The sequence below is a fragment of the Dreissena polymorpha genome, chromosome 6 (genome assembly GCF_020536995.1).
Source record: "Dreissena polymorpha isolate Duluth1 chromosome 6, UMN_Dpol_1.0, whole genome shotgun sequence".
Taxonomy (NCBI): Eukaryota; Metazoa; Mollusca; class Bivalvia; order Myida; family Dreissenidae; genus Dreissena; species Dreissena polymorpha.
The window spans coordinates 12801021-13070247 of NC_068360.1; the positions used below are offsets into that span (position 1 = coordinate 12801021).

Here is a 269227-nt window from a genome sequence, read left to right on the forward strand (position 1 = left end):
AGGGACATTTAAGCTTTAACAGCCCTTAAATCGCCTTCTTCGGACCGAAACACCCGCATGTGAAAATGTGATCTAAAATGGCCAAATGGACAGATATCCAGCCAAACTTAATATATTGGTGCAATATGAATAGGAAGATAATAATATGCAAGAAAAACACATTTCATGCAGAACATATTTTTCCTTTAGGTTACAATATACTAAATCTTTTTGGAGTGCAATGCTATAATCTTTAAAAACCTGAACATCATTTATAAGAAGACACAATTCTCTGTGTGGGCACTTGCCATGACTTTATTTTAGAATGTTTCTTTGTGCATGTGGTAGGGAAAACATTGATGTTTAACAGAAATTCACTCATTTGCTTGAAGGTTAAAGACTACATGAGACTTTGACAGATGGCGGGAAACCCACATCCACTGGTACGAACCCGGTAAATTGATGGCTGTAAAACAGTGACCGCTGATTCGCATCGAGTTCTTTCTTGCAAAACGCATGACCCCCCCTTTTTTATTGTCTAAATCATTGCGACTTGGAATGCTCTTTAAGAAAAGGTATGGTTATGGGGGTCTCTATGCGCAAAAGTTTGACTTTATTTTTTGTTGAAGTTATTGCTTTTACATTGAATTTGTGTAGGAAATCTTTTGGTATATTGTAACCTAAACTAGCTTTAGGTAGAAATGAAATATCATCTGCAAGTGCAAAATATGACTGGGAAGCTGATTTTTGGTCATTTCTTAACAAAAGAGAAGAAAATAAGTGCCTTAAATGCATGAATTCAGATAATTTGACCTGGAATAGTTGTTTTTCAAGTTGACCCCCACCCTGATATAGCCAAATAAGGGCTAAATTGCTTTCCGACTTGAATTCAAAGGCATATTGGTTGACCATGTAGCGTTAGTGTGCTACATGAAGTCAGAATCAACGCCAGGAACTCCGTGATCCAGTAACGCAACAATAGCTAGTGCATAAAGCATGAACATTCAAACAGAGCCCCATTTCACCGACATGGAATGGCGGACATTTTTACAGTTTGGACAGTGCAGCAGACACTTAATTGAGGCAGCCTTCATATTTAGTGCAATCATGAACATAACAAGGTTTATTACTTCATATTATTCATAAAAATACACTAAAAATACTTAAGTGCATGTTTTTTGCCATTTTATATCTATTTTTTATTGGGAATTTTGACTTTTTCAGGTAGAGGAATGTGTGCAACTAAGCCGAGGGCCACTGGATAAGGGTTGTTGATGGTAAAACAGGTAATAATACTAAATTATTATCATGTACGCAAGCAAATAAGCATATTTATGATGCTTAAGGTGTGAAATACTGTCATAATCAGGTTTGTGGTCACTCAAACCCTTGCCGCCTTGCAATTCCCCGTGCAGTTTGTATGGATAGTTCCGCGTCCTGACACGTAAAGCTCGCGCTTTGTTGGCAGCAGAAGTTGGCACTTAACAGGTTTATCCTTGTTCCTAAGCATGTATGCAGTGCATCTGAGTTGATATGCTACTTGTAACCCTACAATTAGCTTGTGTTTGGTATTGTTTTCTCACAATATGCTTACAGTCATGGTCCCGGCTTGAAAGGATGTGGCGTCCGACTTAAACATAGGATTGTTGTAGCAAGTGTCCCCTTCATCATTGACCTTAGAGGGATCTTTTTGCCAAAATGTGGCACTTTCAGCAACCAGTTTAGTTTTTCATTTGGTACATGCTTCTCTCATTCAGTGATTTATGGGAAGTATTGACCTTATTTGCTTGTCTTTGCATACAAAGGTGACATGGATCAATGATATGTGTTGTGTTGAGAATTCTGCGGGAAGCTGTGTCCCCAGAAGATGTACTAGAAACCTCTTTCAGGAAGCCTGCATTGATCTGAGCTGCCTTTCTGCCCCTGTTACTTCATAGAACTTCATTTCTAAGCTTATAATGCTCTCCAACATATATGTATCTTGTTCATTTTAACCTTTCCTTCTAGTTTAAACCCCCAAAATGAGCATTTTTGTCTTTCGCTCAGTTATTAACGCCCATTTTGACCAGATTGCCACCATAAAAATAGTCAAAAGTACTTGTTTTGCGCCCAAAATATGAAATTTTGTATTCTCTTGAACCTCTGAATGACAGCTGGCAGAGCATATTGACCATCTGCTGCAGTTTTAAAGGCACCCATGGCATTATATGCTAGAATATACCATTTGCGACTGGTAAATAAATGGGCTCCGAGCAACAAGGCGCTTTCAAGATTTCACACTTTTATAAGTGTGAAACAACAAGTTATAGGAAGCTTATTGATTTCTACACTTCAAAGTATCTTTGATCTCTCATTTTTGCTTATTTGTTGTTTGTCTTGGATGAAATTGGATATTTTTGCTGGGAAATTGACATTTTTGGGGGTATTTAAAAAAAACACACACAAAAAAGACATTATCAAAATTGCTTAGAGTGAAAATATCTGACAAGTTCATTCTTTCCCCACCCCGCATAAGCCCCACGTGCCTGTCCATATGGTTTGTTTTGGTATTTTGTTGCAGATATTGAACACAACAGCTTTAACTCTTAAAGGGACATTTAAGCTTTAACAGCCCTTAAATCGCCTTCTTCGGACCGAAAACACCCGCATGTGAAAATGTGATCTAAAATGGCCAAATGGACAGATAATCCAGCCAAACTTAATATATTGGTGCAATATGAATAGGAAGATAATAATATGCAAGAAAAACACATTTCATGCAGAACATATTTTCCTTTAGGTTACAATATACTAAATCTTTTTGGAGTGCAATGCTATACTCTTTAAAAACCTGAACATCATTTATAAGAAGACACAATTCTCTGTGTGGGCACTTGCCATGACTTTATTTTAGAATGTTTCTTTGTGCATGTGGTAGGGAAAACATTGATGTTTAACAGAAATTCACTCATTTGCTTGAAGGTTAAAGACTACATGAGACTTTGACAGATGGCGGGAAACCCACATCCACTGGTACGAACCCGGGTAAATTGATGGCTGTAAAACAGTGACCGCTGATTCGCATCGAGTTCTTTCTTGCAAAACGCATGACCCCCCTTTTTTATTGTCTAAATCATTGCGACTTGGAATGCTCTTTAAGAAAAGGTATGGTTATGGGGGTCTCTATGCGCAAAAGTTTGACTTTATTTTTTGTTGAAGTTATTGCTTTTACATTGAATTTGTGTAGGAAATCTTTTGGTATATTGTAACCTAAACTAGCTTTAGGTAGAAATGAAATATCATCTGCAAGTGCAAAATATGACTGGGAAAGCTGATTTTTGGTCATTTCTTAACAAAAGAGAAGAAAATAAGTGCCTTAAATGCATGAATTCAGATAATTTGACCTGGAATAGTTGTTTTTCAAGTTGACCCCCACCCTGATATAGCCAAATAAGGGCTAAATTGCTTTCCGACTTGAATTCAAAGGCATATTGGTTGACCATGTAGCGTTAGTGTGCTACATGAAGTCAGAATTCAACGCCAGGAACTCCGTGATCCAGTAACGCAACAATAGCTAGTGCATAAAGCATGAACATTCAAACAGAGCCCCATTTCACCGACATGGAATGGCGGACATTTTTACAGTTTGGACAGTGCAGCAGACACTTAATTGAGGCAGCCTTCATATTTAGTGCAATCATGAACATAACAAGGTTTATTACTTCATATTATTCATAAAAATACACTAAAAATACTTAAGTGCATGTTTTTTGCCATTTTATATCTATTTTTTATTGGGAATTTTGACTTTTTCAGGTAGAGGAATGTGTGCAACTAAGCCGAGGGCCACTGGATAAGGGTTGTTGATGGTAAAACAGGTAATAATACTAAATTATTATCATGTACGCAAGCAAATAAGCATATTTATGATGCTTAAGGTGTGAAATACTGTCATAATCAGGTTTGTGGTCACTCAAACCCTTGCCGCCTTGCAATTCCCCGTGCAGTTTGTATGGATAGTTCCGCGTCCTGACACGTAAAGCTCGCGCTTTGTTGGCAGCAGAAGTTGGCACTTAACAGGTTTATCCTTGTTCCTAAGCATGTATGCAGTGCATCTGAGTTGATATGCTACTTGTAACCCTACAATTAGCTTGTGTTTGGTATTGTTTTCTCACAATATGCTTACAGTCATGGTCCCGGCTTGAAAGGATGTGGCGTCCGACTTAAACATAGGATTGTTGTAGCAAGTGTCCCCTTCATCATTGACCTTAGAGGGATCTTTTTGCCAAAATGTGGCACTTTCAGCAACCAGTTTAGTTTTTCATTTGGTACATGCTTCTCTCATTCAGTGATTTATGGGAAGTATTGACCTTATTTGCTTGTCTTTGCATACAAAGGTGACATGGATCAATGATATGTGTTGTGTTGAGAATTCTGCGGGAAGCTGTGTCCCCAGAAGATGTACTAGAAACCTCTTTCAGGAAGCCTGCATTGATCTGAGCTGCCTTTCTGCCCCTGTTACTTCATAGAACTTCATTTCTAAGCTTATAATGCTCTCCAACATATATGTATCTTGTTCATTTTAACCTTTCCTTCTAGTTTAAACCCCCAAAATGAGCATTTTTGTCTTTCGCTCAGTTATTAACGCCCATTTTGACCAGATTGCCACCATAAAAATAGTCAAAAGTACTTGTTTTGCGCCCAAAATATGAAATTTTGTATTCTCTTGAACCTCTGAATGACAGCTGGCAGAGCATATTGACCATCTGCTGCAGTTTAAAGGCACCCATGGCATTATATGCTAGAATATACCATTTGCGACTGGTAAATAAATGGGCTCCGAGCAACAAGGCGCTTTCAAGATTTCACACTTTTATAAGTGTGAAACAACAAGTTATAGGAAGCTTATTGATTTCTACACTTCAAAGTATCTTTGATCTCTCATTTTTGCTTATTTGTTGTTTGTCTTGGATGAAATTGGATATTTTTGCTGGGAAATTGACATTTTTTGGGGGTATTTAAAAAAAACACACACAAAAAAGACATTATCAAAATTGCTTAGAGTGAAAATATCTGACAAGTTCATTCTTTCCCCACCCCGCATAAGCCCCACGTGCCTGTCCATATGGTTTGTTTTGGTATTTTGTTGCAGATATTGAACACAACAGCTTTAACTCTTAAAGGGACATTTAAGCTTTAACAGCCCTTAAATCGCCTTCTTCGGACCGAAAACACCCGCATGTGAAAATGTGATCTAAAATGGCCAAATGGACAGATAATCCAGCCAAACTTAATATATTGGTGCAATATGAATAGGAAGATAATAATATGCAAGAAAAACACATTTCATGCAGAACATATTTTTCCTTTAGGTTACAATATACTAAATCTTTTTGGAGTGCAATGCTATACTCTTTAAAACCTGAACATCATTTATAAGAAGACACAATTCTCTGTGTGGGCACTTGCCATGACTTTATTTTAGAATGTTTCTTTGTGCATGTGGTAGGGAAAACATTGATGTTTAACAGAAATTCACTCATTTGCTTGAAGGTTAAAGACTACATGAGACTTTGACAGATGGCGGGAAACCCACATCCACTGGTACGAACCCGGTAAATTGATGGCTGTAAAACAGTGACCGCTGATTCGCATCGAGTTCTTTCTTGCAAAACGCATGACCCCCCTTTTTTATTGTCTAAATCATTGCGACTTGGAATGCTCTTTAAGAAAAGGTATGGTTATGGGGGTCTCTATGCGCAAAAGTTTGACTTTATTTTTTGTTGAAGTTATTGCTTTTACATTGAATTTGTGTAGGAAATCTTTTGGTATATTGTAACCTATATATTAGATTCAAAATGTAGGTACATATACTATAATATATTGGGTAGTGCATGTCAGCGGCGCTAGTGGAACACACCTGACGAATTTCCATCAAGCCCGCGCGCTTGGCCCTGATGACATGACCTACTTAATATTACAATAAAGGAATGCTGGTGGCTTGCTCTTGTCTATCGCATGCTCTCTCGAATTTTTCTTATTATTTGGTTTACAGTGCATGATATTTGTTATATGTGCGACGAGTAAGCAGTATAATTTAGGAAAGTAACAGTATATCCGCACTGCAATCTTCTCTTAAAAAGACATAAAGCGAGGCTAGTTTAATATTAGTACATGCCAGCATATAAAAGGTACAATGCCCCTTTTCAAATATTTGATTGCATATTTGTATCCGTTTTCGAGTATTGAATTATATTTACTGACTATGACAGCAATAATACTCAATTCAATCCCATCCTCTAATTAGTAAGAAACCGTGACATCTTAGTCTCATAATGCAAGTATGTATTGCTAGTTTTTCATTCACTTCTTATATATATTGTTGTTAGTTTGTGGGTGTGCATTGGTTTAACTAATACTGTAAATACTAACTTAACTGACTGATATGCCTTTCGCGAGGGCGTTAACCGGGGGTGCAGTGTATCGTGCTCTACACAGGGCACTTAAAAGAACCAGGGACGTTTCTGGAATCGGGGCGTTCCCTGTTTCCCGCTCGAACTCCCACTTACACCTCACTTGGGGCGGAGAGAACAGTAAAAACACACACAATTTAAAAACAAACTATACACAATCAATCATAAATAATGATAATAATGATAATAATTATAATTTAATAATGATAACAATTGTTATAATGATGATAATCATGATGGTAAGGAAAATAAAATTAATTAACAGTGGGTTTTGGGCGATTGGCATTGAACATAGACTAAATTGACTTTCACGACGGACTGACGCGAACAGTTGGATTACTCACTCGTTTTCCGCTCCAGACAGACACACAACATCCACAGAAAATACATAAACATAACCCATACAGCAAACCATCATAGCATCCCTATCTGTTTTACTACCATTGAACATAAAGGTCTCATTGGCCATCGCGCACTGGTGTATTTGTTGAAAAAAATTCCTTCGGCGAAAACCCGGGCAGCGGGATAAATGCGAGCTACTTTGGCTTAAAATTAAATATTTTACACTGAAAATGCCACATGGGACATATCAGCACATAAGGTAGTCGTGAAGACTCGGCGATGACCTGTAAGTTTACTACACGCACAGAACATGCTGCTTTTTGTTTCGAAGTGTAACGCTGGTGAATCGATCCAGCGTTTTTCAGAAAGTTTAGTGTAACCATTGAAGCAAATAATTTCCATGCTGTTATATCACGTCTATTTTCATAAGAAAGAGTGATTCAGTGATTTAGGTTAATAGTTTTCTTTGTAAGATCATTGAGTCTGTGCAGGAGGACAGGCTTTTCTTTTAATTTTAATTGAGCGCTTTAATTCAAAGGTAACTGCCACTTAAAACAATTGTACGTAAATATACGCGTCAAAAACATTAATTTGATTGAAAATAGTTTTGTTCTTTAAGTATAACAGTTATTATTTGATTAGAAATCATTGAAACAATATCATATATGTAATTGTTTAATGTTCAAAACGAGTATTCCTAATCAGCCTCGAAATTTTGCTTTTCCTAAGCGTACATTCGGAAAAAAAAGCCAGAACAGCGTTCATTCCAATCTAGTTGGTTTGATTCGTTCACATGGCTCCAATACGATTAGGTAGGTATATTAGTATTAAATTTTAATTTGCGACCGTTCTTACCTTTTATGAACCTAACGTCGATCTAAATACAAACGAAATTTAGAAAAAAAACACACAACATACAACATACAAGACTCGCATTGTTGCTTTATAATGTTTTTTTTTTAAATTATTATCATTAATATTTAACACAAAATTTATTACATTAACAATGTTATTATTTTCAAAGCCGGGACCTTGCGTCCGCCTCCCCAATGTTTGGAGGTTATCTACGCCCCTGCCTGGGATTACAACTTTGCAACAAGGTAATGTTACCAAGCAAAGGTTATAGTTTGTTCAAAGTTATAGTACGTTCAACCGTATGAAGAAAGATTCTATGTTTGCCTATTTTTTCTTAAGGGAGCTTTGCTTCCATTAAGTCGGTATCCAACTCCAAACCCTTGAAAGTTGGAACCGATTCTTTTTTCCCTAATTTAATGAGAATGCCAACTTCAGCACAAAGGAAAATGAATTTAGTTAAGTAATGTTGGCATTTCATTTATTTAAACAAGTTCCACTTACTTCTTTAGTCGAATTACAATTGCATTAAAACTAACAATGAAGTCGGTAACAATTGCAACACAACTGATGTAATAAGCAAGGCACCAAATACAACCCGAGGGTAACGCACATACGCAGATACATAAATGAAAACAATATACATTGACGCATGAAGGGATTCACAAATACATGTCGATGTACGTGTTGGAGAAGTATTCCATATTAATGTATGTAGCATACTTGAATTCACGTGTTTAATATGTTATATAGGAAGTTATTCGGTCTATACAAAACACATCTTGAACAGTGTGTTATGTAAATCCCGACAGACTTTTAATGAACACTTTTACTCTAAATGTTAAATACAACCGCCACAATACCTTGTATAATTTCAAAGAAGGCCCGTTAACAGAGTGATTGTCCTAATAAGACACAAGTTAAAGCATGTCAATCATTATGATTTGCACAAACTTCAAATGGGTTGATACATCTGTGATACATACTTTCAAGTAATGTATTACAATCAGTTATTTTCAAATTATAGGGCACACAATCACTGATAAGTATAAAGTCTGCGTTAATACTGGCAACTGGCATTACTGCTAGACCACGTGCTCTTCTGGTTGTATGGCATAGTAGATACCAATGAAGGGCCCAATAATCGGCTTACCGGCCGCTTGGACAATGGACTCCGGTGTCTGAAAAGCTTGGCAGAAAACCAGCGCACGCAACAAGCAAAACAGGATATAATAAGATGTATATGTGCTATTCATTATAGCGTTTATGCATCTGCTTAAATATTTGTTCTTTTTCATTTTCGCAAGTTATTATCATTATAATATATTTTAGAGCAAAGTGTCGGCAATTAATAAATTAAATTTCACTGCCTGTTGGCAGCACCAATTCCGACGTTCAGGTTCTTTGTAAGAAGTCTGTACACACGCTATTCGTTAAGACGGTAGTTTGTAAGTACTCAATGTCTAAGACAAACTTTATCCGAACCGGAAGGCAGCCCATCCGCTCACCGCCTCAGCTATCCTTAGTTTGAACCATGAAGGCCCCAAAGTGGGTGTGATTGCCATCCAGGTCGTACAAAGCGCCCATTGGGTGGTCTCGCACCTTCACGAACAACTTCTCGTTCTTGCGGAGCCGAAACAGGCCGGATATCGGAAGCGTATCCAGCGGGCTGTATGGTCGGTTATTTTGATGGGTATAGGGCAGGCCTCTGAAAGAAGGTAATAGTAAACCGCTTAATTCTCAATGCCAATCGCTTAGCTGTTTATTCTTTATTCTTAAATGCACATGCAATACGGCAAATTGAGTTTGCGTTGAAAAATGAGCTCTGACGGAAACTTTGTCAGTGATAGTTTGTTTTTTTACGTAGCTAAGGCTACTCAGGAATTGAGTGTATTTGAATGTTCTTAATGTGTGTTCTTGTGATGCTGTTGGATAGTGTGTTTTTTACATAATCGAGTAGAAAATGCGGACTCTTTCCATACACAACTCTGTTGTTACGTCCATAGGCACCGATTCTATGAAAATCGCAGACCGTACACCAATTTCCGAAACGATTCCCTTTTTTTTTTGACATGGAATGAGAGCATTAATTATATAAATTAATACATTATCAATATCAATACGCAAACAATGATTTGGCAGTTACATGATAAATTTCGTGTTAAATACAACAACAAACAAACCAAGTTTTATAAACATCGTTGTCGATGTGCTGAAGTTGCTTTTGAATAGAACCTTGACACAACGACCTGTCGTCTAAGGCGGCAGAAGCTTACTTTTTAATAATAACAAAAGTCCTCATAATTGGCTTTCTATGTACTGTAGCTATTTAAAAAGCTATTAAAAGGCTCAACATTCTGGTCGTGAGATGTTTCTTCGTCGCGTACTAACACTGGCGCCAGCACACATGGGTCGCACCTTCTATCCCAGCTTCTTCATAATCCATGTACGTGACTTGTGTGGACCATTTAGACATTTAAGCGAGATTTATAGTACTATATGCTTCATATCGAGAATTAAAAAGAAACATGGTCGCCCGGTCTCTTGCATGGTATGTCTCCTGGCACGAGCCCCGGGACCCAATTAAAATGTCTTCTGGGGCGATGACCATATGGTAGAATACATGTGCATTCTATAAAAATGTACTACACACAGGTCTGTACGCTTGCATAAGTGACGGATGTGTGTGTGTTTATTTATTACGGTTTCACGATTAAGTACCTCGTTCCTAAGAGTTATTAAGAATTGTGAACGAGATAACTTACTCTTGCGAACGAGCAGGTAAACCATACAACTATTAAGAAAGTCATGGGAACGCCAAAGCTCACTCGTGGTATATATACTTAACAAAAATATTGAAACACAAGAATCGAGTGAATAATACAACCGATTTTATAGAAATATGCTTTTTGTAGTGGAAAACATTTAAAGTCTAGGAAATGATTTTGAAACAACGTATGCACTTTAAATAGAAGATTTAAGAAAAATGTGCTAATTATAGAAAACTATTTTGGTACCAACGTTATTGAAATGAAATTCTACAATCAAAGACATATTGAAAAGGTACAAAGTGCAAGTTTTCTAAATTCAATCATGGAGAACCGCATAATGACCTCGTATAAACCATAGACATCGTGTGTCGCACTTATATGAGTCTAAGCCATTAATGAGAAGACTTACCACTGGGATATTCGTATGGTCATACAATTTTTTGGAAGTTGGAATCAATTATTTTCATCTCAGCAAAACTGCGTGTAAGTCTGTTCTTGTAAGGTTCATGAATCAAATTGCTGACATCAACAGTTACAATTTTCAGTGCAGTTATTTCAGAGGAGATCATGTTGTATTTGAAATGCGGGTCATGTCCTCACCTATTGTCCTGTGTGAGGTAGGCGGTCTCTAGCGTTATATTGGTGCCGTGACGTCGGTGTGTCTTCATTAGCATCAGGCCCGGGGCGCTGTAATGAGAACACATCGCGTACTTACACACAAGGGCACTTTGTACTTGAACGTTGTGCAATGGAAATGCGTTTATTTTACAGCTTTAATGTACTTGAAATATGACCGCATACAACTCGTCTGAGACTCGTTGTCACTTCATACCATCGGTCGCTCTTGCAAACACTATTTTATGAATTCGTTGAAAAGCAATTCATGAATATATAATGATGTTATATTTTTTGTTTTGCAATACGTCTATGATAGTTCTATAGTTTTTAATATATTAGTCAGCCTGATTCCGTACGTATCAGAACTGTACGTTTATTTCTAAATTCTGTTTGCCTTTAAAATGGGCTGTCATGAAAACTCAACTCACTACGTGGAATGGTTGGCAAGCCCATTGACGCCAATTTTTGCGAACACAAAGTAGATGCCTGGCTTCATGATCATGACGCTCTTCACAAACGACCCGCTCCACTCCGGATGAAACGTCTCATCGTCGCAGAGTTCTTTCACCCACAGAAGGTCTACGGACAGAAAATACGATTACATTGAACCAGTCTGTGATCTAGAAATAGAAGACACATTGTACATACAACCAGCCTGTGATCTAAAAATTGAAGATAAATTGTTCATACAATCACTCTGTGATGATCTAAAAACAGAAGACACAGTGCACGTGAAACCAGTATGTGATCCAAAAATATGCAAGCAAGAACACACGATACCAGTGTGTGATCTAGAAATAAAAGAGCAAGAACACATGATACCAGTGTGTGATCTTAAAACAGAAGACACAGTGTACATGAAAGCAGCCAGTTATCTAGAAACAGAAGACACACTGGACATGAAACCAGTCTGTTTTATAGGAAGAGACAACATAATGTACTCAAAATCAGTCTGTGATCGAGGAACAGAAGAAACCAGTATGTTATATAGGAACAGAATACACAGTGTACATGAAACCAGTCTGTGATCTAGGAACAGAAGACACAGTGTACATGAAACCAGTCTGTTATATAGGAACAGAATACACAGTGTACATAAAAACCCGTCTGAGACCTAGGGACAGAAGACACAGTGTACATGAAACCAGTCTGTTGTGAAAGAAACAAACACCATGATACTTAAATCAGTCTGTGCAACAGAAGAGGCATCGAACATAAAACCAGTCTGTGATATAGAAATAGAGTACATGAAAACCAGTATGTCATCCAGAAACAGATAACATAGGGGCCACCAGTAGTTTATCAAGTACAAGAAGACACAAGCGCATGAAACAAGTATGTGATACAGAAAACAGACATAGTCTTTATGACACGTGCATTTATTTGGTGTGCAACACTTGCTACTCATTAATTTATATCTACGTTATTCCTTTATATATATTCGTATTATTGTGCATTTCTTCCATAAGTTTAGTACTTATAGAGCTCCACGGTTCGAATTATCCCTTAACAAAATCACGTTTCTATCATACTACGAGTAGAACAACTCAGATGGAAATGTCAATAATTTATTAATCTCATAATTAATATCAAAAATAAACACATGCTGTACAATTTACACCTGAATGAACTACATTAACATGTATATGAAGACATTTTTATTATCGACATGTTTTGCAGCTATGTTGGCATGTCCCATTTGCACTGAAAGTGTTGTTAAACTTCACTCGTGTAAATGAAGCCAGAAAATAACAATGCATTAAAAAACACGTGCGATCGGATTATAAAGTTTGCGAAGCATGTATGATGCAAAAGCAAATTAAACCTCCTAATAATAATACTTTTCACATCAAAAAACAATAACAACAAATGCTACATCGGAAGTAGAATTTAAACACCACCAACAACATCATAAACGAGTAAAACAAAACAATCAATATAAATCGTAAACACATTTTGATTAACTGATTTAGTTTACAATTGTATCCATGCATGAAATGTTAGCCAGTGTGCTTACTATGAATTGCTTCCCTTAGATTGGTGTTTCCACCGTGGTCTCGTGGGTTTATAAAACGTACACAATACTGATTAACATCAGTATCAACACACACACGAAACCAAAACACCCAACCGGCATTCAGTTAAAGCCGATGAAATGACCTCTTTTACAACCACATCATACTTAATAAAAGTTGTCCTAAGTAAATGGTATTGGTTCATACAGTTCACATATGGCTTTAGACAGCTTTATCCACCATAAATGCACCGAAGTGCATATCAGTTTGCTCGGAATGGTACGTCTCGCCCTTGGGGTTATTCTCCATGTTGGTGGGTTTGGTGACCCAAATGGTGTCCCTGAAGTCAAGGTAGTAGAGGCCCCGGAGCTGCACGGAGTCCAGCGGGTAGTCGCCCAGGCCGTACCCGAACTCCGCACCCCTGCAATCAGTGGGAGCTGAACATTATGCGTAACAACAGCTATAGCATGATACTGACAGCAGCTCATGTTTGTGTTTTAGATCTGAAACTGCATACATACTGAAAAGCGAAAGTTTGAATCTCATTCAGCGTCATGGATGCACACAACTTTGTCATCTATCTGTTAAGTTGCAACTGAGTACCTGCCAGCGCGAACACGCGTACCTGTCATCCTGGGTGCAGAAGGAGACGTCCAACACTTCCTCCTCGCCTCCTGACTTCCGGCGGTGCAACATCGCGCCCATCGGCGGATAGACGGCGCTGGAGAACAACCAGAACGCACGTTAGAATCGTGCTCTATGCCAGATGCAAATGCATCTATATCAGCGTTTAACATGCAGCAAATATGAGTCGGCGTGTAACGATGTTCTCAACACGGGCATTTATACATTCAACAGAATTTCATTCCATGGTATATACTTATGTTTTAAGGTGTATTTCTCAGTACTTTTGGATGATCACCATTGTTAAATGATAAGTTTGTTAAATTTCGCATTGTTTTGTATTTCCGCTAAAATATAAGACAGCCTTTGACAACTTTAGGTGCTCCAACCACAAATTAAATAGTGAAATTGGTAGACAATTACATGTTGCATACACTTTGAGAATATGTTATTTTTGTTTTTACGATAATTTTTTTTCTCTTACTGATTGTAAATATCATGCCTTTTTTCCATGCAGTAAATATGAGGTTGTCAGTAGAGAATTTCTATATAACTGGTATATGGGTGGAAATACTGTACATGCCTTTTATAATCTGATGAGCAACCAGCATAACAAGTTGATATATTTTATATTTACGATAACTGAGTTGAGTTGAGTCAAACCGAGTCAGCAGTACCAGAACACCGTTTTGTTCTCACTCATTAACCATGAACATATTAACCGGTATTAATGCGAATTACTAGCAAGAACGATCCACATTCATTGTTAGATTACAAAATGTCAATTTAAAATCATAAAAGCGCTCAATAAACACTTATTTTTTCGCAACGAAAGTGATCATTCATTGTTTGTATAAGAGAAAGGTTGTTCATAAAAAATCACAAGTATTATATAGAATTATAGCAAACAAAAAGACAGAAAGGAACAATAACAACAGATACCCATACTGCCTTTAGGTCAGTCTCCAAAAAGCTCCTTAATAAAAGTGTAAAATTTCATGTTTGTATGAAATATGATGTATTTGTTTTTAAACTGACAAATGCAGTTCAATTGTGTTTAAATCAGAACTGTGGTTACTACGTTTATCAGGAGCTTTCCGTGCCGGCCTCTGGGTCGCGTACCTCTGCTCGAGCTCCCCGTTACGGGGCCGGCGGCCGTGCACTACGATGGTCGCGAACACGTAATAGACGCCCGGCGCGAGCACAGTAACGTTCTCCACGAAGCCTGCATTCGTCTCAGCCCTTTCGAACGAGTTAACATCCGAGAAGCTCTCCGACGAAGTCTCCCACAAGAACACACCAGCTGCATAGGAGGTAAAAGTACGCTGTTTGTTTGTGCTCCTTGTTAAACACAGCTCTCCCTGTTATTGTCACAAGGGAAATTCCCGGAAACGTGTTACAACTCTCAAATGCTAGGCATGACCAGGTTCCCACTCGTTCTCACAAAATGCATTTTATAGTTGGGACGTAGATTTCGGCAGAGCAATTTTAGGATTGGCAAATGTGCATGTCTTTTTTCTCACAGATGCACATTACATTACAACTCCAACGGAACACCTCCAGTTTGTTTCTTAACATAATCATACAAATATGTGTTCCGATTCAGTGTGGTGTGTTCCAATGAGACAATGCTGCCCTACAAATCACAACCACGTGTTACGTCCGCTAAGCAAGGGATGTTCACATGCACGTGTATTGTTATAAAGTCTATTGCAAAAATCACATCTATAACGACATCCGAGACGTTAACATGCCGCACAACGCTTTTGAGACCTTAACACGCCGCGTAACGCCTTAGAGACCTTTACATGCAGCGTAACGACGTTGAAACCTTATCATTCCGTATAACGACATGTGATACCTAATCATAACAACCTCTGGGACATAAAAATACCGCATAACGACCTCTGGAAACATAACATGCCGAATAACGACATTTTGAACATTTACAAAGTAATATGCCGCATAACAACCTGTGAGACCTTAACATGCCGCATAACAACCCGTGAGACCTTAACATGACGTACAACGACCTGTGAGACCTTAACATGCCGCATAACGACCTGTGAGACCTCAACATGCCGCATAACAACCCGTGAGACCTTAACATGACGTACAACGACCTGTGAGACCTTAACATGCCGCATAACGACCTGTGAAACCTCAACATGACACACAACGACCTGTGAGACCTAACATGCCGAATAACGACCGATGAGACATTAACATGCCGCACAGCGACCTGTGAGACATTAACATGCTGCATAACGACCCGTGAGACCTTAATATTCCGCATAACGACCTTTGAGACCTTAACATGCCGTATAACGACCTGTGAGACCTTAACATGCCGCATAATGACCCATGAGACCTTAACATGCCGCATAACAACCTGTGAGACCTTAATATGCCGCATAACGACATGTGAGACCTTAACATGCCGCACAACGACCTGTGAGACCTTAATATGCCGCATAACGACCCATGAGACCTTAACATGCCGCACAACGACCTGTGAGACCTTAACATGACGCATAACAACCTGTGAGACCGTAACATGCCGCATAACGACCTCTTGGAACTTTACATGCCGCATAACGACCTGTGAGACCTTAACATGACGCATAACGACCTGTGAGACCTTAATATGACGCACTACGACCTGTGAGACCATAACATGACGCACAACGACCTGTGACACCTTAACATGCTGCATAACGCATTGAGACCTTAACATGCCGCATAACGACCTGTGAGACATTTACAAGCCGCATAACGACCTATGGGACAGTGCAGTGACCCACAACGGCATTTCTTAACTAAACATGCCACATAACGACCTTTGAGATCTTAACATGTCGTATAACGACTAATATATAGCAACATACGGATTCGTGGTATTGCTCTTAGAATAAGCAATAATGAAAATCACGGCTTCACAAACAATCAACCTCAATGGCTGTCAAGACAACGTTTGGTCGGAATGTTTCACAGCTTATGACATTTTGTATTTTAACGCGCTTGTTTGAAATCCATACGTACATGTTTTTTGAAAAATACTTAATGTACGTTACCTCGTTGAACATGTTAATCTGGTTATTAATATAAACATACCCGACTACAAATAATGGGCAACACAAACGGTTAACTCTCCTAGTAAATTGTTTTAACTGTAGATATGTGTTGTAACGTTATACATAATTGTATTATCCTTTCTTTTTATTATAATTGCGTATCTCAGTTGCAATGTTAATACGAAAGAGGTAGTTGATTTGTAGACTTACCTCTTGTGCTGGGATTGACACCAGACCGCCCACGGAAGAAGAAGTTCGGACTGGCTGGCACGTGGCGCTTCTGTCTGGCCCCTACGGAGATTGAACTCACTGATTGTGTGTAAAGCACATAAACCCAATACGAATCCGGGTACACCGACCAATAGCAATAAACATACGTTCAAATGATATCGTCCTACTGTATATGTTCAAAAAAGTGCAATATCAAAACAGATGGTAATTCGACGACCTATACATTTACTAATGAATATGGTTTCCATGTTGTTATTTTTATTATTTATTACAAATATAGTTGTATCTATAACTTACTAAAACATTTCCATGTTGTTATTTTTATTATTTATTACAAATATAGTTTTATCTATAACTTACTAAAACAGATTTGTCAACGCCTTTTTAAGACAGGTTATTGCTAATTCACCCATTGATATTAACAACTGATTACACGTTTTTTTATGCATATCGTCATATAACCAAGTAATAAGCATATATAGGTAATTGATAGTAAGGTTTCCAAATAATGGAATTGAATCAGCGTTTAACAAACCATCGTATTTATTTTGAAACGCTACTAGTTTTTTTTGTATTTAAATGCTTAATGTAAAATATAAAACATAAATAACACATAACGTGGTTACACATGAAATGGTTTTTCTTCTTTTAAAAGAAGTTTAAATTGAAAATCGGTTGTTTTTCCCATTATTTTCGTATGACCATTTCAAGCTGACATTCTAGTGTTGTTTTTTTGCAATATTTATGTATGTCATTTCAAGCGGAAATTCTGGATTTTGAAACGCGATTTATTGACCTCATAATTAGTAAGCGTTACATATTACGTACATGTGAATCTGTTGTATTATGTAAATACGTGTAAACTAAATTATTCAATAAGCAGGAATAAATGAAAAAAACGAAAACTGACTATACCATTTGTTTATCTCTACATTGTGTTATTGCTTATTGCTTTATATATCTCTACATTGTGTTTTGCTTTATAAAGTGTTATTTCAGTATTGAAAAACCATGCACAGTGTTAAAATAGTGTCGCCTTTATTATACAATATACTTTTGATGCAGCGTGATGCATTTGTTCTTATATCAAGCATGTTAATATGAAGGTGTACTCACTCCGAGAAGTCCCGGATCTCTGAATCTGATCCTGCGACTCTAGCTTAGATCTGGTCTGCAGCAACATTAAAAAAGATCAATAATTGTCAAAACATCAAAATAAATCACTTGGATAATAACATATGTTTATACATTAATAATGTAATAGATAATCTGTAAAAAGGATAATGACATAAATCAACAAATGAAATAAATAACTTGATGAAAAATAAATAAATAGATAAATAAAACTAGTCGAAGTATGCTGGTTTATTCAACATAAGCTTGTTCTGAGGATATATTATGAACTTTTAGAGTTAACAATTAGTATTCAATTATAAGCATTCAACGGCAGCTCTATCCATCATACTATTACCAGGTTAGTACCAAGACAGACTCCGACTGTGTGCATACCTTGAATGACGTGTCCTCATTGAGTAGTATGTGTGAGACCTCCATCAGATCTTCTATCCTGTCCCGCTGCACCCGGACCACCTCGCGCACCTCGCCGAGCTGCACGTGCAACAGCAGGTGCGAGATGAACGATACGAGCAGCATTGAGATGACGACACTCCGGCACCAAAAGACTCTTGCGAAACGGCTGCACAATCGGCGATGTAAGCTTTCTGATTTGACGCCTTCCATTCCAATGATCAGATCCCTGCATGCGTGCATGTCCTTCTGAATGTTAAGGCATTTTGACACTGTTGAGTCCATTTCCGGATGAGCAGAGCTGTGCATGTCTACTGTGATTGTCGTTAAGGCTGTCACATTCTTCACCGCCGTCGTATGCACTAGCTCCCGTATAACTGAGGGCGATACAGCCCGGCCGTTGTTAAGTACTCGATCACAATCAGACAAATGCGTAGTTAGATAATCCAATCATATTGTTTGTATTTGTCGACACCTATAAGCTCAGGCGATAGAAACGACAACAATTCATTTCCTTACAAAAAAAATACCGTCGGTTACGTCACAGTTTAAAATGCATAGTGCTAGCTTTAGCCAGCATTTGAGTACTCTCTACTTTCTCAGTGTACTTTACCAAGATTTATAACATAACAATTAACATTAAAGGGGCAGTTGACTTAAATTTGGTATTTCGTTAAGTATCACGAATTGATATTGCGCATTTTTAGTGCGCTAACATCTCTCGCAGTATTATTTGCCGAATGAACTCGTAAGAATGTATGCTTTCTAAGGCAAAAGAAAATTGAACGATGTTTGCACCAACATTCTTTACTGCAAGTCTTACTCCTTATAATCGTTGTAGTGTAGCTGTCATTACACCGAGCCTTTGCTCGCATGATGGCTGTGCACCTAAATTAAGCAACGCAACCTGTAGGCCTATCAGTCCAGAAACCAAAATGTGTACGACTTGTGTGTGAATAAAATGTTTTCATACATATCTGACATTCTGTTTGCTTATAAGTATTATCAGATGTTTATGTATGACAAAAGCTATGAAATATCCGTCTTGTATTCTTGCCTGATCCTTCTTCAGTTCAACGAAAGGCATCTTTGCCGTAAAACACACTTTGGAGCGGTATTTGGGTTGACGATATTATACAGATGTAAGTGATAAAAATGCTTTAAAATGCTTAAAATACATGTCTAATTGGAGCACACGCAATGCAAAATACTGGTTTCAAAATTGTGAATGGCTCGAAAGGAAAATACCATCAACACACTAACTTATTAATTAAGTTGACTACATAGACGCAGGCGGTGTAAATTCCAACTAACGTTTCTTTTTAGGTTCATTGAAAAACAAATGATTTGTTTACTTACTGCTTTTCTTATGTCGAATATTCTTATTCCTCTATTATATAACACAGTAAAGGTTGATATAGCAAAATATTAAGGTAATCAATTCATATTCATTTAAGTTTAAACATTCTTTTTCATAGGGTTTTCCTTAAGTAGAACCAGGAGAATTAGTTTGTTGACTTGTTCGATTTCGCATCAAACGGTAGCAGTATGCAGCGCCTGGCAGTCCACTCTGAAGGCTCTTGTTTGTTATAACTTATTTACATTGCTAATATTTTAACCAGACGGTTTCATTATCAATATCAGCCGACGCCTTTCTTATGCAACACACGACCTGCACTGTACCGATTGCGGATAGATGCGTTACGACCGTTTACAATAAATAGTATTTTGATGATAAAGGAATTATTAATTACAAGAGCAATAATTATTCCTGAAACGGTCGTGTGCTCTTTAGATCTGCATCCACTTGAACCTTAGTTTAACTTTTACGCGACCTACAGGAGCTTAGTGCGGAAACTAATAGCACATATTTTAAACTTGTCATGCAATTATACAATTTCCTAAAGTGACTTGACACAGGTACCTGTCGAACATTATTTATTCTCTTTTATCTCTTGCCATGTATACCGCGTAATGCAACCGTTGTCTATGTTCATATTAAACCATTTTGCAAACATTTTTAGCGTTTAAATTGGCTTCGTATTCTTATACTGAACAATAACAACTGTCATTTTGCAACCATGCAGTCCTCATAATTAACGGACGCCACAGCGGTGTAAGAAACTTTGAAGATTTATCATTTATGTGTTTCAAGTGTTGCCGCATCTGATGAAAAGATCTCAAACCCTTTAAATTATTTAAACATCGCATAGAAAAAGGTTACTGAGTTCGCCAAATGCGAGCTTATTAAAAATTGCCTTAGCCTGTATAATCAAATAGCTTGTGTCAGCCCCTTTACTTAGGTCTTGCAGCTGCGAAAGTAACAACGATGTCGGTTCGTTTGTTAAGAAGTACAGATCTTGCACCATGGTGATTACGTTCAGATGAGTGACAGCCCTTGAATATTTTTAACTAATCATGCATGAATTGTTAACCATCCCAAAACAAGCCCTTGTAAAAAAGCATCGTGAATTTCCTTGGTTGTAAATATATTTTATTTTGGTGTGCTGTTCTTTTTAAAATGGTTTGTATCCATGTAAAGCTCGGGTATAAATTGTCAATGTAGATTTATTTGATAAGTGCATACTTAACTTGATGTGTTAAAAGTCACATAACTGCGTTTCAAGAAGCTGAAACTTAAGCTGCACTTTAGTTCATATGAGAATTTGCATTATGTTACCTTATATTCACTGCATTTATTATGTTACCTTATATTCTCTACATGCATTATGTTTTCTTATATTCACTGCATACATTATGTTGCCTTATGTTCACTGCATGCATTATGCTGCCTTATATTCACTACATGCATTATGTTGCCTTATATTCACTGAATGCATTATGTTGCCTTATATTCACTGCATGCATTGCGTTGCCTTATATTCAATGCATGCATTATGTTGCCTTATATTCACTGCATGCATTATGTTGCCTTATATTCACTACATGCATTATGTTGCCTTATATTCACTACATGCATTATGTTGCCTTATATTCACTACATGCATTTTGTTGCCTTATATTCACTACATGCATAATGTTGCCTTATATTTACTACATATATTATGTTACCTTATATTCACTGCATGCATTATGCTGCCTTATATTCACTGCATGCATTATGTTGACTTATATTCACTGAATGCATTATGTTGCCTTATATTCACTGCATGCATTACGTTGCCTTATATTCACTGCATGCATAATGTTGCCTTATATTCACTGCATGCATTATGTTGCCTTATATTCACTACATGCATTACGTTGCCTTATATTCACTGCATGCATTATGTTGCCTTATATTCACTGCATGCATTATGTTGCCTTATATTCACTACATACATTTTGTGGCCTTATATTCACTTCATGCATTAAGTTGCCGTATATTCACTGAATGCATTATGTTGCCTTATATTCACTGCATGCATTACGTTGCCTTATATTCTCTGCATGCATTATGTTGCCATGTATTCACTGCATGCATTATGTTGCCTTATAATCACAACATGCATTATGTTGCCTTATATTCACTACATGCATTAAGTTGCCTTATATTCACTGAATGCATTCTGTTGCCTTATATTCACTGCATTCATTTAAAGACTAAAGATATATTTTTCCGTAAATGATTGCGGAAAAAACACGTAAAACATTCAAAAAAGTACAAAACAAAATCTTTTAATATTGCACATTGTCAATATTGGCAAACAATGACACAGACATAGTAATACACATGCACATGAAAGGTAAATACCAAAGATTACGCATTTTCAAAACTACTGCAGTTTATATATGGTCGAGCATGTGAATGCTTAGATTTCAATGAACATAATGATAAGAAATAATAAACCGGCATATATGTACATTAATGTATTAATAAAACCCTACGCAACATGAGATTAAAAGTTAACAACAGCTTTACATACCAAAGATAACATCCCCTAGCTTGTCTTTTAAGTTTGTTAAAGGGACCTTTTTACAGATTTTGGCATGTACTGAAGTTTTACATTAAATGATTTATATTGATAAATATAATTATTAAAAAAAATAAAATGGATATTTTAGAGCACGGTAAATGTTCAGTATAACTGTTTCCTCACAAATATCATATCTGCACGGAAAATGTGATAATCTGAAAAATATATTTTTTAATTGTGTTACTTTACCAAAACTTAAAAAGGCCCCTTTAAATGCGATCGATACTCATCTCAAACAACTTATACACACATAAGCGTATATAAATAATATTATTATGCAGAATGGCAAACATAATCACCAATTTAAAAATGTTGCTAATAGCCTAAATATTATACCTGTAACACCTATATTTCTCCAAAGACCAAGAGAGAGACATTGATAAAATAATAATGAAAAACGTACTACTTTATGTATACATGGGTTAGCATATGCTTAAAAAATAACAAAACACACCTTCCAATTGTACTGAAAATGGACACGCGTTTAACAGATTCCGCCCTCTACTACAGTTTTGCCTGTCTTCAAACTGTCGTCTACAAGTGGTCACTGTACAGCTAGTCCAGACGATACAGCGTATAACGACAAACCGAATTCATCAAACACGGCACTCTGAATCAGCAAACGATTTATTGCTTAATTTCGAGGATTGCGAAGATAGTCGATGTATCACGATTGCAAACACGAAGCTAACAAACACTGAACGCATACGTGGATGAACATGTTTCACATACAACAAATCAAAACTTGCAACCAAAGCAACGTTTCCAACTTTCCAAGCCTCTATAGTCATGTTGTATGAATGCCATTTGAAAGAATAGACGTCAATAAACTAACAGAATTGTGTCCCGCAAAACCATTGTGCTCAGGTGTACCCAGGAATAAAATGGTGTTTCTTTTATTTAGTTCATTGGATGTCGTCAATTTTTATTAATCCAAAGAAGCTAGTTGTCTTGGAATAATTGGCTGCAGTATTTGATGGGATCTCTTCAATAAAAACTTTATCATTCTCGTAAAGCTTGACTATTTTGATGGTGGTGCATGACGCAGGATCCGGCCTGTCGTCGGTGGTCTCACTGCTGGGCCGGATATAGCTGGTGATGTGCGTGCACGTGGTGAGGATTTCCCGCTGGTCCTGGGTGCCTCTCAACACATGATAACCTATCTTGTTCTGGTGAGTGAGCGTAATCTGAAACAATAGTGGAGGGCTCGAGCAACTGGATTTCTTAACGATACAAAAACAGCACATGTTAAAAATAGGAGCATTTTAAAATTAAAGATATCAACCCTTCACAAATGGTAGGTTTCTGCAAATGCATTTTTACATAAATCAACGCATTTTAATCAAAAGTCAAATAGAGAAATTATATTTACATAAATAACTTATTTACTATCCACTAAACATGTATACACATTAATAATTCATAATAATATATTCAACTCAACATTCGCATTCATTTCTATACATCATATACCTATTATCGATCGTTGTGAAAACATATATTAACATATTGCAAACGATATTTTTTTATACAGAAATCAGAGAAAGTAAAGTATATAAATGTCATTGCCATTAAGTTCGACGTCAATTACATTGCTATTCTTTCTCGTGAGCATTCGTTGACTATCCTTGCACAGTGGCCGTTGATATTCGTAGAAATCTTCATAAAACAGTATTGAACGGTAAATATTTGTAGAAGAGTCGGGCAGCATGTGAGTGTGCTTTATTGTACGATGATGATTGCTGAGTATTCATAAAACTATATTGCACAACTATTCATACGAGTGGAAGAGCTTTCTAGCACAATACGGGTAAGTTGTGCAAATTCCTCAATGCACTTGATCGATTAGTCTATAGAAGACCAACTGTTGTTTGGCCAAAGGATATGGCTATCGCTGTATGTGCTATGTGTAAGACGCATGGCACCAGCACTGTTATGAGCAAACACACGCGATAATCTGTCAAGCTCATTCAAATAATGCCGACAATGACTGGACGTCGTCTATTCTGATGAGCCCCAGCACGGAGGATTCCCTCCCGTAGACGGCGCCCGCTGCTCCCTCCATCTCCTTGATGAAAATCCGGTCCTCCGTGTCGTCCGGCTTCACGTAAAGCCTGATGGAGACACATGTCTCAGTGGAGTGCTGGTTGTACATGTGATCCATGTAACACTCCATCAACACCGTCTTCTCATAGCCAGTTTGCTTTATTACTTCGAATCCTTTCTTTATGGATAACTGCCAGAATTTAAATTAAATAGTGTAAACATCATACACGACTGACCAAGAGTGTTGCATGCATTTTTTCTTTACTCTTTTAACACAAAATCTCAAAAGAGTTCGTAAAATGTTAACACCTACATGAAAAGGATTATGGAACTGCGTAGTAAGCTCAACTGTACATACCTGGGCATACATGAGGTAGACTCCACTCTTGGCGATATGAATCCTCCCATCGTTGTTGGCCTGATAGGCATTCTTTAAAACGCCTGAGGTCGCCAAGTCTGGGTTCACCAAGTCCAGGTGCCAGAGCCCTTTCAGATCTGGCAATGGCAACGGCAAAACATTTTGCAATACGGAGACTGCCTATATGGAAATACGGAGACTGTGCGAACAAATGTTGTAATACGGAGACTGAGTGATAACTCATGGAAAAAAAGGAAACTGCGTAAAATACATATTGAATCCGGCAACATTGTTAATATACTGGGTTAAGATGAGACTGTTCGGATACATAGGGCGATAATGATACTGTTCGGATACATAGGGCAAAAATGAGGCTGTTCGGATACATAGGGCGATAATGAGGCTGTTCGGATACATATGGCAATAATGAGACTGTTCGGATACATTGGGCAATAATGAGGCTGTTCGGATACATAGGGCAATAATGAGGCTGTTCGGATACATCGGGCAATAATGAGACTGTTCGGATACATAGGACAATAATGAGGCTGTTCAGATATATAGGGCGATAATGATGCTGTTCGGATACATAGGTTAATAATGAGGCTGTTCGGATACATAGGGCGATAATGAGGCTGTTCGGATACATAGGGCGATAATGAGGCTGTTCGGATACATAGGGCAAAAATGAGACTGTTCGGATACATAGGGCAATAATGAGACTGTTCGGATACATAGGACAATAATGGAACTGTTCTTATACATAGGGCAATACTAAGGCTGTTCGGAAACATAGGACAATAATGAAACTGTTCGGATACATAGGACAATAATGAGACTATTCGGATACATAGAGAAATAATGAAACTGGTCGGATACATAGGGAAATAATGAGACTGTTCTAATACATAGGGAAATAATGTGACTGTACTTATACATAGGGAAATAATGGGACTGTTCTTATACATAGGGCAATAAGGAGACGATTCGGATACATAGGGCGATAATGAAACTGTTCGGATTTATAGGGCGATAATGAAACTGTTCGGATACATAGGGCGATAATGAAACTGTTTGGATACATAGAGCGATAATGAAACTGTTCGGATATATAGGGAGATAATGAAACTGTTCGGATACATAGAGCGATAATGAAACTGTTCGGATACGTAGGGCGATAATGAAACTGTTCGGATAGATAGGGCGATAATGAAACTGTTCGGATACATAGGGCGATGAGACTGTTCGGATACATAGGGCAATTATGAGGCTGTTCGGATACGTAGGACAATAATAGAATTGTTAGAATACATCGGACAATTTTCAGACGAAATGAAAGCATTTGTCAGTTAGGTGAACAAATGAATTTGTGTAAACAACAGGACAAAGTAAATGAAATGTCAATAATTTGACCGAGTTTAAACGTATTTCAATAAGCTCACCATTTAAATGAAAATGTCATAAAGCGGATCAAACAACACAACAATGCGATGAAGAAATGAATGCATAACCGTATGGGGATATTAATTAAGAGTGAATGCACATAGCAATGCGGTGTTTAAATAAATGCATAACCGTATGGGGATATTAACTAAGAGTGAATGCACATAGCAATGCGGTGTTTGAATGAATGCATATCCGTATGGGTATATTAATTAAGAGTGAATGCACATAGCAATGCGATGTTTGAATGAATGCATATCCCTATGAGAGAGTGAATGCACATAGCAATGCGGTGTTTGAATAAATGCATAACCGTATGGGGATATTAATTAAAAGTGAATGCACATAGCAATGCGGTGTTTGAATGAATGCATAACCGTATGGAGATATTAATTAAGAGTGAATGCACATAGCAATGCGGTGTTTGAATGAATGCATAACCGTATGGGGATATTAATTAAGAGTGAATGCACATAGCAATGCGGTGTTTGAATGAATGCATATTCCTATGGGAGAGTGAATGCACATAGCAATGCGGTGTTTGAATGAATGCATATCCTTATGGGAGAGTGAATGCACATAGCAATGCGGTGTTTGAATGAATGCATATCCCTATGGGAGATTAAATGCACATAGCAATGAGGTGTTTGAATGAATGCATATCCCTATGGGAGAGTGAATGCACATAGCAATGCGGCGTTTGAATGAGTGCATATCCCTTTGCGAGAGTGAATGCACATAGCAATGCGGTGTTTGAATGAATGCATAACCGTATGGGGATATTAATTAAGAGTGAATGCACATAGCAATGCGGTGTTTGAATGAATGCATATCTCTATGGGAGAGTGAATGCACATAGCAATGCGGTGTTTGAATGAATGCATATCCCTATGGGAGAGTGAATGCACATAGCAATGCGGTGTTTGAATGAATGCATATCCCTGTGGGGATATAAATAATGTGTTAATCCACTCAACATTAAGGTGATTTGTGAATCATAGTTTACGATAAGAATTCTAAGCGAATGCTTGTAGTTATAATTGTAAACCAGAAAACTTTTTTAACCACCTGTAAGTGCGTATAAATTCAAATCAGGAGACAGTGTTTTATAATAGAAAGAAAAAAACCTGTCACTACAAATTACAATACGGAGTTCGTAAATTTTGTTTCTAATATAGTCGTGATAGTTTTTGAAATAAACAATACATTATTGATATAATATACATTAACATTTAAGATTTTAAACTGACTTAACAAAAGTATTCACTACGCTTGTAAGATTAATATTACCTGTTTTGTCTTGTCTGGGGCTGACTGGACCCCCACCCACTAACTGTATAGCTGGCAGCCGCATCTGTAATAGAAGTAGGGGACAGTATGCAAATAGTGTGTGCAAAAAGAGTAATGTTAAGATAATGAGTCGTGTTTACAAACAGGTATATTGATTATATCTGAAGCCTCTTAACAGAACAACGCGTGGCACAGAATGTGACATTTTCCTCCGAAGCATAGTTGTCGGGGAGAGGAGCGGACTATATTCATAACTAAACAAGATAATGCACGATCTTTGCCATTGAGACATTTTACTTAAACTCATAGGCATGAACTTTGAACATCGCTTCAACGTAGGGGCATAAGCATTTTGCACGGCGCTGTTAAAATTGAACCATCCAGGCGGTAAATGTTGCAGAACGGAAAATTAAGATAATTAAATTTCACATTTGGCAAAAAAAAGTAGCTTGACCTTTAACATAAAAGCTATAAGAAAGGTATGCAACACACCATCTGGTCGTCGAAAATAATATCTAAAAGCTATTTTAACATTCGAACATCTAGCAACCCAGGCATTGTAAAGTTACATATTGGACACATTAATTACTCATCTTTGACATTAAAGTGTGGCATTTACCTTATACCATGGCGTATGGTGTACTATGGGGGATAATGATCCGAAGTTATATTAAAATCCTCGTTCCTCGTAAGTTTTTTTCAGAAACACAGCGAATACTGAAATTCATGATATTTGACCGTATATTGTGACCTCGCACATCCACCAAGGAGCATTGAAGTTATACAAAAAATCGTCTAGCCATGGAAAATGATAACCCAAAATTATATTAAAGTAAAAATACAGAGCGATTAGACCTTCAATGGCCTTTGACCTTGAATTGTGACATCGACCTTCGAAAAGATCTGGTCCTGGAGAACTATAATCTAATGTTGCATTAAAAAACATGCATGTTAACGTTACAGAGCGGAAACGAAATCCGGACGCACTGGGCCAAATAAACTATCCAGCCACTAAAAACCTTCCACCCACGGGCGCAAGGTGAGACTAATAAATCCCTACTTCGCGGGCATACAGGTAAGGTTTATCGAACTTATGAGACGAAAATCACCATGGGATTAAAACAGAACAACAACGTAATTTCAGTACAATGATTACTGTAACTATCCGACCATCCAGGTCTATCAATAAAATTGACATTCATCGTCAATGTGTCGATCTATGATGAACATTCAAGATACAAGCCAAAGTATGCAAAAGTAGTCAATACAAACACAAATCAGTTACAGATGCATTAATTGTTTACTTTATATTGACATTTTAGAATTCCTTTTTAGTTAAACTACATATATGTTATTGTTGAGCCGCCCGCGCATACATCGGCCCACCTACTTGCGACCACAGGTCGGTTTAACCATGACGTGACTCTCTGGGTTCCTTATTATTTCATGTACGTCGAATTTTCATGGGGAACCCCCGACCATTCCCTGATATCCAGTATAAAATAAGCCGCCTGTTCAATTAAGTCTTTTTCAATGTTAGGTTTAGTGTGTACCATGTCGATATTTAATAGACTATCGTAACTTAAAATAAGTGCGGTGTAAGTGTTTTTGTGTGTATAACAGCCACTAATTGATAGATGGAGATACTACATGTACTTCTGTGCGAACATTACAGCTGACTATGGAACTAACTGATTGTTCATTTGTAACTGTGTCATTATTGCTTTAGTGTACATTTTCGTTTTACGATGTGTTTAATACGACAAAAGCACGAAAAGTATTACACTAAAAGATATGTAAGAAACCTTTGTTAGTTTATTTCGTCAATATCGGATCACATGAAGTAAACGATTGAATGCACTACGTGGCTACCTGTCAACTCGATCACAAGTTTACACCAGGAGGATTACTTACAATCAATTTAAGGCAAACCGGTGTGTAGAAGACAACATTTTCGTTACCCAGTATTAATCTAGGTCAGACAATTCTATTTTTAATCAGGAAGTTAATCCGATTGGCTATAATCTTAGCCAATAAATGAACCGGGTAGACTTTGCAGACTTTGCTATCTAAACTAATAGAGGTCATGCTAAATATACACTGATCCATTTAAAGTAGGTATCTGCTCTCAAATGTTTGCTTTGGGTATTTTAAGTAAACAGCAGGGAAGTTGTGTGAAAATTACAGGTTAAGATTTGTTTCATCGTGGTACATATTCAATATTGTAATCAAGTATTAGAAAATGTTGTTAAATTACCGCTGTATATACTGGTTCTGTTAGGCTTACAATGTCGGCATTGTTTGAATACTGGATTGCTCCAATCATTTGTTTTCATTCAGTTTTGTTTGTATACGACTAAATGCATTACTTAACAAAATCAGTTAAGAGCCGTTATATGTATGAACAATAGTTTGTTGTAAGCAAAATGTATAATAAACTTACAAATACATACTAATTATTTCAATTTCAGGAAGCTGTTTGCTTAATGTGTTAAACAGCAATAATTTCAAAATAGTTGATTGTTAAAATATTACTTGTTCAACTGCTATTGTATGTAAAATAAAAACCGCTACAATCGCTTCAATCCTGTTGCAAAAAATACGTGTTTTAGCCGGAAATTTCTTGTTCACCTTTATATGGTGGCATCGCACGATGTGAAATTGTTCGTACAGTAGTGAAGGACCTAATCAAAATCAAAGCGGTTAAATACATTATAAAGCAGCTGCTTGTGTACAGTCCCAGAAATATAAGTTTTGATTTTAATGGTTTACTTGACATGAAACTAAGTGCTACATGGCTGTTTTCATCGTTATTACACTTATATATACCGTTAATGTATGAACATCACAATAATACACATGGTAATGTATCATACCTGTTTCTTGTTTTTTCCATTCTTCTTTCCCTTGTCACCCTGGGTTTTGGTTACCTTTGGTCGTTCCGCCTGTGGGTTTCTTGCACTGGACACTGCATCAGATCGCTTTTGGCGTAATAATAAGCGCGTCAGGAAATCTTTTGAATCGTCGTACCCAGTCTTTTCAGCAAAGAAAGGTTCTCTCATACGACCCGACGAGTCGTTATTCTTTGGACTCTTCTGTAAACGTAATTGCCGTATTTGAACATAATTGCTATACAATAGAATGTACAAACATGTTATGTCACGTAGATGTATGGTTGCATGTGTGTGTACTTTATATAAAGATCTGTACAATGGTGGTAGTGACTGATGAAAAGAAGGAACACGAAAGGTCAGGTTTGTCGCTATTACCTATGTCGCACAGTTTGGGTCACCGCAAATGCATACGTACATGTACATGTGCACACAGTAATAAGTTGATAAACTAAGCGATAAGTTACCGACCACAGATCTTGTTTTGTAATAGTTACAAATACTTTAAGCACCTGTACTAAATAGTAATGCGCATTGAATTACCTACCACGGATATACTAGACGGCACTGCAAGATTATCGTATTCTTTATCGCTTGCTTCCGCACTTTCACTTTCACCATCGTCGTTTATTGCAACGATCAGCTCATTGAGTAACATGTAACTACGGTCACTTTCTGATACTATTTTATGTTTGAGATCGTTTAAAGTACTTTTAATCTGAACATTTTTTAAGCCAGTCTCAAGACTTCTTATTTTGAATTGCGCCTTTCGTAAATCGTGTTGCATTCTGTTTATCAGTGTTGTACACTGCCGGATATCAGAGCCCGTTCGGAGGAGGAGAGCACCCACCACCGCCACCGCTACAAGCGTCACAATGCATGTGCAGATGGTGACGGCACGATTCGGGCTCAGGGCACTGTTGCACCTTGCTTTGCAGTATGCACATTGCTCTCTCAGACCTGTCTCAAGATCTTCAACAGTCATGGTAGTAGTCTTATAATGTCCGGTCTATACCTGCTGTGCACTCCCGCGTTCAATGCTGACCTTCCTGATTATCCTGCGCGAAGCTTAGTGGGCTCCTGTGCATCCAATAGCAATAATCTGTGCTTAGCTATTACTGTGTGATGTTGCTGTTGTCAATGTCACGTGTCCAGGTTGTAACCTGAATTTGTTTTTATAGCACAGCGATCCAAGTTGTCCCAGCATGCATATCAATATTCCACGTTCACATTTCAAGTGTATCGCATACTATAACAGTTTAAGATAAGCATTTATTTATACACAGTAACACATATTATATAAATATAATATTATACGCATTTGCACTAATGTGTATGCAACAATAACACGTTATGAACCGTTATGAAAATGAAAACAAATCCATATTATAAATAGTTTACTCTATCGGCACTGTATACAAAACTATCTCCGCTTGCATTTAAACTCTGCTTAATTAAACACGCCAACTGTGTGGCCAGTGTAAGTGGTGTATACCAATCCATATTATAATTCAATCGCGTATAGAACGAATATGGAACACATGTATTTTCAACGTTTAATTATTTTTTATTATCTTTAAAATTGCTTCATTCAGTTTTATATAAACAACACTTTGTTTCAATTAAATTGCAGTTGGTAGTGCAGCAACGATCATTTGCTAAAATAACATTCGCGTATGTATTACTTACTGATAAAGGTTTCTCAAACCCGAAACATCCATGCTGGCCGCTGACTTAATCTGATGACCTTGCATAAGACACCATGTTTAGTTGACACCATACCACATTTATTTGGGTACTGTACTTATGCTTTATAAGCGTCTAGTGTACGTTTAATTTTTGGTATCCATCTTAAATTGAAATGGGCCGGATTTATTCCAGAGTTGGAAAACATACATCAACATTTCAAATACAGTTCAAGCTCTTCCATACGTTGTGCAAAACGCTGTTTTATTGGACACAATGTTTTATAAGAATCATTTGAACGTATGTGACCTTTAAATACGATGTATTTACATCATTAGGTGTTAGGATTTGATTGAAACGAAATGGAATAATAATATGAAATATTATGGTAGCTGCATGAGTGACAAAAAACTAATAGCTTATTAAGGGTCCCAGAGGAGAAAGGTCATCTAGGCAACACCAACCAGAACGCTCGTATTTCCATAGGTGACGGTTAAACCAGCCAGAAACACTTATTGCTCTTTAATGGGCCCATAGATAGTCAGTCAAACCAGCCAGGAACGCTCATTTCTCCATCATGTGCTCAACCTGAGACGGATAGATCAGCATGCACGATCATAACCCCATTATGGATCAATAAACTGAGGGTTAAACCAGCCTGTAAAAATCTTAGCTCCATAGTGGGAAACAGGAGACGGTTACGGCATACCAGCCTTGAGCATTCAACAAGACCAGAATACTCGTAGCTCCACGAGAGACTCACCAGAAGACAGTTAAACAAGCAAGGAATACTCATACATCAATAATGGACCCAGAAGACAGAGGTAAACAAGCCCATAGCTCCATAATGGGCCCGACAGAATAATGGGTCCCTGTGAGAGACAGTTAAAAATCCTGGACCATTTATTGACCCGTAATGAGCCCTACAAAGACATGATTAAACCACGCATATGTCAATAAAGGGGACGATAGAAGACGGCTAAGGTAGCCTGGAATGCTCATAGCTCCAAAATAGGCTCAATTAGAGAAGAAAAAATCGAGTCAAAACACTGAAAGCTCTATGAACCAATCTTAAACGCTCTTTATTCTAAATGTTATCAGTATAATGAGTTCAACAGAGATACTGTTTAACAATCCACAAACGCTCATAGCTCCATCATAAGCCCCGCAGACGGTCTTTTAAACAAGTCTGCTATTCTCATCGCTCCATAATTAGCCCGTAAAGACAAGGTTAAACCAACTAGGAACACTCGTAGAACTGTAAAAAGACGGCTATACGAGCAAGGAACAATCATAGCTCCATATTTTGCCCCACTCAGTCAAGTTAGTTGAACTAGATGTTAGACAAACCCGTACTACATTTTAGGCTTAGACATGGTAGTGGTACATCTTAGAAATTAGACAGGCTCGTTCGGCATCTTAGACATAAGACATGGTAGTGGTGCATGTTAGACATTAAACATGCTCTTTGTGCATCTTTGACATTTGACATGGTCCTGGTACATGTTGGACATTAGACAGTCTAGGCCCAAGGTACAAATTGACATTAGACATGATCCTGGTACATGTTAGACATAAAACAAGCTCACTGTGCATCTTAGACATTATACATGGTCGTGGTACATGTAAGACGTTAGACATGATATTGGTGCATCTTAGACATTATACATGGTCGTGGTACATGTAAGACGTTAGACATGATATTGGTGCATCTTAGACATTATACATGGTCGTGGTGCATGTAAGACATTATACAGGATCTTGGTGCATCTTAGACATTATACATGGTCGTGGTACATGTAAGACATTATACAGGATCTTGGTGCATCTTAGACATTATACATGGTCGTGGTACATGTAAGACGTTAGACATGATATTGGTGCATCTTAGACATTATACATGGTCGTGGTACATGTAAGACATTATACAGGATCTTGGTGCATCTTAGACATTATACATGGTCGTGGTACATGTAAGACGTTAGACATGATATTGGTGCATCTTAGACATTATACATGGTCGTGGTACATGAAAGACGTTAGACATGATATTGGTGCATCTTAGACATTATACATGGTCGTGGTACATGTAAGACGTTAGACATGATATTGGTGCATCTTAGACATTATACATGGTCGTGGTGCATGTAAGACATTATACAGGATCTTGGTGCATCTTAGACATTATACATGGTCGTGGTGCATGTAATACGTTAGACATGATATTGGTGCATCTTAGACACTGGACATGGTCGTGGTGCATGTAAGACATTATACAGGATCTTGGTGCATCCTTGACGTTAGACATGGTCGTGTTAACATGTACATGTTAGACATTAGACAGGATCTTCATTGAAGTTTTTGCATCTTATCTAACTCAACTAGTTACAGCAGTTTGAAAACCATAGGACGCAATCTGTGTTACACCCGGTCTTCTTCAATGATAGATTTTAGCACCTCTACGATGTTAAAGTATGTATATGCGACAGACATAATTGTAAATCACATTCAGATATGCGTGTTGATGATGTGACATTTCAATTACAAGACAATGATATACATACAATAAACGAAAGACTTCATGCAGACTAAACAAGTACACGTTAGTGAAGTCAGATACATAGCGTGGATATAAATCCAAATCAAACCACCTGCCTGACCATTGGCTCCCATCAACAGCTGAAATGTATTGGTCAGTTATATTCTTTTGAAGAAAACACAATCATTAAACAAATTGATGAACAAACAAAATACTTTCTCAAGCTTGGCTCCAAGCTATCAATTGCTCGGCGAGTTCAATATTCTGTGACTCCCGAAATCAAACGTATGGTCTTTAATGCGTATGTGGTACCTGTATTGGATTAAGTGTGTTTTACCTGGAAACCGGTCAATACTTGCGACATTCTTGTAAATAGAATATTGGAACTACAGATAAAATGTGTAAGTGTAATCCCAAGAGAATGTTTTAAGTACATGTATAATAACATGTCATTTGTTAAAAGAATTGCAATGGGTTTGCCTTGAAAAAAGATGCAACTATTTAACATACGCTATAACTGACATCTCGCCAGCTGTAAATTAAATTCCCATCTAAATATCGATCAACCAATCAGCGATCGATAAATCGGTTGCGCCGGTTACAATCGACCTGTCCGCCATTTTCCAGGCATGTCGACTGTCTAGATACAAATGCTTTCAACGAGTTTTGTTTATTTCCTGTAAAAAAAACGTTTATGAATTATGATTTAACGGTGTCCTTATGATTTATATAAGTCGGTATCCAGAAAGATTATTTGGAGGCATTTAATTAATACAATTTTTGAAGTAGAAACGTTACTTTGACAAGCGCGAGTGGTAGCTTTAATGTGTAAAATTAACGAAATCACAAATATAGAACGTTAATTTATTTCAGAAAATTACTCAACGTATTTCTTTGTAGCGTTTTCCATTACAAAGATTAACAAGACTATTGCTAAGCAATATATTTCCCCTACCGGCTCCACCATTGTCAGAAATTTCCACCATTGTCAGAGTTTTAAAAAAATGTTGCCATAGCAACCAGAATTTTTGACGTAAGAACAAAATGAAATGACGTGCATAATGTCCATATTGCCATCTATCCATGTTTAAAGTTTCATGAAAAAATATGAAGAACTTTTCAAGTTATCGCAGGATCCAGAAAAGTGTGACAGACAGACTGACTGACTGACAGACTGACTGACAGACTGACAGACTGACTGACAGACTGCAAACCATAAGTCCCCTCCGGTGAAACCGGTAGGGGACAATAACTATATATATGCAATGCTAAATACCAGTTATATCATATGTATATGTACCCACATGAGGGATTTCGCTACCCACGATCCGTAACTTATGCTCGATTGGTCATTGTCGGCCCAGGTACTCCTGAAATGTATCCCGGGTACTATTAAGTATACTTAAATTTACTCCGGGTACGGATAATTTACTGAAACGTACCCGGGAATTCTAACGATAAATTGGTCGTTGTCGGCTTTTTTTTCAAATTGATTATGTTCATGTTTATGTCAATATTATGTAAAATGACCTCTAAATAATCGAAACTCCTACTCAAAAAAGCATGTTTAGGCAGATTTTGTTCAAAGAGATTTTATTTTCGTATTCCGTAGGGCGTTTTTCGACATCGGATTTTGGTCGGGGATAAAGCTCGGGTACAGTCTTAATTGGCCGAGTACGTTTTAGTATATTTTCCGTACCCGGGGTTCATTTAAGTATACTTAAAATTGCACGGGGTACATGTGAGTAGTACCAGAGCCCACAATGACAAATCGAGCGTAACTTATAGATATCCCCGTTATAAATCGCCATATTGTGTAAAAAAAAACAAGTGAAACAAGGTTGTGTCAATATTTCCATAGATAGCATTGATTAATTCCATCGCAGAAGGGTTATTCATTACTAGTGCTGCAACAATACGCCAAAAACCGTATTGCAATATATTGTCAGTTCAAAAACCAGTATTGCAATATATCGCAATATATTGCTAACTTGTACCAAAATAATAACTTGCCAATTACCGGATAATCCCGTATATTCCAATTTGAAAGCAAATTCTGGACGTATATATTTACTAAACATGTGCTCAAGAATAACAAGAAACACAAACATTCGCAAATTTTCTTAAGTATCAAATACATTTTGGCATTCGTTACTATTTAAAGATGTGATGAAATAACGTTCAACCGGGGCGTTTTTTCCACTGAACACGCGTAATTCACCTGACGTGATGTTCCCGTTTTTATACAACACAAAATACACCCATACTTTCCATGCCATGTTCTACATGTCTGTATAATTTTCGCGCGCTTTTTATTGAGACAAAGGATAAAGATCTTTTTATTTGACGCTAAAAAAAATATTGTCGCATTAGCATTAAAATTTGGAAGCGTAATTCCGAAATTCCGAATACAAATTTAATAATGCTCAATTCAGAATCGAACAAAACATTTACAGCTGTGCGCAATTAATTCAACGATAATCTGTTCAAAAGCATCGAACGAATCCTCCGATGTAACAACGCTACTTCGTATAATACACTTTCAGAATGCTATTTTTACGGAATTTTTTGTACACTGCTTTGTTTTGTTTACCTTGTTATCATTATTTCGAATGGCTTTTTCTGGACGAAATTTGAATGCATTTTTGTAAAATGTTTGTACCGGTATGATGAAAGTCGTATCGCAATACAATATGCGGATTGCGTATTGCGATATATACCGATAAACCGGTATATTGTTGTAGCACTATTCATTACTAATACAACCATTACAAGTGGAAACTTGGGGATATTGGTACGAGAATTACCAAATCACCGTTATAGAACCTTAATTTATTTTAGAAAATGAAAAAATCCTATTTGTTGTTTTGCCTTTTTAATTACAGTGATTCAAAATTTAATGTTATTAATATCACCTTTATAAGTTATAACAAGGGGGATTTGGTACCCGCCCGGCGTCGGAAATGATGTTTAACTTTCCGAAAACCCAGTTGTAAAACGCTTGTTCATGCCAGATGCATATGCATACACTGTTTTGTTAATATTTTCGAAAATAACATTTGTAAATACCATTGAAGAAGTGTTATTTATTACTAATACCAACTTAAACCTAGTAACATGGGGGATTTTGGTACCCGCGCAAGCGTCTGGGAGCGTGTTTAACTCTCGCATTATATAAAGCTAAGGTTATTTAACAACTAATATTTGTTTGCAATTTCAAATGATGCAAAACAAGTTTTATTTTTACCAGTGTAATAAGGGATTAAAATAATCCAGAATGTCGCGTAATCTACACCCATAGACGCCACTTTGGTGTTATCGTGTCAAGGTTTTCTGAACGCTGTATCAAGGGATTCAGTGAAGCGATCGTCTTCCAGGCGAGATGTTCATTTACAAATCTCTCCATACTTAAACACTGGTATGGTATGGAAATATGGAATGAAATTGCAGTCTGTATTTGGAAATGTGTTACTTTAAGAACGAAAATAAATCTTAAGAAATATGTAACTCATAATACGCAAAAGGATTTTCTGAACTAAAAAAAAAATTCGATGGTAAAATCCACAACAATACTAGTTTGTTTGTGTTTCTTACTACATATTAATTTGTGTTTCTGTTTACTGAGGTATCTGTATATTTACCATATCCTATAGTGCATACATTTAGCGGAATGACACTGTACGCGATCTTTAAATGACTGAATATATATTTATACAATGTACATATTTAATAGGTGTTTGTAGAATGATGCTCTTGATTGGTGTTTATATTATTTCTTTTGTTTTGTTTTTTTGCTTGGACATCAAAATATAATGTCAACGGAAAAGTAAAAGAACATTAACGACTTTTTAATATGCCTTTTTAGTTCTAAGAAATTGTTTTTGTGATTAAATACATGTAATCATACCAGATACTTAACATTACTCTGCATTTAATATGCCGATAAGACAAGATAAGTACATGCTCAGGAGCATCGACGCACTTCGACTATACACGGAGTGATGGGCCCTTGGCTCTGAAGCATCTACGCACCTCGACTATACACGGAGTGATGGGCCCTTGGCTCTGAAGCATCTACGCACCTCGACTATACACGGAGTGATTGGCCCTGGGTGGAACCAGTATTTGGTGTCATTGGTGTAGGCATAATGAACGCTCCCACAGTGGGGATAGAAACACAACAGTTTTTCAATGGTTGATATGACGTTTACTGGTATCGATCCATGTAATGATCATGAAGTGCAAGCAGGGAACGATACGAACTTCCCTTCTACTTGACCTTGTCAACATATGATGCGAAAGTAAGCATTTCAAGCCGCCTCACAGTTTCACCGAATAATACACGATTTGGTATTGTTTAAAATGATTGTAATTTATAGTAAACAAGATATTCGGCGTATATCCTGAATTTGAAATAATGTTAGAAAATAACGTTTCTAAATCATTAAATTGGAATCAAAGGTTGTTGTTTTTTCACTTCGCTTTTCCACTGCATGAAATGTGAGTTATTGAGTGCACGTATTTAAAACCACACAATAGTGTTCGTAGCAAAACAAAATGAACGACGGGAGATAACATCGTGTGTCCTCACATGACTTATGAGGAGTTTATTTCTTCACCATATACATTTCTGGTATATTAATATTTTATTAGCACGCAGTTTTTATTCGACACATTCAAATCACACGTTCAGATCTGCGTCATGCGAAAATGAGTCTTATGGCGTCTCGGCCAGCGTAACGTCAATGTGTCTCGTATGAACATGCAGAGAGTAGGCCGGTATTGCTTATAATGAACAGTGTTACATCCAATACTTTGAACACAGACGCAGTGATGTGGCCTACGTTATGGGGAATTTCTCTCGAATCTGCCAATAAATGATTGGAATAAATTCGTTCGGGTCTGCTGGGGTTACGTAAAGATCATTTAAGATGAAAGCGGTATTAAACCACTACGCCGAACAATACAAAGATTTCATCACTTTTAGTTGAAAGTTTTACCATATACAGTACCATAAAGAAAGATTAAATAAAAATTATCGCTTCACTGTATTTTAATTGTTAAAAAATGTGAACGTCAATGTGATAGAAATAACCCGAATAAAAGGTAGTATCTATAGTTTGCGGTAAAAAAGACGGAGGTCCGGTAAAATCACGAGGTTCTGTAAAATTCAAAATTTACCGGACCTCATGTGCTGTACGATTTTTATTGTTTTTTCGTACTGGTTTCGTATCAATTCATATTTGTTTTTATTAACAATCACATACGCTACATTAAAAGAAAGCAAGAATGTATGCAATACACATTTTTATTGTATGCTTTCCGGTGGATTATAGAGAAATATCAGTGAATTAAAACTGATAATTTCACTGTTTTAAACAGTGAAAATTATCAGTGAAAATTATCGATAATTTTCATTGTTTACTGTGAAATGGCGTCATTTTTTGACGAAATCACGTCATTATCCCAGCGAAATTCTTTCGTTCAACTCTTTAACAATGTATATAAACTGTGAAAAAAAGCATAAAATAACAAGAAAATTTGTTGAATTCGGTGGAATATCGTTTTTAATTCACTCGTGATCATAGAAAAAATATATTTTCACTCGTGGCGCATGTTATTTTCTATGATCATTCGTGAATTAAAATCGACAATCAACCGAATCCAACAAATATCCTCTATATAAATACACAAATGACGTTTCCTTGTCATAATATAAGAAAACACGCCTAGTCTAACCCATCGTCGGATACCCACGGCTGCTGATTACGCTCCGCTCATACATTTGGAATGGAGAGTAACGTAATGAATAGACCGGGGGTGTCCGACGATGGTTATACACCAGTCACATTTGACCGTAACAGTTAAATGAGTATGGTTCGCTTCATTGGATTAAACGCGTCCATGATGGAAAACAGTTTAGTCCTCGCAACAGAACTATAATATTTTAATGCAAAAAAGTTAAATGTCTGGTTAATATTGGAGAGCTGTACAAAAGAGAGTAGCATATAGAAAAAAACTAATTATCAAAATAAACAAATGAATGAAGCAAAAAGTAATGTTTATTACAATGAAACATCATATTAAATAAATATGTTCATACAAGTAAAATAATGTATGTCATACTTGTTTTGAATTTTAAATATAATGATTTTAATGCACGTTTGAATTATTGCTTTGAAAAGTTTCCAAAAGGTACTGTTCCATAATAATTTATACAGTGAAATGTTTTTGTATTTTGTAAAATTGTTCGTTGCTAATTTCTTAATATTAGATCATGGTGATTTATATACCGCACTATGCTCATTTGAAAAGAATTTTGTTTGGCATACCTGATCTCAAACGGTTGTACCGTACTAAACTGTACTGCACTGTACTACAAAGCACTGCTATGCAACGCACTGCACTGAATTGAACTGTACTGGCTGTACTGCACAGTGTTGTATTTTATTGTTATGTATTGTAATATATTATATTGCATTGTAGTGTTATGCATTGTATTGTATTGCTGTGTGGTGTGTTGGACTATCATCAAATGAGATTCAATTCTTTTGCGTACCAGTGTGATAGATGGTATTATAAAGGTTTATTAGAACAATCCCTCATATTCTCGTTTGAATAACGGGTATCTTTAGAATTTAAGATTGTTTTTCCTGTTCCCAAAAATTACACATAGTCAATCATAAGTTAACTGTATGCATTATATAAGCATGTTTTTCTTGTTATTACTGAGAACGTATATGAGGCCACGACTTTTATATTTCTTGGTTTACAAAACCGCCGACCCTAATTTTTGGAAAATGGGAAAAAAAATAAAATCGGAAAATCGTCTTTTTTTATATATTTTATTCCCGACCGCACTGAAAAACGAGCGAAACGAGAAAAAAAAAGATCCGGTTTGAGTACGGTTGCGAATAAAATCAAGTAAGTACAATCAACGATTGGTTCACATATATTACAGAGAACGGGATATTTTTCAATGTGACTCAGTATGTACCAGTCCTTTTATGGGCACTTCTCAAAATTTATTTAATTACAGACAATAGGAAAATCAGCGTCAGTAAAATGTCGACCGCATCAAAATTTATTTCCGAGTCTGTGACGCAACTATATTGTTTAACATGTTTATTATATTAAACAAACCCGGTATTATAGTAGATAAAAAAGTATTTCCTTGCAATTTGATAATAAGTATAAATAATCCAATAAAATACTGCCATTATTTACGATATATGTGTTTAGGAATTTTGTAAACACGTCCGCCATAGTTTATAGGAACTGTGCAAAAAGTTTGGAAATCGGAACAAATCGGTATATCTCGGAAAATCATTGATAAATGTATTTGTCGTTTTGATGCTTAGGGCCGAGTAATTTCGGCAAATCGGAACTCAACTTGCGTAAAATACTAGCTCAATTAACCGTTAAACTCCGCCTCCGTTCTCTGCAAAAGATTCGAAGGCGGAGCTATGCACGTGCTATTATTAAATTGGAGGATTGCAATTGAGAAACAAACGCACAATTGGTTCGGCATGTTAATTGCTAGACAAAGGAAGCCAATTTTGTCGGCGCGAAATTTGTCGCTTTATTGCTTCAGACAGCAAGCGGCTTTCCTTTGATGACGTCAAACTGTCAATTCACACAGACTGCACATTTTCCGAAGACTTTAACTGGCTCCTTGTTTACAATTCCAGTAAAAACACTTGCTAACATTAAACTTTGGATTAAATTATCAAAATAAAGCAAAAGCCAAGTTGACAAATATGATTGTATTAATTCGCGTCAGTTCAAATAAGACGTTTTGCGTTGTAAATCAACGAGTTTTCACACGGACTCTAGATTCCACGTCAATATACACTCCGTGGTTTTCATGACAACAACAACTTTAACAAACATTACCGCGACGACGCGGGGATCGATCTACTCGATTTTTTTTCATGGACGATGTTATAAGTCGAATAGGAGCAAACACATACTTTGTGTATGAGTAGTTTATCTTATATAAGATTTATGCAACGGGCATCGCATTGCGTAATGGTGCGCATCGAATTACGGAAATGAAGCGCAGTTTTCGTTTTAATGGGAGAAGAACGCATGTCATTTAATGGAGTGTTTAAAATTGCCTGATGTTACAAAAGGTGCTTTTAGGTGACTCATTTCATTTGAAGATATAGATGTGTTTCATTGCATAATTTGATTTTTCGTCTCTGTGTTAAGGTTATAAAAGATATGATGTCTTTGTTCTGATGTTATTAGTATTAACTTATTTTTCCAATGATGTTTTTTTTTTTTGTTTTTTTTTTTCGACCGCCCGATGGACCATTTTCAAAATAATTTTTGTAAACCAATAAAAAAAAAAGTCGTGGCCTGATGACATTCCAACGTTTGATCGACAAACATGCTCATTTTGTTTATTGAATGCTTCAAAGTCAATATTAATATACAGATCATGTTTTCCAGAATTGTCTAATGAATTTCGAAAGCCGATCAACATAGATTTTGTTGTGTTTCTTGATTTCATGATATAAAGTGAAACACGTTTTATGAATAATATAATCTAATCATTTTTTTTCATTTCATTGTGCTTTAAACACTATTAATTGTGTTATTCGTAAATGCAACATTACAAACATAAACACAAAATATGCACAACATGTAGAAATTTCTATATTGCTTAACATTTTATATTGCAAGAGCAATTTGACAGAATTTGTGAAAACTTGAGACGTATAATATGTCTCTCTTCTGCAGTTCGTTTTGTATACGATGCGTATCAGAAAATGGTTCCAGCAAACTTGGATGATCAGCATACGCATCTTTTTGTTTATAAGGAAATTTTTATTGCAATAGCATGCACATATTATTTAAAAACGATATCCAGAGTCTTTGGGGGAACATCGAGTCACACGACTTTATGTGTCACATGTTAACAACATGTTTCCAGTCAGTTGGATAACAAGTGGAACGTTTGATTGAATATTGTAAAAATTAAACAATTTTAATTTTCTTAATAAAATATCATGTTCTAAAGGATCAAAGATCGTTCTTAAGCACAACACTACAAAGCAACAAATAAACTAGTATCGATTTCTTTAAGCAAAGAGAAAATTAGTTTAGTTTTTGCTGCGTTGCATCGTGACTATTCAATCCATTTTGTACATAATGTTTATTTGTTAAAAATATAAAACGATTAATGAAGAACTAATTACCAATCTGTCAGGTCAGTTAAACTTTTTAAATTGTAGTAATTTTACTAATTGAAATTAGAACTCTGACTTGTATCTGTAAGTATTGTAAATTTATTTTGCCTAATAATATTTGTTTATGGAATATCGTATTGTAAAACTGCAAGCGACGTGAAACCATCGCACTAATTAATGCGCTGCTGTAACATGTATATTGTAATATTCCAGACTAGAATCTGTCGGTTGAGAAAAAAATCCCCTTATTATAAAGCGCAACCGACGTGGAATCCATCGCAATAATGCGCTTATTTATACCAGAAACGTTTTAAAACTCAAACGTAAATTGGTCAGTTTATTTATATTTATCCAAATTCGCAGTGCAAGCGACGTGGAATCCATCGCAATGCAGTGCTTAGTTATGTATGTACAAATGTACTTTTACAACTGTGACTTAAATCTGTCATTTGAGTTATAATACTCTTGATCTCAATATTCGGCGAAAGCGACATGGAATCCATCGCAATAATTCCCGAATGTATACATGAAACGTTATAATACTGACTTGAGTCTGTCAGTTGAGTTCGAATACCCCGGCTCTAATTGTACAGCGCAAGCGAAGTGGAATCCATCGCAATCATGCGCTCAAGAACCCATGTAACGGTATAACTCTTACTTGTATCTGTCAGTTATTCAATTGCGTAATAATAACTAATTGTATTTATTTCCAGAACAGCATATATTTATGCGTAAGCGATGTGTAATCCAACGCAATCCTTCCATATTAATAGTCTTACAACCATAACGCACAAATGTCATCGAATAGTAATTGAAATGGCTATGAATATTTTAATATATACCCACTATAAACTGTTATGCAAATTCCTTTATCTTTTCTGGTATATCCATTCATGACTTCATTTAATCATCCCACTTTACAGAATTATTCTCTAGTTTAAGTAAATCACTTCCTACCCATAGCTGTGAACGCCTCGTAATGAACCTGCCCGGGCTGCGGATGAGCCGGGTCATAATCTGTGGGGCCCTTAAGGGAGTTTATGTGTTGGATGAAATTATTTCATCATAGCTCTGTTTGAATTGGGTAAAATCACATTTTTAACACATATTTCGTTGAAATTTAATAGCTTTTTATACAGCCGAAACCGTTCTTTTCGGTATTCATGTCTAATATGTTTGGTTTTTAGTAAGATATCTTAACTAATAGCAACATTAACAAATCTTACCCACTACATACAGCGCTAAGTCCAACAACTATATGCGGACCTATACATTCGTAAAGCTCTCCGTCTGATTTCTTTATTTTATTTTTTAATTATTAAAGTGACCAAACTGATTGATGGCCACTATATGTTAAAACTGTATCGAATGGTTTATGTGTTGTAATATTGTCTGAGCATTTATAAGTTGACAAAAAGTAATATTGGTGTACAGTCTTTCATAGTTCAAGGTGTTCTTCACAATGTACGAAAATATATAAAGTTATAAAAACTATCAGTTTTATCATGACGTTATTTTTACGTTCGATCATATACTCATTGATTCACGTGATGATTGAGTCAGAATGACATTCATCGAGACTTCTATCGGACGAAATGCATTGAAACGCCGATGTGACTCAAGTAGATTAGGAAAGTGGCAGACGACATTCGAATGGCACAGACTGCATATTTGGTATGTAGTTTTGAAAATTCAAAGATTTTATACGAACTTAGAACATAGCCGATTGCTCTTCTTTTATCTCAATATTGTCTTATTTGAAACTTGCAAAAAGAACTACCGGAGAAATTGATAAAGCTTAATACATACATGCGTACGTACGTATGTACTTATGTATGTATGTATGTATGTATGTTTGTATGACTGTATGTATTTCTTTTGACCTTGCAGTCAAGGATAACCCTTATTTTCAATGGGGTCCTTTGGGGTTTTTGCTGAAGAGACACCAAGCAGAAGAGACAGTATTGAGATACAAGGAATCCGGGTGTGATACCCTAGCTCTTTGCGAATAGATCCATTGGTTCTTTTACGTGCTCAGTGTATAGCACCGATACACGCGAGAATTACCTGGGTTTCATACCAGTATATCTCTAGTTGGGTGGGAAACACTTGAAGCATTTCTGAAATTTCCAGTGCCCCGGCCAGGAATTGAACCGGAGACCTCTGGAATGGTAGACCAGTGTGTTACCACTCGACTACCGCACCACCCTAGCTTATCGTACACACAATCATTTTGTTTGTCTACGGCAATTCAAATTAAAGTGTTTATAAATGAAAACGTTTAACAAATATATATTGTCAGAGATAAACTGTAAAATGGTGTTGTATTACTACTAAAATGTTCAAGTTTTATTTCATATTAATAATATTTGTATGTATTTTACATATATTTCGCCAGAAGGATCACTACTTCATGTTGACGAATAAACTAATGGCATCTTCATTATGCACAATACTGTTTAAATATGTCAAACTGTAGCTGTAAATTGGCATGAGATTTTAAGCGGGGACTGTAGATTTTTCGGATTGTTTACCATTAGATGATCTTAAATATATTTTTGGTAATGTTGATCCTCACATTGCTAGACCTATTATGAATGTGTCAGGATGTAATAACTTGGTCGAGACTAGGAGTTTGTGTAAATCGTGTTTAAATTTATTCGAAATTATAAATCAATTTCATTTTCCTCCTTGATGTTCTTGCAAAATCTCACCACTGTGGCCGTTCGATTGTCATAATTAAAAAAGTCGAACTTCATGACCTGTGACTCTAATATATAAAGCATTCAAGGAGCAAACAGCTGCAGTGCCTTTAGCGCTTTGATTTTCTACAGTCCCAAGATCGAATATGCAACATTACTCGATTTAGATTACTTAACAAGTCGCAGTGGAAAAGGTTCGCTGTGGGAGCGTTCTTTAGATTTCCCCCATACAAACCAAGTACTTCTTCTAGTCCCAAGAAATGGACTCGAGAGCATTTCAAATAAGCATTAGGCTTTCAATGCAATCGAGCTGAAATAAATATGTTTAAAGTTTAAACTAACATTACTCGATGTCGACCCAACATTGGCATAATGCCGTCATTCCATTTTTACATTTGTCCGAGTCAAAATCGGCTTCTACTGCTTCCACTTAACCAGTTTCTATGTTCATGAGCTCAAATATGGTAAAATGACGACCAGATTTTCATAGAAACGTGTGGTATTCAACATTAAAACAATGGCATGATAGAACTTGAAAACCCTCCTACTCTTCCCCAAAGTCATTAGATGATATTTAACAAATGTTTAATTTTTTAAGGGACGATATCTGCACTTTGTCAGCAAGCACCTATTTGACTAACGGCCAACGGCAAATATATTCGTGAAAGTGGATGCACTACTGCGCTTTATTACTAAACGGATAATATTACTAATACAGATTTCTTAAACAATACACGCGTGACTCAAACTGCAATTATACCCCACAAAATGAAATTTTATTACGACTTTGTTTATATAGATGGGAATTCAAAATAGAGCAATTCTTGCATTGCGTTCTCTATATATATGTTCTTTATTTTATATCATTGAGCTTAAAATAATTAAACCTTTATCAATACGGAGTGTTGTATTCAAGAACTTCTACGAATGCCCTGTTGGCAATCTACAATTCAACAACTTCCGATTCTATCGTATTATCGTTTTAGAATTTCCCGAATTGTTTTCCATTTGAAAACATGTACAATACGAGACACACTGGCAACATTAAGAAATGCAACCTCCGCGCAGAGATTGTACTATTGCCGAGCCAGGGTGCGGGATCACGTGACTTTGTGGGGTAACCCCCTTTTAACTTTAATGGAATTATACACGACGTATAAAAGTGGTACTTTATTTCAAATAACTTTTTAATATTATTTTTCTAAAGAATTTCAACAAGTGCATAAAATACATATTTTTATGCTGCTTATGGTGATTTGACAAACATCGGAATTACTTTATTTAATAAGCCAGTGTTCTTGTTTAAAAATCCGGTATCTACTGCATTCAATGTACACGGTTATGCCTCACGCAACGTGAAATTTTGTCACCGATTTCAGACGTATTCAAGGACTTATTCTTATACCTTAAGATATCGGCACAAACTGCAAGAAAAACTGTCTTTTATGCACTAAAGATATTTGCAAATGTATTTCAATAACTTCAGATTTTTTAAAGAATAACGTTCTTAACGGTGTGTCGAGCCCGGTGTGTCATTCTGTCCAGCCCGTGTGGAAAACCCGGGAAAACCCGTTGACTCTGCACCCTGCGAGCGTAGCTCGATTACAAATACCTGCCGTTATAAGCAACCACGCGATGATAGCCGAGCCAGCCACGGTATACAATAATGTTCATGTTGTTATTTTTAGTGTTTTTTTTTTATTAAGGGGTAATTTATTTTTCATTATGAACCTAACCTTAAACACTATTTTCAAAATATAAAAAAAATGATACTAATTTTCATTATATAATACTTACAAAAATCATTCAATATCTGGGTGGATTTTCTTGTAATGTTAGTGGTTATCGATAGTGGCCGTGGGGAGATAACCGCTGCGAGGAGTTTGTCAGAAAAGAGAGCCAAATTGCTTCTCTGCATTTTCCATGCTTCTTGATGTTTTATCCTCCCCGAGCAGCAGGAGCAGCACACAGGTGGCGTGACTTCCTAGTGTGCATACCTAACACACCGGTGGCGTGACTTCCTAGTGTGTATACCTGCAGCACACAGGTGGCGTGACTTCCTAGTGTGTATATCTGCAGCACACAGGTGGCGCGACTTCCTAGTGTGTATACCTTGCACACAGGTGGCGTGACTTCCTAGTGTGTATACCTGCAGCACACAGGTGGCGTGACTTCCTATTGTGTATACCTGCAGCACACAGGTGGCGTGACTTCCTAGTGTGTATACCTTGCACACAGGTGGCGTGACTTCCTAGTGTGTATACCTGCAGCACACAGGCACAGGTGGTTAGCGTGTGGCTATGATATTAATTAGTGAAAGCATCATTTTGAATGATAAATAATCATATTAAAACGAAAAATTAACTTTTCTGAAAAAAAAATTCACTATCAAATATATATATAACAAGGTATGCAACTCAAAATCATCCCAAAACGGGGTGCATCGCTTTGAACAGCCATATCTTCATCAATTGTGCAGCGATTTTCACGATCTCGGTCTTATTCAACGCAGAAATGAATTTCCTTTCTGGAAATGTATATGTCTTGCAATATTTTTACAAATTCTGGGTCAACTTTTAAGAAATAACACGATACACAACTCGCATGACCCAGTTGACAGTGATCATGCAGTCTTTAAGACTGAAATCTTCACGGAGTAAAGGGCAACTTCCCTACAAAGTTCATGTAGTTCGATACCATAATTCAATAAAACGTATGAAAAAACATTATTACCGTTCTTGCCGTTACATTATGCATCAAGACTAACTGTCCAGCGCCGTTTGAAACCTTTGTTTACATACATTTCAACTAACTGACATTTTAAACATACGGGTCATTTCATTGGTCCAATGCGGAGGTGTGTCTTTACAACTGGAGATTTCATTCATAAAGACTGCATGATCACTGTCAACTGGGTCATACGTGTTGTGTATCGTGTTATTTCTTAAAAGTTGACCCAGCATTTGTAAAAATATTGCAAGACATATACATTTCCAGAAAGGAAATTCATTTCTGCGTTGAATAAGACCGAGATCGTGAAAATCGCTGCACAATTGATGAAGATATGGCTGTTCAAAGCGATGCACCCCGTTTTGGGCTGATTTTGAGTTGCATACCTTGTTATATATATATTTCATAGTAAAATTTTGTTTTTCAGAAAAGTTAATATTTCGTTATAATATGATTATTTATCATTCAAAATGATGTTTTCACTAATTAATATCATAGCCACACGCTAACCACCTGTGCACACAGATGGCGTGACTTCCTAGTGTGTATACCTGCAGCACACAGGTGGCGTGACTTCCTAGTGTGTATACCTAAACACTCCTCCACACATCATTTCGTGGGGTTTCTGCAGGATCCGTTCGTTATGGATAAAATATAAAGACGTCATTGGAAATAAGTTCCCTAACATTCCGAATGTTTCGGCGAACATTCCGAACCCGTCTCGATTCAGTATCAACATTTGGGTGCTGAAGTTCTTTCGATTCAGATCAGGCACGCAAGCTTCCTAAAGGATCCAAAGGGTTAAAACAGACACCGAATGGTCCCAGATCTTCGCTAAGAAACACCGAAAAATTCAAATCCTCTTTTGTGAATCATTCGGAAGCCTAGTGAACTGCAGGTTTTGAAAATCTTAATTAATAAAGATTTTGTTGGTTTGTGTGTATTTAAATAAGAACAAGGCCTAGTATTTGAATAATAAATATTTATTCGCAATTTAGCAAATAAGTAGACGTATGTTACTGTAGGTATGTTTACAGCAGGGGCCGGCCGCGTTTCTCTTTCTCCCACGTGACCCTCTTATGGTAATATTGAAGTACTTTATTGCCGTGTCAGGCTTTTATCTGTTATAAAATAAGTATCGTCAATGTGAAATTAATGGATGTATCTTACCTTGAATCATCTTCTAATATTCCATTTGTTGATGTTAACCGAGAGGAGTAGCAAACAATGCACTGTAGCTTTGCAACTAGGAATTGAAGCTGGTCGTCTCGGTCCTAAATGCACTTAATAAACCCCATTACTTTTTATCCATTTACGCATATTGCACTTGCATTTGTTGTTATACACAAATACCTTGCTGTGTAGAAATGAATTCAGTTATGTCTCAAGTAAGTACCTTGTAATCATTACCTTTGTAATATTTTACCATCATTCCGTGTTTTAATGTTAGAAATTCATTCATCACGTAGATTATCTAAGGAATCAATGTTGTGTAACTATGTGACGAAGGCAGCGTGGTTTCTCCGCCATTTTGTATCTATGGCTGTTTTTGGCCGGTGGCCGATTTATGGCCGCGGCCAATTTTTGGCCACATTTCGGCCAAAATTCAAACGTTTTGTTGATTTTCTAGTCATTCTTGGTTTTCTCACTGGGTAGTCAGCATTACACCAGCATGCTCCCAGATAATGTAAATTTTTTAATCCATTTTCGTAACAAGTAATTAAAACACATTGGGAATAAACATAAATCCATTAGTTAACACTTTTTCCACAAAATATTTATTATTTTTATGTAACGAAACTTAGTGCTAAATCTCTTAGAATATTTTAAAATAGTGTGACTGTGAATATGTCTACGTCATCGCTGTGACGCATAAGCTAGTGTTAATTTTTAATTCGGAGAACTGAACGCACTTCACTACTTTAAAGCTACTGTTGCTCGTTTTAATGCTAATGCGTTATTGTGGATATTTGCATTCCAATCGCATGAAATAAAATGTATCCTTCGGATTCATCGTCGTGGTTTTATTGACACATTGTTGCCTAACTTTATTAGCTCTACGCTACCAATGTTTAGAGCTAGGCCCAAACAATATCTCAGTGATACGCGTTCTACGGGTGCTGACCAGCGGTCGTAGATAACTAAAATCGACAGATTACTGAGGTGGCGGTAGAAAATCTACATCGTCCGCAATGTCACCATACGGCGAATCCCCATTTTCACAGGTCGTACCGACCGCCGTAGAAGTTTTGCTATAAGTTAACGTGGTTCCACGGCTCCCGTACGGCAGGGTTTAATTTTATTTTAAAATATCGGAAGTGATTTATAAAACAGAAATCAACTGTGTCCATATATGATGTTTATCCGTGTGTGTGCGGGGGGAGGGGGGTGGCTAGGTGCGAGGGCCCTTATGAGGACTCTGCATGAAATAACCATATAGTATTCCAACACTCCTACCACATTAGTTATGTACTTACAAGTTGCAAAAAAATAGGAAATTTTGAATAATTGCTGCAATTTTGAGATGTTAAATGCTGAATGAAATTGCGTAATTGAATGATCAAACAAAAACTACAAATAGAGCCCTAAGTGGCACCGCATGTCTTATTGGATCTACCGCTTTTCTTAAGCGGCTGTTGGTGAAGACAGCTTTAATTTGAAGGGTGAAATAGCATGACCCACATTCGATTGCGCATGTTACGTAACACAAGATATTATGAATATGGACTCTACATTGACTTGTTTTGTACGCGCAGGATTCCACTACATGCTGATTTTGCATGCATAAAATGGCGGATGCAATGCGTTGTTTGGCATGTAAACCTATACAAGATTCCAAAAATATAAGGTTTCAAATCTGAGAAGCCAAGAGCGGAGAGCGTTCATGGATTGAGTGATACATATAATTCACCAACGACAAGCACACCCACACACCCACGGGTGATCTCTTTAGCGTCTGCGCGCTTGATCGATTTTGTATGTTTATGCTATATATCGTGACCATAAACAACATATTATTATTGGGAACTTGAGGCAATATAAGTATTGTTCGTTTAACAATCGCGCGTAGGTATGTATTGCACTCACCTTCTTGCGCGATATTATAAAACTCACAACAACACACCTCGTTTGCACCCATTCCACTGTGTAATAACAAATTGCTGTCACTTCTATGCCTCCGTATTAAGCATGGCTTCTTGGTATTTGGCTTCAAAGAAGACACTATTTATACACTCGAACCAAAAACAAACATTAATAAGTATCAATGACATCTTTTTTTTACCAAAAAATATGGGACATTGCAACTCACCAGTGTATGTGCGTGTGAACATAGTTGAGTTGGTTACATTACATTTCGATGCTTAAGTGTAACTTTACGTAAAATGTTTAAAGGTGACTTGTTCACAGTGGGGGAAAATGATGATTTCAAACAAACTTTTCATATATTCAAAAAAGAATCTATGCATTATATTCTAACAAGCAAACTAACACTTCTGACTAAAAATGATTATATATTAATGTTAACGCCTGTGGAGTGTATTGGTATTAAGCTCGCTTCTAAAGGTCGCGGGTACGGTCCCCAGCAAAGGCATGTTTCATTTTATCTTTTTCTTTGATATAATAAATATTTAAAACTATTTAAAATATTACAGTTGTGTTACGAAATTATTTCAATCACATTCTAATTATTTTTTGAATACGCAATCAGAGAACAAGCCCCTTTAAAACTGTTGATTTTAATATTCGCGACATTAACTATTTGTCATTTGTTTAAATCCATGGGCGTTAGCCCTTGCATTACTGATTTAGTTAACAAAGAGATCTAAACCCGTTGAAATGTCTGAAAGACGTGAACATGTATGTTTACATATGTGTACTACACCAACATATCTTTGTCAGCGAGCTACATGACCGACCTTGTAAATATACGACTCAATAATCACATTTATTTATCTTGATATAACTTGATATTCATAGTACGTATACTTATTACAATTATACAACACCATTCTTGTGATTGCCTCACTACGGTACATTTTATTGACACGTGCATGTATATTGATTTACCCTGTTATGTCTAAAAAAAACAACTATACATCTAGATACATGATTTGGCAACATTACAAACCTTGAAAGCCAAAGTTATTATCCGCATGCCCCGGCGGTCACGCTCGGTGTAGCGTTCGATATATATAGGTACGCGGGCCATTTTGATAATATCATCAATTCCACGAAATCGACAATCGTTTTCTAAAAAGAAATCAAATGTAGGTTAGTATGACATAGTTTTGTTCAGTGTATGTTCAAGGTTGTTGAGCTGAAGTTCGTGGGGCTATCTACAGGAAACTCCGTCCGTCTGTCATGTGATGGAGTCCTACTGACAGGATCTGACCAGTCAGTAAAGCATCAAGGTGGAGCGGTTTGGCCTCGGTGTGGACCTCAGTGTTCGTGAACTTACGTAAATCTCCGAGTGCGTGATCGGAGACCCCTCAGTAACCCAGTAGAATATCTAGTGCAGCCGGGTTGGCGATGTATGTGGGTAGAATCAGGGACAGTTGACACTAGGACAAACATGAAACATGACATTTACTTCTCAAACAATCCGTGTTTACTTGACCTCCGAACAAGCACTTGTAACCTAAACGATGATGTTGCAAATATTTCACTATAGATGAACATCAGCTGGGGATATACTGATTAAATTGACCTTGCAAATCTCGGACAATAACAGACTATTGTCTTAGATCTGCGTTTCGAAATGTCAGAACGTTTCGTACATGTATGCATATGAAGCTAGGTCTGCATGTCGCCAACCTTGACCAATGCACGCATGCAATTATACATTAATGTCTTAAATTAGAAGAGGCAAACTGCACGTGCGGTTTCAAGACGGTTTCATACTGACTGAATATTTACGGTTTTTTTTTTGTCTCATGGTTGTGCTTATTGATATATTTATTTAGTGTAGTATATGTTTAAGGGGAATAACTGGTGTTTTATTATCACACGTGATTTTGAAGTTACCTTTCTTTATTGCTTGTGGAGCCCATACGAGTTGTCACCCTTGAAACGACAACCTAATTATATTATGTGAATCGTGTGAAAATTAAATAAAAATTCCCACAATATATTACACGTCAAACATAAAAGGCATTAATCACATGCTTAACATTGTTTGCCATGTACTAACGTGTTACGAGTATTTTTATCAACTATTTGTAAGATAACAATGTTCAACGTTATCATTGGAAATAATATGGTTGTTTTGTTTTAATAATCATTTTATAAATGAGATTTCGCTGTCGTTTCATTATATATTGAATAGAAAATATTTCATTAACATTCTTTATAAATTCACCAAAAAGCACTAACCAAATCCCAGATTTTGTTCTGTAAAATATTAAACATAAATATATATCTGTAAAACTGAGAAAGATAAGGTGTGTTTGTAAGCATACCTGTAACGTCATACAGATGTGCATCCCGAAACCTGTTAATGTGACGTCAGACAGCATTTTGTGTATCCTGAAGATAATCGCCTATGCCCTGATATTAAGAGAACACCGGGATGCCTCGTATCCACGAAAGAAATCCAATCATCACGAGCCGCACGTACGGTGTGGTGTATGTGGCCGGTATGTGATGACAACTTCCATTCATTCGTGTGCGTTGTTGACGGTTTGAAACAAAATGAACAAATACTCAATATAATATTGATAAGTAGTAGCACCGACAAGTATAACCTTACAAGACGATTAAATAACTTTTCTTGTCAACACGTGTTTACATGAACAGTGATACCGTATATCTGGTTCTGTATAAGAAAACTGATTTCTTATAAAAGGCTATATATCAGAACACTTATTCCTTATATCAGGCTCAGTATGGGAACACTTATCTTTATATCAGGTTCAGCATTAGAAAACTGACTCCTTATATCAGGTTGACAATTAGAACACTGACTCCTTATATCAGGCTCAGTATTAGAACATTGACTCCTTATATCAGGCTAATTATACTAACACCTAATCCTTATTAAAGGCTCAGTATTAGAACACTGACTCCTTATATGAGGCTGAGTATTAGAACACTGACTCCTTATATGAGGCTCAGTATTAGAACACTGACTCCTTATATGAGGCTGAGTATTAGAACACTGACTCCTTATATGAGGCTGAGTATTAGAACACTGACTCCTTATATGAGGCTGAGTATAAGAACACCGACTCCTTATATCAGGCTCAGTATTAGAACACTGACTCCTTATATCAGGCTCAGTATTAGAACACTGACTCCTTATATGAGGCTGAGTATTTGAACACTGACTCCTTATAACAGGCTGAGTATAAGAACACCGACTCCTTATATCAGGCTTAGTATGAATAGAACACCCATTCCTTATATTAGGCTCAGTATTAGAGCACTGACTCATTATATCAGGCTCAGTATGAATATAACACCCATTCCTTATATCAGGCTCAGTATTAGAGCACTGACTCCTTATATCAGGCTCAGTATTAGAACACTGACTCCTTATATCAGGCTCAGTATAAGAACACCGACTCCTTATATCAGGCTCAGTATAAGAACACCGACTCCTTATATCAGGCTCAGTATAAGAACACCGACTCCTTATATCAGGCTCAGTATAAGAACACCGACTCCTTATATCAGGCTCAGTATTAGAACACTGACTCATTATATCAGGCTCAGTATTAGAACACTGACTCCTTATATCAGGCTCATTATTATAACACTTATTCCTTATAACGGGATAATTATTAGAACACTGACTCCTTACATAAGACTGAGTATTAGAACGCTGACTCATTATATCAGGCCCAGTATTAGAACTCTTATTCCTTTTATCAGGCTGAGTTTTAGACAACTGACTACTTATATCAGGCTCATTATTAGAGCACTGATTGCTTATATCAGACTCAGTATTAGAGCTATGACTCATTATAACAGGCTGAGTATAAGAACACTGACTCCTTTAATCAGGCTGAGTATGAATATAACACTCGTTCCTTATATCAGGCTCAGTATTAGAGCACTGACTCATTATATCAGGCTCAGTATGAATAGAACACTCATTCCTTATATCAGGCTCAGTATTAGAGCACTGACTCCTTATATCAGGCTGAGTATAAGAACACCGACTCCTTATATCAGGCTCAGTATTAGAACACTCATTCCTTATATAAGGCTCAGTATTAGAACACTGATTCCTTATATCAGGCTCAGTATTAGAACACTGACTCCTTATAACAGGCTGAGTATAAGAACACTGACTCCTTATAACAGGCTGAGTATAAAAACACTGACTCCTTATATCAGGCTGAGTATAAGAACACTGACTCCTTATATCAGGCTCAGTATTAGAGCACTGACTCCTTATATCAGGCTCAGTATTAGAACACTTATTCCTTATATCAGGCTCAGTATTAGAACACTGATTCCTTATATCAGGCTCAGTATTAGAACACTGACTCCTTATAACAGGCTGAGTATAAGAACACTGACTCCTTATAACAGGCTGAGTATAAAAACACTGACTCCTTATATCAGGCTCAGTATTAGAACACTGACTCCTTATAACAGGCTGAGTATAAGAACACTGACTCCTTATAACAGGCTGAGTATAAGAACACTGACTCCTTATATCAGACTCAGTATTAGAACACTGACTCCTTATATCAGGCTCAGTATTAGAACACCGACTCCTTATATCAGGCTCAGTATTAGAACACGCTCAGTAATCGACCCTTTATTCCGTATATCAGGCTCAGTATTTGTACACCGTTTCTTTATATCATGCTGATAATTAAAACACAGAGTCTTCACCATTTAACACCTATCAGGTTTAACATTATAGTGACTATTCAAAACAGACATAGAAACTATGTACTTAAATACCTGTTCCCGGCATTTTTGACAACACAGCGTTCCCAGCATACCACACCACGGCCTCGCCGGATGGTGTGAGCATTCGGTTTATAAACGACATTACACAATCGAAAGATAGAACATGTGAGGGCCTTTGCTGAAATCATTTATTACTGCACTATGATTGTGTTGTTGTTGTTTTTGCACCATTTTCAAACAGTTGTCAGTACATGTGTGATGATTATCGGATTCCTTTGTTTATATTCCGGTAGCAGTACAGTATATGTCATAGCAGAATTTGATGTCAGAATTTAGTTTTAGCCATGCAAATAAACCATCTTGAATGATGTTTATAAATCGATTTTTAATCAAACGGATTAATATAAATACGACAACGGCTACCAATGCCCGCGTGAATTAATTATTTAAATTACGGCGCTGACTTGGACACGTAATTAATTCACTGCGTGTTAAATAATTTATGACTATGCCAAAGAAGTTGTGCATGCCCCACTCCCACCTCCTCCCCAACGGTAAAAAGGACATGACGTATCTTAGGAAACGTAGTTTCAGGCGATGATTTCAAACAGACAAGCACACGTCATGGGTTCATAGTCCATATGCATGCCTACCACGCCTTACTCTGGTAAGGGATTGATTATGGAAAAAGACGCTTATCTTCTAGTACAAACAAAGCTCATCCATATAGTCTCCTTTCAAAATCACATGCCGTACCAACCATTATTTTTTTATAAGTTTTTTTTCTTCAACTTTGCCGATGTATAACATGTTTTTTTATTGCGGTTACTTTCTAAAAAGTTGAAATTGGAATACAAACGTTTGTGAAGACTGACTTAGCTCGGAGGAAGCACATAAGCTAACATTATTTAAGGCCGCATAAAATTAATTTGTTCGTGATGCCTGACACATTACAATCACCGAACATATTTTCTCAGTATGTACAATTAAAATACATTATGTTAAAAGAAAGTGTTCCTCTCTTTTGTCATTAGATTGCATTCTTTGGAGGTTCGAAGATCTTTTAAGAGGCAATGAATATCAGTTATAGCGAACACAAGAACATACATGTCGAAAGAAGGCAAGTAAACGTCCCAAACAGAAGGCACATGCTTTATAAATATGTAGTTCACTTCAACGTCCAAGAATCAAGTTAATATCTAACTCCACAGATAAATGAATTGTAAACATAGTCTTTTCAATGTTCATTTTCGATAGAAGTCATTACAAATTGGGACCAGAAACGTACGTGCCTAATTAAACTAAATTCCACCATGCATAAAACAGTTCTATTCTGGACAGTAAATGGCCTATGAACTCCGAGTATGGCCTTGATCTAGAGCATAGTAGTCTGGTTCTTGCGCGAGACACGTCTTGATATGCTGATCATAGTTTTCCACACAACAATTAGTCTTGATGTCGTGATCATGTGTTCCAATTCATTATAAAAATCCAATCATGCACAATATAGCCACGAACATTCCCATTCACTAGTTCATGAATATGTATATACTCCAAGTATCATCTGTGACCTCGACCTTTTAGCGAACGACATGAGTTGTCTTAATATGATGGTTATTTATGTATATTTCGACATTTACTTTCACATATCCAAATAAGTGTATCCAAAATTTTAGTGCCCAGTGTAACCGTAACATTTAAGCGAGCGACATAGCCTGCATGACGTTAAACGTCTTAATATGCTGATCATGTATGCCAATCAAAAATCGAATAATGGACACAAAGTTACATTTAACCAAATGAAAAACAAACAAACGCACGAACGAACAAACAAACTGATCCACCGACCAACCAACTAATCAACTATGTAACGATCCAAAAAAACGATATGTATCGAGGAGACACATAACATAAAACTAACGACTACAAATATTTAATTAACCATTTCGTGTATGGGCAATTATAAATCGAAACAAATACGCTTGTCATGTGCAATTTAAAAATGTATTTTACGAACAGATCGTTTAACTACGATCTTAATTTAAAAAGCTTGAATGTCTCGGTGGGTAAGCCACTCGAAATCCACAGTTTGGAAATCAGACGATAGCATTGTTCTCTTTCTTTTTAATTTGAAATTATAATTACATGTATATAAAATAAATTAATAATTCATAATGAAGATTTGCTAGCGAATACACCGTTTCCAGCATAACTAACATGTGCAAACAAGTGCCTTTTTGAACAAGATATCAACAGCACAAGCACTATTGTCGAGTTAAATTGACGCGTACATTATTTTCAAGAAACTTTTGGAAAAATCAGTTGTCATTTACTCACAACTTACTACAGCCCTCAATTTGCGGATTCCTCTTTTGAAATAAGACTCTTATCCCGATAAATTTAATGGAAGAAACTACGCAACACTCACCTTTCCCGTTGAAATGCCGACCACAGCACCAGATCAATAGCAATACGTTTGTAATGGAAGCGCTTCTCAAATGTACCATATATAAGCTCTAATGTGAAACTCTGGGTTTTAGGCCGACAGAAAGAAATTCATTCTTAATGTGAAACTGGTCTAATGACCCATACCCGATTTATTTCAGCGCAGTCAGCTCTATATAAACTGAAACTAACCAATGGGAATTCCCAACAGTTTACACAGGTTTAGAGAGTATAAATAGCGTCAATGTATGACATTACAATACCAGAAGGTGTGTCGTAAGCGTACATTGTAAACCTCGCATAGTATACTCAACCTAAACCGTGTCGATTGACTATCAAAGTGATCACAGCCGATGTCTTGTTCATGTAAAAAGAACTTTTTATACGAATAATACGGTCTACAATAATGATGAATTTGCAGAGCATTCATCACACATTAACGGTGTATAATAAACAAAACACTATACTATATGTGCACATATGTTCTTTGTATGCTGTCACTAGGACAGTAATACCGCCCCGAAGTATGTCGAATTGACACTGTACGTTATTTCAGGATCAATGTAAAAATTCTCTAGCGTTATGTAGTCGTCCTTTTGCAACTGAAATAGCGCGGTCAGCGTGCAGGTGTTGCTCAGCTGGCGGTCCTGTCCCGTGGGGATCTCCTGTCTGCAGTAGATGCTCTGCAGCATGTCTCGGGGGGTATCGGGACGGTGCTGAACCACGCCAAGGGACGCGAAGGGACGCGCGTGCTTATACAGCACCTGTAAAAAATGAATATACAGTATATCAGTATATGCACGCAGTGCGACGCGCACTTTGAAAAAGGCAAAGAAGGCAACACAGCTTTCGTTCATTGTATATTGTACAATGTTATACAATGGAAAGAACGAGTACACTTTGGGACTTTTCTAACGCATCACTTTTCAAACTTGAATAGCTCAGTTATAAATGAGTAAAGATATTAGTTTAAAATTTTGCACACGATCATTTGACTACATTATAGGCAAGCCCACGATAAATCATTCATCCGTGACGATTGGACGCTTTCCATATTTGTGCACGTGGAAATGTTGAAACGCGATTTAATTATAGTTTTATTTCAATTTAATTTTTTTAGGTGGGTTCTTACACAAGGAAAACATATTACTAATTTACAAAACCATATAGCTCGTATGAATATTCAGGAGCACAAACGCGCACTTTGCAATTTACTGGCTAACTTTTCCACTTGCTGAAGCGTCCGATCGTCATGGATAAATGATTTTATCGCTAGCTTGCACATATTGTAGTCAAATGATCACATGTGCAATGTTAAATAAAAATATTGACTCATTACTGAGATATGTAAGTTTTAAAAGTGTTGCGTTAGAAAAATCACCAAGTGTAGTAAAAGGCGATATACATGTTATTCCAATTTAATTTCAATTTCATAATTCTAGGTAAGTTTTTACACAAGAAAAACATAACATTGATTAAAGAGAAACAATATGGCTCGTATGAATATTTAGGAGCGAAACGGCTTAATCGGCATGGTGCAAGCCTGTCAGTTATTAAGACGTGTAAGTTTATGCGTTTTACTTTTCACAGTGTTATTATTTTACGTTGTATGCGTTTGCGAATTTGTCTTTTGAAGTGACGTTTTTATTTTGTTAAGTTTTATATTTTGTGGTTTTTCAATTTCAATTAAATTTTCAGGAATTATCAGATATGTGTTGAATTATTCTTGGTCCAAATTTCAACACAAGCCGTTAAAAAATTAGGGAGCTATATTGATATGATTAAGTGATGTGTTAGAAAAGTCTCCAAGTGTACACTTGCTTGATACATACTCAAACTTGTATGCAAGTAGTATAAAAAATATAAAAGGAACTTTTTCACAGATTGAAGAAATAACGATTTTCAAAAACAGTTTCAGATTAACAAAATAATGTATATACTATGCTTGAACAAACATTTTTATACGCCCGTATAAAATACGGGACGTATTATGTGAAACCCCTTGGCGGCGGGCGGCGGGCGGGCGGCGGGCGGCGGGCGGCGGGCGGAAGGCATCACTTTGTCCGGACTCTAATTCAAATTGTATTCATCCGATCTTCACCAAACTTGGTCAGCAGTTGCATCTAGTTGATATCTAGGCCAAGTTCGAATATGGGTCATGCCGGGTCAGAAAACTAGGTCATAGGGTCAATAAGTGCATTTTCAAAGGGGCCACTTTGTCCGGACTCTATTTCAAATTGTATTCATCCGATCTTCACCAAACTTGGTCAGCAGTTGCATCTAGTTGATATCTAGGCCAAGTTCGAATATGGGTCATGCCGGGTCAAAAACTAGGTCATAGGGTCAATAAGTGCATTTTCAAAGGGGCCACTTTGTCCGGACTCTATTTCAAATTGTATTCATCCGATCTTCACCAAACTTGGTCAGCAGTTGCATCTAGTTGATATCTAGGCCAAGTTCGAATATGGGTCATGCCGGGTCAAAAACTAGGTCATAGGGTCAATAAGTGCATTTTCAAAGGGGCCACTTTGTCCGGACTCTATTTCAAATTGTATTCATCCGATCTTCACCAAACTTGGTCAGCAGTTGCATCTAGTTGATATCTAGGCCAAGTTCGAATATGGGTCATGCCGGGTCAAAAACTAGGTCATAGGGTCAATAAGTGCATTTTCAAAGGGGCCACTTTGTCCGGACTCTATTTCAAATTGTATTCATCCGATCTTCACCAAACTTGGTCAGCAGTTGCATCTAGTTGATATATAGGCCAAGTTCGAATATGGGTCATGCCGGGTCAAAAACTAGGTCATAGGGTCAATTAGTGCATTTTCAACGGCGCCACTTTGTCCGGACTCTAATTCAAATTGTATTCATCCGATCTTCACCAAATTTGGTCAGAAGTTGTGTCTAGATGATATGTAGGTCAAGTTCAAATATGGGTCATGCCGGGTCAAAAACTAGGTCACGAGGTTACTTAGTGCATTTCAAGCATTTAGCATGGTGTCCGCTCTCTAATTGAAGTAGTTTTCATCTGATCTTCACCTAATTTGGTCAGAAGTTGTGTCTAGATGATATGTAGGTCAAGTTCGAACATGGGTCATGCCGGGTCAAAAACGAGGTCACATAGTGCATTTCAAGCATTAAGCATGTTGTCCGCTCTTTAATTGAAGTAGTTTTCATCTGATCTTCACCAAATTTAGTCAGATGTTACATCTAAGTGATATCTAGGTCAAGTTCAAATATGGGTCATGCCGGGTCAATAACTAGGTCTTGAGGACACTTTCAAGCATTGAGCATGGTGTCCAAAACCTTCGAACGGGCGTATCTTGTGACAGTTTGGCACTCTTGTTATACTATGCTTAAAGCAAAATTCCTGTTTACGACAATTTGTTAAAGTATTGGCCAATTTTGCTATGAACAATTAAAGCATTATGAGCATGCTTGGCGCAGTGTAAGCGCAAACTCTTTTGTCCCAGAAGCCATGGATTCAAAGGAATGTATTATTTTTACTCTACGTTTTCCTTGCAATTGTAAAAGGTTAAGTCTGTAAAATATTTTTAAATAATGAGATTTTTTAAAACGTTAATATGTCAACAAGTCCTTTTTATTTAAAGTTTATTATGTAATAGGTGATATTTACATAAATACATAATAGGCGATTTCTTGGTATGTATTTATCAAAATACAATCATTTGATATTAATTGTAAAACATAGGATCATTTTGTTTGTTAACAAGTACATGAAGCTAACCTGTGCGTAGATTAGGTATTTTTCAGTGAGCTAACTTAGGCGTTGATGAGGCATGTTGCATGGAGCTGACCTGTGCGTAGATTAGGTATATTTCATTGAGCTAACTTAGGAGTAGATTAGGTATGTTACATGGAGCTAATCTGGACGTAGATAAGGTATGTAACATGGAGCTAATATGAACGTAGATTAGGTATGTTACATGGAGCTAATAGGGACGTAGATTAGGTCTGTTACATGGAGCTAACCTGGGCGTAGATTAGGTCTGTTACATGGAGCTAACCTGGGCGTAGATTAGGTATGTTACATACGCTAATCTGGACGTAGATTAGGTCTGTTACATGGAGCTAACCTGGGCGTAGATTAGGTATGTTACATGGAGCTAACCTGGGCGAAGATTAGGTCTGTTACATGGAGCTAACCTGGGCGTAGATTAGGTATGTTACATGGAGCTAACCTGGGCGTAGATTAGGTATGTTACATGGAGCTAATCTGGGCGAAGATTAGGTCTGTTACATGCTGCTAACCTGGGCGTAGATTAGGTATGTTACATGGAGCTAATCTGGGCGAAGATTGATCTGTTACATGGAGCTAACCTGGGCGTAGATTATGTAAGTTACATGGAGCTAGCTGGGTGTAGATTATGTATGTTACCTTAAGCTAATGTGGGCGTAAATGAGGTTTGTTACATGGATCTAACCTTTGCCTAGATTAGGCATGTTACATGGAGCTTATCTGGACGTAGATTAGGTATGTTGTATGGAGCTCACCTGGGCGTAGATAAGGTATGTTACATGGAGCTAATCTTGGTGTAGATTAGGTTTGTTTCATAAACTAATCTGGGCGTAGATTAGGTATGTTACATGAAGCTAACCTGGCCGTAGATTAGGTGTGTAACATGAAGCTCATCTGGGCGTAGATTAGGTATGTTACCTAAACCTAACCTGGACGTAGATTAGGTGTGTTACATGGAGCTAATCTGGGCGTAGATTAGGTATGTTATATAAAGCTAATCTGGGCGTAGATTAGGTATGTTACATGGAGCTAACCTGGGCGTAGATTAGGTATGTTACATGGAGCTAACCTGGGCGTAGATTAGGTATGTTACATGGAGCTAATCTGGACGTAGATTAGGTCTGTTACATGGAGCTAACCTGGGCGTAGATTAGGTATATTACATAAAGCTAATCTTTACGTAGATTAGGTATGTTACATAAAGCTAATATGGGCGTAGATTAGGTGTGTTACATGAAGCTAACCTGGGCGTAGATTAGGTTCGTTACATGAAGCTAACCTGGGCGTAGATAAGGCATTTTACATGAAGCTAACCTGGGCGTAGATTAGGCATTTTACATGAAGCTAACCTGGGCGTAGATTAGGCATTTTACATGGAGCTATTCTGGGCGTAGATTAGGCATTATACATGGAGCTATTCTGGGCGTAGATTAGGTATTTTACATGAAGCTATTCTGGGCGTAGATTAGGTATTTTACATGCTGCTAATCTGGGCGTAGATAAGACATTTTACATGAATCTAACCTGGGCGTAGATTAGGCATTTTACATGGAGCTATTCTGGGCGTAGATTAGGCATTTTACATGGAGCTATTCTGGGCGTAGATTAGGTATTTTACATGCTGCTAATCTGGGCGTAGATTAGGCATTTTACATGAAGCTATTCTGTGCGTAGATTAGGCATTTTACATGAAGCTATTCTGGGCGTAGATTAGGCATTTTACATGGAGCTATTCTGGGCGTAGATTAGGTATTTTACATGCTGCTAATCTGGGCGTAGATTAGGCATTTTACATGGAGCTATTCTGGGCGTAGATTAGGTACGTTACATGAAGCTAGCCTGGGCGTAGATGATGTACGTTACATGAAGCTTACCTGTGCGTAGATTAAATATGTTCCTGTATAGTCCACCCTAAACTTGCCGTGCTCTGCAACGGTAAATGGGCTATCCGTCGTCACCCACCAAGGTGCCAGCCGGAACACTTCGATGGTAGAATTATCTACAATGCACACATACCTTCTATCTCCTTCTATGTAGTGATTTATACTACACTTAATCACCATAACATAATACTTAATGGCAATTAAATGCTTAGATGAATTTTGACATGAATGTCTTGTCTTCGATGGTAAGCCCCTGTTTATCTTAAAAATTTGAGCATAATTGTGCCACGGGTTATTTCTACATGTTGTGTAGACTTTTGAACTCAAAGACTCACAGTTGTGTTCATGTTGTGGTTGAAGTCCGCTGCGGGGAATAAAATGCGCTGACTTCAAGGTCTTTTTCTGAAATATATAAGCACACATAAGCACGAATTTGTATGTCCAAATAAGTGTGTGACCTATGTCCGTAGAAATTGGAAAATGTCAGCGTGTGAATCTGTAACAGAGATATAATTTGAATAAATGAATACAATCGGAGGCCGTTCTTGTCATCTGTATTATAGATTACTACCGCGAATGGAATATCTTATAAATGAACCTTTTTTTCTTTCTTTTCTTTCCGCATCTTAGTAGGCTTTTGATTGTCCTTTTTACTTCGTTTCACCCTTTGATGTATGAGGGTCCGCTCGACGTAAAGATGGGAGTCAACAACACCCTACAATAATAAACAAGTTGTTTATATCTTACACATTGTTCATGTATACACATAAGCTTCACATTTCAAATGATCATTGTCATTGATTTATGCACATCGCAATCAGGATAGAGCAAGCACGCGATGACTTTTGAATTTGATTTTGATTTACTTCCCTTGATAAGGGGTGATTTGCAGTAAAATAGCATTACGACACCAAATATTCACTTGATGTAGACGTATTGCTGTAGACGTCTGTTTCTCTACATATAAGTTTTTTACTTTGCATTATTTTATCTTCATCATAATACTGTAATATATACAACTAAAATCGTTATTTTCGGACCACATCATTGCCCGACAACAATAGGCTGTCCGGCCAGCACAGTGGTTGGTACATGAGCATCCCACCTAGGCGACTCGGGTTCAATTTCCTATTCCGGCTGCATGTGGGTTTGATTGGTGGTCACAATACCGGACAGGTGGGTTTTCCTCCGGCAATGCCGGCATTCCCCCCCCCCCCCCCACAAACACACCTCCCCCCACTCACACACACCATAAAGCCACGGCAAAATTGAACAGTAACAACGAAATAGCTAAAAATTTCACATATAATTCAAACCTCGCTCCAACTTTCGTGAGTCAGGTAAATTAATAAGACAATGGTGCTATTTGACACTCCGGGTCCACACATAATGTAGCCTCTGGTTCGGAAAGCACCTCATAAATCTCGAAATACACACACACACACACACACATCATTATCCGACAAAAAATTACTAGTTACTAAATCACATACTCGTAAACTGTAAACTTGTATGTAACAAAAAAAAAAAAACTTGTATGTACGTACTATTTATTACTACAGGCTTTTAAATTATTCCAGTAAGTGCAATGGTTGGCAATCGCGGTTCTCATCTAAGACAGTTTGGTACTCCCCCCCCCCCCCCCCCCCCCCCCCCCCCATTGCACAAGACCACAACGAAACGTACCAATATTTCAGTAAGAACGCAATAGCTTAAAAAGCAGCTATAATTCTGGCAAACGTTTGTGATAAATTAATTATTTTAGTGCTTGGGCCCACTCTGGGTCCACACATAATGCAGCCTCGGGCGCAGAAGGACTTCATTAACCAAGAAATACTCGAACACATACAGTCTGTTGAAGGGTTTACCCGTTGAACTGCATGTCCTGAAACGTAGTAACTGGATTGCAGACTTACCAGATCACCCAGTCCGACTTCAGGAGCGGGGTAACTGTTGACACCGTTACTTGGAATGTTAACATGACGTACTCGGTCACGTGACTGCCGCAGATCATCCAGTTCTTGAGTCAATCTCACGATGAGTATCGTGCAATAAACGCACCAACAGATCACACACACTCCAAACACCGTCATTATTATACATGTCCTCATATACCATTGACGACAGTTACATGTTATGGTCACTTTTGATTTCTGAAAGCACTCTCCAATGTTGTCTTGGTGGTCAAACATGTTTAATCCGAGCATCACGTTTAATCTCTTCCCTGATTGCAACTACCGGTTAACATAGTTACATTTCTTTGGAAGATTTTTTACTTACAGTGTAAGCAAACATATTATCTATTGATAATTGCATATCAACATGTTCGTGTCATATGTAGTCTGAACTACGACCCAATTATGAATGTAAACACAGTGCCTATTGCAAGATTAAACTTTTTATTGCGAAATGAAATGTATAGTCTGCCTTTGTAATTGTAATAAAATTAATTTTTATTGTTTAAACAAAAAACTTCTTCTTTAACTTAAAATGACTTTTAGGTATCTGGTTTAACGATACCCGAATTGCAGCGGTTTAATCTAAAATAGGTTTATGTACCCGGAAGTAAAATATTACCTAATATAGGTCTTTATTTAAACTCGTATTAAATTAATTTAAGCAGATGTTGTAAATTAAATACGCATTTGTAACATCATGACGTGTGCGACATGTTGAGACTCACATGCAACATGATCACGTGTTGTGAACAGAACAAAGACCTGCTACTGAGAGGAGTACTCGTCGGAGTCTATTGACAACGCTGCGTGATCAAGGGCCTTTTGAGATCGGAACCCACTCTTCTTCCTGATCAGGCCGTTTGATATCAGAACCCACTATGCTGCGTGATCAATGGCCTTTTGAGATCGGAACCTACTCTTCTTCCTGATCAGGCCGTTTGATATCAGAACCCACTATGCTGCGTGATCAAGGGCCTTTTGAGATCGGAACCCACTCTTCTTCCTGATCAGGCCGTTTGATATCAGAACCCACTATGCTGCGTGATCAAGGGCCTTTTGAGATCGGAACCCACTCTTCTTCCTGATCAGGCCGTTTGATATCAGAACCCACTATGCTGCGTGATCAAGGGCCTTTTGAGATCGGAACCCACTCTTCTTCCTGATCAGGCCGTTTGATATCAGAACCCACTATGCTGCGTGATCAAGGGCCTTTTGAGATCGGAACCCACTCTTCTTCCTGATCAGGCCGTTTGATATCAGAACCCACTATTCTGCGTGATCAAGGGCCTTTTGAGATCGGAACCCACTCTTCTTCCTGATCAGGCCGTTTGATATCAGAACCCACTATGCTGCGTGATCAATGGCCTTTTGAGATCGGAACCTACTCTTCTTCCTGATCAGGCCGTTTGATATCAGAACCCACTATGCTTGCGTGATCAAGGGCCTTTTGAGATCGGAACCCACTCTTCTTCCTGATCAGGCCGTTTGATATCAGAACCCACTATGCTGCGTGATCAAGGGCCTTTTGAGATCGGAACCCACTCTTCTTCCTGATCAGGCCGTTTGATATCAGAACCCAATATGCTTCGTGATCAGGCCGTTTGAGATCAGAATCCACTATGCTTCGCGATCAGATTGTAGGAGATCAGAACCCACTCTCCTTCTTGATCAGGCCGTTTGAGAGCGGAACCAACTATGCTTCGTGATCTGATAGCGTGAGGTCGGAACCCACTCTTTTTCGTGATCAAGCCCTGTGAGATCGAAACCCACTATGCTTCGTGATCTGATAGTGTGAGGTCGGAACCCACTCTTTTTCGTGATCAAGCCCTGTGAGATCGAAACCCACTATGCTGCGTGATCAGATTGCGTGAGATCAGAACCCACTTTCCTTCGTGATCAGGTCCTGTGGAGCGGAACCTACTATGTCCCGTGATTAGATTGTGGGAAATCAGAACCCAATTCCTTCGTGATCAGGCCCTGTGGAGCGGAACCTACTATGTCCCGTGATTAGATTGTGGGAGATCAGAACCCAATTCCTTCGTGATCAGGCCCTGTGGAGCGGAACCCACTATGTCTCGTGATCAGGTCCTATGAGATCGGAACCCACTATACTTCGTGTTCTGATTGTGTGAGCTCGGAACCCACTCTTCTTCGAAATAAGATTGAGTGAGATTGGAACCACTATGTCCCGTGATCAGATTGCGGGAGATCAGAACCCACTTTCCTTCGAGATACGGCCCTGTGGAGCGGAACCCACTATGTCTCGTGATCAGATTGCGGGATATCGGAACCCACTCTTCTTCGTAATGAGATTGTGTGAGATTTAAACCCACTATGTCCCGTGAGCAGATTGTGGGAGATCAGAACCCACTTCCCTTCGTGACCAGGTTCTGGGAGATCGGAAACCACTATGCTTCATGATCAGATTGTGGGAGATTGGAACCCACTCTCATACGTCATCAGGCACCGGGAGATAGGAACCCACCATGCACTGTGGGTCGTGACGAAATGCATCATATATGCCATATTGGAGTTGACGATAAGACGTCACTGCTTTGAAAAATTTATAAAATCTACCACACCTGAACTCAACAATCATCTTTTTTTCGTTTTATTTTTTTCTAAAAATGTATAAACAATAAAGCAACAATATCATTTAAAATGCCATTTACCGTCATGTATGAATATATGTTAAAAAGAACGTAAAGAGGTAAGTAATGCAATTAGAAAAAACATACCTGACAAATAATACATGAAATTGCAAATAAAGCGACATCCTGGCAATGATAACAGACTCAAACTGCTTATATCAATAAATATTAAAGTTACACAGCCAGAATAATAAATAATTTCCAAACAATGAGGCAATATTGACATAAATTAACTACCAACTATCATTGAAGCAACACATATAAAGCTTAAATCAATGTCTATAGAGTTTAGGTTTCAAGAAAACCAGTGCGTCTATTTCAACGTCTGTCTTCCCTTTTGAACACATTCAATAAATAACACTGTATACGCAACCACCATATACGATCTAACCCCTTGCTGCCGTTGCTTCACACGTGTTCTGTTCTCGCCTCACGACGCCAGTCTCCTACTGAGTTGGATCACGCCAAAGTATGTACCGTACCCTAATTGTATCTCGGCGTGTCGCCCGTGGATCTCTATGACGTCATTAGCACTGAGCATCACCATGCCCTGCACGAAACACGACTGCAGGCTGGTCACTAAGCCAGAAGCCTGATACACGCCGTTCTGACAGTAGAACTGTTTGATGGTGTTGCCGTTTTTCCCGCTCTTCGTCTGGATAGACACATACTTGTCGGTTTTGTTACCAGAGTTCGCACCCTAAAATTACAAAATTAAAGCGTATTACAATATAATGACTATGTTTACTTAAGTACATTTATACATATATTTATATTTATTTCGAAAACCTTTTTTTTACAACCGACATTTTCTTGCAAGAGTGCCTGCCAATGTTCCTACGTTATTATAACTATCTTTATAACGAAGTTAAACTTGATAAACTCTAACACATTCATATTGAACAATGAGTGTCAAGATGCGCGCAGGGCCTTGTTGTGTCGTACCATGGCGTACACGAGAAAGAGGCCGCCCTCCTTGACACGTGCCTGTCCGCTCTCTTTGCTGTACGTGACGGGAGATGACGCTTCCTCCACCCAGGAGGCGTTATCGAATATGCGCAACGCTTCCTTTTCTGTACCAAACTTGTCTGTAACAAGAACATTATAAAAACTGTTAAAGAAAGTGTTAATGACAAATGTGTCAACTGTTGAATAGCTCGTGTGTCTTTATAAGAACAGATGCTTCGGTAGAGATGAAAAAGAGGTAACCAGTGGAAGTATTGATTATGGTAACCATCTTAACTGTTATTACGTTGTTCATTCAAACATACCCAAACGGACCCTTCAAAATCGAAATAAAAGTTTAAAACATTTTAAAGCTCATTAACTATACAATATATATTATAGACAACACAACATGTTCTTTACTTAATATTGAACATCTGTTAAAAAAAAAACATATACACGCATAGAGCGACAAACCATCACCTAAGACTATGGGAAGAATGCACATAACAGTGAATTATGAAGTAAGTTTAGTCAGGCGGAAGGAAATATTTTGTGAACGAGCTATAACTGTTATCATAAGCTTAATAAAATATCAAGACGTTCCCATAGTAGAAGATCATCGACAGCAAAGAGAGCACCAGCAGAGCGCTCAAAATCACCAACAGATGAAGTCTGTAATAATAAGGATTTTTTACTTTGTATAAATGTTCTGTTTAAGCACAACATGCCGCCCATGTCTGCTATGTATGTGCATGGATCTGTAAGATATACGTATGGTGACTTGATGACTGCGGACCTGCTCATACACGTCTGAATTTATTTTAATAAGCTTGTTTTTTTTAGCTAAATGGACTTTTTGCACAATTAAAAAAAAAGAAATCGTATTAAATGTCTATACCTGCACAATTTTAAAACATTGAATAATCTTTAATAATAAGTTTTTTTTCCTTATAGAGACAAAAATGGATTCGGACATATGGCATAATAAATCTTACGCTCTTCTTTTGTGCCATTCGTGTACACGCTATGCGTGTGCTTTTATTAATGTGCCTTTGAACGAGTCTTTTAAAAATTAATATCAACAATTATTTAAACGCCATGTATTATTATGATTTATTCCTTTCAAGTTTTACTTCAACTAAATATCGTTTCGTTAATACTTTCGTTCATACTTTGCATTTAGAAATAATACGTGAACATTGTAAAATTGTATTTACCGATGATTTCATATTCGTTATATTTTTTTCCAACCAATTTTCTCAAACGTTCGTCGTCTATATTGGTTTCAAACTGGGCTGCAGAAAGTGTATAATATATCAAACATGACTTTTGCGTAAGTGGTTTTGTTATAATTTGTTGCTGTTTTTGTAATTGTTTTCGATATCATGTAGATCACAAAAACAAAAGCAAATTAAAAGTTCTGCAAATGACAGCGTGGTCTTCGTATATTAATGACATAAATGGAGCACATCTAAGGTTGAATTTAATATAGTTATATGCTATATAATATAAACAAACTATCCAGTTTTTAATCATAATCCACAAGAAGGCACGCTTAATAAAGGCACATATGTCGAACAAATGAATATGTCCGTGTTTTAAGCTATAGGCATTAGTGATCCTCTCCCGCTTTTTACCTGCTTTCACTGCTTCAAAATGCGCCGCCTTGATGCCAGTGTTTCCGCTATAGTGAGCACTAGGTCGGTCTGTCTGCAAGTGCAAGTAAGTACGTAGGTTTATTATAGTTCAACGTGCAATATAACAAAATATCATATTAATATATATACAATGTATTTTGAACCCGATCCGATGGGCCTAAAAGTAAAAAACCAACAGAATTTTTCAATTTATATACAATAGCATCACATACCCTGATACATTTGAATAATTGATAACGAATATGAATTTGTGTCGATGATATACTCATCCATTACTATGCACAGATAACAGTTCGTCTTTTTGAATATGCCTTATCAATAAATTTAGCCAGTTTTCGTGGACATGAAGTCATTAGTATATTCAGTTTACTAATAGAATTATGGTTCGTCAGCTCAGATGATATATCTGCAAAGTGTATGCGCCGTAAATCATTGTAAGTATCACATTCACACAGAAAGTGTACTTCATATTCTATATGATCACCGTGGCACAATCTACAAGTGCAATGGTACTAACCACCAATGAAGGTTTTTTTCAATACCGATTAATATTGTACGATACTTCACGACAATTATGTTGGCTGCGCTATAGAAGGAATGAAACCATTACTAGTTTGTGGAAAACAAAAGACAACATTATTGAACCGCTGCATCTAATTCTTAAAATACAATTAGGATTTAGTAAATTGCGCGATCTGTAAAACACAGTGCTCCTTGGTATATTTGAACCAAAATGTCACGAGTTATTGGTGATACCATGTTTGAGTACAGGAATGTTATTTATAGTGTAAATCTTCCAGGAACATTTTACCTATATAGTTATAAAACATTTTAAGTTAAAAAATGTATCGATCGATATGTGTTACCAGTAACGTACGTGTTTACTTGAGCCAAATAACAGAGAGGTTACCAGCCACAACCATACTGACTTAAACCTGGTAGACGTTAATATTTCAAATGAAGCGAAAGGGAAAGAAAGTAGGTTGTAAAAACGTGGTTGCGTTTAATTTTGCTGCATGACTACGATTGCTTTGTCTGATATCACCTACTCAAATAACCTGAAGGTCCTTTGTTCAATGAGCTATGCAGTTACCTGGTAGAAGGTGTTGTTGAGGACAGCCAGTCGCTCGTTGAGGTCTCTGTAGAAGGATGCGTTCATGGCAGTCAGTTTCGCTTCTAGATCGGTGATAAGCTTGGTCACTGAACAAATATTATTACAATGGTAAATTAAGCTATATTATATTATAATATTATTTTATATTATAATAATTTAACGCAGGTGTTAAATGTATTGTAATGATCACATTTAATATTATGATTTATGTAACATACTTTTCTTTGTGTTTTTGTTGTCTTTCTTTTTGTTTTTGTTTTTCGGTTTTGCTGCACTTCGTGATACCCGGGACCTGGTCTGAAACACAATTGTCTGGTTTTAAACAGCTGGCTGAATAACATAAACATGTACATATACTCACGATAAAATATTTATCTTATTGACAGTACATCTGTATCAATAGTCACCGTTTGGGGGTTGATATTAGAGGACCACTTTACAGGCGATACTTAATGTACTGCAGTACATTATGAAAAACAATGCCAGATATCCTGGTAAATAAATGATATTGCACAAATGTAATCAACACTGATTTCTGATATAAATCAAATAACGTTATAAAACATGTATTTATTGAATATTTGGTTAACTATATGCGTTACAACCAGAGAACTCCAGCAATAACAAAACACCAGATTTAACATTCAGTTTTAAAAGCTACAACACATCGACTAGTACAAAAAAGTGCCCCTTACTTTCAGTTCACTGTTCCCATCTCGACTTTGCCCTACTGCCCCGCTGCCTGTCTCTAGATCGCCGGCTCCACTGGCATCTGACCCATCTATATCTTCCTCCTCGTCGTTTTCCGCTTCCAATATTTCAAAGGAGTCAATATCCGCATATTCTACATCGTCATCTAAATCTAATGTCGTGACAATGTCATCTTTGATACCATATCGATCAACATTCATAGAATCATCGTCATCTTCTTCCTCCTCCTCTTCAACGTCCACATGATCATTGTCAATGGAGTCAAATTTGTCTGCATCGGATAATTGAGAGACGGCAGTCACTCCTTCAGCTTTATCATTTTTCACTGACGACAAAACCGGAGCGCGCGTTCCTTCTACCGTAAGCGCGTTGTGCATGTAATCAAAACTATGAGTGTCTTTGTGAGTGGTCGGCAAGCTCTGCTGGGGGTACATGTAGAAACCGGAAGTTCCGCTCACCGTATTAAGCAAACCGTCGTTCATTGCGGTCCAAGCTTTATAACAGACGACCGCGGCCGCCACCGATACGGCGCTCGTGAGCACGCAGACGACCACACTGGCGACGATCAAAGTGGTACACCTTCTACTAAGACTCCTTGTATCACCATCGAACAAATCGCTATTAGACTTGAATGATAGGCTACGAATCTCCTGTAATTTACCGTATTCAGCCATGCTAAACTATCTTACAAAATACCTTAAACGTGTATTCAAGTAGATTTCACGTACCCAAAATTCAGCATATGAAGGTCGATATTAGATAATAAGCGTCTTTACTGTTACAGCAACATTTACATAATAACAATTTAACGTGCTACGTAATATATTTATACTGCTTGCAAATGTATATTCCAGTGTGAGAAATGGGTCATTTTGGAATTAAGCTGTAACCTACTGAGTTTTGATAATTACAAATCTATACATTTATAAACCACTCACAGATTACCTACTTTTTGGTCGGAATGTCCAGCTGAGTAGGCGAACAAGGACATTATTTGGCATTGGCTCAGTCGTAATACAACGGATTTTAATTGAACCCATTAGACATAAGATTGCTTACTATCGCTGTAAGCTGGAGTGTTGTGTTACAGTTCAAGGTAAAGTTGATACCGAAATATAAGGAAATCACTGCAGTGACGAACGTGCGAGCAAGCTTGCATTAGCTATGGCTTGAATAGCAGTTTCGCTTTCTGAGTCGTTTGAATAGCATTCGTGTGCACGATACTATGAATGTGTTTACTTTCCTACATCCTGAAAGTGGCGTTAACATTAAATTCGTTATCAGGTATATGTATGTATCATACATACATTCATCAAGAATTACACGCTTGTTTAAATATGTTTGTTTTGGACTTATGACTGTTTTGATACAATTGGTCACTACATTTGTAACAATGTGATCATTGGTTTACAGGTAGTCACTCTATTGAAACGACGGGAAACCGCGTGAAAGGAATTTGCGGAAGATGTAATGACAGTCTCGGTATTTGAAGTGTGTTATTTCCTAGACCTACAAGTATGTCGCGGAAAATTTCTTTTTTAGTGTTAAATAATTTGTTGAAGCTGGAAGGAATCTAATTTAAAAGAACTAATCATTACTCCCGTTTCTATTTACTTCTACTGGTTTATTAAAGATAAAAAATGCCAGCAATATGTTTGCGTACAGGAAAACCCAGTCTTTCAACATTGTATCATTCGCTTGAATGGATTTACACTGTCAATGTTCAGAGATGACGATATATGAGTGTCAAAACCAGATATCCTTTGCCTTTGAAGTCTATGTTTATAATTTCAATGTCATCATTTACTACTCGCTCAATATTCAAAATACTGTAGTAGTAAGTATGAAATTTGTTGACAAAGGGTACATGATGAGACTATTATTATATTGTACCAGTTATTATTGTTGAGTTATTATTGTTGTCGCTGACATATTTCTTTGAGGCATGTTTTCGTCTTTAAGACCATTGCTAACATTGTAAAGTTGTTTGCTCATCGTGTTAACTGCCCTTAAAATGTTATATGTTCGTTTTAATGCTTGCTAGACATTTACGGTTTAAACGGGTTTTTTTGTTGCGCGTAAATAAGAAATGAAAACAAAATTATACATATTGCATGGTTTTGTGGTACCCCCCCCCCCCCCCCCCCTCCCTTAGGTCAAGTTTTAAAAAATTTGTCATCATTAGAGCATGATGTCATACAAAATAATGTTAAGTAGTAGACCATAGTGATCTGGCAGTCAGTCTGTAGTCATCTGGTGAATTTCATCTGTAGGTTATGAGCGGTCTTACCTGAAACTATACATGACACTGGGCGAGGCTCGCTGTTTTGTTTTGTGTAGAATTGTACAACTTTTCATAGTTCAGACATAATTTTGAGAATAAATGCTATAAGTATATCTTGCCCTTGGTTTGAGCTAAAATAAACATTTCACTAGTATTTACATGATGGAATTCAAGCTAAATATATCCGCTTGCGGGATTCCCTACACAAGAAATCGACGAATCCCATGAAATAGTTTCCTGATAAATCTTAACACCCATTCGCTCTCTCATTGACAAGGAAACACTGTGTCTGTTTTATATCCGGAGGTTACAGTGCTATATTGGATTTAAGTTCCTCTAAATATTCGGACCGATTGTGACGTAAATGTTGGATGTAAGTACTATTCGATAGTGTGTCTATGCACTTCGGAACAACTGAATTCGTTTCTATGGCCTGTTTTTTTTTTTGGTTTCTATCTAGCTCATTTTTATTTTAATTACTTGGTCAGGAACCTCAATCTACAAGAAAAGATGTACTCCTGTTTATGAAGTCATTCTAACATTACATGGCTTTGTTGTACAGTTTATATTTTATTTTAACATAAAAATAATGTCTGCCAGAGTTTGTATCATCATAGTTATAATCTATGTACTAAAATATTGATGAATATTGAAATTATTAGATAGAAAATACTTAAGAAACCAATTTTCAATCACAAATTTGAATGAGGTCGGTTAAAATGATAAAAAAGTATTATTTGAATAGAATAAACATTATGAAAAAACAACACAATTAACCATTTGCTAAATGCCCTTCTAATGTTCAAAATATAGTGAGATCTATACATATTTAGTCTCTCTAGAATGTAATTGGTAAAATACCATCGTAAGGACACAATCAGTATCGCATTCAACATATATAGATCGTTGTCTCGCTATCATACAAATGTAATCACCAGAAGTCGAACATGTACATGATCATTCTGTGGAAACACAAAGTGACCAGATTCGTTGAACTGAAAAGCCTGTTGCTTCCACGAATACACTTATTGAACTTATTTTGTGACACAAATCAAGAGCTGATTGAAGATCTTTATTTAGATGTGCTATATATAGGTGTATTTAAAGTGTACAGAGCTCGTCCTATATTCCCGGGCAGATGTCACCCATTCAAGGGTGTCAATAAACGAAATTCAATACTGTGTTAAAGTAATGTCGTCTGGTTCAATACTGTGTTAAAGTAATGTCGTCTGGTTTAAAATCGTAAGCAGTCGTACGAAAAATACTTCTTTGTTTTACAAAAGAAGAATTCAATAAAATTTGCATAATGGACCGTATTAAAAAAATATGTTCACACAACTACAGCGATAACGTAACAAAGCAATGAAAAACACCTCCTTTAAGTCGCATGTTTTCAGAAAACGAAGTACTTTTTTTCCAAAAATATGCCCTTGAAGCTTAATACAGAAGAAATACCCTACATATTGTCATAACATACAGATTAAGTACTGTGTCGAATTGATCGTTAGTTCAAACTGAACGAGTCGTGAATACAATTCGTCCTCTCGTTTGTTGATATGACACTTTCTTAATATTTAAAGAGAATAGACTGTTTCTCGTCAAGGTCGCTTAGAATGCGCAAAGGTCTGCCATACAAGCATTAAAGAAGCAGATGAGCTTAGTGATACTGATACTATAAATACATCTACTCTTGTGTAAATATTAATAAAAATATACCATTGTATATTAATATAACATAAAAGAGGTTACAAGCATCTTTGAAGTTAAAATAGTGAAACAGAAACTGAAACCAAAGTAAACAAAACCGTGCCGTTTAACCGATTTAGCGAATCAAATCATATCAGGTTAATATACGCATTTTTGCAAAATTCCCAAACTTTCGAAAACGATGGAAATAAAAGGGGACAAATATGACAGATACGGAAGTTCATATAATTTACATATAGAGGTACATAATACAACACAACTTAAACATAATATCAACAATAGATCAATAAAACGGTATATATACATGCAGTAACATCAACAAGAGTTACCCCAAAAGTTAATTCATTAACTGTTATATTTACTACGTCATACATATGAGCCTAGGTATGGTCACTTTTAGTAGTCGTGTTCTTTTTAATACGCTTTTCCACAAAAGTGTTTTCTTAAAACTTTGTCTTTTCCGTGAATATACATCTCTTTGATTTATATGACATAATGAGAGCACAATTTAATTAATCTAATTTATGAAGTCCCAAGATTTTATTGTTTTTCATTCCACTACATACTCAACAATGCTTCGCATATATACAAGGCCACACAGACGTCATGTAGAGAAAGCCTGCAGGTGCAACCCGTTCACGGAGCCCGTTTCAGGCCGTATGAGCACGGCGCCCATGTATAGTTCCGTGTTCTTTACCCCGAGGGTCGTCTGGGAGTCGAGCAGCTGAACCTCCACGGTGTCGTCCGCCTTGAGTGTCATAGTACCGGCCAGCACACAAGGCTGCTGGATGAACTGACTGTACAGAGCTGTGGGTGACGAAGGAATACAATGATCAATATGTCGGTGTTAATGTTTACATTTTACGACATAGCATTATCAAGAACAGCGAACACGTGTCAATCAAGCATACACGCGTGTATTGGTTGAACTACTTGCAAATAGCTGGGACTGTGTTTTATAGCTACTGTATTAATGACAAAGTAATGACTATGTGTATTTGCGGCATGCCATTTTCTGATCGCTACTTTGCCGACCAATGAATCAGTTACATTGTATATACAAGTTTGATGCGTCCTTACGATAATGGGATACAATAATCGCTATTCATGAACGCTCGGATTATAAAGACCATGACATTCAGATAATGTGAAGATGCATCATGATTTTGTTTTTATATCAACAAGTTTCCGTTTTACATCCTTGTCTACGGAGTTAGTAGATATATGTTAACTGTGTAATGAAGGCATTTTGTACGCTATTTCTGCCTGAAAAGAAATAACCAATCCTTTTTTGATCGATGGTTAATAAATATAATTTGAATTTGTCAAACGTATTAGTTTAAATTCTGTGGATGATCTGTCAGATTTCCTATGATTTAAGCAATTCTTTATTTATCAATCAAACGCATTTGTTAAATATTGCTATGATAATTGCATTAAATATGTAAAAGATATTATTAAAGGCAATGTCAATCATGTTTGTCATTGCAAGAGTCACAAATCAAAATAAATAAGCCAGTCAACTACTTACTATTTTATGGTATAAAAAGGTCCTTTCAACACATATTGCATTAATGTATAATTAACACAGTAGAAAGAACTTTTCTCGACTCATATAAAACCATAAACTCTGAATTCAATCGATAAGTTATTACATAATATGCTAAAACTTAACTATTACATCCTAACACGACAAACAAAAGGAAAGAATAATTTGGAAATATATCATACATTGAACATTGTTAATTCAATAGAAAAGTTTTTTACAATATAACACAAAATCATATATTAAATGGTTGCAAACTAGGATTATCCGCAAAGTCTTTGAAACACACCACGTGGCTCAAAGTAATACATGCACTTTTGACAAATTTTTGAAAAAAACATTTTAACACTTATTTCGAAAATGTAACACGCTACAAATACTAATTGGATATTTCTCTGATAGCTTCACAATGGTTATACATGTATACACAAAGAAATAAACTACAAAAGGTTCCTTTTTCTTCATGGTAATACAAATGAAATCGACAACGGCTTTATTTTTTTCATCAGCATTTTTTCATGCAAATGGAAAGAAATTACCCAAAATGTTAAGGGGCCTTAAGGTTAGCCTAATAAAAGCTCTAAATACTTGGGCATGCATAGCGAGTGAATCAAAAATAGAAATGCATTGAACAGTTAGAAGAATAGAGAGTTATTTGCCGTTTTCCGTTCCTTCATTCTAACGTAATGTATAATACATAGTCGCATATATTTTAAATTGTTATAAGAATGTTTACCTTGGTCGTGCGGTGGACAGGTAAGAGTTCCCAGTAACTCGAAGCCGCTGGGACTTCTGTGCAGGAGCACAATGCCTTTGTTCCGCCCTGTTCGAAACTGGGCCTGTTAATACAGTAGGCACAGCAATAATTATTCAAATTTTCTCAATATTGTACTGGTTTATTTAACAAAAAAGACGTATGACATGGGCATGTATTATTTTCTGTCTATCCGAGATATTAAATGTTTATGTATCCCACCACTATAGTGGGGACATATTGTTTTTGCATTGTCTGTTGGTTGGTTGCTTTGTTTGTTTGCGCCAACTATAGCATTTGCCATAACTTTTGCAATATTGAAGACAGCAACTTCATATTTGGCTTGCATGTGTATCTCATGGAGCTGCACATTTTTAGTGGTAAAAAGTCAATGTCAGAGTCATCCTTCAAGGTCAAAGGTAAAATATATGGGTCAATATCGCTTATTTTATGAATACTTTTGCAATATTGAAGATGGCAACTTGATATTTGGCGTGCATGTGTATCTCATGGAGCTGCACATTTTGAGTGGTGAAAGATCAAGGTCATCCTTCAAGGTCAAAGGTCAAATATATTAGGACATAGTGTTTCACAAACACATCTTGTTTTCTGGAGAAAATCTATTTACTTGATATTTCAGATAGTTTTGCTGCCCAAATTAGTCAATATGAATATTTTAGATAGTTTGCTCACCAAGATATACCCAATTTGCTGGATATTTAAGATATTCTTTTTGCCGCAGAGTAAAAAAATGCTCTATATTCAGATGTAAGTGCTACTCTTTATAGACCATTATATATATTTTTATTTATTTTTTATTTTCAAACGAGACACACCAAGTTTACTTGATTATTTCTGATTGTCTTTCAATTTACAGGCTGTTTTAAGTATTTGTGTTGCATAGATTCTGTCTTTCGAACATAGATCCAATGTATTCGATATTTCAGGATTATTAGTAGGTTTGCTGCCATAGAGATCCAAGATTTCTGGATATTAATTATATTCTTGCTGCTTTGGATAGATCCGGTTTATCGGAATATTTTTAATATTATTTCTATCCAAGAGAGATCCAAATATATTTTATATTTTGGATATTCTTGCCTCCATAACCAAGTAAACTGCATATATCACCTGAAGCAAGAATATCTGCAATATCCAGTCAACTGGGTCTCTGTCATTTTGATTATTCAGATATTATTGCTGATCAAGAAGAACGCAGTGAAAATCTTAAATCGATATTCCTAATCTGAAAACCATTTTAAGCAGCAATATTATCACAAAATTACCGATTTGCGTCAGTAAAATGTATTCAGTGGTGTTGTGACGCGATGCGATCCAGTTTGCTTGATTTTATAAGTGGTCTTAATGTCATAGAGGAAAGAGTGACAAACTCAGTCACTTATGCATCAAATCAGTTTTGCTAAGATTTCAGAGTTCGTTGAAGTATGATTCATCGTGATTGTGGTCTTTACCGAACATTGATCTGATAACATGACACCAACTGGTTTTCAGAACATAATAAAACAAAACAACGCATGGACAACAGTGCATTTATTGCAATAAAAATACCAACATTGATGACGAAATAAACAAACCTTAAATACAAGTAATATGGATAGCTAAAATCAAACAACCTGTTGAGCATACCCAATGTGCACAATGGAGAAACGTCTCAGAGATCTCGGGTATGACAAACCGTCCAATTTTAAGCCTTATTACGTCATACACAACACAAGAATGTCAACATTTACGTTCAAAATGAAATAAATCATTAAAGAAATATTGTTCAAATCCAAGAAAGTGAAATTTCGAATAACCGTCAGCTTTAATATTCTCCTGGATGGAGTTTTTGCATTTAGTGTTTTATCTGTCTGTATGTGTATTTTTGGGACACGTGGTGATGAATATGCCTTAAACAAATAACACAATATTCGATTGGATCGGAAATATGGAATTGATATGTTTACGGTTCCTCTGGATATTGCATAAGAAAGTAAGAAGTGAGTCTTTGCAGCTCGGGCTGATAGCTTTGATTTTTGTAAACAATTAGATAACTTTAAGATTGCTGCATTATAGTTCACAATACTCACCAATTATATGATACATTGATATGATATATGATACATATGATATAATTATATGATACAAATTGCGATTGATTAACAATCTATAAAATAAATAAGCAGATAACAATAACAAACATACAGCACGTATAAGTGTTTGATAAACGTTTATCACGTTGCACATAGATCTAATTTAGGTTGTGGAGAAGACATATCATACGCAATACACCTAGAAACATATGACTAACATGTGGATTGCAGTGAATATCTTCAAGAATAGCCTCGCATCTAATAGAACATTCGTCTGAACACGTACTTATATAGCTAGTTACTTTTAACAATTACGAGTTGACGAAGCTGTCACTATAGTGTAGATGTTCTGTAGGCAGTGGAAGTGCCTTTCAGCGCTTACAACATCTGATATGTATATGTGTTTGCCTGCTCCACATGTGGAGTTCAGAGCGTGTTCAGCTGATATGCCAATGCACCGATATATGTTATCTCTTTAGTCAGATCAACCAAAAGATGCTTACAAACGCTTTCTAATCGTACACCATCACCTTGCTTCAAATGAAGCACACCATTTATATTACAGGCCTCAAACGGACCATTGTTGATGGTCATGGCAGTGTCTGCCCGGGTAACCTCCTGACACCTCAGAGTGTTATGCCGGCGCGTATTGCGCGTGTGCACGAGCAGTATGGCCCCATTGCCCGCCTCCCCGTCACTCCTCATACTTTCATCCACATTGAACGGCACCTGTAACATGAAAGTTTAAGGAGTTCAGGAGAAGCGTGCAGTGAAAGCAGCGTGGCATCCGCTATGATCACCACCGTATATGTATACAGAGGATCACCACCGTGTATGTATACAGATACATTTATGTGATGTGTTCATGTATCATTAATAAGGGCTATATTTAAAGGATGTATTACTGTCATGAGGGTCAGTCGTATGTCAATCATGTTTGTTAATGTGTTTACCAATTGGTTGATATATATAAAACAATATAAAGCAGTGCATATGGCAAGTAAATGATGGATGCAATACACTATGCATGCAATCAGATCTATTGTCGGTGTATATTCTTATGTTTACAATACCAACCCAGGTACCTTTGAATAAATTTTATAGTGTAACAGACTGACAGAAAAAAGGTAAGAGTTCAACATATAAATGCCATTTGTACTGTGTCTTATCAAAATATACATCGGTGCTTTCGTAAATGGGCAATGGTTTACTTACATGTGCATATATGTGGTATAGACCGGAGTATCTCGCCCTGAACAGGCCGGTGTTTGTATCGAGGTCAAATAGGCGGCGCTGGCTGTCTGCGCTTGAAGGAGCGAACATCTTCAATGTCATGGGAGCCTCTGAAATAGGACGATACTTATAATTCAAGGTTATTACCGGCTAAGATGTACCGCGGTCCATTATAATAATACATTCTAAGGTAAACAACGGTCCATTATAGGGATACATTCTTAGGAATACCACGGTCCATTAAGGAATACATTCTAAGGTGTGCCCTGGTCCATTATAGGGATACATTCTAAGGTATACCACGGTCCATTAAGGAATACATTCTAAGGTGTGCCCTGGTCCATTATAGGGATACATTCTTAGGAATACCACGGTCCATTATAGGAATACATTCTAAGGTGTGCCCTGGTCCATTATAGGGATACATTCTAAGGTATATCACGGTCCATTACAGGAATACATTCTAAGGTGTGCCATGATTCATTATAGAAATACATTCTAAGGTATACCACGGTCCATTATAGGAATACATTCTAAGGTGTACTATGGTCCATTATAGGAATACATTCTAAGGTGTACCATGGACAATTATAGGAATACATTCTAAGGTATACCATGGTCCATTATAGGAATACATTCTAATGTGTACCGCCGTCCATTATAGGAATACATTCTAAGTTGTACCATGTTCCATTATAGGAATACATTCTAAGGTGTACCATGGTCCATTATAGGAATACATTCTAAGTTGTATCATGGTCCATTATAGGAATACATTCTTAGGTGTACCATGGTCCATTATAGGGATACATTCTAAGGTGTACCATGGTCCATTATAGGAATACATTCTAAGGTGTACTATGGTCCATTATAGGAATACATTCTAAGGTGTACCATGGTCCATTATAGGATTACATTCTAAGGTGTACTATGGTCCATTATAGGAAAACATTCTAAGGTTGTGCATGGACCATTATAGGAATACATTCTATGGTGTACCATGGTCCATTATAGGAATACATTCTAAGTTGTACCATGGTCCATTATAGGAATACATTCTAAGGTGTACCGCGGTCCATTATAGGAATACATTCTAAGTTGTACCATGGTCCATTATATGAATACATTCTAAGGTGTACCGGGGTCTATTATAGGAATACATTCGGTCGTGATGTAGGACACCCCAGTGAATATAAGTATGTATGCAGGTACTTAAGCTCAAACGTTTCGTTGCGCAATCCATCAAGAAAGGTCGAGCAGGAAAAGAGAGATATGAAAAGTTATACTTGAATTACAACTTGCTTGCATTTATATGTTAATGAGACCCTCGGATATAGGGCACCCCAGTGAATATAAGTATGTATGCAGGTACTTAAGCTCAAACGTTTCGTTGCGCAATCCATCAAGAAAGGTCGAGCAGGAAAAGAGAGATATGAAAAGTTATACTTGAATTACAACTTGGTTGCATTTATATGTTAATGAGACCCTCGGATATAGGGCATCCCAGTGAATATAAGTCTGTATGCAGGTACTTAAGCTCAAACGTTAAGTTGCGCAATCCATCAAGAAAGGTCGAGCAGGAAATATGTTTCGTGCGAGGTTTTCTCCAACATAAAAAGCATGCGTGTTCTTTCTAATAATGAGCAGAACGTTAATGTGTTACTTACATAAATCAGAGATACTAAACATTTAAATTTTACACATATTCTTTTAATTAACCCATTTATGCGTAGCGTCCAGAATAAAAGCCTTGGCAAACAGCGTAGACCCAGATGAGACGCCGCATGATGCGGCGTCTCATCAGGGTCTGCACTGTTTGCTTAAAGGAATTTCTGTATGAAATATTCTTAATATAGAAAAAAAAACTAGACATCCTTAATTTTGGAAATAAATTGATCCAATTTAGAAGGATGGGAGAGTCCATTGGGCATAAATGGGTTAAACATGGCGTCGATTGAGTAATACCTTGTATTCTCAGTGATCGATTCCGGTACAGCGTCCCGCTCCATTCGGGAATCTCAACGCTTCGGTCTGCAAACACAGGCACGATAATTGTTTACGTCACAATACACTTACTTCACGATCACGGACGTACAGCGATTACATATTTTGAGTAATTATATAATTGTGTTTGTTTGTCATTCATATTGTTTTATCTTTGTAGAAATTAAGTTACAAATAGTTACATTAAATAAGTCATTATTTTATATTTGAAAAAATAATTCGATCCATAGACATACTACAGTATTTAAACGCCATTTTTTAAATTTAATTTTCATATTTAAATGTTATAGCTAATAAATTTATTTTGTGTGTTTTCAATTCTGTTCAATTTATATTTAGTTTTTTAATCATTCTATTTGATTAAAAACAAAAAAGCACAGCAACCACACCGCGTGAAAGCATTTGTGAAAAGTTGTTGAAGCACACTCGGTTGGACGTGGAAGGTGAGTGGTGGAGGGTACAAACCCAGTTTATCTTGCGCGAATATATATAACATATCTTACATGGTAAAAAACGCGTATAAATCTGTCATTATCATTGTAGTTGTGGTCCTTGCTGATAGAGTTAAAACTTTACAATCAATTTTAAATCTACAATATTTAATTTAATATTACTAGAAATTAGTAATTCACAATGTTCGAAAGTGATTAGTGGTGTTAGGGGGGGGGGGAGGGGGTATTCGAATATATGCGTTTGCATAAAAAGCAGATGGGTAATTCAACACAAAAACGATAAAAACAAGTTATCATCCTACAATGAGTTTCTAGCTATGAGAGTATACATACGCTCGTTTCCTGTTTGTGCTGCAATGCATAGTACATATAATTCAAATGGAAATGCAGATATGCCCTTTCTTTTTCACATGTTCTATTTGTTTCTATTATGTTCTCCCGACATTCATCATTGTTTCTCTATTTTTACATTTAATATTTTTTATGCACACAATGTAAAACTTACACTAGTTGAATTAAAGACAGAACAAATGTGTTTTGGTTGAGCCTGTACTACTTTGGTGTTGGGTGTTCAGTCATCAAGTATTCATACTTACTAAAAGGATTTCCAGGTTCAAATTTGCCCATCTTTTGCTGTATAAAATCTTCATCCACGGCGGTTGTGTAATGATCAATTCCTATAAACTAAGGCAAAAGTTCGTAAAAAAATTATTCTAAATAAAAAAAGATATCATTTAGCGTACGAATTACTTAATTACATTTTACGTTGCTCGCAATTAACAGAAAAGTTTAGTAACCTACATGTTTATTGTCTTCATTTGATCCTTGTATTTGATTAAGCGCCTTTTCTGTCCTGTTTATCATATCTACAAAAAAGCAAAACATGTCTATTTGAAGAGTTTCTTAATAATGTATTATATAAAACCCAACAAAAGCAATCCTTTACTGCCATCATCTCGCGCTTATCAGCAATTACAACTTTTGAATAACACTGATAACTTTTTGAATTGATAATGTATATAATATCAAATCGTTATTTTCATTGATTTTGAGGAGTGCACAGTTCATCTGCTATTATTAATATTTACATGTCATAGTTGCCTGGACAATAACGTGACAATCCCCTTCAAGGTGATCTAGAAGCAGTGTATTGAACGACTAGGGGAGCCTTTTATACGGCCATGCATTAAACGGCTACTCTAAGGGAATCTAATTATTAGGCAAGTATTAAACGGCTTGTTTGAGGGAATCGATTAATAAGGCCATGTATTGAACGGCAGCTTTGAGCGATCTAATGATATGGCAATGCATTGAAAGTTTACTCTGGGTTAGAATTTGATGATATGACCATGCATTGAGTAGCCGCTTTGATGGGATCTAATGTCACCCTACCTGATAGGCGTGAAGTCAACGCATCCTGGATCATTGGCCCGAGTTCCTTTTTAATCGTCCGGCAACCTGGAGCCAAAACTCAATCATTGAAAAAAATCTTAGATTATTATTTATTCTGACAAAATATAATATTGACCATGATTTAATTATCCCAAGTCAATTATTTAGTCAATAAACTCGTGTAAGTGCAAGTCGTTATGGACAAAATAAAACCTTGAGTTATTACAGTTTTGTTGCTGTTATGGTTGTTTTTTGTTGGTTCATTATACATTAAAAATCTCCTATTCTTATACTATTCTATTGCTCCGAGGTCCAATATATTTCATTTCATGAGTGAGCTCGAGCAGGTGTTTACGACTTACATTTGTCTTCCTTGTTCTTGGGATTTTTTTTATTGTGGCGTTCTTTGTGCTCGTTCCTTTGTCGCTTTTTCTGGCGAGTTGGACTCGAGCTGGTCTGGTCGTCAGAAGCTGTTCTCTTCCGTTTTGGTACCCTTTCTTCCCCTGTTAGCTGGAACGTTATATATAAAGTGTTTGTTTCAACCACAGTTTGAGACAGCATGCTATGGTCCTTCTATCAATCAAGGTTCGAGATGTCGTTGATATTTATGTGATTTTTATTATTATTCAAATCTCTTTATAATTTTGTCTCACACAATAAATTTCATAAAACATTTGGAAGTCAACTTGCACTTGGCTAAAACGCGGTTGAATTCCATTGGCAAGCCAGTATCCATTATTAAGACGTGTTATCGTATCGATTTCCTATACCGGCAGTTTATCTGTTCGATTAGAAATGCCGTGTCGGACTCGAACCGTTTCATAGCCGTTAACTATGCCGTGTCGGACTCAAACCGTTTCATAGCCGTTAACTATGCCGTGTCGGACTCAAACCGTTTCATAGCCGTTAACTATGCCGTGTCGGACTCGAACCGTTTCATAGCCGTTATCTATGCCGCGTCGGACTCGAACCGTTTCATAGCCGTTAACTATGCCGTGTCGGACTCGAACCGTTTCATAGCCGTTTACTATGCCGCGTCGGACTAGAACCGTTTCATAGCCGTTAACTATGCCGTGTCGGACTCGAACCGTTTCATAGCCGTTAACTATGCCGTGTCGGACTCGAACCATTTCATAGCCGTAACTATGCCGCGTCGGACTCGAACCGTTTCATAGCCGTTAACTATGCCATGTCGGACTCGAACCGTTTCATAGCCGTTAATTCAAGAGCCGTAAAGGGAACAACACTTATAAAAAAGAAAACTGTTCTTTGATAGCACTTGACAACGAAACAAACGCCTAAAAATAATGGCTTGGTTTATCGAACAATTGCGGAAATGCAATCCATGTATTGCTGCCATTAATGGAGTGAATGAAAGTAAAGTCCAAAATCGACATACATGTAGTCAGTTCCTGAATGTTTATTTCGTTTCCCAGTACTCAATGATTCAAAGTTACATGTTCAGAAACTGACGATGTTAGAACACCGATCTCCTTTTTGACCCACAGTTCCACGTTTTAAAATCAGGAACATATGTAATATTAGTCAACTAGGGAATAGGGGAATGCCGTTATCAATAAACGCTTCCTCTTTCAGTAGCAAAATCAAAAACACGTTATAACACTGCAAATTACTTAAGGTCATACTAATTCAGGTCAAAATCGTGTTTCGATGTATAGAATGTAGAATTGTTATAACTTACTTTATGTCCTTTCAAATAAAAAGATATACGTTTCCTACAAGTATTTTTGACATGCATAAATGATGGTTGAGGCAAAAATGAAAAATAAATAATAAAATAAGATCATATGTAAGGAATCTAGATTAAACTAACAATTTGAAAACAAGAAGTCTAAAGTTCCTGCTTATAATTATACTGAATACTATAAGACGCGAGTCAGGTTAGATCAACACAAGTACAAGTATCTGGCACATGTCCATTATTACTATCCGGTCGTGATTTGATACGTGTAATAATCTAAGTTATCTTGCATTTTGGTAAAGATAATAACGTGAACGATATAATGCAGTCGTCCTATAAAGTTATAATTAAATGCATGCACTGGATTGTGACCGATATATTTATGTGTGAACTGGTGAATACAGCTTACCTCAATCACTTGGCTGTCGTAATTCCCTTCCTGGTTGTCCGTGTATAGCCCCTGGGGGTCCGCCATGGCCCTCCCTGCCCTCACCTCTTCCCTGAGGATTGTCGTCAGTTCGTCCCGGAAGTTCCGTGTCTGGATCTGCACGTACATGTGCACAGTGAGGCCGCACGCGACCAGGGTGAGTACGCAGGCGACACATGCCACTGCGGCTGCGAGGTCTAGGGCGCGCCGGGGTCGAGGGGCCGACAGCTCCTGGATATTCGCAAAGAAGCGTTCACCGCGCACTTGATGTTTCATGGTCATGCTCTCTTCGTCGGAAACAAATTCCATTGCAATATTTCTGCAGTGCGTTGTTTTGATTATGTCATACATATAAACAAACAGTTTGACGGGCATTGATATATGAGTCACCGATACCTATTACCGATACAGATCAGCTGTTCTTCTAATGAAATCAAAATGTTAATAGCGAGTTCATTTTGCAATTAGAGTTATGTGTTATTAAATGGTTAAACGTTAAACACACGCAAATGTTCTGCTACCGATTAAGCTGAATTGATCACGTTAAACCAGTTATCGTAACCCGACACCATCGTTAATGGAAAGTTTAATAACGTAAATAAACACATATATACTTAAACACAGAAAGCTGTTATCTAATACCGAAAGTGTCTTCCACGAAATCTCTGGTACACCGAGTCTACGAAGAGACAAATGTTTATTTATTTGATAAAGTGTTTGGTATTGCTACGTTAATGACGAACATTTAGAATGATTTTCGATTTTTTGCTCAATTAAGTTAGTGGTTACTGTGTCACTGATCCTGTTTTAGTTATGATACTTTGATTGTGAAAAGTCCTCTTATATAATGGTTATACATTTTACGCGGAAAGTAATTTGCGGAATATATCTACTTTTTTGAATGACATTGTCCATAACTGCCAACCAATGTAATAGGGCTTTTAAAATTAGTCATATATAACGTCATCCGGAAGTGCTCGTTCCTGACAATGCAGTGGTGTGACAGAATGCACGCTACACCATTTATTCCAACTTTCTGACCTACTGACCATATACGTTAATGATGATTGTATTGAGTAAAGTACTGAATATACTTCTTCATTTACATCAATGAATCGTTAACAGATGTAAAACCAAACAAAACAGTGACCATGGGAACATATCTTCTTTATTAATGTAAACAAAATACGTAAACTTTTGTTTACTATTATCGTAAGCGATGCTTTAGTGTACAAGTACATGTACTTACATAGTATTAAATTCTTAAGTAGGACACTAGACAGCTTGTTTTTTACTATTACAGTAGCCAATGCTGTGGTCCGGGCACATGAAGCAATTGCAAGTACTATCATTGTAGTCAATGCTTTAATTGCACACAATGCAATTTGTTTAAAGGGGCCTTTTCACGTTTTGGTAAATTGACAAAATTAAAAAAAATTGTTTCAGATTCGGAGATTTTCGTTGGGGTTATGATATTTTGGAGGGAACAGTAATACTGAACATTTACCATGCTCTAAAATCTTCATTATATGCATCTTTTGACGATTTAAAAACCTGAAAAGTATAAAGCGTTGCAACGCGAAACGATTGAATAATTTGGAGAGTTCTGTAATTGTCGTTATATTTTGGGAAACTATGAGGATTGCTTATATTAAGTATAAACTCATACTCATTGTATGAGCACGGATTGCCGAGTGGTCTAAGCGATAGACTTTTACTCCATGGTTCAGTGGTTCGAGCCCAGTTGAGGGTTACTTCTTTTCTTTCTTTAATTGTACTCTTGTTTTTTCACTGGAGCTTTTTAGATCCAATATTTACATTTATCAATATAAAGCATTTAATGACACACTTCAATACATGCCAAAATCTGTGAAAAGGTCCCTTTAAGTACAACTTTTGTTGTACGGTTATTGTTTAAGTCGGACTCTAGGCAACAAGTTACTGAGACAAGGAGTTCATGTTGCTTCACGAAATGCGTCTGTTCAATGAGAATGTGTTTACAAATTGTCGGCAGGTCAGCTATTCTTATCCGTCGTTAAAGCGGCTCATTGCACAATTGAGTTGTTTTACAAACGCATTTGAGCGCTTTATATTCGATAGTTGAAGTTAATAAGATTTTTAAGGGAAAAGATCAACAACTGACCATGAGATTTTATTTATTTTCAGGTCCAGTGCACATATTATACAGTCCAAGACGCCGCGCTGAACAGCAACTCTCGATCACGGGACACGTTTTAAAATATATTAACCGGTCGAGTAACAAGTAGTTGTAATAGGCCAACTCCCTGCTTTAGACACACGCGGTTACTGGGAGTTGCAACTGGTAACGGCATTTTCCGTGGAAACTCTCTCGCTTTGAATTCATGTGGCACTTTAATAGGTAATACCCCCGATACACCGACTCCGCTCGAAGTACGTTCTGAAAAATGTGACTAAACTGGCTCGAACTGTGTGAGAACGGAGTGATCGTAGTAGCAACGTGTAACGAACTGTCTTCGATCTTTGTGGACGGCATGGAACGGGGTTGAACGGGAAAGGTGTTTCAGAACTTTAAGTCTTCTCAAAATTTTCGTCCGATCATCCCGTTCTACAATTAAACGTAGTAACAACGTACTGGAAACGGAATGGACGTAATAAGAACGGATAGGTCGTACTAAGGTCGGGTTAGGAACGTACCAGAACGTAGTGCGATCGGACCGAAATTACCTGTACGATGCCACACCGATCGAGTCCGTTTCCAGTCCGTCCAATCCGTTCTCAGACAGACCGACCCCGTCCGCACTACGTTTCACGTACGATCTTGTTTCGTGTAAATAACTGAAGCTACCGGAGACACAGCGCGCTCCTTTTTATATTTAGTTTGGCAGTTTCAGGATTTTCAATACCTTCTGCCTTTTCTTGACGTTTTTCAGTTGCGATATTTATTTGTGTTATTTTTAATTGCGACAGCCTTTAGCTGCACTGACAATTTAGCAGAATTATTTCTTGGAGGCATTACAAATGTACGTCTGGTCGGCTCAAAGCGTGAAACATCAATGAGAACTGGCAGGAACGTAGTCGGTTTTATAATCGCCGTGCAGAACGTGGCTGCAACTACGTCCTAAACGTACTACCAACGTAGTAGGACGGAGTGAGAACTGCCTTTGAACGAGTTACCACTGCACAACGAATAAACAAGAACTGCCTACGAAGGTGATCGAACTGGCTGATGACGGGCTCGGTCTGACTGGAAACGGTATACCAACGGGGACAATGGGAAAATTGACCCGATTTGAACTAGATAAAGACGGACTGGCAACGGGATAGGACGGGATAGGAACGAGCTGCACGTACCGTGAACTGTGTATGAATGTCATTCAATCATATTGTAGATTTTTTTCTGATCTGATCAAAACTACACGTTCAAGCAAGTTCACATCCCGTTCTGCATTTTCTTCAGAACGTGGTCGAACTGTCTAAGAACGTGCTTGGTGTATGGGCTCCTAAAACTGGTTTGAAAACTCGCTTAACCTAAAAAGGAAGATTCACAAGAAACAACATGGCAATGACACAAACTCGAATACTCTAACAAGAGCATTCGAGTTTGACCGTAAGTCGCTTACTGAATTGTTATAAGCAAATAGGTAGCAGCAATGTTGTTTTGTTGATTGGGGTAGTTTTTAAGGATTAAACATTAAGCATTAACGCCACATAAATACTTAGAATCAACGAATATTTCGTAAAAAAGTTAACCCATACAAATTAGTGTTCCTTATAGCCAAAATTTTAACGTAATATAGATTTAACGAGATAATAAATGCTCGATTTTATTTTTGTGTGTGACAATATATTCCCATTTGAATTTCCTGCGACTTTATCCGAACATTTACAAGCAAACGCCAAATATTAATTGATTTTGAGTATTTATGTGGCTTTAAGATTTGGCAATAGATTTTCCATCTACGTACAAGTTTTTTTTTAAATAAATAATCATATATGGAAAACTGCCCGCCTTTTTGGGACATGTTTTTCAACGGACCGAAATTATTTTTTAATTTGGCCGAGATATCATAAGGCAAATGTTTTGAGCAAGTTTACAGATGATTTAGCAAAAATGGTGTCCTTTGGAGAGTCTACAAGCTCTTTTGTTTAATTTAACATAGTGGCCTTGTTTTTTCCCCACAAGATCCAGTTTCGAACTCGATTTAGCTACATTGGGAAAATTTCTTTTAAACATTTTCATGATTTTATTTTCTGAAGTTTCATTAATATTGTTCAATATTTTAGTCTCTAGAGTTCTCACACGGCATATGTTGGTTACGGGCGACGAACGAAGGACAAAAGATCACACTCATCACGATAGTTTTTAAAAATTGGATACATACATGAGCATTGCATGATTGGTGCAGCTATGTTCTATGCAGTCCAGACTTCAAAAAAAGCACCAAGTTTTGATACATGGTGAGATTATAGCCCTCGAAGCCTTTCTTAAGACGTAACTGTCATTGGGGGACGAACGAACGGACAATGGACAGACAAACGCTCAACAACTACTTTTAGCACAACTAAGCAACCATTATTGCAACAATAACTACACTAAAAGACATATAAGTAAAACGGCGTTTATATCCATACTCTTTCAAATTTACCTTAGTCGGTATGTGCATCCCAATATTAAAATATGGCACTTTTACCATGACATACAAGCAATCGTCGTCGCTCAGCAAAAAAACACAGTTTGACATTATGTTGTAAAGGTTTATATTGTATTAGTAGGTAATACCACTTGGTTTCCGAATCGAGTCACATTAAGGATAATCATTTTACAAACATCATCGGACAGGTCAGAACGGCAGATTTACGCTCATAAGCTTAAGTTGAAACTAAATAAAAGAAACGTTGGTTTTATCGTACTGCAAACCCATGACGAATATTGTATTGAATACTATTGGCACCGAAACTTGAAATGCTTAAATTGAATCAACTATGTCCAAGAATCAAACGATAACCTTGTACAATTATTCAGACAATGAGATTGTGTGTCAAGTAAAAAATAATATTACACCAAATAATTATGACTTGGTATTCGTTTCTGAGTCAAACTGATTATAAATAAAATCTTGTGTCATAGGTCAGTCACGATGTTTCAAAGCGATCTGTTCCAATTTATTATGTTCCGTAAATGACTGCAGAAAATGAAAGCTGTGACGCAGTTTGTACGGAACACGTCCTGATTGTTGATTGTGCGGTAGGTTGTACTTGAACTTTGGCTGGCGTTCAGCCATTATTTCCCTATCAGTGTCAATGGATTTCCATTAACGTACATATGAGAAGGACTCACGAATACAAGCTGTTTTTCATTGGTCCATGCGATATCAAAGAAAAGCACAATCGTTCAGGAAACAAATTGTTCAAAACCTCTGTGTCACAAGGTTATTCCAGAACACGTTTCATATTTATTCGAAAAAGCACATATCGAACAATACATTTATAGCCTTACCCACTGAACATTAATAGAATTTTATCATTGTAAACTGGAACATATTTTAACGCCTATAACGAAATTTCTTTGAATATGTCATCACTTGGTGGTTGTGATGTTATAAAGAATATACATAGACCGAATAACTCAAGTTTTGCAATATCTTCGCTACAACTATTGATGATGTCATTAATAAATGTTTTAATTAGTTTAAACATATTTATTTTAGCTCGATTGCATAGAACGCCTAAGTCTTATTTAAAACGCTCTCGAGTCCGTGTTTCTGGGACTAGAACCAGTACTTGGTGTCTATGTGGGAAATCTAAAGAACGCTCCCACAACGGGGATCAAACTCGTGACCTCCAAATCGCTAGGCGGACATCATATCCACTACACCACTGCGACTTCAATGTTTTAATTCAAGAGTGATGGAATTCGAACATTTTCATATACGGAAATCAGGGTCTCAGATAATCAAAATGTTCAAAATGTTTAGACTCAACAAACATGGACGGTCGATTACTAAAGCAACAGGCCAGTGTCTGACTTACAGACAGAAATATTTCCTATTATCATTTTAGGCATTTACATTTATTCTGTTGTTCGAAATTAATATCAATTTTGTTTTTAAAGAATTATTTTTATGTTTTTGTTGTTTTCGAACCAGTAAACTAGTTTTGGGCGCTGCGCGCCTCTACATACATAAATACATACATACGCACGCACAGAAAAGCAAGCATTCGCGCACGCACACACGCACACATGCACACACCAGTTATTTATATATATGCTCGGTAGAACAATTTATTTGATGGTATCAATACTGTTGCATTTAATTTACGTTCAAAGATGTTTGCAAACACGAAGCTCTTAAATGTGATGAATATATTTTTAAAGGACGCCCACGCTCGTTCAGTACGTTGTTTGTGAGCATGACTAATAAATAAATAAATGAAAAGTTTGGTCTCATTGTTTTAAACTCATAGATATTAACTCCCTAATGTGACATAATAACGTAAGAAAAAACCGTTCATAATTCGTTCATAATTCGTTCATAGGTAAAGTATAATACTGTCTAGGGTTTGTTTGTATCTTCGCCCATGCATTTTCAATGCGCTTGACTAGCTCGTTGGCGAACCTGAGCATGGTTTTGTCCTGCACTCTGACGCCTCTGGCCGTGTCCGTGCTGTAGCCCCGGTAGTGGTGAACTAGAATCTTGCCTTGGTCCGCGTACACGACTGACCGACCAGCGCCGCACTGGGCGAACTCGTGCACGCAGTGTATACCCAGGATATGTGCACACTCCGGGCGAACTATGTACTTCGTCCTCTCACAGTTTGTGAACACATGCAGGCGTCGGTATGTGTGTATCAGTGACACGGTGTTGTATACTTGAGAGATGTTACTGAAGTAGCCAGTGGTGTCCTTGTCGGACCGGCTGCTAAAGACGCTACTTCCGATCTGGTACTCCGCTGCAGGCAGCACGTTTTCGATCCAGTCCCGCCAGCTCCTGTAGCCGCCACGTGGAACTATGAACTCGTCCAGATCGACGTTCACCAAGAACTTTGAAGCCCCCGTGTTTCTGTAAAGACAGTCATGCAGCGAAGCCATTTGTCCAAAGTTATGAATGTCTGATTCGACAGGCAACGTCCAGTTCAGAACCGTCACTAAACCCATGTTTTTGTAATATCTGAGAACTTCTCGTAATTCGGAGGATGCATTGGTTAGGTAAACGAATATGTGCTCAACCCCCATAAGTCTATTAAACTCCACCCATTCTACGATTCTACCGGGGTATTGATCATTCGTGGCTCGCAAGGGCCCAAGGCACATAACAAATGTGTAAACATTGTCTTTAGGGACTTCTTCAATACGAAGAGTCACAGAGTGAGACACGTCAGGCCCGTTGACGAAACTGACCGTGATGTCCTGCGTGTGAAACGATAATGCAATTTCTGCATCATAGACAACCGGCTTGTAGACCTTCTTGTGATGTTCCGGGAGAAGCCGTCTATGCAGGATGACTGCGGCGAGGGAACGCTCGTGTGGCCCGGTAGCAACCCGTATCTCGCCCCTAAGCTCACACTGCCGGCTGTGATCCGCAGTCGGACACTTCTCTATACCAACAATTACTAGGCGCAGTTTGCTTCCAACAAAGATGCGATAAGCAGAGAACAATACAATACTAGAACCGTTATCCGACCGTAATACATGCCATGTCTGGTCACTGTTGTGTGAATGTTGCCTTTCTCGTGTTAGCGAATCAATCGAGTTTTTAGCATAGCCCACTTGCACACTGCCGTAGATTGACAGTTTATCCGGATGAGTTTCACATGAAACACGTCCGCTAATAGCATTGCCATTTTCAACCACTCCATAAAATTTTACGCAAAAAACACAAAATATAAACAATGCACAAATAAGAAAGCGCACGGTCATAAGTTTTGCTATGAAGCCAGTTGCGTGAATCATTGTCCTGAGCGTTAGACCGCGTTGTTTGTAATGGGCAGTCGGGCAAGAGACGTGTACCACACCGCAGTCGGAGAGCCCCAGCTACGCCCCACAATCTGTGCCTAATAATGGGCAGGGTCATACACTCTTAATGGCGGATTAATGTGCTTGTGTTGCTATTATTCTCTACATTTGTATTGGAAAGTAAAGACCGGGCAAGCTGAAAAATATGTATGTGGCCGTTGGTTTGTCTATCTTTCAATCCGTCTGTGTGTCTCGTCGTAAACGCGAGTTTAGTCGGAGAAGTTATCTCACACTTGTTTAATATGTATATTTGCAAAATATGTATTGACAATGTTTTCATTTAAAGTGACCTTTTAACAGATTTTGGCAGACATTTAAGTTTGTCATTAAATGCTTTATATTGATAAATGTAAACATTGGATCTAAAGAGCTCAAGTATAAAAAAAACCAAGAATACAAATAAAGAACGAAAAAAAGTAAATCTCAACTAGGCTCGAATCACTGACCCCTGGAGTAAAAGTCTTACGCTTAGACCACCACTCGGTCATCCGTGCTCATATATTGAGTGGTGTATTTTATACTTTATATAAGCAATCCTCGTAGTGTCACGAAAGTTAATGACAACAACAGAACTCTTCAAATTATTCAATCGTTTCGCGTTGAAACGCTTTATAATTTTCAGGTGTTTAAATCGTCAAAAGATGCATATAGTGCATATTTTAGAGCATGGTAAATGTTCAGTATTATTGGCTTCCTCACAAATATCATTACTACAACGAATCTGAAACATTTTTAATTTTGTAAAATTTACTAAAACGTGAAAAGGTCCCTTTATTATTTGAATTAATGATATGACGATGTCGAAAATGATCCGCCGTCGGTAAAGTCATGTGCTAAATTTTTTTTTTCTTAATGCAATATGAAATTCACGATGATGGAGATACTGTTGCTGATATTTTTGTGAACCGATTAACGGTATATATTCGATACCGAGTCCCTTACGTTTCTCCGTCAGTATACAGGTGAGATAACTGCATGGTGGGACAGTCATACCGCGACTCTGAGCATTCCTAAGTATTGAAAAGAATACACGATGGACAATTGTGTGGTTAATCCAAATGTTTTGATGTGAGATTGGATTAACTTAATACAACGTAAAGTGACCGCATTAAAAACCATTTAAGCCGCGCCTTCCACGTTCTGGTGTTTTTGACTGTTTTTTTAAACGAAAGTAATGTATAACAAGAGCTGTCACCATAGGATGACTTATGCCCCCTATAAACGCTTGATAGAATTTATTTGCTTTTTTCGAAACCAAAACTCAGATTTCGAAACCTAAACGCGGACCCTAAGTTCAAGGTCAAGGTCACAGGGGTCAAAATGTTTGTGCGTATGGAAAGGCCTTGTCCATATACACATGCATACCAAATATGAAGGTTATATCTCAAGGGACAGAGAAGTAATGAGCATTTGTCGAAACCTAAACGCGGACCCTAAGTTCAACGTCAAGGTCACAGGGGTCAAAATTAAATTTGTGTGCGTATGGAAAGGCCTTGTGAATATACACATGCATACCAAATATGAAGGTTATATATCTCAAGGGACATAGACGTTCTGAGCATTTTTCGAAACCTAAACACAGATTCCGAAACCTAAACGCGGACCCTAAGTTCAACGTCAAGGTCACAGAGGTCAAAAATTTGTGCGTATGGAAAGGCCTTGCCCATATACACATGCATACCAAATATGAAGGTTACATCTCAAGGGACATAGAAGTCATGAGCATTTTTCGAAACCTAAACGCAAAGTGTGAAGGAAAGACGGACAGACAGACGGACAGTCCGATCACTATATGCCCTCCTACCGGGGGCATAAAAATGTCGTGTTCAAGGGTTCAAGCTGAAGCTCTTTCATTTACACCAGTAATACACTGTAATGGTTGCGCATCAGCAACCAGTTCAACTGACGGTAGGTTTTAAACCTTTTTTCTTATGGATTGTGTTGAGGTGCTACTGACTACCAGTCTGTGTTCACAGTGGAAAACGTGCGTGGTAAAATACCGATCTCCCGATTAGTTGTCGCCAGTTGGACCTTTTGTTTATTTCATCGCTGGAACCAAATACCTGTGTGGGCCTCGGCTCGGCCACAAGCATTTAATACATACACGCTGTTCCAACTCGTTTGAAGAAAGGGTATAATGTCGTTATTCCCAACATCTAATAAAATTCGTATATCCGTGGACCCACTAGTATTCGTGGACAAATTTGACAGCCGCACTCTTTGGATTCCCTTCCGAAGTCAGTTTCTCAAGTATTGTACAAACTGTTATACTTGTCGAACTTTTGTCGTACACGATGTTCTTTGTCAAACCTCAGCGTATCCATGAACAGAGCAATTCGTAATAAGTATAGGCTGCAATATGGATTGGACGCGTTTTAAAAACATATTTGGCTTTGTAATCATTCTTCAATCTGCAGGTTACTGTGGCACGTTGATATGTCCTTAACCAAACGAGCTAAAGAATATCTCAAATGATAACAACACCAAAAGCAGTAAAATATATATATATTCAAATATAAAGAATCAAAGCGTATGTGAGAGCACATCTACAATATTAGCTGTGGGAAACAACAACCAGATCTGGGTTTACACAATACCAAGTCATTCTTTCAAGTTTGATAGGAATATAATGAGCACGAGTTTTTCTGTCTAATAGGAATGCGTAAGGTTCTCTAATATCACCCATATAATAATCGCATTGAGTGAATTTGCGTTTAGAGGGAGACTACTCTTGTTGTGAAAAGTTACTTATTCTAACATGTAAAACATAACATTTTACTGTACAAAAAATATCACTTATTTAATGGTTGTTATATATTCTAGGATAGTGCAGAATAAGTGTTCCGACACTTATTTAATGGTTGTTATATATTCTAGGATAGTGCAGAATAAGTGTTCCGACACTTATTTAATGGTTGTTATATATTCTAGGATAGTGCAGAATAAGTGTTCCGACACTTATTTAATGGTTGTTATATATTCTAGGATAGTGCAGAATAAGTGTTCCGACACTTATTTAATGGTTGTTATATATTCTAGGATAGTGCAGAATAAGTGTTCCGACACTTATTTAATGGTTGTTATATATTCTAGGATAGTGCAGAATAAGTGTTCCGACACTTATTTAATGGTTGCTATATATTCTAGGATAGTGCAGAATTAGTGTTCTGATAATGTTGTATTTTTATCTCACGCATTAAATATTTGACTGAATTTAAGTTTTCTTTTTTATAAAATTTTTCACAATTTGATACAATACAAATTTTACGAACACGTATACATACACCTAAATGAAATCAAGATTTTAAAAACTGAGTCAAACAATTCATGACCAAAAATCAAAACACAAACCATGGTTAAACCATTCAAACGAACAAATTAAAGGGAGATTACCCAAACAAAAATATTTGCCACATGTTTCAGACAAAATACATGTAGGCTTATATTTGGACACATCAATTCAAGAAAAAAATCAGCATACTTTTTTAACAACAATCAATGTATGATACACATTCTTTAATTAGTTTTAAAGAAACGGGTTTATACTATGTTTTTGTTATTTAATTAAATGTAAGCTTTGTACAAGAAATAGCCTGCTAATACATTTAACTCTATTGAGAATAACTTTTCTCTGATGCTTATGACGAATTATATTTCATATAAATGAAATCACATTTAATAATATGCGGTATTAGTACTAAAAATTCTACATTTAATGTATTATTCAAATGTTTTTATGTTATTTTTTTACTACTTATTGATTGACTGAACATGCACATGTTGTACGTTACTGTTACCAATGCTTTTTCCAACCAGTCAGTATGCATGCACTGTAAATCTTGATTGTAAACAATAACACAGAACTGGTCTAATAATAAGTAGTCTACAATTGATCAATCAGTCAATAATTAAATCATCATTCATACCATTAATCAAAGAATCAAATCAATTATTGTGGTTCACTGTCAGAATACATCACATACAACCCAAAATTGAAGATTATGCTTCAAAGCACTCGAAAAAAAAATCAACAGATATCATATGTGACATAAAGACAACATAATTGAACAAATCAATCTCACCAATATGCCTGGAGCAATAGTACAAACATACAAATAATTCATATAGCACTTTTTTCGATTGCAATATTTTTCAAAATATAATGATTTACTTTACATTTCATGGGTCATGATTTCTTTTATTTTAAAATACAAAATATTGTTTTGCAATCGAAATATTTTGGGTCATGCTTTCTTTTATTTTAAAATACAAAATACTGTTTTGCAATAGAAATATTTTGAATGTGTTGACAATTACTTTAAATTTCAGACTATGAACCCTGACCCAACAAGATCACACTCAGTAACTACACCAGAGTTCTGAATAACATCAACAGAGCTTTCACCACTACAATAGCACTTACAACTTTGATCACTATGCTATATCTCTAAACATCTTAACTGTGAAGTTTACAACCATAACATTTATCAAAATATGCATGTATGTGCATGCTGCCCGTGCATTTGTACCATGTACATCCATAGAGATTGCTGGGGTGAGGACCATATTTGGAGGTTGTATACATGTATGTTCCACAAGTTCAGCCAATCACATGATCAAACAGTGACACTTCTATTGTCCTAGATATTTGTTATACACAAAAGACTAACATGTATATCTGATCATATGTATCTTCATAAGTGGCACAGTGAATCAATGTCTATGTTCAACCCACAACCCATGTTTTACTGTGTATATGCCTGTTAATTCATATTTCAAATGAGCAAAACTGGAAAATGTTTACTGTACTTATATTTCAAAAGAATGACACGATTTCACGAAATTTGAAGAACATTATTAGTTTTGCTTATATTTGGAACGAGTTCAAAAAAAGTTAACATTACCAGAGTTATTTGAGTTGCTTTACCATTTGAGGGTATTGTTATTTCCCTACAAAGCATTGTGAAACATTAAATCAAGATATTTTAATAAACACCTTCAATTTATATAAGTGCAAATGCAAAGTTAATTTACTACCTTTCATAATGATACAAATGGACAAAGAAAATTGAACATAATCATATAATCAACAACCCCACACATATTTTTAGTTTGCCTTCTGATACAAAATGTTAATTACAAAGTTGAATTTTCCGAGACACTATCACTATAAAATATGCTGACAGTTGTGACCTTGTTTACAAATAGCTTTCAGCACAGTTACAAGTGCAGGTTGAGAAATGAAAATTACAATAAAGTTTTAATCTATTGTTTAAGTGTATTCATGCTCTGCCATGAAATCAATGGAATGTACCTTTCAGGACAATTGCAGACACATAGTATAATGTAACCTGTAGAAGACTGTAACAATCTTTTTTATTTTGGAGAACAGAATCAATGTAGTACTGTACTAAAATTGCCATATTCTCATGTTTTTGCATTTCAAGTTGCATTATTGTTTTTGCATTTACTCTGTGAATATAATTGATACACCTCATAACGCTTTTTTGATAAGGATGGGCTATTTTACTAAAAAAATCAAATGTTAACTATACTTCAACAGTGAACAATTGACATTCAATGTTAGGTGCTTTTATTAAAAAAAATACCATAAAATACCAAAAAGTTGTTCAACATAATTTCAAAATTGTAACAAATATAAACAATATTTGACATTCATTGCCATGTAGATAGAAAGATGGCTATATCTTCATCATTTTTGTTCTTTCTGTTGCAATGCGTTGGTGACAACCTACACAGACTCGTATCCCTTCCTGTTTCTACGGCGACCAATTAGGTAGGCAATGAGCACTATGACAACCAGGCCAGCCAGGGCGGCTCCTACTGCTATTGGTACAATGCTGTTTGTCTTCACATCAGCTTTGCACACGTTAACACCTGTGACAAAACATCAATAGGACAGTTAGTGTGCATCACAATTACTCTCAACATAGCAGAAAAAACAAGAAATTGTCACAGTAGTGACCAAAAAACCCATGCCGCATGTACTATTATGTAACCAATTTAAAAAGTCAATGCAACACCACAAATCAAAAATATCTGGACCTAGTGGTTTCAGATGAAAATATTGTTTTAGTGGTATTATGCTATACAAGTCTATATAACTGTGAGATATTGTCTTAGAAGGCTACATACTGCAGATAGTATACTTACTGTCATTGCTGAACTGTGAGATATTTTCTAGGAAGGCTGCATACTTCAGATGGTATACTTACTGTCATTGCTGAACTGTGAGATATTTTCTAGGAAGGCTGCATACTTCAGATGTTATACATACTGTCATTGCTGAACTGTGAGATATTTTCTAGGAAGGCTGCATACTGCAGGTGGTATACTTACTGTCATTGCTGAACTGTGAGATATTTTCTAGGAAGGCTGCATACTTCAGATGTTATACATACTGTCATTGCTGAACTGTGAGATATTTTCTAGGAAGGCTGCATACTTCAGGCGGTATACATACTGTCATTGCTGAACTGTGAGATATTGTCTAGGAAGGCTGCATACTGCAGATGGTATACATACTGTCATTGCTGAACTGTGAGATATTGTCTAGGAAGGCTGCATACTTCAGGCGGTATACATACTGTCATTGCTGAACTGTGAGATATTGTCTAGGAAGGCTGCATACTTCAGATGTTATACATACTGTCATTGCTGAACTGTGACATATTGTCTAGGAAGGCTGCATACTGCAGATGGTATACATACTGTCATTGCTGAACTGTGAGATATTGTCTAGGAAGGCTGCATACTGCAGATGGTATACTTACTGTCATTGCTGAACTGTGACATATTGTCTAGGAAGGCTGCATACTGCAGATGGTATACATACTGTCATTGCTGAACTGTGAGATATTGTCTAGGAAGGCTGCATACTTCAGATGGTATACATACTGTCATTGCTGAACTATGAGATATTGTCTAGGAAGGCTGCATACTGCAGATGGTATACATACTGTCATTGCTGAACTGTGAGATATTGTCTAGGAAGGCTGCATACTGCAGATGGTATACTTACTGTCTTTGCTGAACTGTGAGATATTGTCTAGGAAGGCTGCATACTTCAGATGTTATACATACTGTCATTGCTGAACTGTGAGATATTGTCTAGGAAGGCTGCATACTGCAGATGGTATACTTACTGTCTTTTCTGAACTGTGAGATATTGTCTAGGAAGGCTGCATACTGCAGATGGTATACATACTGTCATTGCTGAACTATGAGATATTGTCTAGGAAGGCTGCATACTGAAGATGGTATACATACTGTCATTGCTGAACTGTGAGATATTGTCTAGGAAGGCTGCATACTGCAGATGGTATACTTACTGTCATTGCTGAACTGTGACATATTGTCTAGGAAGGCTGCATACTGCAGATGGTATACATACTGTCATTGCTGAACTGTGAGCTATTGTCTAGGAAGGCTGCATACTGCAGATGGTATACATACTGTCATTGCTGAACTGTGAGATATTGTCTAGGAAGGCTGCATACTGCAGATGGTATACATACTGTCATTGCTGAACTGTGAGATATTGTCTAGGAAGGCTGCATACTGCAGATGGTATACATACTGTCATTGCTGAACTGTGAGATATTGTCTAGGAAGGCTGCATACTGCAGATGGTATACATACTGTCATTGCTGAACTGTGAGATATTGTCTAGGAAGGCTGCATACTGCAGATGGTATACTTACTGTCATTGCTGAACTGTGAGATATTTTCTAGGAAGGCTGCATACTGCAGATGGTATACTTACTGTCATTGCTGAACTGTGAGATATTTTCTAGGAAGGCTGCATACTTCAGATGTTATACATACTGTAATTGCTGAACTGTGAGATATTTTCTAGGAAGGCTGCATACTTCAGGTGGTATACTTACTGTCTTTGCTGAACTGTGAGATATTGTCTAGGAAGGCTGCATACTTCGGATGTTATACATACTGTCATTGCTGAACTGTGAGATATTGTCTAGGAAGGCTGCATACTGCAGATGGTATACATACTGTCATTGCTGAACTGCGAGATATTGTATAGGAAGGCTGCATACTGCAGATGGTATACATACTGTCATTGCTGAACTGTGAGATATTGTCTAGGAAGGCTGCATACTGCAGATGGTATACTTACTGTCATTGCTGAACTGTGACATATTGTCTAGGAAGGCTACATACTGCAGATGGTATACATACTGTCATTGCTGAACTGTGAGATATTGTCTAGGAAGGCTGCATACTGCAGATGGTATACATACTGTCATTGCTGAACTGTGAGATATTTTCTAGGAAGGCTGCATACTTCAGATGGTATACATACTGTCATTGCTAAACTGTGAGATATTTTCTAGGAAGGCTGCATACTTCAGATGGCTTACATACTGTCATTGCTGAACTGTGAGATATTGTCTAGGAAGGCTGCATACTGCAGGTGGTATACTTACTGTCTTTTCTGAACTGTGAGATATTGTCTAGGAAGGCTGCATACTGCAGATGGTATACTTACTGTCATTGCTGAACTGTGAGATATTGTCTAGGAAGGCTGCATACTGCAGATGGTATACATACTGTCATTGCTGAACTGTGAGATATTGTCTAGGAAGGCTGCATACTGCAGATGGTATACTTACTGTCATTGCTGAACTGTGACATATTGTCTAGGAAGGCTACATACTGCAGATGGTATACATACTGTCATTGCTGAACTGTGAGATATTTTCTAGGAAGGCTGCATACTGCAGATGGTATACTTACTGTCTTTGCTGAACTGTGAGATATTGTCTAGGAAGGCTGCATACTGCAGATGGTATACTTACCGTCTTTGCTGAACTGTGAGATATTGCCTTGGAAGGCTGCATACTGCAAGGTCCACAGCTCAAGAGTTGCGCCCTCCTTCAGTGTGAACTTGGTGTCTGAGTTACAGAAGTAGGAGCCACTCACTGTGGTCTGCAGGTTGGTACCCATGCTGTTGTTGACGGAACTGAACGTACCAAACGCTGCAACACAAATAGCACAATGACACGACAACCAATCATGTGCTGTTATAACATGATGGCAATATGCAAAGGAAAACCTAATGATTTTTTCTTGCAGTGAAATTTCGTTGTCATGACTACAAATAAGTGGCATGCAGGAATACAGGATGGATAGTCAAGCTCTTAAAAATGATATACATTGGCACATGCCGTTCTTTATAATATTGTTGTAATAACAACCCAACCTTTACTTATCTGTTAGGTGTGACAACAGTCATTAAATCAAAAGAAAAAACCTTTCTATTCCAAACTGCCTACGTTGACCATCAGACTATATAAACAAGAAGGTGTCCACCTGAGTTGCATGACACCAATTGTTTAGGGTATGAACCGATAATCTTTTTTTTACCCCGCTTCAACATGCTTTCATATTGTAAATTTATGCATTCTGACCTAGTTTCATTAAGGTTGAGTAATTTATGTGGCCTCTAGACTGGTAACAAAGTTTTTCAAAGATATCTGCTGACCTAGTTTCTAGAGGCACATGACCCTTATTTGAAAAGCTACCTCTTTATTGTCAGGATAAAATGGAAGCACATTGACACCGGACATAGGGTGATCACAATAGCTCATGTTGAGCACCATATGTTCAGGTGTGCTAAAAATTTGAACTTTTGTATCTTTAGATTTAAAATGTTAAGCAGAAAATAATTTCTGACATTCTTACTTTTTGCCCTTCTTGTTATCTCTTAGTTTAAACATAAAGCACATAAGCACAGTTGTCAAAATGGTTTCATTAAACATATGTTGAGTCTATTTAGAGGATGGATTTAAGATCTGATATCTGAGTCATCTCCGAAAAAGGATCCCTATGAGATCCAGCTGTATCTCTAGTCATAATAAACCCTTATAAACTCACGATTGGCAGCATCTGGGAAGATCCTATCATCATCCAATGCTGCTCTGATCTCCACAGTCTCCCAGTTGACTTTGTTGTCTTTCTGAGAGAAAGTGATTGTGATGTTGAGGGAGCTGTCAGAGTCTGAGAGCTGGATGAAGCTGCTGTTCTGGGCACAGCTGCCACTGACCACTGGGCTCTGGATACCAATCTGGGACATAGTCTTGCCCTGGAAACATGCAACCAAATGTATAACTGGGGATATGTCCCATACCAGAGAAGACGCATATATCTGGGACTGTGTCCCATACCCAAGAAAACATATTTGCCTGGGGCTATGTCCCATTCCTAAGTAAATTTATACCTGGGACTATATCGGGTGCTGTTTCCAATACTGATACACACTTATATATAGTGCTATGCCCAATTCCCTAACACAAACATATCTTGGACTATGACCCACGCCCAAACACGCAATAATGTGAGCTACGTCAAATACCCAAACATACATATGCCTGGGGTTATGTCCAATACCCAAACACACATATCTTGAGCTATGCCCCATACCAAAACACACATATCTTTGGCTGCTATGACACAATGCCTAAATATATACCTGGTGTTATGGCCAATACCAAAACACACACATATATCTTTGACTATGGCCAATACCAAAACACAAATATACCTGGTGTCACGTGCAATACCCAAACACACATATACCTGGTGCCACGTGCAATAGCCAAACACACATATACCTGGTGCCACATGCAATAGCCAAACACACATATACCTGGTGCCACGTGCAATACCCAAACACACATATACCTGGTGCCACGTGCAATACCCAAACACACATATACCTGGTGCCACGTGCAATACCCAAACACACATATACCTGGTGCCAGGTGCAATACCCAAACACAAATATACCTGGTGTCACGTGCAATACCCAAACACACATATACCTGGTGCCACGTGCAATACCCAAACACACATATAACTGGTGTCACGTGCAATACCCAAACACACATATACCTGGTGCCACTTGCAATACCCAAACACACATATACCTGGTGTCACATGCAATACCCAAACACACATATACCTGGTATTATGTCCCAAATGTACACATAAACATATCTTGTACTCATACCCAAACACACTTATATTCCTGGGGTTGTGTCCCCTATCACCACACACATATATGTTGTGCTATGTCCCATACTTAAAAGACTCATACTTGAGGCTATGCCCAAAACCCAAACATGATGTATCAGTGGCTTTGTCCTGTTCCCACTCATTCAAATTTAAGAATGGGGATTGACTGAGTCGTGCTATGACAGTCTGGAAACAGCTCTGTGGAAAGCACTGGACAATCATGAATAATGTAATGAACTTTGGTGAACACCGAATAAGATAAACTACTGAATATCAATTAAGTTGCAATGGTGATATTAGTGTTAATATATTTGATATTTAATATATTTGGATCAGTCTTTATGGAGAAAAAAAAACAAAGACGCATATGTTAGCACATCTGTGAAAATACAAGAGGGCCAAGATGGCCCTAGTTCGCTCACCTGAGAAGAGTGTGTTCATTGAATTTTTACCAAATGTATTGGGCTGTGTGTAAAACATGCATGCCTGCATATGGGCTGTCAGTTGTAATGGCAGCCATTGTGTGAATATGAATATATTAGTCATTGTGACTTTGACTTTTGACCTTGGTTTCTTGAGTTGTCATCTGGACACCATTTTACAGTGTTGAGTCATTGTAATTAAGACGTTTGACCTAGTGACTTGAACATTATGTTGGTTATCTGCCAGTCATGATCAATGTAACTATGAAGATCATGAATAAGCATTGTAAGCATAAGCAAGCGTAAGCATTGTCAGTAAATATCAAGAAACAATTTTATTGTTTTGAGTCACTGTGATGTTGATCTTTGATGTAGTGATTTGAAATTCAAAAGGGGTATTTTTATAATCATGATCAATGTACCTATGAAGTCTTTATCCTAGGTGAAAGTTTTTTGAGTTATCATTTGAAAACCAATTTTTGTATTTTGAATCACTGTGACTGTCACCTTTGACTTAGTGACGAGAAGATCAATAGGGGTCATTGGTGAGTCATGATCAATGTAGCCAACAGTTAGCAATTTACATTCCAAACCTAAATTTGGTACATGTAGCTGTATATTTTAGAACCCTTTATCAGCAGTAGCATATATCCATTGTTAATGTCTTCTTTAAACACAGCCTGTTGACCAGAGCTCACACACCAACAAATTACAGCAAAATGTTATTCCTGATCCCATACATTAACTTCATAAACAATCAATGTGTGTATCCTTCAGCATGACTCATTCCTTCCTCTCTCTCATAATCAATGTCAAGCATCAATGGGTTAATATCAAATTGAGTTGTGTGTGTTTGTTCTTGTGTACTTGTAGATTTTAGAGCACATATGAACTGTAGTGTCCTAGTCTGATAACAAAATAATAATTGTATAGTGTTTTCATAGTTGACCATCTGGTGGACAGACATACGGACCGACATGAGCAAAACAATATACCCCCTCTTCTTAAAAGGGGGGCATAAAAATGTGACTTCCATAGTGTTCGATCACAAGGTTTGACCGAAACCATTTTTGAACTCAACTCTGGTATCAAAGAAACAAATGTTCTGACCAAATTTCATGAAAATTGGGCCAAAAATGTGACTTCTAGAGTGTTAACATGTTTTCACTATATACATATAGAGAAAAATGCCCCGCCCACTGGCGACCATGTTTTTTTCACCGATCCGAACCATTGTCGAACTCTTCCCAGATATCAATAAAACCAATGTTTTGACCAACTTTCATGATGATTGGGCAAAAATTGTGACTTCTAGAGCGTTTACAAGGTTTCTCTATAGCCAAACAGGGAAAACTGCCACTATATACATATAAAGAAAAATGCCCCGCCCACTGGCGGCCATGTTTTTTCACCGATCTGGACCATTTTCGAACTCATCCGAGATATCAATAAAACCAATGTTTTGACCAATTTTCATGATGATTGGACAAAAATTGTGACTTCTAGAGTGTTTACAAGGTTTCTCTATAGCCAAATAGGGAAAACTGCCACTATATACATATAGAGAAAAATGCCCCGCCCACTGGCGGCCATGTTTTTTCACCGATCTGGACCATTTTCGAACTCATCCGAGATATCAATTGAATCAATGTTTTGACCACCTTTCATGATGATTGGGCAAAAATTGTGACTTCTACAGTGTTTACAAGGTTTCTCTTTAGCCAAATAAGGAAAACTGCCCCGCCCACTGGCGGCCATGTTTTTCAACAGACCGGAACCACTTTTGAACTCAATCAAGATATCATTAAGACAAACATTTTGACAAAGTAACATGAAGATTGAACATAAAATGTGACTTCTACAGTGTTTATAAGGTTTTTCTCTTTTTTTGACCTAGTGACCTAGTTTTTGACCCGGCACAACCCAGTTTCGAACTCGGCCGAGATTTTATTGGGGCAAAGCTTCTGACCAAGTTTCATGAAGATGGGACAACAAATGTGGCCTCTAGAGTGTTTACGAGCAAATGTTAACGGACGGACGGACAGACAGACGGACGGATGTACGACGGACAAAGACCGGTCAGAAAAGCTCAGGTGAGCTAAAAATGCAAAGGGTTGTGCCAAGTGCATTGATCTGGTTAACTTGCCCAACAACAATCCCGAAAAAATGAAAGCAAGTAATATATTGACAAATGAGATGACATATGTCTGCAAACTTACACAAGTGGCTAGTTTCAGAAACTGAAAGAAAATAAACTGAAAAATTTCAAGTGCCCCAGAAACTCTGATTTTGAAATTTCAGCACACCGGTGAAGGACCATTTAGTGGCCTGTGGAAAGCACTGTTGCCTTATTTTGACAAATTTGGAACAATGTAAACAACATATCTCTTAACACCAAAATACTTCTTTCAAAGTTTGTTATATGTTATCCAGTGTTAAAACAAGAGTTGGTTAGTAAAGACCTGTGCTCCCAGCTTGTCATAAGGCAGAGAGAGCATGATCTGTGCTGTGAGCAGGATGCAGGTTTTGTTGTCTTCTGTTACTCTCCATGTGCCCTTGGGGTGCTGGTTTGGGGCAGGAACATCCTCACAACGACTCACTGAAATCACAACACACCACTGTAGAACACAACACTTTCAATGTAGAGTGGGTTTCCTATTATATTAAAATGATTTGATCAATTGTGTGCACTTAAAATATTTCAAAGACCCTTCTCAATGCTACTTGATATATGGTATTTATAGAAACAGTTTTTTGTTTAACTAAACTCTTATACCATTGGTAGAGTATGTGCCGTTCTGAAGCCCAAAGGCCTGCATCCTAACATTCCTGAAGTGCATGGCCAGGAAATATCTGCCTGTAGCATCAGAGACCATGGCTTTGTAGCGGCGAGTGTCGTCACACCTGTATGAAGTGTTCATCCCCATGGTTGTCCTCATTGTCATCGACATCACAACTGTCTCTGAAGAAACAAACAAACTGAAGACTTAATCTGTAGCCAACCTTTATCTAAATTACAGATTGCTTCTCAAACGGGGCAGGGTGAATAAGAAACTTTGCTAGTTAAAAGAACTGTTGAGTATTAATTGGTTTGAAAGCAATATCCTTTCAAAGCCATTGAATACTGTGAAACCATTTATTTTCGACAGCACAAAATTTCGTCATTTTTATAAAAATGACGATTTCGTCAGCACTTAAATTCGCCGATTTCTGATTTTGAATTTTAAAAAATGCGTCAGTCAATATCCGATTTGTGTGTCATACATATTCGCGATCAATCGCAGTTGCGAAAAATCGTGGTACGAATGCGGGAACACACTTGAGAATCACTGCAGGAGGTGGGGCCTGTTTGTCACATGCCAATTAACTAGTCATTTGTTATCAAGGGACAGTAATGGACCCTCTTAATGTATGCCATTCACACGTTCATTGTTATAATTAGCGGACAAGTGGGATCGAATAACCGTTAACGAGTGTTTGTAACGGCTATGATTGATGACGACAATGATCACGTGGCCAAAGTCGACACTTTTGTTTATTTTCTTGGGTATGTGTTCTAGTTGGTATGATTTTTATCAAAATGCTGTCAATACCGTTTTAAAACTGTTTATGTTATACGAAAGAGGTTCCAGTTTGTTATGGGTTTTTTTTCAAATAAAATGCTTTTTTATTCTGATATAAACATTAAAATTATAAACTCTATGTGTGTGTTTGTTCTTAAAAAGTAAACTACCGGAATATACATCAATAATGTCAATAATTTAAAAATAAATAAATTGATACATATAAAATAGTAATAAGTGTGATTAAACGCAAACAATCAAACAACAAACAGCAATTAAAATATTCTTTATTAATTTTTGATAAATACGCATGTTGATCACACATCGTCATCTTTTCATTTGGTTTATTGTCTTTTACCTAATGGGTAATAAAGTTATAAACAATTAGCGCTAATTCATTACCATTCTACATAAACGAAGTCAACGCATTCGATACAGCTGTACTGCACACGCGTTTTAAAGAAGTTTCACGTGTCAGTTAAGTACCTTGTGTAATCTACATCCCTTTGTGTCAAAACCGGATTAATCTTGATTACGAAACAGCAGTGAATGTGTGCATGGATTATGTTGGAATTTAATGCCTCATGTCTACGGTAAAGTTTTAAAATATTGTTCAACTTGGTTTTTGTTTTTGTTCAAACCTAGAGAATGATTGTTCGTTAGTATCTTAAATTCGCCGATCGGTCGACTGACGAAATTTATGAAAATCAATGCCTGACGATTAATAATGGTTTCACAGTATTTGCAAAAATATTAAAAAACTTCCTCAGTTTATTCCATTTATCATGTTGACCTACCTAGTGGGGCAAGAAGGAGAACTAAACTACAGCAGGGCCAACTACACTGCTACTTCACTGTACATCTTCTCTACATGTAAAACCATTAAATACTGTACACAAGAGTAACAAACCATTGCTTGTCTCCTCTACACGTAAAACCATTAAATACTGTATGAAAGAGTAACGAACCATTGCTTGCGCTTTGATTGATGAATACCCTGTCAGGTACAAATGCTAGAGCCATCTGTACGTCCACTCCGCGGTCACTCTGAATGAAGGTCCAGTTATAGGTGGCGTTATCCACCGACCATTCAATGGTGAGAAAAGCAGTTTCATTACAGCCACCATTAATCACTGTTGTGTTGTCAAAATTCCAGTCACCGATTTTCTACAACATTAGAACAGTAACATTACCAATTATCAAGTTTATCTTTATATTAATATGTGGTAACATCACTTTTCATGATGGTTTGATATTTATTTTTTGATTTAACAAAAGTAATGAACAATACAGTGACCAATCATTAGGTTGGTTACTTTAATAGTAAGAAGATTTAGAAAAGCAGTAGAGACAATAATTGCATAGGTTCAAAACATTTTTATAAGAGTTTCAAAATCTGGTTTAAGATGTACAAACAAGAGAGCCAAGATGGCCCTAGTTCGCTCACCTGAAATAAGATGGTTCATTAAATCTTTACCAAATGTCAAACTTTACCTAGATATTGTCCAGACAAACATCCTGGTCAAGTTTTATAATTATTTCATCTATGAGTCATGATCGATGTACCTATGAAGTTTCATGGTCCTAGGCGTAAGCATTCTAGAGTAATCATCCAGAAACCATTTTTCTAAGTTGAGTCACAGTGACCTTGAAAGCCATTGTGTGAATACGTTTTTCGGCACTGTGACCTTGACCTTTGACCTAGTGACCTGATAATCAATAGGGGTCATCTGCGAGTCATGATCAATATACCTATGAAGTTTCATGAACCTAGGCATAAGCATTCTTGAGTTATCATCCAGAAACCATTTTACTATTTCAGGTCACCGTGACCTTGACCTTTGACCTAGTGACCTGAAAATCAATAGGGGTCATCTGTGAGTCATGATTATTGTACCTATGATGTTTCATGATCCTAGGCATAAGCCTTCTTGAGTTATCATCCAGAAACCATTTTACTTTTTCAGGTCACCATGACCTTGACCTTTGACCTAGTGATCTGAAAATCAATAGGTGTCATCTTCGAGTCATGATCAATGTACCTATGAAGTTTCATGATCCTAGGCATGAGCGTTCTTCATTTATCATCTGGAAACCATTTTACAATTTTCTGGTCACCTTGACCTTGACCTTTGACCTAGTGACCTGAAAATCAATAGGGGTCATCTAAGAGTCATGATCAATGTACATGTACCTATAAAGTTTCATGATTCTAGGCCTCAGCGTTCTTGAATTATCATCCGGAAGCCATTTTACTATTTCGGTCATCGTGACCTTGACCTTTGACCTAGTGTTCTGAAAATCAATAGAGGTTATGATCAATGTATCTATGAAATTTCATGCTCCTAGGCATAAGCGTTCTTGAGTAATCGTCAGAAACCCATTTTACTGCTATGGGTCACCGTGACCTTGACCTTTGACCTAGTGACCTGAAAATCAATAGGGGTCACCTGCGAACCATGATAAATGTATCTATGAAGTTTCATGATCCTAGGCATAAGTGTTCTTGAGTTATCATCCGGAAACCATTTTACTATTTCGGATCATCATCGTGACCTTGACCTTTGACCTAGTGACCTGAAAATCAAAAGGGGTCATCTGCGAGTCATGATCAATGTACCTATGAAGTTAAGCCCTCTTGAGTTATCACCTGGAAACCGTCCGGAGGACGGACGGACCGACATGAGCAAAACAATATACCCCTTCTTCTTGTGACTTGTGACATCTACTGTGTTCACATGTTTTCACTATATACATATAGAGAAAAATGCCTTGCCCACTGGCGGCCATGTTTTTTCACCGATCCCAACCATTTTCAAACTCTTCGGAGATATCAATAAAACCAATGTTTTGACCAACTTTCATGATGATTGGGCAAAAATTGTGACTTCTAGAGAATTTACAAGGTTTCTCTATAGCCAAATAGGAAAAACTGCCACTATATACATATAGAGCAAAATGCCCCGCCCACTGGCAGCCATGTTTTTTCACCATCTCGACCATTTTTGAACTCGTCCGAGTAATCAATTGAACAAATGTTTTGACCAACTTTCATGATGATTGGGCAAAAATTGTAACTTCTAGAGTGTTTACAAGGTTTCTCTATAGCCAAATAAGGAAAACTGCCCCGCCCACTGGCGGCCATGCTTTTCATCGGATCGGAAACTCGGCCGAGATTTCATTGGGAAATGTTAACAGACGGACGGACATACGACAGACAAAGACCAGTCACAAAAGCTCACCTGAGCAATCAGGTGAGCTAAAAAAAAACTGAATAATTTTAAACTTATTAATGGTATTCAAATATTTTTAAATTGAAGTATTTGAATCCTTGGTTGTCTGGTATTCAATACAATGTAAACTAGAAATGGCGCGGCAAAGACGCTGCATGTTTGACCCAAGGGTACCCCAGGGTTGGTAATGGGGCCATTTATAGTTGAAATTGACCGTATTGTATAAGAGAAGTTCAGTATCAATTAGAAGTGAATCAGTGAAGAAATGAAGAAATTATAGTAAAAGGCAATTTTGGGTGGGTGTGGCCTATGTGGGCGGGGCGCCCCGGGGGTTGGTAATGGGGCCATGCATAGTTGAGATGGACCGTATTGTCATAAGAGAAGTTCAGTATCAATTAGAAGTCAATCGGGGTAGAAATGAAGAAATAATAGTACAAGAGGGCCATGATGGCCCTGAATCGCTCACCTGACTAACCAAATACAATCCCAACCCAGTTTTCATCAAGATAAACATTCTGACCAAATTTCATAAAGATTGGATGAAAACTGTGACCTCTATTGTCTACACAAGGTTTTTCTAATATTTGACCTATTGACCTAGTTTTTGACCAAAGGTGACCCAAATATAATCCCAACCCAGGGGATTCTTGGGTGCAATGGTTGAACGGTATTTCAAAAATAAAAAAATACAAATAAATAAATATTTGTGTTTTTTAACCGCTTCAAAAAAAAAAAAATTGGGGGCGGGGGGGGTTATAGTGTGAGGGTGTGGTGGTCATTTGTGAGATGATGGGGTGGGGGGGGAGATTCGGGGGGGTACAGTAACCTCATGATAGCATGAAAGTATTTGAAGTTTGAAAGCAATAGCCTTGATACTTTAGAAGTAAAGTGGATCGAAACACAAAATTTAACCATATATTCAAAGTCAAAAAAGGGCCATAATTCCGTAAAAATGACAACCAGAGTTATGCAACTTGTTCTTTTACTGTACCCTTATGATAGTTTGCGAGTGTTCCAAGTATGAAAGCAATATCTATGATACTTTAGGGGTAAAGTGGACCAAAACACAAAACTTAACCAAATTTTCAATTTTCTAAGTATAAAGGGCCCATAATTCCGTCCAAATGCCAGTCAGAGTTACATAACTTTGCCTGCACAGTCCCCTTATGATAGTTCATAAGTGTTGCAAGTATGAAAGCAATAGCTTTGATACTGTAGGAATAAAGTGGACCTAAACACAAAACTTAACCAAATTTTCAATTTTCTAAGTATAAAAAGGGCACATAATTCTGTCAAAATGCCAGTCAGAGTTACATAACTTTGCCTGCACAGTCCCCTTATGATAGTTAGTAAGTGTTGCAAGTATGAAAGCAATAGCTTTGATACTTAAGGAATACAAGAGGGCCATGATGGCCCTGTATCGCTCCACAGTTTTTTTCTTTGCAAAAAAAATGTGCAATGCGCATGGGTTGAAATGTACTCAAGCATGTGACTTTCTCTTTCTATCCCTCGTCCCTCTGGGGGTTTAAAGTTGGAAGGGTGAGCATTTTTATATATGGAAAAAGTTACTACCGTGTTAACTAAACAGACTTAAAAGCCCGGGAATTGTTGCACAGGTCCTTTGCTTATAACGTAGGTACATTTATCTCTCCAAAAGATATTGTTGTTCTTTCTATGTCACATATTTTTAGATGCTGAATATCAAATCTACGCATTTGATTTGAAACAGATTCACAAGACCCATAGGAATCAAAATGCCTTAACCCTTTACCAAACGACACATTTTGGACTTTCCCAATTTGAAAGAGGTTGCAGACGTCAATTAAATTAAAATGGAATATGAAGGAAATGATCAGGTAGGGTAGAAATCATTGTGATAAAAGGAGAAATTGCTCATCAACCCACACATGCCTAAGACCAACAGGCCTGAGAATATTATGATAATCTAAGGATTTTTTCTTTATATTTATAAATGTATTTAATTAAGTAATACATTTGACTTCTTAGATCAATTCATAACTTATATTAAGAAAATTATAAAATGGTCAGAAATATATATGGATTGTTGAGCAATGGACAATCATATCCACAATTCATGAGTCACAATTCACAAATGGAACAATGAATCATTAGTTATTAAAAAGCAGCATATACGATAGTTAAGAACAGTGCCCTTCATTAATTTCAACACCTTCTCTTGGATACAAAGTTTGAGTTTACAGTGCAGTATCATATTTTGACTTTTCTTGAAATAATTATGTTCATGGAAGTTGTGTTTTTTAAAATCAATAACATATTACTAAACTTGTTTAAACACTACAAAAAAGACATGAAATTAACGTGTCATCCAAAATATTTTCATCCGGATATATGGTCACTTTCGACATATTTAAATAAAACCCGACTTTTCTCAGTTTGTAAGAAAAACATTTCTAACACATGTTCTTACTTCAATGCCTATGTAAGCAGTCACCATCTGACCTAAAATGGCACTAAATGACAGGATTTTATCTCATGTTTGTAAGATGTTGATGTTGTTGTTGGTCACAGCCAAACGGCCGCAGTAATCTCCACTGGTAAACGTCATATGTTCAGTTTTGTGAGCCCCGGGGCCGGGTCAAATTTGAGCCCCGGGGAATAATTTGAACAAATTTGGTAGAGGACTTTTAGATATCGCTACATACCAAATTTAGTAGCCCTAGGCTCTATAATTAAGAAAAAGAAGTTTTTTAAAGTTTGCACACAATAGGCCTGATTTAAGCATATGTTCATTTTTGTGACCCCTGGGGCAAGGTCAAATTTGTTCCCAGGGGCATAATTTGAACAAACTAAGTAGAGAACTATTATATGTCACTACCTACCAAATTTGGTAGAAATAGGCCCAATGGTTATGGACAAGAGATTTTTTTTAGTTTGCATAAATGGGCCCAATATAAGCCTATGTTCAATTTTGTGACCCCTGGGGGAACGGTCAAATTTGATCCCAGGGGCTTAATTTGAACAAACTTGGTAGAGGACTATAAGATGTCATTACATACCAAATTTGGTAGCCCTATGCCATACGGTTATGGACAAGAAGGTTTTTAAAGTTTGCACAAAATAGGCCTTATTAAGGGTATCACGTTTACAGATTTTTCTAAACGTTTAAACAAAATTAAATAAACGAAACGTTACCGTTTAAACGGTATCCCTGTGTCAGTTTTAAAAGCATCAGTGCCGTCGCATCTCCAAACTGAAAGTAGCAATTATTTGCGGAAGTCATATTTAGTGCATATCCCATTCGCGCAATGACGTCATATTAAAACCAACTGTTCTCGTCGTTGTCGAACCATTGGGTTACACTTTGTCTACTTACATGCCGTAATATTTTGTAACAAAGACGAATTAATATCGAACCAACATTCCTTAAATAAGAGTAAACCGGTTTTAAAATTGTCAATGTTTTACTAAACACGATGTACATCAAAAGATGCATACTTCAATTAAGGTAACAATATTCCTAGACGGAGATTGTTCGCCATATCTCTTGAAATGAATGCCGATGAAGAAACGTCGGAAAAATTTCCTCGTGCACTTCGTGCCGACGCGCGTCAAATGGTCAAGACGATTCGGGTCATGCTCATGCAACAATAGGCGGGAATTTCGTGATGACGTGCGTAAAATATTCAAGACGTCTAGTCCGTACATGGTGTATCGTTATGTTTACGGTATTGTGAATAAGGGGCATGTGGTGCACGTGATACAAAAAGTTTTAAATACGAGTTTTTTTCAGCAGCTGTTAACAAGCTTTGCAATGTCGTAACGTAATGAACTAAACTGATTTATATTGATATTGACTGTCCTTAAGTTTTTGTAAACGTTTTTGACCAAAACACGAAACCGACCTTTTAAACGTGATACCCTTAGGCCTTATTATAAGCAAATTTTCAATTTTTTGACCCCCCGGGGCAAGGTCAAATTTGACCCCAGGGGCATAAATTGAACGAACTTGGTAGTGGACTTTTAGATGTTACTACATACCAAATTTGGTAGCCGTAGGCCCAATGGTTATGGACGTGAAGATTTTTACAGTTTTCACAAAATAGGCCTTATAAAAGCAAATTTTCAATTTTTTGACCCCCCCGAGGCAGGGTCAAGTTTGACCCCAAGGGCATAATTTGAACAAACTTGATAGAGGACTATAAGATGTCACTACATACCAAATTTGGTAGCCCTAGGCCCAATGGTTATGGACAGTTAGATTTTTAAAGTTTTCACAAAATAGGCCTTACATGTATATAAGCAAATGTTCAATTTTTTTACCCCCCCCCCGGGGCAGGGTCAAATTTGACCCCAGGGGCATAATTTGAACAAACTTGGTAGAGTACTACAAGAAGTCACTACATAGCAAATTTGGTAGCCCTAGGCCCAATGGTTATGGACAAGAAGATTTTTAAAGTTTGCACAAAATAGGCAATATATAAGCAAATTTTCAATTTTTTAACCCCCCGGGGCAGGGTCAAATTTGACCCCAGGGGCATAATTTGAACAAACTTGGTAGAGGACTATAAGATGTCACTACATAGCAAATTTGGTTGCCCTAGGCCCAATGGTTATGGACAAGAAGATTTTTAAAGTTTGCACAAAATAGGCCTTATATAAGCAAATTTTCAATTTTTAAACCCCCCGGGGCAGAGTCAAATTTGACCCCAGGGGCATAATTTGAACAAACTTTGTAGAGGACTATAAGATGTCACTACATACTAAATTTGGTAGCCCTACGCCAAATGGTTATGGACAAGAAGATTTTTAAAGTTTGCACAAAATAGGCCTTATATAAGCAAATTTTCAATTTTTTGACCCCCTGGGGCAGGGTCAAATTTAACCCCAGGGGCATAATTTGAACAAACTTGGTAGAGGACTAAAAGATGTCACTACATAGCAAATTTGGTAGCCCTAGGCCCAATGGTTATGGACAAGAAGATTTTTAAAGTTTGCACAAAATAGGCCTTATATAAGCAAATTTTCAATTTTTTGACCCCCCCCCCCCCCCGGGCAGGGTCAAATTTAACCCCAGGGGCATAATTTGAACAAACTTGGTAGAGGACTATAAGATGTCACTACATACTAAATTTGGTAGCCCTAGGCCCAATGGTTATGGACAAGAAGATTTTTAAAGTTGGCACAAAATAGGCCTTATATAAGCAATTTTTTTGACCCACGGGGCAGGGTCAAATTAGACCCCAGAGGCATAATTTGAACAAATTTGAAAGAGGTTCACCACATGAACATTCCTGAGAACTTTTATCAGAAATGGACCAGTAGTTTAGGAGAAGAAGATGTTTAAAGAAAAAGTTAAGGCACGCACGCAAAGGACGCACTCACCCACACACAACGGACACAGGACCATGACATAAGCCCCGCTGGCCTTTGGCCAGTGGAGCTAAAAATGGACCTAAACACAAAACTTAACCAAAATTTTCAATTTTTTAAGTATAAAAAGGGCACATAATTCTGTCAAAATGCACGCCAGAGTTATCTAACTTTGCCTGCCCAGTCCCCTCATGATAGTAAGAAAGTGTACCAAGTTTGAATGCAATAGCATTGATACTTTCTGAGAAAAGTGGACCTAAACGCAAAACTTAACCGGACGCCGACGCCAACGCCGACGCCAAGGTGATGACAATAGCTCATAATTAAAAAAAATAAAATAGATGAGCTAATGAGTGAATATCTCTGACCCGGCCCCATCCCAACCCCCACAACTTTTGACCCAGGGGTCAGATAAAAATTCCAAATAGTGCAGGGTCGCACATATGCTCATGTGTGTAAGTTTCAAGGTTCTAGTGCTTATAGTGTAGTGTAGTGGCCAGGACGGACAGACAGACGGCGGAGATAACCACAATATCCCCACTCTTTTTGATAACAAGATCTAAAAGTTAAAACCCTGTATAGTGAACCTGCCTGCTACATACCTATCGTGAGCATCCTAAGAGAAATACAAACATACAGCTCAAAAGTTGACATACAAAGAGACTAAAAAATATAATCCATAGTCTGAAAAATATTCAAAGAAAAGCATGCTTTAAGTTAACAGTTCATTAAATTTTGACAATATACCAGCAGTAAAAGCACATTGTTGTCAACACAATAACAGATTGATTATGACACCTATCCTGAATACTCAAGGACCTCAGGCAGCGTGGAATGTAGGTGATTAGGGGCCAGGAGTGACATACAAGTGTGTATATAGGATCTTTATACATTTTCGTGAAAATATAATAAAAGGGCCTAAAAGACCCAAAGTTGCTCACCTTAGATCCAAAGGAACTGACCTGTTTTGAGCAGCCGAAGATATCATTATGGTAAATGTTCTGACCAAGTTTCATGAAGATTTAACTATAAATCAGACTTTTAGAGTGTAAACAAGATTTTAAACTCACCCTCGATATCATTGGGACAAATTTTCTCACAAATTTTCATGAAGATTGGACAATAAATGTGTCCTCTAGATTGTTAACAAGATAAATGTTGACGATGCACAACACACTACAGACGACCTACAAAGGCAATCACAAAAGCTGACCATGCGTGTGAACATACATGAATAGTCCTGTTTGTGTTCTCCCACCAAAGTCTGTTGAGTGAATCAAAATCAATCATGACACAGGGTTCTCCAGTCTCAGGCCATCGATAGCTGATAGCTCCACCTGAAACACAGAACCAGCATACATGGGATAATCAACAACATGGCCAAAATGGGATCAGAAGTAGTGGGATAATCAACACCATGACGAGTATGCAATCAGTAGTAGTGGGATAATCAACATCATTTAAATTATGGGATCAGTAGTGGTAGGATAATAACAAGAGCTGTCAGAGGACATCGCGCTCGACTATTCGAGTGCTTGACAGTATAATGTAAGCCATCATGGAGAGGGGGGGGGGGGGGGGGGGGGGGGTATAATGTGGGTGTGTGGTCATTTAATAGATGATCTTTCAAAAAATAAAAAATAAAAATTGGGGGTGGGGGGTGAGAATCAGGAGGGGGGGGGGGGGGGGGGGCCTGGGGGATGGTTTGGGTGGAGTCCATTGTGGTATCTCAGAAGTACAGTCTAACCCCTACTTCCGGTCACCCCTCATCGCCGGTCGCCCCGTGTAGGCGACCAGTCTGTGCTGCAACCGTCGATAAACACTATATAATGCACCCCTCTTTAGCGGTAACCCCGTTTCTCCGGCCAGCGGCCAGCAATTTTGCATCCCAAATGTTAAATTCCCCCGATATGAGTGGTCACGCGCGAGTTAGTCAGTCATGCAGTTCAGGCTCTGCAGTACTGAAGCATGATGTGTGATAAACATGTTGACAGCCAGTTTGCAAATTGCAATTAATTAGCGGCAGATTATCGGGTTTTCGGGTTAAAAGAAATATGCGACCGTTTGATCTTTTTGTTTCCGCACATAAATATCATCTATTAGTACTGGAAAAGAGATTCTTAATTTATAATTGATTATTTGTAGCTGTTGAATCATACTATTTCAAGCACACATTTATGACAATTATCGGCTAATTAAACGCAACTTTTAACCGAAATCAACTGCTCTACATGTTCTCTGTGCTACAAAGTTTTTATCCAAAAATCAATACACGCACGCAAGGTATGACGTGACATTGTACATTGGTGCATATTTTTCGCACGCTTTTGTCGGGACAAAGGAAATACACGAGGACTTTTTTGATGCTAGAATTTGTAAACGTCTCGTTAGCATAAATCAATCGGGAGTGTGTTTCGGATTACAAATTATGATTCTCATTTGGGAATTTAACAAAACATTTATATTTGTTTTATATGTACAATGATTTCAATATTAATTTTGATAAAACCATTTACGTGGCGAAAATAAATGTTTTTATAATAATATGCATGACAAGCACGATTACCAGTTGGATTACACCTGGTTGCTATTATCAGTCTCTTAAGTAACTGGCCACGATTTTATCGTGAGGAGATCACTGTCGGAACAAATTCGTGTGGTAGGTATTACAAAGACATAAAACTGCAATAAACCAATTAAATTATCGATTGATAGTGACACGGGAGTTATTCACGCATAACTGATTCACAACTGTTCACATTTTAAGTGCAATTGGGCCATACAACGCGCATTCTGTAAACAACGAATCATGAGAATGATTATTTTTATTGACTTGGATGATATTGATGATGATTAGAAAGATGAATAGAATATTTTGAATGAAAATGTTGTTTTATAGCTGACTTTAGAAAGGAATAAATAAAATTATTTTAAGTCTATACATTGTTTAGTACATGTACACATATTTACCATTTTGTTTATACAAAAATTGAACAGTTGGCCATGCACTCATCAACTCTAGACTCCCTATGACCCTACCCCCTCTTAAAAGGCCACCCCGCTTAAGCAGCCAATTTGGCCGTTTTCCTTGACTGGCTGCTTAGGAGGGGTTGGACTGTATATAAAAGCAATATGTCAAGGGACATAGAAAATATTTGAGGTGGTACGCAAATTTTAACATAGAAAATCTAAGTGAAACAAGAGATGTGTTTGTCAGAAACACAATGCCCCCTATTGCGTCGCTTTGAAATTTGACCTTTGACCTTGAAGGGTGACCTTGACCTTTCACCACTCAAAATGTGCAGCTCCATGAGATACACATACATGCCAAATATCAATTTGCTATCTTCAACAAGGGCTGTTCGTAAAACATGCATGCCCCCCATATGGGCTGTCAGTTGTAGTGGCAGCCATTGTGTGAATACGTTTTTTGTCACTGTGACCTTGACCTTTGACATAGTGACCTGAAAATCAATAGGGGTCATCTGCCAGTCATGATCAATGTACCTTTGAAGTTTTATGATCCCAGGCGTAAGCAATCTTGAGTTATCATCTGGAAACCATTTTACTGTTTCCAGTCACTGCGACCTTGACCTTTGACCTAGTGACCTGAAAATCAATAGGGGTCATCTGCCAGTCATGATCAATGTTCCTAAAAAGTTTCATGATCTTAGGCGTAAGCATTCTTGAGTTATCATCTGGAAACCATTTTACTGTTTCCAGTCACTGTGACCTTGACCTTTGACCTAGTGATCTGAAAATCAATAAGGGTCATCTGCCAGTCATGATCAATGTACCTATGAAGTTTCATGATCCTAGGCATAAGCATCCTTGAGTTATCATCTGGAAACCATTTTACTGTTTTGAGTCACTGTGACCTTTACCTTTGACCTAGTGACCTGAAAATCAATAGGGGTCATCTGCCAGTCATGATCAATGTACCTATGAAGTTCATGATCCTAGGCGTAAGCATTCTTGAGTTATCATCAGGAAAGCATTTTACTGTTTTGAGTCACTGTGACCTTGACCTTTGACCTTGTGACCTGAAAATTTATAGGGGTCATCTTCCAGTCATGATCAATGTTCCTATGAAATTTCATGATCCTAGGCATGTGCATTCTTGGTTATCATCCGGAAACCATTTTACTGTTTCGAGTCACTGTGACCTTGACCTTTGACCTAGTGACATGAAAATCAATAGGGGTCATCTGCCAGTCATGATCAATGTACCTATTAAGTTTCATGATCCTAGGCTTAAGCATTCTTGAGTTATCATCTGGAAACCATTTCACTGTTTCGACTCACTGTGACCTTGACCTTTGACCTAGTGACCTGAAAATCAATAGGGGTCATCTGCCAGTAATGATCAATGTACCTATGAAGTTTCATGATCCTAGGCCTAAGCGTTCTAGAGTTATCATCCAGAAACCATCTGGTGGACGGACCGACGGATGGAACGACATGTGCAAAACAATATACCCCTTCTTCTTCAAAGGGGGGCATAATATTGCAAAAGTTATTCAATACTGCAAAACTTCAACCTAAAACTTTAACCTTGGTTAAAGTTTTGGGACAAAATGACAGATAGACAGACAAAATGACAGACAGGCCAAAAACAAAATACTCCCGATCATTCGATCCGGGGGCATAAAAAGGGCCATAATTCTTACAAAATGCTTGATACAGTTGTCTGCTCTTGTTTACAGATTGGGGTCATGTTGGTAAAGAAGTCTGCAAGATATGAAAGCAATATGTCAAGGGACATTGAAAATATTTGAGGTGGTACGCAAACTTTAACATAGAGTTATCAATAATATGCATATTCTAAGTGGAAAAAGGGACATAATTATTACAAAATGCTAGATACAGTTGTCTGCTCTTGTTTATAGGTTAGGGTCATGTTGGTAAAGAAGTATGCAAAATATGAAAGCAATATGTCAAGGGACATAGGAAATATTTGAGGTGGAACGCAAACTTTAACATTTGCACACTCATGCTAACGCCGACGCCGGGGTGAGTAGGATAGCTCCACTATATATATTTCATATATAATAGTCGAGCTAAAAACCATTAACAGAGTGAGATCATTAGTAGTGGAATAATCAACAACATGACCAGTGTGGGATCAGTAGTGGGATAATCAACAACATGGCCTGTGTGGGATCATTAGTAGTGGGAAAATCAACATCATGGCCAGTGTGGGATCAGTAGTGGTAGGATAATAAACACTATGACAAGTGTGTGATCAGTAATAGTGGGAAAACACAACACATTGACTAGTGTGTAATCTGTAGTGGTAGAATAATCAATGCCATGTCCAGTGTGGAACATAAGTAGTGGGATAATCAACACTATGTCCAGTGTGGAACATTAGTAGTGGGATAATCAACACAATGTCCAGTGTGGAACATTAGTAGTGGGATAATCAACACCATGTGCAGTGTGGAACATTAGTAGGGCGATCATCAATACCATGTCCAGTGTGGAACATAACTAGTGGGATAATCAACACCATGACCAGTGTGGGATCAGTAGTGGTAGGATAATAAACACCATGACCAGTGTGGGATCAGTAGTGGTAGGATGATAAACACCATGACCAGTGTGGTATCAGTAGTGGTAGGATGATAAACACCATGACCAGTGTGGGATCAGTAGTGGTAGGATGATAAACACCCATGACCAGTGTGGGATCAGTACTGGTAGGATGATAAACACCATGACCAGTGTGGGATCAGTAGTGGTAGGATGATAAACACCATGACCAGTGTGGGATTCAGTAGTGGTAGGATGATTAACACCATGACCAGTGTGGGATCAGTAGTGGAAGGATGATAAACACCCATGACCAGTGTGGGTTCAGTAGTGGTAGGATGATAAACACCATGACCAGTGTGGGATCAGTAGTGGTAGGATAATAAACACCGACCAGCATTGAATCAGTAGTGGTAGAATGATAAACACCATGACCAGTGTGGGATCAGTAGTGGTAGGATGATAAACACCATGACCAGTGTGGGATCAGTAGTGGTAGGATGATTAACACCATGACCAGTGTGGGATCAGTAGTGGTAGGATGATAAACACCATGACCAGTGTGGGATCAGTAGTAATAGGATGATAAACACCATGACCAGTGTGGGATCAGTAGTGGTAAGATGATAAACACCATGACCAGTGTGGGATCAGTAGTGGTAAAATGATAAACACCGTGACCAGCATGGGATCAGTAGTAATAGGATGATAAACACCCATGACCAGTGTGGGATTAGTAGTGGTAGGATGATAAACACCATGACCAGCATGGGATCAGTAGTAATAGGATGATAAACACCCATGACCAGTGTGAAATCAGTAGTGGTAGGATGATAAACACCATGACCAGTGTGGGATCAGTAGTAATAGGATGATACACACCATGACCAGTGTGGGATCAGTAGTAATAGGATGATAAACACCATGGCCAGTGTGGGATCAGTAGTGGTAGGATGATAAACACCATGACAAGTGTGGGATCAGTAGTGGTAGGATGATAAACACCATGACCAGTGTGGGATCAGTAGTAATAGGATGATAAACACCATGACCAGTGTGGGATCAGTAGTGGTAGGATAATGAACACCATGACCAGTGTGGGATCAGTAGTGGTAGGATAATGAACACCATGACCAGTGTGGGATCAGTAGTGGTAGGATAGCAAACACCATGACCAGTGTGTGATCAGAAGTGGTAGGATGATAAACACCATGACCAGTGTGTGATCAGTAGTGGTAGAATGATAAACACCATGACCAGTGTGGGATCAGTAGTGGTAGGATAATCAACACTATGACCAGTGTGGGATCAGTAGTGGTAGGATAGTAAACACCATGACCAGTGTGGGATCAGTAGTGGTAGGATAGTAAACACCCATGACCAGTGTGGGATCAGTAGTGGTAGGATAGTAAACACCATGACCAGTGTGGGATCAGTAGTGGTAGGATGATAAACACCATGACCAGTGTGGGATCAGTAGTGGTAGGATAATAAACACCATGGCCAGTGTGGGATCAGTAGTGGTAGGATGATAAACACCATGACCAGTGTGGGATCAGTAGTGGTAAAATGATAAACACCATGACCAGTGTGGGATCAGTAGTGGTAGGATAATCAACACCATGACCAGTGTGGGATCAGTAGTGGTAGGATAGTAAACACCATGACCAGTGTGGGATCAGTAGTGGTAGGATGATAAACACCATGACCAGTGTGGAATCAGTAGTAATAGGATGATAAACACCCTGGCAAGTGAAGGGTAAGACATTAAACACAAGAGTGCCAAACTTTCACGAGATACGCCCGTTTGAAGGTTTTGGAATACTTGATAACTTTACCATTTGAGTGGCAAAACAAGTGTCGCATGATATCACAACTATCTCAACTAATTGACTAGGTTAAAAGACATAATGGTGATTGTTTTAAACGCACTAAGTGACCCTGTGACCCATTTTTTGACCTGGCATTACCCATATTTGAACTTCAATTAGAGAGCGGACACCAAGCTAAATCCTTGAAATGCACTAAGTGACCCCGTGACTTTATTTTTGATACCGCATGACCCATATTCAAATTTGACCTAGATATCGTCTAAATACAATTTCTGACCAAGTTTGCTGAAGATTGGATGAAATCTATTTGAATTAGAGAGTTGACACTGCTGCGGATGCCGCCAGCCTGCCCGCAAAGGGTGTTTTTATAATACGTCCCGTTTTGAACCCGCGTATAAACAAGATGTGTTTGTGAAACACAATGTTCCCCTATATGATGTTTGACCTTGAAGGATGAACTTGACCTTGTGAAGGATGACCTTGACCTTGACCTTTCACCACTCAAAATGTGCAGCTCCATGAGATACACATACATGCCAAATATCAAGTTGCTATCTTCAATATTGCAAATGTATTCATAAAATAAGCGATTTGGGCCACATATATTTGACCTCTGACCTTGAAGGATGACCTTGACCTTAGCCTTTCACCACTCAAAATGTGCAGCTCCATGAGATGCACATGCATGCCAAATATCAAGTTGCTATCTTCAATATTGCAAAAGTATTTATAAAATAAGCGATTTGGGCCACATATATTTAACCTCTGACCTTGAAGGATGACCTTGACCTTGACCTTTCACCACTCAAAATGTGCAGCTCCATGAGATACAAATGCATGCCAAATATCAAGTTGCTATCTTCAATATTGCAAAAGTATTCATAAAATGAGCGATTTTGGCCACATATATTTGACCTCTGACCTTGAAGGATGACCTTGACCTTGACCTTTCACCACTCAAAATGTGCAGCTTCATGAGATACACATGCATGCCAAATATAAAGTTGCTATCTTCAATATAGCAAAAGTTATTGCAAAATGTTAAAGTTGGCGCAAACAGACAGACAGACCAACGGACCAACAGACAGACAGGGCAAAAACAATATGTCCCCCACTATTATAGTGGGGGACATAAAAATGTATAATATTTTATAGTAAATGAAGTTTGAAACCACTAGGGCAATAATTTTCTCATTCATGGGAATATCAATCAAATTTTGTTTGAATATCTCTTTTTATACAAGTATAATTATTTGCATTATTTGCCCCATTTTAATTAAATTGGAAATTTAAAAGCGCAAAAATGTTTTTTTACCTTTGATCAACCCATGCGAAAGACAAAATAATCTTTGGAGGTCCTATAACTTCGATAATTAACCAGACCTCACAAGATTTTACTAGACATAGTTCTTCTTCAACCAAACTCTTTAAAATACCATTTTTTGTCATTATGATGACATTCACAATGTTTAACAATTAAAAATACAATAAAACACTTAATAAACCTGTTCTATTAAAAACATGGTAAAACTTCAATAAAAAGTAAAGAAAGCTTTGTTTTTTTTGTGGAAACATTACAAGTAATTTAATTGTTGCTACATTTGCTTCTACTGCTGATATTCACTTAAAATCTTGACAAGGAACATGCATTGGTCATGTGGTTACCCACTTTCCATTTAAGATCATCACAAGGTTTGAAACCAGTAAAATGCAATTCAACCAAAAACTATGTCACAAAACAATGTTCAATATTTGACTGGTTCTAAAAAAGGCACTTGGAGTTTGTAACGTGATCAGCAAAAATAGTTAGTTAAATTTGTCCAATCCGTTCTATTTATAAGTGAAATAATATATCAAAGTAAAACAAACATAAACCATTCCGCATTTTTAAAAACATATTTCTAGTTTACAGATAAATTTTTTTAATGTATTTTATTTTTTGGACACAAGGTCTGTATGTTTGGGGAATAATAATGGACCTCAACAAATGTTATCGGAAATGCAAGAGGTTCGATGTCTTTTATATGAAAGTATATATGCTATGATAGTATAGTATATTTGTAGTAATCACTATGAGGAATGTAAAAACTGAACACTGAAAGAATAATGAATTTTCGGCGTAGCTGTATTAAGCCAGCTTTTCACCTTACCTGACCTTTGTAAGTGTCCAATAAAATTCAAATAAAATTTCCCGCGGCTAGGTACGAATAAATACACTTCATTTATTACATTGGCTGATTTGAGTATACCACCAGAACATATCAGCGTCTTTGTAACACTGTTTTACTGCATGAAACAATTTTATCTCTGATGAAAAGGCTTAATAGATAGAACAGTTTTACACTCAATTCTCGACATCAATACAGTTTGTGTGTCCACCTTTTATTTTCAGAGAATTGCTTGCGCAAAAGCATTTATACTTAAAGGCTATGTTCTCATATTTAGTACTTACTTCCATATTGCTGTCAACATGTTAACATGTAAAAGTATAAGAGCAGTGGAAGCGAGGCCTCACTTTAATGCATTGCATTTCAACCCGCAAGGTATTAGGTCAATTCGCAGCCACGTGTGAATGTCAGAGTTTATATACAGGTCATCACCGGAGTTCAAGGCCAGTAAAATAATCGTTATATAATAAAGACGCTTTCCGTGAACTAGGTGACCTGGTATTTTCTTAAGACCAGAAATATGTTAAATGAAGATATTCAGCAATATAATTATGGTATGTCAATAATAGATTCTTAATGTGTTTTCAGCAATACAATGATACATATATTTTTTGATTAATTTAACAATAATTATTCCACCATATTGACTAATGTATTAAGCATGAGCGCGATGATTCTCGATACTGTTAATAATCAAATCAAATAGCAATGCCCGACAAACCACTAAAACAGAATTGTTCGAAGAACGCGCCTATAAACACAGATACTTCGCGTGTGGCCGGTTGACTCATATGTTTTAATTTCACTTCCATTCTTCTTTCGGTTTTCTGTTTTGTATCTATAGGTTTATGACCAGCAATATTAATAATGGTAAATAAGCCGCGAAAACTCCGCGTAACATCCTGTACTGCGTGTGATGCAGCTAAGAACTGCACAAAAAAGGCATTCGCTATCCTTGATCTCATTCATTGAACTATCAACGCCGTATATCTTTTTTTAAAGATATTTCTTGTTTGCATTAATTCAAATCCACATTGATATAAGTATTATTTTATGTGTTACTTATTTGCCCATTTCAATTGAAATACAAATGTATAGGGTTTTATTCAAATTTATTTTAATGCTTTTTTCCATTAATTATATTTTTTTTATAATGTATGTGTATCTTTATATCATAGATATATTTACATCGCAAGAACACAATAGTAGTATTTCACTGACAGTTTCTGTATCATCAGTGGTAGTGCCAGCTCTGACAACATTCTCCATTGAATTTGCTTAGAACTGATATGACACCAGCTGTCAATCAATTTCTTCTTGGATATTAAGGTGTATACAATGACTGTAAATGTCACAGATCAATACTGACCTATCTCTCAACAACCTTTCTGGGAAAGATACAGCATTAGTGACTGGTTTTCACTTAAGAGGAAAAGTTTAGTGATCACCAATTCTACCAAGATTGTATTCAGCATTCAAGTATTTAAAGCCTGTGATTTCCACAAGGAAGAATAATGTGTATATCAGATTTACATGAAATACAACATGTGATGAGGACTGTTTATTTAAGGCTAGATTTGGTCATCCTTCATGAACCAAAAAACTTAGCTATGCTTTTGGGATTACAAATTTAATTATATGAAAATACTTAAAGGGAATAATCTTATACAAATGTATAACATATGGATATTACATATAATGCAAAAAGTTAGGTAAAAAGCTTGTTTCGAAATTGTCAAACTATGCTCATCCATACATTATTATAAATATGTGTGAATGTTCTGACGCGTTATATCGCGATCTGTGGTTCCCACTTTAACACAATATAAAAGAGTAGCAGTGTTTCTGGAAGTTAGGAATTGAAATAACGATAATTAAATTTTGATAACATTATTAAATAGCATAACTTCTAGATATAATTTTCATGCCTTTTGTGTACGGTGGTAATTGCAACATATTTTAATTTGCTAAATCTGTATAACAAAGTCATTAAAGAAGTCTTCAAGATGACATGAAAATTTCATTCAAACTATATGTGAAATAGTGAAGCAATCAAAGATGCAATGCGACCTCAAATAATAGTCTCATGACTGCAATCATGTGTGTCCCATTTATACTGCTCAGCAAGCTGACATCATATCAGCTACCGAATGACTGAGTGTAGAGTGGGACATGTATGCCTATCTATACATGAAACCATGATAAACACAGTGTAGAAAAATATAGAACAACCACATGATAACAGTTGACAAACAAACTGCCTGTATCAGGTTCATAGTTGTGTTGACAAACAAACTGCTTGTATCAGGTTCATAGTTGTGTTCTAATCTTAAATTGTGGATTAGAATAAGGGGCTCAATGAGTCGTTGTTAAATTGCTGCAGAGTTTGATAAATTACACAACCATAGGACAGTAACTTCCTTTTGATTATCTAATATGTTTATCTAATGAAATAGCATTGCTTCAACACTGCATTTAATGTAGGAATGAATATGATGTTTGAAGTGTTAATAATAACGTAATGAACACTTACACTCAATATTTTATAAACATGTTTGTTGTTGTGTCTGTAGCTTTTTGTGTGTAAATATATAACACCTTGATATCAATTGTTTGTCTGATTTAATCTGATTCTATTTTACCCAAAATGATGACTTTTAAAGTGATATTATGGGCATCTAACGGTTTATTGGTGTCTATCGCAACCATTGTTAATTTTGGTGATTTCACTTCATGTACATGTATATTTGTTAATGCAGCAACAACATACTAAAACAATATCCCGGAAAGAGAAAAACAATGCATTTGAATATCAACTGTACCTTCGTTTGACAACTGATCATGCATGTACGATGTGAACCTAAATTTAGTTTTAGTGCAGATTCGTTCATAAGACACAAAGACATAATTTTGTTACACAGATCATTTTGGCGAAGAGGACTGGGTGAGTCATGTAAAATATAGAATATACAATATATTTTTAACAAACAACTGGTAGCAAGATGAGTTGCAGATAATTGGTCAGTTACCACATTTTTACTAACTCTTTACGTGTTATTCTTGTCAGCTCAATTCAATAGTGAAAAATGCCCGTAATATCACTTTAAGTAGATTCCAAGTTACAGGACCTACATCTTAACATGGACTGATATAAGCACTTCCTGTTGACGTGATATAAAAAAATATATATTTATAAGGCAGCATTAAATCAAGCAGATATCAATGTAGTGGCAAAGAGGGGCTGACAACTAGTTCACATGACAGTAAATCATTTAAAGCACTATTAAATCAACAATTACCATTTCAAACTTCACATTATCTCCATTACAAAGAGAAATGAGAAAAAAAAAATTACCCAAAAGCACACTTGTACTCAATAGGATGGGCTACATTCTTACTTTCAAAGTTAACACAAACAGAGCTGCCAGTTATATGAAATATGCTCTTTGCTTTAGTGGTGCTTTAGTGGAAACACACCACTTTAACATGATGCAGACATGTTGGGCAGAATCAATCCAATGTTTTTAGAATGTTTACTATAAGACATCCCATTCATGCTCACAGTGACTCACATGTGTCAGTCCTACCTTCATATTCTCCATCCACAACAATGGAACAATATTGGGAAGAAAACACAACAAACATCCACTATAATTTTATTAATAAATGTAGCAGAACTGTAAAAGAAATGGCATGACAAGAATAATCCAGATAAATCAAACATTTTTTGAAACGAAATAACACAACATTCCATACAGGGGTTTCTTTGGATTCATATTTCATTTTCATCTTCATTGTGAATTATTAAGTATTTAGTACACTCATGTTAATACATTTTTTTTAATTGTAACAAATAAAGGATCCACAGTTCCAAGCTCTGCTTCAAAGATACCAATCACTCTTTAGGCAAACAGTATGAATAAATCATGAATTTAAAAAACTGACAAATAATTAAAATTATCATAAACATAAATATGTAAAAGATTCTTAATAAATATGATACTTTAAGTGTAAATGTCAACAAAGCAAATGCTCAAGACCTGTCTTAGGACAGTAGGTTTGACTATAACAGTAATGTCACGTTGATTATGAACTTGCTAAATTCATTTACCTTACCAAGAACATTACTTGGACATCAAAATATAGGTCAGTAGAATAGATCAATCTATTCAGTGAATACTCAAGCTAAAACTTACAAATCTATATGCAATTTCAAATGAATCAAAAATAAATAATGACTTAAGCAAGCATATAAATCATATTTACCTTAATGATTTAACATGAAATCCACTATTTCTGCATGGTTTCAATACTCACTTCTGATTTGACCAGACAACTATTTTGATTGAATGTTTACCTTGACAACCGTAAGTGCTAAATTGTAACTAGACTCTCAATCCAAGATGTTGACACAGACAATAAAACAAAGTTTCTCTTTGTTTCTTCCTTCTTGTACATATATACTGTAATCACCTGTGATTCTATAAATTTAAATTTTAATTGTAAAACCCATTTCAACAAAAATAAAGAACAATGTACATTTTAAACTAGTAGTAAATGCTCATGAAAGGTCACCTTTTGAAAGGTTCTAGACCAACAATAACAAACAGTTAGCTGAGCACATTTTGCTTATTATCATGAAATTCCACTTCTGGACGAAGGTTGAGCACTCTACATCTCATCGTATCCCTGCCTGTTTCTACGGCGACCAATGAGGTATGCAATTAGCACTATGACAACGAGGCCAGCCAGTGCTGCTCCCACTGCTATGGGTACAATGCTGCTAGTCTTGGAGTCTGCTGAGCACTCAGACACATCTGCAACCATGAACAAAGAAGACATTGCAATATATCAGTGACTTACTTAAACAGGGTTCGACATTAACTTTTTTTTACAGCAAGACCGTTGGAACAGCTCCTCTTAAAATGTACTAGCCTGAACCTGATGTCTACTAGACCATAAATAACATAGAAAATGAACACAATTGTGTAATGTAACTGTTTAATCAGGATTTATCAGTAAATAATCAGTGAACACCAGATTTTTTATGCATAGAGTAAAACAATAAAATAACATTTTTTTTGCTTTTCTTCTTCAAATTCAAGCCATGGGAACTGACTCAATTTTCCATCTAGGATAAAATTGACGTTTTCGTGTTTCTTCATTTTTACGTTTCGTGTCAGTTAAGCGTCGGATTCTTTTTTATTAACTGATTTGTCGCACAAAAATCCGAACTTGAACAAAGCCATTCTTTAAATTACATTATCTTGTCTGCTACGAAAAAAATGGTTACATTGACGATACCGATTTTCGATAGAAGTCGTAAAATCATGCTCTACAGTTTCACGACACGTACTTCAGAAAATCATTTATATTCATGACAACTTGACCAATTGAAACAAGCAATTTCTACAGAAAGCTCTCCTTTGCGTCTAAAAATAGCGAGGAATCATGTGAATGCTCCGCGATTATTTAAATATACTAGTTTTGTTTTAATGTAAATAACGGATACAAGAGTAATTTTACACATTTAAAGTAAAGGTTTTCACAGCAGTTATTTATAGTTATATGAATCAGTATAGATTTTTTAATTATTTATGTACGACCAGTCGGACAAGCTAGCCCGCAGTTTTACTAGCCCGACCACCGATCTTACTAAACTATGTCTGTCGGACGTGCCTTATTGTTGAACCCTGTTAAATGTATTTTATAAAATTATACTGGGATGTTGATAATAACAAAGCTTTATATTTGTAGTTGCAACCCTTTTCTGAGTGCATGCTCATTTTATCTTTTTTCTTAGATTTTGATTGCAAAATAACATTTTTAATATTAATCCTACATTTAAAATACAAAACGAAGATTATTGATCGTCTGTGACTAATCCTCATTTTAGTTAAAATACAAAAATTAACTTGTTGCTCTTCAAGTTATTAAAGTTGCAAGGTCTACAAAATAGTGTCTTGCATTTTTTTAACATTATTCATTAATCAAAATAAGCTGTTTTTGGCACAGCAAAGTCAAATTCATACTCCTTTAAAAATAAAATAAAACAAGAGATGTGTTTGTCAGAAACACAATGCCCTCTAATGCGCTGCTTTGAATGTATTTTTTTTTAACCTTTGACCTTGAAGGATGACCTTGACCTTTCACCACTTAAAATGTGCAGCTTCACAAGATAAACATGCATGCTAAATATCAAGTTGCTATGTTCAATATTGCAAAAGTTATGAAGAAGGTTGAAGTTTTGGGACACAAACACACATATTATGACAGACAGGCCAAAAACAATATACCCCCGATCTTTCGAACCAAGGCATGAAAAAGTATTTTTGTCTTATTGCAGTGGCCCGTTAACCTAAACACTTTTCTGGGTAAGATGGTTTACCAGTACTTAGTGCACGTACAGGCTAGTAACTGACAACTACACTACTTGAATAAGACTATTGCACAAACATTTATGAAATTTATGAAAATGTAATGAAATTGTTGCATTAAAAACCTCTGAAAAACAGAATGCCGAATGACTGACGGACTGACAATCTGACTGCTAAATGCCACCCTAGGGAGGCATTAAAATGAATGCCACCCTAGGGGGGCATTAAAATAACTAATAGCTAATAATTTACATGGAGGCAAGTGACTATTTCCAACATCCTTCATAAAACTGATAAATCCTTAGTGAGCATTTACCACCGTAGTGTATTCTGAGTTGCTTCAGTGTCCTTTTGAGGTGATATACTGGGTTGACTACCTACCGTCCTCACTGAACTTGGTAGCGTCCTTCTGGAAGGCTGTGTACTGCATGTTCCATGTCTCCAGGGTCAGGTCATCAGTCAGCGTTGTGCTGGTGTCAGAGTTACACAGGTAGGAGCCATCCAACTTAGCCTTAAATTGGTTACTCAGGCCACTTATATTGAGAAAACTGAATGGCTCATCTGAAAAAGAATCCAGGTTTATATTTAAGTATCTTGTCACAAGACAGAGCTCGACTATTCTTCTGCTTGGAAAGTGCTATGTTCATTTGTGTTAATTGGATATAATGACCACAAATATTTAAACTTAAAAACTGAAGTTAGTTAGTATATGTATTTGCAAACTTACAGCTGATTTTTTTAACAAGAGATGTGTTCGTCAGAAACACAATGCCCCCTATTGCGCCGCTTTGATTTATTCATTATTTTTTTACCTTTGACCTTGAAGGATGACCTTGACTTTCAACTTCCACCACTCAAAATGTGCAACTTTATGAGAACGCAGCTTTGATTTTATTTTTTACCTTTGACCTTGAAGGATGACCTTGACCTTGACGGATGACCTTGACATTGAACTTCCACCACTCAAAATGTGCAGCTTCATGATAATTCCGCTTTTATTTTTTTATACCTTTGACCTTGAAGGATGACCTTTACCTTGAAGGATGAACTTGACCTTGAACTTCCACCACTCAAAATGTGCAGCTTCATGATAACGCTGCTTTGATTTTTTGTTTTTTTGACCTTTGACATTGAAGGATGGCCTTGACCTTGAAGGATGACCTTGACCTTGAACTTCCACCACTCAAAATGTGCAGCTTCATGAGAATGCTGCTTTGAATTTTTTATTTATTTTTTTTACCTTTGACCTTGAAGGATGACCTGGACCTGGATCTTCCACCACTCAAAATGTGCAGCTTCATGAGATACACATGCATGCCAAATATCAAGTTGCTATCTTCAATATTAAAAAAGTTATGGCCAATATTAAAGTTTTCGTACGGACAGACGCCATATATTTGACATTAAACCCTGAAGGATGACCTTGACCTTCACCTCTCTCCACTCAAAATGTTCAGCTCCATGAGATACACATGCATGCCAAATATCAAGTTGCTATCTTCAATATTGAAAAAGTTATGGCCAATGTTAAGTTTTCGGACGGACAGACGCCATAAATTTGACATTTGACCTTGAAGGATGACCTTGACCTTTCACCACTCAAAATGTGCAGCTCCATGAGATACACATGCATGCTAAATATCAAGTTGCTATCTTTATATAGTGAAAAAGTTATGGCCAATGTTAAAGTTTTTCGGACGGACGGACAGACTGACTGACATACTGACGGACAGTTCAACTGCTATATGCCACCCTACCAGGGGCATAATAAAACAAGGTCTGCATGTAAGCTACATACACACAAATTACAGCCCAATACTTCCATCTGAACTCATTTTATTTATTGAGTGGAAACAGTTTTACTAATTAAGGGAAAATTATAATTGTATACCAAAATGACAAATAACAATCAAATTAATGACAAACATCATATAATTTGTATTGATTACTTTAAGTATGTGTCCTTGAATAAGAGATAATACATTCAAGATACAAACAAATAATTTTTTAAGAAATTTACACTGTGAATGCATGTCATGGAAATGAGTCGAGTATTTGTAATCTTTGCAAATTGGATTTTTTTTTTTTTTTTTAAGATTATCGTTCAAAAATTGAAAAAGGCAAACAAGTTAAAATTTATATCTGAGTGGATCAGTGTACAAACAGGTTCATGTGCATATTCTGCTTTATTATTTTTCTTATTCTTTACAGTTTACTTTAATAACATGTTAATTAAATGGAAGATATTAAAAGGTAAACATACATGTACTTAACATATTAATCATAGTCATTTAAGTACACTGGTGACATGCTTTTTTTCTTCACACTTTTTAAATTTGTGTATTCTATATATTTAATCTTTATTAACCCTTTAGATAGAAAAAAATTATATGTGTTATTTGTGCATGTACTTTTATAATAATACATGTACGTGTATTATAATACAATGAATTCTTGTTGCATGATTTTTACAATGTTTATATAATATATAAATAAATACATATATACATTCATTTTGAGCTACTAACACACAATCTTTTGTATGGTATGGAGCAGGATGGCCTCGACCTGCACATACCTATGGACGAGGGTAACAAGTGCACCGCATAACGGTTGCTTCGCTCGGCTGCGAAAGCTTGTCAGAATTTTTTTTTTTTTTGAGGTCACAGTGACCTTGACCTTTGACCTAGTGACCCAAAAATGGGTGTGGCATGTAGAACTCATCAAGGTGCAACTACATATGAAGTTTCAAAGTTGTAGGTGGAAGCACTTTGATTTTAGAGCCTATGTTAAAGTTTGATATTAGAGGTCACAGTGACCTTGACCTTTGACCTAGTGACCCCAAAATGGGTGTGACATGTAGAACTCGTCAAGGTGCATCTACATATGAAGTTTCAAAGTTGTAGGTGGAAGCACTTTGATTTTAGAGCCAATGTCAAGGTTTTAGCACCACGCCTACGGCCGACGGCGGACGTCGGATGAACTGGCTATGTCAATAGCTCGGGTTTTCTCCGAAAACAGCCTCGCTAATAAAGACTATATTAAAAAAAATAATATTATAATCATACAAAGCTAAATTAATTAAAAAGAAAACAATACAAATTAAGTATGTATGTTTACAGTTGTTAATATTTTCCCCCAAATGATAATATTTGACCCAAACTGAAACTATCCTGCTTAAATTCTCCCCTAAAAATCCATCTTTTTGCTTATCATAGGAAATTCTGGCATGCAAATTGTAAGTCATTAATCATGTCTTCTAGGTATAGTTGTTTTTCTCATATTCAGTAAAAACAGTTATGCTGCATTTCCGTGCACAACTTACTCATATTAGAAGCCATAGGGAAAAGGTCCTCAGTGTATACACCCATCACATTGACAGTATCCCAGTAGATGTTGCTGTCATCTTTAGCAAACAGGATCTCAATGGTAAAGTTACTGTGAAAGTCAAGTCGGATCCTCTGCCCGGCGTCACTGCAGTTCCCACTCACCTTTGGGCTTTGAACTCCAATTTTAGCTGTACTTTTATTCTGAGAAGTAAAAAGATTCATAGAGTTATATAACTCAAACTAGAACTTGAAATTTTCCAATATAATTGTTGCCACTTAATTTCTTCACTTAAAGATGCTGTCCATAATTATGATAATATTAACAGGGCTTAACACTAAAGCACGTCCGAACGACATTCACTGCCTGTACCTTGGTCCGGGCTAGCCAATGTCCCAGGAACATGCCCGACTGGTCGTGTGTATTTTGGGCGGGATTATATGTTCTATATCAATAAACTGCGTTTTAAACAAGAGGGCCTGAAAGGCCCAAGGTATCCCCCGCAACATATGCTTTGTTTGAGGATGGGTGCAAATTGGACGGATGAACATAATGATAGATGGACGGACGGAGGACAATAACACAAAACTAAGACAAAGGAAGGTTCTTAAGCCTTCACAATTTATGGCTCCGGACACAAAAATGCCTATAGTAAAAAGCATTTTTTCAAGATACAAAGGGCCATAAGTCTGTTTTTAACAGATGGTGTACAATGCCATTTGGAGTGCATCATCCTCTTATGCATATATATACTCATACCAAGTTTAAATGAAATCCGCCAAAGCACTTCCAAGATATGGCTCCGGACACAAAAGTGCCTATAGTAAAAAGCATTTTTTCAAGATACAAAGGGCCATAAGTCTGTTTTTAACAGATGGTGTACAATGCCATTTGGCGTGCATCATCCTCTTATGCATATATATACTCATACCAAGTTTCAATGAAATCCGCCAAAGAACTTCCAAGATATGGCTCCGGACACTAAAAAGCATTTTTTCAAGATACAAAGGGCCATAAGTCTGTTTTTAACAGATGGTGTACAATGCCATTTGGCGGGCATCATCCTCTTATGCATATATATATTCATACCAAGTTTAAATGAAATCCGCCAAAGAACTTCCAAGATATGGCTCCTGACACAAAAGTGCCGGACGGACGGACGGACAGCCGGACGGACAACGCCAAAACAATATCCCACCGCCTCTGGCGGGGGATAATAAGCTTTTCAAAGATGCAAAAATCTTAATACAGTACAATCAGATGACAATTACATCCCAGAGTGAAGTCGGGGACAACAAACGGATCGTATCTCAAAATAGATTTGGAACCCCCTGATTGCAATCAAAAAGAGGCCGACAATTCAGAAAATCCCCGGCGGTTTTCCTGGTAAAACACGTCAGTACCTATTTTTAAACGGAATGCCGCTAGATACGGTTTTTGATTGGTTTCCTCGAAGTGACGTGTTTTCTCAATGAAAATGCGTTTGAAACTAAAAGCCGGGATCGCCCAGGATCGTCCGGAATGATGAAGGTATAAAACTCGACATTAACACAAAGTTCTATAAAATTAATAGTTATTTATCAATTTTAAATAATTTTAATTTGTTTGATCGATTAGAAGTGTTTTGACAATCTCTTTTACGCAATTCAATTAGCAAAACTAATATTAATGGTCGATCCCGGCTTTCGGTAGAGAGTTAACCCTGTACAATTGTTACGACTGCCGTAACACGTTATTTTGCGACACCTAAGATTCACTTACCATTTGTTGTCAGACGGTAACCGCGGCTATCTATGTAAAAAAGGTTTTAACGTTCATGTCGTTGTTTAAGTTTGGCTTTACAGGTGGGGATGGGGATTCCTCGCATACATAAAGAATAGGGAAGGAGGAAAGTAAGAGAAAGTATGAGGAAATAAAAAACAAGAAAATTTCTCCAGAAATGGCGTGAAGATTACAAATAGCTGTCTTAAATAGAAGAATGTTGAATTCATTAGCATTAGTAAGGCAAGCTAATAAGAATGATTTAATCATTATTGCGCATCTCCACGCACAAGAAAATACAAGTTGAATGATAAATATAAAGGTTTTGATAATACTTGGGTCAGGGCACATGAAAGATTGGTCAGGGCTAGTAGGTTCTGCATTTACTAGCCCGAATGGACTAGTTGAAAAAAAAAGTTAGTGTTAAGCCCTGATTAATACAAAATAAATTATTTTGACACATTTCATGAGTCTTAGTTAACAATCTTGTCACCAAGCTTTATATTGGGTATCCAAGGCCCAAAGGTGACATGGGGCCATTTGGATCATTGAAATACATGCATTTAGTTGCAATTTTTGAAAATCAACACTAATTTCTATTTTAACTTTTCATTCAAGTGGAACATATTTGGAATTTAATAATAATACTAATTCACATATATTAAAATGGTGTCTCAGTCCCCTACTGAAATGGCAATCATTTGATTCAATATTCAAATAGATTTGTAATTCCTTTACAAATGAATATGCTCAGTTTTTATACATATTGTTATTGTTAAATCTTCTGATCCTTAAATGTTTAAACCTCTCTTATACCTTATCAGTTTGCACATAGTCCAATATGAGTAGCATTTGCGCCTTGAGATGGATGCAGGTTGAGTTGTCCGTATCTACAACAGTCTCATCAAAGCCGGGATGACTTTGAGGATCTGGGCTAGGGGTAGTCATCTCAGAGGTGGTCAGGGGCTGTGTTGACATTGGGGTTGTTCCAGTTGACATTGGGGTTGTTCCAGTTGACATTGGGGTTGTATCACTTGACTTTGGGGTTGTATCACTTGACTTTGGGGTTGTATCACTTGACTTTGGGGTTGTATCACTTGACTTTGGGGTTGTATCACTTGACTTTGGGGTTGTATCACTTGACTTTGGGGTTGTTCCAGTTGACATTGGGGTTGTATCTTCATCGGCAGCACAACGGGTTGCTAACAATATAAATAAATAGACCAGTAAAATATCTAAACTGGAATGTTATTATCTCTAAAAAATAATTATACTCTGCAACTTCGTTATATCATATTGCGCTATATATCTGGATAGTTATATAACTTGTCAGGTCATTCATGCATGTATATGTATGGATTAGCAAAGTTTGGCAATTTCAAAACACGCTATTTCCCTACTTTATTTCATTATGTGTTATATCCATATGGTATACATTGGTATAACATAAAACATTATTCCATGTAAGCATTTTCAAATGCATACATTTAATGTGCAACCCCAAAAGCATTTTCAAGTTTTGTTGTTCCCAAAAGGTGACAAAAGCTTGCTACAAATAAACGGTCCTCTTGTATGTCATGTAAATTATTTTTACTGATAAAATCATTCACAAAAATTAGACCTCATGAACAATATGGCATCATTCGTTCTCATGGAAAGCATGGGCTTTAATACATGAATGCTTAATAAAACTTTCGCAGTGCAGGGGAGACAACTAAGATATCTTTTGGATAAAAAATTGTTAGTGCCAAAAACAGTGGAGACTTTTACTCTAAGTTAACTTTAACTCTAAGTTAAAAATCATTTACCCTGTATCTAACGCCCAAAGGTTGTTGAGATAAGACAGTATTGACAGGAGACATTTACCATTGCCAGTCTGCTCAAGATTTAATTAAACATAACATTCACACCTGTGTAGTGCAACTAACAATAATCACAATTGTCAAAAATAAAAGATTAACATTTTTACGTCAAAGCAATCATTTTTACAATTTGACGTTTTGTTTGCGACTGACTGCCCACTTGCGCTGGCGACTAGTAAGAACAACATGCCGCACCATCGACGATAATAAATAATGAGTCAACAAACAAAGCAATAAAAAAGTACCTTTGTGGTAACAACAAGGAATTTTTTCTTTTAATTGGTGCAATTGTTTTTTTTACTCGCGAAAATTTAACTAGCGAACTGCGGGGCATGTGGGCAATTAGCGAAGATGTTATTGACAAGTTTATCTAACTCGCAATAAAAGTCAGTTAAAACATTGGACGACTTATATTGATATTTTGTTAACAAATTATCCAACACTGATTTCTTGTGAAAATAAAATGTTTATTAGTAACATTTTCAACAAGAAATGCATTCGTAGTTAAAAACGAGTTGATGTCTTATTTGTTTTATCAGAATTAATATTATTATCAGTAATTTAATTCATAACTCATTTTATGAATAAATATCAATAAAACAGTTCTTTTTAAAAAATAAAATCATCAGGGCGAGTGTTCTCAAAAACTTGTCACCAATGCTCGCAACAGCATCAGCCACAAGCTACTGGACAAAGTCATTTTCTTGCCCAAATGAACAGTGTTGTTAAGTGCATGTTCTGCATATACATGTTTGTGTGTTAATTTGTTTGAACTGTGAGATAATATTGAACTTGCTTAACAATTATTTTAAAACATTTTAATACTAAATTAATTTAGATTAAGAAATTAAAACAAAATGAACAAAGCACAATATTGTGAGCACTACGACCCTAATGTAATATAAGTCGCCCAACCAAAAATAAATTAATGACACGTAAACATGAACATTGTGTTGTTCTAATTACTTTCAACTTATATGCTTTAACGCAGGAAAAAATACATACATAATAAAGCTACATTTACAAAATTATTTCAATAAATGTTAAAATAAATTGTTATTCAGAAAATGATACGCTATTAACGCAAGCGATTTCTTTCTTTTCTATAGAGTACATGTACGAGCGGTATGACATGTTTAACGTATACTTAAACATTTGTTCTACTAAAGGTTTTTCGGTTAACCGGTAAATAACAGGTTACGGCAAACGGCTAACCGGTTAATGTTTTTTGTAACCTCTTGCATCCCTAATTAATTTAGCACTCAAATTTAATGCCCAGGCTTTCCTGTGGAAGAATGTTCACGAAGGTCTATTGTCGCATGATATAAATCAGTACAATTGATTGACAAAAAATACCAATGATTGTATTATTTGATAACGCAATAGTAAAATGACAGCTAAAAATGTCCATCTAAGAAGTTATCTTATAGGCACTACACATTACTTACCTTCCGAAAACTTTTCTCCATATAAGTTAAATGCTTGCATGCGTACATCCATGAATCTCATAGTCAACTCATAGGTGTTCTTTTGGACATCCATTTCCTGTCCTGTATACTTCATCTCACTTGTACAAGCATAAGACATCGTGTCTTGAAATGTGCCAGCAATGGCGGTAGTGATTTTAACAGAGTCTGCAAAAAACAACTTGATTATATGAACATAGTCAGTCAATAGTTCCTACTGTTAAATACAAGAGGCAGTGTGTAGTCCATTCATCGAACATTAATTTTTTGCCATTTTGTATCGGTTAAAGACATGTATTACAAAACTCTAGGACATATAAACCGCACAGATGGAAGTCCCTGTTTAAAATCAACTTGGTGACGCCACCATTTTATATGTATAAAACGCCACCATTTTATATGTATAAATTACAGACAGACAGAAACAATAGCATCCACCAAACACGCTCATAGGTGCTCAGGACTCACTGAGATCGCAAGCACTACTCTTTTGTGCAGGTACTGTTCAAAAGGATTCACATTTGACTTGTAAGAAAAACAGCTCCAACACATAGCAGTTTTTTTAACAAATCGCAATCATTTTGAAAATCTATCTAGATATTACTTTTTTTATATTAATGTTCAAGTTTCATAAGGATTGGGTAACAAGAGCACCGCATAACGGGTGCCACACTCGGCCGCGAAAGCTTGTCAGATAAAAAAAAAAAATTATGAGGTCACAGTGACCTTGACCTTTGACTTAGTGACACAACAAGAGATGTGTTTGTCAGAAACACAATGCCCCCTACTGCGCCGCATTAATATAAAATTTCTATTTATCATTTGGCAGGTATAGAAATCATCTCCCTTTAAAGGTTATTACTTCCCGTGAATTTAGTCCAATCCATTCGGGGGGGGGGGGGGGGTCAATTACGACCATGTCAGACATCACTGACAACCAAGGCCTGTGGTTTAAAAGAGATCATAGCCAGAGTTGATCATGTATCTATGGACATAAGTCTTCAGGTATGTATGTAATGAACATTAAAGAAATTATATTTATATTATTTAAAACAAAAAATATGACAAATCAATCATTTGGATTATATTTAATCAAAATAATAAATCTGTACAGTAACAGTGAAAAGAACTTCAATTCTTGGTAAGGAAATATATAATATGAGATTTATAATTATATAAATTACTTCCCTTGAAAATAATTGTCTGTTACAAATCTCTATTTTTAGTAGCAAATAATTAAAAGCCACTACCGTGACTGTAGATTCACCACTCAAAATGTGCAGCTCCATGAGATACACATGCATGCCAAATATATAAAGTGGCTTTGTTCAATATTGAATAATTTTCTCCCTTTTTAAAGCTTATTACTTCCCTTAAATCTGTATTTTTTACCATAGACCGTAAAGGATGACCTTGACCTTTTACCACAATGTGTTTGTGAGAAACGCAATGCCGCCTACTGCGCCGCTTTGATTTATTTAACATAAGTATATACGTGGGCAGGTCAGATAACTATGTCCATTTAAAGATTATTACTTCCCTTGACTTTGTTTTTTGCACCCTAGACCTTGAAGGATGATGTTCACCTAGACATTTTAGCACTCAAAATGTGCAGCTCCATGAGATACACATGCATGCCAAATATCAAGGTGCTATCTTCAATATTTAAAAAGTTATGGCCAATGTTAAGGTTTTAGCATGACGCCTACGGCGGACGACGAGCTGGCTATGACAATAGCTCGGGTTTTCTCCGAAAACAGCCTCACTAAAAATGTGACTTCTACAGTGTTTAATTTTTTTTTCTATTGCCAGTTACGTAAAATGTAAACATGTTTTTAAATGGTGCTGAAACATATCTCAACTGCTAAGAAATCATTACAACTAATGTTCTGATCAACTTTCATAAAGATTGTGCAAACAATGGAGACTTTGACTGTTTGCACGCTTTTTATCTAATTTGACCCCAAATGAACAGGAATCAAACTTGGCCTAATCATCACTGAGTCAAATGTTTTCATCAAGTAACATGAAGATTGGGCAATAAATGTTGCCTCCAGGTGTTTGAATGCTTTTTCTTTAATTTAATCTTTCAACTTATTTGTTTTTATCCACCGCCACCCAGTTTTGAACATTTTATAAATTTATATTTAAATCAAAGGCATGAGAAAAAGAGAGTAACAAAATGAATTCTCATGACCATTTACATGAATTTTGACCTTGACATTGCATTAGAGTGTATGGCACTTTTGTCAATCAGATTATTTATTTGAAGTAATAATCAATCCTCACAGGCATGTTAAAGTTACAGAATGGAAATCAAAATTCATTACATTTGATCTTTAATTGTGACCTTGAGATTTGAAAGAGGAGCTAGGAAGTTCTTCAGCACATCATGTGATCATGGGGAACAATATTTTAAATTTAAATTCAAATCTACCAAAGGATCACAAAGTTACAGAGTGGACATGAAATCCAGATGCATTAACATTTACACATTCAAACACACATCCCCCCCCCATCCAGCTACAGTCACTGCAACTACTGCATGTCCTTCAGGGGTATAAAACATGCATTAGAGATTGGTAGAACTAAAATGCATGCTAAAAATGTATATCTTACACTGATGTGTAATTACCTGTGATGTTATTTTTGAAGACTTTATTAGGGATAAATTCCAGTTCCATGCTGATACTGACTGATCCGTTGTTGTTCTTGAAGAAGAAAGTGTAGGTGGCATTGTCGGCATGAAATCTGATCTGAACTTGAGCTTGATCAGTTCCACACATAGATTCTTTATTCATAATACTTATATTTGAAAAATCCCAGTTTGGTATTGCAGTCTGAAAACAAAACAAATTGCAAATTAACTTTACCTAACTATTAATTAAACAACAGATGTCTGCACAACAATATCTTCTCTATGCAATATTTAAATATTTAATATTAGATACATGTCTCAAAGTTGTTTAAGTTCAGAAAAGATATGTATAATGATGGATGAAAAATAGTTCTTTTAAATTCTCCAATTGGTTATTGATTATCAGTATAAAATGTGGATAGATTCGTGAGAAAAGTATTTAACTAATAAGGAAGATAGCTAATCCCTTTAGATACTCTGTATTAACCATTAATGATATACATGCGGACTCAAAAAGTCGCTTACCTAAGATGCAAACTAACTGACCTGTTCTATGCAGCCCAAGATATTTATCATTAAAACAAATGTGCTGACCAAGTTTCATGAAGAATGAACTATAAATGTACTTTTTAGAGTGCTCACAAGCTTTTACTAAAGCCATATAAGGATTAATGGACCCCTCTGGCTGCCATGTTTTTCAACCAACAACAAGAGCTGTCACCATAGGATGACTTATGCACCCTATAAACGCTTGATAGAAGTTATGAGCATTTTTCAAAACCTAAATGCAGATTTTGAAACCTAAACGCGGACCCTAACTTCAAGGTCAAGGTCACAGGGGTCAAAATTTGTGTGCATATGGAAAGGCCTTGTCCATATACACATGCATACCAAATATAAAGGTTATATCTCAAGGGACATAGAAGTTATGAGCATTTTTCAAAACCTAAACGCATATTTCGAAACCTGAACACGGACCCTAACTTCCAGGTCAAGGTCACAGGGGTAAAAAAAAGTGTGCGTATGGAAAGGCCTTGTCCATGTACACATGCAAACCTATTTATGAAGGTTATATCTCAAGGATCATAGAAGTTATGAGCATTTTTCGAAACCTTAACGCAGATTTCGAAACCTAAACGCGGACCCTAACTTCAAGGTCAAGGTCACAGGGGTCAAAATTTGTGTGCGTATGGAAAGGCCTTGTCCATATACACATGCATACAAAATATTAAGGTTATATCTCAAGGGACACAGAAGTTATGAGCATTTTTCGAAACCTAAACGCAAAGTGTGACTGGAGAACAGACAGAGGGACAGACAGACGGACAGTCCGATCACTATATGCCCCCTTTTCTTCGAAAGGGGGCATGAAAACCATTTTCAAACTTGTCTAAGATACCATTGGGAAAAACTTTCTGACAAAGTTTCATGAAGATTGGACAATCAATGTGGCCTCTAGAGTGTTAACAAGGTTTTTCTGAAGCCATATATAGCCATACTAGGAAAAATGCCCTGCCCCCTGTAAGCCATGTTTTTCGAGCAACTGGAACCATTTTCCCATTTATGCAAGATATCATTGGGACAAATCTTCTGACCAAGTTTCATGATGATCAGACTATAAATGTGGCCTCAAGAGTGTTAACAAGTTTTTACTACATCAATATTTTTCCTTCTTTAAAAAGTACCTGAAAACAGCAATTCCCAATTAGGAAAAGACTACAAATTTCCAATTGGTGTAAACAAAAATTCCAATTGAAGGAAACCAATTTCCCAATAAGACGCGAATTTTCCCAATTTCATGGTTTTTCACACAAAATTTTTCCAATTCCTGGTACCGGTACTTTTCCCAATTAGGCAAAAAAATTGCTGTACTATGGCAATATTACGAAAAATGTCCTGCCCTCTGGCAGCCATGTTTTTCAACAGACCAGAACAATTTTCAAACTCATCCGAGATATCATGTGGCCTCAAGAGTGTCAACACAGACAATGGAAAAGCCCCTCAGACATTGACCACAAACAGTTAAAAAGGCCGACAGTAAAATGCAATATCGTCAGACTTACTGTCCAGTTATATTTGCTTTCAGAAATTTGAACCAACTTGCATTTTTTTACATTATTATGTGGTTACCGGATTATGATATTTCCGAATACCGGTATAAAAAGTTCATTTTTGTCGAATCTTGTAAGTCAGTAGTAAATTACAGCAAAATTCCAAATTTGAATGGAGCGTCTCACAAAGTCGCAAAAGTAGTCCGACATTTACAATTTTTTGTTGTGTTTCACGCATGTGGCAAATATTCCAGGATGGCGGACAATAAAAAGAAATTACGATGCTCATTGAAAATGACAACAAGAGCTTTGTCACAGACGTGACGTATACCCCCACATGCCGCATTGACACAGAATATTTTGCATGTTGTCTTCACAATAAAACAGCGGACACCATGCTAAATGTTTAAAACCCACTAAGTGACCTTATGACCTAGTTTTTGACCCGGCATGACCCATATTCAAACTTGACTTAGACATCATCTAGATACAACTTCTGACCAAGTTTGGTGAAGATTGGATGAAAACTTATTGAATTAGAGAGTGGACACAATGCTCAATGTTTGAAACGCAAGTGACCCCGTGACCTAGTTTTTGACCTGCCATGACCCATGTTCGAACTTGGCCTAGACATCATCTAGATACAACTTCTGACCAAGTTTGGTGAAGCTCAGATGAAAACTACTTGTATTAGAGAGCAGACACCATGCTCAATGTTTAAAACGCACAAAAAGTGACCCCGTTATCTAGTTTTTGACCCGGCATGACCCATATTCGAACTTGACCAGGACATCATCAAGATACAACATCTGACCAAGTTTGGTGTAGATAGGATGAAAACAACTTGAATTAGAGAGCGGACACTTAATATGGACCGACAGACCGACCAACAGACAAGCTCACTCCTATCCCTCTAAGCTTTGTTTGTGGGGGTATAAAAGAAAGCTAACAAGTTTATCGTTCTAAAATGGAAAAAGACAAACATGATTCGATTTATATGTTTGTGGATCTGTGTATACTCAGATTCTATGCATATTCTGCTTTATTATGTTTGTCACTCTTTACATTTTACTGTTATGGCATGTTAGTGAAATAGAAGATAATAAAAGGTAAACATATTTAATATATTTATAAATCTGTGTTACATATATCGATATATGTCTATATGTGGAAATATTTTTCCAATAACTGAAAAAAAACACTTAATATATTTCTTCAAATCAGGCTGTTCACACTTTTTGTGTCCTTTCATAAATCAACCACATGTTAATATTTACATTATGAATTGACTGAGCAATATCCCTCCAGTATAAATCACTATAACGTGAGGCCTGTGAAATTAACACCTGGCCTGTAAATTATTTCTTCTCATAAGCAAGTCTGGCCTGTAAATTGGGAGGGTCTTTTGCCATGTCTGTTAACAAGGTTTTTCTATAGCCATATAAGGAAAAACACCCCCACCCCATGGCGGCCATGTTTTTAAACAGACCACAACTATTTTTAAACACATCCAAGATATCATTAGAACAAATGTTCTGACCATGTTTCATGAAGATTGGACTTAAATGTTACTTTTTTAATGTTAGCATGTTTTTACTATAGCCATATAAGTAACAAGAGATGTGTTCGTCAGAAACACAATGCCCCCTATTGCGCTGCTTTGAACTTTCTTTTTTTGACCTTTGACCTTGAAGGATGACCTTGACATTGAACTTCCAACACTCAAAATGTGCAGCTTCATGAGAACGCCGCTTTGAATGTTTTTTTTTTCTTTCACCTTTGACCTTGAAGGATGACCTTGAACTTCCACCACTCAAAATGTGCAGCTTCATGAGATACACATGCATGCCAAATATCAAGTTGCTATCTTCAATATTGAAAAAGTTATGGCCAATGTTAAAGTTTTTTGGACGGACAGACGCCACATTTGACCTTTGAACTTGACCTTCACCTTTCACCACTCAAAATGTGCAGCTCCGTGAGATGCACATGCATGCAAAATATCAAGTTGCTATCTTCAATATTGAAAAAGTTATGGCCAATGTTAAAGTTTTCGGACGGACAGACGCCATATATTTGACCTTTGACCTTAAAGGATGACCTTGACATTGAACTTCCACCACACAAAATGTGCAGCTTCATGAGAACGCCGCTCTGATTTTTTTTTGACCTTTGACCTTAAAGGATGACCTTGACCATCACCTTTCACCACTCAAAATGTTCAGCTCCATGAGGTACACACGCATGCCAAATATCAAGTTTCTATCTTCAATAGTGCAAAAGTTATGGCCCACGTTAAAGTTTTTTTTCGGACAGACGGACATACACACATACTGACATACTGACTGACGGACAGTTCAACTGCTATATGCCACCTTACCGGGGTCATAAAAATGCCCCACACCCTTGAGGCCATGTTTTTCAATAAACCGGAACAATTTTTGAACTTGTCCAAGATATCATTGGGACAAATCCTCTGATCAAGTTTTATGAAAATCGGACAAGAAATGTGACCTCTAGAGTGTTAACAAGGTTTTACCATAGCCATATAAAGGAAAAATGCCCAGCCCCTGGCAGCCATGTTTTTCAAGCAAAAGGACCCATTTTTAAACTCATCTAAGATATCATTAGGAATAATCATCTGACCAAGTTTCATGATGATTGTACACTAAATGTTGCCTCTAGATTGTTAACAAGGTTTTATTGTAATCATATAAGGAAAAATGCCCCGTCAATGTTTTTCAACCAAGTGGAACCATATATTCTAACTTGTCTAAGATATGATTAGCACATAATTTATCTTCTGACCAAATTTCATGAAGATCGAAACTCTAGAGAGTTCACAAGGTTAATGTTGACGCCTCACTACGAACAAAAGGCCAACACAAAAGCTCACCATGGGCACATTGTGCTCAGGTAAGCTAAAAAGTACTGATGGTTTTTAAGTAAAATACGAATAAATGCCTGTAATCTGCACTAAGATGGATGTTTTTATATTCAATAGATGGAAAAATAAGGCTTTTAAATGATGTAGTCAATGTACAAATCCTGTTGCCCTTACGATGGCATATACATATAAACATAATTCATTTAACGTTATATTAATATTTGAAATTTAAACAATATTTCTTAAGTTGGTTTTTCTTTTGTGGTAAAAAAAGGACCCATTACCTCTGAATTCAATACGAGGCTGTTATTGGAAGAGAATTGTACCATGATACATATGGGATCTTTCTCTGGATATTGTATTTTTGTTGGATTGTTGGCTCCGAGACCTGTAAATAGCATAACAATACACGTGCAGAAGTTATCATAAACAAACATTATTGCAGATGGCATTGGCATTATTTTCAATAAACGCAGCAATTAATTAATACAAAGTAAAAAAAAATAATGATTCTGAATGTCATATAAAAAAAGAGAAACACAACTATTCATTAATAGTTCCCAGTGATAAACCATCTGTAGCAACATGATAACTAAGATTGTTCATGAAGATTCAGTTTGAGGTTATCTGGCACAGTTTAAGATACCAGTAATGTGATAACTTCACAAATGTGAACCTGACACACATGTTTGTGTAATGAATTGTACAGATAACAACATTATCATATGTGATACTGTATTCTATACACATAAATGGTAAAGATGATGGCTACAACGAACTGCAGCAGTACAAAACAATAATTCCTCAACCAAGCCGTATGGAGTTCACCGGAGACCTCAAGTAACTTGACTGTTGTGAGCTGATTATGTTCGCAAGTTTTCACAATACAACTGCCACAAAACCTGGTAGCTATGTTTTTTTCAACAAACCACCATTTTCTAACTCACCAGTCCATATGTCATAACAAATCATAATTTTTTTTTATGAAGTTTCATAATGAGTGGAGTAAAAACATGATTAATGAATGGTTCAAAGGGTTTACTTCAGCCAGATAAGGAAATCTGCACCGTCTCATGGCAGCCATGTTTATCAATGGAATGTAATCATATCTCACTCAGCTAAGAAATCATTGGAACAAATGTTCAGACCAAGTTTCATGAATGTATGGTACAAAAAAAGCCTTAAAAGTTTTCACAATCTTTTTCTCAAACTCAATCTATTGATCTAGTTTTTTTTTAACTACATGACTCAATATTAAACTGATATTACTGGAAAACATGTTAAGCACAATTTTCATGAAGATAGGAAAATAAATGTGACCTCAAGAGTTTTTACATGCTTTTTCTTTAATTTGACAAAGTAGCCTAGTCTTTTTATCCTAAGTGACCCATTTTAAAATTCGGCCAAGACATCATGGGGTCAAATGTTCTGGGCAAGTTTCATAAAAAATTGACAATAAAAGTTGTGAGGAAAGTGTCCACAAGATAAATATTGACAAAAGACGAAATACACAAATGCAATCAGAAAACCCCACCATGTTGTGCTCAGGTGAGCTAAAAAGTGACATGTACTCAAGGATAAGGATTGTTGGGGAAGCAAGTAGGCAAACAGGTTACAACTAAACTATTTAACTAAACAAATGATTTGCACTCTTTCCAAACTACATTGTATAGTACAGGTATATTTGACAATTGTTATTTGGCATGGCTAATCAAAGCTTCAAAACAATATACACTCTTCCTTATTGCTTGGTCAAAGACTATGAAGCTAATAAAATATATGATAAATTGAAATTTTTACAATTAAAATGGTAGTTTTCAAGATAATTTGTGATCATATTATAGCTTGATATATACAGCTTGTTTGCACACAATATCTTTGTAAAAATGCATGCCAAGACCTTTATTAAAGTATTTAAGTTTGATTCCAACAAACCGAGCAAGAAAATAAATATCAATATATCATTGAGATGAATGAATGACTAAATTATTCAATACTACTGGAGAATATTTATAAATATACAAAATACACATATCACAGATTTTACAAAATATAAGGATGTCTCTCCACAATATACGTGTAAGAGAGTGGGAATCTTCTTACGGCCTGGAATATTGTCAATCACAAAGCAACATCTATTAACAGGAAGTCTTAATTGAAAACATTTATGTTTTGAAATCAATAAATGTAAAATTTCAATTATCAGGACACATTCAATTAATATAATTATGCATATACAAGCAAAAAACATGTACTTACCGACATTTTTGGTATCTTGAAAAGGTGTGGAAATTGCAACGGAAGGAGCGCGTGAGGTATTTCTATCCTGGCAGAATGGTGCAGGAGTACATGTGGGTAAGGTATAGTACACATTTTGCAAAACTTTTGCATAAAACATACTGATTTTTTTTATGTAACACATTTAGTTATCTTGACTATTGAACTCAAAATAGAATTGTTCTGTCCTGGTGCAATTTTCGAGAAGATAACAGAACTGGATTCAATTCACCAAATTATTACTTTTGAGCGTGTAAGAGTATCTAATACCCCAGCCCAAAAGGGGTGGGTTGATGTCCTCCAATGAAGACTTGAACGCCCAAGCCAATGATTAAATGGCGTAATCAATGTTTTGGCTTTGAAAATACACCACAAAAGGGACACAAAATTCATACCAATACTTTTTTATAAGCATTCTCAGGGCTCTTGCTAGGGTATCAGTGGATTCCTTCAGTACAAAAATTTATGATGCAATACATTTCAATGTGAAATTTGTAATTGTTTCCCATTTATAAAAAACAAGTTCAATCAGTTGGAAAACAACAACATTGAACAACAACACAAAACAAGAGAAGTGTTTGTCAGAAACACAATGCCTCCTATTGCGCCGCTTTGAAGCCATACATTTGACCTTTGAACTTAAAATGTGCCGCTCCATCAGATATACATGCATGCCAATTTATCAAGTTGCTATCTTCAATACTGCAAAAGTTATGACCAAGGTTAATGTTTGTATGGCTCTATAAAACCATATATTAACCTTTGACCTTGAAAGATGACCTTGATCTTTCACCACTCAATGTGCAGCTCCATGATATACACATGCATGCCAAATATCAAGCTGCTATATTCAATATTGCAAAAGTTATCAGTTTAAGTTTATCCAAGGTTAACGTTTTGGGACAGAATGACTGACAGGCCAAAAACTATATACCCCTGATCATTCCATCCAGGGGCATAACAAGAAGATAATGTGTCAAATAAGCACATATGCTCCCAATGTAAGCAGTATTGATGCATGTGCCCATTCGAAAAAGCAGAAATCTAAAACATACAATGTATCATAGATAAGATCCATATGAGTATCAAAACTTTGTATCAAACAGTACTGATGTTAGAAGCAAAACATCATTTTTGGTCAACTAAGAAATTGATCTTCTGAATCAGTCTTACCCATACAAACTCCACATAGTTTTAAGTTATTTCCTTTTAATATCTGGTTTTCAAATCTGATCTTTAAATATTGTATACACAGCCATTGATAGTCTATGCACAATTGTCATTCTGGGACACATTTTATTGTTTCTTTTAATGACAAATGGGGGCACATTTACCCATGATGAGCCAGTAAAAAATTGCAAATAAGTAAATATAAAATATTTACAACATTAAATGCATATATTATCTGGGCATTTTCTTCATAATCTTGTCTTCAGTTACTGGTCCGCCTGTTGGAAAGCACCACGCATTTTAGAGCCTCCATTTTGGGGCCTATACATTAGGTACTGCCTTTTTGTCATAAAATCTTGGAAGTATATAAGTTGGAACAATAAATAACAACATTGATTCAATTGTAGTTTAATGGTGTACAAATGCATATCATCAATTTAATATAGATTTTCTTTTGATATTGACAGTTTATAAATAAAAGCTCACAATCATTGACCAGATTTGGGCTATTACCCTGTGATAGTGTTCAGGGTTAGGGAAATCATACATCTAAATCATAGATTTTGGGGTGCAGGTAGCTGATTATATTCTATGAACTTGTCAGTGACAGACATTTTTATCAAACAACACCCACTTAAAAATAAACTAGAGGACCTGAAAGGCCCAAAGTTGCTCACCTGAAATACAAAGAAACTCACCTGTTCTGTGCAGCCCAAGATATCATTAGAACAAATGTTCTGATCAAGTTTCATTAACAGTAAACTATACATGTAACTTTTTGAGTGTTAACAAGGTTTTACTATACCCATATAAGGATAAATTCCCTGCATCCTGGTGGCCATGTTTTTTAACCAACCAGATCCATTTTCAAACACATCTTAGATATCATTAAAATAAATGTTCTGACCAAGTGTCACGAAGATTGGGAAATAAATGTGACTTTTAGAGTGTTAACAAGTTTTTAAGCTAGCAATATAAGAAAAAAATGTCCCACCTCAATAAACCAAAACCATTTTGGAACTCTTCCAACTTTCATGAAGATCAGAAAATAAATGTGGCCACCAGAGTGTTACAATTTTTTCCTTTGGCCCTATATATAGCCATTTGTGGAAAAAAGCCCCGCCCCTTGGCAGCCATGTTTTTCAAGCAACTGAAACCGTTTTCGAAATAGTCCACGATACTTTTTAGATTAATCTGCTGACCAAGTTTTATGAATATAAAACAATAAATGTGACCTCTAGAGTGTTAACAAGGTTTTAATATATCCATATACGGACAAATGCTCAGCCAGCTGTCAGCCATGTTTTTCAAAAGACCAGAGCCATTCTCGAATTTCTCCAAGATATCATTTGAACAAATGTTCAGACCAAGTTTTATGAAGATTGGACTATAAATGTTACTTTTAGAGCGTTAACAAGTTTTTAATATAGCCATATAAGGAAATTGCCCCGGCACTTGGCAGCCACGTTTTTCCACCAACCGGAACAATTTTTTGAACTCGTCCAAGATACTATTGGGACAAATTTTCTGATCAAGTTTCATGAAGATCTGACAATATCTAAGCATAAAAGCATTAAAATTAATTTCTGAATGTTCATTAAAAGAAATGCGATATTTCCCAATAACAAGAGGGCCATCAGGCCCTAAGGCGCTCACCTGAAAGCCAAAGGAACTAGACTATTCTGACAAAAATGCAAGCTGATTCATGAAGATTATTTTGAACCAAAAAGTGACTTTTAACATGTTTTTTTTTTATATTTGACCTTGTGACTTAGTTTTTGAGCTCATATGACCCAGCTTCAATCTCTGGCAAAATTTCATTGGGACAAATGTTCTGACCAAGTATCATGAAGATTGGCCAATACATGTGGCTAATATAGTGTCAAGAAGTTTTCACTAAAGCCATATAAAGACAACTGCCCCCCCCCCCCTGGCGACCATATTTTTCAACAAACCATAACCATTTTCAAACTCACTCAAGCTATTGTTAGAAAAAATGTTCTGATCAAGTTTCATAAAGATTGGATAATAAATGTGACTTCTAGAGTGTTAACAATGTTTTGTAGTAAATAGCCATTTAAGGAAAAATGCCACGCCCCCTTGCGGCCATGTTTTTTAACTGATCTCAACCATTTTTTTTAACTTAGCCCAGATATTATTAGTTCAAATGTTCTGACCAAGCTTCATGAGCATTTGACCACAAATGTGACTTCTAGATCAGTGTTAACAAGGTTTTACCGTACAGTAAAGCCATATAAGGAAAACTGCCCCGCCCCAGAGCGGCCATGTTTTTCATTCAACTGGGACCATTTTCGAACTCTTCCAAGATATTATTGGGACACATGTTTTGACCAAGTTTCATGAAGATTGGACTAAAAATGTGACTTCTAGAGTGTTAACAAGGTTTTACTATAATTAATATTTCAAATATTCTGACCAAGTTTCATGAGCATTGGACCACAACTGTGACTTCTAGAGTGTTAACAAGGTTTTACCATACAGTAAAGCCATATAAGGAAAACTGCCCCGCCCCAGAGCGGCCATGTTTTTCATTCAGCTGGACCCATTTTCGAACTCTTCCAAGATATTATTGGGACACATGTTTTGACCAAGTTTCATGAAGATTGGACTAAAAATGTGACTTCTAGAGTGTTAACAAGGTTTTACTATAGCCATATAAGGAAAACTGCCACGCCCCCTGGCGGCCATGTTTTTCAACCAACCGGAACCATTTTCGAACTTGTCTAAGATATTATTGGGACACATGTTCTGACAAAGTTTCATGAAGATCAGACAATAAATGTGACTTCTAGAGTGTTAACAAGTATAATATAAGGAAAACTGCCACGCCCCCTGGCGGTAGGGCTGCAACAATATACCGGTATATCGGTATATATCGCAATACGCAATCCGCATATTGTATTGCGATATGATTTTCATCATACCGGTACGAAAATTTTACAAAAATTCATTCACATTTCGTCCAGAAAAGCCATCCGAAATAATGATAAAAAGGTAAACAAAACAAAGCAGTGTAAATTATTTTTTACGTAAAAATAGCATTCTAAAAAGTGTATTATACGGAGAAGCGTTGTTACATGGGAGCATTCATTCGATGCTTTTGAACAGATTATCGTTGAATTAATTTCGCACAGCTGTAAATGTTTCGTTCGATTCTGATTTGAGCATTATTTGTAATCCGAATTTCGGAAACATGCTTCCAAATTTGAATGCTAACGCGACAATAAAAAATTATAGCGTCAAATAAAAAGTGCTTTATCCTTTGTCTCAATAAAAAGCGCGCGAAAATTATACAGACATGTAGAACGTCGCATGGAAAGTATGGGTGTATTTTGTGTTGTATACAAACGGGAACATCACGTCAGCTGAATTACGCGTGTTCAGTTGGAAAAACGCCCCGGTTGGACGTTAATTCATCACATCTTTAAATAGTAACAATTGCAAAAGTGTATTTGATACTTAAGAAAATTTGCGAATGTTTGTGTTTCTTATTATTCTTGAGCACATTTATAGTAAATATTTACCAGAATTTGCTTTAAAATTGGAAATTATGGGATTATCGGGTAATTGGCAAGTTATAATTTTGGTACAAGTTAGCAATATATTGCGATATATTGCAATACGGGTTTTTGAACTGACAATATATTGCAATACGGTTTTTGGCGTATTGTTGCAGCACTACCTGGCGGCCATGTTTTTCAATCAACCGGAACCATTTTCGAACTCGTCCAAGATATTATTGGGACACATGTTCTGAGTAAGTTTCATGAAGATGGACAATAAATGTGGCCTCTAGAGTGTTAACAAGGTAAATGTTGACGACGCACAACGCACGATGGACAAAAGGCAATCACAATAGAATAAAATAGAGAACCAGCCCAATTGTGGAAACGGTGAAAAAAACACTGACAAGGTTTTACTATAGCCATATAAGAAAAAATGCCCCATCTTTGGATGCCTGGTTTTTCAAGCAACCAGAACCATTTTTAGAATTGTCTAAGATATCAGTGGCACAAATCTTCTGACCAAATTTCATGAAGATTGGACAATAGATGTGGGTTCTAGAGAGCTATCAAGGCAAATGTTGATGCCGCACTACGCACTACAGACAAAAGGCAATAACAAAAGCTCACCATGAGCACATTGTGCTCAGGTGAGCTAAACAATGCAAAGATCAAAGCCAATTAATTAATTTTTGTTAATATATAATTTATATGGACAACCCTGGCGGGTTTTAGTACATTTTCTGTTCCCAGGTTATATTTATGTATACTTAAGAGTACCTGGGGTACATGTAAGTAGCACCCGAGCCAACAATGACCAATAGAGCCTGAGCGTCACTATAGTTACAGAGAAGCATATCCAATAAATCTAGCATGTATTCTTATTTAAATTTAATTTAGTAACAATGTGATTAACATTTAAACTTTGTTTCACATTTCATGCGTGAAGTCATAATTTGACATAAAACACTTTTTATTGGAATAAAGCGGATGTACACAATAAAGTCAGAGGAGATAATGCCAGAAAACAGAAGGCTGCAAGAAAACACGAGATAACCAGCAGTCTAGTATTGATGTTACCAATATTTATTTATTGAAAGATTGTTGAACCTTGTAGGCTGCCCATTCTTAAGTACCCTAGTTGCTGCGGGAAAAACGATAGCCAATATGGTGGCAATCAATTTTACTGATCATGGGATTATCTACAGTCGATTGGTGTATAACGGATAGCTAAGGACTTCGAGTCTCATTTCAACGTAAACACCATGCATTCAGTAATTAAACCATTAAACCTAGATAGACACATGTCTTTCCTATTGAAACATGCCAGCGGTTTTAAATTTCCGAAAAATATTATTTGTTTACATTTCATGGTACACTGATTCAGCCATTACCGAAACGCTTAGGTCTTCATCGGATTACATGTGTATCATGTTATTTCTTGAAATTTGACACAGCATTTGTAAAAAATAATTGCAATATATGTACATTTCCAGAAAGGAAATTAATTTCTGCGTTTAATAAGACCAAATTCATGGAAATCGCTGCACAATTGATGAAGTAATTGCTGTTCAAAGCAATGCACCCTATATTCGGGTCATTTTTCGTTGAATCTATATATAGATTTGATTGCGGAAAATATGTTTTCAGAGAAATCGATTGTTCGTTATAATTTGATTAGTTTTCATTAAAAATGATGTTTTTACTTATTAATATCATAGCCACAGGCTTACCACATGTGTATTGGACAACTTCAATAGGGTTTATATTTATTTTGAGACAATCCCCACATTCCTGAATATGGGTCATCACATGTCCGTTATTCACTAAATCATACATGCCATAATTTTTTAGGTCCAAAGCGGGACATTCCATAAAAAATTGTCGTGACATTTTATCAAAAAGCTGGACACCTAAAACGATCTATCATTCCACCTTTACTGTAGTCAGTATAGTACTAACAAAAACTATTGATACTTTTATTCAATACATAAAACATCTGATATGAAGCATGAAATCTAAAACATAACAATAACAGTTTTATTAAATAAGACAATAGCAAACAACGAAGATAATATTCATCTTTTTAGAGTACAAAATCTGGAAAATTACGACAACAATACTCATTATATTACTCTCAATAGCAAACATTAACGCAGGGGAGGTTATCCAGTACACTGAAAGTACGGGTTACAGTAAACTATCTACCGAACAGTTACATTAGCTTGACACGGAATGCGCGGCCGTACACATTTCCGAGGTAGGTTTTTGGTGGAAGCAAACCGTCTTTGTGTTTATTTTCAACTGCCAACAACTTAATTGGAGTAGGGTCAAACTGTCATGCATAGCACCTTGTTGTTTTTATTACAATTACACCCAATTACACTAGACATGATGGGTATCACTTATTGGACTGTTTGTTGCGATTTTGGTATATTGCACATTCGGATTATTCCCCTATTTTGGAACTAAACATTGAATGTAAAGACTCATTAATGACGTAGAGTTAATTTTACAAAACAATTGTTTTGTAAACCGTTTCAAACAAAGACAAAAACAAACACATTTTCAACATTTATTTCATTATAATACAACTATTGATAGAAATAAGCGACCACTATCTTGAAGACCACCATGGTGTGAATGCCTGATAAAATCAATAATCAGCCGATAAATCGCTGATAAGGTGTCATTAACAACACTGGTACACACGAGAAGTAGAATCGGATTGCTAATTGGGGGCAATAAAGGGATTAGCCGTGGTAAGTGTTAGCGAAACAGAGCTTGAATAGCGAATTTTATTGGGAACCTATAGACCTTACATCGTTTTTTAACGAATGTCGGGACAAATCGTCTCATATCGGGGCGCCGGGACAAAGGGCCCAAAAGCGGGACTGTCCCGCCGAGATCGGGACGTCTGGCATGTATGCACTAAATCCCGAGTTGCAGCTTTCATGCTTATTTTATATGGTACGCATCAATTTGGTTTCTGAGCATTCTTACTTTTGTAAAGGACACATAATACTAAAATATTACATCAATGAACATTATGTTTACCAAACAAAATCTGCAAAATTCAAGAAACCATTCATCTGCACTTTTCCTGTCGTCACAAAAACGGTGCATACATAATAAGACCTTGTTTTGTTTTCGAAAAAAGAAACAGTTGTAAACATTGACACACATCAACAAAAACATGAATCGACTTAATAATGATAGGCTATTTGTATTATATTAATAGAAAACTATAAATCTTAACATAAATAAAAGTATTTTGCAAAAAACCTTTAAGCTATCCGTTACTCACTAAAATCCGCTATACACAAATCGACTGTATTCCTAAACCTATTTCGCTCAACATAAGAAAATATTAAGGCATCATTCTGGCATCCAAAAGGCACAATACTGGGAGTCAGTTCTCATTTTTTACATCAGGGAAAGAGTTGCATAATTTTATATTGAAGAAAAGCTGTCGTTGGGGAAAACAGCTATGACCATGCAACTTGCAAGGTTAGCCTGGTTATGGCGGTTGTGGGTTTGAGAAAAAAGTTACCCTATACTATAGGTTAACTAGAGTTAGCTGGACATTAACATAATCATACGTGAAATTCTATTAATCAAAATAGTCAAAAAAATATATAAAATATTTAAGTAAAGTAACAACTTACACACTCCAATGAACAGGCTAGCGGCAACCAGTTTCGCAATCATTTTTTTTATTTCCTTAAATATAGTCACCTCACAATCGAAAGCTTTAATTGGATACAGCACTGCAAATAAACAATGTCGCTTCGTTAACAACTAGATATTGAATAATTTAATATACATAAATTCACTATGTCGCTGCAAAACTAGAACAAACATCGTAATGATTATTTTATATACTCACCTACCTACGAAGCTGCAACCCGAAATCATATGACAGGTCATGTGATTTTTTTTGAGAACATAAACGAATATTCATAACGACATGGGAACGAGCCGTTGTACACAAAATAGTGTCGCCTCTCCTGCAATCTATTAACATACACAATATACAAATACACTTATTTAGCGCATTTTTGTCAATATATTCAATTGCACTTTAAACAGTTATTTAACTAAAATATTCGCTAATTTGTAATAGAAAACGCAAAACAAATTCGTTTTAAGTTTAGTTTTAAACTAAAATTCCGTGTGTGTGTGTGCATATAAAGTGTTTTGGAAGAGAATTCCACCACCATCAATCATCATTATCCTCATCATCATTCTCATCATCATCATCATCAGCAGCAGCAGCAGCACAATAACCACTGTCATCATCATCATCGTCATCATCGTCATCATCATCATCATCATCATCATCATCATCATCATCATCATCATGATCATCATCATCATCATCATCATCATCATCATCATCATCATCATCAGCATCATCATCATCATCATCATCATCATCATCATCATCATCATCATCATCATCATCATCATCATCATTTATTTTACATGCGTGTCCTCACAAAAATATTGTATTAATCGGAAAAAATGACATCTTAAACTACTTTTCTGTAAAAAAATGATATTGTGCTTATCAAACATCTCATCATCATCATCATTAGCAGCAGCAGCACAATAACCACTGTCATCATCATCATCGTCATCATCGTCATCATGATCATCATCATCATCATCATCATCATCATCATCATCATCATCATCATCATCATCATCATCATCATCATCATCATCATCATCATCATCATCATCATCATCATCATTTATTTTACATGCGTGTCACCACAAAAATATTGTATTAATCGGAAAAAATGACATCTTAAACTTCTTTTCTGTAAAAAAAAATGATATTGTGCTTATCAAATATCTCATTTATATGCTCAAATAAGAAATATTAAAAAAAAAAATTCGGCGTATATCCCGATTTTAAAATTAAAGAAGACTATTTACGTTTGAAATAATTTTATTGAAAACAAATATTAAATTGTTGTTGTTGTTGTTCGTTTGTTAGTCACATATCCAACGCATGAAGTGTTAACTATGAGGTGAACGTATATTCAAACCAAACAATAGTGTTCGTAGATAAAAATTATACTACGTGAGATCACATCATATGTGTCCTCACATGGCTTATCATAAATTGATTTTTTTCGCCATCGAAACATACGATTTATTAACATTTGATTTAGAAGCAGTTTTCTTTCAACATATTCAAGTTAAAGTTTTAGTGCCGCGTCATGCGAAAATGTGTCCTATGGCGTAGGCGGCCAGCGTACCTCATGCCTTGCTTGCACAATTGCCCAACCTGAGCTTCTCTGGCCGCATACGACATAAGACCCATTTTCGCATGAAGCGGGTCTTAAAAATTAATTTTTTGTCTTGTAAATAGAACATCTTACCACGATGCTCTTCGATAGAATATTTAAGTCAGACTGTGCTATTAATAGCTCATTGGCGAATGTATGTAGCCTTTTCTGGCTGATAGGAACGATTTCCAGAAAGGCTGACCGCCAACGTCACACAATGATATGTAAACGATATTCCTCATCGTTATGACAATACTCTTAGTGATTTTATATCGTGATAGGAACACTAAGTTATCAACATAAGTGCTTATCGACACTCCATTCGGTTTTCACCTTACAATTAACTAACCGAGAACTTACACTGAAATTCGAAATGGCTTTTAATGCGTAAATGAAAACGGGTGTCTATGTGTCGTATGAACACACGAGAGCATCCCGGTTACATCAATCATATAAGCGGAAAAGACGCGGTAATGTGGTATGAAAAAATCGGATGTATTTCGGAAATTTCCCAATATTCTATAGGCTGTTCAGTGTAGGTGAGAAGCTGCATTTAACAGCTATGCCTAGAAAATATATGTAAAAAATCGGTATCTGTGAAAAAAATAATGTTCACAAGAAAGGTAAATTAAGATCAAATAAACATGTTTATCAATTTATATAACGTAAAGACTTGATAAGTCGGATTAGGACGCAAAACTCCTATAATTGAATAAAAGTTTTGTCTTCTGACATTGCTTGTGTCTACGAGTGCATCATAAATGTATTAATTAGATTCGATAGTGGACATATTGTGCGTTTTAGCTTCGATGTGTTATTAACCATATGTCGTTCATTTATTTGAAATTAAACTAAAACAGTGTATTATGTATGATCGGAAAATGTATAATAATAAGAATACGTTTATATACTGGTCAAATATCAGTGCATTCCCAAAACTGTATGAACTAAAACACATCTGTTCGAAGAAGACACGCGTCAAAAGGTTTGACACATTTGCACGTTGATTCGTGTTGATATGATTGGCATGTATGTGTATACTTGTATTTATTTGTTAAATTGAATACCGAGTAAAGAAAGCACAGACTCAGGCGTCAAAACTCGTAATATCGTTTGGACCCTTCTTCCTTTTATGAAGCATTAATTCTTCTAAGTACTGTGCTAATTTTAATAAACGTTAATCAATCTGAACATCACCACATATATCTCTCAGGGAAATGAGAGTACTAACGTCTTGCTTAAATTATATGAACAACCGATTTTTCACTAATCTCTAAAATACATGTAGCCAACGTTTTGAATGAATTCTATCGAATAAGGAAATGCAATCTTCGGAATTATTCATTCGAGTCTTCTGGTGGTCAATTTATCACGGTTGCTAGGTGAACATACTCGCTACGCCACGGCGACCTATACACTGTCCATATAATAATTGCTTAATATTCAGTTTTGCCTAAACTCATCACATATTTCTCAAAATTGTATCACCAATTTTCAAGTAAAGTTGAAATCCTATAAAAAAATGAATCATGCTTAGCTTAACTTTACGTGGTAAATTACGCTTTTAGGCAAACTTATTCAGAAATATAATTTTATAATGTTTAATAAGTCGTAAAGAGTGTTGTTGAAAATACTAAAGCAACGCAACGATACTAACAAATAAACAACGACACAAGGCATTGTCTCACTAAGTTGAAATAAGAGAAATTGCAAAGACAATTGAATTTTTTGGGTCATTTTCGAGTGTCATTTTTAAATGTCGAACGCGATACACAATGTTCAACTCTACACGCCAGTACAGTTACAACGACAGTAACTTGCGAATATATTGCGTTGCGTTCCAAAGCATTGAATGTCGTGGTGTGGTGTATCGTTGGTCTTGTTCGTGTTTTGCATGGAATGGCGTGGTGTGGTGTATCGTTGGTCATGTTCGTGTATTGCATCGAAAGTCAAGGTGTGGAGTTTCGTTGGTCATGTTCGTGTATTGCATGGAATGTCGTGGTGTGGTGTATCGTTGGTCATGTTCGTGTATTGCATCGAAAGTCAAGGTGTGGAGTTTCGTTGGTCATGTTCGTGTATTGCATGGAAAGTCGTGGTGTGGTGTATCGTTGGTCATGTTCTTGTATTGCATGGAATGTCGTGGTGTGGTGTATCGTTGGTCATGTTCGTGTATTGCATCGAACGTCGTGGTGTATCGTTGGTCATGTTCGTGTATTGCATCGAATGTCGTGGAGTGGTGTATCGTGGGTCACGTTCGTGTATTGCATCGAATGTCGTGGTGTATCGTTGGTCATGTTCGTGTATTGCATGGAATGTCGTGGTGTGATGTATCGTTGGTCATGTTCCTGTATTGCATCTGTAGTGAAATATCACTTCCAACAGCCTTGCCGTTGGGCTAGCTTTTTAGCGACGTGGTTAAAGTGTCTGACTACAACTCTGGAGGTCGAGGGTTCAATCCCCGGCCTGAGCTCAGTATTTTTACATTAATGGCGACGAGGCAAAAAAGAACTGTGAATGCGGGAATGGGACTGAGCTGTGTGATGGTTTTTGGGAAGGCCATGCGGATGCAAGACATGCTGTAGCCTTGTCTAGGCCTTGAAATATTAAAAGGGGGAGGAGTGTAGTGAAATAAGGTCACTGCTGTTGGGCTAGCTCTTTAGCGACGTGGTTAAAGTGTCTGAATACTATTCTGGAGGTCGTGGGTTCAATCCCCGGCCTGAGCTCAGTATTTTCACATTACATCAAATGTAGTGGTGTATCGTTGGCCATGTTCGTGTATTGCATTGAATGTTGTGTTTCACATTCTAAGATTGTGAAGATAACAATAACTTTAAGCAGTGTTTTCTCCACAACAATCAGGCTCTGGGTAAAGACCCAAGGGATACCTGGCAGTTCTAATTATGTTTACTAGATAGAAATACATAAGCAAAAGAGCAAACAATAACTGACACACAGCCACCTGGTCAATGTTAATGTTTTTGTGTGATCTCTGTGTTGAGTCGATAAAATAAATGGAAATTGTGCAAACATCAAATGCATTCTTCAGTACCCAAGTTGATGCCAAGGTGTTACGCGCTTATCAATGGATTGCACGGCAGTCAGTCATATCGGCCACTAATTATACCTACCTAAAACAAGTCAAACTGACCTAATTTTGTGAGAAATAAAGTTATTCAACCATGCCACACATGCCAATATTTTGACATGTCTGTTTCACAATTAAATGCATAACAATTGAAAAGTGTACACACCTCACGTATAAACAATACACTATATACATGTACTGACATAGTTGGTTATTGTACCATGTGGCGCATTATGGGTGATTTATAGGATTTAGAAAAGTATATTAAGAATGTTTTAAGAATGGATATGTGTGTGTTAAATTCAAATTAATCGTTGACAAACAAACATAGGTAGTTTACTCATTTCATTGGATCAATATGAGTGTTGATGACAGGTGAATCAACTGTTTGCCAAGAGCACAGTACACCAATGAAACAATTACATGTGATGCCTGCAAAAGATGGCAGGCACACATTTTGCTAACAGTTACCTATTTTTGGTTTCACGTTAGTAATACAACTTTTACACTCTGAAGTTAATGTGTCTATTGAATAAACGGAGTGTGCAATATTTATTTAACTTTAACTAACAAAATACGATCATTGACATGTTGGTATACTTTATGAATAAAGAAATAAAACAAGTCTATTTCAATCTCAATACAAAAACATGACATGTTGAGAATCAATTTCTTTTGCAGAAGGTTGAAAATGGTTGTGATTGGTGAATATTAACTCGATGTGTTAGAACTTATATAACACTTAATCAAATTCACTCACAGTACTTAAAGTTGGTACATTACTAAGTTACATCATGATATATTTCTGCTATTTCCACACCCCAATTAAACAGGCTTTAATACTTGTTTTTGTGTGTGCAACTTTCAACAAAACATGTGACTATGCGAAATAGAAAAGGATCAGCCAAACCTCTTTAAATTTACTTTTATAATTTCCATTTGCGAAAAAAACCATGTTAAAACAATCTTATATATTATTAATACACAAAATAGAAAAGGAATACAGAAAATGTACTCTCACAATATCAAATGCAGCAAAAGCAATACCAAGCTTGAAAACAACAAGAGATGTGTTAGTCAGAAACACAATGCTCCCTATTGCGCCGCTTTGAAGCCATATATTTAACCTTTGACCTTAAAAGATGACCATGACCTTTCACCACTCAAAATGTGCAGCTCCATGAGATACACATGCATGCCAAGTATCAAGTTGCTATCTTCAATATTGCAAAAGTTATTGCAAAACTTTAACCAAGGTTAAAGTTTTATGTTAAAGTTTTAGGACAGAATGACATACAAACAGACAGGCCAAAAACAATATACCCCCGATCATTTGATCCGGAGGCATAAAAATGTCTGCAACAAAGCAGGACTGTATATTTTGGTAATAATAGTAAAAATACAATCTCATTAACAGTTTACAACTGAAACATCAAACAAGAGCTGATAGAAGACAGAGAGCCTTAACGTCTAGCAGTTGTAAGTGGCAATGTTTCTTACACCTTACACCTGTATAGAAACCTACTAAAAATAACCATTTTCAAAGATAGGCAATGTTCATTATGAGTCAATGTTCTGTCTCCCATACAAAATGTTGATTAAGACTCAATGTTCTGTCTCCAATACACAATGTGCATTAAGACTCAATGTTCTGTCTCCAATACACCATGTTCATTAAGACTCAATGTTCTGTCTCCAACAAACAATGTTCATTAAGACTCAATGTTCTGTCTCCAATACACAATGTTCATTAAGACTCAATGTTCTGTCTCCCATACACAATGTTCATTAAGAGTCAATGTTCTGTCTCCCATACACAATGTTCATTGAGAGTCAATGTTCTGTCTCCCATACACAATGTGCATTAAGACACAATGTTCTGTCTCCCATACACAATGTTCATTAAGAGTCAATGTTCTGTCTCCCATACATAACGTTCATTATAAGCAATGTTCTGTCTCCCATACACAATGTTCATAAAGAGTCAATGTTCTCTCCAATACACAATGTTCATTAGGATCAATGTATTGACTCCCATACACAATTTTCATAAGGAGTCAATGCTCTGTCTCCCATACTCGAAGTTCATTAAGACTCAATGTTCTGTCTCCCATACACAATGTTCATTAAGACTCATTGTTCTGTCTCCCATACACAATGTTCATTAAGAGTCAATGTTCTGTCTCCCATACACAATGTGCATTAAGACTAATTGTTCTGTCTCCCATACACAATGTTCATTAAGAGTCAATGTTCTGTCTCCCATACATAACGTTCATTATAAGCAATGTTCTGTCTCCCATACACAATGTTCATAAGGAGTCCATGTTCTCTCTCCAATACACAATGTTCATTAGGAGTCAATGTATTGACTCCTATACAAAATGTTCATTAGGAGTCAATGTTCTGTCTCCCATACACAATGTTCATTAAGACTCAATGTTCTGTCTCCCATACACAATGTTCATTAAGACTTTATGTTCTGTCTCCCATACACAATGTTCATTAAGACTCTATGTTCTGTCTCCCATACACTATGTTCATTAAGACTCAATGTTCTGTCTTCCATACAGGATGTCACTGAGTGTCTCCTTGCTACTGCGGAAGTCTTGCAGGCACCGTGGGGAGCACGCACTAAACATAAACGGCAGATTTTTTATGCCAAACAGCTGGGTGACTGGCCGTATGATCCTCAGGCCTGGACCAAACATGAACCCATTACAGCAGTCACATCTCACACGCCTGCAATAAAACAGGGGCTGTGAGTTATAAAAAAAATATAAGATTTAAAACTTAAATCTAGAAACTCTTAATAAAGGAAGATAATGTTTTGTGCTTATGAACGTAGAGGGGATAGATCTATATGTGTATATTCATTTAATATTTAAAACCTGTGATCAAAGTGCACAAACATCAAGTTCATCATCTTAAAATTATGGTTACTTTTATATTTGATGTAATATAAAGGGTGGGCAACATAAAACTAACATTACTTACTTTGCAAAAAGCCTCTGTACAGATTCTGGTAACTGTCCTGGTGACTTGCCCAGCTCTGACCTGGCTATAGTGTATAAGGTCATGTCAGCCAATCGCTGAAAAAAAGCACTGCATGTTCAGTGATCAGGTCATCTCTACTACTGAGTGTTTGAAATAATCAATAGTGTTCACACAGCACAAGATAAGTATTCAACATGAGAATTTGCAGGAAACCTTTGTTTTTAAAAACTGAATTAAGTATTGATGTATTTGAAGTGTCTTGTAGATTTTGAAAACAAAATATATTATGAATGCAGATCTTTACTTCTATGAGTGTAAATCTCACATGTATATATAAGTATACTATTCCCACTTCTAAATAACTCTCCAACTACCTGTGGTTCATTGTGGGTGTTTTCATGCCAGAACAGGGGATGCATGAAGTTATTTTTCACGTTGAGTCTATCAAGATCCAGGCGCAGAGCACCAGACGGCATGGCAGGCAACTGGTTACCCTCCATGTTCAACTCTCGCAAGGATCTACACATGAATGAGTCATGGCATTAGTGGACTTATATATCACTATAGTGACCAACACATGTATGAGGCATGGCATTAGTGGACATATATATCACTATAGTGACCAACCCATTAATGAGTCATAGCATTAGTGGACTTATATATCACTATAGTGACCAACCCATTAATGAGTCATAGCATTAGTGGACTTATGTATCACTATAGTGACCAACCAATTAAAGAGTCATAGCATTAGTGGACTTATATATCACTATAGTGACCAACACATTTATGAGTCATGGCATTAGTGGACGTATATATCACTATAGTGACCAACCCATTAATGAGTCATAGCATTAGTGGACTTATGTATCACTATAGTGACCAACACATTTACGAGTCATGGCATGAGTGGACGTGTATATCACTATAGTGACCAACCCATTAATGAGTCATGGCATTAGTGGACTTATATATCACTATAGTGACCAACCCATTAATGAGTCATGGCATTAGTGGACTTATATATCACTATAGTGACCAACACATTTATGAGTCATAGCATTAGTGGACTTACATATCACTATAGTGACCAACACATTTATGAGTCATGGCATGAGTGGACGTGTATATCACTATAGTGACCAACCCATTAATGAGTCATGGCATTAGTGGACTTATATATCACTATAGTGACCAACCCATTAATGAGTCATAGCATTAGTGGACTTATGTATCACTATAGTGACCAACACATTTATGAGTCATAGCATTAGTGGACGTATATATCACTATGGTGACCAACACATTTATGAGTCATAGCATTAGTGGACTTATATATCACTATTATAGTGACCAACACTTAAATTATTCATGGCATCATAAGTGGACTTACATATCACTGAGTGATACCATAAGTGGACTAACATATTGCTATAGTGACCAACAAATTCACAAATGATAGCATTAGTGGATTTACCAGTTACACATCATTTTGGTGACCAAAACATACATGAATGACAAGACTAGTGGACTTATGTTTATATTATATATGTATACACATATCTAAGGAACCTGTCCAGCGGACAAATCAAAGACTTGTCTCAAATAATGGACTTGTCTCAAATAAAAAACTTGTCTCAAATAAAGGACTTGTCTCGATCTCAAATAAAGGACTGGTCTCAAATAAAGGACTTAATTTTAAAATTAATAAGTTTTATTTTCTAGTAGATATATATCTAGAAGTGTTATTTATTATATATCAAAAGGTCAACTTCAGCTTTCCAACATAAGTGCAGTTCTTGGTTCCTTCATCAACTATCTACCACAAACTGCAAGGGTATGTGACTGCTGTGTGAGCCCCTTGTGGTGTACCTACTGTAGTTGTGAAATCTCATTCTGTATGAAGGTGATCCTGTTGTAGGAGATATCCAGGTACTCCAGATGCTCCAGGGTGAACAGTCTGCAAGTACACAACGCATACCGTCACCTAGACACCCACAGGCTATACAGTCAAGAAATATCAGATCTGACACAAGGTATATTCCATCACAGGAATTTGTATGTAAGGTCAGCCTCTGGTGCGCTGACTGACATATTTCACTAGGGAGTTAAACAAGGGCTGTTTGTAAAACATGCATGCCCCCATATGGGCTGTCAGTTGTAGTAGCAGCCATTGTGTGAATACGTTTTTTGTCACTGTGACCTTGACCTTTGACCTAGTGACCTGAAAATCAATAGGGGTCATCTGCCAGTCATGATCAACGTACCTATGAAGTTTCATAATCCTAGGCGTAAGCGTTCTTGAGTTATCATCCGGAAACCATCTGGTGGACGGACGGAGACCCCACCACAACAGTACATAATATAATCTGCAAATGTGGTCCTAAACTGCATCCAAGAATGAGTCACTGTGACCTTGACCTTTGACCTAGTGACCTCAAAATCAATAGGGGTCATCTGCCAGTCATGATCAATGTACCTATTAAGTTTCATGATCCTATGCGTAAGCGTTCTTGAGTTATCATCCGGAAACCATCTGGTGGACGGACGGACCGACCGACCTACAGACCTTCCGACCTACCGACATGTGCAAAACAATATACCCTCTCTTCTTCGAAGGGGGGCATAATAAGTATATGGTATGAAAAGATAATAAGTGTCTTATCTTTTTGTCACACAATTTTCCGTCACAAAAAAAAGATTTTGTAACAAATCCTAAAAGCTGTTTACTGACAACATATTTCGACATCAACAAAGTTATTTCACCAAAATAATGCTATTGCTAAGTTTAAGGCAAATTAACACAGGAATAGTTGGTTTACTAAGTGTTTACATTTTATCTTGTATATCTATACATCATGCTGATAACTTATTTGAAGTTTCAATTAGATCACACAACCCATGCGAAAGACAAAAAAATATCTTACCGGACATGAGGTCCGATAACTTTTAAAATGTACCGGACCTCACCGCATTTTACCGGACTTTATTCTGCTTTAAACAAACAATAAAAATACATGGTATAGTTTTTTATCATTATGATGTTCACAATGTTTAACAACTCTAAATACAATAAAATAACAATTAAATTTATGCCCGTTTAGTCAGCACTACCGGCCGTAAATTACGCCAAAAATCGGCCGTATTACGTCCTTTAACAAATGGCGGAAACTCGGACGTCCGATAATCCGCACTCATATTGTTGTCTAATATTGAATAATAGTCACATTACACAGCCATGTATGCTGACACAGATGCACCACGAAAACTTCTAGGGTAACTTCAGTCGCCAAAGCGTCCAATCGGTAACGAGAATGCGTATCATAAGGGCAGGGATAAATGGCGATCATTATTTTTGATCGACGTCAGTCTTAAAGTTAGCGTTTATCGCAGATTAATTTACACAAAATCACAGTTTTAAAATTTACGCAATATCCAATGGTAATTAAACAGTATATGAAAGACGGTGTCGGGTATCATCGCACCTATTTACCATAAACAATTACTTAAACAATCATTGTTCCTTATGAGAAATTAAATGCAAATGGTTAGCAATTAATAACTTATGGTGAGTAAGTTGTGAAAACAATACCCGTTACAAATTGCATGCGGTAACAATTTAATTTAAATAGCAGTATATTTCATCATGTCCATTTTTAGAACTGAATTACACATTTTTCTACAGCCACGTGATAATATTATTTAAGTCTATTTGTACGCATCTGCACCATTCACTACACATGATGCCATGTAAAGCCTGTGTTTTAATAAGAGCACGAAATTTTTGCTGACAGAGTTGAGTTCCACGCATGGCAAGGTTTAAGCGTGAGTGTCAAAACAGACCATGTGCCGTTACTATATATAGACGTGCAACTCGGTACATGTAGTATTTTAAAATAAAATAATAAATGTACCTATGAAGTTTCATGATCCTAGGCACAAGCGTTCTTCAGTTATCGTCTGACAACCACCTGGTGGACGGACAGACCGACAGACCGACCGACCGACATGAGCAAAGCAATATACCCCCTCTTCTTCGAAGGGGGGCATAAAAATACATAGGCATTAATGCACACAATGAGATATTATTGACACATTGAAACTATAGACAAAATACGTAAATTTATGAATTATAAATTAAATTAAAGTCGCTCATTGATTGGTCGTTATTATCAAATATTACCAGTGAATATGAATATGCTCGCACATTGCGTCACTTGATTTACGCATGTTAAATGGGAATGATCCCTTCCAAAAATTCACTTTTCATAAGCACTTGCAAAAAAAAGGCGGACTTTGTGTTTATAAAATTCTGAATCACATTAGCATCAATACTGGTCATATTTTGGTTTTGAACATTGAACTCGGTATTTGTTAATATTCAAGTTTCGTTTTCATTGTTTTATCAAAACACACAATTTATTTATGGTCGGACACAAGGTCCGACAATGTCGGGAATAGAACAGGACCTCAGCAAATTTTATCGGAAATGTCCGAGGTCCGATGTCTTTCGCATGGGTTGGATCACATGATAAATATAGAAGAAATGTGCTCCAATAACTTATACAATTGTTACATCCCCATGGCTCAGTTCAAGTGCAAGAAAAGGAATAAAAGGATAACTTCACACACAAATTAAGTACTGCACATGTTCACTTGATGGTGATGACATGTTTGAAGTTTCAATTTAAGCGCTTGAGCAATGTTAAAGAAGTTTCACAAATGTAAATTTGTATTATGCCGATTGCTAAGTCACTGCATGTGAAAATTATGTCTTTCACATCGACACTTCATGCTTGTTATAAGTCTAAATTGAATCAATTGCAACATGTTTAAGTACCGGTAGTTTGTTTCACAAACTTGTATGAAAATTGTATGCAACCACAACTGCAATGTCCAGCTAATATTATATCTAATTGGTAGTGACTTACTGGTGACTGCCATCTAAGGTAACATACATGTAACTAATTTGTAGAGATTGAAAAGTGTCTGTATTGTAAAGAAAAATATTTAAATGGTAATGACTTAACATTGACTGCCATGTCCAAGTAACATATCTAATTGGTAGAGACTGAATGGTGACTGCAATCTAAGGTAACATATCTAATTGGTAGAGATTGAACCATGTCTGTAATGTAAAGTAGCATACTTAAATGGTAATGACTTAACAATGACTGCAATGTCCAGCTAATATACCTAATTGGTAGAGACTGAATCATGCAGAAGGAGACAACCAGTGTTCTCAGATTCTTGAGCCTGTGTATGTCTGCAGGCAGGTCTGTGAGGGGATTGTTGCGCAGCTTCAATATCTGCAGCTGGCTTATGCCAAGTACTGCGGCTGGGAACGTCTGAAATACAGGGGCTCTTTTGCATCATCACATAAACTTGAACAAGTCACAAGCACCAATGAAACATATGCTTATAATAAACAGCCCCTATTCAAGGCAATGTACTCACAGTGAAATCATTGAACGACAAGTTCAGGTACACCAGATTCCTCACCAGCGGGGAAATATCAGGCATTTCACAGATGAAGTGGGCCTGAAATGTAAATGTATTGTTTGTTAACTAAAGAGATGATAATCATAGAATTGCTCCAGGATATAGTTTATGTGTGAACCACAATCATCAATGTATGAATCAAAATAATGTTAATGAACTTAATCAAATGATGTTTCCAAAACTGACAATTTGGTGGGCAATTTTTGAATAAGGAACAGTTGAGGAAGAAAATATCAATTCATGGTGCCCACTTTGATGGCTATTGTCGACCATGATGTCAACATCACAAAAATGGTGGGAGTTTTTATTATTTGTCAACAGATAAAGATTTGTCTTGAAACCTATTACTAAATGGACACAGGCCGTTTTATTGAGAAGTAAATAAGTTAATTTATTGACAAGTAAATTTATGTTATTCAACTGCTGAAGCAAATTACCATTTTAACCACTTTACTTCTGGCATTTTTTCCTCTGGCATTTTTACCGCACATCAAGAACCCTCAGTATTTAAGGGCAATATTTGTACTTTGAGACTGAAAGCCTACTCTGTGTATTGAAGGGCAATATTTGTACTTTGAGACTTAAAGCCAGTCCTATGTATTGAAGGGCAATATTTGTACTTTAAGACTGAAAGCCCACCGTGTGTTGAAGGGCAATATTTGTACTTTCAGACTTAAAGCCAGTCCTATGTGTTGAAGGGCAATTGTTGTACTTTGAGACTGAAAGCCCACCGTGTGTTGAAGGGCAATATTTGTACTTTCAGACTTAAAGCCAGTCCTATGTATTGAAGGGCAATACTTGTACTTTTAGACTGGAAGCCTACTCTGTGTATTGAAGGGCAATATTTGTACTTTGAGACTGAAAGGCCACCCTGTGTGTTGAAGGGCAATATTTGTACTTTGAGACTGAAAGTCCACACTGTGTGTTGAAGGGCAATATTTGTACTTTGAGACTGACAGCCCACCCTGTGTGTTGAAGGGCAATAGTTGTACTTTAAGACTGAAAGCCCACCGTGTGTTGAAGGGCAATATTTGTACTTTGAGACTGAAAGCCTACTCTGTGTGTTGAAGGGCAATATTTGTACTTTGAGACTGAAAGCCCACTCTGTGTGTTGAAGGGCAATATGTGTACCTTGAGACTGAAAGCCTACTCTGTGTATTGAAGGGCAATATTTGTACTTTGAGACTGAAAGCCCACTCTGTGTATTGAAGGGCAATATTTGTACTTTGAGACTGAAAGCCCACTCTGTGTATTGAAGGGCAATATTTGTACTTTGAGACTGAAAGGCCACCCTGTGTGTTGAAGGGCAATATTTGTACTTTGAGACTGAAAGCCTACTCTGTGTGTTGAAGGGCAATATTTGTACTTTGAGACTTAAAGCCCACTCTGTGTATTGAAGGGCAATAGTTGTACTTTGAGACTGAAAGCCCACTCTGTGTATTGAAGGGCAATATTTGTACTTTGAGACTGAAAGCCCACTCTGTGTATTGAAGGGCAATATTTGTACTTTGAGACTGAAAGCCCACTCTGTGTATTGAAGGGCAATACTTGTACTTTGAGACTGAAAGCCCACTCTGTGTAATGAAGGGCAATATTTGTACTTTGAGACTGACAGCCCTACCTGTGTGTTGAAGGCAAAATATGCGTACCATAAGACTAGATGTTGAAGGGCAATATTTGTACCTTGAGACTGAGAGCCTTGCCACCCTGTATCAGCGAGTCCAGGATAGCGATCTCTGATGGAGATATGATACCATCTTCCTGGGAGGCTGAAATCAACAAACAATGCTTCCCAATAATCAGCGCAATATATTTCACTTTTGATAGAATCCTGAACATGCATATTAAAAACTTATATTTATTATAAACAGATCATAGCATTCAATTTAAACAAGAATGCCCTGCCCCCTGGTGGCCATTTTCTTCAAGCAACTATAGCCATTTTCACACTCCCCCAAGATATCATTGGGACAAATCTTCTGACCAAGTTCATGATGATCAGACAATAAATGTGGCCTCAAGAGTGTTAACAAAGTTTTACTATAGCCAAATATGAAAAAAAGGCCCCGCCCCCTGGCATCCATGTTTTTCAACCAACTGGAACCATTTTTGAACTCGTCGAAGATATCATTGGCACAAATCTTCTGACCAAATTTTATGAAGATCAAAAAAAAAATAAAATGCCTCTAGAGTGTTAACAAGGTTTTACTTTAGCCATATAAGAAAAAATGCCCCCCACCCATGGTACCCATGTTTTACAACCAACCGAAGCCATTTTCAAACCTGTCAAAGATATCATTGGGACAAATCTTCTGACCAAGTTTTATGAAGATCGGACAATAAATGTGGCTTCAAGAGTGTTAACAAGGTTACCAAAGCCATTTATAGCTATATAAGGAAAAATGTCCCGACCTCTGGCGGCCATGTTTTTCAACCAACCCGAACCATTTAAGAACTCATCCAAGATATAATTAGGACAAATCTTCTGACCAACTTTTACAATTATCAGACAATAAATGTTTCCTCTAGAGTGTTAACAAGGTTTTACTTAGACATATAAGGAAAAATGCCCCGCCCCTTGGCATCCATGTTTTTCAACCAACCGAAACCATTTTCAAATTTGTTAAAGATATAATTGGGACAAATCTTCTGACCAAATTAATTGAAGATCCCACAAACAATGTGGCCTTTAGAGTGTTAAAAAGGCAAATGTTGAAGCCGCACAACGCACATAAGGCGATCACAAGAGCTCATCATGAGCACATTGTGCTCAGGTGAGCTAACAATTAAATAACATTTTTTTAGCTTTAATGTAAACGTCTGTCTAGTTTTGTTTTGAAAACATATCTGCATAATTAACAAAAGTTTAACATTATTTATGCAAACTTATTGGTGCAAAAGAAGCATGACAATATCTTAATCCAGCTTTCCTACAATTAAGGGATTTCAAAAGAATATGACACAAGTATTAAACACATTTTTCCGCACACAAACTTTTATCACCTGTAAAAAAGCATCAGTTTATATGCTCATCTACAAAACTTACTGAAAGGAGATTGACTTCGTCCTGCGCCCTGGAAGAACTTGGATCGGGCTGAGTGAAACATTGCGTCTTTGGCAGGCAGCTCAGTTTGTCTGAAATAATATTAGAGAATATCCAAGACTTGTGACTCCTTAACATTTCACGCTAGATCTGGAACCCAAACAATAATGAACATACACGGTCTTAGTCCCATATATGATTAAAATGGATTCCCAAATAAAAAACAGCAGCATTTTCCCCATTTACACCATGACCATTCAAGATAGCAATTTAAACATTAACAAGGACAACCAGTATAAACATTAACAAGGACAACCAGTATGTTTATCTGTTCAAATAGTTTAACGAGAGATACTACATTTACATTAAATATAAGACATATATATTATTCATTATTGTAAAAACTATATTTGTATAATAAATATAAATTTAAAGTTATGATTACCTATCCTGACTTTGACTTAAATTCAGATTAACAGTTGTAAATCCTATTGAAATAAGTCTATCCTTGTTAGTGCAAAGTGATCAACATACACAAATACTATTAGTTTCCTTCCTGATGTTAAGTTACTTGAAAAATTAAATATAAATTAACTTAATGTAATAACAGTAAATGTTTAATAAAATTCAATATAACATGGGATAACTGTTAAGTGAATTTGAAAACACTGGTGATCATTTTAGACAAATGAATAAAATAAACACAAAGGGTAAACAGTAATGCTGTGGGCTTTGTAAATAGAACAATCAACATAGTGTGAAAAAATCCAGGCAAAATCTCTGGCACTACACACTTAAAGGAAATGTATGTGCAAAATGTACAATCTCTTGATTAAAATTGAAATAAAACCTTTGTAAATGGATTTTATGTTTATTTAAATGTAATAGAAAACAAGAACCTAATTTCAATAATTTAAAATAAATAGCTTGTGGTTGTAGTTGTTCACTATTTGCATAGTACTGGGTACAACTGACTCTTCATAATGAAATGTTCAAAGCCAGATACTCCAACCCACCACCAAACACCATATGTCATGATGGTAGCCAGTGACATGTTATATATTCTAAGCTGAACTAGAGATGTGTTTGTCAGAAACACAATGCGCCCTAATGCACCACTTTGATTTCTTTTTTAAATTGACCTTTGACCTTGAAGGATTACCTTGCCCTTTCACCACTCAAAATGTGCAGCTCCATGATATACAAATGCATGCCAAATATCAATATCAAGTTGCTATCATCAATATTGCAAAAGTTATGACCAAGGTTAAAGTTTTGTGACACATAGAATGACAGACAGACAGACAGACAGACAGACAGACAGACCAAAAATAATATAACCCCGATCATTCAATCCGGGGGCATAAAAAGGAGCATACATCTGTAAGTTTAAATGAAAAACAAGTATCGTTGGAAACGATGGATGCTCCCCGATGATGCGCTTTGTCAATCTAGGTGTTAATAACAACCTAAAAAAATCTATTATTAGCATTGGTGACCTTGACCTTGAACCCAGTGACCTCAAACCTCATCAAAAGCTAGAGGTCCATGTAAGGTACCTACATGCCAAATATGAAAGAGATCGGTAAAGTAGTGAAGACCCTATGAGAAACTGTACAAAAGCGTGACGGAAAATCTATTATTAGCCTCAGTGACCTTGACCTTGAACCCAGTGACCTCAAACCTCATCAAAAGGTAGAGGTCCATGCAAGGTACCTACATGCCAAAAATGAAAGAGATCGGGAAAGTATTGAAGGCGCTATGAGAAACGGTAACAAAAGTGTGACGGAAAGAAGTAAGAAAGGAAGGAAGGACAAACTGGCAACTGCATGCTCCGCCGAAATTTTATTTCGGGGAGCATAATTATACAAATCCCACAACTTAATATCCTATGTTTAAACAACGCATAAAAATGTTTAGGAAAGGACTTCTATGGACAAGGTTGCATCTAACGATCGTAATACAGACAGACATCCACACTTCTCCTCCAATTTGCAACCAACTTTTCACATTAATTTGAATTAAAAGTATTCCAGATAGTAATAAGGTTACTTTTAAAGTTGACCAGTGAACAACGTAAAATGTTAAATTATTTTTTGATGTTATTACATTTTAATGCTTAAGAAAATTGGTATAAAGCAGATATTGCCTGGATTAATATAATTCATGGAATGTTTGAACTGTAAGAGTCAATAATGCAATGTATACAAGGGGAAAAATGTCACAACTGGCTTACGCAATGTACTCCTTGATTCTAGATTTCTCTCTTGATCTAGTACAAATTGTACAATACATAACTTTAACTCGTGAACCAGTACTGTCACTATAAAATAACATTATGGCTGCATGTATTATAAAATTATCACAAGATATATTTATTCAATTATTATTATTTAAAAATACTTAACAGTTATTTATTGTTGTTTTAAAATGCCAAATATATAGCATGGCAAATTTGGTTTGAGAGATAAGATCTAAAGTTTTAAATGTCCTCTTAAATAAATGTCTAGCCTTACTAACTGCTTGATGACCTGGTTACCATGGTTATTGGTAGGGTACTTACTGCTTGATGACCTGGTTACCATGGTTATTGGTAGGGTACTTACTGCTTGATGACCTGGCTGCCATGGTTATTGGTAGGGTACTTACTGCTTGATGACCTGGTTCTGACTGCTGATCTCCACTGTGTCGTCCTCTACCAGGATGATCTCTGTGTGTGGTGCCTGACCAACCTTCAACATATAGCCAACACATACTGTAAAATATATATTTTTTGTTGGACACTCATTTTTAAATTTGTGTTGGTCCCCTCAAACACAAAATCATATGTTCAATGAACATTCAAATCCAAGTCTTATATCAGAAATTATTTATAAAAAAAAAGAGTAGAAATTTAAGATAAAATGAAAATACCAGATTTAATAAGTCCATGAAATTTCATGTCAACAAAAATAAATTAAACTACACTTTAATGCATCCCTGTAGGTGATTTTATAACATACACACAACATATGATATAACACAGCCATAGGATGAAAGCATACACCGTAAGGTGACATTGTATGCAGTGATTTTTTTGCTCAAAATTACCGCCGATTTTCGTCTGCTTCCCAATCGCAAAATTTCATGTTTTTTCCCCAAAGATCTGACAAAATTTTCCCAAAAAACGCCCAATTTCAATTTTTTTTTTTAAAGAAAGAAGTCTCTTATGACTCAATTATGATTTGTGAACTCTAGATCTCAACTTTATTTTTCAAACATCCTACAAAATATATATCTTTAATTTAGTCCTCTTTGTTGTTAAAAAATGCCCAAATTTGCCAGTTTTATTGATTAAAAAAATCCCAATTTTACTAGACTCCTTTTCCCAAAATGGCTAGAAAACCCCCTGAACATGCACTTAAACACAATATTAATTCTGTTAATTATAATCATATTTATTATGCTTAATTTTTCCCAATTTCATGGTTTATCGCGCTATTTTTCCAAATGTCACGGTTTATCGCGCTAATTTTCCCAATTCAAATGGCACAGGCTGTAACAAATAAAAGCAAAACAAATCACTGGTATGTTATAGATAGCAAAAGGAAAAAAGTCTGTCTGTGCCTTACAACCTGGTTAATTGTTGGTTGATAATTGTTAACTACAGTTATCGAGGCCATGACCATGGGATAAAACAGCATGAAACTTACGGTATGTCCTGGGGCATATTTTGGAAGTGGTCTTATGACAGACTTAACCTCCGTGTTCATGAGACTTCGGACATGCAGCTTGATCATGGAGGCCATCTCAATGAGCAACTGTCGCTGGGGGATTCGGGGCTCAGCAGCTGGAATCTCCTGACCTAAAGTAGTATGTAACCCTCTGGTTCATGTTTTTTTACAGTCAATAAATAATCCTACAGTAATCAAAATACTGTAGCAAGTTTCAAAATAAGTAATACTTAGTATTTAATTACTAATGACTATGTACAGTCTCAGGCCAATCGGCACTGACGGTTTCTGAATTCCAATTAAGTTTTTGTTGCCATATTATTAAGGATATTATTTCATAGCTATTGACTTAACATTAATATTAGCATTTATATTAGCTTATATTGATTTTACAGTGTGACAAAACTTTGCTTGAAGAGGTGTTGCAACACAGTGACTGATGGCAGCTTAAGTGGATGTTGTGGTTCTGCAAGTACAAAATACCACTTTAACATCAGAGAAAAGCTGCCACAACAATGTGTTAACACTGCTGCAGTCATCATAGCAAAAGGGGATTGCTATATAAGGGCAGCACTATTTGTAGGTGCCGCAGATAGGTACAAGTCAGACTTCAAACGCCCTTAGATCAGGGCACTAAAATGGCCTGGGGAACGCCTTGAATGTAGATCTCATTTTAAAATTAGCTTAAACAAACTCCAACAAAATTCTAACCTTCTGGAGTTAAATGCTGCAGGCTAATTTCGTGATTTGTTGGGTTGATGAATTCATCAGCAATCATCTTAGTCAGCTTGATATAGTTTTCTCTCGAGGACACATATCCGTACACCTTCTGATAAGGTATTCCATGAATGTCAGACATTTTCACTATAAAATTGTTCAGTGTAAATGCAGGTGGATGATAAAACCTGATATCATCTACAATGTCTATGGCATGTGTGATCTCAGGGTGTTTTCTGGGTTGTCTAGCTGGCAGGCTGTCTGGACCCCTTGGCTTGTAGGGTTTGACCAGGGACTTTCCATCAACGTATGTTCCCAAGCTTGTGTGGTCCCTATACAAGGGATCAAGAACAAATTTCTTTTCATCCCTGCTCACTCCAGACATCCTGCTTTGGCGTGAGGGGTACGCTGTCCTGTACACTGACTTGCGATGCAAAGATTCTGACGGTGGTGGGGATACTAAGCTTGGCACAACACTTGGAGTTGGAGAATGTCGAATAGTCGTGGCATCTCGAGATTTGTAGTTTCCGTCATCGTCAATATTAAAATCAATAGATTCAAAGTAGTCATTGAGTTTCGTAGTTACACCATGAGTGCTAGGTGCAGGTGTGTCAGGCAAAGGTGGCAATGGTTTTGGTGCCCTGGGACGTCTTAACAACTGCTTACCCATTCTGGTTTCGACAAGTTACCTACAAGTAAAAATAAGAGAATCAGTAAACCTAATATAATGCTCCAATGAGATGCCCATTATAAATGAATGGTTTAATTGAAAGCATGGGAAGTAAAAATTGAGCCAACTAGAGCTTTGTCACAGCCATATACCCCCACATGCTGCATTGACACAGAATATTTTGCATGCTGTCTTCACAAAACAAGAGAAGCTACTTTATGGCAATTTTTAAGAATTATTATGCCATTATCATTTATGGTCGAATGACACACCGTCCAATGACCGTGAACAAAATTAATGTACAGAATCATTTAAAAATCTCACAATGAATGAAATAGTTATGGCCCGCACAAGCTCATTTATGGCCATTTTTTACTTTTGAACTCCAAGTGTGACCTTGACCTTGGAGATATTGACGGCATTCTTTCGCATTACACACCGTCCAATGATTCTGAACAAATGTACCAATAATTTTAAAATCTCACAATGAATGACATAGTTATGTCCCGGACAAGATCATTATTGGATCTTTTTTACCTTTGATCTCAACGTGTGACCTTGACGTTGCAGATATTGACGTAATTCTTTCGCATGACACACTGTCCAATGATGGTGAACAATTGTGCCAAATGATTTTAAAATCTCACAATGAACGACATAGTTATGGCCCGAACAAGCTCATTTATGGCAATTTTTGTGACCTTTGAATTCAACGTGTGACCTTGACCTCGGAGATATCGACGTAATTCTTTCGTATGTCACAACGTTCATCCAATGATGGTAAACAAATGTGCCAAATGATTTTAAAATCTGATAATGAACAACATAGTTATGGCCCGGACAAGCTCATTTATGGCAATTTTTGACCTTTGAACTCTAAGTGTGACCTTGACCTTGGAGATATAGATGTAATTCTTTCGCATGACACACCGTCCAATGATGGCAAACAAATGTGCCAAATGGTTTTAGTCTCACAATAAATGACAAAGTTATGGCACAGACAAGCTCAAGACCTTTGAACTCCAAGTGTGACCTTGGAGATATCGACATACTTTTTTCGCAGGACACTCTCCATAATGGTGAACAAATGTACCAAGTCATTTTAAAATCTAACAATAAATGACATAGTTATGGTCCGGACAAATTTGTGTACAACGCATTAAGTGACCTCGTGACCTAGTTTTTGACCTGGCATGACTCATATTCAAACTTGACCTAGACATCATCTACAATGAAGATACAACTTCTGACCAAGTTTGGTGCAGATCGGATGAAATTTTGGTGACAGACCGACAGACTGACAAAGTGACTCTTATATAGCCCCCATTACCAATGGTAATGAGGGTATAATAATTATTTAAAAGATCATCATCTGAACAATATTTTTGAAGAGACATGAAGGCTGGAATGATGAGACAATATGTGCATGTCCAGTCTAAGCCACATATAACATTTTCAAATTTGGATCATTAGTGTTTGAGATCTCATGCAGAAACAAATGATATTCAAATGTTAATAACTCCCTAAAAAATAACTGATACGGAATGACCTGATGTTATGTGCATGTCCAGCCTATAAGATTACCAAATTCAAAATGTTGTCAACTTTAGATCACTAGTAGTTCATAAAATCTCAAACAGAAACATAAAACTTCACTAAAACACGTTTTATAATTAATGCAAGGGTAATACTTCCTGAAAAAATTATTGCGGCTGAACAACTTGACAATGTGTGCATCACCATCCTAGGCTATAGGGATGGTGCACATAAAGTTTCATCAAAGTTTGATAAATAGCCCTTGAGATCTTGTGTGCAAAATGAATTATTATTCAATGGGCATTAGTATTATTTGGGTAAATAGGCATGCATACAAGTAAGAGAAAATGATGTTACGAAGTTATGTAAGGAAGCAATAAGTATTGCTTCATGCATTCGCTGATTTTGTTTTTTATCAATATAGGAACAACTGTATGTCAATTAGTATAAAACATGTTCATTTGCATGCTGATGAAAATAAATGCTTTTCTAAAAAGTGTAAATACAGAATTAAATTTAATTAACCACATATTCCTATTAATGTGTACAAGTTTATTTGGGTGCAAATCAAAGATTCATTCAACAAAATATCAAATGCAATTAATTTTACTTTGTGGTCAAAGTACAACTGTTCTCTCTTTCTGTTAAACAAAATATACACCAGTAAAATTGTGTGGGAAAATATCTTCTAGTAAGTAATAATAAACAACATGCCTCCCTTATGTAAAATATTAAATCAAATTGTAATTTTGTATTGTGAGATGGCCATTTTTAGCAATTTTAAGCCCAAAAAGTCAGATTTTCACAGTTAAAAATGTCTGTTTCTGTCAAGTATTGTGGCCTTGCTAGATTTGTGAAATAAATCAATATAACCAAATAAATCAATATATAGCACATATTCATTTAATGAAGAAAAACCTACAAGTAAAAATAAATGGAATGAAATATTTAATAATATTGATTGGAAGTTTGCACATAACTTTGTTTTTGAAAACTCCAGAGATACATATATACAATGGCGTCAAACTAGAATTGTACACAGAATCTTGGGTACGAAATCTCTGTTATATAAAATGAAAATTTTTAACAACAATCTATGTTCTTTTTGTTAACAAACATGAGGAAAAGTTAACTCATCTTTTCTGAGAATGTGAACACATTCAACCTATTATCAACTATATAAAACATTCAATGATTATAAACAACATCAATTTGCCCAACATTTCTTGCCAAGATGTGCTTCTTGGAATTTGTTCTGAAAAAATGACCCCCATCAATATTTCATTTCTTGAAATAACAAGGGCTGTTTGTAAAACATGCATGCCCCCCATATGGGCTGTCCGTTGTAGTGGCAGCCATTGTGTGAATACAATTTTTGTCACTGTGACCTTGACCTTTGACCTAGTGACCTGAAAATCAATAGGGGTCACCTGCGGGTCACGATCAATGTACCTATGAAGTGTCATGATCCTAGACAAAAGCGTTCTTGAGTTATCATCCAAAAATCATTTTACTATTTAGGGTCACTGTGACCTTGACCTTTGACCTTGTGACCTCAAAATCAATAGGGGTCATCTGCAAGTCATGATCAATCTACCTATGAAGTTTCATGATCCTAGGCGTATGCGTTCTTGAGTTATCATCTGAAAACCATTTTACTATTTGGGGTCACCGTGACCTTGACCTTTGACCTAGTGACCTCAAAATCAATCGGGGTCATCTGCAAGTCATGATCAATCTACCCATGAAGTTTCATGATCCTAGGCCTATGCGTTCTTGAGTTATCATCCGGAAACCATTTTACTATTTCGGGTCACCGTGACCTTGACCTTTGACCTAGTGACCTCAAAATCAATAGGGGTCATCTGCAAGTCATGATCAATCTACCCATGAAGTTTCATAATCCTAGGCGTATGCGTTCTTGAGTTATCATTCAAAAACCATTTTACTATTTCTGGTCACCGTGACCTTGACCTTTGACCTAGTGACCTCAAAATCAATAGGGGTCATCTGCGAGTCATGATCAATGTACCTATGAAGTTTCATGATCCTAGGCCCAAGCGTTCTTGAGTTATCGTCTGACAACCACCTGGTGGACGGACCGACCGACAGACCGACAGCCAGACCGACATGAGCAAAGCAATATACCCCCTCTTCTTCGAAGGGGTCATAAAAAGGTATGTTTTTATTTGTAAAAAACAGAGTAAAATCCCAACAGTACCAGGGCTAAAAAGGAGTTTTCAACTAGCATGGGAAATTCAAAAGCACACCATTTACCAAGGCTCGGAATTTCCAAATTGGTCAGTTGTAAGATTATTAATACAAAGAAACCCATAACTTAAAATGTTCTTGCTTTAGATTGATGTGCACTGAAATGAATATTTCAACTATACACTGTGGTGTTGTTTTCACTTTTTTTTTCCAATCTACACTTTCTTTACCATTTACAAAAGAAAACAATGATATGTGTAGTACAAGATTTGTGAAATGTTCATGTCTAAATTGTGAAATGGCAGTCCACTGCCTTTCTCTAAGCAGAGGACAAAAATATTTCTAAACTTTTCACTTTTCATTTTAAAATTTTCACTCGTCCTGCAAACACAATATCCTTCAAATATGTGTGAAATAAAGATTGCAAAGGGCTGATATGACTAATAAAGTTTCTGATATCACTGCTAAAATGCTGCTTTCTCAGTTATTCATGCCAGCTGATCACAAAAGAAATGTTAAGCAGTGAAATAAGTTAACATTATTTATGAGGAACACAAAATAAATAAATAAAGACAATTTTGTGTTTTCCTTTTTTCTAATGAGTAAACAAATAAACCTGAAATGGAAATCTCAACACAGAAGTTTTTGTGTATACTACGACTTGTAACTATAATTGCAAACAGAAGCTATGTAAAGGTATCATCTACTATCAAGCTGGACTCTACAGACACTCTATGTCGCAAGGCAGAACAGATTTCAACAAACGAATCACAAGTAAACTATAGCTTTCTAATTAACGTAGCTCCAAATAATAACAACTGTGGAGTAGACTATTACACGGTGTGGCACTATGACCATCAGCCAACATTCCTTAAACCTTGGAATTTGATTATCTCCCAGGACTCTTTCTGTGACTTCTACAGTGCTATGTATTACGCCATTAAACACTCGAGAAACTGTCCCATATCACAACCTATAAAGCTCCATAGAAGAAGACACCTTAACCTGCTACTTTTCATGTGCGGTGACGTGGCACTTAATCCTGGTCCGATACGATTTCCCTGTGGTCAGTGCTATAAACCTGTAGCCAAAAACCATAGGGCTATCTTTTGTGAAACCTGTCTACAGTGGGTACACATTAAATGTGAAGGCATCTCACCCAATGATTACATCAAGATGGGTAAAAATGACACCCCTTGGACTTGCAACGCCTGTACTCGCTTCCATTTCGCAGACTCCTTCTTTGATCTATCTGCAAGCTCAGATCCTTCCTCTTCACAAGAAACATCAGTGACAAATGACAATATATTTGACTCTCTATATGTATTACGACAAAAACATCCTACTGACTTCATCATTCTGTGCAAGCTTAAATATAAATAGTCTAAGACACAAATTTATTTACATCAAAGAATTACTTACAGATAACATTGTTGACCTTCTGTTTATTTTAGAAACAACAAGGGCTGTTTGTAAAACATGCATGCCCCCCATATGGGCTGTCCGTTGTAGTGGCAGCCATTGTGTGATACGTTTTTTGACACTGTGACCTTGACCTTTGACCTAGTGACCTGAAAATCAATAGGGGTCATCTGTGAGTCAAGATCAATGTACCTGTGAAGTTTCATGATCCTAGGCATAAGCGTTCTTGAGTTATCATCCGAAAACCATTTTACTATTTCGGGTCACCCTGACCTTGACCTTTGACCTAGTGACCTCAAAATCAATAGGGGTCATCTGCGAGTCATGATCAATCTACCCATGAAGTTTCATGATCCTAGGCGTATGCATTGTTGAGTTATCATCCGGAAACCATTTTACTATTTCGGGTCACCGCAACCTTGACCTTTGACCTAGTGACCTCAAAATCAATAGGGGTCATCTGCGAGTCATGATCAATCTACCCATGAAGTTTCATGATCCTAGGCGTATGCGTTCTTGAGTTATCATTCAAAAACTATTTTCCTATTTCGGGTCACCGTGACCTTGACCTTTGACCTAGTGACCTCAAAATCAATAGGGGTCATCTGCGAGTCATGATCAATGTACCTATGAAGTTTCATGATCCTAGGCCCAAGCGTTCTTGAGTTATCCTCTGACAACCACCTGGTGGACGGACCGACCGACAGACCGACAGCCAGACCGACATGAGCAAAGCAATATACCCCCTCTTCTTCGAAGGGGGGCATAAAAATAGATGACTCTTTTCCTGATGCAGAATTTGAAGTTGATAGTTACCACATATGGCGAGCTGATAGAAACCAACATGGAGGAGGTATAGCTGCATATATACGGTTTGACATTGCATGTGACAGAAAGACAAATCTAGAATTTAATAACATCGAATCGATCTCTATAGAGGTTACACTTGGTAAATTCAAATGGATAGTTTTTGGCTGCTACAAACCACCAGTATTGGACAATGAAACCTTTCAAAAAGATTGTACTTTGATCTTAGATAAATGCATGAAAAAATATGACCATTTGTTACTGACTGGAGATTTAAATTATGATATAATGAGTAACAGTAAAAGTCAACCATTACTTGATGTATGCGATATCTTTAGCCTAGAAAATGTAATTACAGATCATACTTGTTTTTAGAAATATGCAGACCCAAGTCTGGTAGATGTCATTCTAACAAATAAACCAGAACTTTTAGGAAAAACTTGTAACTTTAATTGTGGCTTAAGTGATGTTCACAATCTTATTGGTGTGCAGCTAAAACATAGCATACCCACTAAGAGACGAGAATATCGAAATTACAGAAGTTTAAAAAATTTTGATATCATTTCTTTTCAAACTGAGTTAGAAACACAATTATCACGTGTCGACTTTAACGAACCAGATGTAAATAAACTTTATAATACTTTTGAGGAACACTTTTTAAATGTAGCTGATAAACATGCACCAATTAAAATGAAAAAAGTCCAAAAGAAACCAGTGCCATATATGAATAAACAATTAAAAAGTGCAATTTATAAAAAAAGAATGCTCCATAACAAATATTTAAATAACAAGAATACAAAAAATTGGGAAAATTACAGACAACAAAGAAATCTTGTAACCAAAATACAACGTAAATCTTTAAATAATTACTTCATTGAAAGGTGTACAGGGGGATGCAAATCTCAGGATTTCTGGAAAACTGTCAAACCTTTTTTAACCAACAAAGGCAGTAATATCAATAAAGACACTATTCTAAACGAAAATGACAAGCTTATTACTAATCAAGAACAAGTAGGGGAAATATTTAATAACTTTTTTGTAAACGTGGCACAAAACATAGGAAATGAATCCATAACAGTTGATGAAAATCACCCTAACATATCTATGATATCCTTTAATATCAAACCTAATCAATGTTTTACCTTCAACCCTGTCAGTGAAGATTTTGTAGGAAAGCAAATTGGAAAACTAAACACTAAAAAGGCAGTAGGCATTGATGGTATATCAAATAAATTGCTGAAGGCAGCTCAACCTGTTCTGACAGGTCCTTTAACCGTTATTATAAACTCTAGTATTAGTTATTCAACATTCCCTGATAAACTTAAAATAGCTCAAGTAAAACCATTACATAAAAAAAATAGTAATTTAGAAAAAGCAAATTACAGACCAGTTAGTATTTTACCCACACTGTCCAAAATCTTCGAACGATCAATAAATGAACAATTAACAACATATTTTAACAATCATTTTAACCCTTTTTTTATCTGCTTTTAGGAAAGGCTATGGTTGCCAAACTGCAAGTTTTAAAAATAATAGATTGGAAAAAATCCTTGGATGAAAATTAATTTGTTGCTGCAATTTTAATGGACCTATCTAAAGGCTGACGACAACACCCTTTCATACTCAGGACAGAATTTAACAGACGTTGTTAGTACTCTTGAAGAAGATAGCAAAACATTAATAGCTTGGTTTTCAAACAATAAAATGCAAGCCAACCCAGATAAATTTCAAGGCATTGCCATTGGAAAAAAATCTAGAGAACATATTACATCCTTCAATCTTGGAAATAATCTTACTATTAAATGTGATGAAGAAGTAAAATTATTAGGTGTCACAATTGATTTTCAAATTAAATTTAATAGCCATATATCTAACATATGTAAAAAAGCCTCAAGGCAATTAAATGTTTTGAAAAGAATTGGAAAACACCTTTGTAAATTAGGTAAACTTACCATCTATCATTCTTTTATCCTATCTAGTTTTAACTATTGTCCTGTAGTATGGCATTACTGTGGAGAAGTAAATACAAAGAAAATGGAAAAAATTCAAGAGAGAGCATTAAGATTTATCTATGACGATTATGTTTCAACCTATGACGATTTATTGAATAAGTCAAAATTGCCTTCATTAAAAATTAGGAGACTAAGATCAATTATTTTGGAAACATTTAAAATAGTCAATAATCAAACTCCAATTTATCTTAATGACCTTGTAAATCTTCAATCTAATTCCTATTCTTTTAGATACACCAGAACTGCTGAAATCCCCCAAGTAAGAACATCAAGTTACGGCATCAACTCTTTCCGTTTCGGGGCTGCCAAACTGTGGAACTCTCTCCCCCAACATTTCAGGGACCAATTACATTTCAACCAGTTCTCCAGTTTGGTTAGCTCATGGGACAGTGAAAGCTGCTGCTGCTCCTATTGCATGTATCAAACATAGTTGCTAAATTTTGCTTTTTTGTTGTTGCTTGCATGCTCTTTGTTTTACTGTGATATATGCTTGTTCATGCAACGAAACTGATTTTTAATATTTTAGTTGCTTAAAAAAAACTTTTTATTTGGCTTTTTGTTGCTAGCTCGTTTAAGGTGCTACATTTTTTAGATTTTGTTGCTTGCTTGCTTTTGTGTTGCATGCACACTGTGATATACGCTTTTCTTTTTACTCATGCAACGAACCTGATTTTTATATAAATATGTAAGTTAAATCATTATAAGTAAAATATACTTCCATTAAATATGTAAGTGCTTAAATTTTGGCTTTTTGTTGCTTGCTTGTTTAAGTTGCTAAAATTTTGGCTGCTTGTTGCTTGCATGTTTCTTATGTTTCATGCACACTGTGATATATGCTTTTTTATATATAAGCTTAATCATTAATAAGTAAATATACTTTCATCATAACTATTGTAAATCCTTTAAGGAAATAATTATGTTTTAATTACAAGCTTACTTTTTTTTATGTGTTTATATCTTTTATATAGCTGCTAAGTTATTATATAGTTGCTAAGTTATTTTATAGTTGCTAAGTTATTATCATGTGCTTTGTTAGTAAACTAAATATGCCTTTGATATTATAACAAGAAATATGAAAATTTATCTATCTATTTATGCCTTGTACATAACCATATTACTATTTGTATGTGTCTGTCAATAGCTATGCATAGCTAATGTTATACTGTTATTTATTGTTAACCGACTTGAAATAAAAGTTTGTATCTTGTATCTGTATCTGTATCTAATGCTCGTGTGCTTTCCGTTTCGGACGTTTGAACATCGCTCCCCGCACGCTTGTATGTCAGTCATTTTTTAGAAGAAATTCAGACTGGTTTAAAACCGTACTTCGCGGTTAAATAATTCTTTAAAAATCAATACTTTCAGTGAATGCAGTCGGATGGTTCCCTGTCAACATGGACACGCAATGTTTACACCAAAATCAAAGACCTATAGATAACACAGATTGGAAACTTCGCGCCTTATCGGGCTATCTCTCTGCGGGGTCACGTGGTCCAGAAACCGATAAGTACACTGAGGATCAGCAGACGATTTATTCCATGAATCAATCAGAGTAGTCCGGAGATAGCCGGTGTATCATGATTGCGATAAGATAGCGACGCGTCAGTAGCAACGGCTACGATTATCGAGCAAAGTTATGCAAAATGTTACTGCTCTATGAAAGGCGGTTGTAACTTGGTCAATAATGATCCGATTTTTATAAAATAAAGTTTCATAGAAACATGAGTAATTATGTTTTTTTTTATAAAATCTCGATTTTATTCACCTACAATAAGAATTTATAATGCCGCGATCGTTGAAGAAATAGCGCTAAGAACTTCCAAATCGCGGCGAGAATGCTGTTGAATAGTTTATTTGAAAGGCTATTGCTGATAAAATATTCTTGTATAATTTGGTATTTCAAACAGTTAAAAACTTATAAAATATTATTATTTCAAAACGGATAGATATATGTGGACATATAGATCTAGGTCTCTGATTAAAACAACATTACAGTATAATAAATGCTATGATCGTTCAATCCAAAAACGGTTTCAGTTAGACTTATTTCAATATTGATTGTGTAGATTTTTTCAATTGTTTAATTCTCTTTTTATTTAGATCTTATTTATGAGTTATAGGTTATTAAAGTTTTCTTTGTAATCCAGTTTTTTTTCTTTTGGTAATTAAATTAAGCTTTCAGTATCATGGGCTAGGTTTTCGCGAAAAGAAAAAACAACAACATTTCACGCGCGTGTTAATCGTCGGATCAATTAGCGAACTGAAGAAGATGCTTTGTGTGTTTTTTCTTTATTCTTGAGAATTAATTAAAAGAAGGGATCCTAACTTCAATTATCAGTTTGCGTTGTTGATTGACTTTAATTGTGTGATCAGTGGCCGCGGCCGGCCAATTATAGTCATCTCACAGCTTTTGTTTGTGTTTTAATAGTAATCTCACAGCTATCTGTTAAAATATGTTTGTATATTAACTTGCATGTGTAACATTGACAGGAAAACTGGTAATACTAATAAAAGATATTAAATGAGAATTTAAACCCATACATTGTACTTTCATCTTGTTTTTTATTCATACCAAGAAAAACATATTACCCAGAATAAAAATCTTATTTCTTCGATTTGAGGTGAATAATGACGAAGTTTTTCACAACGAACCAAAGCACCTTTGACGACATGTGTGTATAATAGGGTAAAAGAGCTTAAAATTGTACCATCTTTGTACAAGGCAAAAATCCTTTAAAATGAACATTTTCCTCCAGTTTAGTTTATTCATACCTAGATTAACATATCACCAAGCATAAAAATCTGACTTAATCTATTTGGGATGAAAAATGAAAAAGTTTATCAAAAAGAACAAAAACACGTTTGACAGCAATCTTGTACAACAGAAGAAAAGAGCTTAAAATTGTACCAACATTGTATAAGGCCAAATACTTTAAATTGATTATTTTCTTCTGGTTTGTTTAAATCTATACTTAGATTAGTTTAGTTTAAACCTATTTATTTTAGCCCGATTGCATCGAAAGCCTTAGGCTTATATAAACGCTCTCGAGTCCGTTTCCTGGGCCTAGAACCAGTACTTGGTGTCTTTGGGGGAGATCTAAAGAACGCTCCCATGGGGGGGATCGAACCCGTGACCTCCCGGTCGCTAGGCGGACACCATATCCATTACTCCACAGCGACCTTAGATTAACTTATACTTAGATTAACATCTTGCCTAGCATAAAAATCTTACTTCAACGATATGGGATGAGAAATAGAAAAGTTTGTCAAAAAGAAACAAACCGCTTTGGCGACAGGTGTGAAAAATGATTGAATGGAATAACAGTATAAAATAGTACAAATTGTACAAAGGCAAAATCCTTTAAAATACCTCATTTTCGTCTACTTTTTATAAATCATACATAGATTAACATCTCACCTAGCATAAAAATCTTACGTTATCAATATGTGATGCTTAATGAAGATGTTTAAAAAAAAATGCTTCGGGCCTTTCAATTTTTAAAAAATTATCGAAAATGAACGAATCCAGTGTTCTCTTTCAAATTCCGATAAATTAATAATTAATTAGAATAATAACTACCAAAACCTAAAGAATTATCAACACAGAAAATAAATACTTACATTTATTAACACAAAAAATATTCAATATGTCTTTTTTCGGCGACCGACTTTGCTCACTACGCGAAGTTCGTTACGTTGCGCTTTCAGACATTCATTGCTCTGCAAACTGACAACCGAGCGCTAAAAACGCTAATTAACACATTAAGATTGTTAATAACAATATCAATATAATATAAACTACCAGATCATGCTCAGAATACCCTACGACAACAAATATTAACGACTAATTATGAAGAATAATTGATTGCTTTATAACAAAATGGCCGACAGTAGCTGGAACAGGGAAGAATCTACAGGTACACCGGCATCTCCAAAATCAATGTCACGTGACCCGCGCCCGCCATTAGATATTACCGCATATCACTATCGCGAAGAGGAGAGTTTCCAATCTGTGTTATCTATAGGTCTTTGCCAAAATTTACTCGGGACAGAGTCTCGCATAACAATGTGCACCTGCTGTATGAAATTTACAATTACAATTTCCAGTTCATTCGCGTTCTACTTTCGGAATAGATATGCTTAAAGAAAATGATTTTATTTAATGAACATGAGTCTTACTGGTCAGAAAATGCATATTTTAACATCAGCTTATTTTCACTCGTCCTTTTGGACGAGAGCTTCAGGAAAATTCACTCGTCCTTTTAAGATTTCATTTGTCAATACGAGCGGACGAGTGGTATTTTTGTCCCCTGCTCAGAAGAAAAAAAACGTTCTGTAAATACATAACTATTCTTACTGTGTGAGAAATTATTTGATGGCATTTCATTTAGAAATAGTATCAACTTTGTCAAAGTGTAGCAAGTGTAAATGTTTTTTTTTGAAGTCTCAAATAATCTCAAACAAACCCAATCTGAACAGTCTACAATGATAAATATGTCTGACTGAAGGGAATCCAAATACTAAGTTTGGAAGAGCACTCGTGAATATACAGATTTATTGTGAGATTTTGGTATTTGCACTTTTGTGTTCACACTTAATAAGCGAAGTTATTCTGAACGCAAATTATTTCAGCTTGGCAAAGAACCATCTATTTTAAAATTGCCCACAAAATAATTCTTACTCATACCTCTTTATGTTCTTTTCACATTTACAATATTCCTGTCAATGATACGTTATAATTTGGACCGTAATTAAAATTTAAAGGCCAGGGCTGTGTTTTTTAAAATTCTTCATTTCGTTTTGTCGGCCATTTTGAAGCTGTCACCATAACAAAACAATCAGTGTATGAACGCGCTTGAATTTCCTCACTGTTTGTTTTCGCACGAAAACAAATCGTTTGCCCGAACAGACTGGAACGTAATTAAAATATGTCTTCCGGGGTGTTAAGGCGGACTATTTGCAGCTTTAAACATGTCTTTCGTGCAAGATATGTTTCTAGTTCGACAGCCAAAATGAAATTCAACGAGCCGTTGTCTGGTCACGATATGCCACGCGCAGGTGGCATTGCCTCCATGATGCGATTGCCGATTCAACATACGTCTGAAGGCAGGTGTTTCTTGTGAACCAGTCTAATTATAGGTGCCATATAAATAAACTCAATTAGCTTAATAGGTCACAATATACTATATTTATCCCATTTTCACCGCGACATTGACGGTATAACACCTTATAGAATATACTAGCCTGTCTCCAACACTGTGGGATATACCTGTCGCGTGCACGGACTACTTTTTAAATTATTCAACCGCTGAATGATTTTTCGAAAGAAATCTCTAGAGTCTTGAAAAATTTGGCTTTAAAATTATAAATACAATCTACAACCTTTACTAAAAAAAACCACGATAAAAACATGAAATAACACGATACACAACTCGCATGACCCAGTTGACAGTGATCATGCTGTCTTTAAGACTGAAATCTTCACGGAGTAAAGGGCAACTTCCCTACAAAGTTCATGTAGTTTGATATGAAAAAACATTATTACCGTTCTTGTCTTTAATTCTGCATCAAGACTAACTGTCCAGCGCCGTTTGAAACCTTTGTTTACAAACATTTCAACTAACTGACATTTTAAACATACGAGTGATTTCATTGGTCCAATGCGGAGGTGTGTCTTTACAACTGGAGATTTCATTCATAAAGAATGCATGATCACTGTCAACTGGGTCATGCGAGTTGTGTATCGTGTTATTTCTTAAAAGTTGACCCAGCATTTGTAAAAATATTGCAAGACATATACATTTCCAGAAAGGAAATTCATTTCTGCGTTGAATAAGACCGAGATCGTGAAAATCGCTGCACAATTGATGAAATCGCTGCACAATTGATGAAGATATGGCTGTTCAAAGCGATGCACCCTGTTTGGGCTGATTTTGAGTTGCATACCTTGTTATATATATATTTGATAGTGAAATAATTTTTTTTCAGAAAAGTTAATTTTTCGTTATAATATGATTATTTATCATTCAAAATGATGTTTTCACTAAATAATATCATAGCCACACGCTAACCACCTGTGGTTTGCAACAAGTGTTTCAAAGCTTTATATAATTTTTACGGATTATCTTGTGTCTGGATCACAAACTAAAGGATGTGAAGGCTAGATCAAGACGCCATCAAAATCTGCAGCGTCCATGAACAAATAAGGCGAGTTTTTTTGATAATTTATGTTTAGAACGACTCTGTGTGTAAGTTGGCATTGACATCATTTTTTCAGGAGCAATCGCCGCCATATTTGATTTTGATCATTTTCTTTCGAAAATAAAATTAATAAAATCCGCCTTTTGCGGTCTTAATGTATTAAAATGTGCATGCTGCGTAAAATTGATTCGAGGCATATGGTGATGTTTTTTCTCGTTGTACAGTTTTTGTGTGATTTTTTTAAAGACTATTTTGCGCACCAGAACAAATACATAGTATATCACTATGCATGGTTGCATTCATTAGATTTTTTAAAGCACTTTTAAGAATAAATTAAAATTATTGTTAAGGTTATAAGATCTATTTAGTTTAAATGTCACGTGGGATAAATAGAATACTAGGTTAGCGTTGAATACAGAGAAGTTTATGTTGCTCGGCTCCCACAACGAAAGCGCTCGCCAAGGCTCGCGCTCCCGGCGTTCTAAGCCTCGCAACATAAACTTCTCTGTATTCAACGCTTACCTAGTATTCTCTATATGTCCCCTACATAATTAAATGTAAAAGCGACATATTTCAGGGAAAATTAATTCAACGTTTTACCCATAGACAGGGCTCGTGCTAGGGGGCGACGTGAGCGACTAAGTCGTTTTCTTACGCCAAACGTCGCCTAAAATTTAAGAAATTGTAGATAAAAAGCGACTTCCAGTCTCCCTCTTATCGGAATTTGTTTACATCCGGTTTTCTCGATGTCAAGGTCTGACTCAATTTTCCAATACACACTGTCGCAGCCCGGAGTTGTCGCAATTGAGCGATAGGTAATTTGAGGTAAACCCAGCCCCGATTCTCCCAACCTCCAAACTTATTGAATCTGCGATCGATATTGGTTAAGTCAGCATTCAAGTTACATGGTAGCTGGCCAATCAACATTGAGTTTGCTCACACATAATATTGGGTCATTCATGCGCAGACACTGTATACTTGGAAATACACAGTTGATATTGTCGTCTGCCAACACTATAGCGGCCGATGGCAAACATCGTATTTAAAGATAAACAAATAAAAAGGAGCCTAACAATAAAAAAATTATTTCTAAGTTAATCACTTTACATTTCTACCGATTATCGATCTGAATTAACAAAAGGATGATAATGAAATAATTAGATCTATGTCGATGATGTTACAACTTTCTGCCAATTATCGTTTGAAATTAAAAGGTGATAATTAAGTCGTTTTTTACCCACAAACTATGCTATTGTAAAACAATATGTCAATTAAATTGTATATTAATTACGTATTTGCTAGGTTTTCGATTTTCATTTTTTTGCTGTCAAACGATATGCACAATTTGTTTCATGTACGTAACGCGTACAATTTTTCGGACTGTCGTTTTCGGATACATTATTTTTCGTCGATTATAATTTAATTTCAAAGTTCTTTAAAGAAAAAAATGAATAAAGAATACAGATGGGGTGATGCAGACTGTGTGGTTTATCATTTCGAATTGTATTCACATGAAATTGCAATTGGAAAGACTATAAAAAATAACAAATATCTATTAAGAAAGCACATGCTAAATGTCATATTTCAAACATAAATATTTATCTGGTCCGATAGTTTTATTAAGCTTATGTTATCTACTGCTTCATAAACATATTATCTTTGAAATTCTTTAGTCTGTATAATATGATATTTACATCAAAATGGATTGAATATAGAGCTAGTAAAATTTTAGTTATTTATCTGTCGTGTCTATTATTACTTAGAACTGCTGGAATAATTAAGATACACAAAAGAAATATAATAATGTGTACTACAGTGGTATACTTCAATATAGTGATACACATATATGTGTGTTGTAACGCCCTACATGCAAACCCTTGTGTACGAGTCTCTCCACTTCTCCCTAGAGTCTCCTCACTTCTCCCTAAATCAGTGTCGAGAGAGAAGTCACTTCTCCCTAAAATTTGAGCCCAGCGTGAGCCCTGATAGAGGCCCCATAACCATACCTTTTCTTAAAGGGCATTCTATGCTGAATAGATTTAAGCAATTAAAAAGATATGTCATGTTCAAACCAAAAAATAACTTAACACAAATTTGTGACAAATCAAAATTGACTGTATTTCAGGGGTCTCTGCCTGGTCTGGGGAACAGTACCTGTACCCTCAGGTGGGGGAAAATTAGGGTCATTTGTTTAAAAGGGGGGGATTTTCCACCAATTAATATATTAATGCAAAATATATACCTTTTACACCATTTATTGGTTTGTATTATCTTCTTACTGTCAATACAGTTTAAAACTTAATTTTTTTTAGCTATGAATAACATAAATAAAAAATGTTTAAATGTTTATCAATGAAATGGATATATATATATATTATATATATATATATATATATATATATATATATATATATATATATATATATATATATATATATATATATATATATATATATATATATATATATATATACAATGTATACTGTTCACACCATTGAAAAATGAATAGTATACTGTGTCACAATCATCATAAAAATGAAATGTGGGGCATTGGCATGTTCTAAATTGTAATGTACAACTTCACCATTCTGGGTCGCAGGCCCTTAAAATGATCCAGAGCATGACTGATTTGGAGTAATGACATCGAAGAATGGATAATTGTTTGGCTGTCAATTTCAGTACAAGACAGGGTCTTGTCGTTTTCATTACATTTCGGAAGCGGTAACAACGTCGAGGTATCGACACATTGTTGATTTTCATTTGTTTTGCTCGGTTCTGTCTCGTCGTCGATTTCATTACCGGTACTTTGAATCTGACTTAAGGGTTTTCTGGTTCAATAAAATTTCAATTTTCTTGCATGAATTAGAAATGGTTTTCATAATTTTCTTTCAATATGATTTTTAGCTCACCTGATCGCTCAGGTGAGCTTTTGTGACCGGTCTTTGTCCGTCATACGTCCGTCCCTCCGTTAACATTTGTTCGTTAACACTCTAGAGGCCACACTTATTGTCCGATCTTCATGAAATTTGGTCAGAAGCTTCGTCCCAATGAAATCTTGGTCGAGTTCGAAACTGGGTCGTGCCGGGTCAAAAACTAGGTCACTAGGTCAAAAAAAAGAAGAAAAAACTTGTAAACACTGTAGAAGTCACATTTCATGCCCAATCTTCATGTAACTTTGTCAAAATGTTTGTCTTAATGATATGTTGGTTGAGTTTAAAAGTGGTTCTGGTCCGTTGAAAAACGTGGCCGCCAGTGGGCGGGGCAGTTTTCCTTATTTGGCTATAGAGAAACCTTGTAAACACTCTGGAAGTCACAAATTTTGCCCAATCATCATGAAAGTTAGTCAAAACATTGGTTTTATTGATTTCTCGGACGAGTTCGAAAATGGTCAAGATCGGTGAAAAAACATGGCCGCCAGTGGGCGGGGCATTTTTCTCTATATGTACATTTGTATATAGTGAAAACATGTCAACACTCTAGAAGTCACATTTTTGGCCCATTTTCATGAAATTTGGTCAGAACTTTTGGTTCCTAGATACGTGAGTTAAGTTTGAAAATGGTTCCGGTCTGTTGAAAAACATGGTTGCCAGAGGGACAGGGCAGTTTTCCTTATATTTATATAGTAAAAAGGCTTGCAAACAATCATGAATTAAAGGGATCTTTTCACGGTTTGGTAAATTGACAAAATTGAAAAAAGTTGTTTCAGATTCGCAAATTTTTGTTTTAGTTATGATATTTGTGAGGAAACAGTATTACTGAACATTTACCATAGTCCAATATAGCCATTATATGTATCTTTTGACGATTTGAAGACCTAAAAATTATAAAGCGTTGCAACGCGAAACGATTGAATAATTTGGAGAATTCGGTTGTTGTCGTTTACATTTACGAAACTACGAAGATTGCTTGTATAAGGTATAAAATACTTCATCAGTGTATACTCGGCGGAATAGCCGAGAGGGTTTATGCGTTTTTACGTCAGACTAAATCCAGGACTCCGGGGGTCACTGGATCGAGCCCTGGTACCGGCTACTGTTTTTTCCTTGTTTTAATTTTATTCTTGATTTTTTACTGGAGCTTTTAAGATCCAATGTTTACATTTATCAATATAAAGCATTTAATGACAAACTTCAAAATATGCCAAAAACTGTGAAAAGGCCCCTTTAAGGCCATGTAACATGCGAGACAGCTCTTTTAAATATTGCATTTAAGTTTACAGTAGTTACTCCCCTTTGATTATTAATGTTTTCATAATAATATAGTGTAGTTGTGTTTCATTTATGTGTTAATTGTTATTCGAGGTTGGATGTTTTTATGCCCCCTTTCGAAGAAAAGGGGGCATATAGTGATCGGACTGTCCGTCCGTGCGTCTGTCTGTCTGTCCGTCTTTCCGTCACACTTTGCATTTAGGTTTCGAAAAATGCTCATAACTTCTAAGTCCCTTGAGATATAACCTTCATATTTGGTATGCATGTGTATATGGACAAGGCCTTTCCATCCGCACACAATTTTTTAGCCCTGTGACCTTGTCCTTGAACTTAGGGTCAGCGTTTAGGTTTCGAAATCTGCGTTTAGGTTTCGAAAAATGCTCAACTTCTATGTCCCTTGAGATATTACCTTCATATTTGGTATGCATGTGTATATGGACAAGGCCTTTCCATACGCACACAATTTTTTAGCCCTGTGACCTTGTCCTTGAACTTAGGATCCGCGTTTAGGTTACGAAATCTGCGTTTAGGTTTCGAAAAATGCTCATAACTTCTATGTCCCTTGAGATATAACCTTCATATTTGGTATGCATGTGTAAATGGACAAGGCCTTTCCATACGCACACAATTTTTTACCCCTGTGACCTTGACTTTGAAATTAAGGGTCCGCATTTAGGTTTCGAAATCTGCGTTTAGGTTTCGAAAAATGCTCATTACTTCTATGTCCCTTGAGATATAACCTTCATATTTGGTATGCATGTGTATATGGACAAGGCCTTTGCATACGCACACAATTTTTAACCCCTGTGACCTTGACCTTGAACTTAGGGTCCGCGTTTAGGTTTCAAAATCTGTGTTAAGGTTTCGAAAAATGCTCATAGCTTCTATGTCCCTTGAGATATAACCTTCATATTTGGTATGCATGTGTATATGGACAAGGCCTTTCCATACGCACAATTTTTTTTACCCTTGTGACCTTGACGTTGAACTTAGGGTATGCGTTTAGGTTTCGAAATCTGTGTTTAGGTTTCGAAAAATGCTCATAACTTCTCTGTCCCTTGAGATATAACCTTCATATTTGGTATGCATGTGTATATGGACAAGGCCTTTCCATACGCACTCAATTTTTACCCCTGTGACCTTGACCTTGAAGTTAGGGTCCGCGTTTAGGTTTCGAAATCTGCGTTTAGGTTTCGAAAAATGCTCATAACTTCTCTGTCCCTTGAGATATAACCTTCATATTTGGTATGCATGTGTATATGGACAAGGCCTTTCCATACGCACACAATTTTTTACCCCTGTGACCTTTACCTTGGAGTTAGGGTTCGCGTTAAGGTTTCAAAATCTGCGTTTAGGTTTCGAAAAATGCTCATAACTTCTTTGTCCTTTGAGATATAACCTTCATATTTGGTATGCATGTTTATATGGACAAGGCCTTTCCATATGCACACAAATTTTGACCCCCTTGACCTTGAACTTAGGGTCCGCGTTTAGGTTTCGAAATCTGTGTCTCAGATCGTTGAAACACACTTTTTAGCTCACCTGATTGCTCAGGTGAGGTTTTAGGATTGGTCTTTGTCCGCTGTCCGTCCGTCCACATTTGGTTTGTAAACAATCTAGCATTCACATTTCTCAAGCATTCTTTATCGTAGTTGCTGAAAGATCTCAGTCAAGTTTGATGATGAGCAAAATCACATGATTGATGCCATAATTATTGCCCTTAGATTGTCCAAATTTTCATTATATTATACAAAATCCTTGTAAGCAAAGTTTGATGTTTGGTAAGGGGGGTCAACTCAAAATATAAGTCACCATTTCAAATCTTACAAAAACAAAAACACTCCCTACGCCAGAGTTCAATAATGATAAAACTTGACCGGGATGTTTGTCTGGTCAATATCTAGGTCAAGTTTGACATTAGGCAAAGATTGAATGAACCGACTCCTCTCAGGTGAGCGAACTAGGGCCATCTTGGCCCTCTTGTTTGTTATGCGACATGACGAAAAAAGACCAAACGTATCCAAATATAAGCTTTAGTGCCCGGCTAATCACTGGCCTTTGGGCTTTTTCGTTTATGCTGTATTTTAAACCACGTGTTGTTATTGAATCAGAAACGGGTACCAGTTAAAGCAGGTGTGTGGAAAGGTTACACAACACTAAAAAAAAATTTTCGATCCGAGGGGGAATTTTCTTTCGGAATGGGGGAAAAATATATTCGTTTGACGGGGAACGGGGCCGAAATTGCAGATCGAGACCCCTGATGTCTCACAGCTGAGCACTTGTTTTCATACAATGAAATAAAATGTTGATGTTTTTCCACTTGGTTTGTACCATTTGTTCAAGATATTAACATTTGCCATGGGAAAAGATAAATTTTCATCACCAAAATGGACCGTCATTTAAATTGGTCATGAATGAAAGCCTTCAGTCGAAAATTTGCGAAATAAAGAATGTGTTCCCTTTGCAGGCTTGGATGCCTGTTTTGTGGGAGTTCCGTTAGATATTGGAACATCGAACCGATCTGGCACTAGGTATGGTCCGAGGCAGATACGCTGCGAATCATCACTGCTGCGCAGAGTTAACACTGCTACAGGTAATACAAATTTGTATAATATTCATTTGAAACATGGCAAGTTTAAATTTGGTTTAAAAAAAGTCAACTTAAAAATATTTGTCTCTATCTATAAAAATTCAATCGTACATAAAACGATTATGAAAATGGAAAACCGTATTGCAATTGATTGTTAGTCGCATAAGTTATACCGTTTTGCTCCGTATTGCATTTGATTTGAATTAGTTTACTGTGACCTTTAGTTCTTCCGTAATATTTGAAGTACTTAAATATAGACACGGGTTATGGCGGGTCTCTGCTTAAAAGTTTGCTTAAGGCGTAAAAATGCTGAAAAATGTCGGCTGCTAAACGCTGACAGGCTATAAACTTCCATAGTCCGCGTGCGCGCCCAATATATTAACCTCATTTGTCTGGAAAAGATATTGTGAAGATTATGGTGGTAGAAGTGGTGGTAGATTCTTAAATAAGCAGTGAAAAACAATGCAGCGATTCTGTTTCTGAGTAACATATAATATTGTGGAAAAATCATTTCCACTCGCTTGTCAGTGATGGAGAGGGTTAAGAAATGAGCTTCTAGTGCAACTTTGGTATGAAAGGTAATGTTAAAACAGTATGGGCTATGCAATTTTTAAAAGGACACAATAGTTAAGCTTAATTTTAGTACCAAACTCAATGATGCGGAGGAGAAAATAGGTAAGTTTTTATCAAGTTGTAAAAAACTAACTGACAAATAGTTTTGAGGGAAAAAAAACTTGTTACAAATCAAAAATTGTTGTAAATACTTTTGACGTGAAATGATATATTTTGCCCTGCTCAATAGGATTGAACACTTAAATCATGATTTCCATATAAGAGCATGTCCTTGAATGAATAACATACATGTATTTGAATTATTGTATTTGAGGTGCAGAGGTTTAAGGGCATTAAATAAAGTAGTAGAAATAATGTGGGTGTATACTCATTGCTAAATGATTTAAATTTTATTGTTGAGACTAATATTTTTTATTTTATATCAATGATGTTACATGTATATAAAACAATATGTTAGAAAATAAATTCAGTATTGCCATTGAAGGTGCGTGTCCTTTTGACTCGATGCAAGTGGCAGATGTGGGGGATGTGAACCTGAATCTGTACCACCTGCCCAAGGCCTGCGAGGACATTCGCAGACACTTCCTTGGGCTCATTAGGAATGGTTGTGTGCCCCTAGCAATGGGAGGTGACCATACCATGACGTACCCAATCCTGCAGGCAATCAAGGTGCAACTATAACCATGTTACTCATGGGGTAACTTCTGTTTTTTGTGATGGTTCCATCCCCCTTTAGCTCACCTGAGCACAATGTGCTCATAGTGAGCTTTTGTGATCGCCTTTTGTCCGTTGTGTGTCATGCAGTGTAAACATTTGCCTTGTTAACTCTTTAGAGGCCATTTTTATTGTCAGATCTTAATTTTTTCAATGATATCTTAGATAAGTTCTAAAATGGTTCCAGTTGGTTGAAAAACTTTGCCAGAACATTTTATGTAATGATATGTTGGATAAGTTTAAAAAATGGTTCCGGTCTGTTCAATAGCACGGCCAGGGCATTTTTCCTGATATGGCTATAGTAAAACCTTGTTTACACTCTAAAAGTCACATTTATAGTTCATTCTTCAGGCAACTTGGTAATCATATTTTGGGCTTCACAGAACAGGTCAGTTCCTTTGTATCTCAGGTGTGTGACTTTGTTTTGTTAAGAGTATAAGTTAAGAGTATAAGTTTAAGACTACTTTAAGCACTCAAATTTTAAGGTGGACAGATCTCTTTATTGGGTACTGGTTAAGAACTGTTACTCTGCATTTCTTATATTTTGAGTTATTTCCCATTGTTGATTTTAATGCTTCATTATTGTCGTGGTCATAACTGTATGACTATGAAAGCTCTATATATGAAACTTATGAAGAATATACAGTCAAAACTGAGAACAAGAGGCCAGTCAAAAGTGACCAAAGTGACCTTTGTTGACAAGTAGCCGCTATTCTCCACTTTTTAGATGGTTGGTCAGTTGGTAGAATGGCTACTTCGATACCTCACCAAGTAGTTCGAACACAGCGTAAAACAAAGGCTCATTAGCCAATAATTAATAGTATTCACATAAATAATTTCTATTACAGAATAATATCTTATAAATAGATTTTAAATTATTTTTAAACTAAATATATGACTGTATCAACGATACAATTGTTGTTTACTCGTGGATCTGGTTCATGCAGTAAATCTGACAGTTCATACTACATTTATTGGAAGGTATTTAAAAAAAACAGTCGTGACGTGTCATTGACCTCACATTGGAACAAGTACAAAAGCGGATTTTCTGCCAAAATCTTGCAAAAATTGTGTTGGCTATAAAAGTTGCAATTCATTGTTTGTTTTTCCTTAATAGGCGATCACTAATCCTTTTATTGCTTCTTATAACAACACTTTGTCTATTGACTTCTTCCCCCGCTCATGCTTTGTCGTTATGACTGCAGCTGATAATTGCCACTTATACACATTGCTATTGTTATGTGCACCTGTTTCTTTGTATTCTTACTTTTCGCAACTGGAAATGACTTACTTGTGATAATTGTTGTCATTTCAAAAATGACTTTTGGAGTGAAATACTGTAATTTCTATAAGTTTTCAGCAACTCTTACAGTCCCCCAAAGTTTTTCGGACGACCCCTTTTTTAGACAAAATAATTATTTTTCATGACATCCATTATTAATGACTTCAATTTTTTCGGACAGTATATTTTACAGCGCTAGTTAACTAGATTTCTGGCCTGTTCGCGTATCTGGGACCCTTCGATCATGGAGTTTTACAACCGGATCAGGATCATTAAACCTGGCATAGAATGCCCTGAGGGCGATGGACCTTTACAATGCATTATTGGGTAGATTACCATTTATACCGGCAGTGAACAATGGTTTCACCCAACATAATTTGAAATGATATCGTATTCAGGTTTTTATTTACCATTTCAGGTAAGAAATTACAAATAAGTGAAGGTGTATTTTATTTAAAGCAGAGAAAGGAGAGTGCAACACAATACACTTATTGCACATTTATTAATTTGTTTTATTTCAAGATAATAATTGACAAATAAACAAACTATATATGTCTCTAAATTTTCGGACACTCGTACTTTTTAAATATTTTTTGTATCTAAATTTTGATCTTAATTATTTTTAAGTGTCAGAAAACTTATAGTACATTTTGTAATTGCGGTATATATACTGGCCGTTATGGACAGTTGACTGTTATTCTCAAGTGTAATATAGAGTGATTTTCGTTTGGGAGAATCCAAACTGACAGTTGTCTGCAGTTGACCGTTGTTCTCAGTTGACTGCAAGGTCAGTTTTGACTGTAGATCTCTTAACTCTTTCAGTGCTGGAATCGAATTTTGAAGGCCTTTGCAAACAGTTTGGATCCAGATTTGCTATTCTGATAGTATTCTTTGAAAAAATCGAAAAAAAATGATCATTTTAGAAATTCAGCAGACGACATTTGAGCAGACGACAAATTTCCCAGCATACAAAGGGTTAAGCAGTACACAAGAGCTACTGACCCATTTTTATGCCCCTGGATCGAATGATCGGGGGTATATTGTGTTTGGCTTGTCTGTCATTGTCTGTCTGTCTGTCATTGTATGTGTCACAAACTTTAACCTTGGTCATAACTTGCAATATTGAAGATGGCAACTTGATATTTGGCATGCATGTGTATCTCATGGAGCTGCACATTTTTAGTGGTGAAAGGTCAAGGTCATCCTTCAAGGTCAAAGGTCAAATATATGGCTTCAAAGCAGCGCAGTAGGGGCATTGTGTTTCACATACACAGCTCTTGTTTTTAAGATAATGCACTTTTGTTTATACTTAAATATTTGTCTGTAGGCCATAATTTGCATAAGCTGTCATATGTCAGACTACACATGGGATTCCATTGAAATTTCAGTTATTTGTGTGAAATGATAATGTTAAAAACTATTGCAAAATTTATTTGATTTTTATTGAGGTGTTTAAGGAGAAATGAAGCATAAAAAAATTAGACTAAAAAATGAATCTTCAATCATAATTATTTAACCCTATTAAACCTGCTCATTTGAAGGAGAGATATGGTCCGGTAGGTCTAGTGCACATAGATGCTCACTCTGACACCAATGACCTCATGTTGGGAGAGAAGATAGCCCATGGGACTCCATTCAGGCGGGCTATGGAGGAGGGGTGTCTGGTGGGCAACAAGGTCATACAGATAGGGCTGCGGGGCTCTGGCTACGGCCTGGATGACTATGAGTGGGGCAAGTCTCAGGTCAGTACAGGAGGCTAAATAGTAAGATTTACACTATAGTCAGATATCAGTAATTTGCTTCATATTTATTTTCCTCTGAAAGCATGTGATAGAAATTAACCAAACTGTCATCAATGTTCCTAAGGTGGATCTTTCCCAAAATACTATTAAGATTTTTGAAAAGTCTCCGTGTCTAGGGGCCGGACTTTTTTAACTCATCTGTGCACAAAGTGCTCATGGTGAGCTTTTGTCCGTAGTGCGTTGTGCGCTGTCAACAATAGCCTTGTAAACACTCTAGAGGCCACATTTATAGTCCGATCTTCATGAAATTGGTAAGAAGATTTGTCCTAATTATATCTTTGAGGAATTTGAAAATGGTTCGGCTTGGTTGTAAACCATGGCCGCCAGGGGGCGGGGTATTTTATCTTATATGGCTATCATTAAACCTTGTTAACACTAGTGCTCTAAAGGCCACATTTATTATCCATGTTCATGAAACGTTGTGAGATGATTTGTCACAATAATATCTTGGACGAGTTTGAAAATGGGTCAGGTTGATTGAAATACATGGTTGCCAGGGGGCTGGGCTTTTCTCCTTATATGGCTATAGTAAAATCTTGTTAACACTCAAAAGACCACATTAATTGTCGGACCATCATGAAGCTTGATTTGAAGTTTTGTCCCATTAGTATCTTGGATGAGTTCGAAAATGGTTCCAGTTGGTAGAAAAATATGTCCGTCAGGGTGCAGGACCTTTTACCTTATGTGGCAATATATTGCTACAGTAAAACCTTGTTAACGCTGTAAAGGCCTCATTTATTGTCCATTCTTCATTAAACTTGGTCAGAAGATTTTTTCCAATAAAATATTGGACGAGTTTTAATATGATTCTGCTTGGTTTAAAAACATGGTCTTCAGGGGGCGGGAATTTTTCCTTATATGGCTATATACAAAAACTTATGAACACATTTATTGTCCAATCTTCATTAAACTTGGTCAGAACATTTGTTCTCCAGTAGAAAGGCATTTTTCCTTATATGGCTATAGTAAAACCTTGTTAACACTCTAGAGGCCACATTTATTGTCAGATCTTTGTGAAACTTGGTCAGAAGATTTTTCCCAGTGATATATTAGACCAGTTTGAAAATGGTTCTGGTTGTTTGAAAAACATGGCTGTCAGGGGCAGGGCATTTTTCCTAATATGACTAAAGTAAAACCTTTTAAACACTCTAGAAGTAACATTTACGGTAGAATCTTCATGAACCTTGATCAGAACATTTGTTCTTATGATACCTCGACTAAGTTAGAAATTGGTTCCGGAAGATATCATTTTTGAGGAGCACAGTTTATTGATGAGGACGTTATTTGTTTGTGTGGTTTATTGATTTTTTAATTGCAAATATCATTCAAGGTGAGTCTAAAAACAGTTCCTGTTTGTTTAAAAACAAGGCTCTCAGGGAGGGTGGCATTTTTATATGTATGTATTTATACATTGTGAATTCTGTTTGTCACATTTTTAGTTAAATCTTAATGAATATTGCGGAGTACACACCTTCTTATGATATCTTGATTTAGTTTACTCAACTAGTTTTAATTACATCATCTTCAAACATGGTGACAATCTTTATGCACATACTATTTTTTCCAAGTCATGTAAACTGCCCAATTAAAAGGTGTACTTCTAAATTATGCTCTAAGACTTTGCTTCATGCCATGTTTCTTGTTGTCTCCATTATATTCTTTTATATACAAGAAATTAATACTTCAAGTTTTACCTTGTTAGAAGCACAAACTATTTATCAAAAAAAGTTATCTAGCAATATCAGTAACACATATTGGAATGATGGCATCAATCTAGCAATATCAGGAACACATATTGGAATGATGGCATCTATGAAACAAGTTGTTGAGCTTCGATAATTTAATAAAAATCTCGTTCGCCTCCCACATTTTAAAGGGTATCAGTTTTTCACATTTTTTTGTGAACTTTTGTGCTCACCTGTTGTCTGTTGTCCATCATGCATTGTGAACATTTGCCTTGCTAACACTGAAGAGGCCACATTTATTGTCCGATCTTCATGAAAATTTGTCCCAATGATACCTTGGGCGAGTTCGAAAATGGCTTTGGTTGAGTGAAACCATGGCTGGCTGGGGGCGGGGCATTTTTCTACGTGGCTATTGTAAAACCTTGTTGACACTCTAAAAGTCACATTTATAGTTCAATCTTCATTAAACTTGGTCAGAACATTTGTTCTTATGATACCTTGGGCTGCACAGAAACGGTCAGTTCCTTTGTGGTGAGCCACTTTGGGCCTTTCAGGCGATCTAGTTATAAGTGAATGTCAAACATTGTCTGCTAAAGAGACACATGACAATTCAAGACTGCCTTTAGCCCCCTGCGTTGTAAGTTGTGCTGTAGTCCATAAACTTTTGATTCAAACGATATTGCCTACTTAACTGCTGGGAAGATATAAATGGAACATTGCAATAATAATTCTTGGGTTACCCTCCTTCAAAAGTGTTCAATTCTTTTCTGTTGGCTGCATATGTAGATCACTAGAGCCAAACATAGATTCTAAAAATAAAACTTCAAAAGTCTTAAATAGAAAGGGTTAGGGATTTAATATTTGATGTGTAACACAGTTTTTAGCTTGGCTGTTTTCGGAGAAAACCCGAGGTATTGTCATAGCCAGCTTGTTGTGTCGTCCGCCGTACACGTCATGCTAAAACCTTAACATTTGCTCTAAAATCAAAGTGCTTCCACCCACAACTTTTAAACTTCATATGTAGCTGCACCTTGATGAGTTCTACACGCCATACCCATTTTTGGGTCACTAGGTCAAAGGTCAAGGTCACTATGGCCTCTAATATTAAAAAAAATTATTCTGACAAGCTTTCATTTATTCAAAACTGCACCCGCAGCCAAGTGTTGGCACCCGCTATGTGGTGCTCTTGTTAGAATATAATTATGGTAAAAGGCATGCATAACTGTACATGTATATACATCATAAATGTCTACATACTTAATGCAAAATAGACTTGTCACAACAATAGAATTAGAGTCTGAGCACATTCCATTGCATATTCTGTCTGCCTGTTTCAGGGTTTCCGCATGGTGCCTGTCCATGACTGCTGGCACAAATCCCTTGTGCCACTTATGGCTGAGGTGCGGAATATGATGGGGAGCCATCCCATTTACATTTCCTTTGATATTGATGGGCTTGATCCAAGCTTTGCACCAGGAACTGGTATGTACACAGTACTGCTGGTTGTGTTTCCAACGATACTAACATTTGTATTTAGTGGTAAATAGTGTCACAATATCATGCATTATAACCCCTTTCTTGTATATAATTGTGTGAAGTATGATTTTGTCCTGATTATACCCCCACAAACGAAGTTTAGGGGGGTTTATAGGAGTGAACTTGTCTGTCGGTTGGTCTGTCGGTCGGTCAGTCCGTGTCCGCTCTCTAATTCAAGTTGTTTTCATCGGATCTTCACCAAACTTGGTCAGAAGTTGTATCTAGATGATGTCTAGGCCAAGTTTGAACATGGACCTTGCTGGGTCAAAAACTAGGTCAGGGGGTCACTTAGTGCGTTTTAAACATTCAGCATGTTGTCCGCTCTCTAATTCAAGTAGTTTTCATCCAATCTTCACCATACTTGGTCAGAAGTTTTATCCAGATGATCTCTAGGCCAAGTTTGAACATGGGCCATGCCGGGCCAAAAACTAGGTCACGGAGTCACTTAGTGCGTTTTTGAACATTCAGCATGGTGTCCGCTCTCTAATTCAAGTAGTTTTTATCCGATCTTCACCAAACTTGGTCAGAAGTTTTATCTAGATGATCTTAAGGCCAAGTTCAAACATGGGCCACATTGAGCATAGTGTCCCACGTTTTTTTGTGAAGACAACATGCTAAATATTCTGTGTCAATGCGGCATGTGGGGTTATTCGTCACGTCTGTGACAAAGCTCTAGTTTTGATTCCTAGTATGAAGAAAAATACTGAAAAATCTTGTACTTGTACATTTTGTTTATATATCAACAGTCATGATTGGTATCGAAATTTGTATATTTCCATGGTAGGAACTCCAGAGATCGGGGGTCTGACCTCCATTCAGGGCCTGGAGATAGTGCGAGGCTGTAGAGGGTTGAACATTGTTGGAGGAGATCTTGTTGAGGTATGTACAGGGCTGTAAAGGGTTGAACATTGTGGGAGGAGATCTTGTTGAGGTAGGTACAGGGCTATAGAGGGTTGAACATTGTTAGAGGAGATCTTGTTGAAGTATGTACAGGGCTGTAGAGGGTTGAACATTGTGGGAGGAGATCTTGTTGAGGTATGTACAGGGTTGTAGAGGGTTGAACATTGTGGGAGAAGATCTTGTTGAGGTAGGTACAGGGCTGTAGAGGGTTGAAAATTGTGGAAGGAGATCTTGTTGAGGTAGGTACAGGGCTGTAGAGGGTTGAACATTGTGGGAGGTGATCTTGTTGAGGTATGTACAGGGCTGTAGGGGGTTAAACATTGTGGGAGGAGATCTTGTTGAGGTAGGTACAGGGCTGTAGAGGGTTGAACATTGTGGGAGGAGATCTTATTGAGGTAGGTACAGGGCTGTAGGGGGTTGAACATTGTGGGAGGAGATCTTGTTGAGGTATGTACAGGGCTGTAGAGGGTTGAACATTGTGAGGGGAGAGCTTGCTGAGGTAGGTACAGGGGTGTAGAGGGTTGAACATTATTGTGGGGAGATCCTGTTGATGTAGGTACAGGGCTGTAGAGGGTTAAACATTGTAGGGGAAGATCTTGGTGATGTTGGTACAAGGTTTCAGAGGGTGGAAAATTGTTGGGTGAGATCTTTTTGAGGTAGGTACAGGGCTGTAGAGTGTTGAACATTGTGGGGGGAGATATTGTTTTTGTAGGTACAGGTTTGTGGAGGATTGAACATCATTGTGAGGGAAGATATTCTTGTTGTAGGTACAGTGCAGTAGAGGGTTTAATATTGTGAGGGGGGGTAGATCTTGTTAAGGTTGGTAATGGGGTATTTCCTCTCTCAAATGTCAAAGAGTCGGAAAACCATTGTCTGAACGTTATTTTGAACAAAATACTGGTTAACCACTCTAGAGAGAACTTACTTATGTTTGTAGCTGACAACTGCCGTTTGTTTAATTAGAGTTAGAGAAATAATTGCTGAAGGAAGAATTTCAATACCAATCCCTGTACAATTAAAGATATATGGCTGGAAATCAAACTGACAAAACTCAGATTTGATATGATTATGCAAAACTCCAGCGCTCTACTTACTGAGCATTTGGCCATGTTCATGTTTGCAACAAACATGTAATTCATTTATGCATGTTTGCTGTATTAATGACTGTACAGTTTTGCTTGGAAATTCTTGTTAACTAACATGTTATTTACCCTTAAAGACTGTTATACTGCTGCTAATATAGCTGTTTGATTGCAGGTGTCTCCTCCATATGATGTGCAGGGTACTACAGCCCTGACTGGTGCCAACTTGTTGTTTGAAATGCTCTGTGTCTTGCCCAAGTGTAAATATGGCTTGCGATAATATACAAAACAGGACAGCCACTTGGGAACTGCACAAACAGCTCCACTAGTAAATCACAAAAGCATTCTAGTCAGTTTGATGCATTTATACAGAGTACTTGGTGTTAGTATAACCAGAAACTAAATATGACAATAGTTTAAATATACCGGTATGTAACCAGACACAACTGATAAATTTATGTGTTCCTGTCCTCTTGTAACGTTTGTTCAGTCATCATTGGTTGTTGTAATCTTATTGGTTGTTATCATGTACAAGTCCGGTCAGATATTATTGCTCTATCAGATATATGCTCAGGAAGCGTTAATCAATCAATATATCCTATGTTTGGTGCTATATCATAGGTCTGTGATAACCATTATGCTTTATAATTTGGTTTATACACTTCAATACTTTCCTAACGCAATACTTTTCACCCTTTTATATTTCAGTTATGAGTTCAGATTATTGGACGTTCAAGTACGTGGGGTATGTATGTTTTCATCTTTTTGCACGTGAAAATAGTGAAATGAGATATTTTTCTAAAAAAAGTTTAAATTTCAACATTTTAGGTGTTTTTTACACCAGGAAAACATAAAATGAATTCTAAAAAATGTATGGCTAATAGGAATATATAGGAGCGTGACCACGCATTTTGGCATTTTACAGGCTACCTGCAAAGGTATTGGAGACTTTTCTAACGCAACTCTTCAAATTTGAATATCTCACTTATGAGTACAGATTTTTTATTTAAAATTGTACATGTGATCATTTGACAACATTTGGTGCAAGCTTACCATAAAATCATTTAACGGTTACGATCGGACGCTTTAGCATGTGGGGTGAGTAGCCTGCAATATGCCAAAATGTACGGTTGTGCTTCTGAATATTCTGAGTCATGCATTTAAAAAATTTTATTAGTATGTTTTTCTGGTGTAAGAAACCACCTAAAATGATTAATTGATATAAATGTAGAACAATATCGCGTTTCACCATGTCCACGTGCACACGGATGCGACCATACATACCCCATGTGCTAAAGCGCCTGATCGTCACGGATGAATGATTTTATCATGACTGCTCAAAATGAAGTCAAATGATCATAATTTATGTTAAATTTTTATTCAAAATTTTAACTCGTATCTTAGATACTCAAATTTGAAAAGTGTTGTGTTAGAAAAGTCTCCAAGTGAACTTGTATTGATATATATTTTTAAATGTTATTATACCCCACGTATTTGGGGCATAAACTTGAGGCATAGTTCCTTATAATAAGAACTTGGTAATTAGCATTTTTTTGTCTTTATACCTTATGATTACACAAGTTATTGCTTTTTTAATTTACACATTCTATAATATCATTAATATTATAACATGTGCAGCGGCGTCGTGTGTGTGTGTGTGTGGGGGGGGGGATTCTTTGTTCTTAGTCACTATTGTGAGTTTTGTGTCAGGGTTAAATCTTGCCAAGGTTTTTATTTTCCAATTATCCGGTGTTGTAACATTTCAACATGTGTTCTTATGTAGACAGAACTGCAATATTGTTAAAGTATATATTTTGTATAATAAACCGTAAAATGACGAATAGTTATACATTACTCCTGAACATTGTTAAATCAAAGTCCAAAGGAACTTGACATCTCAATAGTTCAATTAAACTGAACTCGAACTTTTAGAAATAAGCACTGGTGGGGCAATTTTGCACAAAGTGTGTGGTCGTAAAAACACTATACACCGTGATGCAAACCAATCACCTTTGTTGAATAAAACAGATGGAATCAAAGAAGGGTGACAGGCTGTCAACATAATATATGATTTAGATATTGGGGTTAAAAGTAAATGCTGCTTTTTGACGATGCGAACAGCATCGTCCAAGGTATCATAATTGTAGAAAAAAAATTCACAATGGCGACCTATGTAAAAGACCGATAACTCGATTTTGTCAGTTACTTCCCTTTTGCATTCGCCACTGCGTAGGAGATTGCTCGTCATTGATAACATTCTCCTAGCAGAGTTGTCGTTCGTGTTTCAACATTCAACAATGGCCGCCACCATGAGAGTCTCGATTCAAAACTTTCTTACTGAATAAATTGGCTTGTTTCGCTATTTAGAAGCTGTCATTTAGGATATATGAATTATTTATTCACTAAATTCTCCGCTTATGACAACAATAGTTGGAATTCGAAGGACATATACTCGATGTGAATGAAGGACTTTCTAGATCTTAACAGCTTGACACGGCAAAAATGGCATACTGCATTACTGGTTTTTTTAGTTATCAATATAAGTCACATTGTGCTTTATAAATTGTATTCGAGCATTTTGCGACTTATTGAATGACTATGATACCCGATATCAACATTTCATCCGGGATTTGCAGATCATCAAGCTGTCCTGAAATTCAACATTGATTTCAAACTCTTTACTGGTTTGTATACTCTTTCTTAGTGTTAGTACTTTTTATCGTTTTAAAGTTAAGTGAACTGTGTCACAGTAAAAGAGACATTAAGGCGATTGTGGCCAGTTTGGATCTAGATCAGCCTGCAGTCGCTTGAAAGCTGTTTGCTTAAAAGCGTTTTTCTGACAATAACAAATAATTTAATTGGATACTGATTTGACTGTGCTTTTCCTGTGACCTGGCTCAAATAATAGAATTGTCATTAATCAAATTATTTATTTCGAACATTAATCAATTGTTTTTCTTGTTCCTCGGGATCAATGACTCCAGCACTTTCCTGTTGAGAATTGAATACTGCTAAAGGCGATGCTAGGGGGCGTGAGAGATGTTGCACCTTCCAGTATCGCTCGATTGTTCATTGTCGGCTCGGTTACTACGTACATGTACCCCGGGTACTCTTAAGTATACTTACATGTATCCCGGGTACGGTAAATATACTAAAATGTACCCGGGAAATTTAACCCTAAATCCGTCGTTGTCGACTATTTTTTTGTAATAATTATATATACACATCAGGGCTTAACACTAACTTTTTTTTCAACTAGCCCGTACGCGCTAGTAAATGCAGAACCTACTAGCCCAGACCAATCTTTCATGTGCCCTGACCCAAGTATTATAAAAACCTTTATATTTATCATTCAACATGTATTTTCTTGTGCTTGGAGAGGCGCAATTATGATTAAATCATTCTTATTAGCTTGCCTTACTTATGCTATTGAATTCAATATTCATCTATTTAAGACATCTATTTGTAATCTTCACGCCATTTCTGGAGAAATTTTCTTGTTTTTTTATTTCCTCATACTTTCTATAACTTTCCTCCTTCCCTTTTCTTTTCGTATCCGAGGAACCCCCATCCCCACCCGTAAAGCCAAACTTAAACAACGACATGAACGTTAAAACCTTTTTTACATAGATTGCCGGGTTACCGTCTTACAAGAAATGGTAAGTGAATCTTAGCAAAATAACGTGTTACAGTAGTTGTAACAATTGTACAGGGTTAACTCTCTACTAAAAGCCGGGATCGACCATTAATATTAGTTTTGCTAATTGAATTGCGTAAAAAATATTGTCAAAACACTTCTAATCTAAATAAAGTCTCTATCTTCCTCTAAATGGATTTATTTTATGCTTTCCGGTGGTTTATAGAGAAATATCAGTGAAATAAAATTGGTATTCCACTGTTTTAAACAGTGAAAAATAACAGTGACAAATATCGTTATTTTTCACTGTTTCAATTAGATACTGGAACTACTTCCCCAATAACCCCATGGTGAGCCTCAATTGCAATTTTCATTCAAGGGAGACTAGTCTACTTGAACCTGAAACACACATTTACCTCCCTTAAACATAATTATTTCGTCTGCTGCTTAACTCTTTAACAACAATGGATGAATTGGAAAACAATGAAATAAATCTTCTTTTCTCAAATATCTTTGACTTTGATGACTTTTTTTAATGAAATGAATGAACAAGATGATGACAGCGCTTCAAAATCACAAGAAATAACACCAGCAGCACCAACAGCAGGAGCAGCAACATCAGCCCCACCACCACTGGTAACAGCATCAACACAGGAAGAAAAAGAACAAAACCCAACATCAACACCAACAAGGAATTTCAGATCTGTAAGTTTGGATAGCTTTCTGCTTGAAAACGAAAATTTAAATACAAAAAAGAAAACCGACAATGACATCAGACTTTTCAAAACTTTCCTAAAAAGTCACAAAAATGAGGCAAGAAATATTGAAAATATACCTCCTCATGAATTGAACCCTCTGGTCTGCGAGTTTTTGTTGGGTGTGACTAAAAAAGATGGATCAGAGTATGAACCCACATCTTTGAGGGCATTTTTAAGCTCAATCGACAGGCATTTAAGGCACATGAACTACAAGCACTCTTTGATAAATGACCCTGAATTTGCCAAAGTGAGGGAAGTATTAAAAAGTAAACAAAAAGCTCTGAAAAAAGAAGGTTATGGAAATAAACCGCATCAAGCCCAGGCATTAACAAATGAACATATTGAAGCTATGTACGCAGCTAAAACTCTGGGAGAATCAAGCCCAAGAGCTCTATTACACTCACTGTGGCTTATATGTACAACCCATTTTGGGATGAGAATTGGCAAGGAAATTCACACCCTATGCTGGGGTGATGTCAGCCTTGGAATCGATTTTGAAACTGGTGAAGAATTCATCACCTTCGACACTGAGCGTCAGACAAAAACCCGTACTGGTGAAAATCCTAGGGATATAAGGTGATTTTCCTACTTTAATATATTTGTACACAAATCTGAATTGATAATTTTTTATTTATATAAAAACTGTTTATAAAATATTTAAATGGAATTTTACCTTAGTAAAAATAATACAAACATGGAGAATATTTGTTGGTTAAGGTAGAATATCGATTTTATTTCACGAGTGATCATAGAAATTATTATTTTTACGAGTGGCGAAGACACAATTGAAAAAATATATTTTCTATTATTACAAGTGAATTTATAGACCTTTTTTTTACAATATAATTCTTATTTGTATTATTAATATACAGTAGACTTCACTTTTGGTGGAATAGTATTTAATTTAAACAAAACATTTAATGCAACACACATTTTAATTATTTATAGGAAAGTCAAGCCACGGGCATATGCAGTTCCCGAACAACCTGACAAAGATCCGGTGCATCTCTACAAGCTATATGCCGACAAACGCCCTGTTGACATGATGACAGAAGACAGCCCCTTCTTCTTAACTCCTGGCAACAAGACACATCAATGCTGGTTCAGGAAGTCTGCCATGGGAATAAACAAGCTATACAGCATAATGACCGAGATGAAAACAGATGCTGGTATTCAAGAGCCAAGAATCACCCCATACAGGTCAAAACCCCATATTATATACACTACTTTCATAACAAGACTAAAATATATAATAAAAATCACTTACCTCCCATTTATTAAATAGGTGTTGTTTGTCCAATTTACATGCTACAACACTCAAAATTTTAATTCATAAAATCTCCTGTACTCTACTAGTACTATTCCTCTACTTTCCGGTTCCATTACATCCAGTACTTGACAGACCACCATGTATTTATTGAAGTGTTTCAAGAGCACACAAAACAATTACAACTTATATCTTATGTAATATGTCATGTGTACCGTTGAATATTGATTTTATTTTTACCATAGAAATAAACTTTTTTCAGTGCAAGAAAGCACTTGATTCAGAAGCTGAATGACGAGAATGTTCCTGCTCATCAAATAATACAGATTTCAGGGCACAGAAATATTAACAGCTTAAATAATTACAGCAGTTTGAACAAGGAACAGTCAAAAAATATTTCAAAAATACTTTCTCATTCAAACCAGTCAGTTGAAAAGCACAACCGCACAGCCACTGCCACTGCGTCAGCCACATCAAGTGATTTTCCGATGGCCCGAGGATTTTTTGTCAACTCACATTTCCAGGGCAATGTAACATTTAATTTTCACAACTCTGAATCTTACATGGGCCTTTCCCAGACACAGAACGTAGTCAATCACCAGAGGCAATCTCCATCCCGTACACCGGCGGTAACCGCAGATTCCCCTGTACAGCGACACTACAAGCGAATCCGTCTTATTGCAGAGAGTGACAGTGATTGATATCGAAACCATTTAGCACAAAAACACTGTTGAAATATGTTTGCGTTCCTAGTTTAATCCAGTTATGTGTTATTAATCCAGTAAGTCGTAAAAGTGTTGTTCAACATGGCGAGCACTTTCGTAACTTTGAGATCAGTTTAATACACAAATTACTACGCCAGTATATGCAACACTATTAATTTCATAATAATTTAAATTAAACTATTGTTTGTAATAATATTGAATGTATAAAGTATGAAAAAGATATATGTTGAATAAAACATTGATTTTAATAGTAATACACTTTTTACAGATGTGAACTATTTTCTTGTGTAGTAAGTTCTTTGTGCGTTCTAAAAATTGAGGCACCCCACGGGGAAACTGAATGAGGCGAATTCGGAAAATTAACAAAACTACAAAAATAAGCATAAAATAAAAAGAAAATTTGTTGGTTTCGGTAGCATATCGAATTTAATTCACTCGTGTTCATAGAAAAAAAATATTTTCACTCGTGGCTACGCCACTCGTGAAAATATAAATTTCTATGATCACTCGTGAATTAAATTCGATATGCTACCGAAACCAACAAATATCCTCTATTTATTTTATGCTTTCCGGTGGTTTATAGAGAAATATCAGTGAAATAAAATTGGTATTCCACTGTTTTAAACAGTGAAAAATAACAGTGACAAATATCGTTATTTTTCACTGTTTCAATTAGATACTGGAACTACTTCCCCAATAACCCCATGGTGAGCCTCAATTGCAATTTTCATTCAAGGGAGACTAGTCTACTTGAACCTGAAACACACATTTACCTCCCTTAAACATAATTATTTCGTCTGCTGCTTAACTCTTTAACAACAATGGATGAATTGGAAAACAATGAAATAAATCTTCTTTTCTCAAATATCTTTGACTTTGATGACTTTTTTAATGAAATGAATGAACAAGATGATGACAGCGCTTCAAAATCACAAGAAATAACACCAGCAGCACCAACAGCAGGAGCAGCAACATCAGCCCCACCACCACTGGTAACAGCATCAACACAGGAAGAAAAAGAACAAAACCCAACATCAACACCAACAAGGAATTTCAGATCTGTAAGTTTGGATAGCTTTCTGCTTGAAAACGAAAATTTAAATACAAAAAAGAAAACCGACAATGACATCAGACTTTTCAAAACTTTCCTAAAAAGTCACAAAAATGAGGCAAGAAATATTGAAAATATACCTCCTCATGAATTGAACCCTCTGGTCTGCGAGTTTTTGTTGGGTGTGACTAAAAAAGATGGATCAGAGTATGAACCCACATCTTTGAGGGCATTTTTAAGCTCAATCGACAGGCATTTAAGGCACATGAACTACAAGCACTCTTTGATAAATGACCCTGAATTTGCCAAAGTGAGGGAAGTATTAAAAAGTAAACAAAAAGCTCTGAAAAAAGAAGGTTATGGAAATAAACCGCATCAAGCCCAGGCATTAACAAATGAACATATTGAAGCTATGTACGCAGCTAAAACTCTGGGAGAATCAAGCCCAAGAGCTCTATTACACTCACTGTGGCTTATATGTACAACCCATTTTGGGATGAGAATTGGCAAGGAAATTCACACCCTATGCTGGGGTGATGTCAGCCTTGGAATCGATTTTGAAACTGGTGAAGAATTCATCACCTTCGACACTGAGCGTCAGACAAAAACCCGTACTGGTGAAAATCCTAGGGATATAAGGTGATTTTCCTACTTTAATATATTTGTACACAAATCTGAATTGATAATTTTTTATTTATATAAAAACTGTTTATAAAATATTTAAATGGAATTTTACCTTAGTAAAAATAATACAAACATGGAGAATATTTGTTGGTTAAGGTAGAATATCGATTTTATTTCACGAGTGATCATAGAAATTATTATTTTTACGAGTGGCGAAGACACAATTGAAAAAATATATTTTCTATTATTACAAGTGAATTTATAGACCTTTTTTTTACAATATAATTCTTATTTGTATTATTAATATACAGTAGACTTCACTTTTGGTGGAATAGTATTTAATTTAAACAAAACATTTAATGCAACACACATTTTAATTATTTATAGGAAAGTCAAGCCACGGGCATATGCAGTTCCCGAACAACCTGACAGAGATCCGGTGCATCTCTACAAGCTATATGCCGACAAACGCCCTGTTGACATGATGACAGAAGACAGCCCCTTCTTCTTAACTCCTGGCAACAAGACACAGCAATGCTGGTTCAGGAAGTCTGCCATGGGAATAAACAAGCTATACAGCATAATGACCGAGATGAAAACAGATGCTGGTATTCAAGAGCCAAGAATCACCCCATACAGGTCAAAACCCCATATTATATACACTACTTTCATAACAAGACTAAAATATATAATAAAAATCACTTACCTCCCATTTATTAAATAGGTGTTGTTTGTCCAATTTACATGCTACAACACTCAAAATTTTAATTCATAAAATCTCCTGTACTCTACTAGTACTATTCCTCTACTTTCCGGTTCCATTACATCCAGTACTTGACAGACCACCATGTATTTATTGAAGTGTTTCAAAAGCACACAAAACAATTACAACTTATATCTTATGTAATATGTCATGTGTACCGTTGAATATTGATTTTATTTTTACCATAGAAATAAACTTTTTTCAGTGCAAGAAAGCACTTGATTCAGAAGCTGAATGACGAGAATGTTCCTGCTCATCAAATAATACAGATTTCAGGGCACAGAAATATTAACAGCTTAAATAATTACAGCAGTTTGAACAAGGAACAGTCAAAAAATATTTCAAAAATACTTTCTCATTCAAACCAGTCAGTTGAAAAGCACAACCGCACAGCCACTGCCACTGCGTCAGCCACATCAAGTGATTTTCCGATGGCCCGAGGATTTTTTGTCAACTCACATTTCCAGGGCAATGTAACATTTAATTTTCACAACTCTGAATCTTACATGGGCCTTTCCCAGACACAGAACGTAGTCAATCACCAGAGGCAATCTCCATCCCGTACACCGGCGGTAACCGCAGATTCCCCTGTACAGCGACACTACAAGCGAATCCGTCTTATTGCAGAGAGTGACAGTGATTGATATCGAAACCATTTAGCACAAAAACACTGTTGAAATATGTTTGCGTTCCTAGTTTAATCCAGTTATGTGTTATTAATCCAGTAAGTCGTAAAAGTGTTGTTCAACATGGCGAGCACTTTCGTAACTTTGAGATCAGTTTAATACACAAATTACTACGCCAGTATATGCAACACTATTAATTTCATAATAATTTAAATTAAACTATTGTTTGTAATAATATTGAATGTATAAAGTATGAAAAAGATATATGTTGAATAAAACATTGATTTTAATAGTAATACACTTTTTACAGATGTGAACTATTTTCTTGTGTAGTAAGTTCTTTGTGCGTTCTAAAAATTGAGGCACCCCACGGGGAAACTGAATGAGGCAAATTCGGAAAATTAACAAAACTACAAAAATAAGCATAAAATAAAAAGAAAATTTGTTGGTTTCGGTAGCATATCGAATTTAATTCACTCGTGTTCATAGAAAAAAAATATTTTCACTCGTGGCTACGCCACTCGTGAAAATATAAATTTCTATGATCACTCGTGAATTAAATTCGATATGCTACCGAAACCAACAAATATCCTCTATTTATTAATCGTCTAAAGGATGGAATAACTTTTCCATAATGACAACAAATTAAAATTATTTAAAATTGATAAATAAGTATTAATTTTATAGTTACTTTGTGTTAATGTCGAGTTTTATACCTTCATCATTCCGGACGATCCTGGGCGATCCCGGCTTTTAGTTTCAAACGTATTTTCATTGAGAAAACACGTCACTTCAAGGAAACCAATCAAAAACCGTTCCTAGCGGCATTCCGTTTAAAAATAGGTACTGACGTGTTTTACCAGGAAAACCGCCGGGGATTTTCTGACTTGTCGGCCTCTTTTTGATTGCAATCAGGGGGTTCCGAATCTATTTCGAGATACGATCTGTTTGTTGTCTCCGAACTCACTCTGGGATTTAATTGTCATCTGATCGTACTGTATTAAGATTTTTGCATCTTTGAAAAGCTTATTTAAAACGCAGTTTATTGATATAGAACATATAATCCTGCCCAAAATACACACGACCGGTCGGGCAAATTCCTTGGACATTGGCTAGCCCGGACCAAGGTACGGGCAGTGAATGTCGTTCGGACGTGCCTTAGTGTTAAGCCCTGCACATTTATGTCAATTTTCTGTAGAATGGCCTCTATATTATCGGAACACATACTCAAAAAGCATGTTGATGCAGTGTTTTTTGAAGAGGAGTGTGTTTAAGATAATCGGTTGCGCGTTTTACGACATCGGATTTTGGGCGCGAATACAACTCGGGTACAGTCTAATATGGACCGAGTACAATTACGTTTATTTACCATACCTGGGGTACATGTAAGTATACTTAGAGAACCCAGGGTACATGTAAGTATACTTAAGAGTACCCGGGGTACATGTAAGTAGTACCAGAGCCGACAATGTCCAATCGAGCTCCATTATCCCTCATGAACCGACTCAAAAAACCGAGTCGGCAATATTTGACTTAATTTTTGGTTTGGTTGCCGTTGAGGGATCGAAAATTTCAGAATCTTCCTAAAAGCCCTACGGGTTTGATCCCCAGAAGCGACATTGAAAACTAGCATACTTTGTTATCTAAAAGGCTGCTAAACCTGATATTCAATGATAATGTGAATTTTCCGTCACATGATGTTCATCAGTCATATTATATAAAAACTTACAGCAGTGGTAAACAACTGGACAATAATTAATGAACGCATCTTTCATTTGTCTTTGACACTTTGATTTTGCCATGGCCTAGATTTAAATATGTGACTGGACTTTACCAGCACTCTTGTAACAGAGCTAAAGTTTAAATGTACCATTGAAGATCACCTAAATCCAGATTTGCTATTATAGACGTGTGGAAAGTTTTAAGGGTGTGACAAGTAAGCAAAAATTGGTCATTACCCAGAGGCCACAACTGATCTATGACTGTATTAAAACAAGAAAAATCAGTGCCTGATTTAGATTTTCTTAGATAGTTCAATAAAAACTAATTACATAAGCCTGGTAACAGTTTAACGGTAATGCTACCAATGTGTTACACTAGGGCCTTGAATTTGAAATCTAGGACATGCATGGTCATTTCTTCATGAAATCAGGACACAAAATTGTATTTTAAGTCCTTAATTGACCTGGCTATAGTTCTCAGATTATTTTAAGCTTAATCAGTATATTTATATCATTATTTATGCATTGTGTATTGTAAACATATACACAATCATGCAGTTACATGATAGCAATAAATAATATCAAAGCTACCCATACTATAAAGGTCATTGACAAAGCCTATGGTCAAAATGTGAACACAGAGTGTAATCGCCCTCTCGTGCCAGCAAAAACAACACATTGACAGGTTGTCATTTTTGACAGTTCTACTTTCACTTTCATTTTGTGATATCAAACTATTAACAATAATGTGGCTGAGAAAAATATCGCCATTGCTTTTTATGCCCCCGGTAGGGTGGCCTATATCAGTTGAACTGTCAGTCAGTGTGTCAGTCTGTCCGTCCGTCCGAAAACTTTAATGGCCATAACTTTTTTAATATTGAACATAGCAACTTGATATTTGGCATACACGTGCATCTCATGGAGCTGCACATTTTCAGTTGTGAAAGGTGAAGGTCATCCTTCAAGGTCAAATGTCAAATATAAAGCGTCTGTCTGTCTGCCACAAAACTTTAACATTGGCCATAACTTTTTCAATATTGGCGTGCATGCGTATCTCATAGAGCTGCACATATTGATTGGTGAAAGGTCAAGGTCATCCTTCAAGGTCAAGGTCAAAGGTCAAATTTTGCAATATTGAAGATAGCAACTCCATATTCGGCATGCATGTGTATGTCATGGAGCTGCACATTTTGAGTGGTGAAAGGTCAAGGTCATCCTTCAAGGTCAAAGGTAAAATATATGGCTTCAAAGCTGCGCAGCAGTGGGCATTGTGTTTCACAAACACAGCTCTTGTTTAATATATTTTCTGCACATTTCTTCAAAAAACTTACATCAATACACGATTTTCTTCGTTACTTCAATCATTCCTGACAGACTTGTGTACATATTTCGCTTACATTTTGACGCGCGTAGGTAGGACCACATTACCGCTTCCGATATGTGTATTCATACTATTGCCTTCGAGGAACTTATCTGATGTTTGACGGAAAGGGCCGAAAATGTGCGAGTGTGGGTCAAGTTCCCCACAGGTACTACTTTCCCGTTCCCCCAATTTTTTTTCCGTACCTAAAATTTTTCGTACCCAATTTTTGTTTTCGTAGCCAATTTTTTTTTCATCCCCAATTTTTTGTTCGTACCCAAATTTTTTTCGGTCCCAATTTTTTTGTTCCCAAATATTTTTTCGTACCCAAATTTGTTATCATACCCAAATTTTTTTTCGCAAAATTTTTGTACCAAATTTTTTTTTCGTACCAACATACACAATTGTGGTGATTGTGGTGATGTAGATAAACTTAACTTGATGCTTTTATATCCATCCTCTCAAAAGCATCGTCACACCAGTACAGTCAGTACTTTGATTAAAACAAGTCATTGTCGTACGTGCCAATTCATAACTGCGAAAAGAAACAATTTTTATTATTATCATTTGAACTGGTGACCTAGGTTTTTACTCTGACTTAGTGTTATATGTAGATTTGGTGACGACAAACGTTGTCATAAGGTGTCATGTAGATTCAATTATTATTCTATATATTCAAATAATTTATTTGCTGGATTTTAAGTCACACCCATACAGTGTAGGTTATATAGCGACTTTATGGGGGAAAAAATAAATGTTGATAATGTTCTTTTGTAAGGACGGGCATATACGAGATTGTTTTGATTTCTTGGAAAAGTTGAACATTGACGCAAATTAATTAGCTGCTGTGAAAGTGACAACCATAACATGTATTTCGTGTGTAAGGAAAAAGTTCAAAACTGGCATGAAAAGCGCGGGCGAATTGTCGTATAAATACTTTGTAGCGCAGAGAACATTGAGATGTTTACTTTGACAGTACAAAATGTAGCGCGTGGAAATTTTGTCGACCATATCGCGAACGCAGTTGATTTCTTAAAACGAAAGAACATTAATGCGCTGTATCGGTTAAGTGTAGATAGTTCAGTATTGAACCGATATTTCGTCGCTGTATACACCTTCCATGAGGACTGCGTGTTACTCTGGTGCTAATGCCACAGTGAAAAGACGTTGCCATGGATGGAACGCGCTCATCGGAGCTATTTGGTTTGCGAATGCAGAATCTGGATGCAAAGTGGTTAAACGCAGTAACGGACTACATTCTTCGGTATACGTATATTATGTTACCTATTGGGCGAATTGGAGAAGGCAATCGCCCCCAAAAATATTTTTTGATAACAATTTCCTTTGAGCAGGTATGTGTATGTTAATACACATACCTGCTTTGAGTAAGTAATGAATTGAAAAAAAAGAGATTTCACTTTACTTTTTGGCTTTGAAAAAAAATAATTAAACATTACTATGTACTTATCAAAACATATGAAGGAGCACATTAATAATATCCAATAATAATAATAGAATAACATTTTGGTTTGGAAAAGTGACAATTTAGGGCAATAGGGCAACAGTTCGACTAGACAAGTGGATTTAAAACTTAATGTCGAGCCCTGCGTTTACGCACACAATTTCTTCGAAAGAATAAACGACTTTTTAGACGATGCAGCTGCTGTATTGGATAATCGACTGACTTGAGTATAAATTAAGGCGGGGCCGTAAGACTAGCCTATATTGGCTATTATTAATTAACTTTATAATATTAGACGAAAATGTGTTCAATTTGTTCGCCCAATACAAGTTGAGCCTCGCCAATAAAGCTCGAAACTCGCCTTATACGAGAAAAAGGCGGCCAATATGGAAAAAACACGGCCAATACGGAAATAGGTCGGCACATTCGAGATTCAGCCAATTAGAAACCAGGAAGAAAACACAGGCTAATCAGGGACGACACTTTCCGCCTAAACTTGATTTTCGGTAAGGGTGGACTTCCTTGAAACTAAAAATACCATAAAAGCGGAAAGTGTCGTCCCTGATTAGCTTGTGCGGACTGCACAGGCTGATCTGGGACGACATTTTACGCACATGCATAAAGCCCAGTTTTCTCAGAACGCGACTCATGTGTTGATATCAATACATACACAAACGTGTGAGAAGCGTAAGAGCTTGTAGGTGTTTGACTTGTTATGCTACGAAGTAAAATAAAGTCAAAAGAAGCGTTTAAGTAAGAAGAGTTTCTATACTTAAATGAACAACATCGGCGACGTAGGTGTCCATATTCGGAAAGTAGAAGCTGGCAGCCATGTTTGTATTTGGTCTTTTTCTGTTGGCGAAATACGAATTGAAGTTGGAACAAAACCTTCTGTGACCTTAATTGAGTAACATTTGAAATGCTGATCAAATTTGTTTCCAGGCATATGGCGATGTTTTGTCTTGTAACTTTGCTTCTGCAATGGTGTGAAGATCACTAACAATTTCATTATTACTACGCAAGGTGAGAATAATTAAATTTAATCTTCCTTTGAAAGACTTCTATTTTGATTGTTTCAGCAAAACACATGAATGATAAAATATTGAAGTATAAATAGAATATTAGTAGAGTATTTTTGTGTACTTGAATTTTAAGAAGTTTTTTTTTATAATAAGCAATCAACACGTACCGGTAGTGCGTCTGTTATTTATTGTGAGCATTTAAATTTAATAGAAGTTTCTTAAAGTTGCAACCCACCTTTTGAATTGTAATTAGATCTGATAAATAAGTATTTTAATAAATTCTCTTTTGTATTAGCTCATCTATTTTTTGAAAAAAAATTTATGAGCTATTGTCATCAGCTTGGCGTCGGCGTTGGCGTCGGCGTCCGGTTAAGTTTTGCGTTTAGATCCACTTTTCTCAGAAAGTATCAATGCTATTGCATTCAAACTTGGTACACTACTTACTATCATGAGGGGACTGGGTAGGCAAAGTAAGATAACTCTGGCGTGCATTTTGACAGAATTATGTGCCCTTTTTATACTTAGAAAATTGAAAATTTTGGTTAAGTTTTGTGTTTAGGTCCATTTTATTCCTTGAGTATCAAAGCTATTGCTCTCATACTTGCAACACTTACTAACTATCATAAAGGGACTGTGCAGGCAACGTTATGTTACTCTGACTGGCATTTTGACAGAATAATGTGCCCTTTTTATACTTGAAAATTTGGTTAAGTTTTGTGTTTTGGTCCACTTTACCCCTAAAGTATCATAGATATTGCTTTCATACTTGGAACACTCGCAAATTATCATGTAAGGGTACAGTAAAAGGACAAGTTGCATAACTCTGGTTGTCATTTTTACGGAATAATGGCCCTTTTTTGACTTAGTAACTTTGAATATATGGTTAAATTTTGTGTTTCGATCCACTTTACTTCTAAAGTTTCAAGGCTATTGCTTTCAAACTTCAAATACTTTCATGCTATCACGAGGTTACTGTACCTGGCAAGTTGAATTTTACCTTGACCTTTGAATGACCTTGACTCTCAAGGTCAAATTATTAAATTTTGCTAAAATTGCCATAACTTCTTTATTTATGATTAGATTTGATTGATACTTTGACAAAACTACTCTTACCTGACATACCACAATAGACCCCACCCAAACCATCCCCCGTGCCCTCCCCCCCCCTCCCCCCGAATCACCCCCTAATCTTTTTTTAAAGATCATCTCACAAATGACCACCACACCCTCACACTATACCCCCCCCCCACCCCACCCCCCCCCCCCCCAATTTTTTATTTTTTTTTGAAATGGTTAAAAAACACAAATATTTATTTTTATTATTTTATTTTTTAATACCGTCCAACCATCGCATTCAAGAATCCCCTCCCCCCAACCCCCCCCCCAATTTTATTTTTTTTTTTGCATTTTTTTCGCATTTTTGGAAGATAATGTAATAAATGTCCACACCCCCACACTATACACCCCTCTTCACTCCACCCCTCCCTCCTTTGTAATTGAAATTTAGAGTCCCTTCACCTTTAAAAAGAAAATAGATGAGCGGTCTGCACCCGCAAGGCGGTGCTCTTTTTTACATTGGTATTGAAGGTAATTATAAAATACTAGTACTATTTTATTTCAAAGATTGCTGTTGCATGACTTGCGAGAAAGAGTACGAGTTGTGTGATACAGACGCGTCTTTACTCCTCCCGTTGATTGTTGGACAGCGTATGTTCGTATAAAATAGATTCTAACGCTGTATGTTTTATAGAACATGATATATGAGAAAAGAACATTTATACACGTAATATGGATTGGCTGTTCAACATGTATTGATAAAAGCACTACATAATATACATGTTTATATATTACACTTATATCTCTGAGTAAGAGTCATTTTGCAGATATGTCATTTATACAACAGCAACATTAAACGATTCCTCGGTATGTTTTGTACACGATTCATCGGTATATTTTGTACACGATTCCTCGGTATGTTTTGTACACGGTTCATCGGTATATTTTGTACACGATTCCTCGGTATGTTTTGTACACGATTCATCGGTATATTTTGTACACGATTTCTCGGTATGTTTTGTACACGATTCCTTGGTATATTTTGCACACGATTCCTCGGTATGTTTTGTACACGATTCATCGGTATGTTTTGTACACGATTTCTCGGTATGTTTTTGGACGATTCCTCGGTATGGTTTCGAAAAACTGATGTAGATTTATGCATGTTTTCTTTATGTCAATTTTGTTTTTGCAAGTTTTAATGAAATGCATTACCATAACATTAAGGAATGGCAGAGAAAACCTTAATTACAAAATGATAATTTCAATCGCAAACATACAAACAAAATGTCTATATAATTGGGGTTTTATGTAAACATTCTTTGAATAACTATTTTCTTGCATACATTTTGCAGAATGTTTTTTCGGGTACCCATACTTTAATCATACTGTTCGGTTTATAAAGGGACTTAACTGTTACTTAATCATGCATTTACTGTGTGTTTTATAGAGGCCGTGCGTTTTTTTAATATGAACGTTTTACATTATAGATGTTGCATTTTTTATGCTTTTGTTGTGAAAACAAATGATTGCAAATAATCGCTCTGCGTATTCCACATAAAATTTAATTAAAAATAATCCATTTGAACTGTCAGCAATATAATGTACCGTAGTTCCTCGGGGGCGGGGTGGGGGGGGGGGGTAACTTCCTATATACGAAAATAAGGGGTGTGTTTTTCGACTAAAATTATAGATATGGGTATGGTTTTGAGCATATAAGTATATATATATGGGTGTTGAAATCAGAAATGTGCTTGTATATAAATGCATATAGGTTTGAAAGTATCAGTAACAAAATGGGTATGATAAATTTCATTCTTGTATGTAAATGGGTATCAAAAAGTAAATGTCATATATGAAATTAACAAATAAACATATAATAGCAAATTCAATAAACATACTGTATTGATATGATAGAGATTACAATTCTAGTATTAAATGTGTCCACTTTATCAAATTCTAGTATTGAAATGGGTCCAATTTTATCAAAATTCTTGTATTGAAATGGGTCCATTTTCTCAATGGTATCGTATACATATGGGTCTGCTTTTTTCAAAAATCTTGTATCAAAATGGGTCTACTTTATCAGAGTTCCGGCATAAAACTGGGTCACATTTCGAAAGTCTCAGTGGGTCACCCCTACCCTTAAATTTGGAAAGTTACCCCCCCCCCCCCCACCGCGGGCGTAGTTCATTTTATTGACACAATATTCGTGGTGACGTCAGCATCATTTTTATATCTATATCGTATGATTCACACTTTAAAATGCTATTCGAGTAGAAGTTATTAAATTGAAGTTTCTGACGATTTTAACGAATAAATTATTCTGATTTAGGCATTATATGCCCTTAAATGTGCGTTTACATTTTAGCACTTAGTTATGTGGACTTTAAGTGAAACGGTCACTAATTGTGACAAGGAATATTTCAATGTGCTTCCGCTTTATAATGATATCTTTTGTACGGATATATTTATAAATATATATGCTTGTGCATGAGTTGTCGTGAATATCTCTATGTCAGTTGTTTCGATAATGCCGAAGAAACGGATGGATTTGTATTTCTGATTAGACTGATGTGGTCGGGATCTGGAATTCAGTGTTACAAAGAGTTATTTTGAGTAACTTAGCTCCTAAAAACTGCCCCGAGGAAAATTAAACAGGTTAACATTGAATAAAAAGAGGAAACAATCGACATTTGACACAGTTCGGCAGTTATTTTCCGGAATTAATGTAAGTATACATCGGTATGAAAGGCTTGTAATATTGCTAAGTTGTGTGTACAACAATCAAATATAATACATACCTACTAAAAACATTCACACATATAATGTCTGTATATCATACGAAGTGCGTCTGAAACCACTTCTTTATTACTGCTTTTTGCATCAGATATAGCACTGACGCGATTCATGGAAGTGGTTCTTTGTGTATTGATATAAGATGGATTCACATAAGTTAAACTTCAAAATGCGTCTCGACAGAAACTGGAGTGGGATAGAGAAAACATTTTGAATTGCATAATCAGGATGCAGGACCACGTGACTGTGTGGGGTTCCCAATTAAACGTTAATGGAAGTAAACACAGTGGTAAGTGGTGCTGTTTTTAAATAACTTTTTAAAACAAATTTTCATAAGAATTTCTACTAGTGCTTAAAAAACATTTGTATGCTGCTAATGGCATTGTGAAATACATCAGAATTACTTTATTTGATAAGTCTGTGTTCTTGTTCCAAAATTCCATGTGTACTGCACGCAACGTGAAATTTTGTCACCGAATTTAGAGGTATAAATTATTTATTCTTATACCTTAAGATATCGACACAAGCTGCAAGAAAAAAAGTGTTGTATGCACTAAAGATTTTTGAAAATGTATTTCAATAACTTGAGATATTTGAAAAATAACGCTCTTAACGGTGTGTTAACATTCTGTCCAGCCCGTGTGTAAGCCCCTGAAAACCCTAGTCCGGCAGAAAAGTTGCCATATTTCACTTAACCCGACATTGAGGTGTATAGTAAATGTTAAAGTGTTTTTTGTTAGGGGACATGTAAGTGACGAAGAATCCAAATGATGCCGGGCTGGTATCTTTGAGGGTTTTGAGAAATTCAAGATGGCGGAAATTTTCAGTCTTTTTTGTTTAAAAATATAAATATGCATTGTTTTATGTATTATAATGTATTTTTTATATTGTTTTACATGTTAAATATGAATAAAGAAGTGCAAACGTGTGTTATATAAACTTAAATGAAAATGGCGTCCAAAATGGCTGCCAGAATCAAGATGGCGGCTCAAAAATTGCTCCTTAAACCACGATAAAATGTATTGAAGATCTAGATATTCAATTTTTCTCATAAGAATAATGAATATTGAAAAATAATACAATTTGTTAGCAATTAACTGTTTAATAATGGTCCGATAAATGAATTTTAATAATACATATGTAGAGTATAATATAACAAGAACATATCGGCCTACTCCTGACCATTGGAGAAAAGTTATATTATCTTTGTGTTCCCCGTTGATTCTGCAACCTGATAATGTAGCTCGCAGAGATTTTGAATACGAATTGGAAATCGCTATAGTATTAAACCGATGAACAATCATTAGCAGACGTGTTTTGGTTTTGAAACCAGGTTGGTCTGTATTATATTATTTCAGAATGAATATTATATCCACCGTCCCGGTTAAAATAATACACGTAATCATAAAATTGTATTCCATGTTACCGGAATATTGTTTAATCAATTACTAACAAGCCTCCCAACATGACGTTTGCCTTCATTTGTTTGTAAACTTTTACCTATCGATTTCGCCGACAGCGCTGTTTTTCTAGATACAAAACATGTTTATCCTATACAATGTGAAACTAACCCGTAAAATATGTTACCCGATATGAATGACATTATATCGAACGCATTGGTTAATTACTAAATGATATACATGGGATGGAGTGTAAATATTAAATAAGAATAAGGGAAAAGTTACAATCGTTAGTAAAAATATCATATAATTCATGACACGAATATGTTGCAAGTGTCAAGACATATTTCTCCAAATATTTAAATCTGTTGTTGAACCATACATTTCCATATTTGATACAGATAACACTTTTACATACAATAACGAGTTATACACATGTTTTACCTTTGATAGCAGCACACAAATAATTTTAACCAAGGAGATGAAACCATATAAAAGAGTCAGGTTGGCTTTTTTCAAAACAAATTGCATTTATTGAACGGTAGTAAGATAGCAATAGGATATTTCTAAATATCTGAAAAGGACAGATGTATTTAATTGACTATATTATGGATGTGTTCTTCCATGAGTAATATTGGATCATTAAAAGGCTGAGTCAAAACATCGTATCCACTTATCGCTGCTGTTAATTCTGAGAAAAATTGATTGCACTCCTATCGAAAACGACCATCTTGAGAACGCTTATTGTGGTATTTGCGACGGTTTGATCAGTCACCATGCAATACCCAATAACATTTAGTGGCGCTTCTTCCCTGAAACTCATTAGGGACAGAGGACGATGAAACATTTGATTCATTTTGTACTGATACGTAGACGAGTTCGGATTGGTTTGAGTGGAAGTAAAGGTTGACCTTGTTCGAAAGTGAAGAAGTATGTGTTTAACTGGATAACGTTTGCGTATGTCAACAGCTCGATACTTCCTATAATATTATTAGTATGTACACATTCAATTTTGATAGTACTGTTTAGTTTACTGTTGATGTCATTATGTTGCATTTAAATAACCTAAGAAAAGAAACATTAATGCAAGTACATTATATTACGATGCTTTTTTGTATTTACAAACTGTACTTCAATATGTTTCAATATCAATTGGAAAATTGATAGTCGTACAAAAAGATATTTTAACTCTTTACAAATAAAATGCAACCACACTCTAAATGTTAATTATATTTATTTATTTATTTATAATTTCGCTTATTTACTTACTCGGTACACTAACGAAAGGCATACCAGCAAGATAATTTAAAGGACTTAGTCGACACAGACAAGTTAATTTGGGTTAATTTGGGTTTGTTACAGATCCCAAAAATTTGAGTATGCTAACACATGTGCATAAATCAAATAGAAATAAAACGGTTAAATTTTGCTCGATCAACGTATTTAAAAGATAAGAAATAAGAATAGCATTCATTCATTCGGGCCTACTAGCGGGCTTTTTTTCAACAATTCTTTGGTTATTAACTTTAGTGATAGGAAGTGCAAACATGACAATACTTATAGAGATGTTATTAAGATATAAATATAGTACCATTATAGTACATATAGCTACTGTCTTTGTTTGGAAAAAAAACAATTTGTTCATGAGGACTGGACAACAAATTTAAGTACGCGAGTATTGGACTCCAAAACGCAGTTTTCTGGTTGCAGTTTTAAACATCTATTCTGGTAATTAATCAACTTTTTGAGGACCGCATGCACTAATGGATGTTTTGTTATTTACGTTAATGGGGTGTTGTTCCGGATTTATGCATCGAGATTATTTCAATCCTATTGCCGTTAATTGTAGTAATATGAAGTGGAATGTGATGTTTAACTACTCGTTTTTAGGTACATCCACGAACTCGTGCGTTTACTAACGTTTATTTCAAATTGAAAAGGATTCATATAATATGTTGTAATAGTTTTATTATCTGAATATACAAACTAATAGAAACGAGTTAATGTCAAATTTCTCATTATTTTAGACACATGTTTCTGTTTTAACGGTCACATAGAAGTTTCTTAACATTTAACTAATGTTAAACATTAAGCTGGTGATGCGTGTTTTTCCTCAATGTATAAACGGCTGTATTAAAGCTTATAAACTGCATATTCCTGGCCATTTTCTAATTTTGTTAATGATTTAAGGTAGTTATAGCAAAAATATAAATTAAGTTGTTTTAAATCAAACGCGTAACATGCAACTAAAGTTAAAACATTGATGCTGATTTTTTTTTCACCGATAAGTAAGTTACCTATCAAATTATTAACAAATTCCTATATTGGGAAAAATAACAAAACTGGTGCAGCAAGCCCATATTGCCTCTTTTTTCAAGAAAAACTCACAAAACAAGCACATATACAAACGTGTATCAATATACACAATAAAAAGCAAATTTGATAAGATAAGGCAGCCAATCGTTTTATTCAGGATCAGTACCAAGTACATAATTTAGAAAATAATGGGCTTAAATACAAAAATTAGTTTGTTCAGGTAATGTTTTTAATGTAAAAAACTTCGAAATTAATGCAATGTACAGACTACGTAACATGCACATGGAGAGTGAGTCAGTGATGTACAAGTATTTCACGGTAACATATTGTTATATATACGGTATATTTTATATTTTTTACAACATTGTAAAGAACATATGCGTTTACAGTTCCAATTAGAGAAAAGAATTTGTATACTAAATGTCTAACGTAGAATCTTTTATGGAGAAATGTACATCTTATAGTAATGTAACATAGGAAATGCATATTAAATGGTATACGACTTCTAAATCGCGACTATCTTAATAAAAACAGTATCTTTCAATTCTTGGTATATTACTAGAACATTACGACCAGTATGAATTCTTAATGCGTTTGCACGAATCCTGAAGCGTGTAACAAATTTCCTCACGTTAACAGGCAATATATCAAGATTGCTTTTAGAGATAAAGGTAGTTTATAATGAACGTAATCCGTTAAAACAGAAGAATGTTGTAATAAACCTTACCATTCTTAAATAAAGTTGCTTTTTACTCGTTCCTTAAAAACACAACATCAAGAATTACATATATTTTAAGGATTTTAATATATCTCACCTCCTACAAAAATGACCTTATCCGATTGGCTTAGAGCGGTCACGTGCCCATGGTGTATTTTCCATACACCCCGAGTAATTTCCATACACTCCGAGTAATTTCCATACTTCTATCAACGTAAAAAATGGCGTCTGTTCGATAAACTGCTAGATAAGTATTGTTATTAATATATAATATATTCTATATTATGTATACTATATACTATATTGTATATAATATATAACATTATATTTATAATATAATATATATAATATATATAAAATATATATATATGATACATTCTATATGATATATTATACATGATACATGATATATCATATATTATATATTATACATGAGATATGATAGATGATATATCATATATTATATACTAAATGTTATATATTATATATTATATTAGATATTATATTTTATAATATATGATATATTATATTAGATATTATATATAAAATATGATATATTATATTATATATTATATTATAATACACATTATATATATTATATACTATATATTATATTATATATTTAGTGTTTTTCCCAGGAGGGCAAAGGGGCATGGCGCATTACTTTCAAAAAGGGCATTTTAGCGCGCAGTTTAGGCAAAAAAGGGCAAAAACGTTCCGTGAATACCTGAATTAGGGAGAAACATGTAATCGCATCAGAGGCAGTTGTGGAAAAAAACAAGCACATTTAATGGTAATAGATGTATTCAACTTACTATGACTTATATTAATATATTTACCTTGCAATGTACATTAAAGTTCCATGCTGTTTCAATAAACTGTACAGCACGACAAACATAATAAAGCAATATATGCATATGAATCTAATTATACACAGATCCACTAACATATAAATGAAACCATGTTTGTCTCATCCCATTTTCTAACAATAATCTTGACGGATGTTTAAAATAACATTGCGAGTAAATTGATCGCTAACAATATGCAAACACTCGTTTCCGTGACATACATCCACCGAGTAGATTACAAATAAATAATGTTGTTGCTATCTAAAACATTTTTATGCATCGTTGATTATCACAGACATTACATCAATTCCTTCTTAATGTATAATCTCCATCGTTAATTCGATCGTTTACGACGTTATTTGCCATTTTTGCCGAGTCACAATTTAATTCTGTATAGTCCGCCATGTTGATAAAATGTCAAATGATGTAATCGACAGGTGCGCATAGCAACGTTAAATCGTATACGCGATTCGCATTTTGTTAAATTAGTATAAGTCTCAGTAATTATTTCAATAATTAGATCTAATTATCTTAAAGACGAAAACGATAAAGAATAAATTTGTTTGTGATTTTAAATGTAATTATGCGTAAAAATATATGTTTTGATATAACTGAATAATGCATGAAATGCACAATTGCCACTAGTTCTGGCTTCCATAACTTGAAATGTCGCTTTTTATGATTTTTGACTGGCGCGACTTCATAGTTATGGACCAACCCCATTAGGAAAGTCAACCAGAAATTCCCTAAAAGTTAACAGTTAACAAAGACCGGTCCAAAACAGCTTTTAAATGCAGTTGTTTGCCCAAATCAACCACTTGATTGGAAAGATTGACATTTTTCACATTTAAGGTTCATGTAGAGGCTTCATTTTGAAAAATGTCGGACCCCTAGCATTGAACTCAAATTTGACTAAAGGAAGAGTGCCACATGGAAAATGTATACATATATGCTTTAAAGGATGTTTTTCCTTCAAACTGCTACCAATTTTGTACATCAACGTATCATAACATCCACAAAATCAATCAAAATACAAAGCGATTTTAACACTAAAATATACATTATTTTCAAAAATCTGAATCATGTTTATTCCACGTATTTCGGCGGAAAATTATATAACTAGTGAATACTATCGACATTGACGAGGGCAAGTTACGCTTAAATAGTAAAAAAAGTTTACATATCTAGAAATATCAAAACTTGAACACATGTCATTTCATCACCATGGGGGCAGCCATTTTTAAATTAAGAAAATAGAAAGAAACATGTTAAAAACTCACTCATCGCCTAAATGACATTCCAAGCGGTTGACGATGACAAACGAATTGGATTGTAATCTTTCCGTTGATGTTTGCAAACTGCACGATCAGACCTCATATACACTCAAAAGAATAACTATGTAAGAAGCATTTCACCAATGTTTACAATCGTTGTCGAATCACACGACATATATTATTGCGCATAAAATTGTACGCTTACAGACTGATAGAAAGATCGATACGTAACTCTGTTCAATTCATCACGGTATACTATTCTATCGATAATATATAATAATACATCGCTTTAACAATCTTAAAGTAGAAATAATTCTTTTAAATGGAGTTTTTAATAACGAAAGTGAAAACAACGGAAGATGGATGGATATTCTGTGAGATGCACTTCGGCTCCAGAAAAACAATACAAATAAACTAAAAAAAGACGTGTGGGGGACAATTTTCAGCTGGAAAATGTTTGTAATAAGGTAAGTGATGATATCTCTACGTGGTCATTTCTATTATTTAGTGCGATCTCTTGCTGATTAATGTTAACAGTTGTTTTCCTAGTTGCCACCCAACTGTCAAACTAAGTATGTGTTTTCTAAGGTATGTGTATACACATACCCGGTTTTCTCACCACTGCACGTGGTTTCGACCGATTTGTTTTGCACGTTTTTCTACGGATCACAGCGATGGCCACGCTTTCAAAATGGGTATTAGGAATCGAAATATAAAATCAATCGTTTTGCCAATTTCTTTGTATTCCTTTACAATTTTATATGTCGTCTGCAATCTATTTCGATTTGAGATGGTTTAAAATTTGCAATTTGGTTGAGAGGTAAATAACAAAATTGTTAAGCCTTTGAAATAGAATTGTGACCTTATTATCCACCATACCTGGATTTTTAAAAAGTAGTTACGTTTAAGTTATTTTTAGAACTTTGTTTAGGATATTTATCCAAAAAAAGCAGTTGAATAAAAACTCATTTGTTGTTTTATGACAATAATTTTCTGTGAAATGTTGCAAACTTGACCTTGTATATGTATATAGCTTTGTATTTATTCAACTTAAGGTAGTGCATATCCTTCCTAACTTTAGATTGAGATTTTGTAAATTAGTGTAAAAATGTATTGGTTTTAAACCAAAATATGAATAAAGCACACAAATATTGACTGTCAAAAATGTGTTTATGTTATTCTATCCGTCTTTAGCTTTAAAATGATATATAGTTTGACCATATTGTACCACATTCAATGAAGAAAAACCAAAGCGAAGTTTAATGAATTTTATCCCCCCCCCCCCCCCCCATGAACCTTAACTGATATATTCTTTCACAAAAAACTATCTTAAACATTTAAAAAGGAATCTATTCTGCTCATACATATCGAGAAAAACAGCGATGTGACAGACTTTCTTGAAATGCGAATCTCCCGAGATTTCACGGTCATATGACGTTATTTCTATTTTTAGTTACAAACCATGTGCTCAAGTGTTTTCAAATTCAGAATGACATTTCCCGGTATTTTAATTATTCTGGCTTATTTTGTAAACAAATTGTAGTGTCAATACAAAGTCAAAGTAAATATTATATAAAACTACCTGATTCACAATGAAATCAGTCTTATAATCCACCAGACGTAAGTTGTTAATCACAAATAATAGATTTCAGAAAACGAAAGTAATGTTTACAATTTCAGCATAAAATGTCAAGGTTTATCCGAAAGTATCCAAATGAAAACTCGTCACGTGACAAAGCGACAATGGCGTCAAAATTGTGAATTTCAGACTGATGAGAGTTATTTTCGTCTAATGTAAGATGCATTTGAAACATCTGAACCTTAAAACATTCCTCGATGCAGTAATTTATATTCATTCACTAATATATGTAGAAATGTATCCAAGAAAATGAGCTTTCTTTGATTTATAGCGTGACATAAATATGTTACGACTCTGGTTGACTTTCGATACGGGGTTAGCTTCAGCGTACAGGTCTGTCAATACTATACAAACTGTACGCTGAAGTTTCTTTAGCTAAATTGCCACCAGAATAACATCGAGTTTTTCATCAAAAGTCTCCGAAGTAATGATTTTGTCGTGGAGTAATACACATTGCCGACCGAAAAGTGCGCTTGGTATAACATAGCCTTCGGCATTATCGATTGATACTGACACGAGGTTATTCACGCATGACTAATTCACAGCTTTGGAGCAGTCAGTAAGACCTACCAATAAATCGAGCACTGTAATAGATTAAATATGCTCAATTTATATAGTCGATTAGACGTTGACGTCTCTCTAGTAAATCAAGCACAGTCGGAGCTTCACAGACAATCAAGGAAGCTGATTTTGCGGACCAAGTTAGATCGTAAGGCAATAAAGATGATATCGATAAGGGCGCGTGGCGAAATTTGCCTTTGAAAAAAAGGGCGCGTGGCGAATTTTGCCATTGAAAAGGGCAGAGTGGCGATCCGGGAGGGCGGCGTGGCTTTTCGCCACGCTAAAATGGCCTGGGAAAAACACTATATATATATATTATATTATATATTATATTGTATATTATATTATATATTATATATATATATTATATATATATTATATATATATATATTATATATATATTATATATTATATATATATTATATTATATATTATATATTATATATTATTATATATTATATATATTATATATTATAATATATATTATATTATATATATATATTATTATATATGTTATATATTACATTTAATACATTATATATTACATATTATAATATAAATTATATATTATATACTTTAAAGGTAGTCGGTGAGATATAATCGTTACACTGTTAGTAACTGATGGTGTATGGTATATACACCCTCAGTAATGTCATACCATACGAGAGCGAAGCTCTCGTATGGTATGAAATTACTGAGGGTGTATATCCCATTCACCATCAGTTACTAACAGTGTAACTTATAATACCCCTGAACATATAAAATCATCTAAAAGTTTCTTTACACAAGACAGTCAGTAAGAGTGATCTAATTGACAATCTTCTAAAGCACAAAGATACCTGACACCAACAATATATCAGTCTCTTATACCTGGATAATTATAAAGGATATCGACCCAAATCGCCGTATACAACTAAAGATAAAGTTGCCTTTCTTACATTTAATATAGATTTACACAATATCGACATACTTTGCAAAACCCCAAAACATCTGACGCACAGTCACGCGTTTTGACTGAAAGGATATTGTAACAGTTATATAACAAAATATACATTTGTATAAAGCTTTTACAGATTTACCCATTATGAACTAATTATTTGCAATACAATGCCCAATATGTTTAAAAACACAGCCGATATCATTAATAGATCAACACTTTGTGTAGGTTCATGTTTATACAACCATCGCTCATCCTCACGTAGAAAACCACGGAAAACAATAATTATAGTTTTAAAACTCCCGACTTCTAAACTCCGAGTGTTGCAATAAATTGCCAAATTATTAAGGTGTGTTTATTAATTTATTTTTTATTTTATTATAATTTATTATTTTTTTTTGGGGGGAGGGGGGGCTTTATGCCTAAAATCATCATATATCGTCTGCGAAAAGCCAAACCAAAAAAAACAAAACAATAACATATAGCTCAATACCAGCATTTGCATTATTATTTAAAATATTTCTAAATCCTCTAAAATAGAAACACTTTCAATCCTCCAATTATCTTAATCCAAAAGAATATTCGAAGAATCCGGACAGACTATTAATTTGACATGAAAATACATATTTTCATGACTTTCAATACTTTAAAGGGGCCTTTTCACAGATTTTGGCATTTTTTAACTTATTCATTAAATGCTTTATATCGATAAATGTAAACATTGGATCGTAAAAGCTCCAGTAAAAAATCAAGAATAAAATTAAAAAAAGGAAAAGAACATTGCCCGGACCAGGTTTCGAACCAGTGACCCCTGGAGTCCTGCCAGAGTCCTGAAGTAAAAACGCTTTAGCCTACTGAGCTATTCCGCCGAGTACATGTACTTGAAGTATTTTATACCTTATATAAGCAATCTTCGTAGTTTCACAAAATTTAACGACAAAAACAGAACTCTCCAAATTATTCAATCGTTTCGCGTTGCAACGCTTTATAATTTTTAGGTTTTAAAATCGTCAAAAGATGCATATAATGGCTATATTAGACCATGGTAAATGTTCAGTATTACTGTTTCCTCACAAATATCATAACTAAAACGAAAATTTGCGAATCTGAAACAACTTTTTTCAATTTTGTCAATTTACCAAAGCGTGAAAAGATCCCTTTAATACGTATATCAGATTTGAATAGTGTTTATCAAAGCATTTTAAAGGTCAATAAACGCAACATGTGCCATTTTGAAAAGTGGAATAATTATTCCACCCGCCCAATTTTGCTTAATAACAAACGAAACTGATATCGCATTTAATATTCTACAAATATATGGCGAGAGAATATTACTACATTCAAGTAAATACTCATTAAATAAACTGTATACATCATATACCTTATTACGTTTAAATCTTGTAATTGATTTCTCAACTTCATCGACCGATATTTGAAAATCAAATTCATTATATCCGGCATCTGCATTAAAATCATGGTCCGTACAGAACGTTTGCACAGTTTCGTTGGAGAACTGACAAAAAGCATGTTTGAAGTATGACATTTATAAAAAATTCCTCCAAAGATATAGAGATTCGTCGGCATGATCTTTTTTAATTTTTGTTCAAACATTTCCAGAGATTGAAAGGTTAACTCATTTTCAATTTGTCGATATCTTTTAGTTTGTTTGACTCAAACATTTTCATGTTTGTGATATTAAATTTTTTATAACGACTTTTACAAGCACAAAATTATTCTCGAGAGACATACGTCATACGCTGATTTAAAATGCGCAAAGATTCATCGTTGTCTAATCTGGCTGGTTAACACTCGGTATCAAACACGCGACTGTATGTCTGATGCAAACACTAATGGATTCTATTAGACTACAATTTAAGAGCACGCTTGAAGTTTTATACTGTTTACAACAATACCAGCCGTCAAATATAACTAACATACAAGGTATAATTTCTAGGAAAACCTTGTTTTTAGCTCGGCGTTTTCGGAGAAAACCCAGGTATTGTCATAGCCTGCTCGTCGTGTCGTCCGCCGTCTGACGTCCGCCGTCCGCGTGCTAAAACCTTAACATTGGCTCTAAAAACAAAGTGCTTCCACCTACAACTTTGAAACTTAATATGTAGATGTACCTTGATGAGTTCTACACGCCACACCCATTTTGTGGTCACTAGGTCAAAGGTCACTGTGACCTTTTTTATTCATTCAAAACTGCACCCGTAGCCGAGCGTGGCACCCGTTATGCGGTGCTCTTGTTATAGAAATTCTATCCGTGACTGCAATCAACTTTGAAAGGTTTGCTTTCTACTCTTTGAATGGCATAATGTGAGGTCGATATCGTACTGTAAGGTATTAAAGCGAATTTACCGTCTACCATTTGTTCTTAACGTATATCGGAAATGAAACGCGCATCCCCCTCTTCCTCCTCCTCATCATCATCACCACCACCAACATCCTCCTCCTCCTCCTCATCATCATCATCCTCATCATCACCACCATCATCATCATCATTATCGTCGTCGTCGTCCTCTCTCGTCGTCGTCCTCGTCGTCATCATAATCATCATCACCATCGTCAGCATCATCATTAACATCATTATCATCGTCATTATTATCAACAACCTCATCACTACCATCACCATCATCCTAATTGCGTTGTAAATGAAAATGTTTATCGCACGCTTGGGAATAAATAATTGAGCCTATAATTCCTTTAAAGATTCACAAACCACAATTTGATTGACCTAATCTTGGAGCGGAATAATGTGACTAGATGTGAATGTCTAGCCGATGCTGTGCATACGTTTTCCAATTAGGAGAACACATGTCCGAGATTTCGTGCAGGAACAAATCAATATTGAAATAATGAGGAATGTAAATAATTCCTCGAAAATCTCGTCGACTCTATTAGATGACCACATATAAAGTGTCATCAAATTCGCATCTTATCTCCGTGAGAATTTTCAGAACATTTGAAAATGCAACGCATTATTATTGAAAATGCAATAACTCCCTAAACAATAATTTGAGCGACCCGACAACCCTACATGGACGCTGCATATCCAAATTTAATTGAATTCGGGTTATAAGTATTGCAGATGTTTCGTAGAAAATAATTATTATTTATGTGGTCAACAATCCCTGGAAACTCACTGGGGCGAAATCCATGACAATATGCGCATGTCAACAACGTAGGTATACTGCATACAGTGTTTCATGAAAGTCTGATCGTGTGATCGTGTGATGTGAAGCAGATAAAAAGGATGTATAATTTTAATTACAAAATGTCGTATTTATAATCAAAAGGCAATCTGTGAAAAAGGATTGGAAAGGAACACCTTAAAATATACTCAAACGTATGCAACATTGTTACTGCACAATATTCGGAAGTGTCCGAGAGCGTTCGCTGAAATTACTCATCATTCGAAGGACATACATTTCGTGAAAAAAATAAGCTGAGAGAAACAATTTGACAGTAAACCATTAAAAAAATGCATGGTAACTTCGGATCTAAATTTCCTGAGATTTTGCGAGGAAAATCCATTCAAAATTAAATATTAATAATCTAAGAACAATAAATCCCTGTTTTTTTGGACCGGAGGTTCTTAAAAACAATGTCTGGGATCTCATATGGGAACGAAACCGGAAGGAAAGATGGAAGGTCGGACGGAAGTGCGAACGGACGGAAGGACGGGCAAATAGCTATTAGAAGGACACATGAGTATTGGGATGATTTGTTTCAGACTCATGTTTTCAACACAGTTCCATCAAAGTCGGACAGACGGTTAAACGGACGATTTCATTCTCCATCCTTTATGGGAGTAAACAATGTCAAAAAATGTCAAACTTGAAGCTGGGATACCAAGTCATCCTCTTAAAATATCATGAAAAAAGATTAAGAATTAAATGTGTTTCACACATTATTCACACTCAATTTTTGCAGTTAAGATATTCACGCTTTATAATTTTAATGAGTGCGCTGGGTTTGAAATTGCGTTTTTGTTTCTAACTTTATGTTGAACTGTTATTAAAATGGTTTGCAAATTCTTTATTTTTCTATTATTATTTAACGATCCATTTTCAGCATGAGAGATATGAACGACCATCGTGCATCATGACAAAGCACTTTCAGGTCTATAATTTTCTTGATATCTTGGAGAAATTCACCTGATACGAGCGAACTACATGTACTTATATTTAGTACAAGTGTGATCGTAACCTACTTGTATCTGTGAGCATGTGGCATGTAGGTGATGTATAACCACTATCTGACATAAAAACTCCATGAATTATAACCAGGAATTGATGATACAGCTAGCTTTTCGTGTTATATTACTTTTTTTCCATTTCAACTACAATCTAGGCGCCCATATATCAAGCAAGAAGCATCTGGTTCAAGTGACATATATCCCATCATAATGAACGCCAGCAACACTAGCAACGCCGGCGGGGATCTCTCAGCGGCGTCTCACATCTTGACGGTCTACAAGTTGCTGTACGAATATGTGCTACCACTTATTGTATTTGTCGGTCTAATCGGAAATCTGACGTCAATATACCTGTTACAACTTGACAAGCAGATGCGCAAAGTATCCTCCAGTGTTTTTCTAACGTCCGTGCTGGTGTCGGACACTGGGATGCTTATGAGCCTATTACTGGTCTGGATTGAGTCGCTGGGATACCCCGTAAATCACCTTCCCGCCGTGTGCCGCATCAACGTCTATCTCACATACGTCTTTGGATTCCTCTCTATATGGTAAGATCTTCAACCCCAACTGGCAACTATACTGAAATAATTCATGTATTATATTTATTTTTTCGCCGAATGTATACTTTTTGTAGTTGCATAAGTATTTGTTTTATCAAAGGCACTAATTTGGTACAAATCGAAGCGTGTGATTATAATTACACCATTAGTTTTTTTTCATGTTAAACATAATGTTTTATTTTATGCGTCAAACTAGAAAAAGAGATTTATCACGAGTGATAAACAAGAATAACAAGAATAAGATATGACAAGCATAACAATAATCAAGAAGCATGTGGAACATTATAGCGAGAGCGCTTCAAACCCACTAGTACACATATAAATTGCGAAACACGTTTCTACTGTATGTTGAGTCAAACTTTATAATACATACCTAACTATATATAGTAACACATTTGTACAGTTGTTCATGCCATTATCACCATTGCGGGGTCATTATAAATATTCGGCCCTAAGGCCGATATTTATATTCGGCCCTCAGAATGTGTGCGCGTGACGTTCAACTGGAAAAAAATGGCGTCCACATCCAGTCTTAGCCATAAAAAAAGTAAAACATCTAGGTTATTGTTCTACTCACCGAAGTTGTGTAATAACCATGTTTATTTTCGTAAAGTTTAATTTGCTTCCATGACGACTTAAATTCTTAACACATTTTTTCATCGCAATCCATCTCTTCCATTCTAAAGCACTGGATGTAAGCAGGCAATTCTTTGTGGATAGACATTCTTTGATCGACTGACAAAGGAACGACTTATTCATCAAAGAAATTACCCTATTAATTCAACATCGAATTCATTCGAACAGTTAAAGAACAATTCACTTACACTTTTCTTAAATTTAATCCATCAATTATTCAACAAAACATGGCTTTATTCGACATTTTAACGAAATCGAAAATGCAGTCTCACCAGTTTCATTCCAGTTTTATATCCCAACACTGTTATTCACATTCATAATTTAATAATAATCCATCGTAAACACACACACTAATCGTTCAATGCTTAACAAATATTTAACTGTTAAATACAAACACTCCAAGGCCGATTTGTTGTTGTCCTTAAATCCAAAGCGTCTAGCTAGTTTCGTCCATAGGGATCCGGCACACAAAAAAAACGTATATGATATATAATATATAGACAAGGGGTTGAACATGCCAAATAGGCAGAATGTCACACATTTAACAAAAGTTCAAATTACAAAGTCATTATCGTTTAAAATTTATAAACCTATATATAAAATTGTAGCTAAATATCATCTGCAAACATAAACAAATTTGTCTCATTTCAACCGTTTAAGAAAAACAAAGTGAAAAATGGGACGAAATCGACAGTTTTCGCAAGGTAAGACAAAAACCCGCATTCCGATCTAACCATAACCCTTCGTGTAAATGCGTGCTTACAAACAATACTATCTCAATTTATCGGTTTATATTGATGAAACAGAGTTAAATAAACAACTTACCCATAAAAACTAATTCCAATACAATCAGAATGAGTTAGTATTTTTCATTCAGTTACATCCATTCCGTGAAAGTAATCAGCGGTCGCCATTTGTCAAAGCGTCGTTGTTGTTGTTGATTGTGCCTGGCTCTGTCAGTGTAATTCATTGCTAAGCCGGGTTCAAGAGCATGAATGGCGACTTTCGTTTTCAAGTAAATAAAAAAGGGTTAAACAGTTGTTGCAAAGAAAATATAAACTTTTTGAATTAGTTTTGAGGAGTAAGTTGTTTATTTAACTCTTTTTCATCAATTTTAAGCGATATATTGTGATAGTATTGTTTGTAAGCACGTATTTACACGGATGGTTATGGTTAGATTGGAGTGCGGGTTTTTATCCTACCTAGCAAAAACTGTCGATTTCGTCCGATTTGTCAGTTTGCTATTCTTAAACGGTTGAAATGAGGCCAATTTTTGTATGGCCAACGTTTGCAGATGAAATTTAGCTACAATTGTATATACAGGTGTATAAATTTTAAACGATAATGACTTTGTAATTTGCACTTTTGTTGAATTTGTGACATTCTGCCTATTTGGCATGTTCAACGCTTTGCCTATGGTTTCGTCATTTAAATTACGTCACATGAGATACGTCATAAATTGCGTAATCAATTCAAAGAAAATATAAGTACGGAAAGCTGGTTCTTCATAAATTTTAGTGAAGGACCAAAATAGTATGATTTTATTACTCAAAACCTCGGCCCATCTATAATTTAGTATAAAAGTAAGATATATATTATAGACGTTAATACACGGCTGAGCCGGGCCGGGCAGTGATAATCGGCCCCAGGTCGCAAACGGCCCTCGGGCCGTTATGCTCCCTGCGGGCCGATTATCACTGCCCGGTCCGGCTCAGCCGTGTATTATCCTCTATTTAAGACTAAGTATCAAACCAATATTTTCAATTTTACGTGTTCTGCCTTCGAGCCGAGCTCCAAATCTGCTCTGATATAAGCATCAAAAGTATCTTTCGTATATTCATAATACATGGAATATATTTGACTTATATTCGGTAATTCTGTCATGGTGAAACCAACAGACATATTGTGTTCCAAACTCTTGCATGACAACCAACGTAGATAGCGTATTAATTCTAGCTGATTCTCCGTGCTTAACGACTGCGTGTGCCGTATGAACATCAATCTTCATTGCCGTGGTTTCACTGCTTTGATAGCATAAAAACAACGATTATTTTAGACGAGGGAAAATCTTGTAACGTGTTTACAAAGGAGAACTTTCTAAGCTCGTCTTATGCGAGATTCAAGTAGATTGTTCGATATCTATCCAATATGCATAAATAAAACATAAAATAAGATAACATGTTATACAAAAATATATAACGAAGTATTTTTGTAAAGATGTTTAGATTTACCGAACCAATAAAGACGTTTATCTTTTATGCGTCTATTTCTAATAATAATGGACACTGTATATACTTCGGTCAACGATTGTGTATTGAAAATATGTTAATGAAATAAGTTCTTGAAATAAATTTCAGGTATGTGGTTTGCATCAGTGTTGAGACGTTCATAACCATATGTCATCCAACCAGGATCAAACAGATGTGCACGTTGTTCCGAGCACGTGCGGTGGCGGTAATGCTGCTCGCCTTTGCCCTGGTGCTGTATGTGGTGGCACCATTCATTACCGAGGTAACCTGTATTCATATAAACAGTGCAACTCATATCTCTGACTTTTCCGTTTCCATTTTCCACATATAAATATTATTACATATCAAATCATTAAAAAGTATTGAAACAAACGACGAAACACAACGAATACATGTTGTTTATGATAAGTTGCAAATTGTTTAGTTTTTCAATGTCTTCAATTTTCAGGTACAAAGCGTTCCCCATTCGAACACTACAAAAAACTGTCTGCCTATTGCGCAATACGCCCACTTACTCCAGCTTCTGTTCTACGTTGACCTGGTTCTGACCTTACTCCTGCCGTTTGTCCTCATCATCATCTTGCTCACCTTCATGACGGTTGCCATTGTTCGCTCGATCCAAAGAAAACAACAACGAAATAATAGAAAAACCAATGAGGAGTATCATACATCTAGAATAAGGAAACTTCCACAGGTTCGGGTGGCGAAAATGCTCTTCATTCTATCGGTCAGTGTCGTGTTCCTAAATATACCCAGTCACGGGTTTAAACTGAAGTCTTTGATTTCTGTTAATGCCATTCTGTCGGAGACGGAAAGCTTGATTCACCTGTTATTGCTTTTCTTAAGTTACACCTCATTTTCAGTTAAGTTTTTTATTTGCGTCGCTTGCAGTAAGAACTTCAGGAAATTAATAGATCAACATTGTGTTTTTGGAAAAACAACGCGTTATCAAACCGTTGCACAGCAAACAATGGAGACCGCAACGTAAACAAATATGTTGTTGTATGCATTTGTTTTATTACATTAAAAATATTGGATGTGAACTATATAAGTACTATTCTTGTCATTTAAAACAAATATTTAACCGTGTCACACCCAATATACCTAGATGGTATAAAATGACAACTCGTATCAGACCTTGTATATCTAGATGGTATAAAATGACAACTCCTGTCAGACGCTATATATCAAGCTTGTATAAAATGACAACTTCTGTCAGACGCTATATATCTAGATGGTATAAAATGACAACTCGTGTAAGACGCTTTATATCTATATAGATGGTATAAAATGACAACTCGTGTCAGACGCTATATATCTACATTGTATAAAATGACAACTCGTGTAAGAAGCTTTATATCTAGATGGTATAAAATGACAACTCGTGTCAGACGCGATATATCTAGGTGGTATAAAATGACAACTCGCGTCAGACGCTATATATCTAGATGGTATAAAATGACAACTCGTGTCAGACGCTATATATCTAGATGGTATAAAATGACAACTCGTGTAAGACGCTATATATCTAGATGGTATAAAATGACAACTTGTGTCAGACGCTATATATCTGGGTGATATAAAATGACAACTCGTGTCAGACGCTATATATCAAGCTTGTATAAAATGACAACTCGTGTCAGACGCTATATATCTAGATGGTATAAAATGACAACTCGTGTAAGACGCTATATATCTAGATGGTATAAAATGACAACTCGTGTCAGACGCTATATATATCTAGATGGTATAAAATGACAACTCGTGTCAGACGCTATATATATCAAGCTTGTATAAAATGACAACTCGTGTCAGACGCTATATATCAAGCTTGTATAAAAATGACAACTCGTGCCGGACGCTATATATCAAGATTGTATAAAATGACAACTCTCGTGTATGAAGAGGCAATTCGTGTAAACCTTATATGTGTTGCAGCTTTTGGCTATATTTACAGCGATTTATTTTCTATAATAGCAGGATTTTTTTTACCATGAAATGACAACGCGTTATTTCTCTTTTCTAGATGATATAATGATTTTTTTTGTTTTACAGAAACGTCGTTTGATTTGAAAATATGTGTTAAAAGATCGGTCAATGGCAATTCATGCTAGGCAAGCTTTGACAAAGTTACTTACTATCAGTTATTTGGCACAGTTCATAACCTCGTTTAACTCTGACATTGCATGGCCACATGTGTCACTTTACATGTGTTTATCTTTAGAATGTCATATGATTTTACCTACATTTATATTAAAGAGCTATAATGTGGAGTGATTCTGGCGTGATGTTGAGCCATGAAAAAAATACGCATGTCTTTTTAAACATTTGTTTTCAATGCTTTACGTGTCTTACAATGATGAGATATTTAACTGGTCAGCCATTTTACAAATCGACCATATGCGCATGTTACAAGAATAATACTATATCAATATTATGTTAACCATAAGCTATCCCATTCATTATTGTAGTCAGTGTTACGTTCACATTCGTGTAACAGTCTGTAAAACGTGAAATTCCCTAATGATCGATTGATAATTAATATTTTACATGATATGTTATTTTTATTAACGAATTATGTATACAATAGCAGCAATATTATGTTATATTTTTATAACTCGTGGGATAATGATTTTGTGTTTTCATTAATCGTTTTAAATAATTGTTTTGTCTTTATTTCGTTGCAAGTTGTACCCGTATTCGTTTTCATAGGACAATTAAAATACAACTTAGTTGTAACGATGGAGAATTTGCGATTAATTTTCACATACCATCAACTAAACTAATTTCTCTAAGCATTTGCAAATGAAAAAAGTTCATTTTCAGGCTATGGGTGCTGTAGAAGATTATCAATTTACACTGTATCAATAATTTTAATGACAAGAAACAATGTTGGAAAAATAACAACCCCAGTTGGTACGTTTTTATTGTGTTATAATATTCTGTCAGAAGAATGAAATCGTTCAATGTGGATTAAACAAACACTGCAAATATATAGACACACAACTGAAAATGTGACAAAACAGTCAACTTTTAGAAAATTTATTTAGTGTTTAGTGCATTAGGTAAAACGAGTTTACAATGGCAACGGATTTTTAATAACTCGCTAACTGTTACGGGCAGGAACATCATTTCACAAAAATATGATAAACTGAATATTAAACTGAACGTTTAAGCACAAAATTGTTAATTAGTTGGTGAACGATGATATGACGTTTGATATACCCACCTTGAAGTGTTTGATATTTTGGAACAATTAATATAAATCGGACAGTTTGGCAATACAATTTCAATCATTGTGTACATTTTCAACTCTACCAAACCAGCATAAGGTCCTCTTGTTTATCTCCAATGTAAATGACCAAACATATTCCGCCTAGTTAAGGCAGTAAAACGTACGTTTTCACAACAGTGCTTTTGAAAATGTTGTGTATTTACAAAAGTTGGGAAAATTTACCCTTTCCGTAGGTAAAAACACCGCTGACAGTTTTATGTAGCATTTTTGAGCAAGTATATTTTCAACCTGCGCGCAGATATTTGACTGGTTCCGAGCATAGCTCGATATCAAATCCCTGACGTTATAACCAACCACGTGATGATAGCCGAGTCACGAGGTACAATAATAGCGTCGTACAGTAGCAACGGCATGGACACATTTTTATGCCCCCGAAGGAGGGCATATAGTGATCGCACTGTCCGTCTGTCTGTCCGTCCATCACACTTTGCGTTTAGGTTTCGAAAAATGCTCATAACTTCTATGTCGCTTCAGATGTTACTTTCATATTTGGTATGAACAAGGTCTTACCATACGCACCAAAATGTTGACCCCTTTGACCTTGACCTTGAACTTAGGGTCCGCGTTTAGGTTTCGAAATCTGCGTTAAGGTTTCAAAAAATGCTCATAACTTCTATCAAAGCGGTTTTCGGGGGCAAATGTCATCCTATGGAGACAGCTCTTGTTCCGTTGTTATTTTTACTTTTTTATTAAGTTTTTATTTTTATTTTGAACCTTACTTATGCACTAGTATAGTTTTAAAATATAAACGAAAATGGTACAACTTTTCATAATATTATATTTAAACAAATAAAATAAAAATCCTTTCAGATCTGGAGGGATTCTCATGTGATGGCATTGGTTATCGCCAGTAATCGTGGGGAAATAACCGCTGCGTATACTTTGGTATATTTTCAGCAAACTAAATATTTCTGACAGATTATACACCGCATTAAACCATGATAAAATAGTCAGTAATGTGTTAGTATAGTTTTAATATGATATCTTGTTCAAGCTTTCTAAAGCTATAAATACAAGTTTTTTTGCCATTGTGCGCATAGACCAATACAAATCTAAGAACATAATTCCACAATTCTTCAACGCAATTTTAACGTTAACACTAGTGCGTAATGAAATCAACCGTGACATATAAGTTACGATTTGTGTAAAACCATTTTTTTTAGTGTGATCATAGTTTAAAGCGATACAGTGCCTTTAAAAAATGATGATATAAAAACGTACAAAACAATTATACATTTAGGCATGAATTCAATGAGGTCAGCACCTTTGGATTGCACGGTCTAACCTGCGCAGTCAAGGTTCCAACTCAATTAATAACGATCCTACCAGTATTTGATTAATTCGTAAGCACCAATAGTCTGATGTCGAGTCCATGCGGACTGATGCAATTAATTGTACGTGGTTAGTGTTTCCTTGCTACATGGTATTACAACAGTCAATATTACCAGCACAGATACATGGTATAGTTCGTTCAAACCGAAGATGTGATCGATGTTCAGTGGCATGTGAATGCCATTTAAGACATCTGTTCTCGGAATGGATTCTGAAAAGATATTACGGCGTCTGATGTCGCTTTACACGGAAGACTCTGATATGCATCTTAAATTTGTATTACCTTCCACTCTCGCAACACCGAAAAATAGCGATCCCATAAAAATACAAGATAAGTATTGATGCAAAGCATCAAAGGGCGTCGGGAATTTCAGTGTAAAAGGCACTCAATGAAGTTACATGGAACGATTATTTTCTACTGTAAATATTAATATATTGGCCGATTATTTTAAACAAAGTACAAAAAGATACTGGTATTACCATTATCTATGATTGTGTGTTATAACCCCCAAATAACCATTATCTATGATGTTGGGTTATAACCCCCAAATAACCATTATCTATGATTTTGTGTTGTAACCCCCAAATATTTCATAGTTCATTTTATTTACATTGGTTTCCTTTTTTACTGGCATCCGTATGCAATTTTCATTAATGGAACAGAACTGTATAGGTTTAAAAAAACTGCTTCATCTTGTAAGCGTAATTTCATATTTTTCTCAACTTCAAGGGGAGATGATTCTGAACTCATTCTTACGTTGCTCATTTACGATAGGGGTTGAGCACTCATTGATATGAAAACACTGTAAAAGTTTTAATGTGTTTACGAACCCCCCACCCTCTCACACATATATTTCATGGGCATAATACAAACAAAAATGGTTACAATAAAACAGCATATTTATTTTAACTAAAATGTCTACATCAAAACAAAATGTTAACATGAGAACACAAATGAAATAATTTGATTCTACTGGGGCTCGAATCTTGGACCTCTCGCATGTGAAGCGATCGTGTAACCACTACACTACGGAACCACTTGAAAAATCACCTTCTAACTAAGATATTAATAAGCTATTAATAGTCAGTTTAAATGCAAACCCGGAAGTTTAAACGCTGGATAGTGAGCGGGGTTAAAGGTCCATACCAAAGGGTCCATACCACTGGCAAGATACGGGTCAGCCTGCGGCCTTTTATATGTGGTTCTTAAAAACAACAACCTGTAGGAGGACTTGATAGTAATGAGACTGGGGTGCTGTGATGGTGCTCCTCATTGATAAGCGGCTGATTCCTTTATCAAGACTCATTATTACAATTAATAATACGTGTCGCGCTTCACGCTCTATAGCGCCTTTATTAGTAACTAGGTGGTTGCTAGGATAGTGGAACAAAGAAGGTTTTAATGTGTTTACGAACCCCCCCCCCTCTCTCACACATATATTTCATGGGCATAATAAAAACAAGAAGGGCTGTTTGTAAGACATGCATGCCCACCGTATGGGCTGTCAGTTGTAGTGGCAGCCATTGTGTGAATACGTTTTTGGCACCGTGACCTTGACCTTTAACCTAGTGACCTGAAAATCAATAGGGGTCATCTGCGAGTCATGATAAATGTACCTATGAAGTTTCATGATCCTAGGCATAAGCTTTGTTGAGTTATCATCCGGAAACCGTTTTACTGTGTCAAGTCACCGTGACCTTGACCTTTGACCTAGTGATCTGAAAGTCAATAGGGGTCATCTGCAAGTCATGATCAATGTACCTATGAAGTTTCATGATCCTAGGCGTAAGCGTTCTTGAGTTATCATCTGGAAACCATTTTTATAAGTTGAGTCACCGTGACCTTGACCTTTGACCTAGTGACCTGAAAATCAATAGGGGTCATCTGCGAGTCATGATCAATGTACCTATGAAGTTTCATGATCCTAGGCATAAGCGTTTTTGAGTTATCATCCAGAAACCATTTTACTTTTTCGGATCACCGTGACCTTGACCTTTGACCTAGTGATCTGAAAATCAATAGAGGTCTTCTGCGAGTCATGATCAATATACCTATGAAGTTTCATGATCCTAGGCATAAGCGTTCTTGAGTTATCATCCGGAAACCATTTTACTATTTCGGGTCACCGTGACGTTAACCTTTGACCAAGGGACCTGAAAATCAATAGGAGTCATCTGCAAGTCATGATCAATGTACCTATGAAGTTTCATGGTCCTAGGCATAAGCGTTCTTGAGTTATCATCCGCAAATCATTTTACTAGTTCGGGTCACCGTGACCTTGACCTTTAACCTAGTGACCTGAAAATCAATAGGGGTCATCTGCGAGTCATGATCAATGTACCTATGAAGTTTCATGATCATAGGCATAAGCGTTCTTGAGTTATCATCCGGAAACCATTTTACTATTTCGGGTCAAATGAAGTTTCATGATCCTAGGAATAAGCGTTCTTGAGTTATCATCCGGAAACCATCTGGTGGACGGACGGACGTACATACGGACGGACGGACCGACATGTGCAAAACAATATACCCCCTCTTCTTCGAAGGGGGGCATAAAAAATGGTTACAATAAAACAGCATATTTATTTAAACTAAAATGTCTACATTAAAACAAAAGTTAACATAGAACACAAATAAAATAATTTGATTCTACTGGGGCTCGAACCTTGGACCTCTCACATATGAAGCCAGCGTGTAACCACTAAACTACGGAACCGCTTGAAAAATCACCTTCTAACTAAGATATTAAGGTAGTGGGAGCCTAATGGATACTTTTCCAGAAACACTTTTTGTTATTATTTCCACATAGTAAATTAGATATCACGACTAATTTCAAAATTTTAAAACGTTTTACCAGCCGGTTAACTTTTTATACTTGGTTGAATACACCTACCCCTTGACTCGGTTGGGCGTTTTCAATGGATTTTCCCTCTATCCAAAATATATAGTTTTTGTCATGGAATTTACATATATTTGGACAATTAACTTAACAAACGTACTCGACTGGATTTTGTTAGTAGATACAGAATTTAAAAAGTGTCATTAAAAGAGAATTGTGCCTTTGATGTCCAATAATATATGCACTTATCTGGATAAAATGGCAAAAACGACAACAAATGGTTCAGTGACAAGAAACTTTAATTACGTTTATGTCCCTTGTAGTGTGATAAAATGCATATATTGTACATATTTATTTAACACAACATATTTTCTACACACTAAATGAATTTCAGGACGTTTTACCGTTCCTTTCTCAAGAAATTTTACTTTGAGTATGCCTACCCCAATTCATTTTCATGCAATGAATTTAAGTATAAATTTGTATATCACTTCTTTTTGGGGGGTTTCTAGTTGCTTATTAAAAGCTACAGTTATAAACCATTACATGTGAACAAATTTAGCTAACTTTGAATTAATCTTGATATAATAATACATTAACAAGAGCACCGCATAACGGGTGCCACGCTCGGCTGCGAAACTTGTCAGATTTTTTTAAAGGGTCGCAGTGACCTTGACCTTTGACCTAGTGACCCAAAATGGGTGTGGCGTGTAAAACTCATCAAGGTGCATGTACATATGAAGTTTCAAAGTTGCAAGTGGAAGCACTGTGATGTTAGAGGCAAAGTTAAAAGTTTTATATTAGAGGTCACAGTTATCTTGACCTTTCACCTAGTGACCCAAAAATGGGTGTGGCATGTAGAACTCATCAATGTGCATGTACATATGAAGTTTCAAAGTTGTAGGTGGAAGCACTATGATGTTAGAGGCAAATTTAAAGTTTTAAATTAGAGGTAACAGTGACCTTGACCTTTGACCTAGTGAACCAAAAATGAGTGTGGCGTGTAGAACTTATCAAGGTGCATGTACATATGAAGTTTCAAAGTTGTAGGTGGAAGCACTTTAATTAAAGAGCCAATGTAAAGGTTTTAGCACGACGGCGGACGTCGGACGGCGGACGACGAAGAGGCTATGACAATACCTTGGAGTTTTCTCCGAAAACAGCCGAGCTAATAATACAATCTTAATGTCACCTAAAGTCAAAAGGCAACATATGAATACAGGCGCAGTTCACCACAAAATGTCAAAGTTGTCCCAATATTACGTAGCATAAAGATGTATAAGTTATCATGTTTCTTTAAACATGTTGCACAATAATATACAACTTATATTTTAATAAAAACAGCCAGATTAATGACAACTAGATGTACATAATTTAGTATCAGTATAAAGCCATTGCGTGATTTTGACTGGCCGCGTGTCATTTGAAAGCCATATTATCTCGTTCCGTCACTTTTCGTCACTGAAAAACTGACCGATTTTAGGGACCACTTCAGATAAAATATATTTTTGCGTTTTTGACTTTTGGTAGTCTCTCATTGTTTTTAGCAATGAAAGTATCCCTAAAGTCATCCTCTCCGGAACTAGAAAATATGGCTTTCAAATGACACAAGGCCAGTCCATATCCCGCAATGTTTTCAGCTATTGGTCGCTTTAGATTTCCTCTATGCAACAGCACGTCTAACAATCTAATGTTCTTTGTCTTTAAGGCTTTTCACTAGATCTTCCTGTTTGTGTGACTGTCCAGGATCCGATTTTTGCAAACCGGCAAAGAGTCAGCAAAACTGCTTACACAATTACAAAACGTTTCAAAACAGTGTGTGTTCAGCAATGCACTTACCAAAACCAGAAAATCAAACCTGCGCCCATTATGAGCAACAAAAATGGCTCTGGGAAACTTTACAGGCCAGATCATACAATCATGTAGAGAAGTTTTAATTGATACATCATTTACACGCATTATGCCATGATCATCAACAGAGATGCCAATCACTTTCTGAGCTTCGGAAGAAATTGTCACTGTTGTCTTCACATATGTCGAGCACTTAAAAACCCGTCTTCAAATGCACAGCAGCAATCTGAGTAATATCAGGCATTACTGTACCTCGAACTGAAATACAAAATTAAATTCACACAATGCTTATTTCATGATTTTTATAATTCCCCTTCAAGTTTCATTCTGACGCCTTATATGATCGTTGGTTATGAGAAAAATCAATTTTCAGCACAAGCACATAATAAATTGACAAGTCGTTGAACTCAAATTATCGCTTGTGAAAAGAATTCACCATTTATATGAAAAGCTCCGAATTTTAATATACCTAATCTTCTTCATAAGATTTATTACTAAAAGTAATGAATTTATTTTTCAAAAAAAATGTAATAATTTGAATAGCTTTTAATATTTATAATAACAATCACAAATATTTTTTGTGCCTGCCCTGGGGTTCTAACCAAAAATCTTTCAAAAAATGTAATTTTACCAAACTATGAACACAGTGCCTTTAATAAAACAATTATTATTAATATGTTTCATGTTCATCTGGAATAGGAAATAAGAAGACAGTCGATGAGAAAAAAATCTAAAATTTGGCACCAGAATAGCCAATAACATTGTATTAAAAGTTAGTTTTTACACTTACTCCATTTCTTTCTCATAAGCATCAATGGCAGCCTTGTTAGACGACGCAGTTGAGATTTTCTTGATGGCCTCCCCTTCATCTTCTTAAGATTTTTATTTGCAATAAGCGTTATGTTTAGAGTGGTTAGGAAGTTGTTTACCTTCACCGGCCTGCCAAAACTGACTTTCATTGCTGAAAAGAAAATTGAAAATGATAAGAACATGAAAACGAAATAAGGCCGTAGTTACTTAATAATGACGTCACAATGTATTTTCATAGAATCCATTCGTATCATCATTACATTATTAAATAACATGAATGAGCAATCAATTGGATTTAACAACACAAATGCGAAACTGAATATAATGGACACCGGAATGTTTCCTTATATATTACACGATAAACAAATATTCACTGGAATGACACTTGGAATTTTAAGGGGTCTGAAAAAGTGTAAGAAGTCCAAAGATCAATGGCAATTGTACAATGATTAAACATTTATAGAAATGGCAGGTTGAAAAATGAAGACATGCATACCTGATCCAAGCTTGGTATTTACGTCAAAGCATGGCATTCCCCTGATCTTGAGATGGTGCTGCTTTCCATAAGCAACACGGTTGACTTTTCTACAGTCAGAGTTTTCACAAACAACGAACAAATAACCACTGAGGCCATTTTGTAGTTCGCCAACAATGTTATATATTTTCAAAGGAATGGGACACAGATTACAAAACTGACCATACTGTAATTTGTTTAGCAAAACTTCCAGCTCAACGAGTCAATCAATCTTCTTCCATCCCCCACCCACGGCTAGATTGAACTTTCCCGGTACGCAGTTGTTTACCACTATCGACAAGGCGAGGGTTTGGGGGCGGTAGCCCCCGATACTAAGGAAATATATATGATAAAAAGGATTATAAGGTGTTGCGTTAGTTGTTATGTGATAGGTGTTAAGGGTTAGGGTTAGGGTTAGGGTACGCTGTTTGATGTTAAGTGTTGCGTACCGGTAAAGTTTAATCGTCCCCCACCCAATTCTGCTTACTCTTTTCACGCCATTTAGCAAATGCGAATAGTTTTTACGTGAGTCATTTTCACACAAATCGCCATCGCAGAGCTCGGTAAATGAATAATTGTTATCGAACACAACGCGTTGTCGATCGGTGTTTGCTTCCTTTTCGATTTTGCAAATCGCTCGCTTTTATTTCGCACTTTCATTTTGCTAAGAAAATGTCAACAACCGTGACGTTATGAACACAACTATTTTATGAAACGAATTAATTTAACTTATATTTGTATTGAAAAGTTATTAAATCTTAAAGAGATAAGCAAATTTAACTCTTAAATAAAAAAATACAAATTTATTTCGTCTATTTTGTATAATTTCCGGACTTTACCGTAGATATCGCTTATAGCCGAAACGCTTTCCGAATACGGCGATATCGACCGACTATTCCCGATCTCACTAGGCCCCTACTGCCTTAATAAGTGACTGTAATCAATAAAGCAATAAACCGTGTAATCGCTGTCGTCTTGTAAAATTGAAGAAAATACGCGTTAACCAAAACTCGAACAGCAAAAGTCTGCGCTATTGTTAAAAAAAAACACAACATAAATATATTTTGATTATGTTTTGTTTTTATACAAAACCAGAAAGTTTCGCGTATTTGCCCAATCCCTGTGATCTTTTTCCTGTGATCAGTTATTAATTAAAACAATTAGCTTTGCATTATTGGCAATAAATGTTGTAATAAATGTAATAGGCACAAATGCAGTACTTATTTACACAAATTTACACAAAAAATCACCACTATGCAAGATATTCTTAAAACAAAAATATATACATTGACCCGTAAAATAATTTCTCCTCCCATAAGCGAAAAAAAACGCATTACATACTAGTCGCCGCACTCCAGTGCGACGCCAATCAATGCCGGCAACACAATGACTAAAATGGATGATGCTCGAATTCATTTAGACTTAATGTATAAGTACAAGAAGAATGAATAACTGTGTGTACTTGAACTGGATAAATCATTCACTTCAACGATTAATTTCCCATCGAATTAAGATAACGACTATATTCGCTTTTCACAATTAAGTAGATAATATTATTAGTTTAATATAAATTATAAAATTGTATTAGGTTCACAAAAATCGTGCGGTTCTGGGGTTCGATGTTCTTCTTGCAAAGTTAATTGACATTTCATATTGTTGGAAAATGGAAGATGAGTTCGAAAATACGTCAATTTATATCGCTTAATGATGTATAGCCACAGCAGATATGTTTTACGATGTTGTCTTCGTGCAATACGTTTAATGAGTTTACTAGTGCTACGACGAGAACGTTGTATTTCAAATAGATTCACAACCAAAGAGAAATTGCACAATTGAAAGTGCGGTGTTAACTCCGCCCACGAAGGGTAAGGGGTAGGGTTAGGATTAGTTTTAGGGTTAGGGGTATGTTAGGGTTGGGGTTTAATTGGTATCTGTTATTTGTGTCGTATCTTTCTGGAAAACAATGCCACCCGTGCTACTATGTTCCATAATCGGGAGGTATGGACGGGTAGCAATTGACCAATTCAAGCATCGTTTAAGAAAGTGGCTATGTAAGACGGCTATATAATGTATGCTTAGAACCAGCGTTGTAATACTGACAATAAAAAAGACCCATATTTTAATGAAAATTATTCTATTTTAATAAAAAAAAATCTATTTTAATGAAAATTATTCAATAATTAATAATAGTTCTTACCGTGAAATACGCGATCATTAATCAGTGAAAATAAGCTACGGTACTTTTCGTTAACAAAGTTCAATTTTGAATTGTCAAGCCAATTTTACAATTTCACATCATAAGACAATAGTCAAAGCGCTGAAAGCATTGAATTTGTTCTCTGTTGTATAATCTTAGACGCAACTCAGTTTTCAAAATTATGTTATAGCTTTTTATATCGCAAGTTTGAAATGATCACAACCCATTCAAATTTATAAAGAGTGTGTCTTAAAACGCAGGTCGAGATGTGTGTTTTTTTCAAATTATTGATACAGCTTATCAGTGCGCACAGGCTTATCTTATTTGAAATGCATTAAACACCAGAGCAGCAGTATAAAAGGGCCACAAACTCACAAAATGTCTACTTTTCAGTTGTACACTGGTGTGTAAACAGCAGAAAACAAATATGATTATTTTCATAATATTTAAGTTTGTATTTAATATTTTCCAATGAAATTTGGCATACATATACTTTAGTATACAAACAATATGTATGTGTAATTTGGTGGTTGAAAGTTATATAGTTATTGACTAACAGAAAAAGTTTTTTGTTGTCTGCTTGAAATTCCAATTTCCCTTTAAATTTTAAGCACCGCCCACTTGAAAGGTTTTGATCTTCTCTCAGCCAGTAGCTAGCGAATGACTCAAATCAAGTTTACATGTAAATACAGATTCAACAGTATACCAAATGATGTCTGCTCAAACACGTGTTTCTATTTATAAACACTCTAATGTTAGCAGCAAATCACTGGCAGATAAACCTAGCCTATAAGTTAATGTTGGTTAATATTTTACCACCGCAAAATCAAGCCAGTGAGATCCGGCTTTTAAGTCCCGTTTTCCCTGAAAGCAGCCAATATGTACAGATTTCAATGATAAACACTATACTGGCCAATGTTGTCTTACTACAAGTTGTTAAATACACTCTATGTACTGTATCAGTGAGAACAGGTAGATGCGGTGATTAAAGCAGACGCTTTTAGCATTATCGTCTGCTAAAGTTTACTGAAGTTATCCACACAGGCAGTCACGGGTTACGGTTCCTGCCGTACCTAATGATCCATACTGATATGCAAAATTGCGTCTGCATTATTTGTGAGCTTTGCTCACAAATAAAAACGAGAGTAAATGGAAATTATTTTATGTCAGGCAATTTTAAAAATGACATTTCACACATAATATATTTATCAAGTTTTGCTTTTTCTCTTTTTCTGTCGTTGAACGATATACAGGAAAACAACAATAGATAACTGAATATTAATATTCAGGTCCTAACACGACCTACAAAAGGATTATATTTACTTGAATCTTATTGTAACGAAATGGAAATCGTGTGTTTATATACATTAAACAATGTGGAAATGATAGTTTGAATATGTTAATTGAGGAAAAGCTTACATTTTATCTTTAGAGTTAGAAACTTAGATAGAAATTACATACCTTCCTATTGTTGTTAAAACTGAGAGATAGTTTATTGGAACATTTGACTTCTTAAAAGGGCGATCAATGAAATCCATTAAAACGTTTTAACTGTTTCACCAGATACGCTTTAATGTCAGACAGGCAACGATTAGAATTGGATTATTGCAAAACAGCCGAATAAACTACGATGTGTAGCATAGTGCTGGGTAATTCTAAACAAGTCAGACCGAGTCCTTAGTTAAAGTAGGAAATGTTATATTGAAAAACATTAACGTTTGTGAAACTTTTATGGATGATGTCTGGTGTGCATTACCGTTGATGCGACAAGTTAATCAATGAAAATAATAAATCATTTGGCATACACAACATTCGACCTGCTTTGTACAAAGGGGCTTAAACTAAGGATGACGGATATGTTCTTTCAAGTCAAACCTAGAATTAGTAATGAATGACACAGACGCATTTACTTTCGAGCTCAAGTATCTTCTACATCGTAAATATTGAAATAAATCTTTCTACCACAATGACATATAGAGACCTTTAATGGATATATGACTATTTCATGTAAAAATGTATGCTTTCGTTTTTGTTCTTAATGATGGTTTTCATTTTTAAACAAGAAATGCAACTTATATTCCAAGTATTTAATCCGAAGTTTAGAAAGTGTGTACAAAAACAGTCCAACGATTCTTGAAATAAAATAAATAACAAATTGACGAAAAACACTTAATCTTCGGAACCTACGGTCACTCAAATCCTTCATTAACTGTGGTATATTTGGCTTGCAATGTTTAGTGGTTCTTATGATAAGTGATCAGATCCGCTATACCAGAAAATCCGAATTAACGTTTAAAATAAAATGTAAATGTTACGCACCAAATATAAAATATGTGATCTTGCGGTTTCAGAGACTTAAGACCTGTACCAGTATTTACTTTACAAGTCTATTTTTTAATCGTTTGACCCCACTGGTTAGCGAGTGATGCCCATAAGGGCATGTTATGAACAGGCTTAGCAGAGAACCATTATTTGACTAGCAAAATACCAAAAAATGTGGGCCTTGAGATTTAGAGAAAACTGTTAACAATACAGTGTAGGACCGTAATGCAATAATACATGAAAAATAACAAAGTCTCGGCCTTGCCGTTTCAGATGATTGTTTAATTTTTTACGAAGGTTTTACGTTCTTGAGCTGTTACTAAAATACTTACATGTCAATGTAAATACATTATAATCTATATTAGTTATTACGCACGTGAAAAACTTGAAGCATGTTAGCTACCTACAAACAATATCACATCACACTACCTTCAACCAAACTCAATTTGTTGAGCAGAATCCGTGTTTATATTTATAGTAAAAAAAACACCCAACTGGTCCCAAAAGCAAGCCCAATCATGGTGTACATGGAAGCTACATAGAAACAAAATAACGAACAATACGTCTACCTAAATAAATTATCGACTGGAAATACTTTTCACATTTTTATTAATATTGACCTAAGCAAACTGGCCCATAATACAATCCCTTGTAAAACGGGTTGTAACCTACACAATGTCTTCATCCTTACTGATGTGATCGGGTACAACTGTTTATATATTTCAGCAACAGTGACGTTGACCTGAAATAAACTGATCAAAAATGTTACCCCATGCAAGGTTTGAGTGCAAGCTAGAGATACAAGTTGTTGCACATTAACGTTTGCCGGAATTTCATAAGAACAAAATATTAAATGAATGGCATAATTCTGCAGTTCATAGTTATGGGCCTTTGTCGGCGACCTCACATGATGCTCCCAAAGACATGTATTAAGATTCACTAGCTTTACTAGATGTAGTTATAACAGAGATTTAAGCTTTGTGCATACACAATTTATTTAAAACAAGAGGGCCATGATGGCCCTGTGGTCGCTCACCTACGAAGAAGTAACTTAAGCAAGCGTTGTAATCGTAAGGGTTTGTTGTTTTGGCAGATATTTAAATATATGCGTTATAAGTAGGTTTTTGAGTATGTTTATGTTTTACATTTGTTTCAAACAAGTTTTAATTTTGGATAAGAGATATGAGGACAGTAATTTTATAATGAGCATAATCAGCAAAAGAAAGTGGAAGAACATTTTTTTTGACGGATCATGAGATAAGAATCACAGCATCTTTGAATGTCATACGGGATGAATAGTTACAACTTGTTCTGCAAGAACAGCTTTAGATTCCAACAAGAAATATCTTTGAAAAAGATGTACGGCGTTGATTGTGGTTGGAGTTGGTGAAAGGTAAAGAGTTCAATGAATGAGATCAAAGATAGCGAATGTCTTTTTCTGTGCAATTCTTAGCTGCATCACACGCAGTACGGGATGTTACGCGGAGTTTTCTCGGCTTATTTTACATTACTCAGTATTACATATTGCTGGTCATAAACCTATAGATACAAAACAGAAAACCAAAAGAAGAATGGAAGTGAAATTAAAACATATGAGTCAACCGGCCATACACGAAGTATCCGTACATATTTTAAATATTTATACGCGCGTTCTTCGAACAAACTGGTAAGTCAATATGGTGGAATAATTCTCGTTAAATTAAAATCAAAAATAATATTTATCATGGTATTGTTGAAAACGCATTAAGAATCTATTATTGACATACCATAATTATTTCGCTGAATATCTTCATTTAACACATTTCTGATCTAAAGAAAATTCCAGTTCACC

General features: G+C 36.2%; 12 protein-coding genes and 3 long non-coding RNA genes across 27 annotated transcripts in view; 6 read left to right on the forward strand and 9 right to left on the reverse strand.

Annotated features, from left to right (window-relative positions):
* LOC127836520 (uncharacterized) overlaps nucleotides 1-5786 on the forward strand; it is a 7249-nt gene extending 1463 nt beyond the window's left edge. The window contains exons 2-6 of the long non-coding RNA XR_008028807.1: nucleotides 372-422; nucleotides 1204-1265; nucleotides 2941-2991; nucleotides 3775-3836; nucleotides 5512-5786. This is a non-coding gene — a long non-coding RNA (uncharacterized LOC127836520). The remainder of the gene's footprint in view (nucleotides 1-371; nucleotides 423-1203; nucleotides 1266-2940; nucleotides 2992-3774; nucleotides 3837-5511) is intronic.
* A 6782-nt stretch (nucleotides 5787-12568) lies between these two features.
* LOC127834290 (uncharacterized) lies at nucleotides 12569-18141 on the reverse strand. The gene is made up of 5 exons (XM_052360007.1): nucleotides 18075-18141; nucleotides 16938-17018; nucleotides 14776-14956; nucleotides 13655-13750; nucleotides 12569-13450 (listed from the first exon to the last, which is right to left on the reverse strand). Exons 1-5 carry the CDS (start codon nucleotides 18139-18141, stop codon nucleotides 13252-13254), a joined length of 624 nt encoding a protein of 207 aa, XP_052215967.1. The 3' UTR covers nucleotides 12569-13251.
* A 4006-nt stretch (nucleotides 18142-22147) lies between these two features.
* Nucleotides 22148-57425, reverse strand: LOC127834192 (uncharacterized). Of its 5 annotated transcripts, none has more exons than XM_052359836.1 (9): nucleotides 54804-57425; nucleotides 54370-54422; nucleotides 53474-53906; nucleotides 48412-48878; nucleotides 31038-31739; nucleotides 30476-30694; nucleotides 27600-27663; nucleotides 24867-25003; nucleotides 22148-23649 (listed from the first exon to the last, which is right to left on the reverse strand). In XM_052359836.1, exons 5-9 carry the CDS (start codon nucleotides 31473-31475, stop codon nucleotides 23368-23370), a joined length of 1140 nt encoding a protein of 379 aa, XP_052215796.1. In that variant the 5' UTR covers nucleotides 31476-31739; nucleotides 48412-48878; nucleotides 53474-53906; nucleotides 54370-54422; nucleotides 54804-57425; the 3' UTR covers nucleotides 22148-23367. The 5 variants fall into 5 exon arrangements, with proteins under 5 accessions (XP_052215796.1, XP_052215799.1, XP_052215797.1 ...); XM_052359838.1 differs by lacking the exon at nucleotides 22148-23649 and adding an exon at nucleotides 24412-24698; XM_052359839.1 differs by lacking the exons at nucleotides 31038-31739; nucleotides 48412-48878.
* Nucleotides 57426-58349: 924 nt separating this feature from the next.
* LOC127834193 (uncharacterized) lies at nucleotides 58350-67832 on the reverse strand. Its single transcript, XM_052359841.1, has 5 exons — nucleotides 67218-67832; nucleotides 65900-66016; nucleotides 65637-65703; nucleotides 65293-65417; nucleotides 58350-60422 (listed from the first exon to the last, which is right to left on the reverse strand). Exons 1-5 carry the CDS (start codon nucleotides 67506-67508, stop codon nucleotides 60159-60161), a joined length of 864 nt encoding a protein of 287 aa, XP_052215801.1. The 5' UTR covers nucleotides 67509-67832; the 3' UTR covers nucleotides 58350-60158.
* Nucleotides 67833-69907: 2075 nt separating this feature from the next.
* Nucleotides 69908-76907, reverse strand: LOC127833969 (uncharacterized). 2 transcript variants are annotated; one of them, XM_052359491.1, is made up of 7 exons: nucleotides 76632-76907; nucleotides 74326-74991; nucleotides 73849-73927; nucleotides 73610-73716; nucleotides 72496-72568; nucleotides 70856-70998; nucleotides 69908-70610 (listed from the first exon to the last, which is right to left on the reverse strand). In XM_052359491.1, the coding sequence occupies exons 2-7, from the start codon at nucleotides 74821-74823 to the stop codon at nucleotides 70341-70343; spliced, it is 1170 nt and encodes a 389-aa protein (XP_052215451.1). In that variant the 5' UTR covers nucleotides 74824-74991; nucleotides 76632-76907; the 3' UTR covers nucleotides 69908-70340. The 2 variants fall into 2 exon arrangements, with proteins under 2 accessions (XP_052215451.1, XP_052215450.1); XM_052359490.1 differs by lacking the exon at nucleotides 76632-76907 and adding an exon at nucleotides 75291-75445.
* LOC127833972 (uncharacterized) lies at nucleotides 76499-96354 on the forward strand. The gene is made up of 3 exons (XR_008027707.1): nucleotides 76499-76998; nucleotides 83291-83557; nucleotides 92102-96354. It is a non-coding gene; the product is annotated as an uncharacterized LOC127833972 (long non-coding RNA).
* On the reverse strand, nucleotides 77684-90762 carry LOC127833970 (uncharacterized). Of its 4 annotated transcripts, XM_052359495.1 has the most exons (11): nucleotides 90578-90762; nucleotides 89918-90222; nucleotides 88169-88316; nucleotides 87807-87872; nucleotides 87216-87280; nucleotides 87011-87098; nucleotides 86748-86765; nucleotides 85924-85989; nucleotides 83941-84068; nucleotides 80615-80717; nucleotides 77684-79139 (listed from the first exon to the last, which is right to left on the reverse strand). In XM_052359495.1, the coding sequence occupies exons 2-11, from the start codon at nucleotides 90215-90217 to the stop codon at nucleotides 78937-78939; spliced, it is 1185 nt and encodes a 394-aa protein (XP_052215455.1). In that variant the 5' UTR covers nucleotides 90218-90222; nucleotides 90578-90762; the 3' UTR covers nucleotides 77684-78936. The 4 variants fall into 4 exon arrangements, with proteins under 4 accessions (XP_052215455.1, XP_052215452.1, XP_052215454.1 ...); XM_052359492.1 differs by having other exon boundaries at nucleotides 89918-90762; XM_052359494.1 differs by lacking the exon at nucleotides 86748-86765 and having other exon boundaries at nucleotides 89918-90762.
* An 83-nt stretch (nucleotides 96355-96437) lies between the features above and the next one.
* On the reverse strand, nucleotides 96438-102497 carry LOC127834291 (beta-1,4-galactosyltransferase galt-1-like). The gene is made up of 4 exons (XM_052360008.1): nucleotides 102461-102497; nucleotides 102014-102021; nucleotides 97926-97969; nucleotides 96438-97692 (listed from the first exon to the last, which is right to left on the reverse strand). The coding sequence occupies exons 1-4, from the start codon at nucleotides 102495-102497 to the stop codon at nucleotides 96438-96440; spliced, it is 1344 nt and encodes a 447-aa protein (XP_052215968.1).
* Nucleotides 102498-103507: 1010 nt separating this feature from the next.
* Nucleotides 103508-164379, reverse strand: LOC127834585 (lysosome-associated membrane glycoprotein 1-like). Its single transcript, XM_052360583.1, has 10 exons — nucleotides 164328-164379; nucleotides 164103-164204; nucleotides 122790-122896; nucleotides 122501-122521; nucleotides 113943-114141; nucleotides 112188-112373; nucleotides 111874-112010; nucleotides 107850-108057; nucleotides 106772-106951; nucleotides 103508-103829 (listed from the first exon to the last, which is right to left on the reverse strand). Exons 1-10 carry the CDS (start codon nucleotides 164362-164364, stop codon nucleotides 103684-103686), a joined length of 1323 nt encoding a protein of 440 aa, XP_052216543.1. The 5' UTR covers nucleotides 164365-164379; the 3' UTR covers nucleotides 103508-103683.
* A 5353-nt stretch (nucleotides 164380-169732) lies between these two features.
* Nucleotides 169733-198435, reverse strand: LOC127834583 (leucine-rich repeat-containing protein 63-like). Of its 3 annotated transcripts, none has more exons than XM_052360579.1 (13): nucleotides 198322-198435; nucleotides 184789-185483; nucleotides 184057-184208; nucleotides 183014-183096; nucleotides 182601-182636; nucleotides 180368-180456; nucleotides 179005-179090; nucleotides 177277-177360; nucleotides 177016-177167; nucleotides 173696-173779; nucleotides 172194-172338; nucleotides 171820-171914; nucleotides 169733-171564 (listed from the first exon to the last, which is right to left on the reverse strand). In XM_052360579.1, exons 2-13 carry the CDS (start codon nucleotides 185462-185464, stop codon nucleotides 171366-171368), a joined length of 1881 nt encoding a protein of 626 aa, XP_052216539.1. In that variant the 5' UTR covers nucleotides 185465-185483; nucleotides 198322-198435; the 3' UTR covers nucleotides 169733-171365. The 3 variants fall into 3 exon arrangements, with proteins under 3 accessions (XP_052216539.1, XP_052216538.1, XP_052216540.1); XM_052360578.1 differs by lacking the exon at nucleotides 198322-198435 and adding an exon at nucleotides 198140-198297; XM_052360580.1 differs by lacking the exons at nucleotides 182601-182636; nucleotides 198322-198435 and adding an exon at nucleotides 198140-198297.
* On the forward strand, nucleotides 198342-217866 carry LOC127834590 (guanidinobutyrase-like). Its single transcript, XM_052360595.1, has 7 exons — nucleotides 198342-198558; nucleotides 206329-206454; nucleotides 207509-207693; nucleotides 210562-210762; nucleotides 213845-213989; nucleotides 214828-214922; nucleotides 216201-217866. Exons 1-7 carry the CDS (start codon nucleotides 198381-198383, stop codon nucleotides 216303-216305), a joined length of 1035 nt encoding a protein of 344 aa, XP_052216555.1. The 5' UTR covers nucleotides 198342-198380; the 3' UTR covers nucleotides 216306-217866.
* A 2096-nt stretch (nucleotides 217867-219962) lies between these two features.
* Nucleotides 219963-225949, forward strand: LOC127834584 (uncharacterized protein KIAA1958 homolog). Of its 2 annotated transcripts, none has more exons than XM_052360582.1 (3): nucleotides 219963-220996; nucleotides 224475-224726; nucleotides 225056-225949. In XM_052360582.1, the coding sequence occupies exons 1-3, from the start codon at nucleotides 220185-220187 to the stop codon at nucleotides 225492-225494; spliced, it is 1503 nt and encodes a 500-aa protein (XP_052216542.1). In that variant the 5' UTR covers nucleotides 219963-220184; the 3' UTR covers nucleotides 225495-225949. The 2 variants fall into 2 exon arrangements, with proteins under 2 accessions (XP_052216542.1, XP_052216541.1); XM_052360581.1 differs by lacking the exon at nucleotides 219963-220996 and adding an exon at nucleotides 223091-224102.
* LOC127834594 (uncharacterized) lies at nucleotides 221533-222535 on the forward strand. The gene is made up of 2 exons (XM_052360600.1): nucleotides 221533-221620; nucleotides 221950-222535. Exons 1-2 carry the CDS (start codon nucleotides 221538-221540, stop codon nucleotides 222386-222388), a joined length of 522 nt encoding a protein of 173 aa, XP_052216560.1. The 5' UTR covers nucleotides 221533-221537; the 3' UTR covers nucleotides 222389-222535.
* Nucleotides 225950-237167: 11218 nt separating the features above from the next.
* Nucleotides 237168-253623, forward strand: LOC127834591 (probable G-protein coupled receptor B0563.6). 2 transcript variants are annotated; one of them, XM_052360597.1, is made up of 4 exons: nucleotides 237168-237290; nucleotides 248946-249338; nucleotides 252344-252497; nucleotides 252684-253623. In XM_052360597.1, the coding sequence occupies exons 2-4, from the start codon at nucleotides 249001-249003 to the stop codon at nucleotides 253221-253223; spliced, it is 1032 nt and encodes a 343-aa protein (XP_052216557.1). In that variant the 5' UTR covers nucleotides 237168-237290; nucleotides 248946-249000; the 3' UTR covers nucleotides 253224-253623. The 2 variants fall into 2 exon arrangements, with proteins under 2 accessions (XP_052216557.1, XP_052216556.1); XM_052360596.1 differs by lacking the exon at nucleotides 237168-237290 and having other exon boundaries at nucleotides 248811-249338.
* On the reverse strand, nucleotides 249240-250968 carry LOC127834599 (uncharacterized). The gene is made up of 3 exons (XR_008028012.1): nucleotides 250812-250968; nucleotides 249724-249853; nucleotides 249240-249369 (listed from the first exon to the last, which is right to left on the reverse strand). It is a non-coding gene; the product is annotated as an uncharacterized LOC127834599 (long non-coding RNA).
* Nucleotides 253624-269227: the final 15604 nt, after the last annotated feature.

What these genes read in the sequence shown, in the direction of transcription:
- LOC127834290 (XM_052360007.1), bottom strand. Translation starts at nt 18,141, where the DNA reads ATGTTGCTGCAGACCAGATCTAAGCTAGAGTCGCAGGATCAGATTCAG. An exon ending in GAGATCCGGGACTTCTCGGA is followed by an intron (nt 17,019 to 18,074) that starts GTGAGTACACCT and finishes CAATCTCCGTAG; the next exon opens with GGGCCAGACAGAAGCGCCAC. An exon ending in AACGGGGAGCTCGAGCAGAG is followed by an intron (nt 13,751 to 14,775) that starts GTACGCGACCCA and finishes GTTGTTCTCCAG; the next exon opens with CGCCGTCTATCCGCCGATGG.
- LOC127834192 (XM_052359836.1), bottom strand. Translation starts at nt 31,475, where the DNA reads ATGACTGTTGAAGATCTTGAGACAGGTCTGAGAGAGCAATGTGCATAC. An exon ending in TGCCGTCTAGTATATCCGTG is followed by an intron (nt 30,695 to 31,037) that starts GTAGGTAATTCA and finishes TTACGTTTACAG; the next exon opens with AAGAGTCCAAAGAATAACGA. An exon ending in ATGGAAAAAACAAGAAACAG is followed by an intron (nt 27,664 to 30,475) that starts GTATGATACATT and finishes CTTCTATTACAG; the next exon opens with ATGCGGCTGCCAGCTATACA.
- LOC127834193 (XM_052359841.1), bottom strand. Translation starts at nt 67,508, where the DNA reads ATGCTCGGATTAAACATGTTTGACCACCAAGACAACATTGGAGAGTGC. An exon ending in ACCACAACATGAACACAACT is followed by an intron (nt 65,418 to 65,636) that starts GTGAGTCTTTGA and finishes TGTGCATTGTAG; the next exon opens with ATAATTCTACCATCGAAGTG. An exon ending in CATATTTAATCTACGCACAG is followed by an intron (nt 60,423 to 65,292) that starts GTAAGCTTCATG and finishes CATTTTTTACAG; the next exon opens with GTGCTGTATAAGCACGCGCG.
- LOC127833969 (XM_052359490.1), bottom strand. Translation starts at nt 75,332, where the DNA reads ATGTCCTTGTTCGCCTACTCAGCTGGACATTCCGACCAAAAA. An exon ending in ATGGGAACAGTGAACTGAAA is followed by an intron (nt 73,928 to 74,325) that starts GTAAGGGGCACT and finishes ATTGTGTTTCAG; the next exon opens with ACCAGGTCCCGGGTATCACG. An exon ending in TCAACAACACCTTCTACCAG is followed by an intron (nt 72,569 to 73,609) that starts GTAACTGCATAG and finishes TTGCACTTGCAG; the next exon opens with ACAGACCGACCTAGTGCTCA.
- LOC127833970 (XM_052359492.1), bottom strand. Translation starts at nt 90,310, where the DNA reads ATGCCCGTCAAACTGTTTGTTTATATGTATGACATAATCAAAACAACG. An exon ending in CAAATGAAGACAATAAACAT is followed by an intron (nt 87,099 to 87,215) that starts GTAGGTTACTAA and finishes CTTTTGCCTTAG; the next exon opens with TTTATAGGAATTGATCATTA. An exon ending in TATACCACATATATGCACAT is followed by an intron (nt 80,718 to 83,940) that starts GTAAGTAAACCA and finishes CTGTATTAACAG; the next exon opens with GCCCAGTTTCGAACAGGGCG.
- LOC127834291 (XM_052360008.1), bottom strand. Translation starts at nt 102,497, where the DNA reads ATGGTCCTCACCCCAGCAATCTCTATGGATGTACATG. An exon ending in GGCTCTCCGACTGCGGTGTG is followed by an intron (nt 97,693 to 97,925) that starts GTACACGTCTCT and finishes AATCTACGGCAG; the next exon opens with TGTGCAAGTGGGCTATGCTA.
- LOC127834585 (XM_052360583.1), bottom strand. Translation starts at nt 164,364, where the DNA reads ATGACCTGTCATATGATTTCGGGTTGCAGCTTCGTAG. An exon ending in TCAGTTCCTTTGGATCTAAG is followed by an intron (nt 114,142 to 122,500) that starts GTGAGCAACTTT and finishes CTAATGTTGTAG; the next exon opens with AAAATCGGTGACTGGAATTT. An exon ending in CTCACAGTTCAGCAAAGACG is followed by an intron (nt 103,830 to 106,771) that starts GTAAGTATACCA and finishes GTTTTGTCACAG; the next exon opens with GTGTTAACGTGTGCAAAGCT.
- LOC127834583 (XM_052360579.1), bottom strand. Translation starts at nt 185,464, where the DNA reads ATGGGTAAGCAGTTGTTAAGACGTCCCAGGGCACCAAAACCATTGCCA. An exon ending in AATATGCCCCAGGACATACC is followed by an intron (nt 183,097 to 184,056) that starts GTAAGTTTCATG and finishes TATATGTTGAAG; the next exon opens with GTTGGTCAGGCACCACACAC. An exon ending in AATGAGATTTCACAACTACA is followed by an intron (nt 172,339 to 173,695) that starts GTAGGTACACCA and finishes ATTCATGTGTAG; the next exon opens with ATCCTTGCGAGAGTTGAACA.
- LOC127834590 (XM_052360595.1), top strand. Translation starts at nt 198,381, where the DNA reads ATGTCTTCCGGGGTGTTAAGGCGGACTATTTGCAGCTTTAAACATGTC. An exon ending in GATTCAACATACGTCTGAAG is followed by an intron (nt 198,559 to 206,328) that starts GCAGGTGTTTCT and finishes TTCCCTTTGCAG; the next exon opens with GCTTGGATGCCTGTTTTGTG. An exon ending in ATGAGTGGGGCAAGTCTCAG is followed by an intron (nt 210,763 to 213,844) that starts GTCAGTACAGGA and finishes TGCCTGTTTCAG; the next exon opens with GGTTTCCGCATGGTGCCTGT.
- LOC127834594 (XM_052360600.1), top strand. Translation starts at nt 221,538, where the DNA reads ATGGGAATAAACAAGCTATACAGCATAATGACCGAGATGAAAACAGAT. An exon ending in CCAAGAATCACCCCATACAG is followed by an intron (nt 221,621 to 221,949) that starts GTCAAAACCCCA and finishes AACTTTTTTCAG; the next exon opens with TGCAAGAAAGCACTTGATTC.
- LOC127834584 (XM_052360581.1), top strand. Translation starts at nt 223,234, where the DNA reads ATGGATGAATTGGAAAACAATGAAATAAATCTTCTTTTCTCAAATATC. An exon ending in GAAAATCCTAGGGATATAAG is followed by an intron (nt 224,103 to 224,474) that starts GTGATTTTCCTA and finishes AATTATTTATAG; the next exon opens with GAAAGTCAAGCCACGGGCAT. An exon ending in CCAAGAATCACCCCATACAG is followed by an intron (nt 224,727 to 225,055) that starts GTCAAAACCCCA and finishes AACTTTTTTCAG; the next exon opens with TGCAAGAAAGCACTTGATTC.
- LOC127834591 (XM_052360597.1), top strand. Translation starts at nt 249,001, where the DNA reads ATGAACGCCAGCAACACTAGCAACGCCGGCGGGGATCTCTCAGCGGCG. An exon ending in TTTGGATTCCTCTCTATATG is followed by an intron (nt 249,339 to 252,343) that starts GTAAGATCTTCA and finishes AATAAATTTCAG; the next exon opens with GTATGTGGTTTGCATCAGTG. An exon ending in TGGCACCATTCATTACCGAG is followed by an intron (nt 252,498 to 252,683) that starts GTAACCTGTATT and finishes TTCAATTTTCAG; the next exon opens with GTACAAAGCGTTCCCCATTC.